Source organism: Panthera leo, chromosome B4 (assembly GCF_018350215.1).
Source record: "Panthera leo isolate Ple1 chromosome B4, P.leo_Ple1_pat1.1, whole genome shotgun sequence".
Taxonomy (NCBI): domain Eukaryota; kingdom Metazoa; phylum Chordata; class Mammalia; order Carnivora; family Felidae; genus Panthera; species Panthera leo.
The window spans coordinates 111147685-111406474 of record NC_056685.1 but is presented as its reverse complement, the minus strand read 5'-3'; the positions used below and the strand labels follow the sequence as shown (position 1 = coordinate 111406474).

The 258790-nt window shown below is 38.6% G+C and overlaps 1 protein-coding gene and 1 long non-coding RNA gene across 5 annotated transcripts; one reads left to right on the top strand and one right to left on the bottom strand.

Annotated features, from left to right (window-relative positions):
- Positions 1–30783: 30783 nt before the first annotated feature.
- LOC122223704 lies at positions 30784–47632 on the bottom strand. The gene is made up of 3 exons (XR_006204406.1): positions 47414–47632; positions 39896–40048; positions 30784–31073 (listed from the first exon to the last, which is right to left on the bottom strand). It is a non-coding gene; the product is annotated as an uncharacterized LOC122223704 (long non-coding RNA).
- Positions 47633–104282: 56650 nt separating this feature from the next.
- ATP2B1 (ATPase plasma membrane Ca2+ transporting 1) lies at positions 104283–234501 on the top strand. Of its 4 annotated transcripts, XM_042947341.1 has the most exons (22): positions 104957–105193; positions 162894–163319; positions 181214–181411; positions 187175–187429; positions 187520–187645; positions 191490–191630; positions 194155–194193; positions 194980–195141; positions 196923–197137; positions 199634–199876; positions 201214–201455; positions 204024–204261; positions 208865–209044; positions 209714–209801; positions 210405–210511; positions 217496–217687; positions 217924–218137; positions 218578–218789; positions 223357–223464; positions 225385–225567; positions 225954–226067; positions 231256–234501. In XM_042947341.1, the coding sequence occupies exons 2-22, from the start codon at positions 163112–163114 to the stop codon at positions 231565–231567; spliced, it is 3777 nt and encodes a 1258-aa protein (XP_042803275.1). In that variant the 5' UTR covers positions 104957–105193; positions 162894–163111; the 3' UTR covers positions 231568–234501. The 4 variants fall into 4 exon arrangements, with proteins under 4 accessions (XP_042803273.1, XP_042803275.1, XP_042803274.1 ...); XM_042947339.1 differs by lacking the exons at positions 104957–105193; positions 225954–226067 and adding an exon at positions 104283–104570; XM_042947338.1 differs by lacking the exon at positions 225954–226067 and having other exon boundaries at positions 104959–105193.
- The last annotated feature ends 24289 nt before the right edge of the window (positions 234502–258790 follow it).

The following is a 258790-nucleotide window of genomic DNA, read 5'->3' as shown; positions in this document are numbered from 1 at the left end:
ATAGAAGAGTAGACAAGCTACCTTTATCATTGTTTGTAAAGGAAAACTAATAAATTCTATATAATAGTTCTAATAAATAAAGAAGATTAGGACTGATGGCATTATATAAATATATAATTATGAAAATAAAGATGTAAACCTCCCTAAATCCCAGCCAAATTTCACAGAGAAAAAAAATAAGGTCTTGTGGTAACAGATTTTTTTTAAAAAGTTATAAAAGAGAAACATGATAGGGGGCTCCTGAGTGGCTCAGTCAGTTAAGGCTCTGAGTCTAGATTTTGGCTCAGGTCATGATTTCCTGGTTAGTGACTCAGAGCCCCACATTAGGCTCCGCGCTGACTGTGGAGCCTGCTTGGAATTTTCTCCCTCTCTCTTGCTCTCTCTTTCTGTCTCCCTCTCTGTACCTGTCCTTCTCATTTTCTCTCTCTCTTCTGTCTCTCAAATAACTAAACTTTTAAAAAGAAGGACAGAGAAAAACATGATATAAGAGAATAACAAAATTAAGACCAAACATTTTTGCCTTTCAATAAATGTAACTTGTCTTGATTCATCTATTGAAAGGCAAAGTTTTACAGATTGAATCACCAAATAAAACCTACTTCATGCCAAATACAAGAAAAAAAAAAAGATAAAGGCTTACAAAAAAAGAGTGGTCAAAGATCTACCAAACAAAAACAAATAATATAAAGCAGAAGTCATCATCTTTATATCAAACAAGGTGGAAGTCAGAACAAATGGCTAAATAAGACAAAGAAGAAAACCTAATAATGCCAAAGTGTGCGGTTCCCTATGAAGGTATAACAATTATGTATATACCTGTGCACCAAAATATATCAACATGTGAAGAACAGAAATTACAGGAGTTATAAAAAGGAACAAGAACAAACGCTAATATTGGGGGACTTCAGTTTGTCTCTCCTTTACGTGACCAATCCGAAGGACAAACCACCTGCAAAACCTAGCCTTGGGAATGGCATCCAGGGACTAAGTAATCCATGGCCATGTTGAGCACCGTTTGCAAAGGGAGTGGTAACATATACAGTCACTTTTGGTCCAGCTGAAATTCAATCTGAACTTGAGCAGCATCATGCTGACACAACACATTCATAGCAAGAGGGGAGTTTCCTGTTCTTTTTATGAAGCTTTGTAACCTTGGTTTCTGGGACTCCTTGTTTTGGAAAAAAAAAAACAAAAACCCACTTCCTGATGATTTCTCTGCTAAAGAAAAATCTGATGAAAAACATAATTAGGAAATGAACATGCTTTAAATAAAGTTAAGCAAGTGATCATTTTTTTTTGTTTTTAATTCAACTTAAAATTCAAACACACATTATCTTTCTCTACGAGTATGCATAAGAGAAAAAGTAAAGTCTTACTGCTTGCTGGGTGCTTCTGATAGGTGTTCAATACCACAAAGACCACACAAACCACATGATTGTGACAATTACTATGGCAACTAACAAAATTTTCAAATTGAAGTACCCACTGTCAGCTGCCCACACAGAGCTCTTAGATCTGGCATCCACTTCCACTTTGATGTACAGTGTGCAAATCTGGAAGCCCCCGCCATCTTGTAACCACAGTGAAGAAAACTGCCTACATTAACTCCGCTCCTTTATTTTCAGTTGACTGCTTCATATGTCAGTATTCCATTCAAAACTGGAGACCAAAGACTTGGATGCCCAGTCTAGAAAACTGCATATAGAGCCTGAAGCAAACATGGTATTAAATTAGCAATCCCATCCATATGTTTTCTCCTCTGTGCACTCAGAGCCATGAAAATAAGTTCATTAAAAATAACTCTTCTATCGCATAGTGGATTTTTTTTTCTTCTCCTGAATCAGATCGTCATTTCAATCTGTGTGATTTAATTTTCTAAAATCAAGTCCCTCATATCCAGAGGGCCTTTCCTCAAACAAATGCCACACAGGAAAGCTGATACATAATAAAATTGTAAATGGTTCTGCTTAAATCTGGTCGGAATGTCCTGTTTTGTTTTCAGAGACAACAGAACTTCAAGAATCTTTCAGCTCATCATTATTCGCTGAGAAGCAAAGGCTCAGTGTCGGGATTTGGCCATTTGGGAAAAGCTGAAAAGATGCGGAAAGTGAAAAAGAACAATCCTCGCCCTAGCAGCACACCCTTCTAACTGGGGGAAAAAGAAGTCACTGGCCAGAATCCTGATGTGTTCAGCAAACGTTCCTCTGTGATTTTTCTCTTCCTGCTTCTGCCTCAGAAGAAACAGGAACTTAGGGGGCAAGAAAACCAGAGGAAGTGACCTGCATCTTCTTAGCAGGACAGGCACATGAAAAAGGGAGACTGAGGTCCCTTCTGCTAGGACATATGAAGTTAGGACATACAGATTCACTACTGAGATACAAATTTTCCTATCTGGCAGCAAAGATACCATCATAACAGTACCAATTAACAACCCAACACTCACTAAATGGTTAGTTAGATGCACCAGGCATTGTTTTTCATAGATAGACTCATTTAATCCTTACTTTCAGTACCCCTAATGTCCCCATTTTACAGATGAAAAAACTAAAGAAGAAACAAGAAGTCTGTTTTCAGTTTTAGATCCTGAAGAGATAATAGGTATCTGGGAAAGTATACAATATTTTCCCTTAGAGTCAGTTGACTTTCCAAGTCTGTACAAAAGGGAAAAAACAAAACATGATTTATCATAGTGATGTTTGATGGGACTAGCATTTAATGAAGGGCTAACTCTACAGTTGGTGGAAAATGTCACCTGTGTATGGTCAGACTAGGGGATCAGCAGAGTTGGGCTCCCGCACCCAGCCTGAGGCAGCACACCTGAATGCCCAGAGCTGCATTTTGAAAGGTGAGTAAGCCTAAAGTTGGTAACACGGAAGCACCTGGCAAATGGAGGCAAAACGCAATCAGCTCATGACTATTTGTGATTTATGACTGTGAAACACAGGCCCTTCAAACAGCTACTTTAGCCAGGAAGTTCAGTTTTCTGTCCATGAAAACCTTATGTATTAATTTTCTATTACTGCTGTAACAAATTACCACAAACTTAGTAGCATAAAACAACACAAATGAAGTATGTTTTGGTTCAGTAGGTCGGCAGTCTCGTATAGGTCTCACCAGACAAAAGAAAGCAAGTTGTCTACAGGCTGCATTTTTTCCAGAGATTCTAAGGGAGACTTTATCTCTTGCTCATTTGGGTTATAGCAAAGTTTAGTTCTTTATGATGGTAGGACTGAAGTCCTTGTCTTTTTGCTTCTTGTAATGGAGGCCCATTCCCAGCTTCTAGAAGCTACCACATTCCTGGTCTCCTGGCCCCCTTCTTCCATCTTCAAAGCCAGAAATGGCAGTTGAGTCCTTTGAATCTCCCCCCACTTCTGTTTCATCTCTTTGACCCAAGTGGGAAAGCTTCTTTCCTTTAGAGGACTCATGTGAATACATTGGGACAATGTAATTGACTCAAGATAATCTCCTGAACTCAAGACCCATGCATTTGATTACACCCGCAAAGTTCCCTCACCATGTAAGGTAAAATATTCACATTCCTGCACAGTTTCACATATCTGTATTTCCAGGTCCATGAGATAAAGACATGAACATCTTTGGGGGAGGGGGAGGCATTATTCTGCTACCACACTTATGAACTGCACATCTTTAAAATGTATAATTTTATGAGTTTTGGCTTATGCATATCATATAGACCTATAAATCCAGCACCACAATCAAGATAATGAGTATATCCATTACCCCTAAAAGTTTCTCCATGTCCCTTGGTAATCCATCCCTCCCTCCTTCGTCTCATCCCCAGGCAATCAATGATCTGCTTTCTGTCATTGTAGATGGTTATTCATTTTCTAGAATTTTATATAAATGAAATTACACAGTAAGTACTTTCTTATTTATTTATTTATTTATTTATTTATTTATTTATTTAGGTCTGGCTTCTTCCATTGAGCATAGTTATTTCAAGATTCATCTGTATTGTGGTGTGAATCAATAATACTCTGTGACTTAGCTATTTCACTCCTAAATGCTGCTTGTAGTGTTTCTGCCTGGGACAATATGTTAGGAAGAGAAAAGAGACTAAGAAAACACAAAGCCCTTCTGACTTCCAGTCCAGCTCAGAGACAAGTACAAATCCCAAGATAACTTAAACATTTGAAATCTTTGACACTGAAACAATATCCTATTTTATCAGTGAGTTTTTGCTGTGTAAGAAACAAACTCCCCCCAAAATTGAGTGGCTTAAAATGATAGTCATTTTTCTGTGGATCAGTGATTTAGGCTGGTCTCTGCAGGGCAGTTTTTCCGCTAGAATTGGCTAGGCTCACTCTGTGGCTAACGTCAGCAGAGGAATTGGCTAGGGGCTGATTCAATGTCTCACTGAATGTCTAGTGGTTGCTGCTGGCTGTCAGTTGCTGCTGGCTGAAGGTGGGGTGACAAAGATGAGTGATCCCAGGTCTCCAGCAAATTTGTCCCAGTTTATATTCAGCTGGTGGCAGACACAGGGTTCTCAAGAGCAGCAAGAGAGGCAAGCCCCAGTGTGCAAGAGTTTTTCAGGCTTCTGTTTGCACCGCGTTTGCTAATGTCCCATTGGTCATAGCAAGTCACATAACCAAGTCCAGATTAAAAGGGTGGATACACACACTCAGCTTCTGGATAGGAGTAACTACTGAGAAACACTGCAAAGAGATATACATGCAGGTACAGAAAGGTTTTGTAACCACATCTGCAGTCGACCACATCTTCCTTCGTTACCTCCGTTTCCTCACTACCCATTCCTGCCTCAAGCCATATTTCAAATTCAGTTTCCTTACCCATCACTTAACAGAATCTATTCTCTCCGAAGTTACCAATGACCTTCTTGTTTCTTGCTAAACCCAGGGAACCCATTTCACTCATCATCTCACTTGGCATCTTGGCATCATTTGATATCATCTCCCCTGGCTTCAATGACACTACTCTTTTCCTTACAGTCCTCTTAGCCATTTCTTCGCAGGCTCCTTTATGTAATAAGTGTGTAACATAATGCCTGGCACAAAACATGCATTTAAAAATGTTTTTGTTGAATGAATGATTAAATGCATAAATAAGCCAACAAATAAAATGGGATCATGTTCCTCTACCCACCAATTAAATGTTGCAGTTTGCCAAGCTGCAGTTACTACCTATATGCTGATGACTTCCAATTTTACGACTCCAGCCCAAATCTCTTTCCTTGTACTGCCGGTACGTATATGTAAACTCTGACTGGACTTTTTCCCTCTGGCACCCCAAACTCAGCCTATCCAAATCTGATCTTCCTGACTTCATTGCCGGACCTGCTTTTTATCCAGATTCTTTCACGATCTGCCCAATCACCCATGCCCAAAATCTCAGTGTCATCCTTGACTCTATCCTACTGGTCACCAAGTCCTGTTACTTCTTCCTTTTGAAATCTGCCCCCTTATCTCCAACCAGGTTGTTTCTAGAACTTGTTTAGGTCTTTATTAGTCCTCACCCAGATGCCTACAACCACCACCTAACTCAGGGTTTACAGAATCTCTCTGAAGACAGGAAGCATATGTTTCACCAGACCTGCCCCAAATCTTCTGAATCAGAATCTCTCAGGAAGGGGCTTGAGAATCCGTATGTTTAAAAAGCATCCCAGATAATTCTTGTTATTGGAAAATTTGGGGAAACACTGTTTTAATTTGCCTCCTTGACTCCAGAATTGCCTCCCACCCTACAATCCATGTTCCACAGCATTGCCAGGATGATCTGTTTAAAAATATGAATCTAATCATGTCTTTGCTTAAAATATTTCCATGGTTCTTCATGGCGTATAGGATAATATTCACAGTCTTCAGCAGCGCCTTCATGTCTCTCCGGCCTTATCTTTCAGTCCTCCTCAGTTACAGAGCCTATACCTTGTTCTTCATTGTTTCCTAAGTGCAGTATGCATGCCCTTTCAGGCCACTGTACCAGCTGCACCTGCTACCCAGGCCACGCATCTCCTGACCCCTTTATTCATTACACACTTATCTAACGCTTAAGTGAGAAAGGCACTCTTCCAAGTTCTTTGGAAATAATCAACTCACATATTCATCCTTACAACCCTGGGATGGGTAAATGGTGGGTACCATTATTATCACCACTCATGGAGGAAAGTGAAGGACATTTGTCTGGAGTCATGCATAGTTTCTGGTAAAATCAAGACTTGAGCCGAGACAGCCTGACTGTAGAATCTATGCATTTAGCAAGCACGCTGTAGTGCCTCTCCTTCATCTGGTTAAACCCATTCTTAGTCAAAGCTCAGTTCATGCATTAATCCCTTCTGGAAGCCTTCTTAGATCCCCCAGTCTAAATTAGCCTTCTGCGCTTATTTTTGTCACAGCATTTATAGCGCCATACAGTTAAAGACTCTTTTTTTTTTTTGTCTTACAAACCAGACTGTAAGTTCCTTAACAGAGGGAGACACACTTTTTTGTATTCCTAAGCCCCAGAACAATGCCCAGCATGAAGTAAGTACTATTAGGATGAATTTTAAAAGAAGAAGAAGAAGAAGAAAAGAAGAAGAAATGAAAGAGTGAATAAATACATATATTAACTGATAAAGAAGCAGCAAGGAATATCAACAACAGACAATCTGAAAATTCTGCCCCTGAATCATCAAGTCATCTGTACATAATTTCATGGGGCTTTTCAATTTTTGGCATATGAGATGGCCTACCTTGTATCAAAAATAAACTCTGGAGTTTTCTTACAAATTCTACAAATTTTCGTGGGAATTCAAATTAAATGCATGATTGGGCACTTATTTGTTTAATCTACTCAGTAGATTTCTTTTATTTCTCTGTGTCAAGCATGAAAGCTAAAACTATTTCTAGACCTTTCATCCTAGCTCAGCTTTCCCCTTAATTTCTTCACTCCAAAATGTTGAACAAAACAGGTCCCTTTTTGTGGTTGGAAAGTTTGGCTTTACATAGAACCTTTCAACACACAACTGTCAGCACCTGATTATGGGTCATTTTTTAGCCTCTGACTTTCACTTCCTTCCTTAAATAGGTCTCTCAGATGAATCATCTTCAGCTACTCTGTGATTATGCAGGGAACGGTATATAAATGAGCAGGATGCACTCAGCTCCTAACTACCTTTATATCCTTCTGTGCTCTGATTTTAGGGGCTCATTTTCATTCAGTAAAAGTTGAGTGACTACCGTGTGCTGGGTTTTGTGTGAGGCCATCAGTTCATTAGCACTTCCAACAAGAGTGCGAGGAAGCAGAGCTGAGAAAGCTCACATTCACTGGTTTTCAGCCTTGTCGCGTTTCTAGTTTCAAGAGGAATTTGGTGGGAAAGAACTTAGGCGAGCTGTTATAATATTTGTGCAATTCTTTTTCTATACTGCATGTCATTATTAGAACAATTTTGCATGTGTGTGTGTGTGTGTGTGTGTGTGTGATCACTCAAGCAGCAAAGTAGCAGAGCCCCTTGGCTATTCAAAAATGTATCTCTCAGCCTATATTCATGAATACTTCATCAAAGCCATCCCTATAATACACATGCACATAGTCATAGCTATCTACTTATTGGATCAGTTTTGGTAAATAATCTCTTTAAGGGTGGTTTATGGGTTGATACAACATGTGTACATGTCCGTGAATATTAATGTGAAAGAATCCACCTCTTTTCTGTATGAGAACAAGAAAAGTCAAAGTACCAAGACCTGCAATGCTGGAAAATACCGGAATGGATTAAGGAAAGAGGAAATTTACAATAGGAATTCTTGTCTTTCATCTTCCATATGAATGACATCCTAAATATGTATGATCCTGACCTACATTTCTACAGTGGAAGGCTGTTTCCTGAGTGAAACACAGCTGCAGTGTCATGTGCGGCAACAGACATAAGAAGTGCCCAGGCAACGGCGCTCTGGCTGAAGAATTCAATAGGCAACAGATTAAAGCAATCACGTGCAGGACCTCAGATTCCATAGGTTTTAAGGGAGATCTTGTACCTCTGTGAAGGTGCAGGAACTACTCATGTAAGTCTTTCCATCCTGCTAAAGAAGATTCTGGCTTTGTTCAGCTTCTCCCCTCTCCTCTGTGCTGTGAGAAGAGAAGACAAATGTCAAAAGAAAGTAATGCCTTGGGCATTAGTGTTGGAGAACCATCAGAGAATGGACAGAGGGAGCATCGCCTCTGAGGCAGTAGGAAGAAGGAAGGACTCCACAGAGTCAATTATGATAAAGAGCAGGAGAGGGAGGGCAGAGGAAATGAAGACAGCCCCAACTGGGGGAGAGGAAACGGTTCAGAAAAGAACCTAGGAGTGAGAATAGCCGTAGGGTGTGAAGGCAGCTTATGGGAAAGAGGAGAGGGGAATTTTGAGGAAATTTTCTGAGAGCTCTTTGCACCCTTCATGGTTTTTGAGAAATACAAGTAAAGTATACAGGTATTCATTTCATATTATTGGCAACTGATTTCCTGTGCACACAATAATGCCCTGATTCATGGCTCATGACTTTCTATCTTTCAGTGAAATGTTATGAAAATCACTTCACTAGCATCTGGCCAGCAGGGTTGGCTGCACCCACCCAGATGACTTGATAAGAACTCCTTGCAGTCTTGAGACGGACTGTTTCTAACTCAGAACACACTGCCCCTTCTTCCCCCTTCTTCATTTACTGTTACTTCTGCCCTTCTTCATATGCAAATGACGTACCAGATTGTAATGTCCTTGATGCCAGGAAGTTCATCTTTGTTATCTTTGCGTTTTGTGTTCTATCAGGCAGGACGCCTGGGACATGATTAGATATTCAGTTAGCTAATCAATCAGTTCATTCTAGGATACATCTAAAGTTTGGCTACATAAAACTAGTTACAATGTGTGGAGAGAAAGCCAAGGAGCTATGGTTTTGTTGGTGGTATTTCAATTATTACCACTTTCTTATTTATATTATCAAATATTCTGATACGGCAATGTACGTGGATTCTAAGAACGATCATGTACATGTGTCACTGATGATTTCATTACGACCACTTTCCTTACTGACCTTTCCTTACTGACCTTACTGAAATGAAAGTATTCTCATTTCAGCACTGTATTTGGAATTCAGTGGTTATTACTACATTTTAATAGCTCAGAAAATATCACTAGCTTAAAACACTCTTCTGCCAGGAAGTAGTTATATAAGTAGCATTAATAACACATGCATTTCCACCATTCTTGTCTAAAACTTAACTATAAAATAGGCCAATTTTAATTCTCTCAATTTTATGAAGGAACACATGAGATAGTAGCTATAGTTCCCACACTACTTGTTTTGGTTTCTGGAAATCTTTGTTGTCTTATTAGCTATTATCCATCTACATAAAACCCTAACATAATGAGATGCGGCAGGCCATCTCCGGGTTCAAAATAATAGTGTGCTGTGAGCACTATATGCTACTAAGCTCTGATGGCTAGGTGGGAGCACCTATTGAAAATTTACATTGAAAGTACTATGTTCTGGGGGTGCCTGTGTGGCTCTGTTGGCTAAGCGTTCAACTTTTGATTTCAGCTCAGGTCACGATCTCACAGTTCATGCGTTCAAGCCCATCGGGCTCTACGCTGACAGCAAGTAGCCTGCTTGGGATTCTCTGTGTCCTCTCTCTCTGCCCCTCCCCTGCTTGTGCTCTCCCTCTCTCTCTCAAAATAAGTAAATAAACATTAAAAAAAAATTTTAGAAAGTACTGTGTTCTGGTAACTGTGGGAAGTTAAAAAGGAGTGAAAACATCTGTTCTCTAACAACAACGAAACTGCATACAACATACACATAATAAGTTGCTGTGATATGAAATGACAAACATTTTTTTTTTAAATGAATGCACACAACACATTTCTGTCAGGCATTCCCAAACTTGAATTTTCAATGGCTCGTAAAGAGAAAAATGGGGTAACATGTGGAAGTGCCTAGTAGAGAGTACTGCATAACCACTCATTCTCCTTCCATATTGCACTTTACTTTAACTTCGGACTGATAGTTCACAGTGAAGCCTGCACCTTTTTGACAGTTCTGCTTCTCGGGCACCAAGATTAAAAAAAAAAAAAAAAAAAAAAGCAAAGGCATCTTTCACATTACTATATACCAAGCTCTATATATTGTTTACTACAAAAACACGAAGCTATCCACACAAGTAATAAGAAAGGAGCATTAAATGCATTACTGCTCATGGCTGTTCAGATGGACATATAAATGCTTAGCTATTTAAAAGATACAAAGAGCAATGAATCCAGAAGAGAGGAAATTTCTGTAGCACTAGAACATGTAATCTGAAAAGATATTCTAAGTAAGGTCTGATTAAGCAAAAATGTTAGAACGTTAATTTTGTATTATGATATAATACACAATTAAAAAAGAAAATCTGGGAAGCATAGGTATACAGAAAGAAAAATACACAAAACCGTCCATAAACTCATGCCAGATATAAACTCTGTAAAACATTTGAGTTTCCTTTCCAATGTTTTTCTTCATATATAATCTGTTTTTACCTATTTGAACTATACTCTCTATATAGCTGTTCATCTTGCTCTTTTCTCTTAGGTTAGGTTGTAAGCATTTTCCATGCTGTTAAACATTTTCTGAAATCATGATTTTTAATGGCTGCCTGTTGTCCATAAGATACATGTACCATTACTCTGAATGTCACGACTTACCTATTGTTAATCATTTATACTGATCCAAATTTTTTGCTGATAGCAGGATTTTACTGATGAGAATGATGTATTTTAGTTAAAAATAACATTTTGGCCAACATGACATAAACCTCACAGAATGGACACTGAGGAGAAAGAGACGAAGGGGGAACAGCTCAGAATAGAAAGCCAACATGGAATTCTGTTATCCTTGATATGCTGTCAGAAAATACGACAATTGTACTTGTAAGTAAGTTACAAACATCTGAAGGAAGTCAGAGAGCACTTATGTACACCAAGGAATAGGTAGGAATTAAACAGTGAAAAGGCTATGCTCTTTCCCAAACACTGATGAATGTGAGACTTGAATTGACTTCTGCTGTCACACTTGGTCTCTGAAAAGTGTCCTATATAATAACAAGATGCCATATTTAACAAACATCAAATGGCAGAATGACAGCTGGGCAGTAAAACAGATAAGGAGCCCATCTCGCGTACAGGTAGAGCTCGAGTGAACTCTGGCATACACATCAAAGAGTGTAAGGAGGGTAAGCGGGGGGAGAAGGGCAGAAGGGAGGATTTCTTCCATTAAAAACCACACAATTCCATCTAAGTGAGTCTTTCCTGGTGCTCTTCTTCTCCAGCGTCTCCCTTCACCACAAGCTCTACACACTGTAAGCGTGCATACACTGTCAGTTCATGACTCAACTAAGTTATAACAGGACAAGCACACTTCAAAGGACAAATTCAGTATTCAGGATTGTCAACACCTCCATTCCTCTTGTGTGAAACACTGGACAGTCCCTTCTGATATTCCGTAGACCCTCTTCTTATGCTGCCCAGTAACTTTAGCAACAATGGACTGTGAAATGAAGGATTATAAACCAAGAAAACCAAGAGAACTAGAGCAAAAAAAATGAACTAAGGAAGAAGATGGACCCGGATTATTAGAACCCACTGAACAGATAGCCTGGAGACAAGTAAATAAAAGTCAAAAGAGAAAAGGAAATGTGGAGGCAAAGTCAGACAAAGAATCAGAAAACAGATCATTTTGAATGAAAACAGATGCCCTTGCCATTCTTTCCCAGGGTTAGGAGTGGTGGGAGAGTCTGAGCTGCTCAAACCCTTTTTGCCATTTTCCTGTAGTCGAGGGAGAAGAGGGATAGGAAATAATATGGAGAAGCCAGTGCCCCGGGACATCCAAAAGCACAGAGAAATACGTCTTTCCCCATCAGCCCCAGCAGTGCATTAGCCGTCCCACTCTCCATAGCACTTCTCAGGAGCTCCGAAGCCAATCTGCTCATTTTTCAACTAGCCTTTTGGTTATAACAAAACAGACTTTTGAGCTCTTTCTATTCTCCAGGCATAACTGAAGATTTCCTCCTCATACCATATCTTTGTATTTAAAAGAATTCTCACTTTGTGGATTCACAAAACATGCTTAAATGTGAAAGACAACCTCAAGGGGATTGTGGTACATTTACAACTCTTAAGGAGAAGTATTTATGTTTTAGCTTGAATAATAATGGAATGCATGTTTAATGAGTCCTTAACTAGATGCCAGAAATTCGAAGTGCTTTATATTATAAATCATGTACTTATTACACATTACATAATTGTATTTCTGACATATCATAATTCCTTGTAACACCTTACTCCCATTTCACAGAAGAGAAAATTGAGTATCACACATTGCACATAATGGAGTCAGGACACAAGCCCAAACCCATGTGACCCCAACACCCATGCTCTGGCCCAAAGTTTATATGCTTTATTGCTCTGGATAACTCTGGCATTGCTGACTTTGGCATTTACTTATCAGGGAGGGTGACATTTTCTAACACCCTGCCATGAGGACATAGCCACTGTATGGTATGAAAGTCTAGTCACAATAATTTAGCAGCTCTGAAAAGGTTGTTTATCAGCCTGGCTAGGCTGAATTTTCTTGCCAGTCCCCTTTTTAAGTGGGAGTGGAAAGGAGAAACTGTAAAATCATCCCTTGACTGCCATCCTGGGACGTACAATGCCAGTAGTCTTTCGATTGCCTTCAAAGCCTTTGTCTTGGAAGGATAGGTGCCGGTTCCACCACAAACCTCCGTGCAAGGCCAGCTAACATGTAAAATTAAAGCCACGCCCCTTGGCTGGACCTCAGGATGCCCGCAAGCTCCCCTTCTGGCCTCCACTGCCTTTCTCCCTAGTTGTGAGTTCTCACTGCTCCTGGAAGCCTGCTGTCCCTCACGCTCGGCGTGTCTGCCCCTGCCCTGGCCGTGCCTCCCAGCTCAAGGACCACTTGGCTCCTCTCCATCACCTCCTCCCCGCCACCCTTCTCCGCCTTCACTCAGCACTCTCTTCAGTCATCCTCACTTCCCCAGCCCGCCACTTTGTAAATCCGAAGACCATTTGATTGATTGATTTATCTTTTCTGGTCCGATAGAGGGGTACCATTCCATTATTCCATGACTGAGCAAAAAGTCTCTTTTTGTTTAAGTTTTTATTTACATTCTAGTTACTTATCAGGGCACCTGGGTGGCTCGGTAGGATGTGCAACCGACTCTTGATTTCGGCTGCGGTGACGATCCCAGGGTGTGAGATCGGGTCCCACCTCAGCTCTGTGCTGAACATGCAGCCTGCTTAAAATGCTCGTTCTCTCTCTCTCTCTCTCCCTCTCTCCAAAATAAAATAATTAAACATAAAAAAAATTAACAATAAATTTTAGTTAGTGATGAAGCCTATTTTAAATTCATGGATTGCAGGTCTCCTCAGCTGGAAAGTCAGATCAATGGGGATAAACATTATAGTCCTTACATAATGCAGGTGTTAACTACATGGAAGCCAGATTCAGGTGAGCAGCTATATTTTATGACTTCCATGCTAGTATGGACAGTTCTTATTTTTGGTGCTTTTGTTTCATAAAAATATATACACGTGTAAAATGTATGGAAATAGGACAACTTTGGTACATTGGGCACAGATGAAGACAGGAAGCCAGAGAAGACTAGTTCACTTTAGAACAGTGATTCGCAACTGGGGACAAATATCCGGGGACATTTTTGGTTCTCACAACTTGGGGGCTGAAGGATCTAGTGGATAGAGACCAGAAGGCTATTAAACATCCTAAAATCCACAAGAGACACACCCCCCCTCAAAGGACATATCCAACTCAAAATGTCAAGAATGCCAAGATTGAGAAACCCCGGTTCAGAAAGAAGACAGTTATCTGAAGGACAGGTTTTTAGCATTGCCTGATTTTCAGGGCAGCTCACTGTCCAATGCAGAAAACGTAGATTTTATTTTTAACATTGAGAATGCCACCATTTGCGTATCAGTCATTTTAGCTAAATATGTTGTGATGCAACTTGTTTTTATCTTTATGCCCCAAATTACTAACTCAACTTTTTAAATTATTTTTTATTAGCTTTTCTATTTTTGTATGCAGTATAAATCAGTTTTCCAAATCTTAAATGTAATCTTTGTAATAGAAGAGTCCTTAGAAATTATCTGGTTCACTCACCCCTTGTACTTTACACATGAAGAAAATGAAACCCAGGCTGCCCAGGGGACTTTCTCATGGAAGAGGCAGGACTGGATGCTAAGTCCCCTGACCCGTATTCCAGTGCTCTTTGCCATATCACAGGATGCAACCGTCATGTAAATGAGGAGTAAATTCTTCTTTGGGAGATTATTTCTTTCTGAGCACAGATTTTAGCCTTTCTGTATCCAACAACTCTGTTCTACTAACTCGATTCACTAATCTTAAGTCAGAAAATAATTGCTAGGGTAATATATGATGAAACATTTGTCCTCAGAAGAAACAAGAGCAAACACTAAAATTCCTTTTTGGAAATGAAAGTTCTAAAACCATCTGGCATTTTTGACTTTTAAACTCATTTAGGTAATACATTTCAGAATATTATCATGTTTGCTTCAAGTAATTATGTTTTAAGCCTTGATCTTTGTTAGATATTAGCGAACATTTTCTCGGTAAATAGATTATTATTAAAAACATTTAGATGAGGAAATCTTAATGAAAATATTTCAAGAATAATCTGAAAAATTGTTTGTGTTCTGGGGTAATTAACTCTGGTTTTCACTTCATCGCTAAGGGAATTACTAGAATGGAGAGGTTAATTCACTTATTTATAAGCATGCAGTCTATTATTGGTAAAGAAAGGAATTAAAGTACGCATTTTTTTGTTTTGGCTTGATTTGTTTTGTTTTTGTTTTATTTAGCAAAATAAACGTCCCTTAAATTATGCATTAGCTGGAACTCCCAGTTTGTTGTTCAGCCTTGTCTGAGGGGGTGTGAGCTTCTGAGCTCTGAAAAAAAAATAAAAGACCAATAAAAATTGACCTCACTATTTCTTAATATTTATCGAGCTAAGTTAGTTGAAATATGTATGATGTGAAGGTTACAGATCAAGGTGTATACCTTTACCCCCTCACCATTCAAATTTCACCTTGTGCCATTTGTCCCAAAGAAGGTTCAGTGGAAATGCACAGAGTGATTAGTTTCAGTCAAACACTTCAACTCAAGGAACAACACAAAACAAGCCTCCACTAATCAAGGAAAATGTCACTGGTTCCTATTTTGATTCAAAATAAGGAACAGAAAGGAGAGTGAGCAGACTGGAACTTCTTGCAATGACTCGGTTGGGATTTATAACAGAAGGAGGAAGTTACTTTCCAGAAGTTATGTTTGAAGTATAAAGAAATGTGTTGCTGCCATGTGAATATCAGACACACTGACAGCGCTATCAGAGGTAGAAATGATATACAGAATAAATAGCCACTAAATGTAGTGACAACTTTGAGTGACAGATGAAGAATAAAAATGAAGGATGTTGCCTATAATATGTTAGGAAACAAATGCCTCTTTCTTTCAGAAGAAAAAGATATGCATGGTTGGGAGTTCAGACGGCCTCCCATCTGGTGAACTTTTTTGCCCTTAGAGAGTTATAATTTGGGCCCAAAATGGAGCAATTCCTTTGTAGAAATTGTTACCTCTTCACTTCATTGAAGGTTTACAACAGTTTATTCTGACTGCTTCTGCTCAGTTTTAACAATGTGTTTTATACTAACATTGTCCTGTCTACTGCGTATTAAGAAATCCAAGAATAGGTTAGGCATTTTATTTTCCGGAGACCAAAGGCCATCGTAAGTTCAGATGTACTACTCAGAGCAAATTCGTAGGAGTTTTTGGTACCAAAAATATGTAATTTCTTAGAAGTCAACTGCTTATAAAATAATAAGAGAATAAACCTTTGTATCAATTTAACTTTGTCAAAAATAAGTCAAGGAAATTATATGGAAAAAAATTAGAAATTATATAGTACATGTCTGTATCAGACAGTTAATAAAGTCTTGCCTTTGTCAACAAAATGAACTTGAATAAATATTATTTAAACTTCCCCAAGAAATTTCTGGTGTGGATCAAAGAGCAGAAAAGAAAATAATGGGCCTCTACCTCAGGCTACTATATACGTAGGTTCCCTAGGAAACCTGTGGTGACAGCCTCTCATCATGACGGCTGATGTTTTCAGAGATACATTTCTAGAAAGTCCCTCTGAGCTTAGGAAAGAAAATTTTAATTAGATAGCATGATGTACTGTGATCACTTTTAATTATCCTATGCTATCTGAGAAAACTTGAGTCTAATACTAGACCAATATTTGGTTTCAGCTAAGGAGAAATGGAATCTAGTTGTGTATTGCAAGATCTGTGAGTCCAAACAGTAAAAGAAAGCTAAGGCCTATTAGGGAGTTATCAGTCCAGTGATGGGAATTCTCTAGCTATACAGAAGACAGTTTTGATAAATATCTCTCAGGGGACCTTTTATATTTTTTTGAAATAATTGATTATGGCCATGTTAACACATACTGTTACTGAGGGGATTCTCACTTCTGCCAAGAAATTCCAAGAAATAAGTTGAAATGTTGCTTTCATATGCTATTAAAGTCCACTATTTCTGCATTGAGGTTTCATATTATGCATCATGGCAATCAATTACTGTTACACTTACTGAAACGATCAGAAATGCACTTTGCCCAAATTTCAGTTTTGATATTGGCACAAGGTCAAAACTTCTCTTTGAGGGAAAAAAAAAACAAAAACAAAAAACGTCAATTGATGGTTGTTCTTCTATGTTTAATATTCGAGTTCAGAGCATACACTTGACAAGGCAGAGCCCTTGCCAAAAACTCATCTCTTTGTCCTCAGAGATTCCCCTTCCCTTCTCATCTCCTCAACTAGAGTGATTTCTCTTTGATCCTTCCCCAGCTTCCATCTACTCTTGTCTGCTTAGCATTTGGAAGGACAGATTTGTTGCATGACAGTTCATCCCCTCCCTGACCTTTGGGGCTCATTCACAGAACCTACACTATGATGTCTTCAAGTCTAAAAATCAGTGCAGATGAAATTTATTGAGCATTTCCCACATGTGAGCACCATACCCTCCGTAGCCATCATTTTATTCAAATGTCATCACAACCCTCTGAGACATTGCCCTTCCTTTTGACCTATGAAGAAACTGAAGTTTAGAAAGGAAGGGAACATGCAGGCAGAAACTCAAAGCCCAGATTCAAACCCAGGTCTCATTTTTGAAAGAGAAAGAATGAACTACTGTCTCCCTTCCACAAGGTAGAATCGAAGAAGAACAAAGGACACTGGTTCACAGTTGGGTTGAATGTGTGCCAACTATGGGTCTCTCAGATTTCATTTGTGTGACGAAGGGAAAATGAGTCAGCAAAATGACCCTTCTCTCAATCTCAGCCAGAATAAAGGGAAAAGAGGGTGGGAAATGAAGAAAGGGGACTAGACTTCACAAAATGTTGAGGATTACTGATCCTGCAGTGGGAGAAACCATTTGAAATTTTAAAAATTGACTCAATAAATACTAATACAGCACAAGCTATATAAGACACTGTTCTATGTACTTCATGAATATTTGCTCATTTGCTTATAATAACCTGGAAATGGGCATTATTATTATGCTCCCTTCACAGGTGAGAAAACTGAAATGTAAAAATGTTAAATTACTTGCCCCACACATGTGGTTAGTAAGGACAAAATTAAGACTTAAACTCAGGCCATTTGGCTCTAGGCCAAGTACTTAAGCACTATGGTATACCACCCCTGACAGGAAAATATTTTCTTCATTTTTATGGGCTTAGACCAGTGTTTCTCAACCTAGGGTCCAAGATTCCCTGGGAAAAGAGGCTCTCAGGTTCTCATCAAAAACTTTAAAATTCTATGTTTAATTCTCTGCTTAAGTGAAGCTTATGCTATAACTGACATGGTTTTTCCATCCCTTGGAAAGGTGGGTTGTTAAGAGCGACCTCATAGTAAGAAGGGCCTCAAATTCAGGATCTGCCAGTCAGAAAGAAAGGAGCAGACAGGATTGGGGTAGGCAACATGGTCTGCTACACTACCCACCTCCAGGTCTCCCTCAGTTGTTGTCCTGTTCAGGAAGACATTCTCCAGTACTTTCGACTGATTTGCTCTCTGACCACCCATTGTCCCGTGTGTATACCTTTTTTGTGGCCCTTCACTCATATGACCAGTGTTATAAATCTCTTCATACTGATCGACCAACTTCTCTACTAGAACTGCTTTCAGAATGCTATACTGACTGCTGGTTGCCCTCAGTATCCACTCTTCCCTTTTATCGTAATAGAACCTTGAATTTTAGCTGGGTATATTGCCCAGAAGCTAAAAGACCACATTCCTTAGTCTTCTACACATATATGAGTGACCTATCTGACCAAGCTCTGGCCAAATGAGAGATAAGCGGAAATGTTGAATGAGATTTCCAGAAAATTTCCTTTAAAATGAGGGGTCCGTGCTTTTCAACTACGTAGCTGGAACTGGAGTGTATTATGCTAAGCGAAATTAGTCAGTCAGAGAAAGACAAATATCATATGACTTCACTTATATGAGGACTTTAAGATACAAAACAGATGAACATAAGGGAAGGGAAACAAAAATAATATAAAAACAGGGAGGGGGACAAAACATAAGAGACTCTTAAATATGGAGAACAAACAGAGGGTTACTGGAGGGGTGGTGGGAGGGGGGGATGGGCTAAATGGGGAAGGGGCACTAAGGATTCTATTCCTGCAATCATTGTTGTACTCTGTGCTAACTAACTTGGATGTAAATTTAAAAATAAGTAAATTTAAAAAAATGAGGGGCCCGTGGGACATGTTGATAAAGGGGAGTAATGCATGTGTAGGGGCAGAATGTATGTGAGGAGTCTCTGTGCCTCCCACTCAATTTTGCTGTGAACTTAAAACTGCTCTTCAGAAGAAATTCTAATAAAAACAAATGTAAAGAGGTGTGCCCATCTCTTCCTCCTTTCCCCTTCCTGCTGCTGACATGGGCTGGCTATGGGCTGAACCCATCGTGGACCATGAGGTGAAGCCATATGCAGCAGAAAAGCAAAGGAGGAGAAGCTGAATGCAGCCTCTCACCAGGCCTGCACTACCTTGCTCCATTGCTCTACTAATGGGTGGGAAATATACTTCGTTCTCATTTAACTTGAGGCTACTTTGGGTTTTTCCTGCGGTGTGCAGCTGGACTTGATCTTCAGTGCTGTGGACGTACAGAGATGACATTTTATTGGCGCTTCATTGAAATGTGCGACACAGTCTCCATGGGGCGGGTCCAATTGGAAAACATACTTATTGAATCGAACCTCAGAAACCACTCAATTCGCCACTGAGATATGCACCAAAGTTCCCTCTGGCCTTCTTGCTCACACCTAATTAAACACATTCAGAATGAATTTCATAATTGTTTTCAGTCTTTTCTGATGATAGTTTTCATAATAGGAAAATATTTAATTAAAATGCTTTATGAGTATTCTGTACGCTTAAACATAATTTACTAGCTTTAGAATAAAAGGTGTTACCAAAGTACTGTTTTCTGTCTTTTATTGAAAACATAAAACTTTAGTTTGGATTAAATCAGCTTTGGAAAGAAGAACTAAACTGGCTAAACAAGCCAACATTTACAATATATTTTATGTAAGAAAATTCAATCCAAGTCTCACTCTGGCGAGTTATAAGGAAACTTTCAGAAGACAACATATTTGCAAATTGGTGGGTAGGGCTACCCATAGACATGTAAACTCTAAAAATCAGCACTATAGTTTTTGGATTTCTGGAACTGTGAAACCTTAGGATATTCTTCAGTCATAATTCATTAATTGTTTTATTTTCATAACTTTTAATTAGTAAGATTTCATCTTGAACACTGACCATAGTTTTTTCATTCTTAGATAAAAATTTGATTAAACTCTGAGTGAAATCCTGCCCGTATTTTAGACTTCCATATTATACAGGTTAAAAAAAAAAAAAAAAAACTAAGTCTTTATAGATGTTTAAATATAATGGAATATTTATAAAACTTCTGCGTTCCAATAGAAAATGTGCATTAGGTATGGAAACCAATTTGACAATAAATCTCATAATAAAAATAAATAAATAAATAAATAAAATTCAAAAAAACAAGAAAATGTGCATTAGTTCAGTAATGTTTATTTTGCATCCCTTACAGAATGACCAAAAAACATGGTATTTTCAAGTTTTAACCAGTGTCATCTAGTCTAAGCTTTAATCAATAATGATCATTATTCAGAATAATAGTAGTATTCATTGAATATTTACTATGTGGTAGGAACCATTTGAAGAGCTTCACATATTTCACAAAGAGAATACTGAAAGTCAAAAATGATAGCGATATGCTCCAAATGATACAAATAAAAAATAGAAGAACTATGATTCGAATCCATGTCAGTCTGACTCGGAATCTGGTGTCTTTCCATAAGCATACACTGAGCTGTGTTCTGTTAATGACAAGGGGACTATAATTCCATTCTTTCTGTCATTACATTTTTTTTCAAGTAGGAGTTAATCATATTAGTGCCAAAAGATTTGCCAGCCAATTTCCCAGAATCATGAGAAATTTGAAGTCTTACTAGCATATGGGTAGTACAGTCAATATGCCCGTGTAAGTGAGCATAATAGCTTGCATGACCCAAATATTGGGTTCTGCCTGATTTGACTACTTTTATATAAATGGGAAAACAAATTCATTCATTATGTAAAGACTATACCATCACTGTCATTATTTATCTTTGACCTTTCCGAGAACCAGGGCAACTCAAAGCACCAGTGATGGGCTGTATAATTCTTGTATCAAGACTTTGAGGAAAAAAAATGTCTTATATTAAACTCTAAAATAAATGTATTATATTGGATTTATGGAGAAACATAATCAACCATGTCTTAAATATCAGTTTCACAGCAAAAAGAAAAGTGATAATTATCTGCCTGGCTTTTGGGTCATGCCTCTATGAAAGCCATCAAGGCAACAGTAAATATGATTCAGCAAGAGTAATTTTTGCGGAGATATCACAGTTAATACCTACAAATATTCTCTGGGAATCAATTTTTTATTCAGCACACAGTTATAGTATATGTATAAATGTTGAAATACCAAGTTAACTCAGTCAAGCCATAAGATAATGTCATCAGCCAGATGTTTTCCATAATGTCTACTGCCCAATTGACTGAGCATTTCCTTGAGTTGTACAGTATTGTATAAAGTTACCCAGGGGCGCCTGGGTGGCTCAGTCGGTTGAGTGTCTGACTTCGGCTCAGGTCATGATCTCCCGGTTTGTGAGTTCGAGCCCTGCGTTGGGCTCTGTGTTGACAGGTCAGAGCTTGGAGCCTGCTTCAGATTCTGTATCTCCCTCTCTGTCTCTGCCCTTCCCCTGCTTGTGCTCTCATTCTCAAAAATAAATAACCATTAAAAAACTAAAAAAGAAAGTTACCCAAAGTCTGTGTATTCAATCTTCCCTTTAATCTCAAAAACCTTACCAACTATTTGCACAAAGCATTCTTTGGCCACCCAGCAACATATTCCTTTCATATAGCAGATACCCCTGAACATGCAGGTACAAAACCATTATGTCTCCATGTCCATTGGCTCTTGCCCGCTCCCAGCTCCTTCCTGGGCCACAATCCCAGTGACAGGCAGCTGTTAAGAAAGTGCAAGGGCAAAGCCACCTGAATTGACCTATTCGTTGAAAGTTCTCCCTCTCCCCACTTGCAGCCGCAGGACCCTGAGAACACACAGAAACCATCCTCATGTGTGTTTGTGCTAAGAGCTGCCTTTGCCTGAGCATTTGCTTTGTGAATGAGGTCACTTTAACAAACACAATGGAAGTGATGTGACGAAGATAAGTGGTCATTTTCCTCATTAACTCATCATATAAAACGGAATTCTGTATGGTCCTTTCTGAGGAGACTGAATTAGACATTCATTTTAAATTCATAGTTATCATTGCATATTCAAAGATAATCAACAGCCCCAGCCTTACCTTGGATATATTGAGGCACAAAGGGAAAGCGGAACGTAGAAAATCGCTTACCTATTTCACAAAGGTACTGAGAAGCTTAATGCTTCTAAAGCACTTGGACTGAAGACAGAAAGCGTTATCTTCTTACCACGACACTGTTTACAGACGTCCATATGGTCCCATCTTCCATTAATTAGACTTAGATGTTGTATGCATTTGATGATTATGATAACGGGTGAGGTGATTATAAGATCCCCCTCCACAGGGCATTTTGTCCACAAATAAAATTGTCCTTATCCTATGGGAGAAAATGTTTCCCAGCTTGAAACCATTTAATTTTGTCATCAGTGGGTTACAAACTGTGCCTTAGGCTTGTGGTGTGCAAAAATGTCTTTGAGTCTAGTGCCTGTCTTAAGAGGTTTCTTTAAAAAAAGAGAATGAAGCCTCCATTTGTACCACATGACACTATCTTATCTATTGTCTAGACTGTGTTACCAGTTCAGATCCTTTACTGTTGGGTGAATTGAGTTTAAAGGCAGATAAAACAAGGCTATAGTTACACTATGTAAGCTGATCTGGAAAAAAAAAAAATTAACAAGCAGTTTACCTACCATGACATTTTACACAGCACTTGTGTTCATTTTACTTAGTTCTAGAAATCTTATATAATTGATACTCAGCATAAATGTGTGAATTTTTAAATTACTCTCTTATTTTTTGGAGAACAACAAAGAATCAAAATTTTATGAAGCTTATTATATAAGTCTCAGATTATGGAGTAAATAGAAAGGTCAAGTTTTAGTGTTTTTTTTTTTTTTTTTAACCTGCCAATAAGCAGGGGCGGGGGGAGGGGAATGTATGATACCTTGTGACTTTGTAGTTTTCCTGTTAAATTTTTGTATTAAAATATGAAAACACTGAAGTAAAAAATCTGCATTGCTTACAAATTAATCTCCCTAGAAGAACTCTATGCCATTCAAGCTTTTCATTGCAGCCTACTATTTTCATTAAAATATTTCCGTTTAAACATTGAGTATGTAGCGGCAGTTGGCTTTCCCAGAACGGCAACCATTCTAATGGGAGGTTAAGAGATGAATTTAGGTCTCCCTTTAAACAGAGCAGCTATTGATGCTGTCCCATATATCTCAATGAATAACTGATGTAAAAACCTCCCTGCCTCCTTTTCTCAGCCACTTTTCTTGAAAAGTGGAAGTCAGCCCCTTCAGAAAAGGTGCTCCATTATCTTTGTACTGTAAGCAAAAGACAGATACAGAAACTAACCTGGCTTTCTTTTCACCCATCAAAAGAGAGATGAAAGATCAAGAAGATTGATATCATCTACAGCCTGTTCCATTTTCCTCAAAATGAAAAACACACAGTAGCTCAAAATGAGAAAAGGGTAAATTCCTATTACCTTCTGACAAAAGTAGCACGCTACAAAAGGACTGTGAAAGATATTTTCGGAAAAGTATCTGCATAAGTCCAAAGCACTGGGCAAATTTGAAAAACTCACACAAACACAGTCATTAAAAGAGGTAAGACCCAGTGGTGCATGCGTGGCTCAGTCAGTTAAGCACCTGACTCGGTTTTGGCTCCAGTCATGATCTCATGGTGTGTGGGTTCGAGCCCTGCATCGGGCTCTGCGCTGACAGCACAGGGCCTGCTTGGGATTTCTCTCTCTCCCTCTCTCTCTCTCAAAAAACAAATAAAACATTTAAAAAAAAATTTCTAGGGGCGCCTGGGTGGCTCAGTCGGTTAAGCCGCCGACTTCGGCTCAGGTCATGATCTCGCGGTCCGTGAGTTCAAGCCCCGCGTCGGGCTCTGTGCTGACAGCTCAGAGCCTGGAGCCTGTTTCCGATTCTGTGTCTCCCTCTCTCTGACCCTCCCCCGTTCATGCTCTGTCTCTCTCTGTCTCAAAAATAAATAAACGTTAAAAAAAATTAAAAAAAAAAATTTCTAATGTAGACCTTGACATATATATGACCATCTGAGGATAGATACTTAAATTTTCTAGTAACAGAATTCTAACTTTGCCTAAACTTTTTTTTAAAACCTCAATCAGTTAAATATTCAGAAAGGAATCACAGTATTGAATTGGAAAGGAAAGATTCAAATTGTGGAGGGCAAAAGCCTCATTTCTTTAAGAAAGAAAAAAACCTTAACCTGTGTATGGTTCCATGTGGAATCTATATGCTGGTACTGGTCACCATTTATCTCTCCTTGCTTTTCATAACAGTAATATCATTCTAAAAAAGTGCTTTTTATAGCTGTGGAATCTCCATCTGTTTTATACCTCTTAGCTACCTCAGCTCTATTATTTACTATGGGTGGGTCCACACCTCATGAAACACTTCATCCTTTATAATGTTTTCTTTTTTTACCTTTATCTCCTATACCCGACATTATTAAAACTCCATTCGTCTCACATTGTACTCACACAGACACCCATGGCCTGGCTCACCAACTGATCCTATTGTGTCGCTGTAGAAGTTCTAGGAGGTTTTAGAATTTATTAAGTTTCCAAATCATGCAAATGAAGATTGTTATACTTCTGGAAGGATCAATCAGTGCAGTCGTTATGTGTCATGTTGAAGGAAAGTGAAAGCTCCAATCATTTAAAAATGAATAAACTGAGCTTGGGATCTTAGATTACTTTCTTATCCATGAAAACAGACCACTGTGATCTGCGAATCTAAGCAAATGATTCAAAAGAACCGCCTAATAGCAATTTCAGTTTTCTATAGGAATCCCCCATTCATCATTTATTTTCAGGTTTTTCATCTTATACAGTGTGTTCCATAGGGATGTCACGCCATTTGTATAGCAAGTGAACAGAGCTATTGTTTTGTCTAATTACTCAATTAATATTAGTAGCACAGATAAAGAACCAATGGTGAAAACGGAGATAAACTTCAGTACCTACTGGTATACTTCTGTTACCTTCACCATCAATTATTTCAGTCTTCATTAATTAGTTATATGAGACACAAACATGTGTTCTTCAAGGAGTTGGCCTCATTATAATTAGATAAGTATGGCTGCATGGGGACCTACTCAGTATATTATATGACACACGTACAAGATAGTTTGTAATAAATCCACTCTTTATTATAATTTCACTATATTGTTAAATCAGAATCTCATTAATAAGGAAATGACAATGGAATAAAGTTTTCTCAGTATAATATGGATCATTTTTGGAACAAAGAAATAAAAGAATCCTGGGAGAAAGTTCAGAGTAAAAGATCATCAAATGTGATCATTTTTCATAGGATCTAATGGCTTAGTTATAAATTTAGCTGGACACTAACAAAGCTTTAAACCTGATGGCAGGTAATTTTTATTCAGCCTTTAGTGATAAGCTGGAGTCATTGCTCTTTTTCACTCTATTAAATATACTCCAGATGTAGGTAAATGAGTTTTTCATTTGTCTAAGCGGCATTTTAGCTTTCAAACAAACAAATAAACAAAAATTTTAGGTCTTGCTCGCATTACTATTTAATATTAGAATCATTACATTGTAAGGCAACCAATATTTTTAACGGGGGGGGGGGTGCTGTCTAAGAAAATAAGACTTGTATAGATATTTTTCAAGTCACTCTTTAACATCTAGAGTCTACTCATAACGTGTATTTAGAACCCTGTTGCAGTCAAAATCTCAATGGTCCAGGCTGCATCATGAGACCTAACATCTTCCTGCACCAAAGAGAATGAAACTTTATCTAAGAGGCTGGGCTGTAAATGATCTCAGCCTCCCTGACTTAGGATACAGCTCTACGGAATTGTTTTCTCTGTTGAGTGTGACATACACTGAAGGATAAAATTGATGGGTAGCTTAAAGGAAAGGGATATGAATTTCAGATTGCTTAACCAAAACTTCAGAAATTCTCTCTGGAAGTCAAACCCCTTTCATAGTCTCAGCTACCAATGATTAGCTGGAATATTAAGATGTTAATAAGTTGATCCTAGAATACCGATGAAAATGGTATTTATTTTTCCTTTTTTTCCCCATTAAGCCAAAAGATAAAATGGCTCCTTTAAAAATTATACACATTTAGACTCACTTCCACAGAAAGATTCATTATAATCATTCTCAGTTTATTTTAAATATTTCATGGTTGTACCCAAAGAAATATATATATCATATTTGTAACACATACATATCAGATAAGCCACATAACCATGTTACAAACACTGTGTCCTGTCCCCAAAGAGCAAATGAGAACAACATCCAAACTCTTTAGCAGAGTTTACAACTCCCTGGATCTTTTGTCTTTTGTCTTTGCAGTTCCGTGCTTTATTTCATACTTTATTCCTCTTCACCCTATGAAATCCAGCCCATTGCTCTCTTGTTCCTGCAATCATATGTAACTGTCCCTTTGCCATTCTCTCTTTCTGGAATGCTCACCTTTCTTCTCTTTGAAGATGAGTTGGTCACTCATCTTGTGCAGCCACTTAAGTATCACCTTCCCAGTGAGGCCTTTCCTGGTACTGTATCAAAAGTGGGAACCTTTCTTGGTGGTTTCTATTTCGACCTCTTGTTTGTGTTTTTCTTAACATGTCGCTTTTCCATTTATTTGCCCTTCATCCGGTCACATGCTCCATACGAAAGGAATCAAAATGTCTTGTTCTGTACTGTATCATGGAGTATGTATCACTGCACCATGCCTTGGATATTTTTTTTTTTTTTTTTGAGAGAGAGAGAGAGAGAGCACAAACAGATGAGGGGCAGAGAGGAGAGACAGAATCCCAAACAGCCTCCACACCATCAGCAGAGCCCGACGCAGGGCTCGAACTCAGAAACCGTGAGATCATGACCTGAGCCAAGATCAAGAGTTGACAACCAACTGAGCCACCCAGGAGCCCCGGAAAATTCTTAATAAACATTTATTCAATGATGCCTAAAAAAGAGGTCATAAAAACAAAAACAAAAACAAGTCCTTTATCACCAAGGTGATAAAATGAGGTTCGAGTTCCTTCAACTGACATATAAGGCCTCCAGAACCAGTCTCCGCAGCCCTGCCCAATGCTGTTTCCCTCCATCCCCTGCTCCCCTCTTCCTGCTCTGATGATGACGGCCAGCTGTGCCAAGCCCTGTGCCTGCGACAGAGTGGGCACTCTGCAAATGAGTCAACTGTGCACAGTTCCCTGCACACACCTGCCTGTTTCGGTGATGTCAGCTGAACCGGAGAGCCAGTCAGAGACCAGATCTAAAAAGATCTCTGTAGGACCGTATGACGTGTTAGGGATTAAAGTCTTTAAAGCAATCAGAAGCTACAGAAGGGCTCCCAGCGAGGCAAGAACATAAGAAAGGACTACTCAGAGAAGAGTGTCGTGTGCATCCTTCCTGTGTGGGCATGACTTAGCATGTCTCTGTGTGATCAACTCTGAGGGTGACTTAGCCCACCACGAGGGTCAGGAGCAGACTCTGGAAAATATTTCTAGTTGGCAGTTTCCACTTGAGTTGCATCTTGTACACTTTCGGTTCTGTCTTTTATGGAGCACATAAGTTTTGAGTAACTTCCAAAGCCACCCAAGTAAAAATAAATCAAGAAGGATTGTGTTTTACACTCCACTTCCCGGCATGTCCTTAGGCAGGAAAAAAAAGCCAGCTTGGGGGTCTGTATGGTTCCAAGTCATTTGTCTGTGAAGCACCACTGGACTTTCAGTGCTTTTCATTAAGGTATGTTTTCCAAAGTAAAATAAACATAGGAACAAATAAACAAAGACGTCCCCTTTGGGGTGCAAGCAGTTCTGAACTTTATGTCGTTGGTCGAAGTATCGTATACTGATAGAGTATTTGCTCATGTTGGTGTTAGCAATGGATCCATGTATTTGAATAAGAAATGCCAGGGTAAATTTTATTATCCTCCTCAAAGAACTCATGAAAAGACTTTTCTAAGAGTCTTTTGATAACTTCTTGATAATAGATACTAATAGATATGCACTAAATCAATCCTGAGTTGTTTATTTCCTCTGTGGTTAAGGAGTATTACCTGATGTTTGAGCTGCTTTTTTACTAGCTTAGGTATTAAAACTTCTTTGTGACTGAGTGTCAGCTAGAATCAGTTTTACTTATTTGTAAAAATAATCTCAAGCTAATTTGACAGCATAAACGCAGCCTATAAAAAGAGGAAGGTACGTTGTTCTTTAGAGATATCAGGCCGCTACGCCGCGGCAAGACATCACATGTCTTTTTTTTTTTTTTTTCTAAAATAAATTCCTTTAACTTCCATAAAATCTGAATTAAAAATCAGGACTTTCCAAAACTTCATGAAATAATCTGCAGGTGCTGACATGTTGATAGCCGCTGAGCCAAGAAGAACAAAGTTAACATCAAAACAGGTTACGTTTTGGAATATTCTAACATCTGGGCATTAAGTTGGACAGAGTATCGGTGAATCTCAGCTCCGCATTAGAAGAGCTCAGAAGCCGCCCAGCATGAAAAAGAAATAGAGGCAATCAGAAGTTTGCAGGAGCGGGCCAGGCACCATCTGGGCTATGTAGGAGGGCTGGTGGGGAAAAAGGAACATGATGGCATATGCTAGGAAAGTACAGACTGTAAAGAAGGGTAGCACCCTGGTTTTTCAGACAAGTTACTACATTTTTGTTGCAAAACAGCCCTCTAAAATTTGGGAGAAAGAAAACACTGGTTTCAGGTGAGCTGCATGGCAGGACTCTCAACCCTGAAGGGATGGGGATGGGAGGTGGAATGTGCATCTATTATAGCCCAGGATGTATACATAAGTGTTCATGGGTGTAAATCTCCTAACAGTTGAGTAAAAATCTTGGGGGAGGAACCATGTCTAAAATGTCTCCTGCATTCCCCGCAGAAATGCAATGTGGGGCATGTGAGAATGGCAGAAACACTGTATTTGGGACTCAACATCTGGGTTTAATTACCATCTGTGTTTTTCTAAGAAAGTCAACCTCTCAGCCTGACTTTTCGTCTGCAGCAGAGAAAGGGGGTGAGGGGGGTGGTTCATGCCAGCCCAGCTTGTTTTTTCAGGGCTTTTGTCAGAATGAGTAGATTAATATATGAGAAGATGCTGCATTAAACTGCAAAAAGCTGATGATATGATACCTGGAACACAAGAGCGGCAAATACTTGTTGATACACTGGTTTTTTGATGAGGATTGATGTGTGACTCATCTGTGGAAGGATTCCTTTCCATTTACTTCAGAGTTTCTCTATCTCAGCACTATTGACATTTTGAACCGATAATTCCTCACTAAGGGGGAACGAGGATGGGAGGGTTGTCTATGCAATCCCCAAAGTTTACAAACGAAATATCCCACTACCTCTACCCATTGGATGCCAGTAGCAGCCTCTCCACCCCTCTCCACCCCCGCTGTGAGTTGGGACAACCAAAAATGTCTCCAGACCTGGCCAAATGTCTTTGTGAATGGGAGTGGGAGGGCAAACATTGCCCCCCAGTTTAGAACCATTGATTTAATTTAGAGACAAGGATCTGAGAAAGCCATATGAGTTTTGTTTGATCTACCCCTGGGCCATAAATGATAGCCAGTGGTAGTTATCTGTGATTACCCTGTAGAAGGCACTCTGTTAAGCTATTTATACCTCTATTAACTCATTTAATCCTAGAACAATGAGGTGGTTCAACCAACCTTCATTTTACAGATGAAGAAATTGAGGCTTAAAGGGTTGAAGTGACTTGCCCAGGTTCGAAGTTAGGATAAAGGAGAGCTTTGTGTCTGGATCCTGCTCTGTAGGATTCCAAAGTCTTTGCTCTTACCCATTCCTGCTGTGCTTCCTCACATGAGATAAGATGATCAAAACAGCCTCACTCTCTGCTGGACATTTGCCAACACTTGCAGGGGTGAACCTGATTTGAGCCCTCGGTAGGATTAAGCATGCAGCCAGCTAAGGGCTCTAGCTGCTTGGTAAGTATTATTTACATGAGCCGTGGAACTAGGCAAGGCATAAAAACATCAGGCCTGTCTCCTGAAAGGAGATAGGCCGCAAGTCCTAACGTATTCATGCTTGATCATGTAATTCCATAGAAACTAGTTTTTGTGGGAGAAATTGCATTTCTTTGTAAGCGCAATTGTATTTTTTTACTGTAGTGATATGGAAAGAGGTGACGCTGTCCAAAAGTAGGAGACACAATTGGGAAGAATATGTTGATTAAAGTACATATGACTTGATAGGTATGAGTGCCAAAACCTTTCCATGGGATCAATAAGCTCAGGGCAAATGCTGTTACTCATTAAGCGTCTACGTGGTTATGTTTTGGCAGGTGCTTAACAAAAAGTTAATGACCAATGACTTCATATCTAGAATCCAAGCCCTTTCAAAATACAGAAGCTGCTAGTATTATGTGTACAAGGTAAGCAATATGTGTCAAGTCACAGAAGTCAAGAGAGGGCAGAAGAAAACTTTAATTACAGAATGATGTACATACAACATGGATCATTCCACAGGTACTGTCAATCATTAATGCCCTCTGAAAGAGTACCCTGGGTAGCCAGGGTATTTAATTGCTTAAGAGATCCGGCACTGGTGGATGATTCCTTTTCAGCTTCCTGTGTACAAGACTGTAACTGCTAATTTACCACAGGGAAGCCTGATTTCATTTCCCTCCAAAGTCTATTCTGCTCCCCCAAACCAACTAGAATTCCCAGCTTCTACAATTTGATCCGCATATCTCTTTCCTTAAATAATAATCTTGACTCTTGATAGTGGAAGAGCCATTTCTTTCTCTCAATAAGAACACACTTGTGTTCCCACCAGGGGCAGCAGATCTAGAACTTAACCAGTCAGAGGTTTAATTTGAGCACAACCAGGCAGGGCATCATTACAATTTTGCCTTCAGCTTCCACAGTTGGCCTCCCAGTGTCCAGTCAGTCCATACCGCACTGCCACCCTTGCACCCTGCGAGAATATTTGGGGAAGTTCCTGGCTCTGTGCTCGCTCCCCAGAAGATGTTCTATATGTGTTAGCTTTATTGAGCCATGTTGCCACGTTCATCTGATTCAGACCAAGCCTCAGGTGGTAAGTCAGGACTTTTTCCATTACAAAGGACAGAACCCAACTCCAATCTGTGGAGGCAAAACAGAGAAGTTATTATCTGCCCTACAGGAAAAACTTTAGGCATCAGCAGAACTATAGGACATTAGGATTCTGGGACCCTCCCAAACCAACTACACAGCCCTTTTAAGTTATAAAGAACCCTCTCATGCGTTGGATTGTTTAAAGAAAAACATTTTTTTTTTCTTTAAACCCTAAGAGGTAGGCAAGACAGGTGTTATCTTCATTTTCTGGATGCTAATTAAATGATGTCCTCAAGGTCTCTCAGCTGGTAAGTTACACGGCTGATTACTAATTGACCCCAGGTATTCTGAGTCCTAAATACTGTGCATTTCCCAATATAGCATATCTTGAAAGTAAAGTACCAGACAAGATCCTTATCCTCAAGACACTCAATTAACAGTGAAAAAGGACAAAAAGAAACTGACGTCCTTAAAAGCACTTTCTTGTGAAGAATTGTTTTGTGTTTTAATAGTACTACTTCATTTGCATATGAACAATTCTACAGGACTATTTCCTAGAACTTCTAATAAAAGAACACGCAAAAGAGAATTTGACACTTTATTTTGCCACAATCATACTAAACAGACAAATGGACTAAGGACCACATCATTATCACCAGCATGTTACCATCACGTTGCTATCACCAGCAGTAATCACAAGTACCTAGGTAGGTACCCAGATCCAACTAGAAGCCCTGTGTGTCTCAAAAGCAGGTACTGCATTTCACTCACCATCATATCCCTGACGCTACGCATAATTTTGGTTGAATTAATGGCGAACAAATCCTAGTGTGTCATAAAATCTGAAGAATGAGTAAAGAAAAAAATGGAACTCCAAAGACTTTTATGAGGGCCATGACGATAGATATTATTCTTTTTGAAAGTATAAAGAAAATGAATCATTTCTTGAAATTCCCATCGGCTATAAATGAAGATTATTAATTGATGAAGGACACATGTAAGTTACCCTATTATTGTGGAGCTATATAACATTTCAACAGAATTAAAATGGAAAGGTAGTGGTCTGGACTCAGTCCCCTGTCCCACATCAGGGACTTTCTGCCACCAAATATCCACTCTTCACTTGTGGGTTTACTCAACAGAAAGTTGTAGTCCCCAGTTCCAGTAATAAAACAATTCTGCCTCCTCCCTGTGTCCCCCCACAACTAACCACAGCTCTCCTTTCTCCCTCTCAGAACCCCAAGTCTAAACTCGTGGTCTCCCAGTTGTTCATCCCTCATTCATTTTTCATACCGACTCTGTTTTCACCACCTCTGTCTTGCTCAACTTGTTCTGATACCATATTCTAATTTCAGATTCCAAAGTATTCTTTCTATTTATCTTACTTGACCTCTCTCTAGCATTTGACATTATAAACTACTCCTTCCTTAAAATTCTCCCCTCCAAAGGCCACATTCTCTGGATTTTCCCTGTTGACTCATTCACATGTTAGATTAGCTCCCTCCCTTCCATTCTCCCTCCTAAATGCTATTAATCCTCAAGGTCCCATTGTCAACAACCTTTTCTGTGGGTATACTCTTTTAGCAAATCTTATCTATACCTATGCCCTCAATTACTGTCAATGATTTAATATCTCCCAAATCTCTGTCTCCATTCCTGATCACTAAATCCACAAACAACTCAGCTGTCCTACAGGCATTACAGTTTCAACAGGTCCCAAACCAGCTGTATTGTATCAAATCCCACCAGCCTTCACATCACTCACTCCTTGTCCCCACGAATACCAGTATTATCTGCTCCATTGCCCAAGTTGGAAGCTTTAGTCATTCCAGACAATTCTGCCAAATTCTCTCTCAATTCTTTCTAAATGTTTCTTGTTTGTGGCCCCTGTTTCCTGTGCTCACTGACACTCTCAAAATGTTTCTCCTAGTTCTTACGAAAAAACTCCTTATTTGGTCTATGTGCAATCCTACCCGCTCACCTGCCCCTGTTTCCCCATCCCCACCATGCATTCATCTCTTAAATAGCTGTCAAAGTCCATTCTACAAACCAAATCTGATCATGTCATTTCTGTGCCTAAAATGTTTCAGTGGTTTCATATTGTCTTCAGGATGAAATTTTAACTCCACACCACGCTTCTCTTACAAAGCCCTCCATTAGCTGACTCCAGAAAACTCCTGCCTCATCTCACAGACACTTCAGTTTATCTCTGTATTTAGAGCTCTAATACCAAATAGGCCTTTAACAGGCACCTACTGAATGAATGAATGAATGAATGAATGAATGAATGAATTCTGAGAAAGGTGCCCTTAGATTTAAAAAAAATGTCATATGGCTTCTTTTTATCTTCAACAAATAATGTTTTTATATAAAAATTAATTCCAAAGTTCCTTTGTTTTGTATCACCCAATCAATAAGGTCTTAAATCTGTTCTCTTTTTAGGAAACACATCATCTAAAGAGAGGATTTAATAAGATATTTTAGAATACCCACCACCCCAAATATATGAGGAATTCCTGAACTTCTAAAAGGCTATGTTCCAAAAATTCTTTTATGACTCGGTTCTGTGAAGCTTGGAAATGTATTTTCTCATAGAACCAATGCTTTATATATTTTATTTAATTTATGCTTAAACTATTTTTAAAATGATTTAAGTACTATATAATAACATACGCACGTCATAAGCTTTTAAAATAATGAAAGAAGGCCTGTAACAATACATATGGCCTATGGAAAGTAATTCTATTATAAATCCCATAAACTTACACTAACCCAAAACCAAGTAGAAATTTAACTGAGAGTCCTATCAGCTAATACAATTTAAAAGAAAGATAATAATGAGGGCTTTTTCTTCTTTTTTTTACCTCTTTTTTACATTTTTAGGCCTCTTTTTTGCTTCTCTTCTAATAAAATGGTATATACTAATCCAGCAGGAGATTTTTTTTTGTACTGAACTCTCAGAAGAAATTTGTGACACGGAATCTCCTATAAGGAATGTTTAATAGCCTGGTGGGCAGAGATAGTTTAATAGAAAAGCAAAGATATCATGCATTTGACCCATTCTCAGAGCAACCATTGATGAAACTGATAGCACATTTAATTATATTCCAAAAAGGGCATTTCTGTAAGTTATTCAAGTAATATATACCTACCTCTCTAATGATCTAACTTGATATGGAATCGACACTAGTCGTAGGCAACACAAATCACTTAAATGTGTGCATATGCATGATCTCATTTAATCTTTACAAAAACTCTATGAGGTCAGTACAATTATTGCCACTCCATTTTACAGATAGGAAAACTGAGGCAAAGAAGCAAATGGCTTATGGAGTTCACACAGCTACATTAGTAACAGTGCCCTTTTCTCGCTCAAATATTAATGATCTAATTTGAGAGTTCAAAGGAAGTTGAATAGGACAAATTTTGAGTTTGAGCTTTCTGTTGACCTTAAAATGGGTTGGTTTACTCTTAACTTTCCAATGTTCTCCTACTCTGTTTTCCTCCGTGCTCACTGGATTTCTTTGGTCTGACCAACCAAATTTGTTCCCCACACTAGGGTTTTACACTTGAAAAAAACCTTTCAACCAAGAAAATATTTTTTCTCTTAACTCTACCTTGAACAAGTTTCCAAAAATCTGTATGTAACTAATGCTTTAATATAAATCAGGTCCCAGCTCAAAAGTCACGTGAGTCCCTCCTTGAGCACCCAGTCTAGAGAAGCCTACTAGTATATTCTCTATCACTAGATTTTATTTTTAAACATTATTAGTACTTCATTTATTCTATTTTCCCGACTTCTAGAACTGTGTTGTCTAATAGAAATATGATGTAAATCAAGCCACATATGTAATTTTAAACTTTCCAGTTGCCTCATTAAAAAATGTGAAAAGAGGGGTGCCTAGGTGGCTCAGTCAGTTAAGTGTCCGACTTCGGCTCAGGTCATGATCTAACAGTTCGTGGGTTCAAGCCCCACATCGGGCTCTGTGCTGATAGCTCGGAGCGTGGAGCCTCTTTCAGATTCTGTGTCTCCCTTTCTCTCTCTCTCTCTCTCTGGCCCTCCCCTGCTCATGCTCTCTCTCTGTCTCAAAACCAAATAAACATGAAAAAAAAAGTTTTTTTAATGTGAAAAGAAACCCAGCTAACTTTATAAATTGTATTTAACTTGATCGATATATCTAAAATACCACCATATCAATATGAAAACAATATAAAAACTGAGATATTTCATATTCCTTTTATCCTGTTGAGTATTCAAAATCTTGTGTTTGTTTATTTATTCATTTTGAGAGAGAGAGGCAGAGAGAGAAGGAGAGAGAGAATCCCAAGTAGGCTCCACACTGTCAGCGTGGAACCTGATGTGGGGCTCAGTCTCACAAACTGAACCATGAGATCATGACCTGAGCTGAAATTAAGAGTCAGATGTTTAAGCAACTGAGCCACCCAGGCTCCCCTATCTTGCATATATTTTACACTGGCAACATATTGCATATCAAATGAACACATTTCAGGTGTTCAGTAGCTTCATGTGGCTAGTGGCTACCATATTGGACAAGGCAATTTAAAATGTAAACTCTTGTTCACCGGTGGATTTCCAGAACCTAGCATAACAGTGTCTGGCTCTTCATGTATTCCATAAAGTTGTAGAATAGAGGAATATTGAATGTGTGGACTGTAAGTATTCTCTGCCTTAGATTGAAAGAAGATCCATATCCTATTGGTGCCTAATTTGCAGTGACAAAGATAATGTTTTCTTGTATAATTTTAGGTGAATCAGGTCAGATTTACTTGCCACTTGGGTTTAGTTTTGACCAAGGAAAAAAATATGTGATACTAGATAACTGGACACTATTTCACAGGTGCATCCCTTACTGTGGTTCTCCAAAAGATATCCACATCCTGAACTGTGAAATTTATAAATGTTACCTTATATGGTAGGGGGAAAAAGGACTTTGCAGATGTAATTAAGTTGTCTTAAGACTTAAATGAAGTCTTATCTTGAGATGGAGAAATTATCCTGAATTACCCAGATGAACTAAACATAATCACATGTATCCTTAAAAGAGGGAGGCAAACGGAGATCTAACCATAAAAAAAGGAGAAGGTAATGTAACCATGGAAGCAGAGATTGGAGCCACAAACCAAGGAACACCAGTAGCCACCACAAAATGAAAGAGGCAAAAGACTGACTCCCCTGGAGCCTCTAGAAAGAATACAGCTCTGCTGACATGTTGATTCAAACAGGGAAACAGACTTCACGTATCTGACATTCAGAACTGTAAAAAAGTGAGTGTGTGTTGTATTTAAGTTTGTATAATTTGTTACAGCAGTAATAGGAAACAAATATACTTACTGATTTTCAAGCTGCCTCCCTATTAGATATAATTCTCTGATAGCTTGCAAACTAGCCCCAGTCTCCACTCCTCTCTATATACCTGTCTAGCCGCTGCTCTCATTAAGAGGTTATGGTTAATTTCTCCACCCTATCTGTTGCTTTGACCAAAACAGGATGCCACAGAAGCAACATTCTCCCAGCTCCTAGTCCAGGCCTCAGGAGGTCTTGATGCTTTCTCCTCCTTACCTGGAACTCTTTGCCCTTCCATGTGAAGAAGCCCGTTCTAGCCTGCTGGATGCACCCAGGTGCCTCCCATTGCCCAACCTTACAGTGAACCATCTGTTGGACATGTGAATGAGTCATTTCAGGCCAGCCAACTCCCAGGTGACCTGACTGCAGACAAATGAACAATCTTTCTATAAACCAAAGAAACTGCCTAACTGAGCCTAGCCCAAATTGCCAACCTGTGGAATTGTGAGCTTGTTAAATCCTTGTTGTTTAAAGCTACTAACTGTTGAGGTAGCTTGTTATGTGGCAATAATTAACAAATATATTCCCATAAAGCATATTACTTCTACACGTGTTCAAGTCTGCCATACAAATTCAGAGGAGTTTGTCAAAAAGAGAACTGTTCGTAGTCTCACTGGAGGACAGCAGACTGGGGGACTGTTCGTAGTCTGGGGGACAGCACTGACTACTCCATTTCCTACTGGAACTCTACAGAGCTAAAATTTTCTTACAGAAGTAACATTTCATCATACTGAATATCTCAGTGAATACTTGTCTAAAGTCAACTGCTCATCATGTATCACAGTAGAAGTAATACAGGCCTAGAATTTCAAGTTAGGTAGAAGCTGATAGCTGACCTAAACATTTATTAAATACCTTGTCTCCTGCCAAATACAATTTTGAATGACACTAAACCCTTTTTGCCCAGGAAAAGTGAATTCGTTGTAAAATATACCTCTGATAACTTTAAGAATTGACCTGTTGAATAGGTGATTAGTCTTGTCGACCTGAATCCTGAAGAATAGCTATCAAAATCATGATTCTAATTTTGGCATAGTTGATATGAAATTGCATTTTCTGACAATAGTTAACATCATTTCAGTTAGTTCTTATTCTTATTGCTGAATAAGAATAAAACTATGTCACCAGAATAGAGGAGGGTGCTAGTATCCCTGTTTGCTAAGGCGGGAAGATATATACTCAGTTTATCGGGATGATATTCAAATTGGAAATTAAGGGATACCAGGACACAACTTGTCTACCAATGTTTAAAATCGAAATCCAGTGAAAAACTGACACTTGACTAGCAGCCCAGGCTGCAGACTGTCCCAATGGCTTGCTAAAATACCTGTGAAGGCAAAAGAAAGACAAAAATTGATGACAACAAAAACTATAACTGACAGTCATCCTACCACAAGAAACAGAAAATTCCATTAACTGAAGGAACTAGGGAGATGAATTGTAAATCATAATCAGCAACCACTTTAAATAGAGAAAGTTGACAACATAGAGAATATAGGATGAGCTTTCTTTCACTGTGTATCATGCAGATCAAAGACTGAGGATCAGTACTTGCCAGAATGCCAGGCAATAGATGCTATTCAGGACTCAGATAACCTTTGGAAGGAGTGAGTGTGCTATACCCCAACCCGGCCCTCATCGTTACCTTCCTCTCTTTGCAGAATGAGACACGTGTGTGTGTGTGTGTGTGTGTGTGTGTGTGTGTGTAGCAAGAGGAGCTCGTGGTGACAATAGATACACTGCATGCTTGGAAACAGCTTCAACAAGTAATGTAGTACAGACGGAAGTGAAAATAAGAACAATCTTGTTAGTCAAATATGGCGTTTCTAGTTTTGCTTTTACTCCCTGGATCCAAATAACACGTATCAAACAATAGATACTTTGAGTGGCATAGAATCCATCTCAATCCGGTCAGCCTGCAGCACTTAAATCGTCTAGGACTGGTGAACATTAATTTGCCCCCAAATGGAAATCTAAAAAGTCAGCTATACTGACAACCAATAAGCCATAAATCAGATAAGAAGCCAAAGGCCCTATCTATTGGCAAACACCTTGGAACAGGATGAGTAAGCAGGAAACAAACAAACAAACATGAGGGCCTATGACATTCTTTAGCACAAGGGAAATTCTCATCACAATGAAAGAAAAAAAAAACTTCTGGATCTTTTTGATAGGATAACAGAAGATTAAAAAACTTTGAATTAGGATTAAAATTCAAAAGGGGTGATAAAAACAGAATTGGAATAAGGCAATATTTAAATAATACTAGAAATGAAAAGACTGAACTAAAATAGAAGGCTGTAATAAAACTTAATCATTAGCAAAACTGAGACAAAAAAGATATTGAATTAATGACTTGAAAGTCAAAATTTAGAAGGCTTTTTGGAAAATGAAAAGAAAAAAATTTAAAGGTGATAGGAATAAAGTCCAGAGAATAGAGATTCAATAAATGACTACATCAGTATTATTGAAGAACCCTGAATCAAAAGAGCAAAATCAAAGTTGAATATATAATAGAAAAAATTTTTACTGACTGAAATGAAGAACTGAGTCTTCAAATTTAAAAGATTTGTATTATAAAAATAATGAAAAAGGAGCCATAACAAGACACATTGTAGCCCATTTGTATTACAAAGGTGAATAAATCCCTATCATTGTTCACATTGTTGAGTTGCTGAGTTGTGTAAATTCTTTATATATTATATATATCTATCTATATATATACACTTATATATATATTTATATATAAATTTTATATATTTTATATAAATTCTTTATATATTTTGGATATTAACCCTTTATTAGATATGTTATTTGCAAATATCTTCTTCCATTCTTTAGGTTACCTTTTAGTTTTGTTGATTGTTTCCTTCACTGTGCAGAAGCTTTTTATTTCAATGTAGTCCTAATAGTTTATTTTTGCTTTTGTTTCCCTGGCCTCAAGAGACAATTTTTTTTTTTTTCAATACAAATTTTCAAGTTTCTGAGCATGTTAGTCGACTCAGGCTACCATACAAAATACCACAGATGGTGGTTTACACATCAGAAATGTATTTTCTCCCAGTTCTGCAGGCTAGAGATCTAACATCAAGGTGTGACAGGGCTCATTTCTGGTGAGACCACCTTTCCCAGTTTGCCAATGGCCACCCATTCCCTGGCTGTGTCCCCACATGTCCCTTCCTTTGTGCAGGCATGAAGAGAGAGGGACTAGCTCTTCCTCCTCTTACACGACCACCAGTCCTATCAGAGTAGGCCCCACCCTTATGACCTCATATAACCTTAAATACCCCAGCTCCAAATCTAGTCAAAGTCAGTGTCAGGGTTTGAACATGTGGATTTGGCAGCGAGGAGAGACACAATTCAGTCCAAAACACTGGGTTTTACTCAAAGTGTGATTTTACATAATACTCTTTTCTGCCTTTTCAGTGTGCTTTACCAAACTAAGAGACGGTTTCAGTAAACCCTGAGCAGCTAGGAATCCTGGCTACGACTTCACAGTACTTACTTAGCAGAGAGTACTCTACCCAGAATTACTGAGTAACGTATTACTTCTTTTTGCAGAGAGTGACTCCTTACGAGCTCCTCCTGCCGTCTCAGCTTTCTCAGTCCCAAGATCTCACAATGCCAGTTATGGGTATATTCACATTCAGCAATAGTTCTGTTAAGGAAAGAAAAGTAAACAGAAATGGGACTAATTTTGGAGAAGTTTTCTATACCCCCCAAATGAAGATAATTATAAAGTTCTTAATTAAATAATAATATTGAGCCTGTCAATATGTACCACGGGCCTTAAAATTCATTGATTTTATAATTATCCTTTTCAGAATTTATCCTAAGGACGTCGTCCGAAATTTGGCCATAGATGTATGTAAAGCTGTCCATTGGCATTGTGTGTTAACAACAAAAATATCAGCAGCTTGCATAAGGAAATGGTTAAGTAAATTGTGATATAGTCTGACCCTTAAGTACTATATATACATTAAATGTAATGATTGCCTGAAAATGTGACATGAGACAAGAATATATTCACGAAACAGTATAAACTAATGTAACATTGTGTGTCAACTACACTTCAATTTTTAAAAAAAGTAATTATTACCTTAGAGGAAAAAACTTTTTTAATGTGCTAGAAAGGAAATGTGAGCCTTATGTGGTACTTGGTTCGGTTGTAAATAATGTTGACATAGTCATAACAATGTAAACAGAAAAGACTTTTCCTACTAAAAAAAAATGGTATCTGTAAAAGCAAAGGAGAAAGGAAATGTGTGAAGGTGTTCATTGGTAAGGGACAAATGGAGAAGAGGTAAGCTTTCGTCTTTCATAGAAGGAAGTCAGAAGATAATAAATAAAATGGAAAAACTCAAGAAATAACAACATAGAGATGCTATTTAAAGATGAAAAGTAGACACCAGAAGACATTGCTAAAACATCTGTGAGAAGGGAATATGGGGCTCAGAGAAGTAGACACAGGTAACTGTTGTTGGTGTTATAAGTCTAGTAAAAACAAAAATTTTGACTTTTAAAATTATATTTATGTATGTAACATTGGCAAAAATAAACAACTAACATTAAAATTTTAAAATAACGTAAACCAAACCCATGAGCAAATTTAGCAGGCCAGAATCTTTCAATCTACTGTACTTCCCTGACTCCTCTTAGGATAGAATTTTTTGTAAGTGTGAAGTCTGTTTCTAAACTCAGGGGCAATACTGCCATTTGCATTACTTAGCGTTTTGTAGCATTTTAAGGTCTAGTGAAGATACAGAACCACGTCAGCTCATCTGTCAGAAAAGTGGCGGATACAGAGGAACAGGTACGCACAGAGCTGGAAGAGCAAGATCTAGTCTTCGCGTCCAGAGTGATTCCCAGATATAACGATGAGCTTATATGGGAGCTGCTGTTTCTGCCATCAGAAGATCAGAAAATAGGGGAAATGCGATTGTTCGTTCCGGAGCACACCCCCCCTAGCTGCAATCCACATCAGCAAAAGGGATGCTCTGTGTCCCACCTCTCAACACCCAAGAAGTTAGAAACAGCCTTGCTGCAAAGAACCAAATTCTCTGTGTCGAAGTCTGCCCAAAGCAACAAGAGAAGCACAGCCACCTGACTTCTGACTTCCGAATTTCAAGCGGAGATCTGGGGAAATCTCAGCTGTGAGGGAAGCTGAGAAATGCAGGCTTTGACTTTCCAGCCCCTTTTCTTCAATAAGGCATGACCCAAAGGTCAGAATGGAGTTGAGTGAGCCAAAGAACAGTACTTTTACAAGGCATATATAATCTATACCTGCTAATTAACTAACAGGCCCCAGATGAGATGGGTCACCTGCTCTTGGTCTGGACTAAAGCTAATAAAGTTATTAATTCCTTAATGTGGAACAGTTAGGAGAGGTCCTAAAACTGATCCTCTCAGAAGGGCTAGAATTTGATGAAGAGTCAATGATTAATGATAGTTAATAACATTATATATTTATATATATTGTCTATCATATTATAACATTATGGCTGATATTCTGGACACTGAAAAACATGATAGGCATTCATGGAGAAAACAGTTTCAGACAAATAACCAATCTGGACAGAAAGATCTGCTGATGAGTTTATGGAGAGAGTGCAGAAAGGCAGATTAACTGGAAAATTTAACCCTGTATACCATTCAGATGATAGATTCAAGCCAACTCAGAATGGCTCTTTGTTTGCAGTAGAATTCAAGAAATCTTCTTTAACTGGATTTTAGTACACTCAACACTCTTTCTTATGTAAAGCGGGGGTTTAGTGCATCAAAAACTGAAGTAAGGGTCCTGTTCATGGGAAGTTTGAGAGTTTAACCCTAATAGTCAAGGAAGCATATGGGGTCATTCTGTGGTTTAGAAAACAAAAAAAAGTCAAAGGAAATACCAATATCTTAGAGCCCGTGGTAGGGATCATCCCAGTCCTAGTCAACTCCTTACTTTCTATGAAAAAGGGAGAGTTTAGAAAAGCCACCATTCCAGACACTAGGAGAATCTTTTTGTGTTTACTTTAAAAGGCGGCTATAGTGTTTAGAATAGTTTGCCCTTTGGCTAAAGGAGACTGTACACGCATACAACAAATACACATATCACATACATAAACACACATTTTTAAGGCTGGATTAAAATTCCAATATAAGTAGTGAAAGATTCCAAATGTTATTAGAAATACCTAATCTAATGTATGGATGTTCCTTCAACCAATTTTATCAATAAGAGACTGAATTGTCCCAGAAATAAGAGCAGTGTTGGTCCTTGGCACCTTTGCCCTCACGTTCAGTCCTAAGCTTCCCCCTCTTCTGCTCTGCTCTGTATGCAGAAGGTCTGACCAACAGGCTGTTTTTTCCCAGACCCCTTTGTCAACCGCCATCCTATTATATGTAAGCAATGAGAAAGGCTTATCAGAGATGCAGAAAGAAGAGAGAAGGGGCGGTATTTCCCGTTCTCTGCCTTGGGGATCATTTCTAGCGGGAATTCTCTCTCCTCCTTAACTGCAGCAGCAGGTGAAAGAGCCCACCCCGGGGGCGCCTGGGTGGCGCAGTCGGTTAAGCGTCCGACTTCATCCAGGTCACGATCTCGCGGTCTGTGAGTTCGAGCCCCGCGTCAGGCTCTGGGCTGATGGCTCGGAGCCTGGAGCCTGTTTCCAATTCTGTGTCTCCCTCTCTCTCTGCCCCTCCCCTGTTCATGCTCTGTCTCTCTCTGTCCCAAAAATAAATAAAAAAAAAAAAAACGTTGAAAAAAAAAAATTAAAAAAAAAAAAAAAAAAAAGAAAGAGCCCACCCCGGTTCCAGCTTCCCTCTGGGATCCCAGGCCACCGAGCTCTGATAAATACCACCTCCTCCTTCTGTGCCTCCAGCAGTTACTAATCTCATACATGACAACTTTTGTTTTCTCAGTTGGACTCTGCTAAAATCATTGCAGAAATTCTTTTGTGTTGATCTATAGTTCTCCTTGGAGCAAGATGGCTGATACGTGGCCTGTGAGTCTTCTGAGTAGTTAACTTCAGTATTTTTTTTTAATTTAAGTTTATTAATTTTTCCTAGGGAGACGGGGGGGGCAAAGAGTTCATTTGAGGTATTTCAAAGAATTTTTTATTGGGATAGTAAAAGGGCCTCTGTAAGTACTTAATCGGGAGATAAAAGCCAGCCACCTTCCTCTGTTGAGAACACTGGTCCTCAACCTGGTTCTCCATCAGCATCATCTGGCGAGTGTCAGAAATCACCCCACCATGGAGATTCTGACGTAAATAGTATAGGATGAACGTGTTTTAGAGCAGTGGTTCCCAGACAAGCAGCATCGGTATTACCTGGGAACTAGTTAGAAATGCAAACTTTGTGGCCTCACCCTAGAACTACTGAATCAGAAACTTGAGATGGGCCCACAACATCTGTGTTTTTAACAAGCCCACTAGATAAGCTGGTGTATGCTGAACTTTTAAGAACCGCTATTTCAAAACTACCCAGGTGATTCTAATGTGTGGCCAAGTTTGAGAACCACTAGTTTTGGCATAGGCCATTGATAAAATCATAACTTCAATTAAACATGTATTTATCAAATACCTAATATGTCTTCAAATTTCCTGTTTCTCAACAAAAGACAAAAGTTGAGATTATTAATAAAATTTGAAACTGTGCAGAAGATGATATATAAAAAGAGAACTACAGTTTAAGAGCCACAAATATTCAACCACACAGAACACAAAAAGAAAAATAAATCAAGAAAGTTCCTCTTTCTGAATTAAAAATAGCTAATTAGATAGTAAATGTACTTCAGCAACAAGGCTGAGATCCATTGCAGAATGCCTAGGTCATTTCACACGTCTACAGCTTGCCTTCAGTAACACTACCTATTACCAGTAATAGGACAAAATTTTTATTATTGGAGATGACCTTAGATATCATGTAATCCAGCATTTTGCGATCAACAGTTCATAGACTCTGGGGCCCTCAGAGGTTTTCTGGCATTGTAGCAATTAAGATTATTTCGTATGTAGCAACAGTAACTCCAACTCAAACTAGCATAAATAATCAAATAGATTTTGTGTTCATGTAAGCCCACAGGTAGTGACAGCTTCAGGTGCAGCTTGAACCTGTGGGCTCCAGATCTGTTTCTCTGTGATTTTTTTTTTTTATTTACTCTCCTGTTTGTATCAACCTTGACTTCAGACTTAATATCTCTCATTAAGAGATGTAGCCAAATGGCTTCAGCAATATCAAGCCTCGCATCAGCGTTGTGTGCCATTCAGAGAAAATGTCTCTCCAGGTAAATTCTGAGGAAAAAGAGAAAGCAAAACACAACAATCTTTTCTTTTTAGAAATCTCAAAAAAGTGTGTCCTCATTTGTGTTTAGGCCAGGTTGGTTTGTGGAACCTGATCCTGGAAGTCAGGAGAATTCACTGGGTTTCAGTCAATCAGGGCCCATCCCTAGAGCTAGGGATAAAGTTGTTTTTTCTTGAATCAAATGAAAAGCTGGGATGCTGTTGCCATGGAGGAGCTCATTGGATGCCAAGAAGCCTAAAATGGCAAATGTCTGCTATGTGTGGGAGAAGAGGAGTGTTTTTAAATTGATAAGTAAAATAATTGTCCAGATGTTTTGCTTTAATCGGAAGCATCTTAGAGCCTCCAAGAGTTTCCTAAATGAACATTCATGGCAGCCAGTGGAGATCAGATGGATATTCTCATGACTCATTCTGTCGGTTTACTATCCAGATCAATACTACTAGTTGAATGTTTTACTTGTTCTTCAGCTTCAAATAATTTGTATTCTTAATCATTTGTTATATAACTTAATACCTGTAGAGGACCACTGATTAGAGACAGAAAGACATACATGTTAACATATGTGGTTCATGTTCACACAGCACCTTCTGAGGATAGCACCATAAGTTATCATGGGAGAGCATCAGCACCTTTACCCTAGTGGGTACAATGTAACTGGGACTGTCAATCAAGGTGCCTCACTCTCCTAGAGCCAAGCAGTGAGCATGTGATCCAGAACAGGCCAATCCGATTCCCTTTTCCTTGGACTTTGACTCTTACCTGAGCGACCAAGGACAGGAGAAAATGGCAGAAGGCAATTCATCTCTGTCATGACACTTTGATAGGACTATTAAGTAGCTACAGCTCACAAAATTGAAGAGATTTACACATTTTTGCTCTTTCTCAGACCTGCACCTTGAGCCTCCTTTGATGTTTGAGTCACCCCAGAACACTCCAGTCAATTCTCTTTCTGCTTGAGTTTTTGTGAATAGGTTTCTACTATTTGCAAGGTATAATTGATACTGATACATACTAAGAAGAAGTATTAAAATGATAATTCTGAAATTTTTCTTCAAGACGGCCAACAATGAATAAATCGCTAGTCTGATCGAACTTTTTAGAGGCACATCAATATACCTCTAGTACTTCAAAAACCATTGTTGAAAGGGAAAATATAATACCATCTTATCCAATGTGAGTTATAATTTGTTAGTTAGTATAAAGACCTTCTAAACTCTCAGCATGTTATTTGTGGGGAAGTGCTTGTAAATAGCAGCCTGAAGTATTTTCTTTTATCCCATCATTTAGAAACAAAGACAAAAATCACAAAAATAAACGCTCTTTTTTAAAGAAAAATGTAAGAATTCTCAGCATAGATACAAAAGCAATTTTTGGTTAAGATCTGATGCATAATGAGTAGTTGAATTTTACTATATGTTTCAGTGTCTACTCACTCCCAAATAAAACACAATATAACATTATTTTTAGTTGGTTCATCAATAAACTATGCTTTTTCTCATACAATAGAATTCAGGAAGTTAAAAACTAAGCATTTTCTAAAGTCAAAACATATACTTAAATATATAGTGACTAATCCACAATGTTTATAAAAGCAATATTAAAAGAAAAGGAATAGGAATTTATACAGTAATCTTTCAAGACAAATCGATCTGAAAATTTTACATGCTTTTAAAATCATTTATCATATATGACACAAATAATATATATTTTTTAATTCCTAAGGAATTTCGATAGATTATATATTTAACTGAAGGGTGCTTGAGTAAAAAAAAAAAAGATGGCTGAGGAACACTGATACACCTCCTTACTTGGTAGAAACCAGAGAGGTCACACAGATAACCGTGACCAACGAGACACAAGCACAGTTCCTTAGACTCTCAATGCCCATCAGATGTGCTTGCTTCCTGCTGCCACAAACACACTTCGGTATTGCATACAAGTGAATTCTCATCAGCTTCTACCCCATCAGATCCCCAAACCATACATTTCTTGTAATTATTTATATGTACTATTGCTTATGTGCCTCCAGATGAATCTTGTATTGGACACATTTTGTGGCTAAAATTTAGAGCAGTAAACCAGGACCCCCTGCCCTTTGGACATTCTCAATGTTAAATGCTGTTGCTAAATTAGGGTTTCATAGGGCTGAGTTTACAGAGATTGAATTTCTAATATTCAAAAGAGGTGGAGTACTGACTCCCCTCCTCCAACTCTCTGTGAGGAGTTTGCCGTCTCACCAAGGTAGAGACAATGGCCAGATATGAACTCTCATTGTGCTCCTTTGGTTGTTTTTGTTGCCCCGACTAAAGGCTTTGTAACAATTAATTCTGCTATCTCCAGCTGTCTCTGATGCAACTGATGTGTAAACTTCCAAGAGCTCAGGATCCTATGACATCGAAAGTCTGTAACTAACAAAGAATAATTCAGAGTCCCTGAACAAAATTATTCCCTTTGTTAAATCGACTGCCCGGATACCCAGGGGAGGAATAGCATTAGAAGGTTGGAGAAACTATGCTATCATACCTTTAAAATATTTTGTAAAAGTTTTATGTTAGTTTGAACCGGGGCCTTATCTGACTCCCATAATATAATAAATGTCATGTGATTAAGAAGATCTCATTCTAGACAAAGAATTTCCACGTTCCTTTAACCCAAGAAACCTAAGATCTCTTCAGCTACAAAAATTAATTAAACAAGCAAGCAAATAAATGGGAAAGAGTTTTAATCACTGTAATACCTGCCGATGTGCTCCACCCAGTTGGTTGGAATACCTGATGTGTGTTATTTCTGAAATTACGGCCAAAGACTCACTTCTCTTGAACAGTCTGAAGCTGGGCCTAGCATTCAAGTGAGCTCCTCCACGCCTGTGTCCTGTCCTGCAATTCAGGATTCAGGCCTAGTGTTCCTCTCTATCGCCTCCTGTTCTGATCAATACTGACTTTCATTTAAATCCCAGAGCCCTTGGGGCGCCTGGGTGGCGCAGTCGGTTAAGCGTCCGACTTCAGCCAGGTCACGATCTCGCGGTCCGTGAGTTCGAGCCCCGCTCCAGGCTCTGGGCTGATGGCTCGGAGCCTGGAGCCTGTTTCCGATTCTGTGTCTCCCTCTCTCTCTGCCCCTCCCCCGTTCATGCTCTGTCTCTCTCTGTCCCAAAAATAAATAAAAAAAAAACGTTGAAAAAAAAAAAAAATTTAAATCCCAGAGCCCTGCAGCAGACGGTTTTTCACCCCTTCAACAATTCTGTCTTTGTTCTTCTGTCAGCACGCAATTCACAAGAAGCTGCCAACACCCCCCTTTTGTGATTTATCAGTGTCTTACCTGACAGTTCGGTCCTTATGACATCTCACAAAAATCTGCTTACTGCATAATATCCCTGAACTGTGGTATTAATACCAGCCTACCTCTACCTGGAAACCTCCAGGTAGAAGTGCCAGTCTTATATCTTCTTTGACGACCGTGGAAGCATAAAATTCAAGATCTTTATGAAAGGATGCCTTAGAATCAGGCTTACTCTTGGTTAGTGTCTCACCATTGTGTAAATAAGTAAATCTCCTCTCCTGCTCGATGGTCTGTTTCTTTAAATTCCCTAAGACCACCAAAGAGCCATGACCACTAACAAGAAGTAGGGAAGGGTATGGTCACCATGATATTTGCCATGATATTTGTTCATTCTTCGGTATTCCCGTCTTGGTGACATAGGCATAAAAGTTGTATATTAATCAAATCCACCTTAATCCGGGGATGCCTCTGCTTACTTTTTCAACTCTAAAGCTCAGCTCTCTGATCTTTGAAATTGCAGTTTTTGTCAGAGAAGGCAACGGGACAGGCTAAGATTACTCATAAATACCGTGGAATGTCTGGAAGGCTGAGTGGAGCATAGGTAATGCAAACGCCATTCTAGAAGTGAAACCACATTTGTGGAAAAGGGAAGCCTTCAGGGAGCAAAATATCAGCAGAATCAGACTACAGAAGCTACAGAAAACAGAACTAGAATGTGCTTCAGATGTCTGTGAACAGCAAAGTTGATGTCTGTGTATTGGCAGACATTTACAATTACAGAGTAAATACTTGATTTCAGACTTCTCCTATGTGTCTAGTTTTTCTTTCTTCCTTTCTTTTTCTTCCTTTTTTATAGTGCAGGATGAGATCATATTTTTTTGACTTTCATCTTTTTAGGGCTGTTTATGTTTCCCTTTCCTTGACTGTATGGGTATCAAATATGGATTGCCTTTCTGATCTCTAAATGGAAACTGCTTTTTACAAATGCAGAAACCTGAACTGTATGATTTTGAATATATATATATATATATATATATATATATATATATACATATTTTCATAGTCACTCATGAAGTCCAAAGTAAATGAGTTGTTTTATTCACCTAAAAGCAATTAAAATAATAATCCCATTGAAAAATCTTAACAGATATTTAAAAATTATAATATACCTCTGTACAATGGAATGTAATTTTTTTTAAATGTTTTATTTATTTTTGAGAGAGAGAGAGAGAGAAAGCTAGGGAGGGGCACAGAGAGAGGGAGACACAGAATCTGAAACAGGCTCTAGGCTCTGACCTGTCGGCACAGAGCCCGACGTGGGTCTCAAACTCACGAACCGTGAGATCATGACCTGAGCCGAAGTCGGACGCTGAACTGACTGAGCCACCCAGGCGCCCCTACATTTACAAAGAGAAAAACAAGATATACCTTGGATACAATTGCTAGCACATTGTTCTGGATACCCTATGTACTCAATCCATTTAGCTGATCGGCAGGCTGGCTGATGGAAGGTCTATCTCTCTCAGGCAGCCTGAGAGGCACAATGGAAAGGCGCTGGACTAGGAGCCAGAAGATCAAATATCAGCTCTGCTGTGTCCCTGGGAAAATCTCTCCGCCTTTATAACTCTCAGTGTTTTCATCTGTAAAATAGGATAAAAATATCTTCTGGCCTGCCCTGCTGGATTATTAGGAGAGTCAGAGAAGACAATGCATGTGCAAGCATTTTATGAATGCAAGGCATTAGTGATATAATTTTACTTAACTAGTAATTGATACTCTCCTGAGTTAAACCCACTTTTTCAGAAACTAAGGCAATTAGTTATGGCAGCTCACATATATCCCAAAGCTAAATTTGACATAAAAGCCTCAAGTTCAAAGGCCTGAACCATGTGTCCTGTCCTTAGGCCTGAAAATTATTCAATGTTTCCTAATGCTGTGGTCAGTCAGTTGGTGCCTCAGGATGGCATCAGCAGCATGCCAGTGATACTCAGCTCTATCTGGGGACAAGTTTTCCCCTGACCTCAGTATAATGGTGTTTCAACTGTCATGTGTTAAAAGCTGGTTGATAAGAAAAATGAGGCAGGGTACAAAGACCCGGGGCTCGATTACTCTAGTCAGGTTAAGTCACTGTTGGGAGCTGGAGAACATTTTCAGCTATGGTTCTCATGTTTATTTAAATGGATTTTTGCCTTAAGGTGAACCATTAACCTACTTTAGGAGCAACCAAGTTAGAGTAGCAAAGTAGTTTCTCAATTCAGTTATCAACTTAGCCCACTGTGTACCTAGCGCGTGAGTGAATATGTTGTCACTTTGTCCACTAGGTATTCAATCTGAGCAGAAGTTATTTTGCAGAAGGTCATAGCATCATCTTATGTTTGTCTCGTCTTTGATGGATGAAGGGGCACAGCTCTATGAGAACCTGACTGATAGAATGGAATCTGCTTGAACATTAGCATGGTTAAAATTTCAGCTTTCGGTTTTCAGATATCAAAACATCAAGAGAGTGTTCTATAAATGAACTGATACTTTTCCCTCCCCTGCCACTTCACAGCCACATTATATCTAGAAGCGAAGATATGGGCACAGGACTTTCAGTGTTTCCATTAGCAGGTTGGTTTGCACCTCTAGATAAAGATGTCTGGGGGAGTCCAAATCTCATTTACCATGAGGCTCCTTTTTATTTTTCCACTTGCCTTCCATATTGTATAACACAACAAAGTTAAATAGCGTAGATTCCCAGGCCGAGGGCTAGCAATAAACTAGACCAAGTCTAAAAGAAGTCAAGCAGTGGAGAAGCAGAAATTTTAATAAGACTCAAGAGCAGGGATAGAAAATACTATGTTTAATTAGTTCTACCTCTTTCAGCCTCCTGATATTTGGACAGTTATCCTCTACTTTATTACCAAGAGCTTGTTCAAGTAAAACAATAAAATATTAGACTGCACACCCAACAATTTAAAAAATATATCTGCAAGCAGAATTATTACATCTATTTGTTCAGCCATTATTTTTAAATAGGATAATATTATTAGCAAATTCAGACCTAGTGAAGCTGTGACTTGTCCAAGCACTTTCCTAGTTTATAAATCAGAGTTGCATCACTTCTAGGGTCTCTTGAAGCACTAATATTCTATGCTTCTACTTCAAATGCCACATGGAGGCATGCAGCTCTCGAATTAACTGGGGCAAAATTAGTATACCTATTATAACGTAACTGATAATACTAAAACCTAACTTTAGCAGTTTATTTCAGACTCTTCTCCTAAATGTTTTCTCTTGTCCCTGCTTAATCTTTGTAACTGGCCACATAGAGAAAAACCCAATAGATGGAATCGACAAAAAGAGATGTAGGTCAAAGGGGACAAACTTTCAGTTACAAGAAGAATAAGGTCCAAGGATCTGTTGTACAACATGGTGATTATAATTAACAATGCAGTATTATGTACTTGAAAGTTGCTGAGAGTTGATCTTAACCATTCTCATCACCCATAAAAAAAAAAAAGAGTTAACTGTGTGAGGTGAGGGATGTATAAATTATCTTGATGTTGATAATCATTCCACAATATATATGTACATCAAATCATCACATTATACACTTTAAATATATACAGTTATATTTGTCCATTATTCATCAGTAAAATGGCGAGGGCAGAGGAACAGGCAATACAGCTAACCTCTCAATATTAGAGCAGTGGTCATAATCACAACTCCACACAACTGCTTATGAAATCTACTGAAAATTCAACCTATATTATCTTTACCTTAAGCACATTGGGCCTTAAACCATTCTAAGTGAGATCCTAGATGTTGCTTGCCTTCGAACTAATGAACTTATTTATCTTTTATGAGTGTTGATGGTTTTTTCAATTCACAAAATAGGGGAAACACATCAGACACCCTTTTGGTCCAGTACAATGCGCTGCTGGTTGGCCTCAATCCTGACCTAGACAGAACATCTTCAAAGCAGAAAATTAATTTAAAGTCTATTCCAGGTCAGTCCTTGGCATCTTTGCTGAGAAGACCTATTAATGCCAACCTCAACAGAAATAAACACAAGCCCATTAAGAATTGGACTAAGACCATCAGTCATTTAACATAAGACAAATAGCAAAGCCTATCAAATCATGAACCTACCAAACCAAAACTGAGTACAAATAGCAAATCCAAAATGTCATGGTGGGTCATAATCCATTAAAAGGTATACAGTTTACACATTGCCAACAAACAAGTTAATATACGATTAAAGTAACAGACTAGAAAACTAAAAGCAGTGACTTTATGATCCAATTTGAACCAAAAAATGCTTCAAGGTAACATATTATAATTTAGGACATTTTACTACAAACTATCCATTGTACTTGGCACAATTTAAGATACTCATAAAGATACATTTCTGGGTTATGTGAAAATGTTATTATCCTAAAAAACAACGGTAGGCTAAAAATGTTAAAACATGACTAGTAATCCACTAGCTTAATTTTTTAAACACTTTCAAATATCTTCATAGATGGAGAAATTTATAAGGTTATCAAGTAAGTACAGGACTTTCTTGACAGTAAATCCTAGCAGAATGAAACTCATTTATACTCGTTTTTCCATATTGAAAACAACCAATTTAAATTAGCAAACTATATTATGGAATCAATGAAAGCATGTCCTTGGTGGATTATAAATAAATATTTTAGCTACATCTTTGCATCCACAGGAGAACGGGACCCCTTTTCTGGGGTCTGTCCTACCATCAGAAGGGACAGGTCCAGACTAAAAGTCTGTCTCATGCTCTTTACAGATAGGGAGATTAGTGTTTTCACTTGGGCAAGTGTTGCTTCTGCTACAAGGCATACTGATATTCAACGTGTGAGCAAATGATAAGGGGAATGAATGAGGCCAGGACTGGGCAGGGGCAAAGCTGGGAGAAACTGACCCAGCTATAGGACGGGTGCCCGAGGAGGTAGTCTGCAGTCAAATGACTAGTCCAAAGGGCGCAATGATCCTCATACTTGGCTGCAGCAGTCTTCAGTATCTGAGATCCACCGAGCAGGTAAAGTCTGGCAAAATGAGGTTTTAGGCACTAGGCGATCTGCTGAGGACAGATGGGTCTGTCACCATAGAGTATGAATCAGTGAGGGTCCCAGAGGAAAAATCTATCACACTCAGGTTAGGATGATTAAAGAAGGTTTGATAAAGGGACTATTCTAAAGGTGTAAGACTAAGCCACAAGGGAAAATGCAATACCCCAATACCCAGCTAGGCTGTAACTATTGTAGGCCAGAGGAGTGAGGTGTGGGAGCAGTTCCTGGAATCTGGAAGCAGAGGACCACCTGGAGAAGGTCTCTGACCTTCAGTGGAAGGAGATAAACAGCTAGAGGTAACCTCAGAGGGAAGGAGCTGGTAATATAAATGCCCTGATCTCATCCAGTCACTCCCTGGAATCTCCTACCACAGCTCCCCCATTGGCCAAACCCAGCTAGAAGTTGGAAGACAAGAACTGGTAGGTCTATGTAGGTCAGTATGGAAGTAGGGTGAAGAGGGGTCTGGCAGGGCAAACACAAGAATGAAGGTACACCTGGGAAAGCATTCTATTTCAACAGCATCCCAAAACATATGTGGGAGTCGGAATATGAGGGTCCGGAATTCTGGAGAAAGGGGCCAACAGAGTGAAACAGGATATTGGAGCCTTATTCAAAAGAGAGAGAGAGAGAGAGAGAGAGAGGTCAGAGGAGGACTCCACCCCCATAGGCAGTCAGGAAGTCAGGATGCTAAGCAGAAAATCAAGGCAGAAGTCTGCAGGCACAAGTTATGCCAGGGATGTGGGAGTAAGAAAAAGTCTCCAGGCATGCTGAAGCACTGGCTACAGAGCAGAAAAGAAAAGCTCTTTCCAGATCGAATTCACTGGTGTCTTTGGTATCAAATGTACAACTGGCCTAGGTCAGGATGGACATAAGGAGAAGTGAAGACTGAGGCTATTGAAGCCCAGCAGAATCTGCACCTGACAGAACACAGGAAAGAAAGGAGGTGACAGTGTAATCGAAGACGTATCATAGGGGTCCTTGTATCAGAAGGCACTTTCAAATTGGAAACGGTGAGGAGAGTAAACAAAGATGTGGGAAGAACATAGGAAATATAGAGAAATTGCAAGGGAGGTTTGCTCGACCCCTAGGCTGAGACAAGGGCACAGTTACAGAACCCAGAGTCGCAGCCTGAGAGATGCCTGAGGAACTTCAACTGAGGAACATCACCTGTCCTAAGGGAGGAAACCTATGGGGAGGAAGACAAGGGGATGTGTCCCTAGACCTCAGCGTCCAACCTCTTCAGATTCCCTGCAGGATTCCCCGGTGACCAACCCATCCAGAAACCAGAGGACCAGGTTGACACAGTTCACGCAGGTCAATGTTGGAGGCCATAACGCAGGATGGAGAAGGGCAGGACAAGGATATGGCAGGGCTAACAGAAGATGTCCAGCACAGACTTCTAATGCAGTCCTGGTGAAAAATGATGAGGGCCTCCCCATGAGATACTTCATCATCACAAAGAGAAGCTAGCAGACTCCACCTTGACAAGGTAATCAGGTTGATGATATTAGTGGTAATGGGGCAAAAAGACATCAGGTGCCTTCCCATTCACTGAGAAGAACACACATCACATTCCTGCATGCCTGCGGGAAGTGCATACCTGAATCTGATCATGAAGAATCATCAGACAAACCCAAAATGAGGGATAATCTACAAAATAATTGGCCTGTCTACTTCAAAAATCTGAATGTCATGAGAGAGAAAGAAAGACTGAGGCATCGTCCTAGGGAAGGTTGACTAGAGAGACATGACGACTGTGTGCCAGACATGATACAGGGTTTTCTTCTGCTATGAGCACATCGTAAGACAAACTGGCGAAATCTGAATGAGGTCTGTAAATCAGATAACAGTATTATGTCAATGTTAATGTCCTGATTTTGATTTGTCTACTGTGGGTCTGTAATAAAAAGCCCTTGTTTTTAAAAAATATATCCCATGAGGTATTTGGGGGTAGAGATGCCTCATGTCTGGTTTCAAACAGTTCAGAAAAAAATACATAGGAAAGAAAAAAATATCATAAAATGTTAACATTTGGGGAATGTGGGTGAAGGGTATGTGGGAGTTCTTTTACTATTTTTGCAATTTTTCTTTAAGTCTGAAGTTATGTCAAAATAAAAGAAGAAAATAAAAATGATGAGAGCTCCAATTGGACCAATAGCAGTGGGGCTAAAGAGAGAGGGCCATACACAAGGGATATGTGGGAGGTAAACTGGATAAGATTTAAGTGGTGAATTATGGGCACTTGGCTGGCTCAGTCGGTTAAGTATCAAACTCTTCATTTCGACTCAGATCATGATCTCATGGTTTGTGAGATCAAGGCCCACATGGGGTTCTGTGGTGACAGCGCAAAGCCTGCTTGGGATTCTCTCTCTCCCTGTCTCTCTACACCCTCCCTTGCTCGTGCTCAGTTTCTCTCTCTCTCTCTCTCTCTCTCTCTCTCTCAAAGATAAATAAATGAACTTTAAAAAATATTTAAAAAAAATAAGTGATGAATTACATGTGCAGGGTCCACAGTGACCATGAGACATATGGCTTTGACGACCAAATAGTACAAATGGCACCATCTTGATACTCTTAATGTACCCTGGCCAAAGAATCCAAATATCTATTTCTATAACTCATTTGTTATATTTCTATTGCATTGACATTGGATTGGCACGGTTAATATTAGTAGATCCAAAACAAGATCCTAAATTTCTACCTCATTGATAGTAATAACAGATTAGCCCCTTCCCCAGGAGAAGCAAGCAATTGTAGATTCACCCAGCACAGAAAGAAAGAATGCCCCTGGCAAACCAGTCTCTCTTCTCCAGTCTTCCCTGGGGTACAGAGTCAGAGATCTTTCAAAATAGCATATGAGCATTTAGAATCCAAATGTAACCCAGACCTATGAGAGAGTGGTTAACTGGAACTGATGGGAGAAGCAGGTTGTGAGAGAGAACATTCCAGAGTTGAAAATCACATCACATGTCTTATAGGCTTCCATCAATCATAACAGTCATCAATATAAGAAATTAGCACCATTTCTCCGATCCTCCCACGTGTCCTGTTCCAGCATACAAAGCCCAGTTGTTCAAGACATGGTCCATTCAACAAACGTGTCCTGAACACTACCATTAGCATCAGGCTTATAATCAGTGTCAGATAACCTGCACTAAAATAACCTCCACAGATAACCTCCATTAAAATGCAAATACGGTTAGGTATGTCGATAATACACGGGGAAATCAGTTTATTAAATACTGTTAAGGATGAAGGTAACATAAGAGTATTCTGGGGTCTGGGAGTGGAAGATTTGGAGATGGAGGAAAGAGCCAAGAATAGGGAAGTGCAAAGTCTTAGAAAAAAGAAAATCTGCCTACTTCACAACTTTCGCTAGGACCAGCCCTGAAACTAAGGTCATGAGTACATGAGTGTGTTTTCTTTAACTTTGTCCGGCCGAGAAATTGTTTTCCAAGGCCACAATCTACATCCCCAAACTTAAAACAAGCACATTGTATCCGAAAGAGAATTGAGGAACAAGAATATAGAGGTTCAAATAATTACTAAGAGATTCAGAGCACGTGCCCCACGGACATCCTTTAAATGTGGAAAATAGCACCAAAATCATTAAGTAACCCAGGATATTTGCATGCCTTCCCTATTTGCTTACCTACCGATGACCTGCCGTTTCCAGCGCTCTCTCTACCAAAAACAAAGTTCTTTTCTGACTGCATAAAAGAACATCACTGAAGCCTGCGGCAGTTTGTAAGAATATCTCCAAGCGTCGGGCTGAATATCTTCAGTTAATTTTCAAAGGACGCTGTCTTCCATGGGAATATGTTTGGGATTTCAGAACTCAAAGCACCATACCTTAATCCTCATTTTCAAACTGAGCATTCTTCTCTAATTTCTCTCATCACACAGAGTGTGCATATGACAGCCAGCTCCCTGGGACCTGTGTCTGATCACAGCCCACAGTTCAGCAGGAGGGATCTTTCAAGCCAAGATTCAAAGGTAAACTGCACATTCTCTTGAACACCCCTCTGGAAAGTCACTTATATTTAATCACTTCAAGTGCTGCATCTCCTTCTCTCGGATAACTTCCATTTTAATTCTCTTCTTCAGTGATCAAAAAAGGGCAAAGAAAAACTTGTGATGATTTCTCCTAGTACGTCACCGCTGGAACTACATTTCTAAACTTTTCCCACCTTGACTGTTTCCTGAAAGCAGACAAACCCTCAGAAATATAAATCTTACCCGAAACTAATATGTTATATGCCAGTTATACCTTAATGAAAACCTTTTGAGCTTTCAAAAATAAAAAAGAGAAATTTAAGTCTTACAAAATTCAACAGGGTCAGTTTCTGGTCAGGTCCCACATGTATAAAATGGAGTAATGCATTCTATCTCATAGGCTCATGGTAATGCATTCTATCTCACAGGTTCATGGTACAGATGAAATTACATCACACACGTGATTGTCTTGTGATTGTCTTGCATATTGTAGGTCCTCAGTAAATAGTAGCTATTATTTTCTAAGGCTGGCATTTTTAAAGTTGGCAGTTTGAAATCAGGATAGAGCCTGATGATGCTGAAAACACCAATGATTATCAGCCTGGGAATGCTGCTTTACAATGTACAATGCATTTTTATACACGTGATCACACAACAACCCTGTAGGGTATCTGGAATTGTATTACTGTTGTATTACTTTTCTAATGCTGAATAACAAATTGCCACAAATTTAGTGAATTAACTCAAGTTTACTATCTCACTGTTCTGTAAGGAGGAAATCCTACAAGAGTTTCATCAGGCTAAATCAAGGTGTCAGCAGGGCTGTGTTTCTTTCTGGGGGCTCTCAGGTAGACTCGGTTTCCCTCCTCATTTGGGTTGTTGGCAGAATTTAGTTCTTGCAGCTGCAGGACTCGGGCCCCCATTTCCTTGCTGGCTACCCTCTGAGAGCCATTTCAGCTTCTACAGGCTGCCCCGGTCCTTGGCTCATGCCTCTTCCCTCCATCAAAGCCAGTAACATTAAGGGGAGCCCTTCTCACATTTACTCCTGCCTTATCTGTCATTTTTCTGATTTCAGACAGGAAAAGTTTTCTGCTTTAAGGGCTTATGTGATTCGATTGGGCCCATTTGAATAACCCAGGATAATCTCCCCCATCTCAAGGAGCATATGTTTAATCACATCTGCAAAGCCCTTTTTATCATATAACGTAACTTATATACAGGTTCCAGGGATTAGGATATGGACGTCTTTGGGAGCGGGAGGCGGGGGAGGGGGTTGGTTATTAATTTCCTCTCCACAATGATTACTACTCACATTTTACAGATGAGAAGAATGAGGATGCGGGCTCAAAGCTGGCTCAGTTGGTGGAGCATCTGACTCTTGATCTCGGGTCATGAGTTCAAGCCCCTGCTGGGTGTAGAAATTACTTTGAAACTTTTTTTTAAAAAGGAGAAGAATGAAGGGCAAAGAATTGGACAAGAGATTTGCAAGGACACATAGTAAGTAACAAAGAATGGACTCAAATCACAAAAGTGTACTCCAAACCCAAGTCAGCGTTCCTCCAGTAGACTATCTTGTTTCTGAAAGGTAGCTCAGCATTTACCATCTTCCATTTTCTCTCCCTTCCTCACCCACATGGAAATCCACACTTCCATTAATTATACTTAAAGCTGGCATTCTTGAGGAATTAATGCACTTTTCCAAAGCTTCATGGAGAAGCCAAAGTTCAGATGCATTCCTACTTATCTTGTTGTAATTCCTTCCAAGGTTTATACCACATTGAAAGTATTATTTGCCAGCAATTGGACACTTCCGTCTACAACTGTAAAGAAAACGTTTCCTGATTGGTTGAATTCTAAAGAAAGTTTACATCATGGTACATGTAGGTTATCTCATAGCAATTTTCTCAGAAGATGTACTTAGAAATTTGAAACCAAAATGTTTAATATTCATTTAAGACGGTATTGGTCACTTTGTATTTCCTAGAAAATACTATCTCTAGCCATTTTTTTTTTGTTTGTGGAATTTAAAAGCATGATTTAAATTTATTTTAGTGTGATTTCAGTCAACGAGTGTTTATTAAGCCCATTAATAAACACAAAATGTAAGTCAGTAAGCAATTCACGGGAATATGTGATTAAATGACAAATTGTGGGGTCCATACTGTACTTTGAGAATAATCATACTCCTGAAATATAAGAAGACTCTTCTGATTAGAAGCAGAGATGCTCATTAAAGAAACATGGATAATAAGTTCAGGTCAGTTGTATGTAGAAATCATAAAGGACTCTTAAAAGCCTGGCCACAATCACATGTATACAAGAGTAATAATAAAATGAATGTTTGGGGCACCTTGGGTGGCTCAGTCGGGTGAGTGTCCAACTTTGGTTCAGATCATGATCTCACGGTTTGTGGTTTGAACCCCACATCAGGGTCTGTGTTGACAGCTCAGAGCCTGGAGCTGCTTCCAATTCTGTGTTTCCCTCTCTCCCTGCCCCTCCTTTGCTCACACTCTGTCTCTCTGTCTCTCAAAAATAAATAAATGTTAAAAAAAAATTTTGTAAAATAATAATAAAATGTTTTTATCAAAAAAATCCTGAGAAGCAAAAGTCATCAGCTTAATGCATTTTGAGATAAATTATACATATTTATAAATTACAAAATAAAATCGGTAAAATTCATTTTTTAAAAGGACGAGACAGAGGAGTAGATGCAGAAAAAGAGACTTCAAGATTTTGAGGTTTTGAGGAGAAAAGTGAGATTTAAGAAAAATTAGTCTGGGGGCGCCGGGGTGGCTCAGTTGGTTAAACTGTGCCGACAGCTCAGAGCCTGGAGCCTGCTTCAGATTCTGTGTCTCCCTCTTTCTGTGCCCCTCCCTCGCACTCTGCCTCTATCCAAAATAAATAAACATTTTTTTTTTAATTTTAAAAGAAAAAAAGAAAAATTAGTCTGACAATAGTACCTAGTCTGAGCTATAAAGAGAATAAAATAAGGACAGGTAAATAGCCAGGTGCTTTCCATCTAAGTCTGTGATAATGAAGGCATGTAATCTTACAGTTGATGAACACTGAGAGCAGACAAATGTTGGTTTAAATCCTGGCTCTGCCACTTACCAAATGTTTGCCTTTGGGCAAGACACTAGAGTACTCTAAGACTCCATTTTCTCATCTGTAAAATGGGGATGATAATCCTCACCATGGAATTGTCATGAGAATTAAGTGATGTGGTATATAGGAATCACATAGCATCTGGCACATAGGAAACACTCAGTAACTTTTAACTGGTGTGGTCATCATGACGATTAAGAATGGTAGCAGTGTGACACGCCTGGGTGGCTCAGTTGGTTAAATGTCCGACTCTTGATTTCGTCTCGTCATGATCTCACGATTCATGAGTTCGAGCCCCCGCATTGGGCTCTGCACTCTCAGGGCAGAGCCTGCTTTAGATCCTGTGTCTTCCTCTCTCTCTGCACCTCCCTTGCTCGTGCTCTCTCTCTCTCTCTCTCTCTCAAAAATAAATCATAAAACATTAAAAAATAATAATAAAAAGAAAGGTAGCAGTGGAAATGGAAAGAAAAGGGACAAAGGTCATTTTGAGGGCAGTAAAAGACTCCAGACTTTCTAACTGATCATGGAAGCTGAATTATTTAGGAAGTTGGTATAGCCTAAAACCTGGCTTGATCTTGACCTTCATTCCAGATGCATCACTCTGAATCAGTCCTGTCCACATAGGGAAAAATATAGCCAGGACCAGACTCCAAAGACCAGATTTAACAGCATTATCCTATAGAAACTTCCTACAGTGAAAGAAATGGTCTTTATCTGAACTGGAAAGTCTGGCCGGTGCAACTGAGAAAGTGTTTTTTTTCATTTTAATTTCATCTTATAACTTAATTCACAAATCTAATTGGAATTCAATTTAAATAGCCGCACGTGACTAGTGGCTACCTTCCTAGACTCTAGCACGGCTGCTATCATATCCCAGACAGTCAGTGTTCGGGATGTAAAGGAATCCTGAAGTTCAGGTGCACTGGGTATTGCTGGCTGGTGACTATGAGTACAGAGGATATGTTCGAAGGATCTTTGCAAAAGTAGGAGTAAATCAGAACAAAAGCTGAGTTCATGACCATCTTAGGGCCAGAAAGTTCAACTCCTCACTTTGCAATTCGAAGATAACTATCAAAGACGCTCACATTACCCAATAGTCTACATAAATTGGAAGGAGGGATAGAGAAAAAGAGTCCTCCTTTTTTTTGAGAATTTTTTTTCCTTCTTCAAATTTTTATTTAAATTCTAGTGAGTTAACATACAGTGCAATATTAGTTTCAGGAGTATAATTCAGTGATTCCTCACTTACATACAACACTTAGTGCTCATCACAAGTGCCCTACTTAATGCCCATCGCCCATCTAGCCCATCTCCCACTCACCTCCCTCCATCAACCCTCAGTTTGTTCTCTGTCTTTAAAAGTCTCTCATGGTTTGTTTCCCCTCTCTCTTTTTCCCCCCTCACATATGTTCATTTGTTTTGTTTCTTAAATTCCACATATGAGTGAAATCATATGGTATTTGTCTTTCTCTGACTGACTTATTTTGCTTAGCATAATACACTCTAGCTCCATCCGTGTTGTTGCAAATGGCAAGGCTTCATTCTTTTTTATGACTTAGTGATACTTCATTGCAGATATATTCCACATCTTCTTTGTCCATTCAGCAGTCGATGGACATTTGGGCTGTCTCCACTGCTATAAACATTGGGTTGCATGTTTTTTTCAAATCTGTATTTTTGTATCCTTTGTGTAAATACCTAGTAGTGCAATTGCTGGGTCGTAGCATAGTTCTATTTTTAACTTTTTGAGGAACCTCCACACTGTTCTTCAGAGTGGCTGTACCAGATTGCATTCCCACCAACAGTGCAAGAGAGTTTCCCTTTTTCTGCATCCTCACCAACACCTGTTGTTTCTTGTGTTGTTAATTTTAGCCACCCTGACAGGTGTGAGGTGGTATCTCACCGTAGCTTTGATTTGCGTTTCCCTGATGTTGAGTGATGTTGAGCATCTTTTCATGTGTCTGTTAGCCATCTGGATGTCTCCTTTGGAAAAGCGAAAAGACCACCTTCCAATCAGAAGTTTAGGTCCACCTGCTCTTAGTCTGTGTGCAAATAGAGATTATGGTGAAGGAGGAAAAGGGAAGTAGTTTGATTTCACTTCCTCTTTTTGCCTTCCCTACATATCCCTCTACTTCACTTCCAAATTTAACCCCTTGGCTAATTACTTCCCTCTCCTATCTTCTTCCACAGTAGTGATAGCACAGAAAGGAACAGAGGCATTCTGGGAAGCTTCTTTTGTGTTTCATAAGTAAGGTAGAGGAACCAGAAATGGACAAATAGAGAAACTGAACTGTGATTGGCAGTTGTAACAAAAGCTTCAGCTGATCCCTGGGGCGGGGGTGGGGCACTGGAGTTAGACTGTCCCTGCAGAGTTGTCCTGAATTGAGGCAGAGAGGCTGGTCTTTTGAATTCCCCCAGGCCTCAACATCAGTCAGTCACTGAATGCAAGCTGTCCCTCGGGAGGAGTCACAGACTTAGGCAAGGCAGCTCCCTTTGGCAGGGGACACCGGAGAAAGGAATTCCTGGAGAAGACACTGGCTGTTTGCCTCAGCAACCAATACTCCCACCATAGAGAGACAGATTGAGACCCTGAGAGTGGGGTGGTGGGGTCCATCCAGGCCGTGTGCCACAGTAGTCACCTAGGCTCTTTCCCTGGCTCTGCCACCAGCAAGTGAGCATGAATAATCAACTCAGCTTTCTTAAGCTGTCATTTCCTTATCTGGATACAAGGGAAATGGAAGAGCTGAGTTCTAACTGATATATTTGGCACTCTGGCTTTTTATTTTAAGAATTATTATTCTAATTTTCTATTTACAAATTTGCAGTTTTTTAAATAAAATTTTCAAGGAAGAACACAAAGGGGAGATTTATATGGAACTTTTTTTCTGATTTTCATAAAAACAGATGGTTCCTATCAACACCCCGCTTCATTTAAAAAAAAACCTCTAAGTTAAGGGACACCTGGGTGACTCAGTCGGTTAAACATCCCACTCTTGGTTTCAGTTCAGGTCATGATCTCATGGTTCATGGGCTCAAGCCCTGAGTGGGGCTCCATGCTGACAGTGCAGAACCTGCTTGGGATTCTCTCTCTCCCTCTCTCTCTGCCCCTCCCCCACCTCACAATCAATAAATAAACATTAAAAAAAAAAAACCTCAAAGTCAGTACTTAATTTCCATAAACGGAGGATTTCTGACTTTTGCTCATCACGCTACATCTTCACAAGGTATCTAAGTTTTTCTGTGCCACCTAGCTTTGTCACTAGACTATGGAATCCATTGCTTTATGTTGTGATCATGAGTTCATCTATTCACTTTTAAACACAAGTACCTGCATGCATTGCATTTACGCACTCACACACACACACACACACACACACACACACAAAGACCAACTTTCACTGATGAATCTAAAAGGATTTAAGAATACAGTCTTATCAACGTCAGTATGATTGAGTGGGACTGCCTTTAAGCCATCCGTTGGGAAAAAGTTTACATCCCATTCTTAAAGGTCTCCAAGAAGCTCTTTAAGATTGTGATATATCCTTTATTCAGTGATCAGCAATCCTCACAGTGAGAAAGTTCTTTTTTATATCTAACCCAAATCTCTTCTACTGCAATTTCAAACCACTTCCTTTTCCATTCTTACTGAATTAGGAAAGGAGGTGGAATCATTGTCACCTGCTTCTTATAATTTTCATATGTTTAACTTTTTAGAATTTATTTATACCTAAACATTCTTCTCGTATGACATTTTATCCCACTTAACGTCTGTTTTTTAACTCATGAGAAATATCGTTCAATCTTTTTAGTATATTTTCTAGCTTCCTTATATATTCCCTAAACTATGGAGACCAAATTTAAAACACCATGAGTGATGAAGTCTTTGTTATTTGGGGGGTTTGGCATTGTTACAATCTAACATGGGTTAGCTTTCACATTGCCTTACACTATCCCTACATTAAAAATGTATATCAGATTGTTTAACCTCAAGGAAGAAGCAATTTTCCCACAAGACCTATTTATAAAGTAGGATAGTATCTTCCCTTATATGGGAAGCTAATGTAAACTATTAATGACATGTATCAGGTGCAAAATGTTCTCAGTGCTAACTCTTTCCAAATAACCTTTAAAATAACAAGACTCGTTTTGTCTATTAGAGTTTGGTTTTGAAAGACAAACATTTTAACTATTATTAGTTCAACAATCAATACTCGGGAAGTAACTGTTTTCTCTAAATGTAAATGCAGTCTTCCGGGCTCCTGGGTGGCTCAGGCTTTTGAGCGTCCAACTCTGTACTCTTGATTTCAGCTCAGGTCATGATCCCAGGGCCATGGAATCCAGCCCCGTGCTCAACATGGAGCCTACTTAAAATTCTCTCTCCCTCTGCCCCTCTCCCCAGCTGGTGTGTGCCTTCTCTCTCTCAAAAAAAAAAAAAAAAAATTAATGAAGTCTTCATGACCTCATTGGCTACTGTGGATTTCTCAACATTGTTCCTTGCATGTGACAGTGTGTTACATGTAACATCTTTCCTGATGTTTACAGAATTCGAAGGAAAAATGAATGGAGTATATATAAATATAGTAAATATAAAATTAAGATAATTAAAATTAAATTAAAATCAAAATATAGTAAATATAAAATTAAAAAAGAATTACCCACACAAAGATGAAACAAATCTCAAATTTTGTATTTTGAAGAACATATGGAGAAAGTATAAAAAATTATCATTAACTTTCTACCTGATATGTCAAATGTAAAGACATCTTAAACACTTGCAGTGGTTTCCATTTTTATATAAATTATAAATTGTATAGTTACACAGAAAGTAAGTATATCATATATGCTTGGGTTTTAGGACAGAGCCTCCTTTTATACACCTCTGCTTGGTAACTTTATCATCTCCTTCTAAAAGCTGGCTACCAGCAAATGCATGTCAATATCAGGGTCTGGTGACATTATAATTAGGGTAATCTCTGGTCAGTAGGTTGACAATCACCTTTGCCTCTTGGATTCATATCGCCTGACCCTCTCCCAGTTCTGACTGATGAGCACTGGGCTGACCCAGCTAATGCTGCTGTTGTAAGTACCGCACATGTGCCTACACTATATACTGACTGAGAAGGGCAGCTGAGTGGTTGTGTAAAATCCCTTTGCACAAAAACATAGCTCCCATTTCCAACCAGCTGTACATTCAAACATGTGAAGAAGGCTTTATACTTTGGTGGTAGGTGTTTATATGCATTAATTTATTTAATTCTATTATAAACTTTTGATGTAAGAATTATTGTCACTCTCCTACAGCTTAGAAAATTAATTTTGGAGAGCCACATATCCAGTAAGGGGCAGACACAGAATTAAAATTTCTGACTCCAGTACACAGGTGTCTCCAATAATTCTCTGAATATGTCCCCACCCCCATGTTTAGGCAGGATAGTTTGGTGCTTCAGAGTAAGGACTGTGGAGTTAAACTGTCTGGTTTCAAAACCACTTCTCAGTTTATGACCTACTTGACATCTCCAAGCTTCGGTTCATTTGTAAAATAAATAGAAGGATAGTATATAACTCAGAGAGTTGGTGTAAGTATTAAATGCACTGATATGTGTAAAGTGTTTAGAATAATGCTTGCCATGTAGTAAATGCCATTAAGTTAGCTAGTATTATTTTCTTTTTATCATGCAGTAAAGAAATTCTACTGAAAAGCAAATGAAATACAGAGAGGAAGAGCGGTAGTAATACACTAATTCAGTAGCCCATCATAGAGTCTCAACAATTGGTAACTAATCATTCAGTGGGCCCACAGGGAAATGGAGACACTGAGCAAGTCTGTTTGACTGTTGGACAAGGGAGATGGAGAAGTGCTTCAGGAGAGCATCACTGGGGAACAAAGGGCTCTAAGAATCTAGGAAGGGTTGAATCAACAAGAACAAAGCACACAGATTCTGCTTGAAAATTGTGCTGAAAGTCAGCTCTGATTGTATTTTATATTATGTTGTTCTTGACAGCTTTATAGCATCATTTGGGTCCACCATATTTTAGATATAACAGTTGTCTCATGTTGATTCACTATTCTCCCAGAATGTCTATTTAGTTTAAAAAAAAAAAAAAAAAGCTCTTTAACTCAGGCACACTAATGGAATTTTGAAACATCACTGTTCATTTGTATTTAACATTAAATAGGTGAGGGGAAATAATTATAAAACTACTTGGAGTTATAAATGGGACCTCTATTAAATCTAGGCCTTAAATATTCACTAGTTCTTAATTTGGGTCAAGATCTGGTGTCTAATAAAGTCCACAGTATGTTTGACAGCATTCCAAATATCCTTTATTCTTCCTGATTCGACTTTCAACTTCTTTATTTAACGTTCTACTTCTTTGTCAGTTAGTGCCTCAGAGGACAGTATTCTGCCTAAGGAACAGATTTCATGGCAGCTTTCAACTCTGTATTGTGCCTAGTACTAAGATCTTAAAACACTCTAATCATCCTGTCACATTTTTAAAATTAAAGTGTTGATGGCATGATCAAAGGCTGAGATTCCATTGAAAACTCTACCCAGGATTTAATCTGCCTCTGACTCTCTGCACACACTAGTGGCAAACATAACAAATTTTGTTACTTTGCCATTAATCTTTATGCAAAGAATTATATGATGCACAGCAAAGGGTCACGAAAGTCACCAAATCATCGGAGTAAAGAGAAATCCATTTATCCCTTCACTCCTCCACACGCTGCACAGAGGGATTCAGATTGCCCACTACCAGCCCAAACAACCAACCACGATATTAGAACAGTAGGAAACGAAATGCCTACTTCACAACACGAGTGAGAGTATACCATATTGTTATAAATGCTTCGGTGAATTTTTAATGGTGTCTAATATTCACTCCTTTGGATCCTTCCAATAAAAGAAATCCTAAACTGAGGATAGTATACTATAATTGCATGTGTGTTTGTTAGTGTATCAAAGATATAATATTAATTTAATCCAATTTTTTGTTTATAGTAAGCCTCACTCAGTGGTTGCCACCGTGCTGGTACTTTGGTCAATACAAATAAATAAAAACTAAGATATTTCAGGTGTGTATAGTTATCACCGTTTACGAAGCATTTTCAGTGAAAAAGTTTCGTTTGTCCTACATAGCAATCCTGTGTGCTAGTTTGAACACTGTCGATATTATTTGCCTTGTTTTAGAGATTAAAAATCAAAGCCAAAAACCAAGTAAAGAACAGTTAAAATAATACGCCTAGGCTCACAGTAAGTTGTAGAGCTGAGACCCAAACTTTGGTCTCTTGACTCAAAAAAAATAACATGCTTTCTGCTCTTAACTGGCCTTAGGTTCATGGCTGTGGCAAAAATATTCACAGAAATGCTGCCTTAAAACCTCTTGAAACAAGACAGACAGTAAATACAACACAGTTGCCCAAATGAAGAGAAAAGACAACAGACATTCATCAAGTTAGTAAGTAAGAAAAATCTTTGTGGCTTCTTTTGGTGGGAAAGGAAAACCTTCCTTAGACTTGGAATTTCATGGGTTCTAATTCTTCATGTGTTCCTAAAATGTGTAGAGGTAGACAAGGAAAAGCCTGGATTCCACATGTGGCCAGCACAGATGAAATCACAGCATTATGCATCCCCTCATGGGTAGGAGATACTGACCAGACTGGCATGCCATGGGGGAGGGAGGTGTGTATTAGAGAGTAACAGGTAGTAGTGGAAGATGAAGCAGAAGAGATTAAAAGGTTTTAGAGAGCTTTATGTCGGGCAAGACATTTGATCCAGATCCAGTAAATCACACAAAGTTGGAGTAAAGGAAAAGATAATCCAGCAGCACGATGTCAGATGAATTAGAAGACTCATCAAAATAAGGTAGGCTAAATGGTAAAACTTTACATGAGAGATAGCACTGAGTCATTGATAAAGAAACCAAAGACTATTCGGTACACAGTGATCAGTATGTCCTAAATGCAAAAAAAAAAAAAAAAAAAAGGACAAAGGTTGAACCCAGTGATGACAGTTATCTGTAGGATGATGGTGCCGTTGACTAAATAGGAAAGCTAATTTGTAAAGCTATGTTTCAGTGTATTTGGGAGTAAAGGTGAATGCATTGATAACGTTTGTAAAATGGCTTCCCTTTTACTGAAAACAAGCTATATCCTGTTTTCAAGATAGTTTCTTTAAATTGAAGATGGAGGAAGGATTGACCATGATTAGTTTGAATCTTTTATAAAACATCATACTATACTATATAGTATAACATACTGCTATATCCTTAAGAGACAACTCTGAGGCACATTTTGAAAGTTTTAACATTTACAAATGACAATGGTTTTAAGAACATAGGGACAAGACCAGGGTGCCTGGGTGGCTCAGTTGGTTAGGCATCCAACTCTTGGTTTCGGCTCAGGTCATGATCTCTAGGTTCATGAGACAGAACCCTGCCCCCGGCTCCATGCTGGTGGCACTGAGACTGCTTGAGATTCTCTCTCTCCCTCTCTCTCTGCCCCTCCCCTGCTTGGGTATGCATGCCTGTGCATGCACTTTCTCTTTCTCTCTCTCTCTCGTTAATAAATTTTAAACTTCTTTTTTTCTTAATTTATTTTTTTTTAATATGAAACTTATTGTTAAATTGGTTTCCATACAACACCCAGTGCTCATCCCAACAGGTGCCCTCCTCAATGCCCATCACCCACTTTCCCCTCCCTCCCACCCCCCATCAACCCTCAGTTTATTCTCAGTTTTTAAGACTCTCTTATGGTTTGCCTCCCTCCCTCTGGAAAAGAAAGATACATTCAGTGACATCGCATTGTTTTTAATCTATTATGTGTTGACACAGAATCTAAAAATTATCTCATATTCTGTGATAACATTAGGAGTACTTCCTGAGGTTAAAAAAAAAGATTAAAACTTTTTTTCTTTTCCTTCCCCTCCCCCATGGTCTTCTGTTAAGTTTCTCAGGATCCACATAAGAGTGAAAACATATGGTATCTGTCTTTCTCTGTATGACTTATTTCACTTAGCATAACACTCTCCAGTTCCATCCACATTGCTACAAAAGGCCATATTTTATTCCTTCTCATTGCCACATAGTATTCCATTGTGTGTATAAACCACAATTTCTTTATGCATTCATCAGTTGATGGACATTTAGGCTCTTTCCATAGTGTTGGCTATTGTTGAAAGCACTGCTATAAACATTGGGGTACAAGTGCCCCTATGCCTCAGTACTTCTGTATCCCTTGGGTAAATTCCTAGCAGTGCTATTGCTGGGTCATAGGGTAGATCTATTTTAATTTTTTCAGGAACCACCACACTGTCTTCCAGAGTGACTGCACCAGTTTGCATTCCCACCAACAGTGCAAGAGGGTTCCCGTTTCTCCACATCCTTGCCAGCATCTATAGTCTCCTGATTTGTTCATTTTAGCCACTCTGACTGGCGTGAGATGATATCTCAGTGTGGTTTTGATTTGTATTTCCCTGATGAGGAGTAAACTTTAAACTTCTAAAAAAAAAAAAAAAAACAGAAAGAAGACCAAGTACCCAGGTGCTTTGGATGGAACTATATTTCTAAGGATTTCTCCTTGCAGAAAAAACTCACAGATATTAGGGACCTAATATGCACAGGCATTATGTTTGTGGGGCATCTGCATTTTTCTTCCTTTCCATAGCTCTAGGGAGCTCTTATAATCACCATCAATAAGGATGTCGGGGCGCCTGGGTGGCGCAGTCGGTTAAGCGTCCGACTTCAGCCAGGTCATGATCTCGCGGTCCGTGAGTTCGAGCCCCGCGTCAGGCTCTGGGCTGATGGCTCGGAGCCTGGAGCCTGTTTCCGATTCTGTGTCTCCCTCTCTCTCTGCCCCTCCCCCGTTCATGCTCTGTCTCTCTCTGTCCCAAAAATAAATAAAAAACGTTGAAAAAGATTAAAAAAAAAAATAAAAAAAATAAAAAATAAATAAAAAAAATAAGGATGTTAATGGTGTGGAAAAGGAACATCAAAGAGGCTGAGTAAGGTCACTGTGTGGATGGCAGAGTGTGGATTCAAACCTCAGTCTTCTGCGGGTTTCTTTGTTTTGTTTTGTTTTGTTTTTTGTATTTGGAAGAGTATAGTTCTTCCATAAACATATTATGAAAACAGGGAAAGGACCCTGCCATAAAGTGTCCTTATAAAAGAGAAAAGGAGGAAAAGGTATAAGACAGAAAAGGATACCACTATCTTTAAAGACCAAAAGTATATGTAGAAAATAGGATTAATTTTAAGGTAAAATGATATAATATAAGCTGGATAAATATATGCTAAAAGGATGTAAAAGAAAGGTACATTCAGTGACATCGCATTGTTTTTAATCTATTATGTGTTGACACAGAATCTAAAAATTATCTCATATTCTGTGGTAACATTAGGAGTACTTCCTGAGGTTAAAAAAAAGATTAAAATAAGTGATAAAACGTTTTAATCTGAAATTTTAATATTTTCCCTATTATTTACAAATTGGGTATGATTTTTTCCATCTATGAGTGTCAAACACTGTATTTTGCCTCTCTACCTCAGTAGACTTGTTGTTCTCCAACATTTACCTCAATACAGGGCCATTATCCACTCACAGCTTAGTCATGAAGTTCAAGAACAGAAACTCAGGCAACTGTCCATATAAATGAACACATCTGACCCGTACAGCACTATAGAAAACAAAATGTTTCTTTCTAATGGATGAATCACAACATAATAGGGACCTTCCCACAAAAGAGCTTGACTCTTTTCTAACTTGCAGTTTCAAAATAATTCCATAAGCACAAAAGATTTTAGTTTGTACTGGATTTAGGAGAAGAAATACCTCATAGTGAAATCTTTTGCTAGAATTTGACTCTATTTCAGCGGCCCTCAACCTTGGCCGTGCATCAGAGTCACCTGTGAAGCCTTATAGAAACGCTTGCTGAATCAGAAACTCCAAAGGTATAACCTGGGCTTCTTTGCCTAAAAAAAAACCAAACAAACAAACAAAAAAAACCTCCACCATTGATTCTAACACACAGCAAGATTGAGAATTCTGATATAAGTGATACGTAAATAGTTCTTTGGTGAGCTTTCTCTGAAAGGAATTACTTAGGATATTGCCATATAAACTTAAAAAAAAGGAAATCCCCCCCCGCCCCGCCCCCCGAAGGAGAATTTGACCACTAGGAAGAGTTACCTTGGTTTCAGGACTCCACGAAACAGCTGTTGCTCTACAATCTGCACACCTCCAGGCTATCTTACTTCCAGCAGCTGCAGTAAATTCCAAGCATATTTCCAATGAACACCAACCCAACCTTTGAATCTAAATCCCTCTAAGTCTCTCCTAAAGTTTAACCGTAAATGTTCACTTTGGTTCAACTTTCCATTTGCCTTTTATTAGTCAGCCGTCATGGTTTAAACATTTATAGATAGAAAAGCTCAGATACGATCCATATTTTATTGTAATCAGATGTTAACAGGGTTGCTGATGCTATCAAGTATTTGACAACTATGGACACGTCAATCTTGGCTTTTTTTTTTTTTTTAAAGTGTCAATGGAACGTATTCAGTATTTATTGGGACTGCACTGTTGCTGTTGTGGCATGCACCGGGCAGACAGTAACGCCCTTTGCTCATATTCTAATAGGAAAGCATTCATTTGACAGATGTTTATCGAATGGGAACAAAGGATGTAATCTCTGCCTTCTGGGACACCAAAAGTCTACAAGAAGAAGCAGACGTAAACAAAAACTTTCCCTTCAATTTGTTAAGTATCATGATAGAAGTAGTTACAGAGGGCCATGTGATCACAAAGGAAAAGCAATCTGTATGGGGAAAGCTAGTACAGGTCTGCAGGAGAAAGTCACATCTTAACTGGAAGAATGTATGGAATTTTCCAAGAAGGAGAAGAGGAGAAAGAGTATTCCAAACAGAAATAGCATGTGCAAGTCTCAGAAACAACAAAATCATGGCACGTTCAGGGAAGAAAGAGAACTGCATGGAATATTTAGCACAAGCCTCACTGACTGGTTCTCTGTCACCGTCCTTATCATCACTTTCAATAACTTCACCAGACTGGTAAGTAGCTATCTATCCAACCACCTAGCCTCTAGGTGGTTCACTTCCAATCACCATACAAAAAGGCAGAGTGAGAAAGCACTGCTGATCTTGGGACTTAGGCTCCATAACTGTGTAAGCCAGTTTCTTATAATAAATGTATATGCACATGTATACACATGTGTGCATATCCTATTGATTCTATTTCTCTACAAGACCCAGAGTAATACAGTAAGCGATCAACGAATAAAATGGGTGAATTAAAAATACTTTGTCTAGCTAAAATACGGCAGGGGAATTAGAATATGAAACTAAAGAGAGATCAGTACTCATAACAAGAGTTAAATATACTACACCTTAATTATATGCAACATGGTCTGTCAGACAGTGTAAATGGACCATCTCATTTAATCCTCATAACCCTGTGAGGTGAGTACTTTTATTATCTTCATTCTACAGAGAAAGTCACTGAAGCTCAAAGACATTAGATAACTTTCTAAAGTCACATTATAAATGCTTTGTCTCAATTTATTTCCCAAACAGAAGTATCTTTTTTCATTATTTCTGTTCTTTCAAATCAATCAATGAATCAATTAAGCAGCAAGAGTATACTGAGCTGGCTACTATGTGCCATAGGTGATTTCCTCTGAGAAAATGAGGCCCCTCATGGTGAGCCCAGGCATCTTCTTGGCTTCAAGGAACATTAGGTCAAAAACATTCCAAACACATGATGCCTTTGGACAATCCTTCCATTCCTCAGTTCTGTAACTAGTTATTTGCAATAGAAAAAAGTAATTATAAAAGCAACATAACTACTAATTACAAGCAACTGTAAATAAGAACAACTGAGTTCAATGAAGCATTTAATTCCATGTGTTCCAGTTCAGAAATGTGGAGTTCAGGTCCTTAGTAATGTGGGAATTATGTTTTACTCCAAAAACTAAAAATCTGTGCCTGGTAGACTTAATTAAAAAAATATATTTCCCTCCCTCCCACAGGCATCTAGATTAGCAGCTGACAAACTCTTCCTATAAAAAGACAGGTAGCAAATAGGTCAGGTTTTGTGGGTTATATGGTCTCTGTCACAACCATCCAGGCCTGTTGCTGTGGCATGAAAACAGTCATAGATGATAAATAAATGAATGAATGTACTGTGACCCAATAAAACTGTGTTTTCAAAAACAGATGGTAGGCTAGATTTGGCCTGAGGGCTGCAGTTGCCCAATCCCTGATCCAGAATCTTAGATATCATATTCCCAGATTAGAAAACATAAGCATAGAAAGACCATCTACTCTGATGCAAATTACTTTTTGATGAAGTCTAACCTGGTGAATGCTAGTACTTATAAAGACGAACAGGTTGAGAGTGGTAGACAGTAGCAGTAGTTACAAGATTGTGTCTTTACCGAAATCAATCAGAAATAAACAACTGCAGAAGAACTAATGGCATTATAGAATCAGAGCAGTTACCACTTTAAGACAGGAATCCGCCATTTTGCTTATCATCATCCTTCTCCATCCTTAACCATTATAGTTTCCCTCACATAAATTCCATTTTAGGGGCACCTGGGTGGCTCAGTTGGTTAAGTGTCCCACCATTGGTTTCAGTTCAGGCCATGATCTCACGGTTCATGGGTTTGAGCCCCACGTCAGGCTCTGCACTGACAGTCCAGAGCCTACTTGGGATTCTCTCTCTCCCTCTTTCTCTCTGCTCTTCCCTGGCTTGAACTCTCTCCCCCTCTCTCTCTCCCTGTCTCAAAAAACGAAAACATAAAAAATAAATTTTTAATTCCATTTTGCTACAGATATCTTACAAAGCAGATATGTTACTTCCACGACAATTATGGTGACTTGTACAATAAGGTATAGATACCATTATATAAAACTATTTGCTAATTACTTTTTAGGTTATTTCTAACCATCCACCCAATTCCTAACAGAAATAATTCATTCAATGAAAAAATTTCACAGCCAAAAATTTCAAGTTTATTGATCCAAATTGAGTTCCAAATCATAATAAATTGCTTTGGGGGATCTACAGTACAAATCTATGAGACTGTCTTCCCAGTACCAGTTTCTGAGAATCAACCTCCACCCACCTGCATCATTCCCATGGTGCTGCATAACCCCACCCCAAGCCACCGTTGAATGGTTGTGCATTAGCTTGCCAGGGCTGCTGTGACAAAGTTTCACAAAATAGATGGCTTAAACAACAGAAACATATTGTCTCAATAGTTCTGGAGGCTACAAGTTTAAGATAAAGGTGTCAGCAGGGTTGGTGCTTCCTGAGGCTGTGAGGGAGAATCTGTTTCATGCCTCTCCCTTTTGGTGGTTTGCTGGCAATCTCTGTCATTCCTCGGTTTATAAATATATCACTCCATCTCTGCTTTCATGTTCATATGGTGCTCTCCCTATATGCTCATTTTTCTCTGTGTCCAAATTTCCCCTTTTTATAAGGACACTAGTCCTGTTGGATTAGAATCCATCCTGATGACCTCATCTTAACTAGATTATCTGCAAAGACCTTATTTCCAAATAAAGTCACATTCACAGGTGCTGGGGATAAGGACTTCAATATCTTTTATGGGGACACAATTCAACCCATAACAGGTCCTAAGGTCTCCCAAGCTGGGCCAACAAGAATCCTTTCTGGGGATCCTTAGAAATAAAATTTCCAGAGGGCTGAAGGGGTCATTTGTAAAACTCAAGTCCAGAGGGCTGAAGGGGTCATTTGTAAAACTCAAGAGCTATTAGCAAGCATGTTTTCTACCACACAGAAAAATCTCAGCAGGAGGAAGAGATAAACTAACATGCACAAGAAATGAAAAACATGGAATTGTGATGGCATTTGAATCTCTAGTGCCAGCTGCATCTATGGCTCAACCTCAAACCCATCTATATGTCTATATCTACATATCTATATCTATGTCTATATCTATATCTGGTTCTGGGTGTGAAAATTCTTGTTCTCAAATTGGAACTATCATATTTCTTGTGACAATATATTTTAATAGAGTTCCAGGCTTGAGTAGAAGGTAGCTTCATCCTAGGATTTAGGTGTATCTGGACATACCTACAGAACTTGTGGGACAGGAATTCTAGAGGATTATTTATTTGAGAAGTGAGAAGCCTTCGGGAAAAGAATTCATCTCAAGGGCAGAGAAAATCCAAGACTAATCAGATAAAAGTGCTCACTAACACTTTTCATCCAGGTCAGCCCCATAGAGTCCTGAATATGGTGAAGGATACAAACTAAAAAAAGGCATTTCATTAACTAAACTCTCCATGGGTCATTGAGAGTACTGATCGACCTCATTATCACTGTTGGTGGCTTTGGGCACTAGCAGGACAATGCAGCCATCAGCTACCCACGTTGAACAACAACAACATTGAGCAGCCAAACTATGATGACAAGATTCGAACACCAGTGTCTTTATGAATAGGGGTGACATATTTGCCACCTGTAGTGTCACCATCACAGTGAGCCCAGGAGAGAGGAAATGGAATACTCCCCATGGTAGTCAGGAGAACTAGTTCTAAACATTTCCAAGGGATGCTCTGGACTGTTGGGAGAAATGTATGAGGACTGGAATTCTACCAAGAAGAAAGAAAAAAAAAAAAAAAAACACAGAGAAGTACTGTTTTATGGCTATTACCATCATCTTACTTTTGTCCCTGGGTTCGTTTAATGCAGGTAACAAGAGTTGATGGGGGAAAATATACATATTTTTCTAAGAAATAGTGAGATAACTTTTTTTAATATTTTCAACTAATCTAGAGCACTTATGCCCTTACTAGTTTCTTATATATTCTCATTGTATTGTAAAATATTTTAGCATCTAATTATACAAAAAAACAAGGTCACAATGGTATTTATTAACGTTTCATTTGAATGTACCATAGGTTTCAAAGGTAAGATCTAGATCAGAAAATCTGCAATGGCACATTTTGACCTTCTGTTTGTTTTTGTTACAAAAGACTACAAAAGAATTCTTTTAAAAATTATAACCAAAATATAAGTCATAAGCCCAATATTTAGGTTATAATAAAATATTGTCTTTCAATGTAAAACCATACAGTAAAATGTCATATAACTAAAATTCATCATTTTAATTCTCCTCAAAATTGCACTTACATTAGTAAGCAACACATTTATTTTTTTACTTTAAACATTCTTTTTTTTTGAGAGAGAGAGAGAGAGAGTGTAAGCAGGGGAACGGGGAGAGGGAGAGGGAGGGAGGGAGGAAGAGAGAGAGAGAGAGAGAGAGAGAGAGAGAGAGAGAGAATCCTAAGCAGGCTGCATGCCCAGCGCAGACCCCATCGTTGGGCTAGATCTCACAGCCGTGAGATCATGACTTGAGCTGAAGTCAAGAGTCAAACACTTAACTGACTGAGCCACCCAGGTGACCCAACATTCTCATTTTTTATACATTTATAAAATCTATAGTATTTTAATAACACTTCAGGTTGAATATGAGATCTTGTTAACACATCATACTGGAATTTTATTATTATAAGAATTGAAGGAACCTTCAAAAGCTATCTGGTTTAGGACTTAACCTCCAATATAGAGTCATTAAATTTCAACACTCCAGTGTATCTGCAGAATACGAGAGCTGCCATTTTTTTTAAAACACATGTTTTGTGTTGTTTTGATTTATTCTCTAAGTGGGATAATTTCCAGGGTCAACAAAATTTGGAAAAGTCTTGGTTAATCTTCAACAGTGTTCAAAGCTGATCTTCAGATAATCTATTCTTCTGAAATATAAATTATTCTATTTGCCCAAATTTCTAGCCACGGAAGGTTCATGTAGGGAATGGACTAACGTTTGGCAGGGAATAGCGTTCCTTGTCTGGAAAAACCACATGGCAGGTGCAGGGCTAAGGATGTCCTTGTAAGGCAGAGCAGACATCCCCCTCAGCTCGTTCCTTCCAGACTACTGAAAGAGATGGGCAAGTAGGTACTGCTAGTACAGAAGGCCTTCTCCCATTCCTGTGCACAAGCCTCACCTTTAACTTTGTTTCACAGAGTTGAATATAAAATCGTATCAATCAATAAAACTGTGGTTATCAACTTAAAACTACACCATACACTATAGCAATAGTATTATTTTGTATTGTAAATTATTCAGGAGAGAATTTCTGGAAACTGTGGATTTAAAAATAATAATAATAAAGTACACTGAGGCAAAAAAAAAAATCGAAATCTTTATTTAAATTACAAAGTGGATCATGACCATACTCTTCAAACAAACAAAGGGCTGTTTGTGGGACAGGTAAGTGCATTAGAGAAAAATCTATTTGTGTTTCTTGCCATAAGAACTTGATGTTTTGAAAGTTGAATAGACATTTTCTCAAATGTTTCACTTATTTCCATACCTCATAAGCATGACTCCTGTACAGAACAACACTTGTCAATTGATTATCAACAACTGATAACATGAAACCACTGTGTAAAAATGTGGTTAGAAGCTATCAAGAAAACATGAAAAATAATCTTCCTATTTTTCAGTTTTATATAAGAAGAAAGCATGTGATTAACAAAATAATGTATTTAAAATAACCAGAGTATTGGGGCACCTGGGTGGCTCAGTCGGTTAAATGGCCGACTTTGGCTTAGGTCATGATCTCGCAGTCCGTGGGTTCAAGCCCCACATCGGGCTCTGTGCTGACAGCTCAGAGCCTGGAGGCTGCTTCGGATTCTGTGTCTCCCTCTCTTTCTGCCTTTCTCCCACTCATGCTCTGTCTCTCTCACTCTCAAAAATAAATAAACATAAAAAAAGAAAACTAAAAAAATAACCAGAATATTGTTGAGACAACTGAGTCCATCAGTGGTTGTTTAAGAATATAGTATAAGATTTTTTTAAATGAGGATATTCTAAAATCAGGTATTTTATTATATGAAGAGTTGAACCTACAGAATCTTATGTCATAGTTTAAAATCGCCTTCTTTTTTTTTTTTTTTTTTTTTTTATTTTTGGGACAGAGAGAGACAGAGCATGAACGGGGGAGGGGCAGAGAGAGAGGGAGACACAGAATCGGAAACAGGCTCCAGGCTCCGAGCCAACAGCCCAGAGCCTGACGCGGGGCTCGAACTCACGGACCGCGAGATCGTGACCTGGCTGAAGTCGGACGCTTAACCGACTGCGCCACCCAGGCGCCCCTAAAATCGCCTTCTAATTTCTGAAGCCCTCTCTCTACCTAGAAGAGTAGGAGCGACAGATCAACTAGAAGGATCAATTGGAAGAGGCCCAGTGAGAAAACAGAAAATTCAGAGAGAAATTTTAAGCAGATTTTTAAAAATAAGGAAGGCTTCTAGAGAGAAGAGAATAGAAAACAAAGAAGAAGAAAAAGAAAGAGGCTAGAGTACAATAGTAAAGATTAAAAATAGAGTTTTATCCAAATACATGTTGTCTTAATTCTTTTTCCTTCTGAAGAAGGAGGAGGAGGAGGAGGAGGAAAAGAAAGAAAAAGAAACTATTTTGAATAAAAAGTTGGCCACATTATGTAAAACACAAACTATAACCACTCAAGAATTACAGAACTGAAACTTTTCTGTCACCAAAGTAACCCTTCTGCTTCACAGTAATATGCCCTGTGAGGCATTTCTGGAACACAGTGAACACCCTATCTGCTATCTGATCTGCTATGTGATCCTATGGCTCACTTCCTGCTCCTTCCATCGTTTCATGGCCCATGTCTACAGGGGAATATACTAGACACTCCTGGGTCTAGTACTGGAAGTAAAGCTTCCGGAGTAGACTATTCCTGGTCTACAGGTACCATAGGGAGAAAAGGGGAGTTCTGTACCCATCAGAGTGTAGTGACTAATATAGGTAAGTATCAGCGATGGAGGCTAAAGCCTTGGTCTCAAAGAAATATCCCCAGATAACCTACTAATTAAAAAAGAGGAAGTTTATCCTTACAATGGAGAAATCTGGTAGTCACCATCTTAATCGAGTAATCAAACTAAGCCTCACTACCAGTGAAGCACCCGGACATTCACCTCTGTACTGTTCCTGCCAAAAATATTTTAGCCTAAATCTAGTTGTGAGGAAACAATTAAACAAATAGGGAATTTGGGACACTGTTCATGACAAATGACCTGACTTTCAAAAAAGATAGCAGCACGAAAAACAAAAACTGGGGAGACTGTTCTGTGACAAGAGATGAAGGACACAATATTCAAGTGTTATGCATGATCCCTAAATTGGTTCCTAGATAGAAAAAAAAATAGAGCTATAAAAATATTGGGGGGCAGATATGGAAATATAAATATAGATGTTATATGATATTATTTCTTAGGTGTGAAAGATTTGTTATGTGGGAGAATGTTCTCATTGTTAAGAAATGGAGGTTAAATACATTCGGAGGTGACAGGATGTCTGCAATTTATGTTTCAAAACAGGTCACCAAAAACTCTGTGTGTGTGTGTGTGTGTGTGTGTGTGTGTGTGTGTGTGTTTAAGGCATAAATCACATGGGGCAAAATGACAATTGGATAAAGGAGGTAAAGGGTATACAAGTGTCCATTGCACTATCCTAAAATTTTTGTAGGTTTAAAAATGTTCTAAGTAAAAAGTTGGACAGCAGGGAAATTGTTGGCCTTGAAATCAGAGAACCTAGAATCTCAAACTGTGTTTTCACCTTTGGCAAGCCATTCTGAGCATGAGAAGGATAAACTCACTGATCTACCCTATAAGATAGTTGTGAAGATGAACAATGTTCACAAAGGGTTATTTGTAAACTACAAAGCACTTCAGGGTTCTTACCCTTGCATCCAAGGATAGAAGACAGGGTTCCATGAATTTGGAATGCAGAAAAATAACTACACCTTTACTTTCTGTAGACTCTAACTGAACTGTAACATTTCCTCCGATTTATACACATAAGCATGAGTTAACATGTCACGTGTCTAATGCATGGTAAGAACTCGACACACATTAGCTCTGTTATCATTAGGTTAATTCTTTTAAGTTGCACCAATGAAGGTCATGAGAAGTATGAGTCAGTCATGGAGCTCTTACAATCATTTATCCGCTATTTCCTTCCACATCCAAAAAAGACACACCTACTCTGAGCCAATACTATGGGACAGATGCTATATCACTGACTCATGCTTTCCATGGCTCTCATTTGTGCAACTTAAAAAAAACAAATTGTAGTGATAACAGAGTTAACTCAGTGTATCCAAAACGGAACTCCTGGTCTCCCCACCGGGACTAAAAAAAGATCTGTTCACTCAAAGCCTCTCCCATAATGGTGTTCCATCTGTCCAGGTGCTTGGGTCAAACACGCTGGGGTCATCCTTGACTCCTCTTTTTTCCACTCCACCTCTGCTTCTGCAGGAAATTCTGTTGACTCTCACTTTATGTTATTTATTTATTTATTTATTTATTTATTTTTATTTTTATTTTTATTTTTATTTTTATTTTTATTTTATTTTTATTTTTATTTTTATTTTTAGAGACAGAGAGAGTATGTGATGGGGGACAGGGGCAGAGGGAGTGAAAGAGAGAATCTTAAGCAGGCTCCTCACTCAGCACAGAGCCCGACATGGGGCTTGATGCCATGACCCTGGGTTCATGACCCGTGGCTCTCACTTTAAAACACATCTAAAAGGGGCACCTGGGTGGCTCAGTTGGTTAAGCACAGGACTCTTGGTTTCCGCTCAGGTCATGATCTCTTGGTTCGTGGGATGGAGCCCTGTGTCAGGCTCTGAGCTGACAACACGGAGCCTGCTTACGATTCTGTCTCTCTCCTCTCTCTCTGCCCCTTCCCCACTCATGTGCCCTCATTAATTAATTAACTTTTAAAAACTAAAAAAAAAATAGATCTAAAAATCTAGCCACGTCCCACCACTTCCACCACTACTGCTCTGGCCAAAGCCATCATCACCTCCCCCCAAGACACTAATGCAATGGCCTCCTAACAGGTCCCCTCGCCCCCTTGCATCTGTTCTCCCTCTGTAGCATTATCCTTTTAAATATGTTACATCATGTCATTCCTCTCCTTAAAATCTTGTCTTGGTTTCAATTTTCCTCGGAGTAAAAACCAAAGTCTTTCAAATGGTCTCCCTCACTTCTGTGACCTTGACTCCTAACACTCTCCCACCACCCCTACTCAGTCACTCACACTGTCCTAGATACACTGGCTTCCTCCTGGTCCCTTCAACCAGGCATGCTCCCACCTTGGGACTTCTGTACTGGCTGTTCCCACTGCCTTGGAATGCTTTATTCCCAGATATTCATGTGGCTAGTTCCATCATCTCTGTGTCTCTGTTCAAGTCACCTCCTTAGTAAAGTCTACTCTGATGATCCTACTTAAAATAGCAACCTACCTCATGTTGCCTCATGGCCCTCTTCTGTTGTTTGTGCCTATGGTACTTATCACCTTCTAGCATATGGATAATTTAATTGTATGTGATCCATCTCTCCCTGCTGGATTGTAAGCTCCATAGAGACAAAGATTTTTTTTTTGTTTACTCATACATTTCTTAAAGTTATATATGCATTTATTTATTTTTATTGGGTCTTTTCAATTTTTACTGTGGTAAATCCACATAACACACAATTTATTGTTGTAACCATTTTTAAATGTACAGTTCAGTCCTATTAAACACCTTCATGTCGTTACACAGTCATTGCTAACCTCAAATAAAAGAAGGTCAAAAGGTTTAGAATCCATCCTTGGATACCTGTTAATAGTAGTGAGGAAGAAAACTGTTTAGAAAGACATAGGACTATGTCACTCAAATTTACTTCCTTCCTGCCTCTAGGAAATTGTCCAGATTCTTTGGCAGAAATTCTCATAAGCTAAGCGTCAGGCTATACTGAGGTTCCTCACAGAGCTATGACCAGTAGTGAGGAGGGACCCCTCCACATCTCTGTGAGAACAGAGGCCTAGCAGCAGGGTGAGGGCAGAGGTAGAAGGACCAGGGCCAGCTGGGAATGAGATCTGCCATGGGAGCAAATCCCAAACAGCCACTGTCGAGAAGGCACGAGCCACGATAGGTGGGAAGATTGAGAGGTCTGAGAGCTTACATAAGTGGACTTATAAGTTAAACCCTGGAAACCCCTTAAGTATCCCTCCTACTCTCCAGCGGCCATTATTCCAAGGAAAGAGGAGGCACAGTTAGATCAATTCGATGAATTGTCTCTATTTTGAATTAAAGTTGCAGTTGCAAAATGTGTCCTGGAAGGTCTACGTGTCCTAACTCACAGATATTCTGTATTCCAAAATTTCACACTGGTTGAATCTTTCATCAAACTGTGGGTTAAGTCTCTCCATATGATTAGATCTGAAAAGTTAAAACTGACTTCCGATGGCTTTTGAACAAAGTGATACAGTCTCCTTCATGTCCCAGACCCTTGTTCCTTGTCCAGTGCCTCTATTTTTAAAAGCTTCTCTTGTGACTCCTAGATGAAAAGCTGTAGGATTTTAGAGGGTAAAGGAGTAGATTACGTGGTGATAGAAAAATGTTTCTGCTCTCATAGGCTCTTTCAACTGGCCACAGCCCAATCTCAAGCAGTGCACAAAGGTTCAGAACCTGAACACCATGGAGCCCAGGAAATTCATCCAGCATCTCCTTCTTTCAACTGCTTCAAACCTTCTGAAAGATCGATGCCTCTTCTTACTTAGAATTTGGTGTATCTTCTAACTGCCTACCGATTATCTCTGGAAGACACTTATCTCTAGAGTTTCTCCTTTATCTTTGAGGACAGCGGCCTATACCCCACAATTATGTAGCTAAGTAGGTTTTAGGCTTTGCAAAAAATCAGGAAACTTCTCTAAGATTTAACATTTAATTTGTAAAATGAGGAAATTCAACTAGATCAGTGTTTACCGTATTGTATCCTAAGGACACAGTGGTTTTGTGAGATGATTAACACAGATATGTCACAGAACAAAGTTACCACAGTAAACGAAACTCTGTATATTTTACACTTACAGCACATCAGTTTGGACCAGGCTCGGCGGTAGCGTAGTGTTCAGTAAATAGCTCCTTCCCATATTGCGTTGTGCAACCCTAAAGCAATCACAGTCTATCCCGCGGCGCACATTGCCACCCCAATCAAACCAGTTTCTGTTAATAAGGGAGAAGGGAGGTTGGAGTGGGTGTGAATAGAGGCAACCAGCAACGACTGATATTGCTGACATTATTATTGATTATCTCGAATTGTCAACTAAAAGTGAAATTAGGTGGTGTCTGTTTAAGAATGCAGGGAAGCCCACAAACTATTTTAAAAGTACGCTGTACAAACTAAAGAGTGTTTTGTGTTCTTCAGAACACCCAGCATAACAGATGGACTCATGTCCCCAGACTGTACTCATTTAATAAATGTTCACTGACAGCCTTACAGTATGTTTTCAATTCCTTCAATGGCCTTTCTCTGTGACCTCTGGGTCTTTGCACATGCTATCTCCTCTGAATGGAATAGTCTCCCCTCTAGTCCCACCTTCCCATCCTTAAGTGTGGCCGACTCTAATTCATCTTTCAAGTTTCATATTAAATGTTATTGCCTCAGGAAAACCTTTTTCTAACCCTGTATAATTATATTATATATTTTCATGGCTGCCTGTCATCCACCTATCATTATCCTCATTGTACATTACTATAATTATTTCTTCTATTATTCATCTCCCTCACTATATTGTATGCCCCACAAGGTCTAAGATCATGTCTGTTTTACTCTTCCCATAAGCAGCCTGAGGTGATCTCTGAAAATGGTTCACTATTCTCTTGACCCAGAAAACCCTACAAAGTCATGCAAATCAAGAGGTCAAATCTTCACGTTCACTTTAAGAACACACGTGAAACTGCCCAGGCCATCAAGGGTATGCATATGGGAAAAGCCACCAAGTATCTGAAAGATGTCACTTTGCAGAAGCCACATGTGCCATTCTGTCACTACAATGGTGGAAGTTGGCAGGTGTTCCCAGGCCCAACAGTGGGCCTGGACACAGGGTCGGTGGCCCATAGAGAGTACTGAATTTTTGCTGCACATGCTTAAACATGCAGAGAGTAGAGCTGAACTTAAGGGTTTAAGCATGATTTTCTGGTCATAGAGCACATCCAGGTGAACAAAGCCCCCAGTATGCATCATAGAACTTACAGGGCTTGGGGTGCCTGGGTGACTCAGTTTGTTAAGCATCCAACTTTGGCTCAGGTCATGATCTCACGATTGATGGGTTCGAGCCCCATGTCACACTCTGTGCCGGAGCCTGCTTCAGATTCTGTGTCTCCCTCTCTCTCTGCCCCTCCCCTGCTTGCTTTCTCTCTCTCTCTCTCTCTCTCTCTCTCTCTCTCTCAAAAATAAGTAAACATTAAAAAATGTTTTAAGTAAAAAAAAAAAGAACTTACAGGGCTCATGGTTAACCCCTACATGAGCCCTCCCTGCCACATTAAGATGATCCTTATTGAAAAAGAGAAGATTGTTCCTAAACCAGAAGAGGAGATTGCACAAAAGAAAAAGATATCCCAGAAGAAACTGAAGAAACAAAAAATTAGGGCCCAGGAGGAAATTCTGCATAAAATAAATGCAAATAAAAGTAAAAAAAAAAATCATGTCTGTTTTTGTACAGTAGGGTGTAGCAAACTGCATGTCCAATGTTAAATATATGCATTCAAATGGATAAATGAAAATACTGTGTAAGCCGTGAAAAAAGAAAGTTGAAGACAGGCCTAACACAACTAATAGTACGATGTGGCTAAGGATACTACAGAAACATGAACAAGATGCCAAAGAATACAAAAAAAGTGAGTTTAGCCTGAGTTTAAAAAATGTGTTCACCAGGTAGTCAAGATGGGCAAGAGCATTTCAAACAGAAGGGGCAATAATCTCTGGCAAAACAAAACAAAACAAAGCCCTAATAAAATCCTGAATCAAGGCAATTGTAGTAAAGAGAGTGATTGGAAATTCAATATATACTTTTAAAGTAGAATCAACAAGATTTGTTGAGAGATTGGTTGTGCATGTTGAGGACACAGAAGGTGTTCAAGATGACTTCTACATTTGTACCTTAGGTGACTAGGTTGGTGATAATACCATTTGTTAAGTAGAGGTTAAACTAGAAGTAAATGTTTCCGCAGACTACAAAGTTAGCTAAGCTTAGTAGACACAGTTTTAGGATTGGGAAAACTTTGGGGAATAGGTGATAAGAAACCAGAAGTTTTAAGGAGAAGATATATTTGACAGAATCTATTAAACATAGAAGATAGTTGAGGGGCGCCTGGGTGGCGCAGTCGGTTAAGCGTCCGACTTCAGCCAGGTCACGATCTCGCGGTCCGTGAGTTCGAGCCCCGCGTCAGGCTCTGGGCTGATGGCTGGGAGCCTGGAGCCTGTTTCCGATTCTGTGTCTCCCTCTCTCTCTGCCCCTCCTCCGTTCATGCTCTGTCTCTCTCTGTCCCAAAAATAAATAAAAAACGTTGAAAAAAAAAAAAATTTTAAGAAGATAGTTGAAAACATGGGCACAGATGACGTCAGGCTCCACTTAATGAACATCTGCAAAAATGTGGCATGACTATAACGTAATACAATTGCTTCTTCGGAAAAAAAAAAAAAAAAACAGTATTGCTTAAACATCCAAATGAATGATGCTTCTTTCAAATGAGTCACCTCGGGAGGCCCTGCACTCGTGCTGGCTTTGCTTCTACTATTGCTAAAAATATTTTCAACTTTCCTTTTTTGGGCCATCCTTTAAAAAGTGAACAAGATATTCTTTTGAATATCCTCAGTATTGGCAAGTCTTCATTGTTTCAGGATAAATTGGATGGGGAGGGAGCAACAAAAATTCAGGGCCAAGTCTGATGAATAAGGGGAATGAATGATCATATTATATAAAATCATTTTGGCTCAAAAGAGAGGAGCAGCAAGGTGCAAGGAAGATTCTTCTTTGACTAATAACTGCACCTTAAAACAATTTTAATTCAACAAATATTTCCTGCAGTGTCTGTGGGCCAGGCCCTGTGCTCCTACTTGCACAATAGCAAAAGGGAAGCTCCTGCTGTGTTTTGAGCAAGAACACATTTGAATAAGCATCATTTGAATAAGTATCCAGTTTCCACAGTTGACTCCTTTGAAAAACATACTACTTAAAGAAGTATTCTATCTTCCTGACTTCTATATGGAAGCCTCTTGCTTGTGCCTCCAAAGCTTCAGATGCATATCTCTTTGACAGCGTATTCGTATGATGTTGTTATTAGTTCTACATATCTGCGTGCCTCACGAGACATTACAGTTAGCTCATTCAACACTAAGCACAGTGCCTGACACAATGCCTGGCTCATAATTGCCTGTTCGTTGAATGGGTGGATGGATTAATGAGTGAGTGCATAATTTTAAAACTTCAAATTTCTGCTCAAATGAACTGTCCTCAGAGAGTCTCTTCCTAATTAACCTACCTAAATATCTAAACACACCTATCCCTGTCAGTCTCTGTCTTGTTATTCTATGTTTTCTCCAGAGTATTTATATATATCTGAAATTGTATACGCACTTATCTGTTCATGTTTTGTGCGTTGCCCTCAGTAGAATGTGACCTTTGTGAGAATAGTAGCCTCTTCTAGGTTGTTCACAGACACACCCCACCATGCCCAGAACAGTTGCTCGTATGATAGTTTCTTTTTAAATAAATAAATGCATGCTTCAGGTATACATTACTATGTAATAAATTACCCCAAAACTTAGTGGCTTAAAGCAACAATCATTTTATTATGATTTTGTGGGTCAGGAATTAGGGCAGGGCTCAGCTAGGAGATTCTTCTGGCAACTGAGGAGCTTTGGCGATAGTTAGCTGGTGGATGGGTTGGCCTGGGGCATCAAAGACTGCTTTACTTACTCTTCCGACTCTTGGCAGCAATGACTGGAAGATTGGGCTCATATGAGGTATGATGACTGGAGTCCCTACACATGACCTCTCCAACGTGGAGGTGCCAAGTCAGTCAGGCTTCTTACTTGGTAGTTGAGAGTTTCCAAAGTGAGCATTCAAAGAGATACAGGCAGAAGATGCAAGACTTCCTATTACGTAGCTTTGAAATTCCCATTCTATCATATTCTATTCATCAATTATACTGCTAAGCCTCGCCTCTGTTCAAGAGAAGGAGAACTAGACTCCATCTCTCAAAGAGAGGCATAGCAAGGAATTTATGGCCATGTTTTCATCTTCTATATTGCATGAGGGAAAGAAATTGATATGTAAAATTGGGTAGGGATCTAAAACAAAACACTGATTGCTAAATGAACCACACGTAAGTAGCCAAGAAGAGATTACAACCCAGAATTCTTTTCTCTACTTATAACAAGACTGATTCTTACAGAAAGATCAAACTCCTGGAAAACAGTATCTGTTAAACTTTGCTATGTATTGACCACTCTGCTGAGGAATTTATATGCATTCTTATTTAGTCCTCACACACCACACTACTGAGTGGATATTTTTGTAATCACCTCATTTTTACAGATGAAAAAACTGAAACATCAAGTAATTGGTCAAGATTATAGTTAGGGGCGCTGGGTGGTTCAGTTGGTTGAGCATCTGACTCTCGATTTGGCTCAGGTCATGATCCCAGGGTGGTGGGATTGAGCCCCATGTTGGGCTCTTTGTGAAGGGCAGAGCCTGTATAAAATGCTCTCTCCCTCTCTCTCTGCCCCTCTTCCCTATTCGTGCACCCTCTCTGTCTAAAATAAAAAAATAAAATTTTAATTAACAAAAAAGAATACACAATTGGTGAGTGACAGGAACCCAAGTAGTTCGACCCCAGAGTCCACATTCTTATCCCTGAAACTATGGGGCTCTTGAAGTAGGAATCATAATGTATTGCAAGACTGATATTTCTCCCTAAGAATGAGCAGGAGGGTACTATTTTAAGGAAGTGAAAAGAATGTGAGCTTTAGAATCAGCCATGTCATAACCCTACCTCTTCTCAACAATAACTGTGCAACTCTGGACAAGTTATTTAACCCTAATCACTCATCTATAAAACAGGGCCGATGAGATCTAGTTTGTAGGATACAGTGAAGATGAAAGTGAATATTTTAAAGTACCTAGAATAGAGCCATCACTTAGAAAGACTTTAAAAGTGTTAGTTCCTTTCTCAGCTACATAAGGAGTGCCCTACTTCTAGGGAGAATCAATTCCATCGTGTGTTGCAATTTTTCAGAATTTCTCTTGGCATAATTAAATATTTATACTGAGAGGAAAAAAAAGAGAGACTCCAGCAATTGAGATTTATCTATTTCCCTTGGCCAGTGCAGTTTCTGCCCTATCGAGTGTGGACAGTAGAATCAATTCCAGCAGAAGCAAGGTTACCACTGACAAAGTAGTAGGGAGATGTCAACACAATTTTTCATTGGTAATAGAAATAGTTTTGAAAAGGCTTACTTTTTAGTTAAAATTAGAATTAGAATGGCCTATAAAATAATATGGGAAAGAAAAAATGCTCTAGATTTAGTATCTAGTTCCAGGTTCTACTAAGTCTCACAGGGGGAGAAATGGTGATATTAAAGGCATCAACAATTCTAACTTTTGCAGTCTCACCATGATGGTTAGCACAACTGTACTTTATTACCAATGGTAGACAGCCGCAGTTTTGTAAGAAAATTTTCTCCTCTGCAGCTAAAAGCACAAGATTGGCACTCAGCCACTTAACAATTATTATATATAATAATTTACACTGCTATTTTAAGGCTTACCTTAGCTACTTGCTTGATGACAAAGAATATCAATCGCATTTACCATGCTCAAATTCTGCAGTCTCTGAAAAACTTTGGGAAGTAAGCTTGAGGGCAAGCACACAGCCCAAGTACACAGAATGTAAGTGCACCATTAGAGTAGGGAAGAAAAAGGGCAGCTTGCGGTAACCTATGTAAAAAGCTTGTAGCTGTTAGAAAAATCAGGAGGGAAAGTAGCTGGAGGTCAAGTGCAGAATAGTTCATCATAGAGGCCTGGACAAATACATAGCAAATACAAAAGATGAAAACATTCTCAAACTCTAATAATGCTATATTGACAAGTACCTCGTTTGAAGACCAGAGCTGTTTATTAGCGTATGTTTTATAATGGCCTAAATGATAAAAATTGACTTTTGAATCTTGGAGTAGGAAGATTACTCTAAAGCAGTAGGCTATGATAATTGTAGAAGTAAGAGAAATGGGTGGGAAAAGAAGCCTGATTATTCCAATCTTCTTGAAAATTATGAAACTCTTTTTTATAAATGACTAGCAGAAGCACCGAGATCTTAAAAAGAACGGATTTCAGAGATAACCTAAAGAGAAACACAGAAGATCAAGGACGCTGCTTAGACTCTGAGAAGACAGTCTCTGAAGGTGAAACTGTGCCATTGACACAGCAATAGATTGGGCGAGGGCAATTATGAAACAAAGCCTTTTATGGCCAATGACTTCCGAAGGAGGCACAGATATCTGTTAATTATACAATAAGTGCATTTCTAAAAGCCTCCTATAAATTAACCAGTGGAGACCAATTAAAGGGATAATGGTTTACTCTTTGCCCATTAAGTCACTATCTGTAAGTTTGGCAGCCAAACAGGAGAATAAAAAACAAAAGAAAGTGGACTTTTTATCATAGATGGTATTCACATGCTGTAAAACTCTATGACACTTCACAGTCATGGAAAATTTTACAAATCATTGCGCTTAGCATTTTTTGTGATTAGCACACACACTAAATGAGATACAGTGGAAAAGTGACAGGGGGGAAAGTCTGAAAGTCACACACACGTATCCAGGCCCTGAGTCATCATTGTGGCAAAATGGGAACCAGCGGATTGCTACACATCCTGCTGGGTTTTTTGTTGTTGTTGTTGTTGCTTTTCTTCTTTTTATGGGGCAAGGAGAGTGGCACATATTTGCACAAGGGCAAATAATGAATGGCAACTCAGGTGTAGTATTGTACCAGGCAGTTTAGAAAGGAAAGTGTTATTATGCATGTAAATGTAGGCAGCTCCTCTCGTGCTCTATGATTTGTGACCCACCCAAAGGGGTAACTGTTCTCTGACCAAAACTGTCTCCTATTTATTGAGGTGTGTGAGGTTCACACTTACCACGTTGGGTTTCCAGATGGGAAGGAAGACCTTAGGTCTGATGGTAAATGAAGCCAGGGTGGGGCACCAGGAAGAAGGAGCCTGGACAGCGCATAGGTGCTTTGAATGCAAAAGATGATTCAGAAAGGCACCCAAAATAGTTCTTCCTAATATTGTCCAAGAATTTGGTACAAAGGGAGTAAGACTTTGATTTTTGTCTTTCTTTCTTTCTTTCTTTTTTTTTTTTTTTGAGGTAGATTTATTTGATTAGATGTGATTTGATTATTTTTTCATATCTCAAGAATTTGGTATTTTCTTTTTATCTTACTCACTGAATTGGCCATTTTGGCCTCAATTATTTTTACTGCTTACTGAACTGGTTTTTTTGTGTATTTATTATGAAAGCTTTGTTTCTTTTTGCAGTCTGGCTCCTTTCCAGATCAATTGTTTCTAATCACCATTAATGGCTATTGACTGTGACAACTTTTAGCTTTAGACAGAGTAAATGCCTTAATCTGCAGAGATTTATATCAAATCCACAATATAGTTTTATCTAAATCTTTGGAGTTTGGTTCACATAGAGTGATTACTAGAAACATATGCCTATACTATAGAAACTTACCCATGTAGAACTTTCAAATTTATTATATATATATATATATGTATATGACTGTGAGATAGAAAAAAAGAGACAAAGACATGCATATGTACATTTAAAAATATAATTTAACATCTTAAGACACTTAACCTGCCTAGGTTACCACTCATGTGTAGATGAGAAATTATATCTACATGACTTGAAAAATCCCCATGGGCCTGTATAATTTACTGAAGAATATGGGGAAACCTATAGATTTCATTTTTAGAGAAATTATTCATGTAACATGATCCTCTGATAGTTTATCTTTCTAGTAATACAAATGTAAATGGGACTTTTCTTAGAGTTATAAGGGTCCTTAGAGATCATGGAATCCCAAGTAGCCATTCAGTGCAAAAGCCTCTGACATAATCACGCAGATTTTGCTTGAACGGTTCTCATTTCCAGAGGTAAAGAACTCACCATTTTGTAAGCATAGCGTTGCTAGCCTAGCTAGGAATGAGTTTGAATCCTTCCTGTTTGTTCTTTTTCTCCCCCTCCAATTCAACTGATCGCAGAGTCCTACAGAGTCCAACTCCGTAATATTTCCCCTCATCTTCATCCCCATCACTCCTGGTTTATGTCCTCATCGCTTCTGCTTGTGTTCCTGAAATGGCCCAGCCTTCTTGGAGACTTGTCCCCACCCCTGCAACCATCAGTCCATAATGCTGTCAGAGTACCTTTGTATTTATTTATTTTTTATTTTTTAAAAACATTGTTTACATTTATTTATTTTTGAGAGACAGAGCACAAGTGGGGAGAGGCAGAGAGAGAAGGAGACAGAATCCGAAGCAGGCTCCAGGCTCCGAGCTGTCAGCACAGAGCCCGACGTGGGGCTCAAACCCACAGACCATGAGATCATGACCTGAGCCAAAGTTGGACGTTCAACCGACTGAGCCACCCAGGCGCCCCTAGAGTAACTTTTTAAAAGAAATCGGATCCAGTCACTCGCTGCTTGAAACCAGACTTCTTGGCATCATATTAAAGACTTTGGTCCCAGCCAACCTCATTCTCCCCACCCTCATTCCTTATCCAACTTTCAGTTATATTCTATACTCCAGCCATTGTGAATAACCTGTAGTTTTACATTTCCTCACACTTCCCTATCTTTGTATGTGTCATTCTTTCTCCCCCAAAAGCCCTCTCCTCTTGCCTTCTCTGGCCAAGCTCATTTTCCAAAATTCAACCTGGGCATCATTTTTTCTGTGAAGCTCCCACAGCATACATTCATACCTAACACATATCACACTGAATTAGAATTGTTTTATTCTTTGTTTTTCCCAATAGACTATGAGACTTATACCCCTGGTACCCACATTACTGGTATAGTGCCTGAAATATAGTTCATTCAAATATGTTGAATGAGGGGCACCTGGGTGGCTCAGTAGGTTGAGTTGAGCATCCAATTTCAGCTCAGGTCATGATCTCACAGTTTAAGCCCCGCATCGGGCTCTGTGCTGACAACTCAGAGCCTGGAGCCTGCTTTGGATGCTGTGTTTCCCTCTCTCTCTGCCCCTCTCCTGCTTGCGCTCTGTACCTCTCTTTCTCTCTCTCTCTCAAAGTAAATACATTTTTAAAAAATACAGGTTTCCTTTTTAAAAATATGCTGAATGAACATGAGAGCTGCTTCTATTAAGCAAAAACAACTAAAACAAAAACAAAAAAGCACACGTAGGTGTGGGTCTCCTACCATTTACAGATAATAGCCCTAATCTTTGAAGATACTTATTATGTCTATATGTATCTTCTTATTCTCAACCACTATGTCTATATGTATCTTCTTATTCTCAACCACTCCAGTAATCCACATCCTGATCATGTTTGCCTTGGTGACCACACACTCTTTTTTGAACAGATTTCCTATCTAACCTCATCTTGCTTTCTGACCTTCCACTTGCAAAAATTCTTAACATACCATCGAAAATCTATCCAATTCATTTCTTCAGAGTAAAACTAGACATCTTCTGGACAACTCCCTCCCTCAGTCATGTCTTACTCCTAAAGCTACACCCTCCAAGAAAAAAATGCTGGTATCCCATGTTATCAAGTCATTGAATCTTTGCCTCAGAGCCTTCTTCCAAGCTACATCCTCAACGTGGCAAGACATTTAGGCCAGCCGGCTCCAGCAGTGGTAGAGGGACAAGGGGAAGAGCTGACCATGGTCTTCTCTAGGGAGCGTCTGGCTTGGATGAGCTACAGAAGGTATTTGTAAAATTCTGGGTCTTAACTCAAAAAGTTAAGATTGCTGGAAAATCTCCCAGGCTAATACACTCTCTCTTTGTTTTCATTTAATTAGCTTTTCTTGCAAATTACTAGTTCTTGCGGAGGTCTTTCATTCCTACTTAGAATTATTTAGGAAGGTGTTGAGAGGATCTAGAGAGGAAATCAACTATTTGACCAAAGGATGGCCTTCCTATACGAGAGATGAACTTGTTCTTCCAGCTAGGAAGTAACCTTCTGGTAAAACCTGTATGGAACAATAAGATCATATACATATGCCTGCTTTTTTAAAAAGTCAGATGAGTCGACCCTGTTAACAAGGTTGCCGTCAGATTTTCTTCGCCTCCGCAGGTTAAAAGTAGATATGGCACCTAGGTATCCGTGATACTATTTTCTATACTTATCTCTACATTTAAAACTTTCATAATTCAACACGAACACTAAAAATAACTTGGAAAAGATACGTACAAAATTTCCCTGACATTGCCCCAAGGCTTTACTTAATTCATTATGCACCTATTAAATTTATAAATAGGAGCACATATCGTAGGGAGGTGTATTTGTTCGTCAGGATGAAGTGTCTACCCAAGCTCCTGTTGGTTGTTTTAGAATGCGTTTTGCCTGTTGCATCATAAATACCCAAACTGTTCAGCTACTCAAAAGCTGTTATTTGCTACAGCACTGAAAGGAATGTAAGGTAAGTGCCACTCTCTCCTTTTCAGACATGAGTGCAAGTGCATAGGGTTGTAATGAATTCGCTGGCTTGCTCCATGTCTTGAGTCACGACAATAAGGTGCCTGAAATGATGTAATGTGTTTTGTGGCCTCCAAGAAGTTTCCAGTCATTAAATGTCTCCATACCTTACTTTTGCTCTTACAGCCCGCATGTAATCACTTAAATAATGACAGCTTTCAGAATTCACTGATAAAGTAGTACTTTTGTTTAGTATTTAGGTTTCTAGATAGAAATTTTAAAGCCCAGTTATTAAGATTAATTAGAAGGAGAGTATTAGACTTTAGAGGAAAATATTTAAATAAAATGTTCTTTCCTTACAAATTCCAATTATTACTGATTTATTTCTGAGTTAATGCAGTACAGGATTGCTGCGTATTTTAGATATATATCTAGCTGTCATCTTCTAGTGTGTTAGTGATCTTCAATATGTCGTTTAGAATCTTAGAAATCATTGTATGGAATATAAATTTATTTTTGAAATTGCTCTCAGGATATCTACAGTGCTATTTTTGGATTTAATGTCAGAGTGCAATAGCCTCATTATTTTGCTTAGAAATCTGTGGCTTAGTTTTTGCGTCTATATGAAGGATCTCATAGGCTCCATCTACAATAAAGCGGCTTATCCGGTATGTTAATTTTTTAAATGCTGCTCAAAAAAAAAGAGGCTGCCTTCTTCTGATAAACCCCAGACTTTAATAACATGTCCTCTGAATTAATTCTGTAAATGCAGTACTAAAGTTCAGCACAGCGGCCTGGGCTTTTTAATTAGCTCGCAGCTGCATTGCTGGGATAACATTTCTTGTTCAGGAGGTAGCTTGGTATTCATTATTTGGGCTCTGGTTCAGAGTTCAGTGGTCACTTTAAGCTTTCTTAAAGAATTGCTTGTCTTTGTTTTCAGGGAAAGACCGTATGTCTTTGCTTAATCATTACCCAGAAACATCTACCAGTGTTCTTGCCATGACTGTACAGCCATTGATTTGGCCTTAACTTAACAAATGGTGGCAATCTTCTAGACATAGAGGGATTCTGTATAATCCAAAAAATCATCTGAGTTATTTGTTTAACTGGTATATAAGTCAAACAAGTAAAACTTAAATCTCAACTTCTTTACCACTTCAGACTTCTTTACATTTCTAAAAGCTCCTTTTTAATGATGAATATGGATTATAAAATTTACAAATTCCTTTTGAAGCTATATTAATTTTAACTACATTTTCTACATTTTCCATAAATTGTCTTATTTTTGTATACACTAGAGAATATGGAGACTTAATGGAAAGCGTAGCAGATCATATGAGAAAATGAAGAATATTAAACACCTATTCATTGAGTGAATTCTATGAAAATCCGCATTATCTAAGTTCATCCTCATAGCAACACTAAAAGATTGTCCCCATTTTACCTAGGGGAAAACTAAAGAATCAGAGAGCAGTTAAAGAACTTGCCCAAGATCACAAAGCTGGTAAAATTCAGAAACAGGATTTGAATCCAGGCCTGCGTTACATCCAAGCTTGGGCATTTTCTAAATATTACATTACCTCCTCCTCAAATCCAAGTTTAAGATTCATCTTTCCTATAATAATCTTTCCAATGAATTTTAATTCCCTTGGCATGAATTTATGCAGTGTGTACTATACCGTCACATGTTTATATATTTCCTCTGGAATTAGTTTTCTTGCTATTTCATGACTTGTCAAGGCTACTAAATGTCTATATTCCCTAAGTCCAGACACTATATTCTCTACTTCCTTTTATGCCCCCACAGCAAGAACTACTCTGGGCAGATGATACACATTTTTACACTGGTTATGTCAGGTGTGATTACACAGATCTTTCACTTTTTATGCCATACTTGTCCATATCGTTTGAATTAGAAAGAAACACACACACATACATACAGGTAGATAATTATCTATAGCTAGTATTAGAAAAATCCAATGGTAGGGCACCTGGGTGGCTCAGTCGTCAAGCATCTAACTTCCGCTCAGATCATTATCTCACGAGTTCGTGAGTTCATGTCCCACATCAGGTGAATCTGTGCCCTGCTTCAGGTGAGCTCCCTTCTCTCTCACGCACGCTCGCTCTCTCTCTCCATCTTTCTCTCTCTCTGCTCTTTGTGGGATTCTCTCTCTTTGCCCCTTGCTCACTTGTGCCCTCTCTCTCTCTAAAAAAAAAAAAAAAGAAAGAAAAGAAAAGAAAAATCTAACGGTAAATGTCCAATGTGGAAGATATTAGGCAAAAATATATATATATAGAATATGACACTGTATCTGGTTTTCTGTCTGAATTCTTGCAGATTAGAAAGAGTTAAATGGGAGAGGTAGCTTAATTATGTTTGTTTATAATAGTAGTGGATAAAGTTCCAAAAATCTGGGAAAAGATGACTAAGGCACAGAAACAGGAAGAATATGAAGGTATTAAGTATCTAGCATTTTATTATTAAAGACGAAGAGGAATTATAAAGGACAGTGACAATACGTATCACTAAAAGGGATAGCAAAAGAGCAAAATGTATGGAAAACAGGCATTAACATGACGATAGGAAACAAAGACACACCATGTTTAAGACAGGGGAGGAAGTAAAAATGTTACAATCTTTAGTCAGACTAGAACTACCCCCAAAAATATTATCATGAATACAAGTAATATATGCATGCTATTTGATCGATATAATGGTAGCTCAAAGAGAATTTGACATTACTAAATCAAAATGATTAAATCTTCATCCTTTTCGTCAGATTATTTAGCGTAGACATGTTCTTGTAGTCCTATAAACAAGGTACTATTACTTGGGAAAAACAACTTTGCTCTGATAAATTCTTTGTTCAATGGTCAAGTGAATTCATACAGCTTACACTGAAACAAGGCATTTGAGAAATGTAAAAGAAAAATAAGTGAATAAGAAACAAAATGATAGGAGACAAACACAGTGAACTCTAAATGCTGGGATTGTGTGTGATAGAAGCCGAGTGATAAAGGGGTTAGCATTTGGAACCGAGAAAGCCAAAAATGCAGAGGAGTCGAGAATCCTGACAAGGAAGGAATCAGCCATCAGGACTTTTTTCTTTTCTCTCAGAAACAGGCATAATTCAAGTTTAAGATGAGCCAGTGAGGTCAGAAACTAGCAACAAGCAAGCAGAAGTGAGTATAAATAGATGTGAGAAGTAAGTCTAATCTTTGGGTCAGAAATTGGGTAGGCAGCAGATTAAGAGGACACAGTTACTAGAGATCAGGGCAAAGAGTGAGACCCTGGAGAACCTAAGTTCCAAAAGAGAAAGGCAAAGCAAATAATCTGCACATGGCTGGTAGTCCGGAACCGCACAACTCACAATAACCAGGCAAGCAGAGTAGGAAGAGTGGTTTGGTTCTGTGACAAGTTGTCTCCAGAAGTTTCTCCATCATGACCATGAGATTTCATAGAGACTGACGTATTTCTAAGGTCTCAATAGTAGAAGTAGGAAGCCGCATCTGACCAGAAGTAGCTTTTTGCCAGGTTTTCATGGTGATAATGATTTAGCAGTTTTAGGCACAAAATTTCCAACTTGGTATTCCCTCCCTGTCTCTACCCCAAGGGAACTCCTCACCTGTCACCTCAGCCCTATATACTGAAGACTACCTAAGCTGTTTTTCATGTAACTGTGATTTACAATTGCTTTACCTCTTTCACCTCCTTCACTTGATTATTTCCATTCTAATGACATTTGCCCACCTACTAAATTATGGCCTCAACTCCTCTCAATGAGGTATTTTTCTTGGAACTAATTTCAACCATGATCTAATGAATCCCTCATACCTATTCTTTTTTTTTTTTTTTTTTTAACGTTTATTTATTTTTGAGACAGAGAGAGACAGAGCATGAACGGGGGAGGGTCACAGAGAGAAGGAGACACAGAATCTGAAACAGGCTCCAGGCTCTGAGCTGTCAGCACAGAGCCTGACGTGGGGCTCGAACCCACGAACCGTGAGATCATGACCTGAGCCGAAGTCGGACGCTTAACCGACTGAGCCACCCAGGCGCCCCCCCTCATACCTATTCTTTAATAAGATCTGAAGTAGATGTTAAAAACTTTTGGGGGCCTTTCAACTATAAAAACTTAGTCCCCATGACCATTATAGACTTGAATCTCTTTCTGAGTCAAAGATATTTTCCCCTCCCCTGACTCTATGCATTTTTACTCCCCTCTTGCCTCCCTTCTCCAAGCATCAGTTCTTTTGGTGTTGAGGTCAAGGAGGATGGAGGAGAAGGAAAGGGCAAAATCTTTTTTCTTGGCTAGACTCCACTGTAAGTCTCTTTGGCAGTTGATGCCTTTGGCATGGCAGGTATGCAAATACTGATTCTCTTATAGGTACATGTGGGAGTTCTGGGAAAAGCCCAGCAAAGCCAATAGTAGGAACTGGTACTAACATACCACTGGCTAGAAGGCAAGATTTTTGCTTCATACAGGATTCAATTCCAGTTTCCGGCCTCACTCAAGTGTATACACGCCACATCTCCTATCTTAAAACTCCACACTAACATTTATGACTGATTTCCAGGTTGAGTAATCCCCATGGGCTGGTATCTGCTTATTGCATACTGGCTGTTCTACCTTTTAGTTCTCTGTTCCCAGCACTACAGATTTCTTCTTCTTTTTTTTTTTTTTTTTTTTTGTACTTTTTGGTATTCCTTTATTTTTCTTTACTCTTTTTTTGTACTGTGTATTAACATTGTTAGCTATATTTCCCCCAGCATTTGTTGGCTATATCCACTCCCCACCACACACACACACACACACACACACACACACACACACAAATGCACATACACACAAATGCACACACACATATTTGAGAAGTGGAGTTGTATAACACAGGAAATCTGATCCAGTAGATCTGAGGAAGGACTCTGATATGTGAATTCTGAAAAATGCTCACCAGATGAGTTTATGTTGTGAATTGTATCGTCTCCTAATTCACTCACTGAATACCTATCCCATAATGTGATTGGAATTGGAAAAGGCATTTAGGGAGGTAATTAAGGCTAAAGGCTAAAGGTATTATGGGTAGGGCCCAAATCCCATAGGGCTAGAATCATTATTAGGAAAGGATTAAAACACCAAAGATCTTTTTCTCCACGTATACACATAGAGGAAAGGCTATGTAAAAAACATAGCAAGAAGGTGGCTCTCTCCAAGCCAGGAAGAGAGGCCTCACCAGAAACCAATCCTTAGAGCACCTTGATCTTGGACTTTTAGCCTTTAGAACTGTGAGAAAATAAAATTTTGTTATTTAAGCCACCCAGTCTGTGTTATTTGTTATGGTAGCACTGGTAGGCTGATCCGGTGTGGTTTTCAGTGCCCATGACTATCCTACTGAGAAGCTCTGTGCCAGACTCCTTCACAACGGTAACTGCAATGGGAAACTCCAACTCTGAATCACCAGCAAATATCATGAAAACCTATATTGGTCTAAATTTGCTTGGGCTTTGGAAAGCATTTTCTTTATATTTTAGTTTCTTTAATCTGTTTCATCCAGTCTTTAGCCTTACTCAATTCTGGCTGATCATCATAAGCACCTGTTATATAAGGAATATTAAGATGCCACGTATATGCCTATGTTATCCTTACTCTAAGCTTCAAATTTTATCTTTCCTTCACACTTCTTTTGTGTGTCTTCTTCTACATCAGAGAAAGAGAGGTTCTTTTTATTTTCAAGGTGAATCCTCTTTATTTGCTTTAGATCCTGCTTACTCCCCAGCATTTTTCTCTGACTTCCCTTGCCCTCCTTCTTCTCTGCCATGAAAAATACATAGTCAAAAAATTGACTTTCAGTGACTTGTTTTTTGATGACTGGTAAATTGGCTTCTTTCCAATATTTCTATTGGTAAGAAAGAAAAATTGACACGGAAAGAAGTTCCCTTGGGTCATCAGAAAAAAAGAGCAAGGCAATGGGTATAAATTTAGAATTCCTCTTTGGAGAGGTGATAGTTCACTTGTTCATTCATTCATGTCAATCTATTTTTGTTTTAAGCACTTATTAAGTGCCAGAACTGTCACCTTGATGCTAATGCCTTCTAAATAGACGTCTTTGTTTTCCTACCTTAGTCAGCGGAGAGGACATTTGTCAGGATCAACAATTGGTTAATGTTAAATGAATGAGTGACATTATTCTTGTCTTCAAGGTGCTGAATCATGAAAGTAGGTGAACTTTATAGACTGTTAACACACAGAAAAATGCTCAGGTATAGGAATTTAGTATTGGAACTAGCCAGGGAAAGAGAAAGAAGAACCAATGAAAGAACACGAAAGACACACGAAAGAACATTATAACAATGGAGGGAAAGAGATAGTAAGGTGCTTCAAAAATCACCTAAAGGAACTGTCCAAAATGTGTATTCACTGGCTCCACTCTGAACAAATTCAATCAAAGCTCCGTGAGTATGGCCCCAGGAATCTGCATCGGTAAGTGCACACAGGTGACTCAGCCGCACATTCTAATGGCATAAAAAACAAGAGATTCAAAGAAAAGGTGTGCAACAATAAAAATTATAGAGATATAAGCACTAAAAAATCTGAAAAATGTGAGATTCTCCAAATGTGGAAAAAAATTCAGCTGATTTTCCTTGTCTTAGCATAAAGAGATAGTGAAGTAAGCATTCACCAGAGATGGTGGAGCAGAAAGCTATGAGCCTGGATGCTTGATGGTTGTGTTCAGCAGCTGAATCAATCATACCATCACCTATCTTTGGACTTGTCAAGTGAGAATAATAAACCCCTAATCGCTAAAATGAAGTAAGTAAAGTAAAAATACACGTTTTAATTTGTAGTACATTTATTTGGTAGTAAGGGATAAAGAATGGTGCTGATGAATAATAGTAACATTTATTGAGCATTGACTACACCTAAACATTGTTAAGAGCTTTCTATAAATATCTGACCAAACCCTCACAACGACTCTATGATACACCATAACTCAGCACTGTTTATGGAAAAGTAAATGAGTTCCTTGTATGGAGGCAAAGAATATCAAAGGTAGTAAACATATGTTTCATGGCTAATGAAAAGATAGGAAAATGAATGTGGTGAACTTGTTAATACCCTGGTACTTTTCCAAGCATTTCTCCTGCCCGTCTTCTTTTGCATTAATTTAAATCCTATATATCTTTTGTGGCACCAGTCAAATCTAAATCCTCTTTTAGGAAAACTTCCTCAATAACATTTGAGTATGAGCTTTTCCTCTTTTGATTTTCTGGAATTTAAATTTAGGACCATACTCCATGACCTAGATTATATAATATTTGGGTTAGAAAAAAATGCCTTATACCTAGAAGAGTACAGGGTGTTAAATAATTCCTGTCAAAAGATGACAACTAACCGTTTTGCATTTTTCACCTATAAAAATTTTCCATTATGTGACTTGAAAATTCCTGTTTTAGCCTTACGCAAAACCATACTTCATTGAATTCAGCAAATGTAATTAATGTGTTACTAATAGACAACAGTTCTCTGTGATTTTCAGTTAAGTAATGTTTCTCTTGACATCTCTCTCTGGTGATCCAGGTTAATGGAATTTGAGAATACATACAACTATTTTTTATGAAGCATTGAATATTTCTCCTCTCATGCTTCTCTCCACATGTCAATTCTCTTTAGCACTCTGTAAAAATCAGAACTTGTATATTCGCATATCTAATTTGGGAAATGATATGGTTTTAAATATATGCTGCTGTTGATATGTCTTATTTTGTCCTATTGCTAGGTGCATGTGACAGAATCCTTGGGGGTAAAGATCTTAATGTTTCCCTTTATACTTAATTACATTGAAGATTTTAGAAAACTGTCTATGAGTTATACATAATTAGTTCATGTTGAATTGATCAACTTATTAGAAAATAATCAATAGTTTTGATTTGCCTCACCAAATGTCACGTACTTTAATAGTTTGCAGAGCATTGTTATTTTGAACACATGGCCTATCTTCAAATAATGTTAATACCCCAAATAGTAACTTGCCATAGGATTTAAATACCTTTATAAATTTTGCATTGTAACTAAAAAAAGATAGTCATATATTCAAACTGCATTAAAAGAACTTTGTAAAATAGGTATTTCAACAAAAAAACCCACATTATTTTATTATTCTTAATATGCACTGATAGATCTCTAGGTCAGTTAAATCCATGGGATACATGAGGTCTTAAATGGGAGAATATGGTTTTATCTTACACAGTGGCATCTTTGAATTCAAGTAGTTCCATTTTTAGGAAGTGCTAATTAAGCAATGAAATATTTTCTTGATTTTTACATTGAGAATTGTCATTAAGGTGGTTTCAGTAATAAACCTGTTAGAGAAAAAAATGAATTTCCTTATGTAATGTGTACAGTTATTTCTATATTGCTTTCAGCCTGTATTTGCTATTTGAAGAATCAAAATATAAAAACCAAACTACACAGTACAATCATCTTGACTATGACAGTGAAAGTATATCAGTGTGTGTGACTCATATTTCATTAAAATGCATACAAATATGTTCTAGGATATATATGTATATAATCTCCATAAATGAAAACTCTTATTGAAATCATGTCTTAAAATGAAGATGCTGAGTAATTTTTCATGACCACAATAACTTAAGAGTATACATTTTATTATTTGGAATTGTAACAAACACGAAGTGCACAGATTCTAATTTAATCTATTATCCATTTTTGCTAGTGTAGTGTAGCAATGATTCCTATATTACTTTAATGTTAAATTCTTGATTAAAGTAGAATACATAATTCAATTTTCTATTGCGACTTACTTGGAGGAAAAGTTGGACAAAAGCCAATGATTCTTAAATTTCTCTAAGTCGTTTTGAAAAGATAATCTGTTCTTCTGAAAGCAGTCTTGAAATAGTGTCAGGAAGGGCTATTGTACCACACCAACCAATTCCTTAACAGTGATTAAAGAGAGGAAGAGAGGGGTAAGAGAGGAAGAGAGGAAAAACTATCGTTTTGCCCAAGTGCTAATTTTTCACGTCAAGGGCACACAGCTCAAAAGGTAATGTCTAACCTGGTAAGATACATAAATTGATAAAAAAAAAATATATATATATATATTAACAGGGTCAACTGGGCGTTTTTTGCTTTTTAAACTTTTTACGTATTTTGTTTCTAAGCCTTTAAAATATTTTAAAAGAAATGCTACCAGAGAACGAACATACATAATAAAGTCTTGCATCGCTTGTATGCTTTTAAGAAGACGTTACAAATATTCATTTTTCCAGTCCTGGAGTTAAGAGAAGGGAGGAGACTCCGCAGAACTTATCTTTTTGTTCTGATTAAGTGGTATTGAAAACAACACTGCTAAGGTCTCTGGACGAGCGGCGACGGTTAGTTCAAATAGAAGCAATTGGAGGAAGATGGAACACGGTGTCTTAGGTAAGACAAATCTTTACATACAAGTGTGCATGTGTTGGAGGAAGGAAAAACAGTTTTATTTTTAAAGTAGATGTCTTACGAGTGGTTTCTTTTTTTATTAACTTGCAAAATCTCTTGAAATTTGGATCAAAGCAGGTTACTTCTTAGCCTCTAAATACCGCAGGTTTCCCGGTGTTTGTTTGTGTGTGTTTTTTTTCCATTTTTTTTTTTTTTCACCCACACGAAAGAAGGGTGTTGGGTCGAGATGCTACAAAGTGAACTAAAAGAGCCAATGGCTGGGTATAGGTAGGAAAAGCAAACCCAAAACGAAAACATGGGGATTTTAAGCGCGGATCCCGAGACATGCCTGGGTTAACCCTTTGGGCGCTGCAGCGGGGATCCCCGGTGTCTGGGGCCCGACCGACTGGAACGGAGACGAGGCGCCCCGCCCCCGTCGCGGGAGTGGGCTCTCCTCAAGGAGCGAGCGAGCTGAGAGGCACTTTTGGCGTCCGGCGCGTGCGTCACGGCCCGGGACGGGCAGCGAGTCCGGTACGAAGTGGAGCAGAGACACGGCGAGGAGCCGCTCAAATGTCCGCTGGCGCGGGGTCAGCCTTAACCTGTCCTCGCCAGGAGCGCTCGCCCTCGCCCACCCGCCGGCCCAGCTCCCGGCTTCTAGAGGGGCGCAGGCCTGAGGGTGGTTCGGGCGGGGCCCCAGGTGAAGAGTGCCCGCGCCCGCCTGCGGCAGTCCTCGGCGTCCTGCCTCCACACTCGCGGCAGCCTACCGGCCCCGCGCCCAAACGGCAGCTGTGAGTGACTGACGGAGTCACCGCCCCTTGCGCTCCAGCCACCCCCTCCTCCCCCGCCGCCCCTCCCCCGCTTCGATACGTCATGGAAACACGGACGTCAGAGCTTCTCAGCCAATCGCAGGCAGCAGCAAGAGGAAAGGCGAGAGCGGGAGGGGGCGGGGGCAACGGCCGACCGAGGTTCTCGGGGAAGGAAGAGAGGGAGGGGCGTGTGGAGGCGCTTGTCCCCCGCCCCTCACTCCGGACACCCTTTCCCGACCGCGCGGCAAGTTCTAATCGTCGGGCGCGCGCTCGCCTGTCGGGGACGCGCTCGCTGGGTCCTCCCCTTAAACGCCCTCTCCACGCCGCTCGGCTCCTAGTCCCCGTTCGAGCCGCGCTACTTCGGCGCGCGCGCGCTTGCCCGCCCCCAGGCTCCCCGCGGGCTGCGTCACGTGACCGCGCCCAGCCGAGGCGGCAGCAGCGGCGGCGCGAGCTTCGGCGGCGGCGGCGGCGGCGGCAGTGGCAGCGGGAGCAGCTGCGCCGCCAGCGTGGAGCGGGAGGCGTGTGGGTGTGGAAAGAAGGGAGCGCCAGACCGGAACGGGTGAGCGTTCACCTCCCCCTGCCTACCCCGGCAATCTTGCGGGCCACCCGGTGCAAACGGGGCCCCTGCCCGAAGCTTTGCGCATCCCCCTCGTGCTTGGCCGTCCGCTCTCCGGTGGCCACGACCCCGCCTGGAGCGGACTGGGCTGCGGTGCTCACGAAGGGGGCTGCACCCCGCCCGCCCCTACTGTTGCGGACGGCGGCGTGAGGCTGGCGGAGCTGCCCGTGCTGAGCGCGGCGCGCCCTGTGTGCGGCTCTGCGGAGCCGAGGAGGCGGGTCCTGCGGGGACGCGGGCGGCCACTCGGCGGCTGCCGGGCTCTGGGCGGGGGCCGGGCTGGGCGCCGCCTCCTCCTCCGCCGCCGCCTCCTCGCAGTGCAGCGTGAGTAGGGAGCCCCGGCTGGTGGACGCCGAGCCTCTGGGCTCCGCGGCCGCCTCATCCTCGAGGTGCAGCCGCACCTCCGCGTGGCGCCCCGAGCCCTGCGAGTCGGCTACGGACGAGTGGAGGACCGAGCCCCACTCTCCGTGCTTCCCGCTGCCCCTCACCGCTCTCACCCCCACCCCCCGACCCTCCTGCAGGCTCCCCTTCCTTCCCCCCTCGGAAAATGGTTCCTGTTGCCGGGCGAGGTGAGTGGCGGCTGCCGCCCGCCCGCGGCGGTGGCGGCGGGTCAGGTCACCTGCGGGGGAGGCCGGGCGGAACGTCGAGGTCGGGGCGTCGCGGCTGGGGTCTTGACAGCTGGGTGTTCAGTGGACTGCGGCGCAATCGGGACAAGTTGGCGGGGGCGTTCGGGGCGCCCCTCGCAGGTTGTCTCCTGCCGCGCTCGCCCCGGGAGATCATAAAGGTGAGCGGGTTCCTCGGCGTGCGCCTCAGCGCCGGGACCGGCCGGGAGTCCCCGCCCAGAGCTTGAGGGACGGGGCTCGGTGGGGCTTCGTGTCTACACCCGCAGCTCTTTGGCTTTTCTCAGCCGCCTCGGCCGCGCCATAGCCCATCTTGCTGCCGGCCGCCCCCGCCCCGGCGTGTGGTGACCTTGAGGGCAGCGGTGCCCTGCACTCTTTCCCCAAGCCCCAGGAGGGTCACCCTCTAATCCCCAGCTTCGGCCCCACTCGCGCTCCGCGAGCTGAGAGCGGGGTCCCCTACTCGTCCCCCGGCCGGGGCTGGTTGATTGATGCGTTGTCACACCGGACGGTGATTCCGCGGGGAGCTAAGGAGCAGCCTCGCTTTTCTCCCGGCGTCTTCTGGCCCCCCCAGGATGTTGACGGTTGCTTCCGATTCGGTTTTTTAGACTTAGTTTAAAAGGAAAAACAAACACCAACCCACAAGCCCTGCGTCCTCCACTCCCCCTTTGGAAAGGGTCAGTAAGAAAGAACCGCATTCCAGTTGCGGGGGTGGGGGTGTGCTCCCTTTATCCCATCCTGCAGGAGAATCTTTGGCTAAGCTAGTTAGCGACCCCTGGTTCTGCGCCGCGGTCACTAGCCAGGTTGGTGTCCGTGCGGATTTCATTCACCAGTTTTCTGCGGGACTCGCAGCGCTGGGAGAGCTCGCATCCTGTGCGGTGCAGCGGTGCTTGGTGCCGAGCTGGGGGTGGGAGGGCCGTGCTAAGGGAAGTCAAAGAGGGTCTCTAAATCTGGGGAGGGCTGGACCCTATACCACACGCAAATTTTTACCTTTCCCTGGGGTTAGAGCCCAGCAGTCACCTTTGGCTGTTATGCATGCTACTTTTCTGGGTTTATTAATAATCTAATGGCTCCTGTTAGTATCGATTGCTGTTCACGATGAATTAGTTAATATGGATTTTTTTCCCCATATGTGTGTAAGTATATGCATATATCTGGATTGTCTTTCAACATGGAAGCCTTTGTTGTGTTTAACCTCCCCCACCTGAGGACAGTCTTATTTTAAAATAAAGCTCTTGCTCAACGTGGGTGTATTTTATAATAAGAAGTACTTTTAAGGATCTGCTTTGTATGAGGCTGTCCTCAAGCAGAGGGTGTGTAACCCTTTGGATGGTGGCCCACGTGAGTCAATAAAGGGCCTTCACCGCTTGCCCTGCCGCTAGCCTTCCTCCGACACCCTGTCCTTGCGTGTGGCGGAGGCGGATTGGGGGTATTAGAGGGATTGGAGGAGAATCTGCTTTTTACTGGTGCGTTTCATTTGGGTCCCCCGCCCCCACCTTTTTCTTTTCCACCCTGGTGAGTTCAAATTTGAAGTAGATAGAAACGTTTTTCTTAAAGGGAATCTTTGAAAACTAGTACATGAAATGGGCTCACTTAGCTATGATTTCAGGGGGACGTTTTAGTTTCTACCTTGCTTTGGACGAGACAGTTAAATTGCTGTAATTAAGGGTGGATCTCTGTCCTGATTTTGGTTTGGGTGTAACTGCAAAGATCTTTGAAAAGTAACTGTTATTTCCTACCATATAGTCTGCAAAAGTGAGTCACAATGGGTGAGTTGAGGACAGAGCGCCACCTTTAATTTAAAATTTCGTGATTTTTTTTTTTTATTAAAATGGTGAAAATTCAGAGTACGCCTTCTTGGTTTTTGTTGCGGCTATCATTATGACATCTCCATTTAGATGTTAAGGTGAAATTGTCTTTAATTTTTTGTGTGTTAATGGGGGTTCCTGGCATTCTATGGGAAATACTGCTTTTTAATTGACGCTTGTGACTTAATATAGGATTCTGAGATATGAGGTGAGAAACTAGTTTTGATTTGTGCTTGTGATAATAGAAGTAATGATAGTCTGGACCTACTTAGGAAAAGAAATAAGGAAATAGCTGCATTGTAAATAGATCTTTAAAATGAGCTATTGCCACCAAATAAAGGTACCTACCGTTATGATAGTGGTTTTGCAAGTGTTTTTTTTTTTTTAATACAGCGTATGTGCTATTAACAGATTTTATAGTAAAGATGCAAAAAATCTGTAAATTTATTAACCTTGAGTAAAGTTAGTAATTCTTCTTTGTTTTTCATCTTGCAACAGCTTGCCTTTTATGGTTTTACTGCAAGTTTTACAATTACTTGTTTTTAAATGATATAAATGAGGACTTCCAGCAGGAGTTCTTACATTCAAAGTTATTAAAGACCATGTTGGGAAAAGTGGTTTCTATATGGCTCCTTTCAAATGCATCTCATACAAAAATAAATGGAGTTTTTAATGCTCAGAAAATAAATGATATAGTGACAGTTGAATTTGTGAGATTCCCTTCCCTGCCCACTTGCTCCCCCCTGTCCCCCCCCCCCCCATCAAAAATTGAAGGTACACTGTCTCTTTAGGCACAGGATACTTTTTGATAATTATTACTACAGATGTAACATGAAGAAATAAAGATTTAGCTCATGTAATGAATGACTGGATATTACCAAATGGTTTTCATCATCAACCACAAGATATTATTGCCCTTCTATCTGTATTTAAGGTTTAATTTGAACACTTGCAGTTTCTTCATAGACTACTGTAAACCATAAGCTGTTCAGCTACAGATGTTTCATTAAGTTAAAATTGAACACAAAATTTGAGATGAAGAGTGGCTTATGCTTTTTCAGTCTGTGGAACATGGCCTCATGTTAAGGACATTAGTTGAGCAATTAGGTTGATATATGTAAAGTAATCATACATTGTTATGCATAATTTGATAGAATCTTCAATTTGGGGGTTAAATTTACCAAATTCCTTTGTCTGACAGACATGTTAACTTAATTTTGGATGAAACAGTCTCTTACCTTGTGAACTGAGTTGTATAGGTCAACAGGTTTTAAGACGAATGGCCAGTTACAATTGTCAGTCTTTTATGTACTAAAAATAACAAAAAGAGCATTTGCCCCTTTCTTTCTTACTTTTTTGCATTTACATGCAGCTGAAATTGGTTTGTTTTCACTTTTTAATTCCTGAATTTTGTAATAAATGAGCAAAAACATAAAGGAGTAAAGATCAGGGAGCAAAAACCTAAGAATTAAATTTTTGCAGCTTGGGTAAGATTTTACTTGCCCAGTTGGAGGGGAATGTTATTATCTAGTCGGTGTCATGATATATAAAAGGGTAATGTGAGTAGCTTATTTTGGAATATATAGAATCTGTGGTAACGTCAAAAGCAAATGATACAGAGTAGTTATGGGAAAAATATTTGGAAAGAGAAAAAACTTTTAAAAAGATGTCTTTTTTAGCTTTTACAAGTGTTTTACATAAACACACATGTACGTTGTTGCTTTGTTAAAAAAAGTTTTATTATGGAAATTGCCAGTCATGAGAAAGTACAGAGAATGATATACTCAGTGACCAATACTGACAATTATCAATTGGTGGCCCATCTAATTTCATTTCTATCTTTACACATGAAATAGATCTGTTATAAATGGGGACACAGGTAACTGAAGTGAATTTATGTGAATTTTACTGGTAATTTACAGAATACACAATTAATGTCCAATATCTAATTGAACCTGAAAGGTAATTTTTATGTTCTTCATTGTTTTACAGCAAGCTCTCAGATTTTGCTCTCAGTAATAATGCTTTTGGTCTGTAAAGTGCTTTACAGTATTTCAGAATATAACATGTACTACCTCATTTGAGTCCACAATAAATAATCCTGTGAGATGAGTAAAATCGGTAGTCCCTCCCCGCCCCACCCCAGTTAGGTAAACTGATTTGTCTAGGCCCCACAGGCACATAGCTAACAGCTAGATTAGCCAGAACTGGACTCTAGGTGGCTTCTTGGTTTTGCTCCATTGCTCTTTCCATTATACATGTTTTTATGTAAGTTTGTGAACGTTATGTAAGTTTATGAAAAATCAGTTTCTGATCAGAATAAATTTAATAGTGTAATATAAATAGATTTGTTTGGGTTTAACTTTATACATATACTCTATTGCTTATGTTTGGTATAATGTAAACAGTTCATACTCTGATTTACTTAACAGCTCAGTAAGATGTATTTGAACATATTTGAAATACTATATTTTTAATATTGTGGATTGGATCATTCTTAAGTAAGGAATTTTGTTTTCAAAGACCGGTTGGTCTTTGAAATGATTAAGGGTGTCTTGTATCTTGTGTTAAAATGGCCTATGCTACAGGTTTCTTTTAATTTCTGCTGTAATTTTTTAATGCACTTGTTTTTCTGCCAAACATATATATTACCTGAGTCTTTTTGAAATATTAATTTGTAATGTCATTTAGTTTTACAAAGGTCCCAAACAAGGAGATTTTAGTTCCTCAAATACAAAAGCTTTTTATAAATCTCGCAAGGCAAGTAAGTAGTGGTTCTCCAGCGTTAGTGTGCATGAAGATTACCTGGGGGAGTTATTCAAAGTGCAGATTCCCTGGCATTGCCCCTGCAGTTCTGATTCAGCACATTTGGGGTGGGGCCCAGTGGTCTGTATTTTGAGAAACATGTTAAATTTATAACTAGGTTAAAATTATATTATGCAGTAGGAATGCCTTTATAAATTAGAAGGGCATCATTGATTTGTTTGACTTGGAACATAGCAGAGTTAGTGCTTTCAAACAATTTTGACTCTTGTAGCCAAGTTTGATTTGTGGACTTGGTGGGTTTTGTAACAGTTGTAAACCTGGTAAATTGAAAATATTCTTCTTATCTTTGTTCACTGTCTTCTTTCAGAAGATCCATCTGTGATTATTTATTAAGTTACTTATTATTAAATGTTGTAAACTCCTAGACAAAGAACATTCTTTTTGTTTTCATGCCCCAGTGTCTGCCATTTCCAAATGACTTTAACGTGGGGACTTATTTTTGTGAAAATAATGCATATTATGTCAGGACAGTACTGTATATTTATGCTTTAGTCTAGCTCTTATTTTTTGGTAGAAAGAAAAATTTTGTATGTTCCTTAAAAGGACATACATTGGTGGATAAGTAGTGGTCCTTAGAATTTGAGTTAACAAGCAGCTGTTCCTTCAAAAGCAGCAGGTTAGTGCCTAATGATTTTTCAAGAATATGAATAAGACTAATTGATAATTTACTATTCTGTGCATTAAAGCAAGTTACTGCTCCTTTTACTTAAATGTTAAATAACAATTTGTACAGCAGTTTGTTTAGCCCTCTACTATAAGGTCCAGTCGATGTAAACTGATTTGACTTTTTAAACTATTTTATCTAATATTATATACCACATATGGATTACTTTCTATTTAAAACCAGTCTTAAAATACAGTTGTTGTTGCTTTGTTATAACAGGATGGTAAATAGCTTATATATCTGTATTTAAAATACATTTTATAATGAAATTAATTGAAAAGTAAATCCATTTCAAGACTGTGTTGAGCATTTTGTTGTTGTTCCAAAAAGTTAGACTTAATTGGCTGTGCTTTAGGATATATTTAGGAATTATGGGTTATAATTTACAAATGACTGTAGAAATTGAAACTAATAAAGAGTTTTGGCAGAGACATCCAGATAAACTATGGGTAAACTGTTAACCATATTCTTTTGAAGCTACTTCTTATTAAAATTTTCCTAGGATAGTGTTAACTATTTTAAACAGTATGCAGTGTTTTTAGTTAACTCTTTGCTAAAAACATTATTTGGTATTTTTAGGTACAATAACTTACAACAATATGGTATCTCAAAATCTGGGATATCTGCTTTGTATTAATATTACTGTCACCTGGGCCTCTGGGGGAAAGAATAAGGATAGTTTTGAATGGACCAGTGCTTGCTTACATTGTGAAATCTGAGATTATACTGCCTAACTGTAAACTGGTATGACTACTGTAAAAACCTGGTAACTTTAGGAGAAAAAGTTGTATTTTCTGAAAAATAGATCTTAAAAAGGATTTGATTGTTTAAAAGATGCTTTTTAAATAACTTCGTTATTAACTGTGGATTTATTGTTCACTGTACTAATTCAGTGAGTTTGCTCCCAGAAGGATATTAAACAATTTTTTTACTCTCAAAATGCTCAGATCTGCTGCTTTAATCTACCCTTCATATTTGTGCCAGAACTTTTTTGTTGTTTTTAAAAAGCTTTCCTGCTGTCATTTCGTCACTAAAACTTTTAACGGTTCCTCATTTTTCTCTTTATCAACACGCACCTTGACTTTGAAGGCCTTTTGTAAAGTAGCTCAGTATTTTCCAAAGTGTCTGTTAGAATGCTGGTTCTAAGAAATATTAATAGGGGTTTTATAAGGGTAGAGGGGCAAAACCAACATCCAAGATTGCTGGTTTATGCAGTTTTCCCTTTGGTTCTTCTCCCGTCCTTTGCTGTGCTCACATGGACTGAATCTATGTAAATGTGTTTACTGTTTTGCTCCCGTTTCACAGAGTCCCTTTTAGTGGATCATCCCACCTGTTACTTTTCTATATTACCTTCAAGGATCACCACTTTTCTATACTACTTAATGGAATCACCACTTTGTACACCTCCGGTGGGTGCCATTCGCGTAGGTCACACTAGGAATCATGTTTCCTGCAGCTGAGAACAGTGCTGCAGTAACTTAGCGCTGTCCACTGCCCACTCTGTGACAGTCACAGTCTGGCAGTCTTCCATATACACCCTTCTCATTACCTTTGCTGTCATTATGTTTTTTCCTCTCACCTGATAGGAGCCTCGATCTTCTTGTCTAAGTGTTCCATCCTTCAGAACTCAGCATTAGTCTACCTTTCTCAATCATCACTCATTAATTTTCTTGTCTGAATTTCTCTGCATTTGTAGTCTGGGTCATACACTTCCATTTATTATTAATCCTTTTTGTTTTAGTCATTATTTCATTTGGAAATAATATAGAGGAGTTGAGATAAGAACATGGGTTCTTGAGGATATATAAAACTTTAGCAAATGTCCAATCAGTATTTTTTGGCATATTGATTAAGGACTTAGATATTGTGTAGCTTGCATTAAGGGAAAGCAGATAAGGTTAAGGAATTTTTCTTGGTAAATTTCTAAAAACGCTTTTTACCCCTATAGTTTTTATTTATTTAAAAAAAATTTTTTAATGTTTATTATTTTTGAGAGAGAGCTCTAGACAGACCCACAGAGCATGAGCGGGGGAGGGGTAGAGAGAGAGGGAGACACAAAATCCAAAGCAGGCTCCAAACTCTGAGCTGTCAGCACAGAGCCCCACACAGGGCTCGGACGCATGAACCATGAGTTCATGACCTGAGCTGAAGTCAGATGCTTAACCGACTGCACCACCCAGACGCCCCTTCCCTTTGTAGTTTTAACTTAGATGGACTTATAGGACAACGTGTTTTACTTCTGGAAAACAACCATATTCCACAGAATGTTGCTGGGACAATAGAATTTATCTTCTATATTGGAAGTCCTCCATTTCTTAATTTCAGTTTAGTAGTTAGTCTTTTAGGTTTTATTCTGATTGTAATGAATCATTACATTAGCAAAAATTTATATTGTAAAGTGACCAATTTCACCTTTCCATTATTTCTGTGACTTCTTTCATCACGGTGCGTGTTCTTCAGATGTGTTTGTTGGATCTGTAGCCATTAGCATATTTATTGCATGATGTAAAATGCGATAATTTGAAGCCCATATTATGGTTTAAAGTATAAACCATGATACCCTTGTTGTTGCTCTTTATTGATAGAAATACTGTTGGAGCTAAGTTTTTAACATTTTTTTTTTTAATGTTTATTTTTGAGAGAGAGAGAGAGAGAGAGAGAGTATGAGCAGGGGAGGGGCAGAGATAGATGGAGACACAGAATCTGAAACAGTCTCCAGCCTCAGAGCTGTCAGAGCCCAACACAGGGCTCAAACCCACAAACCATGAGATCATGACCTGAGCCAAAGTCGGACTCTTAATCTGCTGAGCCACCCAAGCGCCCCTGTTGGAGCCAAGTTTTCAAATGTATGTTTACTGCAGGTTCTAATTTTTTCAAGAGAGAGTTCTTTTCCATGAACTGAGAGGGAACTGTTACCTCATGAGCTGGTGCAGGATCATTGTAGGCATCAGGAAGAAGTATAGGTATAGGTCTGTGTTAAAGTTTAAAGCATAAAAAAAAAAAAAATAATAAATAAAGTTTAAAGCATAGTGTAATTATACTAACTGCCTTCCTTAGGTCAAGAAAGGAAAGCCTCTACTTGACTTTATCATTTCTGTTAAATGTTCATGGAATACTTAAACTTATAATGTCAAACATTTAAGCAATTTAATATAGATTTATATAGAGTTATTATGTAAGCTGTTATATTACAAAAAAACACTTGAGAAAATTTTCTCTCCAGAGCTCATTCATTTTCCAGTGATTGTTCTTCCAGCCCTTTTAAATTGTATAGACCTAATTATTGGTAAGGTATTATTGAAGGAATTCTGAGACTTGCTCCTGCTTTAACATGGCAATAGTAATCATACTATATAATTGCTGATCTAAAGAGTGTAGAATGATTTTGATAGTGGAAAAAAAAATAAAAAGAATCTGTGAAGGCAGAAATCTGTGAAGCTAGCAAAAGTGGAATGGGTTAGGGCATGATCTTTTCCTCCTGGGACACACATGGATAACATTTGCACATTACTTACTCCATGCTGCCTGTCTAGGACCTAGAGTTATGTGAGATTTTCAGTTTTTTGCTATAATTCTTTTTCCCTTACTTATGCCTAAAATGAAGTAAAAGATGCCTTCAGTAGTCTTTGTTTAAAAGGTGAATCACATAGGGGCGCCTGGGTGGCGCAGTCGGTTAAGCGTCCGACTTCAGCCAGGTCACGATCTCGCGGTCCGTGAGTTCGAGCCCCGCGTCAGGCTCTGGGCTGATGGCTCGGAGCCTGGAGCCTGTTTCTGATTCTGTGTCTCCCTCTCTCTCTGCCCCTCCCCCGTTCATGCTCTGTGTCTCTCTGTCCCAAAAATAAATAAAAAACGTTGAAAAAAAATAAATAAATAAAAAAATAAAAGGTGAATCACAGGCGTACCTGGGTGGCTCAGTTGGTTAAGCATCTGACTCTTGATTTTGGCTCCGGTCATGATCTCACGGTTTGTGGGTTCAAGCCCTGTGTCTGGCTCCTTGCTGACTGTGTGGAGCCTGCTTGGGATTCTCTCTCTGTCTCCTTTACTCTCTGCCCTGTCCCCCAAAATAAATAAACTTAAAAAAAAAAAAAGTAAATCACAAGCCAGGGTCTTTGGACAATCCTGACACTAGTACCATGGTGGAGAACTTTTGAGTTAAAGGGCAATAATGCAAAGAGAGGACTGAAAACAAGGAAGGTCAGTCTGTGACATGGGAAAGAGGTGATGGCAGAGTCTAGGGAAAGGAGATAACCTAGCATCAGATCCTCTGAATGTCTGGTATCAGAAGAACAAACATCTATCAGGCAATCCTTCCCTGAACACAGAGTGGATTTAGAGTAAAGTTTCAATTCACCTGCGTAGGCTCTTTTTATATATGTAATTGAATGCTGGAACTTACCTGATCTGCTGCCTCTGGTCCTCTTGCCACGTCATTCCTTTTGCTAGGAATACCCACCTTTCTCAGACTATTCCTGTGTCTTTATGGTATGGGTGACTGGACCTAAAACTTCTGATTTCGGTTTTTACTCTGTGATGTTGTGTTAAGATCGCTCCAGATTTAAATTTGAATTTTATCTTCAGTAAAAAGCCAAGTGACCTTGGGTAAATCACTGGGTTTCTTTGTTACCTCCAAAAAAGTAAAAAATATAAGGTCAAGGAGTTTTTTTTGTTTGTTTTTTTTTTTCTTGGAAGTGTTGACTTAAAGTTTTTTTTAATGGCCGTTGTAGATCTTCTCTCCCCACTCTGCCCCAGATTTTCAACCATTTAATTCTTTATTCTTTTGGGTTTGCCTTCTAATTTTGTCTTGTAACTAGTTTATCATCATTTGATGTTTCGTCTGTGATAGGCAGTTTCATTCATGAAAATGATCTAGCTTTTCGATAAATGTATTTATCTAAGACTTCCAGTTAAAGAAGTGGAATATAACTGGCATTTAACTCTGCTCCCTACCAAAGATATACTGGAATGTGAGAATGTGTGAGTTTACATATTATGTTAAGATCTGCAGCCTTCTTCCCTCACTTAGCTTTCAGGCTGCTGGCTAGACTTATAGTTGCCTTCTCTGAGGACTCTGACCAGCTGTGGAGAAAGGACCTAAAGATTCTGGCATTGGCTCTGTGCTTGTGTGAGGGTTTGTCCAAAAAAAAAAAAAAAATCTCCACGCACCCTACAGTGAACTCCATAGTCAGAAAGTCCCACGTGTGAATCCAGAACTCGTATTTAGTTTGTGTTCTGTTTTGTTCTTTCAGAATTAAAAAAAAAAAAAAAAAAAAAATTGTTACAGCTCTATTAAGGAATGATTGATGTACAGTACACTGCACATATTTAAAATGGCAAACTTGATGGTATATGTATATTGCAGTGGAAATATCACCATGGTCAAGTTAATGAGCACAACCACTCCCCTAAAATTTTTCTTGTGCTTTTTTTGTAATCTTCCCTCTCTTCCCTTTTCTGTCTCCTCCTTTCCTCAGGCAACCACCTATCTGCTTTCTGTCATTATAGATTAACTTGAATTTTCTAGAATTTTCTTGTACATGGAATCATACAGTATGTGCTGTTTTTTGCTCTGGCTTTCCTTCAGCATAGTTATTTGAAATTCACCCATGCTACATATATTCATAGTTCAATTTTTGGTATTGCTAATAAAGACTTGCTTTTATGAGTATACCACAATGTGCTTGTCCATTTATCTGTTGATGGACATTTTCAGTTCGAGTAACCTGTATTATCCATTCGTATCTTTTGTTCACTTTTTAATTAGGTTGTCTGCCTTTTTTTTTTATTGAGTTGTAGTTTCTTTATATACTCCAGATAAAAGTTCTTCAGGAAACATTTATGTTTGTGTTGGGAGTGGGAGGAAGAATTGTGTATAGCCATTAATAACACCTGAATGTGAAAAAGCAAGCTGGAGCACTGCAATATTATTTGTAGAGATGGGCTTACGTACTAAAATGAATGGCACCTATTTCACATGACCTCTGAGTGGAGTATGGAGTAAGGGGACTAAAAGAGATGCTAGTATTTTACGAAAATAAAAAATAAAAATAAAAAATAATCCTTGTAGATCAGTTTCTCTAAATGAATGTTACGCACATATAAGTTTTCAAAAATGAATACATGTATGGACTAAGTTGATACGTGTAGATAGCCCAGGTATCCATCTGTAATTCACTTCTTGTGTCTGTACATTCTTGGGCAACTTAGATTCAGAATTCAGTATTACTTTGGGTAAAAGAATAAATTTTTATAAAAATGTAAGTGAGCAGTGTGGACGTGACTAAAAATAAAACAGTCCACCACAACACAAGAGCCTTGATTTCTCCTGAAAGTTTTCTACTTTGCAAGTTCAAATTCATTCCTTTGTTAGGTAGAACAGCTGGTTGCCATCTTTGGTTTCTTGAGTTTCTCTGGGATGTTCCACACCACCACCACTCCTTCCCCCACACCCCAAGCAGCTCATAAAAACCTGTAAAGACATTTTTTCCCCCAAATAATTACATATAGTGCTCTTCCCTAATAAGAGTCTGGTATGTGATTTCTCCATTTCTTCATCTGGATAAGTATATGCTCTTAGTCTTAAAAGAGTTTAATCCCATGAAGTGTTGACTTGTGAGAGACTCTTTAATAAATCTGTTAAGGAGTACGCTTTTGTAGGTGTGTCTTAAGAATTAGCCATATTTCAGAATTCTACCCCCTTCACTAATTTCTTATCTTCCCTTTGAGGAACTTGATATTTGACTAAATTTCTTCCTTGTTGCTCTTTTTGTAAAGGAAGTGGAACCTCAGGGGGAGATAGCAGTTGACTCTTAAGAGTTGTTGGAATTCAAAAAGGAAAAAAAAAAACCCAAAAGCTACTGTTCTTTTACCAAAGTGCCATGAAAAATAGACCAGCTGGCTCTAAAACACAGTACTGACTTTGACTTAGATAAAGGGAATTTAAAATTATTGGAAAAGGGGCACCTGGGTGGCTCAGTTGGTTAAGTTAAGCATCCGACTTTAGCTCTGGTCACGCATGATCTCACGCTTCCTGAGTTTGAGTCCTGCATCAGGCTGTCTGCTATCAGCACAGAGCCCGCTTCAGATCTTCTGTTCCCTCTATCTCTCTGCACCTCCCCCAGCTCATTCCATATGAAAAAATAAATAATTAATTTAAAAATTAATTAATTTAAAAAATAATAGAATAATTGAATAAAGTGAACACCACTGTATTGCTTTCTACCTGCCAGGTATTGTTCTATACCCTTTATAAACATTAATCTGTTTAAAGCATGGGTTCTGTGGAATTTTGGGGTGAGAGATATTACTGAAAGTGGAAAGAGTTATTAATGGATTTAAGGGAAAATCCTAAAATACAGTGACTTATCTAACTTTTTTTTTTTTACCAATATAAGATGTAACAACACTGATGGTATAATGTTTGGGGAATATAGACCAATGTAAAAATGAAACACACTCATGATCCTGCTTGTGTTTATTTTTGATCCTTTAAAAAATCTGTACACTTACTAACATGCTTGAGGTAGTGTAGGTATAATTGTGTGCTTTTAAAAGCTATAATATTTTCTCATGTCATTAAATTTTTTTCATTAACATCATTTTAAACACTGTAGTATTCCATCCTATGGCAAATTTCCTTGTTATTGGATATTTGGGTTTTGAGATTTTCTCTTATGTTAAATAATCCTTCAACAAACACCTTTATTTATAGTTTATTTTCATCTCTGATTATTTCCTTTGTAATTACTGGATTTAAAGGGTTTTGGTAGTTATCTCTTCATTAAGATTTTTCTTCTGGTTAGGTATTTGGGATTCTGTCTTTTCTTGCTATGTGTACAGTTTATGCCATTCATTCTGGGTCCTTGCTTTGCTTTATCAAATTCTCACAGCATTTTTAAAGACTCCTATTTTGTTGTTGTTTACATGTTTGTGATACTCAGTTTGAGAGCAGGTCTGTTCATCTTACCGTTGCTCACCCCTGGCACAATGCCTTCTACCTGTAAGGTTCTTAATGACTCTTGAATGAGCATCTTGTGTCTTGTCTTGGGCATGAATCCACTGACATTGGACTCCAGTAAAATGCTTGTTCTGTCTCTCCTTAGAAACCATAATATGCTTGTGGTGAGAATTTATCACAAGGCACTGTTCCTTTTAAGTTCTGCTAAATAATATGTCAGCTGAATGACACTGTTGAAGATGAGAAATACTTCGTTATAATTATGCTGTATAAAATTAATCCTTTCTGAAACAGTTCCACCATCCCTGCTTTTAGAGGGTAGGATAAGTAGACTTTACTAAGTAGAATAGAATACTAAGAAGCCCATAGAAATGTGTGTTACTTTTATTTCAGAATGCCAGTGATACATAAAGTTTTTCTAAAATGTTTCTTTACAGATTAATATATCTTTTCTTTAATAGAGGAGAAGACTACAAAAATCTAACGTTAAACTTTTAAGTGCAAATGTATGTTGAGTTAATCCTCATTAGTAGAGGTTCTGTACTGTTTACAAAATAAAACTTTAGAGTTTTAGGATAGTGTCCTAGCAGTCTCTAGTTATGACATCGTATCTGGCTTTTCTTTTTTCTAATCCTCAGATTTTGAGTGGAAAATTTAAGATTTTGGATAGATACGTTCCTTCAAAAAATATTTATGTGATCACTGTGCTAGACAGTAACAACTGTGACCTGCCAAGAAGAGACACTGTTAAGCAGAGCTTTAAGTTTGCCTCTCGCAGTGTCCAGTGTTCCTTCTCAGTTTCTTTTTTTATGCGGTGATTCATCAGGTGCCGTGTGCTTCCAGGGAACCGATGTTAAGTGTGTGCACATGTCTCCTTCCTGGTCTTTGATCTCTTCCTGTAATGAATGGGGATATATTGTTTCCAACTCTTCTTCCACAAAGAAGAAAGGCATTTTGGACTCTGCTGTCAAGTTTCCAAACCTCAATAGTTTTGCTACCATCGTTTGCTATTTTTAGAACTCTTGATAGTGATCGCTGTCCTTCTGTCACTATTACTTTTGGAGGTTTTTTGAGTTGTGCGGAGCTCTCCTTTATTTGCACATAGAGTCAAGGTACAGAGCCAGGCTATCAGTTCTGAGTTGTGTCATCATCTTGGACTTGCCCTCACGGTCTCCATTCTTGTTGGGTATCTGTAGATTCAAATTGAATGTTTCACAAAGGGAGGCTATATTGGTGAAGATCTTGGTCCCAAAGGGATGGAAAACTTTTTTTGAAGAGATTCTTTGGCCATGCCTCTCCACTGTATTCAATACCAGGTATCTCCATGAGGCAGATGCCCCAAGGAGTTGAAAAGGAAGAAATGTTGAGTGATGGGGGGGGGGGGGGGGGGGGGGCGCTAAACAGATCACTGTTTAGCGGAAAGCTGCAAATGTACACTAAGAATTTTCTCAAAAGTTGCTGGGTTATGGTGGTGTTGAGAACTTTAAGGTGACAGCTACAGAAGTGGGATGTGGTAAAGGAAGGAGAATAGGACAGGTATGTAGTTGACTGTAACTTTTTAACATTTAGTAGCTATACATCAATATGTATGTGTTTAAATACTAAAACCAGGTGTTGTTTTTTTCTCTTAAGTGCTACCTCTTAGTTACTTGGAAAAGTTATAGGTGTAAAAGGATAAAATGTACCAAAACAACTCTATCATGGTATTCTGCGGTGTTGAGGTCAGTGAATAATGGTCTTGTTGTGGAATGCGGATCACTGAACTAATTGCTATCTAGAAGGCCTCTGATTGGGAAGGAATGAAGGAGGAAGGAGACTAGAAGAATAGGGAGAAGGAGTAGGGTAATTTCCCTCCTAGCCCAAAGGCTATTATTTATCTGTCTTCCTGAACCATGTAAAACAAGTGGAGAACCAGGAAATTGGCAGGAAAGTCCTCTCAGAAGCCAGAAGTCCATGCATAAGAACTCTCAGTGCCTCACTTCAACTTTAGGTGTTAACTAGGTGTGTTCTCTAGCATCTTGAGTATATTCCTGTAACATTTTGATGACTGATTTCCGGGCATACTGCAGATAAAACCAAAACTGGAGAAACTGCAAAGGTTGTTCAGAGGCAGGTGCAAGTATTACAGGAAAGAATTGAAAATTGACATTTGACAGTGGAAAAGGAGGTTTTTAAAACCAAAAATAAAAATTCACAAAACCTATTAAAAAACAGCCATGGAAAATTTTATTCAAAAACAATAGCTCTGTGCTGCTCTTCCCATCTGGACCAGTCATCTTTTGGGACTCCTTATGGAACTCCTTTGTGAAGATGAAGCCTTCCCAGCTCATCTAGAAAATTAGAAGCTTCTTTCTGGCACTTACTGGATTCATGTGTGTCCAGTTAGACTCTGAGCCACCTGTGCTGCCCCATCTCTGCCATGACAATGATCACCTTCAGTCATACCAGCCTGTTCATTATTCTGTGACACACTTTGCACATCACATTCCCCTTGCCTGAATTCCTCACATTACAAAATACTGCTCTTCCTTCGGGAAGCACTGAGTCAGTTCTTTGATGAAGCATTCTCCCAGCTTCCCTAGGCAAGGTCACTTCCATGTCTGTGTGGCCATTACTTCGTACTGTGTGTTTCCTCTGGGCCTTTGGGTGTCTCCTTTGGTTAAGCGTCCAGCTTTGTCTCAGGTCATGATCTCGCAGTTCGTGGGTTCGAGCCCGGTGTCGAGCTCTGCGCTGACAGCTCAGAGTTTAGAGCCTGCTTGGATTTTGTGTCTCCCTTTCTCTCTGCCCCTCCCCACTCACAGTCTGTCTCTCTCTGTCTCTCTCAAAAATAAACATAAAAAAAATTTTTAAAGCGTGTTTCCTTGATTCTGAAACATCATTTAGAAAATAAACTGATCTAATAGTAGTTGTAGGGAGTAAAATGAAAAATACACATGCAGAAACACTTTTACTAACTAACGGAAGCATATCATAGGCGTATTCCATTCTCTTCAATACAGAAAAATTCGAGTCTAAGCCTTTTCTGAGTTACAGGTGATGTAAATCATTTTAGCAATTGATGAAGAGTAGCATGGTAACATGTCGCTTTTTATAACCTGTGTTCTATGATCTTAGGCTCCTTAATGTCTTTGTAATTGACCCATAACTTTGAAACTTAGTGAAGTATATAGGTTTTGTTTGTATTTCCTATTGATTAAACCCAATGTTACTTTTTTTTTTTTTACGTTTATTTATTTTGAGAGAGAGCACGAGTGGGGGGTGGCAGAGAGAGAGAGAGAGAGAGGGAGAGAGAGAATCCCAAGCAGTCTCCACAGCGTGGAGCCTGACACAGGGCTCGATCTCATTGAACCCTGAGATCGTGACCTGAGCTGAAATCAAGTGAGATGTTTGAGCCACCCAGGCACCCCAAACTCAAACTTTTGTTTTTTAAAAAAATTTTTTTTAATGCTTATTTATTTCTTGAGAGAGAGACAGAGACAGTATGAGTGGGGGAGGGGCAGAGAGAGAGGGAGGCACAGAATCTGAACCTGACTCCAGGCTCTGACCTGTCAGCACAGAGCCTGACATGGGGCTCCAACTCTTGGAGCACGAGATCATGACCTGAGGCGAAGTTGGATGCTTAACCAGCTGAGCCACCCAGGTGCCCCTCAAGGTTATTTTTAATGGTCTTTATGTTTTTTATGTCTTTTTTGTCCTTAATGTAATCGTAACTTGGAGTGCTAATTCATAAAAGAGAAACACTACCCTTAGTTTGATAATTGTGTGATTATCTGACGGGTGGCAAATTCTGTTCCTTTTAAAAAAACTGCTTTGCCTGATGTGTGACAAGCAGTCTGTGTAAAAACTAGATTTTGGTTTCAGTGTTACTTTTTAATTGTAGATTTTTGAAAGATATTTTAAAAAAGGAAAAATTAAGGATTCAAATTCCCACCGATTCAACATGGAAAAAAGGGTAAAGGATCTATTTCATGGGCTAAAAATGCTGGGAAGTGGAAAGAATGATTCGTGAAATATATTTGAGCCAGGAAAATATGGTGTTTCTAAAATATAATTTATTATCAGTGTCTGTTTGTAAGTCCATAGGTAGAGTTTTCAAGGGAATGGGGTTGGTTCATTCCTCAGGACCAGCAAAGTACCTGGCACATTGTAGGTCTTCAAAAAAATGAGTGGTATTCCTCAGTGATTACTTGCCAGTTTAATTATGTTTGACTTTTGAAAGTTGCCCACCATAATTCTGTGGTATGTTGTTGGAAGATTTTATGTAAAATATTAAATTTTTTAAGGCTAAGTTTCAGCTTAGGACAAATATCTCATAACCTGATTCTGCTGAATAAATAAGTGCTTTTGACATGACGAGTGTGAGCCCCTAGTAACAGTCACAGACTTGAGATCCCACTGCGTTCGTTAAAGAAAATGGATTTGGCTTAACTGGCTTTGTATTTGAGGTCATGAGAATAAAGCATTTGATTTTCCTTTATAGTAACGAGGAAGGATTGTGTAAGAAATGTGTTGCATATAGCAGTTGATATCATTTATTCTGTATAGCAGCCCTGTAAGTAAGGCGATGGCTCCTTTCCCTGTAGGTCCCTGGGTCAGTTTACCCTCCCACATGTTGATGGCAGAGAAGGCATGTGATGGGCCCACTGTAACTCCCTAGACACCTGCTGCTTCAGCTTTAATACACTTTTGGGCTGCTGACATGTTACCAGAGGCTTAAATTGATGTCGAAAGGTACATTTTTTCTTCTTGGAATTAAAATGGTCTTGCGTGAATCTTGTTGAAGGAAGTGCTTATCTATTCACCTAAGGCTTGATGAAAAATATACAAGAGGCTAGGGATTTGGTTTATTCTTACTCTAAATATTGACTGCGAAAAGCCAAATTTAAATTTAGTTCTGCTTAGGTTGTGGGAAGATTGTGTCACACATTTAAAGTGACAAACAATGAAGACTTGATATTATCCTGATGTGTTTTTCTTTTTTTTAATGTTGCATTCATTTTTTGAGAGAGAGAGGGAGAGAGAGGGGGAGACACAGAATCCGAATTAGGCTCCAGGCTCTGAGCTGTCAGCAGAGAGCCCGACATGGGACTCAAGCTCATGAATGAGGAGATCATGACTTGAGCTGAAGTCAGATGCTTAACCAACTGAGTCACCCAGGTGCCCCTGATATTATACTGATCTTAACGGGAGAACTTATGCCACCAGCAATATTAGGAGGAAATAGTAATTGTCAATGAATTGTGATATTTCTGATGCTATCTAGGCAAAAAAGTTAAGGTCTGTAGTAGAAAAACATTACATGCAAGACCCAAGAAAGCACAGAGGTCAAAAGTAATAAGTGATACATAATAAATGGTAAAACACGTTTATTTTTTAAAAAGCATGATTCGGTTGAATTTATCTCAAAAATTTGAACAAGTCATTAGGGCTTAGGATGTTGACATTCTGAATCAACAGTGGAAGTTCCATGTTACAAAATTATCTTTCATGGACACTTGCCTTGGATAAACAAGTTTCTGTGATGCAATTATTTAGCCAATGTCCCTATAACATATAGTGTGAGCCATCCACCTTTCTTTAAAGTTTTTTTTATGTATTTTGAGAGAGAGAGTGCATAAGCAGGGAAGGGGCAGAGAGAGAGAGGGAGAGAGAGAATCCCAAGCAAGCTCCTCACTGTCAGCGTGGAGCCTGATGCGGGGCTTGAACTTATGAACTGTGAGATCATGACTAGAGCCGAAACCAAGAGTCGGATGCTTGCCGACTAAGCCACCCAGGCACCTTATTAATGAAACTTATTTACAAAATTATTCTTGATGATAGATCTTTAAAAACATGAAGATTTGATGCCATTGAGGATATTTTTTAAGTTTATTTATTTTGAGAGAGCGCATGCTCCAGTGGGGGACGGGCAGAGAAAATCTCAAGCAGGCTCTCTGCTGTCAGCACAGAACCTGATGCAGGGCTCAATCCCGTGAACCATGAGATCTTGACATGAGCTGAAACCAAGAGTGTGACACTTAAATGACTGAGACACACAAGTGCCCTAAGGATATTTTCTTGAAAAAGTGACCTTAGTGAAATTTCTAAAGGAAATTTCAAAATAAGTGTGCTTGAAATGTTTTTAGCATTGGCAGCCTTATTAGGATGAAATAAGTCTATTAATTTTGGGTACAAAAATAAATTTAGGCTGTATGTTTTCTGATATGTATTTTGATATGTTGATCATTATAGGTATGTTGAATAGTAAACAGCATCTAGATCAGAGTTTGGATTTATTAGATGCACAGTAAATGCTTACGAGAGTGAATCCAAGTATCCAGAAAGTTCATAGCTGGAATTTCTATCCAATTTATGCTTCAACTATAGAAACTCAAGCAGTCAATATGAATTTAATGCAAAAAGTGAATTTCAGGTTTGTCATAGGATCAGTGTGGATTCAGTGCAGACTATCACAGCTCCTGTATTTGTACTATTCTACAATGACATTTAATACTAGAAAACACTTGCTTAACTTTTGTATACATAACACTGTGTGCACTGTACATAAAGAAAGGGTAGGAGATGAAGGGGATGATCCAAAGAAGTATCTCCTTAACGTGTATGAAAAGCTAGGTGAGATGGACGAATTGAAGTACTAATATAGCAGAGTAAAGAATAGGTGAGGGTTAAAGTTACGTTGTGCTAAGCATAGTTTCAAGTGCTGCACTGGATGCTTGAGTCAGTATTGGTTAAGGCAGTTAGTCTCCGTTGTGTTTAAATGGAAATTTATTGTCTTTCCATTTATGTATTGTAAATAGTGATGCTAAATGAGTAAGACTTGGGATTAAGTGCTTTCATGAATGTGAGTAGTCCAGAGTTCGACCTCTGACTTTTAATTTTTGTAGGTCCCTTCTCTGATCTGCAGCTTGTAGTAGTTGTGCAAAAACTCATGTCGGTCTCCAGATATTTTATAAGCTAAAAGATTTATGCAACTGATAGGCTTTAACTGTTCTTTTGTAGCTAATTCAGTTACGGAATAACATAAAATGGGTCCTCAGTGGTTGAATGAAAGAAAGTGCTAGAAGTCCATCATCTGATAGAATAAGCAGACAAAAATGACCTTGACTTAAGGCTTCATCTCTTTTAGTTAGATGCTTGCCAAAGATTTTGATCTGGAATGATGTCTAATTAATAAGGTAGGTTTCTTTGGGTGCCTGCATAGGATCTTCTTAATTGGTCAGCAGGATGGTCCTTGTAGGAGTGTTCTTGTATGTTCTTGAACTTTTTTTTTTTTTTTAAACATCTGCCTTACTATTCTGCATGCGACCAAATTGATGGAAAGAATGATCTTGAATGCACTGTATGAGTTTTGCCTCCTTATTTTGACATCTTTCAGTGGCTTCCTGTTATGTGAAATATGTTTGGTTTTGTTTAAACATTGTAAAAGCAAATATTATTGTAAGTTGTAAAATCTAGCAACTGAAATTGCTGGGTAACATTTATTTCAATGCCTTGTTGAACTTACCCCCAAATATTAGTATTTTTCTGTCTTAGCAAATGGAGTGTATGGGATAAAACTTAACTTTTTTTTATTTGGGTGCCCCAGTTTTATAATTTTTACTATCAACTCTTCATCAGATCATGTATGTTAAGAGGGAAAATGAGTAAATTTATGCTTTTCCAAGAACATTTGGAATGTATTTGTAATTAAATATTCAGGTTAAGTTCTAATTAATGAGAATTTTATACCTTTTTAAAATGATGTTTTGTGTAGTAGTGTCTTTAGGAAAATGACATTGTCAGTGTTATTTAGGTAAGGAAGGGACTAGGTGATTAGACTGACCACTGTCTTGACCTCACCGCCTAATATGTTCAAAGAGGCTAATTTGTATTTCTAGAAAACATAAGTAACCCCAAGCGATATAATGTTAAAGTAATTATGGATATATGGTAGAGACAGGATTATATTTTTATTTGTATACCCAGTTGTTTTCTCAGTATATGTGCTGCCACTGTAGGTGGCACTTATTACCGGTTTAGCTAATGTAAATTTGCTACATGCATCTGTGCACTCAAACACACATCACATACTTGAAATACGAAACCCTTCCCAGTTATGTAGTTTTCACATTGGGATTGAGCACAGATATACTGTGTACCAATGTAGGCATAATAAAGCATGTGGAAGTGGCCTGTATCTAGAGAGTGTTCTCAGGCTGATTAGTTGGTTTATGAATGTGATCAGTTGGCTAAGGTTCATTTTTACATGTCAGTAGTTCTTAATAAAGATTGTACTTAAGGGGCGCCTGGGTGGCTCAGTCAGTTAAGCGCCCGACTTCGGCTCAGGTCATGATCTCACAGTCCATGGGTTCGAGCCCCACTTCAGGCTCTGTGCTGACAGCTCAGAGCCTGGAGCCTGCTTCAGATTCTGCTCCCTCTCTCTCTGCAACTCCCCCGCGCTCTCTCTCTCTGTCTCTCTCTCAAGAATAAATAAACATTAAAAAATTCTTTAAAAAAGAATGTACTTAATGTAGAACCATTTTTTGAGATTATTTGGAAGGTCTTACTATGTGCTTCATTACACTGGATACAAAAGGGAAATACAGTTACAATTTTTATATCCTTAACTGCAGACTAAAATAAGAGTGTGCTCTAAAGCATATTAGTTATCTGGAATTCTTGTAGAAGGGGAGACCAGAGTTGGAGAAAGGGGTCTAGTAAAGAGTAGACCAAAGTCAAAGTGGGATGAATTGTAGATAATGGAAGCAACACCATTTTGTACTTGGAAGTAGACTTCTAACAGTTTAAGCTGGATATGCTTCTGGTTTATCTTCTCAGGGGAGTTAGGGTATAAAATAATCCTTCTTATCATCTAAAAAGGGTGAAAGATTGACTTGAAAAACGAGTTTCACAGATGCTTAAGGGAATTTCAGAGAGTTTTTTTTTTTTTTTAACAGTGACCAGTGTTTTCAGTTCATACCTAGAGAGAAAAAGCATTAAAATTAAATATTGCTTGAGGTAAAAGGGAATATATTAGTCTTCTAGGATTGCTATAACAAAATGCCACAGGCCAGAAGAGTTAAAAACCAGACATTTTTTTCCCTCACAGTTCTGGATGCTAGAAGTCCAGGATGAAGGTGTTGGCAGGTCGGGTTTTCTCCCGAGGCCTCTGTTCTTGGTTTGTAGATGGTGGACTTGCTGTGTCCTCATGTTGCTTTTTCTCTGTGTTCACATCCCTGATGTCTGTTCCTCTCATAAGATCACCAGTCCTATTGGAATAGCTTCCCACCTTTATGACCTCATTTAGCCTTAATTATGTCTTTAAAAACCCTGTCTCCAAAGACTGTCACACTGGGGGGTTTAGTGATTCAACCTAATGAATTTTGAGGAGACACAATTCAGTCCACAACAGGGAACACAAATAAACTTACAGTACAGTGTTATTTTAGTCAAATAGCACGTAGTTGTCCGACTTTAGCATGCACAGGAGTCACCTGGAAAGCTTGTTAAAACACATTGCTGGGCCCCACCCCCAGGGTTTCTGATTTAATAGGTCTGGAGTGGGTCTGAGAATTTGCATCTCTTTTTTTTTTTTAATGTTTATTTTGAGAAAGGGAGTACACACACGAGCATGAGCAGAGGAGGGGCAGAGAGAGAGAATCCCAAGCAGGCTCTGCACTGTCAGCTTGAACCCACGAACTACGAGATCCTGACCTGAGCTGAAATCAAGAGTTGGACCCTTAACCCACTGGATCACCTAGCGCCCCTACCCATTCCGTTTTTTTCATCTCTGTTTCCACAATGAGAACTGCAGCTTCCAACGTGAACACTTTGCTCGGTCCTACAGTACACATGATACAGTTTGAGAACTTGTAGATTCTTGTCACTGTCATAAGCAAAGGTGCTAAGAGAAGTTTAGGATTTATTTATACTCCCTTTTCCCTCCAGGCACCAAGGCTATATAGTAAAAATGAAACTGTGTCAAGAAGTTATTTGCACTGGATTCTCCCCCTTCGCCTTCAGTGTGGCCATCTTTTTCATTTGAGATGCAGTTGGGTTCTCCTTTACTTCTGTGGTATTCAGTTTTAGCTCCTCTCCCCAACCTTTTTGTTTCAGTTTTGTATCTTGAATATGGAGAACGTTAGCGTGCTTCCAAAAGTCAAAACTGCACATAAAAAATGTACACTCAGAATTGTCCATCCTTTCCTTTCAACCCACCCACTCCTGCTTTTTTTGCAGGTAACCAATTTTCTTGTTTTTTGGTTTATTCTTAGTGTTTCTTTTCCCCCAAATATACAGACTTAGGTACTTTTTTTTTTTTTTTTTTTTTTAATGTTTATTTTGAGAGAGAGTCTGTGTGTGAGTAGGTAGGGGCAGAGAGAGAGGGAGAGAGAGAATATTAAGCAGGCTCCACACCCAGAATAGAACCTTCCACAGGCTTATCCCTTGACTCTGAGACGATGACCTGAGCCGAAATCAAGAGTTGGACACTTACCCAACTGAGCCACCCGGCCACCCCATATGTGTGTTTTCTTACTTCTTTCTAAAAACGTGGTGTAGGTTTTGCACTCTGCTTTTTTTTCCTACTTGGAATATCCTGCAGATGCCTCCATACTGGCTTGCAGAAATCATCATTCCTTTTTTATAGCTGTATGGTATTCTGTTGCATGTGCTGCTCTTTATGCAACCACTCTCCTGTGTTTGAACATTTAGGTAGTTTCCAGCATCTTGAAGTTATAAATAATGCTGCAGTGAATAGTTTTGTGCATGTTTATTTTCATATTGTTAAGATATATCTTCAAAGTAAATTCTTGGAAGCAAGATTGCTAAGATGGAGGGTAAATTTATTAGCTATTGCCAGATTTCCTTCTATAGGGATATGCCGTGTTCTGGTTATTTGTTACTGTTTGACCTGCACCAAACTTAATTGTATAGAACAGTCCTTTTATTGTACTCCTAGATTCTAGATGAGACATTTGGGTAGGGGAGAGCAGGGTATCTTGTCTCTGCCCCATGGTGTCTGGAGCTTCCACTGGGAGATCTCACATCGCTGGGAGATAGGGACTACAATTATATGGCAGCTCCATCACTCAGCCAGCACTGAGACAACCGAGGCTGGGCTTGTTCAGACTGTCAACCAGAATGTGTACGTATGGCCTCTCAGTGCAGCTTCAGCTTCTTCACAGAATTGACAGCCTGAGTTCTGAGAGGGCATATCAGGAGAGTGAGTGTTCCCAGACAGCCACAGGATACACAACCTTTTACGACTTGGCTTTTAGTTTGATGATGTTGCTTTGGTGGTAGTCTGTTGGGGGAAGCACTTCCGAAGTCTGACCTGTTCAAGGGTAGGGAACATAGACCCCATCTCTCCATTGGACTAGTGCCAAAATTTTGCAGTTATGTTTTACAACTGCCACGTGATGTTTTGAATGCATTGCTCGTGAATTCATTGTTTCCCTAAAGCCTGAATTAAATAGCATACTTTTCAGCTTTTAAATTTTTGTTAATATGTTTGGTAAGAGATGGTATTTCACTATAGTTTTATTTTGCATTTCTAAGTGACATTTTCTTGTCTTTAAAGGGCTGTTTTTTTTATTTTTTACGAATTTTTAAATGAATTTTTTAATGAATTTTTTTATTTTTGTGAATTCTCTGTGACTTTTCCTTATTTATTTATTTTTTTAAATAGGCCTCATGCCCAGCAGGTAGCCCAGTGTGGGGCTTGAACTCAGGTCCGTGAGATCAAGACCTGAGCTGAGATCAAGACTTGGACGCTTTACCAACTGAGCCACCCAGGCACTCCTGCTCATTTTTCTATAGCCAAAAAAAATTTTTTTTTTTAATTTTTTTTTTTTCAACGTTTTTTATTTATTTTTGGGACAGAGAGAGACAGAGCATGAACGGGGGAGGGGCAGAGAGAGAGGGAGACACAGAATCGGAAGCAGGCTCCAGGCTCCGAGCCATCAGCCCAGAGCCTGACGCGGGGCTCGAACTCACGGACCACGAGATCGTGACCTGGCTGAAGTCGGACGCTTAACCGACTGCGCCACCCAGGCGCCCCCAAAAAAATTTTTTTTAATGTTTATTTATTTTTGAGACAGAGAGAGACAGAGCATGAACAGGGAGGGTCACAGAGAGACGGGGAAACAGAATCCAAAATAGGCTCCAGGCTCTGAGCTGTCAGCACAGAGCCCGACGCGGGGCTCAAACTCACGGACCACGAGATCATGACCTGAGCCGAAGTCGGACGCTTAACCAACTGAGCCACCCAGGCGCCCCTATAGCAAATTTCTTTTTCATCACTTTAAAACATTTCTTTTAATATATTAGGAAAAATAGCCCCTTTTCTGCATATTTATTACACTCTCCATATATGTTATTCGTGTCTTGATTTTGCTTAAGTTGTGTTTTGCCATGTAGAAGTTTAATTTTGTGGTCGTATTTATCAATCTTATTTAATGCCTCTGAATTTTAAGTCATAGTAGGAAAACTTTTTCTTATATTCCTGTTATGGAGAGATTCACTTATGTTTTCTTCTAGTTTTTGTATAGGTTTATGTCTTTGATCCATTTGGAATTTATTTTTATACGGTATAAGGGAGGGATAGATCTAATTTTATATATAAATATCTAAATAACTATCCAATTGTCCCAACTCAATTTATGAAAAAGCTCATCTTGGCTTCCCCTCCCTGTCAAGTAATTTGAGTTACCACTGTTATTATATACTAATTTCAGTATATAGTTAGGCCTTATTTCTGGACTTTCTATTCTAGCCCTTTGGGCTTTTCATGTGTCAGTACCACACTGTTTTATTCATAGAAGCTCTGCAGTACGTCTTAATATCAAGTAGAGCTAATCTCCCCATCATAGTTTTTCCTTTGTTGTGGTTTCCTGGCTATTCTTTTGTGTTTATTTTTCCATATAAACTTCAGCATTAGCTTGTCTGGTTCCAGAAAAAAGCTTGCTATTTTTATTTGGATTGCATTACATTTACAAATTGATGTCATGATAACTGGCATCCTGATGATGTTGAGATGTCCTAATCATGAATAAGGGATTTCTCTCCAGTTCGGGTCTACACTGTTGTCTTTCAGGAGTGTTGTACAGGATTTTTTTTTTTTTTTTAATGTAGATTTTGAAAATTTCTTAAGTTTATTCAGAAGTATTTTTGATTTTTTTTTTTTTTTGGTTGCTATTGTAATGGGGTTTTCATTACATCTTCTAATTGGTTATTAGTTGTGTATATGGAGGGCACTTACTCGTTTCCTTGTTAAGTTAGTTTTCATTGGTTCTCTTAGTTCTGGAGTCTAGGGTCTTACAGATATATTACCACGTCATCTATACAGATTGTTTTGTTTTTCTTTTGTAGTACTTCGGTTGTTTTGTCTAATTCGTTGGCTAATACCTTCAGAGTAATGTTAAATAGTAATGGATGTAGTGCGCATTTATTTTTGACCTTCTATTTAATGCCTCTATTTCTTTTGAAATTTTTTCTGCACAAAGTTGTTTCCTTTTTGGTCACTTTATTTAGTATATTTGTGCTGTCTTTCTACTTTGTCAGCATGTATAACATGTACATTCTATTATTTTAACCATGTTATCACTTTTGTCTTTGTCCTAGAGTTAGTGAAGTCATTGAATGCTCACCATTAGTCCTTTTGCTTAAAGCTCCCCCAGTTAGCTCTTGGATGAAGTTCATCTTCCAGTAAATTCTTCAGTAAGGGCTCATGTATATAGTATTCCTGAGTCCTTTTACATTAAAAATTGTTTTTTTTTCTTTCTGTAGACTAATTTTTGAAGGAAAGCTTGGCTCCCACATTGTTAAGTTTCTCGAAAATACTTCTTCACAGTTATCTTTATTTTTTGTACATTGTTTTTGAAGTCTGGTTTTATTACTTCTTAAAGTAATTTGATTTTTACCCCCTCTGAGGATTTTTAAAGTTTTTTTATTTTGAGAGAGAGTGCATGTGCTCAAGAGCAGAGTAGGGGCAGGGGGAGGGAATCCCAGGCAGGCTCTGCACCATCAGCATGGAGCCTGACGCAGAGCTCGATCCCACTGTGAGAGATCATGACCTGAGCCGAAAGTAAGAGTTGGACGCTTAATCAGGTGAACCACCCAGGCGCCCGTAAACTTAAGTATTTTGACCAGGACATGACTTGAAGTAGGTTATTCTGGGTCAGATTTCTCAGGTATACTTTGAACCCTTTGTCTATGCAAATTTACATTTTTTTTTTTTTTTTAATTTCTGGCAAGTTTTTTAATTTTAATTTCAAATATTCTTCATTGGTTTCTTAAATGACTCCAGTTATACAATGTTGGGTCTCTTGCATGTGTTACATTTCAGACACTTTCTTTTGACCCTTTTCACTCCTTCATCTCGTTTCGTTCTCTTATTTTCCTGCCTTTATTCAATGTCTCTTACTAGATTTTCATTCAAATCCATCCTTCCTTGAACATTTGTAATTTGTTCTTAATTTCAGAAATTTGCCTTTTTTTCTCTTATTTCTTCTCTGAGATTGATCAGTTTTCATTGCATTTCTTACTGGAGTTTTGTTCCATTTCTGTTTCTAGTGTTTGGATTTTTGCTTCTGGGTAATATTTGTTTTTAATATCTCCAAATACTTGCTTGAGGATGTTTAACTCAGTTTGAGGTATTGCTTTACAATTTGCTAATGCTTCATAGTTTTTTGTTGTATGTTGTCATTGTTGTTTTATGGGGAGTATGTTTGTCAGCTGAAATGTTGTGATTTGCATTTTCTATTTTCCTCCTCCAGTAGTTTTATATGGAATTGGTTTGATTCCACCCTCCCCCCATTCCTAAGCATTTTGTGCACAAGGTTCTTAGTTCATAAATACCTTCAGTCAAAATAGTGAAGTACTTTTTTTTTTTTTTAATGGATAATGGCAGTAATGAGATCAGGTGGGCATTTGTATGTCTTTTTCTCTGGTTTCTGGAGGATGCTTAATTTTTCCTTTTCCTTCCCTGCCTCATGTCCATGAGGTACCTCCCTTCTCTGTTTATCTGCTTCTTCCCCAGAAGCACTGCTTGCTTGAGGCTACATTTCCATTGCTGGTCTCATTCAGTCTCCTCCTGTGTAGCTGAAGGTATTAACTACCAGTGTTGAGTTTTTTGTCACTTGATTTTGGATTTTGTTTTTCTTTGGGTGACTTTTTCTGTGCTTCATCTGTGTCGTCTGTTCCCTTCTCTTTTCCATGGAGTCTCTTAAGCTTCTTCTCTCCCGTGCATTGTAGCCATAGGTTTGCAAGGCAGTGGGAGCGCTGTTGGATTTGGTGTTTATTTCTTTACTTTGTAAACTGTTCTGTCTCCTTGTAATGTTGGAGGTCATGTGTGGTTTTATTCGCACTCTGTGATTTTGTATTTTGGGGGGGGGGGGGGCCTGGATTCAGGCTGCTACCATTTATCCTCCTGACTCAGAAGTTCTAGAGGAGCTTTTTAAAATTAAAATTCTTGGATCCTTAGTCCTGGAGACTCTAATTCTCTTCATGTGGTATGAGGCCTAGGACTCTATATTTATTTTGAAGCTCTTTAGATTATTTGGATACACAGCTAGTTTGGGGAGCTGCTTGCCTGAGATCAGCAAATGTGTTTTATAAAGGGTCGGATGTTAAATATTTTAGACTTTTGAGAACATGACCAGTCTTATGGCATATTCTTCTTTTTTTTTTTTTTTAAACCCTTTAAAACTATTTTTAAAAATATCATTCTTAGCCTTAGGCCTTGCAAAAACAGGCTATGGGCAATTTAGGCCAACCCCAGTTTAAGAACATCTTCAAATGCCTTTTTCTGAACTTGGCTTGAAAGTTAGTGTAATATTTACTTATTTTGGAGAGTCTGAAACAAGGAGTGTTTTTCATGTTGTAAGCAGCATTGGATCTACTCAGGAGTGTAAAACCAAGATAGGTGTTGAGGTGCAAGCTTTCATGTGGAAGTAGCAATATGAACCGGGAAACGTAAATGTAGGTGTCACTGGTTAGCTGCTTCAACAACAAGATAACTTTATGTAATTCCTGCAAAACACCTGATTTGACAAAATACTGCCTTTTCATAGGTGCTTAGTGTATTGACCACCACAGAGTGTGTAAATATGGGAATGAGAGGTCTTGGAAGAATATGTAAATTGCAGATATTCTTCCCGAGTTATTTAAATTTTAAAAATTTATACCAAAATTATTTTGACTTTTTGCACAGCTGATACTGAGCTTTTCTGGCAGTATACAGGTTCAGTTGCTTCTTAAGGCAATTCTTGATTTGTGTTAGTGAGACAGACGCAAAACAGCTTCCTGTTTCCCATGACCAGAGGGCACATTCTTAGTCTTAAAGCTGTTACGGTATTGTCTAAATGTGTTGGAGAAGGCACATGAAGAAGGCACATGAAATCTTACCGTATTGGTGGTCATCTTTACCACTTCTGATTCCCCAGCAGTACTTTTAAACAGGTTTTATAGTGTAAGACTCACTTAAGGAGGAAAGATGTCATTCTGGAAAGGTAAATAAATAACATGAATAACAGCATAGAGGTAAGGAGGAACAAGGCTTAATTAGCAGGCTCATTACTTGTTGAGCCATTTCTGAAAGTCATTCACTGACAGGTTCTTTTTCTGCTCACTAGAAGAAAACATGAAATGGAGGTCAAATGGCCATTTAAAAAAAAATGGCTTTTTTAAACCTTGAGTCACATCATTTAATCCTTCTGCATTCCATGAAAGGGTTGATTTCCATTGTAGAATCACTTTGGTTTGAAATATGTGGTTTAAAAAAAAAAGACACTCTGTTGGTCACCTTTATTTTTGGTCACAAGTCACCCTATTTATCTACATTATTATACATCAGTGTCTAAAAGTCTCTCACAAACTCTCACTTTGTGCAGGAGGGCGGGGCAATTAGATTAGTAATTTTGCCTGATGGAATGTCCTTGACTCCTCCACTGTTTTTTGTTTTTTAATTTATTCATTTATTTTGAGAGAGAGGGGGCTGGGGAGGGAGGGGCAGGGAAAGGGAGAAAGAATCCCAAGCAGGCTGCATACTGTCAGCGCAGAGCCCTACCCGGGCTCAAACTCATGAACTGTGAGATCATGACTTGAGCCGAAATCACGAGTCGGATGCTCAACCGACTGAGCCACCCAGGCATCACAACTCCTCCATGTTATATAGCTACCCAGGCATGGACTCCACCATGTTATAATTTTCATTTCCTTACCTAACAAGAAAAATGGACAGAAGTAATTTTGTTCCTTCTCCCTGCACCGGAGCCCATTTTATGTAGATGGAAAGAGTAATCTCAAAACACAAATCAGACACATTGTAATTAGTAATCAAAGTCTTTGTCATGGCCTACAGAGCCCTCCCTCAGTATCGGGCCCAATTTCAACTCTCCCAATTTACCTGCCATGTTCTCTGCTTCATACTGTGTGCAGAAGCTGCATTGAGCTTCTCTCTAGCTCTATTTGGACATTTCAACCTTGTTTCAACCTGTTCCTTCCTATTCCCCACATTGAATTGAAGCTGCTTCCTTGTCATTGTTGAGGACACTGTAAAATACTGTTTGTTATCCATGCTAAAATAATGCCCCTGTCTTGCACACTGTCTTTCTTTCAGGTGTTTATCATTTTTATAAAGCAAAGGAGACCGATAATTACTAAAATTCAGGGTTCATTAGGGCAGGAAATGATCATGTTCACGACCGAGTTCTGGGTTCCTAAAATACTGCTTGGCACATAGTAAACACTCATTTTGGGGAATGAATAAAAATTTGTGCCAGTCCCTATGATTTTTATTTCCATTATAATGTCGTTCATTAGTGATGTGAACAATGGTATAACTCCCCCGCCCCACTCTGCTTCTCTCAGTGTTAGTTGAGGGCTAGTTCAGCTGAGCTGAATAGGCTGATGGTTCGTGCACTTTCCTGTAAGAATGTCTGAATTTAGATTTCTGCAGAAGTGACTTGACCCTTGACTGTGAAGTTGCCTTGACCATTGACCCACACAAAGAGGGAGCTCTTCAGATACTGCTTTTAGTCTTGCACTGAACCCCTCAAACAGCATGAGTATATAATCAAGTGTTCTAAGACTGGCTGTTTCCTCAGTCTCAAAGACTTGTTCAGGCAAATAATGCTTTTCCTTAATTTGTTTCTTCAGGAAACTTGGAAGGTCCACTGCTGCCTTCCCTTTTTATTTAATGTAATGGTAGCCAGACAGGGTTAGGTTAGATTTGTAGTGATTTTTTTTTTTTTTTTTAAGATTTCTCTATTCTGTAATTATATATGGCTTCTTCCCCCCCCCCCCCTTAAGAAATCTTAATACAGGGTTTAACATTTACACAATTTCACCTTGTTTCCCCTTTTTGTCTCACCTATCAAATGCGTAGTCTGCCATCTAATATAGGAGATCTCCTTTAGTTGTGGCATTTGAAAATTGTGTCTTTTATGTTTTCATTGTGGTTTTTGGTGGAAGAACACTGAACAGGATGAACATATAATTTAATTGGTAGTCTTCTGCTGGTGAAATTATGAATAGCCACATCTGATTTTCTGATAGTAGAGACTAAGAAATGAACACTGGTGCAATTGGGTACCAGGAGAAGTAAGCAAGTACAGAAAGAATTGAAGGAACCACTTCATGTATTTTCAAGGAAGTGTAAGTAGTATTCCTTCTAGTACAGTTTTCCTTTGAAGAGAGTAGAGGAAGTACATTTGTTCTGTGGCATTTTCAGTCTTAAAATGAGTAAAGCGTAAGTTTCATTATTGGCTTGGTCCTGTGTTCTTTCATTTCAAGTATGGTGAATCAGATATTGCCATTAGTGAGTTAGGAGGAGAATATTTGAAGGACAAATTAATCTCAGTTGGAAACTATTTCTTAAAATGTTCATTAGTGTGCTAGAAAGATTTGGGGAGGGTATAATCACTGCCTCCCACTTCCTAAGACACAATTGAAATTAAACTCCTGTGGATAAATCACTCAAAACAGCTGGGCTCTGCATAGGAGTACCTCAAAAGCTGGGCCCTGAATCCATGAAAAATACAAGGTGTTTAATATCCTGCAGGGTCTGTATTCAGTATCATTTGGCAGTGATAAAGCAGGCTTCTATCTGCTGGTTCCTGTATTGCTTTCTTGGCACTATTGGTATATGAAGTAGTTGTTACTGTTGAAAATTGTGAAATACTTTTCAGACTAGTGCTGTGATTGGGGTTTTGGGGTGTGTGTGTGTGTGTGGTAGTGGTGGTAGTTTTTGGCTTTCAGAAGGTTACTTCTGAATATTTTTTTGATCCATAATGGATATTAGTTCCCACGGAGTTTTGTTCTAAGGAAGAGAACATTATTCAAACTGTAAAAAAAACAAAAACAAAATCTTGCTTTTGTTTGTGTTCTCTAACAACAACAACAATAATAATAGTAATAATAATAATTAAAAATGACTGCTTTGTAAATCTGAGAATTACAATTGTTTTAAAAATGTGAATTTAGAAGGATAATTACCTTAAGGATGTGGGAGCCAGAAAATTATATGTGAATGTGGCAACAGGTATAAAATAAGCTGCATCTATTTGCCACTTTGATACCTTTGGTTAAGTAAAAGTGGTGTCTTGGAGAAGACTATGTATTCCCCAAATTTGCGTACCACTTTGTCATTCTTTTAACTTGAATAATGTCTACAAAAACAGCAATAGTAGAAACACTATTCTCACTTAAAAATTATAGTAAATGCTTATTTTTTAAGCTCTTTTCTAGGAGAACATTGTAATTGTTAAATGAGTGTCCCAAGTTATATGCAGTTATGTCTGATGCTGACACACACGGTCTAAAATCTGTCACTAGTAATTCTGTATAAACCATGTCTATAATTCTTTCACAGTGCTTTTTGTGGTTCTGTGCATCCAAGGTGAATTCAGGAACTATTTATTGTTGAGAATAAATGGAAGCCTTTGGTTTTAGCCTTTAATCTGTACTTTCTAGAGCCTCCTAAGAGCTCCTGCACTGAGAGAGGAGATTTGTAGATTCTCCATCCCTGTACATCTCTCCCCATCCCCAGTGCCCACCCCCAGCTTGGATTTTGTGTTTTACATGCTAAACACCCACAATCAGTGGGTTAGCTGCCTTAAAAGTTAACACGTATTAATTAACCCCCTTTCTGCAGTGAAGAAACATTTTGATGACAGTAAATCTCTGAGGTTGTAAAAATAATTCTTCTGGCCTAAATAGATTTAAATACTCTTTAAGTAACATTACTTTCTGAGAACCTCTTTTATCATTTGTTTTTGAAGTAATTATACCTAAAAATGAGTCCTGGCTAGTTAGGGCTCTGGGGTAAAAGCAGCATCCTACCCCAGAACATAGATAGCCACTTGTAATGGAGTCTGGGCAACAAGAAAGGACCCTTTTCTTACCTGTTTATAATATTGGTAACTAATGGTTGGATCATGTGAAGGATTTTGATGATCATGAACTTGAGTTGTGGTGGCCACTTTTCTGGAATGTAGTAAAAGTACTTCATTGCTTTAGTTTAAATTATGTAACGGCAGTTGCAGAGAGTATAAATTTTATATTTGCATACTTTTTCTAGCATTATAGTAAAATAGTATTCTCTTCGTTTAGTAAACATTTAATTGCCCACCTTGTGCCAGACTACACGCTCCACTCTAAAGGTAAAAGCAGCTTGAACATCTTAGGCGATTCATTGTGAATATAGCAGCAACACAACTATTCTCAAAGTTCAAAATAACAGTTCCTAGTAATGCTGCTTTCAGAATAGAAGTATACCATCCTTCAGAATAGATGGGTTTAATATTTTAGCTCTGAAAGAGATAAATTGGCATTTGTATGATAGGGCTCCCTGTATACTATTATATATATCTCTTAATTGTAAAAAGTGAGAGTGTAACCCTAATTGCTACAACACACTGAGGTTTTCTAGTCTATTTTGAAGAATTTTCTTCTTGGTACATAAGCCAGACATTATCTTTTCCTTTTTTTAGTCTGTTTTTTAATATCGTAATATAGTATAATGCTTTTCACATAATGAGCTTCAGTAAATATTGATAATATTGAAAATTCCTGATCTTTTAAACATAGGATCCTTTAGAATTCAAAATTCTAAGAGAATTTTAGTGACAGATAATTGTATGTGCTGAATTTCTGAATAGGTGAACATGCCTCCGTGAATGTATATGCAAAAGTAGGGCAGAGTGGTGAGAAGCAAACCACACTGCCTGGGTGTGAATTCCAGCTTTGTCCTTAATAGCTTTGTGACCTTGTACAAATTACTTAACCTGCTTCGGTTTAGTTTACTCACCTATAAAATGGAAAGTAATAGTACCAATCTCATAGGGCCACATAGTAAACTAAAACACTATGAAAATGTTAGTTGTTATTTTACCATCCCTTGATAATCCTTCAACTTTATGTAAAATTGATAGCATGGTGTTCTCTGTATTGTAAGCATTCAAAATGGGGTGGTTTTTCTTTTTTATATTTGGCATCAAGCCACAGAGGTAGTACTTGTGTTTTTGCTGTCAGGTACAATTTCAAAGAATGTACTTACTTATTCCTACCTTGTGGCCAGAGATCTCCCCACCCAGCCTTGGCCTTCCTTGTCTTCCGCCAAATAACCTAATGTTCATTTTGCATTTTCCTGGCCAATTCTGAAATGTTCTAATGATACATGAAGTTTGGAACCCTGTATGAGCTTAATGCCCATGTTTTTTTCTCCTTGCTACCAAATTATGAATAACCAAAGGTTAAAAAAGAATCAACTGATGCATACTTACCACAACTGTAATTACATAATTGTACAATTATAGTTTCGTATATATTTCCTCCAGAAGAATGTGTTCTGGGGAGACAGGGATGATTCTGTCTTGTTCTCTTCTGCGTCCTCAACACCTATTCCTTGAGTACACCTTGAATGAGGAAACCTTGTAAGAATGCCTGTTATTTTCATGCTAATTTCGGCAAGGGATTACAAATATAAACATACTTGAATAATGTTCTTCACCTTTCTGAAACGTGGGCTCCATGAGGAGGTATGCAGTTTATAGGTACAGAATTAGAAAAACCCAACTTTACATGCTTGAATAACTGAGAAAGGTATAAGCTGTTACCTATGTACTTCCTGGTTATATTTTGAAGGGGATGGTGACTCAGTGCTAGCTAGGTATGTGTCACTATCGTTACTCATGCTATATTCATATTATTTGCATTTCTTACTTACCTTATTTGAAAGTTCCCAGTCATTTATGCTAAGTGAAATAAGTCAGAGAAAGACAAATACCGTATGATTTCACTCATATGTGGAACTTAAGCAACAAACAAGCAAATGGAAAAAAAAAAAGACGCAAACCAAGAAACAGACTCTTTTTTTTTTTTTTAATTTTTTTTTCAACGTTTTTTATTTATTTTTGGGACAGAGAGAGACAGAGCATGAACGGGGGAGGGTCAGAGAGAGAGGGAGACACAGAATCGGAAACAGGCTCCAGGCTCCGAGCCATCAGCCCAGAGCCTGACGCGGGTCTCGAACTCACGGACCGCGAGATCGTGACCTGGCTGAACTCGGACGCAACCGACTGCGCCACCCAGGCGCCCCAAACAGACTCTTAACTGTAGAAAATAATGTGATGGTTACCAGAGGGGAGGTGGGGGGGATGGGTGAAATAGATGATGGGGATTTAGGAGTGAACTTGCAATTAGCACCAGGTGTTGTATAGAGCTGTTGAATCACTGTATTATACACCTGAAACTGATATTACACTGTATATTAACTGGAATTTAAATGAAAACTTAAAAAAAATTTTTTTATGTTTACTTATTTTTGAGAGACAGAATGTGAGTGGGGGAGGGGCAGAGAGAGAGCGGGAGACACAGAATCCGAAGCAGACTTCAGGCTCTGAGCTGTCAGCACAGAGCCCGACGCGGGGCTCGAACTCACGAGCTGTGAGATCATAACCTGAGTAGAGGTCAGACGCTCTACCGACTGAGCCACCCAGGCGCCCCTTAAATGAAAACTTTTTAAGAAAAGTTCCCAATCATGGCTAATACATATAAGGCCAGCTCTGCCCTTATCGTGGAGATGGCTTTCCTTAAGCTTTGAATTAAACTTTACCATAGTAAAGAACAAATACCAACTAACTTTTAGGGAGAAATGTTGGATGCTTATGAAAGACACGTTATGCAAGAAGTTATTACATTCATTCTTTTTTTTAATCCTCATGGCAGCCTTAAGGGATTGATAGCAACATTATCTAATATTTATTTTATAGACATGATATATTACATATATGACAGTCTGAAATTCAGTTTTGCAGAGGGAATAGAAAGGATAAATATGATAACATTAGGAAAGAAAAGGTGTTTAGCTACTAATTGGATATTGAGGAGAGAGTGAGAAATCAAAGGTGTTTTTGAGAAATCAAAGGTGTTTTTGAGCTTATGTGGTTGACAGTTTGAAACAGGAAAGAGCAGAACAGTGTTTCCCAAAGTATTCTGTGAAACACTGGTTCCAGGAGATATTAATAGGTGCTCCATGGAAAAAAAAAAAAGAGTAGTTAAAAATAAGTTCAGGAAATGCTACATATAATATTTCCCTCTTGTAAATTCACAAATGTGCAAGGCTATGAAAAGTCTGACTAAAGAAACCTATGTACTGTGCTGACCTTTTCACATCATAGCCATTAACATACTATAAATTAGCTTTCTCTAAGACACCAGTTTGGAAAAGTCTGGTTTAGAGGAATTTGGCGTTTGGTAATAGGAATGGAGTTTTGAGGTTTAAACTTGAGGTTATAAGTAAAAATTAAATTACCATCAAGGTTTTGGAGATGAGAGAGAAATGAGGCTTGCAAGTATAGTTTTGTAGGCACACTGAGTGGAAACAGGAGACAAAACTTGGAAAAGAAAATACTAGTAACCGGTTGTAATCCTGACCCTAAGACTGTTGAATTGCATGTGGGTCTTTCAGATAAAGGCACAGCTTTTCAGTACCCCAAGTATATATAAACATCATATGGGATTCTGTATAATCCACAGTAGCCAGATAATGAGGATACAAGTCATGTTTGTAAATACAAATCTGAAGTCATAACTGTGAGTACTGTGAGATAAGAGTAGGGGACCCCTGATTTTGCTGGGATGGGTATAGAGGCAGAAAGTAGATGACAGAGCCAGTCAGAGACCAAAGGAATGCTCAGAGCTAGAGACCTAAAACTAGGAATTTTACATGGAAGGCAAGAGAACAGTGTTTCATGGGATAGGCAGCCATAGATATTAGGTAAGAAAGGAGTAAGATCTTAACTCCTCTGTTTATACATAAGAAAAAGGAGGCTGAGGAATGAGAGAAGTGATTTGCTCTGTATTAAATGTGCTCAGAGTGGAGGCAGGAATAGACTCTTGTCCCTTCGTTCTTTGTACTCTAGAGATTCCAAAAAGGAAGAGACTGCTATTGATGATGTTGAGGTATCTCCTCTCTTGGGAGAATGAGGATTGGCTGTCCCCCAAAGGGCCCTCCCAGGATGGGGATTGCATCCCTTAGTAGATGGCAAGAGTAAGATTTTCAGGGTTTGAAACCTGGTTCATCTGAACTCTTTTATAATTGATTTTGGGGTCAGGCTCGTATTATTAAAGTTCATGAGATTGATACAAAAATCACGATGTCAATTTATTTAACTTACAGTAAAGCAAAACAAAATCTGCCTTGGGACACAGACTCTTAAGTCCTGGCTAGCACATTCCCTTCTCTGACACAGATTTGCCACATAGGAAACCATATAGGTAGAACCAGGGGTGTAGCCTGTTTGGAATGTATAATGGAGTCAGACTTTCTTAAGTCTGACTTTCAAAGACCAATTACTTCATCTGGCAGTTGGGGGTAGTAATAGTACCTTGTTTAGAAGATGTTGGGAGGATTAGGTAGAGTGTATTGTAAATTTCTTAGCTCAGTACCTGGCACTGCCGTTCTCCTCTTTACCTCTGATAACTAATATCAGTGTTACAATTCTTCACAGTATACAAACAATATTGGCTTAGAATACTGTCTCTCCTAAACTGTGCTTAATGAGCAAGGCCAGGTTTTCTTTTTCTGTTCTAATGATTGTCCTTTTCCTGTGCTTTCCTGGTTGACCAGTCCATTTCTGACTGTTATGTGTTTGTTTGTATTCTTCCTCCATTAGGTTAAATTGACTCATTCTGTCTAGCTTATGTCAGATCTTGAGTCTTGGGTTCCATTTTGCTCTTTGTAGGATGCTTGCTGTAGATGCTCAGCTCAATCAATTATATTAGGATGAACCATATGAAACTGCTGATACTCTGCTGGTTTTCATCTATAAAAATAGCAGTCTCATATGGCTTAATCTAATATACTAGTTTTAAAATTTAATTCCTCCCAGATGGTTCCAACAGTTCCTATTATGAGAGGCTAAGTCTGTTGACAAGTGCTGAAGCATTTCCTTTAAATGCAAAGGGCTGAACCGTTATGCCCCTTTTCTTGTGATCAAGTTCAGAGAAAGTTCTTATATTATTGCATGTATGCTTTTGTGTAGTGTGTCATTTTTCCTCTTCTCTTTACATTTAGTTTCATATTTTTTTTTTCCCCAGGTCAACATTGAAGGTATGCATGATCATTTGTACTTCCTTGATCGATATTTACATAGTGAATTTTTATTTACTTTTATTTATTTTATTTTAGAGAGAGCATGTGTGCAGACGAGCAGGGGAGGGACAGAGAGGGAGAGAGAGAATTTCAAACAGGTTCCATGCTGAGTGTGAAAAGTGGAAAGTGACAGTGTGTATGTACAGCTGCTTGGGTTTTCTTGTCTTCTCGCTGTCAGTTTGTGTTCTGAGTTTCTCCTCTCTTGCTTCATGTGAAACTGCAGGATTTGGAGAAGCATTTGGAGCCCACGTGTGCAGTGCTGAGCTGGAGACAGCCTTTCCCACCAGGGTTGGGTCTGCCTGGTGTCCTGGGATGGGAGGAGCAGGTCTGAGGAGCCTCCATAGCTGCAAGACAGGGGACTCGGATTTCCCTGTCTCTCTCTCTGATGGGCTTTGCGTGGGAATCATAGACTGACGTGGGGCTCAATCCCACAACCTTGGGATCGCAACCTGAGCTGAAATCAAGAGTTGGACACTCGTGGTGCCTGGGTGGCTCAGTCGGTTGAACCACTGACTTTGGCTCAGGTCATGATCTCACCGTTTGTGAATTCAAGCCCCACATCAGGCTCTGTGCTGACAGCTCAGAGCCTGGAGCCTGCTTCGGATTCTGTGTCTCCTACTCTCTTTGCCCCTCCCTCACTCGTGCTCTGTCTCTCTCTGTCTCAGAAATAAATAAACATTAAAAAAATTTATTTAAAAAAGAGTTGGACGCTCAACCAACTGAACCACCCAGGAGCCCCTACATAGTTCCTTCTTAAAGTTATTAAGATTATTAAACCAACGTTTGCTGCTTAGTATACTTCTGTACATGATATTCTAGATCATAGCCATTAACTTAAAAAAGTTGGTGTGGATATTATGGGTCAAAACCATAGTTGGTAAATTCTTTTGTTGCACTGGAACTTCAATATAATGCTGACAGATCAAAGTCAGAATGCCTAACAGTTGAAGGGAAATTCTTCAGTTTTATATTCTTAAATAACAGCCAAAGCATTTAGGAAAGAAAATAATCTGACAGATTAGCTCATTTTCCCTCTTATTTTCTGGTTCATGTCTATTTATAGTATGTGAATTCTAAGTGGTTATAATAATTGGATAGATATATTTATGTGTTTTCCCCATGAAGCTTGTGTCAAAAAGAGTTTTTCCAGGTTGGTGTTTAGTTTTCTTAACTGTTATTTTCAAGTTTTTAAGAATCTTCAGTAGTTAATCATCTAATTTTAATTTTAAGAAGAAAACCCTTTTCTCTCTAGGGTGTCACTCCCCTGTCCTTTTTTAAAGTCAACCAATCTGGTTTGTAGATCAGCTGTTACAAAATTCTGGCTGTGTGATACAGCCCTCTTGGTTTTTAATTCTTAAATACTGTTAGGTGTCATTATATATAAGGACATCACATTGAAATACTGAATTAAAGGTTTTCATTTATTTAACAAATATGTATTATGTGTCTTCTTGTCGGTAGGCTAACATAAGTATTATATAATGTGTGCTAAATATGACAGTTTATTGGAAACTAATTCAAAATCTCTTACTGCTAATTATAACAATTAAATAGTTATAGTCTATTGAATGTTTACTATTAAGTGCCAGGCACTAAGAAACGGGGATGAGTTTTAAATAATTCATATATTAACTCATTTAAATCTCTACACCAATTAGGAGATAGATATTATCCCCATTTTACAAACGAGGAAGCTGACACATGGAGTAAATTATCCAGAGTCACTCAGCCAGTGCAGGAAAGTGCTGGGATGAAAAGCTTAGATGTTACGGACCTGCTGAATACCTACTGTATGGTGGTGAGCTGGGCATCTTCTTGATGGCAGAGTCTCTGCTTCTCTAGAATTGAGGTTCTCATTTGCTGGCACCCACGATGGGCCTTACTAAAGGACCACTGTCTTCAGTGCATTGTGTTGTGTGCTCCAGTTCAATTCAGTTATCCTGTAGGGGTACTTTCCATGGCAAGGTGCTGTTGCTCTAGTGGTCATCAGGAGATACAGAAATGGGCAAGACCATCCTGCCCTCAGAGCTTACAGTTCAGTCAAGCTGAATCGACTGTATGCACAAGTCGACTGTATGCACAGTAGAAAGCTGTGCATACAAATAATTATAGTAGTACATACTGAATGTTATAGTGTCTCAAAAAGACTGCAGATGTAGATAGAAACACACAGACTAATTTCATGTAATGGGATCAGGAGAGAGAGGGCATTTTAACTGTTCCTTGAAGGAGAAGTTCATAGAAAGGCAAAGGGAAGAGGCCAGCTTTTATTAGGGAAAATTCATTAGGGAAAACGGCAGTAAGAGACTGCTATTTGAAACTTGTCCAAAGAAAAAGGAGGTGGGGAGTGTGAGAGCAGTACTCAAACAAACGGAAGAGAGGAAGTTTGCAGATTTGGTAAAGACAGCCATGCTGAAGCTGTCCCCATCCACACGTCCTCTGTTGAAGAGCTCTGCAGAAGGAAGATGCTCACAGGCTGCAAGGTGCCCGGGATCTGTCACTGCCTTGAAAGTACTTCCTTCTGATCTCTCCCTCCCTCGTCCCTTCGTTTTATTTGCCGTGATTGCTACGAAAGGAAATCAAACGTGTTCTGACCGACTCAAAAGATGATGCATATCTCTCATTAGTTTTATGAGGTGATTTAAATCATGTGTATTCAAAAGTTATCAGAAAGAATTAGGAAGTCAGGACCTTCTGAAAACTGTGTTTTCCCCCTCTCAGTGCTATATTAACCTGAAGTTTCAGTTATTTTCTTTTTATGTGTGTGCCTGTTGACTTTATTTCTGTTTTCTGTTAGAGGAACTTGAGGACTTTAATTACATTTATCTTTTCACAATGTCAGCTTTACTGTTATCCATTTTTATACAAGTGAACTGTTAAGTAATTTATTACTCACTTCTGTAAGAGCTATAAAAAAAGCACAGATTGTGGCTCCTGTCCTCAAGAAGCTTACATTGTATTTGAGGAAAGAAGATTGAATTTCAAGAAGCCCTCCAGAGGTACAAAATAGATTTTTTTTAATATATGTCTATTTATTTTTGAGAGGGGGGGGGGGACAGAGGATCCGAAGTGGGTTCTGCACTGATAGCAGTGAGTCCGATGGAGGGCTTGAACTCATGAACCCGTGAATCATGACCTGATTCAAAGTCAGCCAAAGTCAGACGCTCAACGAACTGAGCCACCCAGGCACCCTGATACTGTTTTTTTTAATCACAGTATCAGCACTCACTTTTGCTGCCTCCTTGTTGTCCTGTGCTCAGTTATATCAGCTATCAGACACATCTCTGTGTTTTGATCTCCTTCCCACTCAGGCCCCAGTCTGCCTCAGTTTAGATGTGTCCTAGACAGTGAAGCCTTTCTTGAAGCCACATATTCATTTAACACTTTATCCTTTGTGCGTTCACCACTTTTTTTTATGATGAGCTCTCTAACACTTAATTGGACTTGCTTGTATACTTGTCTTTATCCCTCATTTAGTCTGTAAACTCCTTGAAGAAGGAGCGTTGGACATAGGGCTTACTGACATATTTGGGACTGATAGGAACTTCAGAGAACAACAACAGGTTTAGGAGTGACTGTGATAAGTTTAATATTGATGGTTGAGTTTGTGCTGTAAGATATTCAAATGGAGTTGTGTGTTAACAGTTGAAAACATGACCCTGGAGCTTGATCAAGACCTTAGATGTGGGTCATGCTGTGGTATCAGCTGCCACGAGGGAAAAGAGGTCTGCACATGGATCCCTGCATGATAACCTCACTTAGAGTATAGTAGTGATTAAAAAAGCCAAGGAGGGACACCTGGGAACAGGACCTTAGTGTCAGAGCAATGGACTGACACTGGCACAGGACCCCCCAGCTTAGTGGGGAGCCTAGCCCCTGACCCCACCAGGAGAGCCAGGGGAGTCTCTGCCCATGCTGCACCCACAGTCAGAAAACTCCCCCTGAAAAGTGAGAGGATCTGGTCTTTGGTCACGTGCAGCTCCTCCCCTAACCACCCAAGGTAGGTGTGGGCCCCCAGCTGACCTTCACTCCAGAATCCAGAAGGACCAGAGCACTCCCATTTCAGCGGAGAGAAAGATCAAGGCACAACAAGAAGGAATAAAAAGAGAGGACAGGAAACTGAGGCACAGAGAGGTGATGTACAGCCCCCCTCCCTCCCGCCCTATCCCAGCAAGTCACAGCAAGACAAGCCCCTAAAAGTGAGCCCAGTCCTGTACTGAGGCTCAGAAGACACTGTTGAGAACATAGCAAGAAAACAGCTGTCCACAGCCAGGAAGAGGATTGGTTCTCCACCAGCAACCAAATTGCTGGCACCTTGATCTTGGACTTCGTAGGCTCTAGAACTGCGAGAAATCAATTTCTGGGGATGCCTGATTGGCTCAGTCCAAAGGAGTGTGACTCTTGATCTTGGGGTTGTGAGTTCGAGTCCCACATTGGGTGTAGAGATTGCTTAAATAAATATTAAAGAAAAAAAAATAAATTTCTGTTGCTTAAGCCAGCCAGTCTGTGGTATTTGGTTATGGCAGCAAGAACAGCCTTTTTCTTCCTTCTCAACATCTCAACTAACTACAGTCTCTGAGAATTTCACACCCAACTTTGGTGTAGTTCTGGTCTACAGTCATTCACTGGGTGTGTTGTCCATGCCAGGCTCTGTTTGGGGCACTGAACATCCCAAAGTAAAAAGTCCTCACCCAGTTCCTGCCAGGAGGAGTCCCCTCCTGGTGAGACAACAGGCAGGTTAATAAGTGAGGATGTCACAGGCAGTGGGCTAGATGAACCTCTGTGGCACAGTGAGCGCCCTGCCCTTGGCCTTGTCATATAAGACAGGTCCCAGGGAGGAGTTGTCTCTTCCAAATTGCCGTGGCTTGAGCCTCCTGCATCCTAAGACATCAGCCCACCATTGTGGCCCCATCTGATAGCACTGGCCTAATGGCCAGACTTGAGCCAGAAGCAGATGAGATCTGCCCTAAATTTTCTGCCCAAGAAAGACCAGTCTTCCATCTAGCCATCTTAGGAAAACAAAAACAAAGCCAAGGAATGTGGGTTGAGGAGGATTTCTGAAGTGCCGGGAAGAACAAAGTAAGCAACAGAATGGACAAGAGGGAAGAGTACTGTCAAATGACACAAAGGTGTATAGGAAGATGAAGACTGAGAGAAAGCCAGAGATCAAATCTTACCACAGGCAGCCAGCTCAGGAATGTGAGGATGGACCCAGTTTGCCAGGGTTCATGGTGAGAAGGATAAGGATAGATCTTATCAAGAGGTGTGGTAAGAAGGTGGAGTGGGGAAGGACAACTTGTTTGATTAACAGAATCCAGGAGAGGCTTATTTGGGGATAGGGGTTGGGGGGTGAGGAGGGAACAGTCTTCCGTGTGGTAGAATGCATCTGAATATTGGTTAAGCTAAGTGAAGGAATCTGTGTGAGGTGGTGGCAGTGGCTTGCAATGACAATCAAGGAAGTAAAGTGTTGGAGTAGACTTCTCGTAGCCTGCATAGAGACAGGAGCTGGAGTGATTTGGGAGACTTGGAATAGAAAGAGGAACATGCTAGGGAGACATATGTGTCAGTGGATCATATACAACGGGGAAAAATACGTCTCCAGTGGACCTGAGAACTCAGTTTTAAAAGTTGTAACCAGCATTGCTCAGCCAGACGGTATATCTATTCAGGGGTAGCTAATGAGCCGGATGGGTGTAGTGGGAGAATACAAGAGCAAGTGAGACATGAGAGCAACACTGGAGTCCCTGGCTATTGGGAAGTTGACTTTTTTAGGGAAGCAGGTATGATCAGAAGAGGTCTTGACTGCCTTTGAGCATGGAGGCCAGAATGTGTACAGGAGGTTCCATGTAAATGAGGAGAGTAGAGATCAGTTGTTTTGGAGAAGTCCTGAAAATAAAACTGTCCACATGAAGATGACTTTTCATGTGTGGCTCTACCCTTGAATAGCAGTCAGAGTACAAATCAAAGCCTTGGAATGAAGGTCAGGAAGTGTGAAACCAGTTTGAAGGATCATCAGCAAGGTAGGATGGAGTGGTTATGGTTCAACACATCCCCTGCTTTCCATTATTCTTTGCACTTTGGTGAATTAACTCTAAGACAGATTCTTGCCTAACATCCTCTTAAAATACCGCTTACCTTATTTTTCAGCCAGAGTCTTTGAATGTGTTGCAAAAGTGGGTATTGATTTACTGTGCTGTTCTTTAGTAACTACAGCTGGAAATTGCAAAAAACCACCAGCCGTCAAACCGTGTAAATAAAGAAAAAGAAGATAAAGAAATGGGAAAGTGTTGTCTCTCCTTATTTCTGCATTCAGTTGTTTAAATATTGGGATTAAAACTCCTTGAAATTTACAGTTTTTAATTAAGAAAACAGAAAGCTCATGTTAAATTTACAGATAAGAGTTCTGCCTCCCTAAATATTGCCAACTTTATTTTTGTGAGCTTGTTCGTGACATAATGAGCATCCTGTTTCCTTAAGCATTTAAGTGTAGGTTCTTGTGAACTGACAGGATAGAAGCTCGTAAGGACTGAGTAGGCTGATGGAGCAGCTGGTGTGACATTCAAGTGTTCATATTGCCTTCTTGCTCCTGAACAGAAGGGGGAAAAAACAGTGTTTTAATTTAGAAATCTCTTCCTTGACTATAGTTCAAATTCTCAAAACCAGTGAAACTAGAAAATGATAGAACATTTCGTTCTCATGTATAACTAGAGATATAATATGTTCTTACATTTGGTGGTAAGCTGTACAGGATTATATAAAATTAACTTTCCTTAATTTTGAGCTTTTCGAAGGCTTACCTTTTACTAGCAAACTGTTCCTCTTAGGATGAGAGTTCCTGAAGTGCCTAGATAGAACAATAGAATAGGACAAAACAAAGTCTAGTTTATTTGGGGGAACAGCAGGAGAAGGTAGGTATCTAAATTATAGTTCTCTGTTAAATTCCTTAAAATTTAATACTTCTAGGTGTTTAAAGTCATTTTACATTTGTTCAAATGAAACAGTATGAGTCTCTATTTCTTTGAATGAAAAATTATTTTCAGTGTTTGTATATCAATATACTTGGTATTAAAATCAAGGCAATTTAAAATAACAGCTCACAGAATATTTTTAGAAATGATCTGCTTTCAATTATTCATGCAAATTGAGAATCGCATAATGAGGAACCATGAGTAATTTGCTTATATTATCGTCAGGGAATTTTGGACTAAGGTGATAATCCAACATTCGAAGTTCAGGGCACAGTGATCTACAATAGTGCCTCTCCAGAGATCAGTAGCAGGCAGCATCGGCATCACCTTCGCCTGAGAAGCTGTTAGAAATGTAAATTCTTGCTCCTTACCCCAGATCTACTAGTGAATTGAAACTGTGCAGGTGGGGTCCAGTGATCCTCTTTTAAGGAGCCCTTCATGCGGTTATGATGCATGCTGAAGTTTGAGAATGACTGATCTGAAATATGTAGAATTAGTATATAAATGCTTTTAATAATCCAGTGTGTGACCAAGCTGTGGTACATTCAGAAGGATTGTGTTTTTTGACTATATCAAGTACAACTTTGCAAAATTAGAACAGCCTTTTAAGATATATGGGTATCACCAGTATTGCAAATTAGAACAACTTTTTAAGAGATAGGGGGTATATCATCAGTGTTTGGAATAAGAGGATTCCAGCTGACTTGACCATAAAGCAAAAATACCTATAGTGATCTTCAAGATATCTGTGTTTGGGATCATTCACATTAAAATTTTATCACATACTCTGCTTAATTAAGTACTTTGTTGGCATAAACAATCTGTGCCATCAAAAGCAAGAGTAGTTGTCTTACAGCCCTGGGGAGGGGGGATGAATCATCAATTTATAGAATCTCTTCTTTGGGCTGACATATTTCTTTATAAACTAAAGGCTGTGGGGAATAGGAGCTGTGTTTCAGGCTAGGAAAAGGAAACGAGGTGATTTTATTCACACTTTGAGCCAGAAGGTTATAGTGTGGTTTTATCATTTTAATTGAATTGTGAGGTTCCAAATATGAGAGAGACAGAAAAAAAATAAACCTTGTAAATGCACATGCAAATAAATTTTAACTATTATCTATAAACTGATCTCATGCTCTCACTAAAAACAGATGAAAGCAATTGTGGTCAGGCTTACAGTGCCACCCAACCCCTCCCCACTGACTCCCTTGACAATTGTTCAAGAATAGGAACAAGCAGTGGAAAACGAAAACAAGCAGCCAGAGATGGCAGTGTGGTGGGAACAGAAATGGAGCATCAGAGAAATTAAGGCAACGGAACATTTCAGGAGTGAGGGAGTGGTTAGCAGTGGCAAAGGTTGTCAGTAGGTTAGATAAGAAGGACTAAATATGCTCTTTAGATTTAGAACAAGAGGAGTCAGTGGTCACCTCGAAGAGTAGTTTTGATGTAGCACAGAAGCAGCTAACCTGGAATGGGTTGATCTGTGCATTGGAGATGAAGTAGAAATAGCAAATTTCAGAAAAGATGACGTTCGGTATGGAGTTCAGGATTTTGTTATCCATTGGCCCCAACTGGGTGATTTTTTTATGTATTATTTAGAACTAGTTGCTAACCTTACTACCATATTGATTTGGTATAATTTTAATTTAGTATGGGTAATCCTAACAAATGATTTCTCAAGTAAATGTATCAGTTACTCCAGGGTTTATGAAATATTGAAACTCAGCATTATTACTTTTCATAGCCTCAAGGATATAGGACCCTGGTTAAAAACCATTGTTATGTAGCAGTCATTGTATAGTTCATTTGAAAATCTTAAGTACTTTTTAATATTATGTGAAAGGATTTAAAGGAAAGTTAAGCTTGTATATCTTATATATCAAGGTGGCGTGAATATTCCTTGAATACTATGACCTACTCTTAACTCCCTATGTGCCTCGCATATTATTTTAAACACAGGGTTATGAGGTTTTCTTTTGCTCTATTTAAAATGTCTTTGTTTACAGTTGTAAAACCAGTTTTCCAAATTGATTTTTAGCTTAAGTTTCAAACAGGAACATTTCTATTCAATAAATATGGAGCATCTATAGTATTCCAGACAGTGCTGGGGGTTAAAATTAAATGCCACAAATCCTGCCTTGAGTTCCCAGTTCATTGGGGAAGACAGAGAGGTAAACAAATCATTGCAGCTGTGCAATAAAAGCTATAAGAGAAGAACAAATTAGTGCCTCCTCTATTCTAATCTACTTGTTGCCCACCCTGAGAGATTTGCGAAAGTGGTCCTGCTGAATTTATCACTGACAGCAGCTGTAACTTGCCCTTCAAAGTATTGTACTTAGTCTCTGCCTCTGGAAGAGTCTAGTAGATGGTAAGTAATTTACTGAGGGGAGTGAGACTAATTTTAGTCAACTCAGACACAGTGATGGTATTTATGAATCCTGTGAGACCAATAAATCAGACATTGTAGACAATGTTTATTTTCTGCTTTTATCAGTTCTATAAAACTGAAATCATGTTTGGTAAATTTAATCTTGTTTATATGTATCATTCTTTACTCACCTGATATAAATTACTTTTCTAAACAAGCTTTATAGTCTTTATGTTCCTTCATGCAGTGTGTGTGCTTTCTTTTGAGCCTTAAAAAATGAAAAGTGTGAGTTCAAAGAATATTAAAATTGAGTTATCCCTTGGTTCTTACAGTTGGTCCTTGGTCCCTACAGTTTTGTTATGCTCACGTTATTTCATTAAAACACTCTGAGCATAACAAAACTGTAAAAGAAACGTGACCATTCTTGATCTTGAAGTTTCTGCTCTTTGATATGCATCTTATGGATAAAGCATCTTCTTTCTACCATTAATCTGATATTACACATTATTTCAGTTTACAGCACATTTTTATCATTTCTTCTTAAAAATTGTTTTAATTGTTGGAGGACTTTGTATTTGTAGGATGTGAATCAGGTATAAGCTTTTCTTTTGTTTTTTGTTTTTTCCCCTGCAAAGTGACTATATTTTGAATGATCATAGGTACCTCTTGGTAAGATATGGGAGATTAAAGATGAAAAAGGCAGGGTTTTTGCCTTTATATAAATTTAAGTATAATGGGTCTAAATTTACACTTAGTTATATAGTAGTCCTACTATCCAGCCTTCCAGAGGGGCATTCAAAGTGGCAAGTTTTAGGTTGTCCCTAGGACACAAGATCACTCCTATTATCTAATGGAGCGGTGCGGGCCAGGCTGGATTTCTTCATTGGTGAGCTAGCACTGACAAGAAAACACCAATAGCAGCCACAGTGAGAAACAGCTATCAAACCTGGTTATCCCTCTTCTCACAACTACTTGTCTACAAAGGAGGATGGATTAATTTTTATGTTAAAAGAAAAAAAGAAACTTAAGAAAATGAAGATTCGTGAGTATTCTTTTTGAAAGACTGCAGTCAAAAGCAATTTTTTAGCTTTTTGTCAGTCAAATGTTGTGTCTAAACAGCTAGGGTGTCAGTATCCACTTTGAAGCACAATAAATGCCAGCTATTTCCATGGAGTAGCCTCTTTACAACCTGTACATTGTTATGATTTATCCTGTGATTTAATTTTGGTCATTCACTCTTTTTTTTTCTTTAAATGATTTTGTGAGTATTCAATGCTTGCTTGCTTTTATTATAAGCATTTTTATTCTTTTTGGAAGTAGAAGATTATGGGTGTGTTTGGTTTCTACGGGTATAAAATGAGCAATTGGATTTGATCAACATCCCTTTCAGCTATTAAATTCTATGATTCCTTTGTAACCATTTTTTTTTTTTAACAGAATGATGGCCTTTTAAAATTTGTTTGTGGTTAGTATTTTATTTTGACTTAGAAACTTTTAAACAATTATTCTCTTATTAAATGAGCGAAAATCTATCTTTAGCTTCAACTTTTAAACCATTTTTATTTATTTTAAATGTTTATTTTAAGAGTGAGAGAATGAGAGAGAGGCAGAGAGGGAGAGAGAGAATCCCAAGCAGGCTCCACGCTGTCAGCACAAAGCCCTACTGGGACTGGATCCCACAACTGCGCGATCATGACCTTAAGTGAAATCATCAGTCGGTGCTTAACTGACTGAGCTACCCAGGCACCCCAGCTTTTTTTTTTTTTAAGCCTCAGATCCATAATTTGTGTTCCTATAAAGCCAGTCATAGATTAAAAACCTTTGTGGATACTAATTTTGTACTTTTAAAAATTTAATGAGACATATATTAGAGCTAGAGCTAGGAAATAGAAATTTGACCTAAACCCTTAAGTTATTTCAGCATATCCCAAAGACATTTATTGAGCTGTTTCAGTGTAGATACCTTAAGAAAACTGAATATTTTGGGGAAAGAGTATGTGAAATCAAAAGTAACTTCATGTGCTGAATAGTTACAAAATCTACAAGTATTAGAAAATTGAAGAGTAAGATTGAGGAGTACAAATATTTATGTTTTGAAATTTCATTCTGAATTTGGGGTGATATAAAAAAATCAAGATTACTTGAGAATCTGTAGTTGATTCAGTGGACATTTAAAGAGACTAATGAAAGTTTAAACAAAAGGATTGGCTTCTAACAAATTACTTTTGATTTATAACCAATTTGTTTAAATTTGGAATTGAAATTAATCAAATGACTTTTCTAGGCTTATGACCACAATTAGCAGATAGATATTCAAATTAGATATCCAAATCTAATTTGAACGTATGTACATGATCTTTCATACATCATGTACAAGAAAGAATACTTTTTTTGTCTGGGGTTTGTTGTCTTTGAAGTAATCTTGCATAAATGGAGTCTTGATTTTTAAAAGCTGAACAGAGTCAGTGGAGAATGGGATGCTGACAGGAAGTCAGTTGTGTATGTGTATAGAACATGCTCAGTGCATTAGACCAGTGGAGTTACCTTTTAAAATAGGAATGGCGTTTCAGGGGCACCTGGGTGGCTCATTCTGTTAAGCGTCCAACTCTTGATTTCTGCTCGAGTCGTGATCTCACGGTTCAAGCCCCGTGTAGGGCTCTGTGCTGACAGTGCAAACCCTGCTTGAGATTCTCTCTCTCCCTCTTTCTTTCTGCCCTTCCCCTGCTTGTGCATACGTGTGTGTGTGTGAGAGTGTGTGTGTGTGTGTGTGTGTGTGTGTGTGTGTGCGCTTTCTCTCAAAACATTTTTAAAAATTAAAATAGGATTGGAATTTTAAAGATAAGAGTTGTCACAAAAAGGGCATGGGCTGTCTTTAGGTATTGAGCACTCTAACCGTACATTCTTTTAGTATCTTGCTTGATCAACGCCAGGCCTCTGAGAGAGTTCTCACTGACCTAGGGGCCCTTTACTAGGGTCCTCCAGAGAAACAGAACCAATTGGAAATATATACGTAGAGTGATTTATTATGAGGAATTTTCTCAGGCATTTATGGAGGCTGAGAAGTCCCACAATCTGCCTTCTTCAAACCAAAGACCCTGGAAAGCCAGTGGTGTAATTTTCTGTCTGAGGGTGGGAGATGGATGTCTCAGCCAGAGCACGAAGGCTGAGAGGTGTTCCGAAGTCCCTCTTCAAGTTGTGTTCTATTTCAGGCCCTGTCTGAATTGGGATGCCCACCTACCCTGGGGAGGGCAGTCTGCTTTATTTAGTCTGCCTATTCAAATGCTAATCTCATTCAGAAACACCCTCGTAGGTACACACAGAAGTAATGTTTAACCAGATATCGGAGCGCCCTGTGATCCAGTCAAGTTGCCGTAAAATTAACTGTTATAGACCTATTCCAGTTTTGGATAACTTGTTACAAGAGTTCTGCCTTGTGTAGCCAAAAACTACTCGTCTGTAGCTTACTCTGTTTACATTCTAGTTTTGTCCTCCAGTACTCCACAACATATATCTAGTCACTTTCTACACTATAAAATTTCAAATGTTTGAAGTTTGCCATCAGAGGTCGTTCGTCCCCTAGACTAAGTTTCCTCCATTTCTTAAATGCACTAGTTTCTTGACTCTTCAGTGTTCTCTTTATTATTAAAGATTGTTTATGATTATTATTATTATTCATACCATACCAGTGCAAAGTCTAGTGGGCCTGTTATGTATAATACAAATAAAAGTTGGTGCCTCTCTTTCTGTCATTCATCAGTCTTTTTGATACATTGAGTCACCATATGTTTTATCTGTATAACAGAGTTTCTTCTATATTGGACTATCATCAGAATCCTCTTTTCCTGGGGCTCCTTGGTGACTCAGTTGGTTAAGTATCCAACTTTGGCTCAGGTCACGATCTCACGGTTCGTGGGTTCGAGCCCCGCATCAGGCTCTGTGCTGACAGCTCGGAGCCTGGAGCCTGCTTCAGATTCTGTGTCTCCCTCTCTCTGCCCCTCCCCCTCTCACACTGTCTCTGTCTCTCAAAAATGAATAAATGTTTAAAAAAATTTTTTTAATTAAAAAAATAGAATCTTTTCCTTTAGGTTTAGAAATCTTATTCCTTCAAACATTCCTCATCTGAAATGGCTCAGCAGCCCTTCTCATTTGAGGAGAGCGGGGATATTCTCTGTAGAATATATCTGCAAACATTCTTAACGATAAAAATAGCTAACGTGTTTACCATTAACTGTGTTCCAGGCTAAGTTCAAATAGTTTTCCATATATTAACACATTTAAAGAGATGGGTACTGTTTTTGTATCTATGTTTTATAGATGAGCCAGTAATATTATTGGTGTGTATGTCCAAGGCAAAGCAGAATAAGTCTGTTTCCTAACTTTATTGATGTTAGAGTCCTGTCATTGCTGCCTAAGAACATATTCGCTTTGGGGCCCAGTGGAAGCACTTACCTCGTGTTAACTAACATCAAGTTAGTGCATTTTGTAACAATTAAATATATCTTCTCATTCCTACCTTTCTGGATCCTGATTCTGTCATCAAACATTTGCTGGCTCACCTAGCTTCAAGCCATCTATAGACTGGAGAAACAGAAATACTGTGTTTGTAAATCACCAACAATAGTTTAGAAGTCAGGAATGAGGAACCCAGTAATGTCTTCCAGGTTGTCCATCTTTGTTCTAATACACTTCAGGAGCACATATTTTATACTTGGTCTGCAAGAATTTCATGTTACTATGTAATAATATAATATAATAATAATAATAATAATAATAATAATAATAATCCTTTTTAGAGCTCTGAAATGAAGCTCCAGCTTCATATTTCATCCCACAATTTACTTAACTGTTTGCCTGTTTTTCTTTGAGTTTTTCTGATATGCAGTCTTTGTGGTTTTCATTGTTGAGTCTAGATAACGTCCATACAACCATTTCATGATCTCTGTAAGTTAAGTGTTCTTGTGAAAGAAGGAATTGAAATTGCAATTAGTGATTAATTACGAGCTCCACTCATTGCTAGGACTTCAAGTCATGTTTTGGTCTTTTGAGGGCCCTGCTTATTCATAGTAAAGCTCATGTGTCATTTGGATTTCATCTTATCCTGCTTTTTGAAGACTGTAACTGTTTTTGCCTAACTCCAGTCTTAAACTACCTCTGTCTTTTTTCATAATCCCTCAAAGACTACCAATAGTAATTTGGCTAGAGAGGTCATCTGGGGATCAGGGATAGGTTATGGAGGCCAGTAGGCCCCCATAGAGTAGCTGTGTGTTTTCTTTAAAACTCCCCCTTGTTAGGGCCTCAGCTTCCACATAACAGGATTTCTTCGTAAATTTTTCAAATGGAAGATCAGAATCTTTTAGACAACACAGAAAAGCAAAACAGATCTACTTTCTGTTGTATCATGATCTCAAATAGTGTGCCCCCTCTTGTCATTTTGTAGTGAATAAACAACAAAACTTTATTGTTCTAAGCACTTTTGTCCGCTAGTTCAGTGAATGGAGGAATGAAAGTGGATAGAAAGGAAAATAGTGGAGAAGGCTATAGTAGATCCCGAAATACACAACATCCTGATGATATAACTTGTAGGTAGTTACAAATTGCCCTCTTTTGGAAAGTGGCTCATTTTGCATTTGGTGCTTTTGCCTGGACTTCTTTAAACAGTAGGGGGACTGGATATAATTGGTAATCATGTATTTAACAAAGCTATGTGGTTTGCAGAGTGATAGAAAATTCAACCTCGGTAGGGAACTTACTGACAAATTACTAAAAAAATCCAGGGATAGAACAGATTTGAGACATGGATTGACCAAGGGGCTCAAGTGATCCAGCACTGACAGGCACATTCCTTTCCTCTCTCCTTTCCTCCCTCTCTGTCTTTCCTTCCCTTCTGGATCCAGTCACAGAGGTTTTTGCCATGTCAGATTTAAGTTCAGTAAGAAGAGACAAGTCTCTGCCCCAGAGTCACAGCAGAAGCCTCCTTGCCCTCTTGGCCTTTGTTGGGTCATATGAGCATTCCTGAACCAGTTATTATGGCCAGGGGAATGTTTGGATGTGGGATGGAACCTCATGAGACTACACTGAGAGTCGGGGAAGGGCAGATCCCTAAACAAAAGTGGGACTATTGCTGAAAAGTGGGGGAAAGGATGCTGAGCTGGCAAATAACAAATACCCACTGTAGTGTCTTGAATTCTGATTTTATTATATAAACTGGTACACTTGGCTGTTTTTTGACCTATGACAATTTCTATTTGAATCTAATAAATGTGAAGACCTAAAGTAGAGGCATTGTAGGGAAGGGAGCATGGCTTTTGAGTCACAAACAGAAATTCAGATCCTAGCTCTGATATGTCCCCTTATTGTTGAGAAATGGAACAGAACCCTTTAACACTCATTTCTCCCGTTTTTGCATTCTGTCAAGAGCAAAGGCAACGACTGACACATAGGAGTAAAAATATTAGTTTTAATATTGACAGAAGCTGAAATGGAGGATTTGTTTTTTGTGTGACAACAGGGAAGCTCTAATGTTGAACCCCAAACTACAGGCACAGTTATTTACCCCACCCCAGCAACTTTGAACAGTAGTTGGTTTTTTTTAACCGGGGGGTCTGTCCCTACCCTACTAACTCAGACTGATGTGTATGAGTTCTGCAGACATCTGGCTTTCAAAAGAAGGCAGAAAGGTGAAGAAACCACATCTGCCTAGTTACTTTTGGAAAATCTGTCAGGCAGCTTGTTTTACCTCAGTGGTAATTGATGGGGTAGGAAGCCACTGTTGAGGAAAATTCCTCTTTGTGGAGGAAACCAGAGGACTGATGACATAGATGCCTCCGACACAGAGACTTCGTTAGGAATTTATCTCTTGAACAAATAATAATTTATTTAGGATTAGCATAATAATTCAGATGCCAGCAAATTTGGGTTGGAAACTCAGGGATATTATCAAAAAACCACCCTCTCTAGATTTTGGGGTTGAGTTATTATAATAATTGATGTGTGAGTAGGAGGGAACCACTTTTCCTAGGAGATGAGTAAAATTGGTAATAATTGGGCAAACAGGGAGGATTTGTGAAGTGGGAGGAAGCAGGCAATGAAAGAATTTGTCTTATAGAATCTATAGCTATCACATCCTTGCACATTTAACCCAAGGCAAGGAAATTTTCCTCAACCAGCTGGTATGAATTTCAAAGTTTTTAACCCATTCTGTCCACTGGTTCTCACAGTGTGCTGCATGGACTGACAGCATCTGTATCACCTAGGAATTGTTAGAAAGGCAAATGTTGAAGGGACACCTGTGTGGCTCAGTCAGTTAAGCATCCGACTCTTGATTTCGGCTCAGGTCATGATCTCACAGTTCCTGAGTTCAAGCTCTGCCTGGGATTCTCTGTCTCTGTCTCTCTGTCTCTCTCTCAAAATAAATACAATAAACTTTAAAAAATATTAAAAAAAAAAAAAAAAGGCAAATGATGGAGCCTACCCTAATCCTACTGAATCTAAACTGTGGAGTTGAGGCCCAGGCATCTGGATGCATATTGAACTATGAGAACCACATACCATTACAAACATTCTCATAACAGCTTAATAAATGAAGATTAATTGTGCTTGCCAGTAATCTTTTCTAGTTCCCAATCACTGAACATCTTATTTATTAAATATTGAAGAGTGGGTACTTGGGGAGGGAGAGAGACTGAATAGATGAAATAAAGCTTAGGTTTGAGTGCCAAACAGGCATAAGCAGTAGAGCTGTATTTTCACCCTGTAAGTTTAGATATAATGGCATGAAAACTGTTTCAAAAACTAACTGTAGCAGTTGGGGCACCTGGGTGGCTTAGTTACGTGTCTGACTCTTGATCTCAGCTCAGGTCTTGATCTCACAGTTGTGAGTTCAAGCCCTGCATTGGGCTTCTCATTGGGCTCTGCACTGGGTATGAAGCCTACTTTCAAAAAAAAAAAAAAAGGTGGCAGCAAAGAGCATGCAGTTGGATAAAAGGAATATTAGAATGAGAGAGAACTTACAGGGTAGTGATTATAATTTGTGGAGGAGGGACTTGATGATGAGAAAGAAAAAGGTTATGTAAAACGGGTTTTTCAAAGGAAGAATTAACTCAGTGACTGATTGAAGCTGAAGTGAATGGAATCAAAGATGACTTAGGATTCCAAGCCCAGGTGATTAGAATAATGGTTGACTGAGGAAGGGAGTTACCTATTTAGGGAATAAGATGAATGCATTGTTGGTCATGTTAAGGTTGAGGTGATTAAAGGACATGGATGGAGATTAAAAGTTGAACACTCATCTTTGGGTAGTTTAGAGTACAAGGAGAACTTGAAATTATTATGAGGAAAATTTAAGTAATGCATCCATTTATTTTTTAAGTTTTTTTAATGTTTATTTTTGAGAGAGAGAGCGTGAGTTCGGGAGGAGCAGAGAGAGAGGAAGACACAGAATCTGAAGCAGGGTCCAGGCTCTGAGCTGTCAGCACACAGCCCGACACAGGGCCCGAACTCACAAACTATGAGATCATGACCTGAGCTAAAGTGAGATACTTAACCAGCTGAGCCACCCAGGTGCCCCCTAATGCATCCATTTATTGCTTAAACACTTACTGAATGTCTGCCATGTGCCTGGCACTGTTCTCGATACCCAGGATGTACTAATGGGCAAACCTGACATACAAGCACGGTAATTTTAGATAATACTAAAGGCCAGCAAAAAAAACCAGAGTAATAATAAAGAGTGACTCATGGGTAGAGCATTTCTTTGGATGGCGGGTCAAGGGAAGAATGGAGATGGTGACATGTGACAAATCATGGTGGAAGATAGTTTTAGGAAGACAAAAGATGGTGGTGTCACAGAGTGGCCAAGGAAAATTGCAGGAAAGCACAGTGGGGTGTTTGTTGTGCTTTGTGCCCTTTCAAGGTCTATTTTGTATGAAAGGTTTGGAGAGAATGGTCCGTGTATTAGAAGGAACATGGGTTGGAGACATCACAGCTCATCTGTTTTAGGCATTTGTTAGGTGTGCAGAAACTCCTCAAATTCTCTGAGGCTTACTCTTCTCAGTAGAATAAGGAGTTAATAACACCTCGTGGGATTACATTGTGATGATTAAATGGAATGAACTTAAAGAAATAGTGCTTGGAATGTAAGTGCTTAATGATAACTATTAATAACCATAATACTGAATGGAAACATAAAATTCAGTCATGTGAAATGCAGTTTCATTTAATAATGATGGGATCTAATATCTTGAAATACAATTTTATTTAGTGGTTATACTTTGATTTTTGTCATGCAAAAACTTGACACGCATGAGACCACAGTTAAAAATATTTTTATGATGTTTTTCATTAGTTACCTGATGACATTTAGAAAATATGCTTATATGCATAATGCTGTAAAAGATAGATTTTATTAACTTTTAAATATTTTCTTACAGATATGTACATCTCATGATTGATATGAAGAAACTAGTCATGGGCCAAAGGTCAAGATACTTCTCTGGGAAATGCTGCTGATGCTGCTCTAGAAAGTCCTACAATGAGTGTTTGGTTTAAGAAAGATTTTCATATTTAAAAAATTTTCAACTTGGAAATACATCAAGTGAAAATTAGAGTCTTTTGGGAAACATTTTCCTCCTAATAAATAATACTTGTAATGGGCGACATGGCAAACAACTCAGTTGCATATAGTGGAGTAAAAAACTCTTTGAAGGAAGCTAATCATGATGGAGACTTTGGAATTACGCTCGCGGAGCTGCGGGCTCTCATGGAGCTCAGGTCTACAGATGCATTACGAAAAATACAGGAAAGCTATGGAGATGTCTATGGAATTTGCAGCAGGTTGAAAACATCTCCCAATGAAGGTGAGTTGTGTTATGTTTGTTTTTAGTTCTTTGTATGAAGAGTACTATAAATTTGTAAACATGTTTATATTGTCTTGGTTATTGTGTGATTATATCATAATTTTAGTGACATTAAGATGAGTCAGTTATCAGATTGTGCAATTAACAGAACTTTAGATCAAGAAATGTTGCAAATTAATTTATATATATATATATTTTTAACGTTTATTCATTTTTGAGAGAGACAGAACACGAGTGGGGGAGGGGCAGAGAGAGAGGGGGAGACACAGTTTCCGAGTTAGGCTCCAGGGTCTGAGCTGTCAGCACAGAGCCCAATGTGGGGCTCGAACTCACGAACTGTGAGATCATGACCTGAGCTGAAGTCTGACTGCTTAACCAACTAAGCCACCTAGGCGCACCTAATTTATATATTTTAGGTTGGTGGGAGGAAATACTTGTACTAGTGTGCATGTTATTGCTGCTTGTTTACAATAACAAGTTTGCCTTTCTGCTGGAATTATAGAGGATGGAATCCCCCCACCCCCACCCACCCACCCAGGGGATTCAGTGAAAATAAATCCTCACTTATCTTTCATTTTATAAGGTGGCTTAAAATAGTTGTCACTGCCAGTAGCTGACCAATTTGTTTTTACCCTAAACGTTAGTAATTAGTTCAGAAGATCCTAAAGATTAGATGCCAGTTTTTTACGTAGCAGACATTTTCTTTAATGAAAACTAATTTTCAGTCTTAGAATTATGTTCAGTTTGCCTGTTTCAAGGAAGTCTTTGCTTTCATAATTCTCAATTTGTAGTAAGTTTCTTCTTGAGAATCAAGAAAGGAAAAGTTATGACTTTATTGCATTATGGTCTTTGAAACGGTTTGAGATAGATGACCTTTTATACATTCATCATGTTGAAGAGAAAATTAAGGTTTAGAAAGTTTCAGAAAGGCATTTCCTGTTTACAAACGAAGGAGAGAGATATGCTGAATGTTGATGATTGTACTTTATTTTAGTAAGGATGGGCAGTTATTAATGTAAAAGTTAAAGTAGACTAGTACACATTCCAAAGCCAGTTCCAGGGAAATTATGCAAAAATGTTTTTCTTTCTTTAAGTTCGTTTGTTTATTTATTTATTTTTTTTTTTTTAATTTTTTTTTTAACATTTATTTATTTTTGAGACAGAGAGAGACAGAGCATGAACGGGGGAGGGTCAGAGAGAGAGGGAGACACAGAATCGGAAGCAGGCTCCAGGCTCTGGGCCGGCCCAGAGCCCGACGCGGGGCTCGAACTCACGGACCACAAGATTGTGACCTGAGCTGAAGTCGGACACTCAACCGACTGAGCCACCCAGGCGCCCCATTTATTTATTTTTAAGTAATCTCTACACCCAACATGGGGCTTGAACTCAGAACCCTGAGATCAGGAGTCTCATGCTCTTGCAACTGAGCCAGCCAGGTGCCCCCAGAAATGTTTTTCTTGAATATTTTTTTTTTGAAACATCTTATGTCATGCCATACTGTCACAAAATTAAAAGTAATAGCAAAAAGTTACTTCCAAAATTGTTTTAAAATTTTTTTTAATTTTAAATTTCATTAAAAATTTCTTTAACCCTATATATCTATAAAATACATATATATACACATTTGAATTTCTGTTTAAATTCCTAATTGTTTTAAAGAAGTGGTAGGTAATTAATTTTTCTGAAGTAGCATGATCTTGACGAATCCAGTATCAGCATTCACACATCATTCACACATGTCTGGAAAGGGCTTCCTTGATCACTTGGAGTATGTTCTTTTTTCTGTAAGACCTGTTAAGTCTTCGTATCTTCTGGATCTTTTCCTTAAGTCAGAACTACTTAGAAACATGAGCTTCTTAGTTATACCTTAATATGCTGTACCATTTTAAAGTAGCTGGGATCCCTGTTGTTGATGTAAATTCTAGGATTCAGGAACAAACCCATGGACTGTAACAGATAGTAATTTAACAAAATTTGTAGCTTGTTCATTATTCAAACCCATTTTGAAATATTAGCTAACTTTATATCCTGTTTAGAGAATTGTATATTGATGTGCTGTTCTCAGTATATTCATTAATTCAACTATATGTACTTTATCCATTTAACCTAAAACCTAATTGTTGGATGGTTCATAATCACCAAATTAATAGGAAACATTATAAAAAATCCTCAGTATAATTACATAGTTTGTTCATAAAAGGTGATAATGAACTTCAGTTTCATTACCTAACTACACATCCTTCAACCAGGTTGTCTTTGTATTCCTCTGCTATTAGTTAATCAAAATTCTTGTCTTCTAATAACTTAACACCCCAGCATGGTCTGTTCTCATTTTTAATAGACGTGATTCTCATTAGTTTGTATTGCACTTTCTTTTGTTTATTTTTGTATTCTTTTTTGTTATTTTAGGCTGTACTCCTTACATTGATTTTAGTTTAATTAGTGAAGTTTATTAAGTTAACTGAAAAATTTTGCATTTAGTACAATAGTTTTGAAATTTGGGGAGGAGATGGTTATGTATCTTTCTTACAATATGATGGGAGCTGTGGGTAATTACTAGAAATAATTCACTTGAACACTCAAAATTTGATGTTCGTTGTTGCTGCTTTGTGCTATGAAATATATGAAATCTATTTCCCTCTTTTATTCTTAGAAAATTCTTGCTCATCTTCTTCCTAGTATTGTGAATTTTTGTTAAAATTTGTACAAACTTTTGTCTTTACTGGTTGTATATAAACAGTTTGTCATTTTGAAAGATTCTTTTAAAGAATATGAACAAACCATTTTAAGCATTATATTTGTGTTTACAGTTGTAAGATTAAATAAAAACAGCACCAGCCTTCATAAGAATATTGTTTCCAGAGGAACAGTTTTAGTTTAATTTAGAAATAATTTATTAAGAAAGCTAATGAACATTTTGTCACTGATCAACTAGGCAAACGATAGTAAATAAATCATCATCAGGGGTGATCAGCCAGGGGTTTGCCCAAGAAAATGATCCAGACAATAAGTACTCTTTTGTTAATATAAGCTGCTTATCATGAGGGAAAGTGAGATTAAAATAATTTTTTAAAGAACATGAAGTTTGGTTAGGAAAACTGAAGTTTGTTTCTTTAATTCTTTCATTCATTAATTCATTCATTGATACATATAGTCTTTCATCAGATCTAGGTTGTTAATTGCCATATGGTGTTTATTCCCTCTAAAGAAAGAATTAGTGTTGGCAGTTTTAATCGTAAGATAATTATAAGTGTGTAATTAAGTTACATCCCAATCTCATCAGTGTTAACACAGTGTAAGAATATGTGCACCTTAGAATTGCTGGGATATTCTGCCTGCTCTGTGGTAGGTACTTTTCTTGGCTGGGTAGATATATTCGTCAATAAAACAATCCCTGACTTATTTTTACAAGGGGGAGACAAATTTACAAGACAGCTAGATGAAATGCATAGTGTATTATTGATGTCTGCTTAAGAGAAAAGTGAGTGGAAAAGGAAAATCAGAAATATTGGGGATGTGGCTATTAGATTGCTATAAAATCTGGAGGAGGAACAGCTTAAGACATTTCTTAAGAGCAGTTACAACAAAAATAATACATAGGTAATGCTTTTTTGTTCCCGGTAGGTTGTTGTTAGCACTTACAAATATTAATTCACTTTATCCTCACAACAGCCTTACCTTTTTTTTACAGCCAAAGAATCCACAACACAAAAAGGTTAATCGGCTTACTCAAAGTCTCACAGCTCTTAAGGTGCCAGAGCAGGGATTCAAACCTTGACATTCTAGCTACATGCTTTTAACCACTATATTATATCGCCTGTTATGAAAGTTCAGCTCATACAACTTGCAAAAGAGTTGACAATATTAAGAAAGAGGTACCTGTGTTCTGTCTTCTCAAATAGTATTTTTTGTTGGCAGGAGTTTTATAGTGAAAACAATTTTGAGTTTAATAAAGGTTCTGTTGCTCAGTCAGTCGTTTTAAAATATGCCCTGTTCAGGAAGTTGTATCTGTGTGCTTCCTCATTTGGCCTGCTAATTTACTGCTCGTCTTCCAGCAGAGTACTCCTTTAACTGGATTTGAGACATTCCTAATGTGTACTGATCAATAGGAAGTGTTTTGAGCCAGATGTGATTTTCATATTAAAAATGTAGCCATCTCTACTCTTAAAAGAATTGGAAGTATAAATTTCAAGGTTAACTGAAATAAAGACTTGTCACCTCATATTTCTGCTTTGTCTATTAGAGAAAGCACCTCTCTTAAGAGTCGTCAGAATCTAAGAATATACTTTTATGACAGAATTACCTTCTTACAACATCCTAACTACATGCAATTATCCCTGTAGTTTTTTTCATTATCTTTATTGTTTTCCTGTATTGATTTTCTTATTCCTGTTGTAAATCCTATTTATTGATCCTTTTACTTTTAACCTAGCTTTCGGTATCTTTTCCATTTTAATGTGTTCCTGTGTTATCTATGTTATATTTTATATTGGATGGTAGAGGAGACTGTCTAATAAAGAGATTTCTGGAACGCAGGTCTCTAGCCCTGGTAGCATGTTTATCATTCAGTAGTACCATGTTAAATAAAGGGTAACAATGAATGTATACAGATTAAAGACAGGTACTGAGTGGTATTTTGTAGGAGACATGGATGGCTCCATAGCGTTGTAAAGAGGCAAGAAAGTAAATGAGACACTAAGTTTCTGAAGTAGTTGCTAAAATTAGGTATAAGAGAGAAAAAAAGCAAAGGGAATAAGAAAAGGAAACAGTGGTAGAAAGAAACAAAAGAGGTGTGTGGTAGAAAGCAAGGTAAAGTCAACAGTAATTGTCTCTGGCTGACTAATGTTTCCATAATGCTGGCAGTTTATGTTCACACTCCTAGAGGTAAGACTGTTAGAAATCGTGTGCTTTTGACCAGGTCTTCATGATGTAATACAAGAAAACTAACATTCACACATGGAAATATATTTTAACTCTAAAAAAAAAATCATCCGGTTGCCCAGCATGAATCATTGTTGACTTATAGGCTACTGCAAGAATCCTCTGATGCTCTGATGGATGTGCTTGGTTATACAGGTTGGCACAGCTCTTTCAGGCACTCAGGAAGGATTCCCATCGCCATGGTATGCCAGCCACGCATATTTTAATACTTGTACAGAGTTACCAACAAGGGTTTGATATTGATAATCCTGCATGACCTTGTCCTGGAAATTTATTGCTGCTGTAATAGAGAATTATGCATTTAATTGAATACCTGCTCAGCTCACTAGTTTTCATTGCTTATGAATTTTTTGAAGGTAATTGTAACACTACTTCTCTAACTTTGTTGCATATATATTATTTCTTAAAGTTGTACTTGATAGAGCCTGAAGTAGTATAATATTAGAGTTGTTTTAAGTTCACTTTTCTGAGTGCGATAGACTTCCTTTTTATTTTATTTTTTTATTTTTTTAGTAATCTCTACACCCAACATGGGACTCAAACTCACTACCCCAACATCAAGAGTTGCATGTTGTTCTTTTTTTTTTTTAAGGTTTATTTATTTGAGAAAATGAGCAGGGGAGGGACAGAGAAAGAGGGAGAGAGAATCCCAAGCAGGCTGTACGCTGTCATTGCAGAGCCCCACACGGGGCTTGATCTCATGACTATGAGTTCATGACCTGAGCTAACATCAAGAGTCAGATGCTTATTAACCTACTGAGCCACCCAGGCACCCCAAGAGTTGCATGCTCTTCTAACTGAGCTAACCAAGCACCTTTATATTTCCTTTTCAAACCATTCTGTTCTGGTTTTCTTAATATTAGATTCTTAGGGTTTTCTTTCTTCCTATTTGGCCGGTCATGTATCAGCCTTCTGTGTTTTCCTTTAGATGTTGGTGGGCCTCAGGTTTCCATTTATCTGTGCACACTCCTCTTTGTATACTCTCCTTGGATGATGCCATGCACATCTAAGACTTCACATGTCATCTGGATTCTGGTGTTTCTTGTAGCTCCAGTCCACATTTTTACCCCAAGCCTTCAGCCTAGAAGCCTGATTCGTTTTAGGCATCTTATTTTCTCAACCTTTCCAGGCTTTACTTTCTGAAAGCATACTCTCTTTTTCCCTTTTCTAATGAAATCATTATATACATCTTTTTTTTTTCCTCCTAAAATGTTTGTTTATTTTTGAGAGAGAGAGGAGAAGAGAGAGAATCCAAAGCAAGCAGAGCATGACACAGAGCTCAAACCCGTGAACTTTGAGATCATGACCTGAGCCAAAATCGAGAGTCGGACGCTTAACCAACTGAACCACCCAGGCATTCCAATTACATATGTCTTTTAAGTGGCCTGGACTTTGACAGGAAACTTTCACCCACTCACACTCAGTTGCTAAGACCTAGGAAAAAAAAAAAAAAAAAAAAAAAACATAATTCTGAGATTGTTAACCTTAAATAAAACAAGTGGTAATTTAATTAAACAAAGATGAGTTTATTCAGGAATAGCAGGGGAATTGTAATTCCGGACAAGCAAATTATGGCAAACTGTAGATAAGTCTGAGGAAGACAGTACGAGGCTCTGGGAGGAAATTAAAGAGGGTTGTTCTGAACATAATTGTATTAGAGAAGAAGAGTTTAAGATTGTGGTGGTTTCTCACTGGCTGTAAGTGGTGAGCAGTTTGCTATTACTGAGGCATGTGGAAACCTTCCTCCTTCCTGCTGCTCATGTAAGCTGAGATGAGCACTGTGTGCATGGGAACTCTCCCTTCATGGCTTCCCAACTGCATTTTAAATCAGATTTCCTTGATTTGTTTTCACTTTTCCCCCTTTTGATTAAGATGTTTCTCAGAAAGCATCACTGATCAAGCATCAGATCATTCATTTTGATTGAAATATTTTTCTCTATTTGTCAATTGGTGCTTGGAAGGACCTTTCCCAGGAGTCATGTCTCACATGGGGGTTTTGGTGGGGGGAGGAGGAATGGGTAGAAAGTGGAAACCATGGATGCCACTTTTGAGTAACAGGGCAAATAGCAGGAGGAGCTGTCAGGCATTTCCCATGCATAAGTTTATATCTTATTAAGCTTAGAAACGTTGGAGATCATCTCAAGGCATTGGGCTAACATTCTGTTTGCTATATTATTTTCATGGCCTTCAGAAACAGCAGGAAAGACTAAACTCAAAAAAGGGTTTGCAGGTACCACGCCTGTATTTCTCTTTGTCCCCAGAGCTGTTGGAAATCTCCTTTGGTCCTACTGCCGCCACCAAATCTCCTAGTGCTGACTAGGAAATTCCAGGTTGGCTGGTCAACTTCCTTTTTAAGCCAAGTGGGTTGCTCAATGATCTTATGTAACTGAGTTTTAACTTCCCCAGAAGTGTTAATCCAGGTGCAGCAGGTGGTGTTGGCCACAGTGCAGACACCTCCTTGCTCAGCTAAAAGCTAGTCAAGGACTGACCTATTATCAACTTTGGTCAAAGAGTCTAAGGCTCTTTTTTGGGCCGGTGTTGTCTTGGCACTGATTCTGCAGTATCTCTAAGAGTTAAGGAGAGATTTCTTGCTATATTCCTGTTCACATTTACTCCTAACCAGGGAAGTATGGCCCTGCTAACAGAAGTGAACCCTGAATCATAAAACCTCCTGGTAGGTCCTTTCTGATTTGACAGTGCAGGGGATTCAACTAAGGAAGGTGCTTGAGTTGGTTTGTGAAAAGTTAGGGGTAGCTTAAGAGACCTTGCTTTGCTATATGCTAGCTGTATAGGCCCAAGGTGAATGAATGATAACCACCCCAGATAAACATAAATCCTGTTGGGGTATGAATCACTCTCACTAAGGTGGCACTGTTAATAGATAGATAAGAGTTTTAAATGACAAATCCCACAGTCTGAAAGGCAAAAGTTACCCCTCCTTAACAAAGGCCTGGGAGAAGCAGATGAAGATGTTATCTTTCCAGGCCAGTGCCAGAGTTGAAAAAATAAAGGGAAAGACAAAAGTTTCATGTTTGAGATGAAGTCTTGATTAAGCATCAGGGTGAGTAAGTAGTCATCCTCTATGTCAGCTACTTCTTTTTCTAGTCAGTTTGATTCAGAGGTCTCTATCTGTGTAGGGCCAAATGTCAGGTGGAGCCTTTTTCATCTGTGAGATACATATTCAAGGTTTAAGTCCCTGAAGTCTGGCTGCCATCTGGGTGGTGAGGAGGACCTGGTATAGTCCTTTCCAACTAGATTCTTGGGGCAGTCTTTGTTCAAACTGATTCCAAATCAAAAGGGTGGGAGAAAATTGGAAATGTTACTTTGGAGAGTTGTAGCCAGATTTTTGAGGAAGCTAGAATTCAGGATCCAGTTCAATTTACAAGTATATAACAGAAACTCAAGGACAGTTAATAGGATTAGAATCTGATCTAGACAAAGAGGTAAACATAATTTGTTCTCTCTTCAAGTACCCTCATTTTTTATAGTAAAAATAATTTCTTTGCATGAAACATTGCTTGATTATTTGCATTAGTGCAGCAAGAAAAGTGATTAACCATCTAAGCTCTTTTTAAGACTGCTTTCCTGGAATTTTGTAAGCAAGGTACCAAGTTGATTTTTCCTTCAAAGGGCTTTATTTATTGGCTCTGTAAAGTCAAACTGTGTTCTTTAAAACTCTCTGGTTCTATCTGAATCTATGCACATTTCTCAAATACGATATTCCAGTCAAAGCTTTGGTAATACAACCAGTGTTTCTCTGTCCTGATATAAAGAGAAAAGATTCTTACTGAATTTATGCAAATTATTATCATAAAAATAAGAATACTCACAAAGAGTTTGCAAATTCTGGAGGGATCACATAGAAAAAGTAAATGTTTTGTCTTTATTCACAAAGGTGTATCTTACCAAATTATTGATAGCTTAAGAGAGAAAAGCGTTTCCTAAAATCTGGGAAAGCAAAATATTACAGAATCAGTAATGTTTTAAACTAAAGAAGCTATAAAAATTATAACAATCCTCTCAGTTCATTTAGTCCCATGTTTTTAATTGTTTTGCTTGCATTCAGTTTTCCCACTAGTTCTGGAAATTCTTACCAAGTTCAGTTTTATTGTCTTAAAGTTATCAGAAAACCATCCTTTCCTGAAGCTTCTTGAAGGTGAAGTACTTTTGCAGAAACACTTGTATAAGCATCAGAGTAAAACAGTAACTGTCTGTAAATGGCCAAAACACTTAAAAGTGGCCATGGTTAAAATCCGATGAGAGTTCATTATAATGCAGTTGACAAGGAAATTTGGTAATTTTGTGACTTACCCTTTATGATAGTAACCAGAATTATAAATGTTAACGTGATAAAAAGGCATATAAGATCTTTAGAAATTTCATGCTATTATTGGGACACATTAATAACATTTCCATGCAAATTTATTCTAAGAAAGTTCAGCATCACCTGTTTTTAACAATACTTCCCAGGTAATTTAACATATCAAATAAGTCTAATTAGTTTAACATATCCTTCTTTATAAGGAGAACAAGTCCTTTGATATGTTCTAGGGGCCCTCTGTAAAAACCTAAAGTTAGTTCAAGATCAAAATACTTCCTTTTGAATTTGATTTTTGGGAAGTTTGTCAAAAATATCAAAAGATTTCAGGGCACCTGGGTGGTTCAGTCAGTTAAGTGCCCAACTTTGGCTCAGGTCATGATCTTGCCTTTCATGAGTTCGAGCCTGTACTAGGCTCTGTGCTGCCAGCTCAGAGCCTGGAACCTGCTTTGGATTAATTATAGGTCTTCCTCTCTCTCTTTCTCTGCCCCTCCCCCACTTGTGCTCTGTCTGTCCAAAATAAACAGACACTTTTTTTTTAAATATCAAACGATTTGGACCTTTGGTCAAAGAGGATCATATGTCACCGTGAAACAATACTTTAGGTATCCATTTAATCAAAGTGACAAAGACTTTGCAGAAAAATACAGAAAGTTAAATAGTTGTAAAAAGCCTTAGCTTCTTTAATATTGAAAAGACTCAGCTTTTTTTTTTTTAAGTAACCAAAGACTTGATGAAAGCAAAACACACAATCTTTGTTTTTCTAGGAAGATTACATTAAAAGTAAAGGAAAACCTTTGTTTACAATTTGTTCTTAAGAGCAGATCAATAATGTAAGAAAACATTGTTCTTTTTTTTTTTTTAAGTTTATTTATTTATTTTGAGAGAGAGACAGCTTGAGCGGGGGAAGGGCAGAGAGAGAGAGTAGGAGAGAGAATCCCAAGCAGACTCCACGCTGCAGAGCCTGACACAGGGCTCAAACCCACAAAACTGCGAAATCATGACCTTAGGTGAAACCAAGAGTCAGACACTTAACCTACTGAGCCACCCAGGGGCCCTGAAAACATTGTTCTTTTGACAGGAAAAAGAACAAATTCCAATTTTGTACCACTGTACTTTTGAAATTAAAACTCATTTTTAAATAAATTTATTTTAATCTTAACCAGCTTGACTGTACATTAAAATGCCCAAAGATTCCTTTTCCACAAACCTACAACTTTCGTTTTACATTCAGATTTTATCCTGTCTTTTCTCTTTTTAAATAACTAGCCTCACTAGGACAAATTTTCCCTCTAAAAAGTGCATTTATATTCCTTATATCTTCTTTTACCAAAAGCCCATGTCATAATTTTTTTGCATATAGAGGTGTCTCCTTATTATTTCTAGTAGCTTTAAGCACACATATTAATTAGAATTCTTAACCCTTAGCAACTTTAATTAAGAAGTAAACAATTAAGAACTGGCCTTTACATTAGCATTCTGTGAATTGGCAGATTTTATAAATTTTATGATTTCTGAAAACATGCTTTTTTCATAGAAAATTTTTAAGCATGGCTAAAACATGTTTACTGTTAGACTCAAATATCTTTAGTTCCTCTGTAAAAGGAAGCAAAAAAACCTATGTTCAATAATCTGTGTTGCAATATTTTATCTTACTTGGAAATGATCTGGATATTTAATGAATTTAACTCATATTTAATGCAGCAAAACTTTAAGGTTCCCCAAAAAGACTTGGGGAAATTATTTGAAAAGTTCACTTAAAACCTTTTTATCCTACTTAACTTCTATTTAGTTTACTTGCTCTTAACAATTATGTTTAGATCCCACAAAAACTTCATGAGACATTAGACAAAATCAACCATCTTCCCAAGCTGTTATTCTTGTTGACAGATTTTGTAACAGAGATAACGTGAACTTACTTGACTACTAAAACCGGGTAGAATAAAAGTTGTATGTTTACATTCTATTTAATCCTGGTAACTCTGAAGACATGCCTATTTTAATTAAACCAAACTTAAGGCCAGCTTTTGTTTGCCAAACTCAGGGGAACCTGAAAAACATTTAGGTTACTTTCTATTACATTTTTGAGAATTTCTATGAATACTTAATTCGCATTTGAGTCAGTTAAATAGAAGTCTTTTACAAATTGATTGTAGTAATTCTATTGGAGGTAGACAGTACTACATATACACAAGACACATGCATAGGCACACTTAAACATACAGACAGACATAAACAGAGGCTTCCATTTCACTCATGATAAAAGTTGGATCTAACTTTTCTGGTAGATGGAATTAGTTAAGGCTACCTGCCCAGATAGCTAAAGCTAAGTTTTGAAGGACCTTTCCCCCTTTTGTTTTTCTTCTGGTAAGAATTACTTCCCTGAAGTTTGCACTTTAGCATTTACATCTCAGAGGCACAAGGAAGAATGCAAGTTACAAACCTTTAAAGATTAGTAGGGGAGGTTTGGGTATTGGCAAAAAAGAAATGGATAAACTTTGAATTGTCTCTAGAGTTGCATTTCTAGTTTCACAAGGATTTGCAAGATAAGGTTTGTTGTTCTCAATTCCTCAACGAATTGAGTTGCAACTTAAGTGACATTATAGCTTGTTCCACTGATCCAACTACATTATCCACAATGAGCAGAGGGAAGAGTGCCTTAACAAAATTTTCTGTCAGGCTCCGACTAGTGCCTCTCATCTTATTTTCTGCCTTTTTATGTTTCCAGTAATCTCTGGAGTTAATCCAGTTATTAAAACTGTTAGAGAATTTTCTCTTGAGTTCAAGAAATTAGTTAACTATAGCCCTAACTTCATTTGGCCTTTAGCGTGGCCTTTGACCAAGGAGTGAAAAATAACTGAAGAGAATCACCTGTAGTCTCAGGCGGTGTTATTTTAAAAGGTAATTTAATAGTCTCTTCAGAGTGTAAAGGCAATTCAGACAGAGGATTGCTAGAATGAGTACTCAGAGGAAGAAAGAGGGGAGCAGTAGGAGTATTGTGTCACAGTAAGAGTATTATGTCAGTCTTAAAGCCTTTTGTTTTTGGTACCTCTTATATCTTTACTTTTTCATTAGCTTTTTACAACAAATCTTTCAATGAAGCTATTTTGGAATTTTGAAGTTTGGAAACTTCTGCATACCAATAAAAATAGGTGCCCCATTCTGTTTGATTTGGGACTCCTTTGCTTTCAAATGCACTTCTTAAATGATCCTGTCTAACTGGAACATTTCTCATAATGGCCATTGTGATTTTGGATTGTCTTTAGTAAGATTTTGCCATTTTTGTCGCTATTTTACAACTTCTGAAACCATAGTTTTTAGACATAAAAAAGATAGGTATGCCAGAAGGTGACCTGCTTAACTCTTTGGATTTTACGGATCCCATTACTCAAAGCAGAAGTACAGAAAACAAAAGAGAACTCACCAAGAAGGGTAGTGCATTCACAAAAGCAGATAGGGAGCTGAACCAAAGAGACTAAATTCGAATCCAAGAGAAAACCCACTGAACCAAAAGGAAAAAGACAGCTCACAGAAATGGAGAGGACAAGGGGCTCAAGTGGGACCCACAAACAGTCATTAGTTCCCCAGGGGTTCTGCACCTTCTGATCCCACTTCATGACACCATGTAATCAACCTTAAGTGAAACAAATGGTAATTTAATTAAATGAAGATGAGTTTATTCAGGAATAACAGTGGCGTTGCCATTCAGGACAAGCAGACTGTGGCAAACCATAGGTAAGTCTGAAGAAACAGAGGGGAGGCTAGCTTTTATGGGGTGCTGGGAGGACATGGGGTGAGTCATTTTGAAAATAACTTCATTGGAGAAGAACAAGAGCTCCAGGTTGTGGTGGTTTCTCACTGGCTGCAGGTGGTGGGAAGTTTGCTGTTACTAAGGCATGTGGAAATCTTCCTCCTTCCTGCTGCTCATGTAAGCTGAGAGGAGTGCTACATGCCCAAGAACTGTCTCCTCATGGCTTCCGAACTCCATTTTAAATCGGTTTCCTTGATTCATTTTCACAGCTGCTTTGATGGTTTTTTTAAATATATTGTCTCTTTGTGAAGCTAATTGGGGCATAAGGAGATCAGATGCCACACATGCCCTTGGCCTCATTGCCAGTATTCTACAGTCAACTGAGCCAATGGGACCAGGCAGAAGAGTTGTCAGTATATTTATTCATAAGTTATACTTAATGATTTCATGTCATATCTACTCTATTTTCAAAACTAAGACCATGTAGTCTCATTACCAGTTTTACCAGCTTGGCTATTTCCCTTCCCTCAAGAACTTTGCTTTCTCTTTCCTACCAATGGAAGCCTCTTCCTGCCCTTAGAGGAGGCTAACATCTACACCCTGGATTCATCAGTGTTGTCTTCTCTACTTGATTATACACTGGTAAATTACTTGCCTTGATATCTATCACTCATCTTTAAAAAAGCATAATGGGTTTATTTATCCACTTTAATTCACCTTTACTGCTTTATTTTTCTCTGCTGCATCATACTCGTGGAAAAAGTTGTATAATCATAGTTTCCACCCATTTTCTAATTCTTATTCTATCTTCAGTTCTTTCTAATCAGACTTGCTTCACAGCATTCCACTGGAAAATTTCTTCTCAAGGGCCTCCATCTAACCAAAGCCAGTCGTCTTATTTTCTGGCTTCATCTTACTCATTTGATGTCATCATCCACATCATCTTCATCTTTTTTAAAAAACGCTCCTTTTGTAGGCTTCCATAATTTTACACGAGCCTGTTTTTGAGCCAGCCACCTCCCCCTGCCCGTTTCTTTGGGTTGCCTTTTCTTCCCCTATCTGATCATTAAATGTTGGGGACTATTCCAAGTTTCTAGCCTTAACCCTTCTCTCTTGTCTGCTTTCTGGGAGCTCTCTTTGGGTCCATGACTCCAGAATCATCTGTGCATTGATTTTCTGGCGCAGACCTCTTCTGAGTTCCGAATATGGCTAGCCAGCTGTCTACAGACCTCTACACTTGTTTATTTAACTAGGCATCTCAGGGGCGCCTGGGTGGCCCAGTCGGTTAAGCGTCCAACTTCGGCTCAGGTCTTGATCTCGCAGCTCGTGAGTTCGAGCCCAGTGTCGGGCTCTGTGCTGACAGCTCATGCTCTCTCTCTCTCTGTCTCAAAAATAAAACATTAAAAAACAAATGGGCATCTCAGGTGTAAATCTGTAAAATGAAACTGTTAACTCTTGCCTCTCTTTTTCCACTTAATTCTGCAATTCCCAAAGGCCTGCTCTATCTTGGTGAATGTCTTTACTATCCAATCATTTAAGTGTATAGACACAAAAAAAAAACAAAAAAAACTTAGATATCATTCTTTTTCTTTCATCCACATCCAGTCGTTTAGCAAGTCCTGTCTGATCTTTTTACAGGATAATTGGCAGATTCAGTTAAAAACCTCAGATACTAGCCACGATCACCTCTTACTTTCTACTTAAACAGCCTCCTTACTGGTCTTTTCCCTCCACTCATGCTCTCTTCAATTTATACTTCACACAACAATTTAAATGAGATCAATTATTACTACCATACTCTATGGTGCTTTAAATCCCTTCTGTTTTAGAAAGGTTTCCGTTGCACTTAGAATAGTACTAGTCTTCTCGCTATGTTACTTTAATAATCTCTTTGTTTCCCTCCGGTATAAGATTGCTGAATATATAGCGTGTTTATACTGACTCCTCAGGATGTAGAATAGTCCCTGCAAGTAGTAGATGTTAAGTAAATATAGGGTGGGGAACAGACTATTGTTACAAAACTCTTAACTTCATTATATTTAGATTATGTGAGTTTATTATTCTGCATTTATGGAAATTAATTTCCCCCAAAGTGGAATTAAAACCTGTAATGTCCAGTTTATAACTTGTCATCCCCTTACTGAGCTCAATCACTGTTACTCTGTAGTATATGCTTTGATCCATTGTACCTTCTTAGGCCCTTCCAAACAAGTTTGTAAGATACACCAACAAATATTAATGCCTCTACCCCAACTGCCACAGACATTAAGTGACATGTGTAAAATTTCAGTAGGTGAACTGGAATCTAGGTCTTCTAGTTTGTAACCCAGATGACTTTATTGATGTAGTGTCTTAGGTGAGTGCTTGTATGTGTGGTAGTGGTTTAGAAGAATTACAGTAACCTTTAGGACCGGCTGCTTTTTTAATTCCCAGATTCCCTCCAGATACATTTTTTTTAGAGTTCATTTTGAGGTGGAGGCAGAGAGAGAGGAAGAGAGAATCCCAAGCAGGCTCTGCACTGATGTTGCTGGATGCAGGGCCAGATGCAGGGCTTGAGCCCACCAACCAGGAGATCATGACCTGAGCCCAAATCAACAGTTGGACACTTACCTGACTGAGCCACCCAGGCACCCTTTCGGATAGGCTTTTAAGCTCTCTTTAGCTCTGTGGCTCTTCTTATCAGCATTAACATAAAATGTTGGCCTCCGTTATAATTAATGTAGGTTTGGGTCAATTACTTTTATAGTTATAGTGGTGCTACTTAAAACTACTAGGTGTTATATACTTGTAATTAATAGTAGGTTCTATTAAGTGTGAGTTAAACTGATAAAACCAATATCTTCAAATTTCATAGAAAAAAAGATTGGAGACTGACAGCTAGGGAAGGTTGTCTTTTATTTTTTCTAGTAAGGTCATTGAAATACAAGATATAACAAACTTACTATCTTTTTATAAGAGAAAGGGCACTTAAATTTAAAAAGCGGCAAGCACATAATCTCAGAACATCTCAAAGTTTAGTCCTTTAAAACAAATTTTGTTTTGTGGAAAACCTTACTGCATTGATTCCTCTGTCCCTCAATTAAACCATGGACCAGTGTTAACTGGTTTCAGCCAGGTGTGAGTGGGGAACATTGCTCTAGTCTGAAGAAACTGTGGATTCTAAATTACAATTTGCAAGTTTCTTCTCTCATATTCTCTTTCCCACAGTCACAATTACTACAATCCTTTCATTCCTTTCTTTCTATTGAACTGTCTCAAAGCCTGGAGCTCTGTGGAAGCTTTCAGATGATGACTTTTGTCATCAGAAATCTCAAATCTTTCTGCCCAGTATGGACGGACCTTGTTACAGTTGCTAATGAAAACATTCTTTGGAATCTCATTGATACCTTTAACCAAATAAATAATTACTTTAAAATGTCTGTGTTCATTTCTTATTGTTTATTCTAAAAGCGTACTTTCTTTGTTCTCTCTCTTCTACTCTTTGCCTGCCTCCACACTGAGATTACTAGTTGAAACACCTAAAACCAAGAGCCTCCCAGTAATCTGCTGTTTTCCTGTCTCGCTCCTTTGCTGTTCTCTTGGGATGAGCTCTTGCCAAAAAAAGAGTTTATGTTAACTAAATTAATTATAAATTTAAATTTATGATGATAAATTGAAAGTTGTGTCATTCTGATATCTTTGCCTTCTTTGATATTTTTAAGCAGACTCAGAAACATGTCATTTGTCACTCCTGCCTGTTTTCATACCTCCCACAAAAATATAAATGTGTATGTACTTCGCTTTAGCTATTTGGGATATATTTATCTAGGTTTGATTGGATCAGCACGGTTAAGTTTGAGGAGGACCTGCTTGATGGGATAAGGGAAAGGCAAAATTCATGTCATCCAACTCTCTCTTAACCTCTTTCCTCATAACCGTCCAATTCCACATTCCAGGCAATAAATATTATGTCCTACCATGCACCTTTTCCCTTACAGTGACAGTGGGCGCTATCAGTCAATAGCAGTACCTGTTTCTCAAGCTGGAAATCCTAAAAATAAAATTCAAAAGAAAGGTCATCCCATAATTTCCTTTTTTTTTTTTTTTTTGTGGCTTGCAAATCATTTATCAGTCCATGTATAACAGACATTTTAATGGAGAAATTTTAGAGCTTGTGATAAATGTTTCATTGTTACTTAGTAAATAAGAGTGAAAATCAAAGACTTTCTCTGATTAGGGTGACCAAGATGCTGTAAGTAAATCAAATAAATACATAATTCCCCATTTTGGGAGGGAAAACATCATAAGTAAAGGTCAGGGAAATGTTTAATTCCAATATAAAACCCATCCAACTGTCATATCACTCTGGTCTCTGGCAGCCTACAAGATGGTATAAGGTAATATCAAAAATGAACATTTTGGAAAAGTGAAAATTTTTAATCCAGTCTTGACCTGTCTACATGAATTGTTCTTTTAAAGCACTGTACATGTTTTTCAGTGATTTAAATTCTGTTCATTTGATATAATGTGTAAAAGTCAGTTTGATTGGGTCTTATGAATTGGAATCTGAAGTGCAATGAATGAAGGGGCACCTGGGTGGCTCAGTCGGTTGAGCATCCAACTTTAGCTCAGGTCATGATCTCACGGTCTGTGGGTTCGAGCCCTGCATTGGGCTCTGTGCTGACAACTCAGAGCCTGGAGCCTGCTTGGGATTCTCTTTCTCCCTCTCTCCCTGCCCCTCCCCTGCTCATGCTTTGTCTCTCTCTCTCTCTCTCTCTCAAAAATAAGTAAACATTAAAAAAAAAATTTTTAAATAAAGTGTAATGAATTAATGTTTTGAGTAAAATAGGTATTTCCTTTTGTAAGTAGTGAAACTTTTCACTGAAATTTGTTTCTTTTCACCAGGTTTGAGTGGAAACCCTGCAGATATAGAGAGAAGAGAAGCAGTGTTTGGAAAGAATTTTATACCTCCTAAAAAGCCAAAAACCTTTCTTCAATTAGTATGGGAAGCATTACAAGATGTCACTTTAATTATATTAGAAATTGCAGCCATAGTATCATTGGGCCTTTCTTTTTATCAACCTCCCGAAGGGGATAATGCACGTAAGTAAATTGGGGAGGGGATAAAAAAAAAAAAGACTTTCATGTGTGATGTTAATAAATTCAATTCATTTGCTTAATTAAAATATAATAATAGGTTGGCATTTGGGAGGGAAAACATAAGTAAAGGTCAGGGAAGTGTGCTAGGTAGCATTCTAGCAGTGTTTTTAATTGTTCTTTAAATATACCATCTCAGATAATTTTATAATAACCCTATGAGCTAGTGTCACTTCCCCGTTTGATAACAGAGGTTAAATAACCTGCCAATGTGTGTATACCACGTGTTGGCAAAGAGCTAAGTCACATACACAGTGTGGTTTGTGCCATCATGGTTTTTAAGGTCTTTGAACATTAAATTGAAATAATTACAGTTTTTAATTTTGGGTTTTTTTTTTTTTTTTTAATTTTTTGGAAATCATTATGAAAGCAAAATTCTGTTCTCTTCCCTGATTCATTATTTTTCAAGTTCTTAAATTGTTATTATATGCATGATTCGGGTAATTGCCTTGCCATTCTAGAAATGTTTATACTACAACTTATCTTGACCAAAGGAAAAGTACATCATACAGTGGTAGATCTGCTTTAACTTGTAGCTACAATGGTTTTGTCTTTCTCCTGCCTATGTTCTTCATTTCTCTTTTAAAATTTCTTACTCTCTTTTTAATCAATTTATTTAAAATAGATAGTCCTTGACAGTACATTCTATAACTGCTAAGAAACCTAGCTTGGGTTTTGGTCACTATATTTAAATAGCTATAGAGTGAACCAGTAGTATTTTATATATCAGGAGAGTAATATACCAATATTTTTCTTTGTAAAAACTTTATTCTTATGCCTTTCAAGTTATGAAGAGTTAAATAAACATTAGCTAACTCTAAAAGTTGGGTTAAGTAAAAATTTAAAGTGATGCCATTAAAGGTATGCCTGGAGCTCATGTGAGAGTTGTGTTTTTTGTTTGTTTATTTTAGAAAGTAGGTCACTGAAGAAGTCAGTTTATCGGAGAGCAGGGTTTTTCAGCAACAGCTTTGTTTACATTTTACACCAGAGCATTCTTTGTCACCCTGCACTGTACTACCCTCCAGTTGAGGCCACCAGAACTTCTCCAGACATTGCCAGGTTTCTGATAGGGGGCAAAATTGTCTATGGTTGAGAATCACTTGTCTAAATAAGAAAAAATTTAGGCAATATTCTTGTCAACATTGAGCCAAATTATTTTTTAAACTTTTGTTTTTATTAAATAAATAATACATATTTTGCTGTAGAAATATTAGGAGGGAAAAATGACAATTCATAGGAAATAACATTCACCAAAAATCTCACTTCTTGGAGATTACTGCTGTACCATTTTCATATTCTCCCAGATTTTAAAATATGTTTTGTATGTCTGTGGGTACTCACGTATGTGTATGTGTGCATATGTGGGTAGGCACGAGAGCGTGTAACTGTGTGTATATGAAATGTTTTATGTGAAAAGGGAAGGTCATACCATGTTCATCAACATATAGGTAAATTCTGTAGTGTTCAATTTACCCAACTATCATTATAGACTATTGGGAATTGGTATTCTAGAATTCAGCGAGTTTGCAGATTATGAAGTGTTTCTTTACTTTTAACATTTTTTTCCCTAAGATTATAAGAAGACTAAAGAAAAATATTTTCAACAGGAATGGATTTTGTTACTAACAAGGACAAATCTTTTTGGAATTTGGACTGCTTCATTTCTAGGATGTAGTGACAAGCCCTTTCCCAAATTTGTTTAAGGAGAATACTGGCATTAGATCCAACTGGGAAGATACTCTAAAATTGTCAGTGTCATAAGACACTTTAAAAACAGTCAAAATCTGCTAGAAGGTGTTAGTAAAACATACAAAGATATTTTTGTTCCACGGTGAAATGTTAGTATTTGCATTTTTTTAACATTTATTAGTGTACTTCATGTGTCTTTTCATCATGTATATTTTAACACTAAGTAGTAAATCTGTAGTCATAGACTATATTATCAAAATTTCTTACTAGTACTGATGGTATAAAAATAAGCATTATAACCCATACAATAAACACATCTTTAGTTACTAGTATAATACCAAGGTTCTCAAACCTTTTGGTCTGAGGGCCCCTTTATACTCTAAATGCTAAGGACTCCACAAACAGATTTTGATTATATGAGCTATATCTGTAGATATTTACTGTATTCTTAATTAAAATTGAGAAATTTAAAAATATTGTATCAGTGCATTTAAATTGTATCTAAGTGTTGTATTATAATAAATATAATTGCTATAATTATTAATGAAATCTTAAGTGAAATTATGAAAAGAGTATTAGCAGTATTCTTCATTTCCTTGTATCTCTTTAAGGTCTGGCATAATTGAAGATAATCTGCTTCTGCATTTAGTGTCTTGTGTTAGCACATGTAGTGTAGTCTTTGGAAAATTCCACTACACATTCCTGAAATAGAATGCAAATTACATCTTGGTATTATTACATAGTTTTGACCTTGGGGGATCCTCCTGGGGTTCCTAGACAATACTTTTTGAGAACTGATTCTTTATACTGTTAATGTACATACTTGATGCACCATCCAAGAAATAGCCCAAATGGAGAATTTTAAGAATGGAATATTTGCCTTATGGTAGAGCACAGACTGAATTTAGATTGTGCATCTCTCTCAGGTGAATATGTTTACAGGGGAACACCTTTGGTTAAATAGATTTTTATTATATTTATACTCTGACTTTACTGAAAGCATAGGACAGTCCTTTTGTAACTTTGATTTTTGCAATTATTTTTTCACTGCAGCTACTCTAAAAATTTGTAACGATCAGCAGCAGGAAAAGGATTTAATTTTTGGAAGTATTTTACTACCATCTGTTTCAAAATCATTCTAAATTTATCTGTAATTTAAGGTAGAACTATATATGAAATGAAATATGGCATCAACTTGTTTCATGTTCTCTTTTGAAATATTTAGTCATCTAGTTCTAAATATGCATGTGAGATTTAAAGCTGAAAATGATATAATTGTGTCATAATTCTTTTCCCCTTAATCTCTGTTGCATTGATCTTTAAACTTTTTTGGTTGTATACCTTATCAGGAAGAAATATGAGCATATATTCAAAGGATGCATTTATGAATTATATATATGTAAAGCTATCTACATAATGTGTGTATAATGTTTATACTTTATAATATGTATAGTTTTAAACATATGCAAAAATATAAACTGAAATGTTAAAAAGATGAAATGAGGTTTAAAATTTTGATGTTTAGTAACCATAAAATATCATTATTGATAGCCTGATTGAATATACATTATTTTATAATTTTGATTTAACCTTGATTTCCCTTGATTTGGGTCTGAGTTTGCGTTATTTCAGAACTTGGTTTTAACGTTTCTCACAGCTGAAAAGAAACTTACAACATTTTGTAAATCCACATGCAAGAAGTGTACTCACTAATGATATCTTCACTCCCATCCACCAGTTACACAAAATTTTTTTGACATATGACTGGTAAATTCCATCTTCTTTTTTAAAATTTTTTTTTAATGTTTATTTTTGAGAGAGAGAGAGAGACAGACACACAGACAGTACAAGTGGGGGAAGGGCAGAGAGAGAAAAGAGAGACAGAATCGGAAGCAGGCTCCAGGCTTTGAGTTGTCAGCATAGAGACCAACGTGGGGCTTGAACTCACGAACAGTGAGATCATAACCTGAGCTGAAGTCAGACACTTAACTGACTGAGCCACCCAGGTGCCCCCCCCCCCCCCGTCCATCTTCTGCTTTCAATGTATTGTTCTTACATACTATTAGAAAGTATTGCATTTTTACATTTTTAACCAGTGAGATCAAACCTGTTGAAATGCTTCATTGGGAAGATAATATTTTAGCTATATTTCAAGTTGGTGAAAGTGGTCAACATGGCATTTCAACTCTCATCCTGACTTGGTCTACCTGGAGTACATCTCGTGTCTTCTGGGCAGGTGGAAGGGGAAGGAGAAACTGTCCTACCACTTCTGTTTCGAACATCGTAAACCATAAGTTCATTTAACTGGTTATTGTGTACAATGGTACGTGGTCATTTCTTCAGCCTGAATGTAATTCAAAGAGAGGTTTTAATATTTGGATGGAGAAGCCAGCACTCTCGATGGATTGTCCAGCCATCTCCTTTGGAAAACATGCTCTTGTACCTATTGATGGCTGAATCCTGCTGATGGTCCTCAGGATTTTGTTTTGTTTGTTTGTTTGTTTGTTTGTTTGTTTTTTAATCTCATCATTCCTTCCATTTCACCACCACCAGTTGATTTTATTCTAGTCTCTGTCTTCTCTGACCTCATCTTGTCCCACATACTTCTCCTGGATTAGTCTTTATTCAGTATCTTTATACTTCACATCATTTCTTTGGCTCATGCACTGTATTCTGGAACATGTTTTAATCGTTTCTAGTATCATTCATTTACTCATTCTTTTCTTCTGAATAATTTTTTTTCCTGCTTTACGTGTCCTAAGAGAACCACTGATTTTTCAGACTTTTCAGCTCAACCCTCAGTAAGAAAGAACTTTAAAGAGGAGTGCAGAACCTGTTCATTCATGTGAATTTGTAAATACCCAATGGAAACTTTCAAGAAAATAATGCTTACCTTTATTATACGTATATCCTTTTTATTTTGTTCTGTTTCGTTTTTCAAAATGCTAGTCATGCGCCACTGAATTGATTTTAGACTCCAAACAGATTATAACCCGCAGTCAAAACAGCACTATTTCACTGTTCTTTCTTCAACATTTTTTACCTTAAATTTTGAGTTTTGGGGGGTTCTTCCCCCCTCCATTCTTCTGTAAACGTTTTTGTGCCATAAAGCCTTTTTACCGATTTTAATCTTTCCCTGGAATACTCTTTAATCTTTCCCTGGAATGCTCTTCCTGATATGCTTTAAAGCGATTATATGGCTAGTTCCTTTTTATCACTTGGCTCCTAGCTCAAACATCATGGACACCTCAGAGGGACCTTCTGTGTTCACACAACCAGTTACTTCCTTTCTTCATTTGATAGCATATCACCGCCCTTTGTTTTCTTTATGGCATTTACCATATCTGAAATTGATTATTTGTTTTATTACGTGAATTCTTTATACACTGTCTGCACCTACCAATCTAAGTATGGGTTTTGTGAGGAGAGGGAGCTTGGGTCTTGTTTACTGCCATGTCCTCAGATCCTAAAATTATGCCTGGCATCTAGAGTAGATGCCCAAATAGTTGGATTGAGTAGCACTTTGCTTACCTTTTCATGTTATGGAAACCAAGTTTTGCTTGTACGCCTGTAAAATATATACAATAAGTAAGCATGATTCGTGGGTTTTCATGTATATCTTGTCTAACATATGTAACAATTAATAGCATTAACCATTTTTCTCAGTCACTGGTCTACCTGCTTTCCAAATGTTCTCTCATTTAATCCTTAGGACTCTGGGGTAGGTGGTGTTGACAGATTAAGAACTTGCCTTGAGGCTGAGGTTTAATCTTCCTCAGTGTCCTTATGCTTATCTTAGTGCCCTAGATTGCCTCCCTGTCCTGAGGGTGAGAATCTTCATAGGCAGGGAACTTGAAATTGACGTAGTTTGCATTCTTGCCATTATGGAATGCTTTGATTTCAGTAAGGTACTTAGAGTAAAATTAGCGAGGTATGTAAACATCATAATTAACTTATTGCTTGTCTTTGCCATCAATTCAGAATCTTTTCTTGATAAGCATTTTCTTTCTTTTCATATAGTTTGTGGAGAAGTTTCTGTTGGAGAGGAAGAAGGTGAAGGTGAAACTGGTTGGATTGAAGGAGCTGCAATCCTCTTATCAGTAGTGTGTGTGGTGTTAGTAACAGCTTTCAATGACTGGAGTAAGGAAAAACAGTTTAGAGGTTTGCAGAGTCGAATTGAACAAGAACAGAAGTTCACAGTCATCAGGGGTGGTCAGGTCATTCAGATACCTGTAGCTGACATTACTGTTGGAGATATTGCTCAGGTGAAATACGGTAAGTGAAGAAGAGCAACCCCTTTTAGGTTAGAGGTAAAGTCATTGTAATCTTGTTTACAGTGTGCATTACAGTCGCTCTTTGTTTTAGGTGATCTTCTTCCTGCTGATGGCATACTAATTCAAGGCAATGATCTTAAAATTGACGAAAGTTCATTGACTGGTGAATCTGATCATGTCAAGAAGTCTTTAGATAAGGATCCCTTACTTCTATCAGGTATGAATTGCTTTTGTATCTTTGAACTTTTTTCTCTTCCACTGTCAGCAAACAGTTGCCTAAGAGCCTACATGGTGAAGGATTCTGTATTTTACGTTAGCTTCTACCCTTATAATCCTTAGGGAGTTGTTTTGGGTTTTTTTTCCTCTAAGTTGCCAGAGATATTATCTTATTGCCAGAGATATTAGAGGTCTTTGAATCCAGAGTCATATTTTACAAATGAGGAACATGAAAAAAAAAAAAAATCAAGAGATTTTGAGAGTCAGTGATGTTAGTTAGTGATAAAAGTAAAATATAAGCCTGATGACTTCTGTTGTGTTTTCCTGTATTACATTTATTCTTAAGGCCTGTTGATGTGTAAAATTAAAGAATGATTATTTTTTATTGTTTATTTTTGGTAATGTTTATTTTTGAGAGAGGAAGAGAGAGACAGAGCATGAGCCGGGGAGAGGCAGAGAAAAAAGGAGACACAGAATCTAAACAGGCTCCAGGCTCTGAGGTGTCAGCACAGAGCCTGATGTGGGGCTCAAATTCGTGAACAGTGAGATCAGGACCTGAGCCGAAGTCAGACGCTCAAGCGACTGAGCCACCCAGTCACCCAGAATGATTGTATTTTTAAAGCAAATTAATGAACTGTCTATGGTGATCTATAAAGGATAGGGTTTTGTTTTGTTTTGTTTTTTAAGGAACCGATAAAATCCTTAAAATTTGTCTAATCCGACTCCCGCATTTAACTGTCAAGGAATAAATCTGAGATAAACTATTTATTGAAGATCACATGGCTAATCAACAGTAGGCCCAGAAGTAGCACCACATGTACTAGGGAGGATTGAATTTGCACACAAGTAGGACATGTTCTGAGAATGAAGAGGATTGGGACAGGTGAGGGCACTATTTGAAATGGGGAGCTGGGTGTCAACTTGGGAGGCTCTTGTAACAGTAACTGTGATAGCCTGACCTGAGGTTAATGAGAAATGAAAGGGAAGGGATGATGGGAAGATTCACAGGCAGCTTTCTAAAATGTCACGTGAGAGGAAGCAAGAGGACCACAGCTTGCCTCCAAAAGTATGCCAGTTCTTTTACGTTGGATTTCCAGGTTTTTACTCTTAATTTTCTAGTATTTATAGAATTTACAAAATTGCCTGTAGGACAGTTGTTTACATGTGTTTATTAGATTGAATTATACCAGAATTTGGAACAAGCAGAAGGTTGCCTATTTGTCTTCTATTATCATTTTCAGATGTTGGTGGAGTGCTAACATTTTATACATTGTAAGGAGATTTCTGCTGATTTAACTGTGTAATAACTTGGCAGCTATAATTTTTCAGTTCTTTGTGAATTTTATATTTTGAGATTGAACATGGCTTCACTGAAACCAGAGTCACTGTGACAAGAATCAGCTAAGTGAGAGTCACAACTTCCAGGTGTATATTTAAATTTAACTATTACTTTTGAAGATTGGCAAACATGTGCCTAAAAAGCTTATTGCAAAACATCCTACCACTAAAAATCAGAGTAATTACATATGTATGCATTTATAAACACCATTATAAAAGGGTAGCGTTCCCAATTACAACAGACTTAACTTCTTCAGAAATATCTTGGGATTTTGTACGTACACCTTCAAAATCCTGCTCTACCAAGAACATTCTGTTTAGCCTTTTCTTTACATGGGTGTAGTTGTAATTCATTTCAAATAGACGGAAATATTCTTGGATATGTAAGTATGTTGTATTTAAGTATAACATAGACTCATTTTACTTATTCCTTGCTATACCTCTAAGAAACTATAATTATTAACCAAATAAAAATCTGTAGTTTTTCCAAGGAAGGGAAGCAATCAAATCATACCTTAACCACCGTAGACTGTCTGGACCATGATATTTGGCAACCTGAGATGGTATTCTTGCCATTTTGCCATATATACTGCATGGACTTTTATGTACATCCAGCTCATTTACAAAGTGCTTATTAGCTCTTCAGGTTGATGTTCTTTAACTGAACGTTGGTCCTTTTCTATTTTAACAGAGATTGCTAGTAAGCTTTATGTCGACTCAGGTCCCTAACACACCAAGTGTACCACAAAAACTCTGTAAATTTTCCATGGTTAAGAAAAGACTGAAATAACTTTGCAGAGTCCCTTATCGTAATGTGGGTGGGAAAGTTTTTGTGCATTTATTTCCCTATTCCAAAAATGTACTAAAAAACATAAAATGCATTTATTTTTAAATTTATTCTCATGATGCCATCTCTCACTGCTGTTCTTGGCTTTTTAAATTTAGATTTTTAAAGGCAGTTATTCAGTTAGCCGTGGGGATATGACCAGAACAAAAACTGTTTACTTTGCCTGAGCACATTAACTGCCATCATCTGATTACCTGTGGTAAGGAGGAACAGAACATAAAAAATTGAAATCTGCCAAAAGCCTGAATTGTCAAAAGAAAGAAATTGTCTTTTACATGTAGAAGTTCCTCATTAAATACTATTTCACTATCTTGAATTTCATTTCTTGTTTCCCCTGCCTTTTCACTGGCAGAGAAGCTAATAATTAGTGAAATACTCAGAATATAGATTTTTTTTAAAAAGCAGGAAAACCAAAGGCCTAAAAAATATACATTGGAGAAGTTCCCCAGTAATTAATAGACAAATATAAGTTTATAACTTCTGGAATAAGTACATATGCTTTATGACTTTATTTAACAAATAACCTCAGTGTATTGACTTGGTCTATTAGATGGTTCCATAGGGGCTATGGAACCTGTCCTCCACATGGTTGTAAACTAGGAGATCAAGGAAATATGTGATAACTATAAAGAAGACTGTTGAGAGTTCAGAAAAAAGAGTTGGTTTTGAAAGCTACTTAAAATTCACAAAAATAGTGCAGTAGAGAGATGAGAAGTCTTTTAATTAGTAAGGAAAGATGCAGGGATGTGGATGTACAAGTTGGAGAACAGTACCCTTTGGAGAGGGTTGGAGAATATGCCCTTTGTCTCCAGACAGGACTGGATTGAATCTTTGTCTTGCCACTTAATAGTTGTGTAACTTTGGGAAAATAGGAATAATAATGCCTAATAACATCTTGCAAGATTGTTGTAAGGGATTGTCAGAATACAGTCAGTGTTCCCATCTTTGTTCCCAGGCTTTCTATAATGGAATTTTATGTTAGAGTAGTGGATGAAAGTTTGAAAGGTTGGTTGGTCTCAAGGTGAAGACCTTGGACTTAATCCAGTAGGCAATGCAGAATCAAAGGTTTTTGAGCCATGAGACAATTATGATAACATTCACATTTTAGGAAGATTAAAACTGATTTCAGGATAAACTGGAAAGACAGAGACTAGCTGGGAGGCTGTTGCAGTAATGTAGACTGGCTGGGATGAAAGCTGGCTTTAGGTACAGGTTTGGGGTTGGGTGTGGTAAATGGGACATTTGTTTTTCTCAGAGAAATGTCAGTAATCACTGTAATAATTTTATAATTAAAAATAATGTGCATTCCTTGAACCCCCATGAATTCCAGGCAGTGTGCAAAGCACTTTACATTTATTTGTAGGCTTATTTGACTCTCATTGTTTTTATCAACTGTAGGTACTATTATCCTCATTCTATGGGTGAGGAATTGAGGTATTATAATTTGCCCAATATCCCATGACGATAAATGAGTCGTGGAGTGAGCTTTGAATTCATATAACATGGATTACAGAGTTTAAACCTTAAACATAAGAATTTGGGCTTTATTTAATATCTTACTGAATTTATCTTGTTACATACTAGATATTAAAGACAATATGACTAAAATTTGAAATATGAAAGTGGGAGGAAAAAATCCATAACGAATTTTCTGTCATAGGTACTCATGTAATGGAAGGCTCTGGAAGAATGGTAGTTACTGCTGTAGGTGTTAATTCTCAGACTGGAATTATCTTTACCTTACTTGGAGCTGGAGGTGAAGAGGAAGAGAAGAAAGATGAAAAGAAAAAGGAAAAGAAAAGTAAGATAAGCAATTTTCTTTGAGAATCGGTATTTGGAAATAAGGGAACTGGTTATAAGGACTGGTACAAAAATTTCACTTCTCTTAGGAAGTTCTGATATGAAAAGTTGTACAAAAAGTTAATTACGCACTGTAGTGTTTTCGAGTGGAGTGGAGTCCTCTCCATTTCTCAGTTTTTCTTGTTGACTTTACAGTCGATCAGGGGCCTTTAGTGACTACGTCAGTCCCCTTTACCATAGCCAGACAAATTCACCATCTCCTTGAACACTTTCATTGGCTTTGTTCTGTTTATTCTTTAGTTTTAGCATCTTTCTATTATCTGACCAGCAAAATGAATTAAACTCTAACTTCCTATTTGGTTATATTTTCTGCTAATTCATTGATAGCTTTTGGCCTCAGTGAGCTTTTAATCTATTTCAGGTTTTCTACTCTTCACATTTCCCAGTCCATACTTAAGTAGCTGGTTTTTGGATATAAGGTGAAGACTTTACTTTGACACCTGTTATGTCTATTGGTTACATTTAGTCCAAAGTGTTAGATAGGAAGTTTTTAGAAATTTGATCTTGACCCATTGTACCTGCTTGCTATCCCTACAAGTGATCTATCCTCAGCAAAAATTGATAACCATAGTTTATGCACAAGGATCTCACAAGTAATAACTCCGTCGTATGTAAGGAGACAGCTCAGAATTACTTAGCTGGGGGGCATGTCACTTTTTTGAAAAAGCCCTCCCCAGCCTGCTTGTAAGTATCTGCTGTACTACCCTTTTCTCCCACTCCAGATTGCTCCTCTACAGGTTTTTCTCTTCAGGTTGACAGCAGTTTACTGTGGCTTAATCACTTGGATTTGTTTAATTTTACCTAAGATAGTAAGCCCATATTTCTCTCTTTCACACAAGCGCTTTGAGTTCTTCCAAAATAAAAACCTTGCTAAAACCTTGGCTTGCTGTAACTAAAACCATGTTTTTGATATTTGGATGCTTTGTTCTTTGGGTTTTGTCTTCAGTTTTGAAATTTTTAGTTCAAACAAAAGTGTATCTGAAAAGTGGTGACTGCAAATGAACGTAACAAGACCCTCCTCCTAAGTTCTCCTGTCCCCAGTCCTCATGGCAGCCCTCGCTGTACCTCCCTCGGTTTAAAGTAGAGTGGAAGGCAGCTTAAATGTTGCCATTTTCTGAATGCTATGTGCATTATCTCCTTAATACTCCCAGCCATATGACAGAAAGACATTATTCTTATTATTGATGAGTAACCTGAGGCTTAAAGAGTTAAGTACTTACTCCAGGTCAAAGATCTAGTAAGTGGCAGATCAGACCTGCTTATTTGGCTCAAGAGTCTGTGCTCTTAACCATACACTGTGCTGCATCCTAATTTATAGGAGTCTGAGGTCAGTGGACCCTGTTTGAAAAGGAAAGGAAGTTTGTATCATGACTGTTTAATTCACCCCACAGTGTCTTTTCCAATAAACACTATTTTTTCTAAGATCTTTTACCTCTGTTTTTTTATCCAATCAAAAATATTCCCAGGAATGAACATCTAACTCATTGTGTATCATTTTTTATTCTTTTGTTTTCTTCATTTGTGTTGCTCATTTGTTTTCTTCACAGAACAGGACATTTTTCTATCTGTGGACTTCAGCCCTTCTTCCATTCCCTTGACGGCTTTGGCCGTTACTCAAAAGCGGTTCAGGGTAATCTGTCTGTGTTTCCTTCCTAGTCTGGAATGTAGCCGTCTGGTATCTCTCCAGATTCAGAGCTCGTTGAAAGTAGCTAGATATTCTCTTACTGTCTCCTCATCTATCTTGAGCATCTGTTCCTTTCTGTTTGTTCCACGTTTCCCAGTTTCAAGATCACTCTTCTAGATAGAAAAGTTGGAAGAAAAATTAGCCGAATGGCTCTGCCTCCTCTTTGCCATTTTCAGTATTCCACTGCCTGCTCCGAACAGTAGACTCATTCCCTTCTTGATGATTTTCTTGCTACAGACATCATCATCTTTCTGTTCTGTCCAAATTTAAGCTAACTTGGGGAATCCCCGTCACTGGTGGCCTCACTGGCCTATTCTTTACATGCACATTCCATTCCGGGTTTACTTACTTGCATCTCCTCTGTCTTGTATACCTGGTGTTTGCTGTCCTCTTCCTCACAGCTCTCTCGTGTGCCTGTTGTCTTGATGGCATTGCTCCCTCCCCCTCTACCCCTGCTGTTTTCTACTTTCTGAGAATTATATGTGTGTTTAGTTTGAAACCTCTTGTACTATTTCTGGGTTCATTAGAGCATATAAAAGAGTAAAGTCTTACAGAGAATCCAAACAAGAATAGGTGCCCCAAAATGTATTGGGGTACTTCTGGTTGAGCCTGGGGAGTGATTGACCCAGCGGGTCATTACAGGCCAAATGCTTTCTAATCTGTACCAGCACATACCGTGGTGTAACAGTTCTGTTACACAGATGTTAACTGCCTTCGCATAATTTAGCATGGCTGCCTTTATTTCTTTTGGAAAGCTTTAATTCCCATTTTGTTCCTACAGATAAGAAACAAGATGGAGCTATTGAGAATCGCAACAAAGGTGAGTTCGCAAGGATTAAAAGTACAGTTAGCTTGTTTTCATTACATCCAAAAATGTATCTACCGTGGACTGTATTTATCCAAAAGTAGGAGACGGGTAGCAAGGGCAATCAGTTTATGTTAACTTGGGTTATGAACGCCTCTTCCTGCCAGTGCCTTAGTCATGCTGCCTTTACAATGGTAATAAGATTTTAACTGTGATTTGTGGTAGGTAACCTAGAAAAATCCAGATGTGAGGTAACTCTCAGCTTAAGCACATCAAGTATTTTAGCATTGGTTACTATATTATTGCCAGGAAAACTGTAAGAAACAAAGTATACAACTTAAATGGTTTTTTGCATTTATTTAGATTTGTAAACACACGTACATTTCTCTATCTGTGTGGTTATACATAACATTCTCCATTATGGTCACACGTGGGCAGGTTTTATAGTGTTTGGGATAAGTCTTATCGAACACAACACAGGGGAAGAGAAATGATTTGGTGTTTAGTTCTCGGTTTAAGGACTATGTTTCTTCTTATGCCTCATCCCTGTTACCGGCACAACATTCTCAAGTCTGGTATGAAGATTCACAACCTAGTGTCACTATTGTCTTATTTTCTCTGGCTTACATTTGTCTGTATGCCGGAGAAAGTAAGACATAACAACCCTGCATACACAAAGCTGAATGTTTAAATCCTTTCTAGTTCCTATATGAAACTGATTTGTTTCAAAATTGTTTCAAAATATTAATAGTTATGGGTGCCTTTAAAATGTAGTGAGGTTATATTTGCTCTTAAATGTAGCAAAAGCCCAGGATGGTGCAGCCATGGAAATGCAGCCTTTGAAGAGTGAAGAAGGTGGAGATGGTGATGAAAAAGACAAAAAGAAAGCAAATTTGCCAAAAAAGGAAAAATCTGTCTTACAAGGGAAGCTTACAAAGCTGGCTGTTCAGATTGGCAAAGCAGGTATGATAAACAAGAAAATATGGTGTTTTGCTTTTAAAATATACTGGCTTTATGCTTGAAAATCGTCTTTTGACCCACTTAAGGCTACAAATCATTGCTTTTGTGAGTGGAAGGGGAGCTAAAAAGTATTTTCACTTTTATCTGCAATATGCCAGGTCTTTTGAGTTCTTGCAGATCCTCACAATATCATGGCAGCTTGGGGAGCTCTTACCCCATGTCATGTGGAAAGAGGTGTCCTCTGTCAACCAGCTAATAAGTGGTCGGGTTAGGATTAGTACCCGAGTCTGCCCAGTTTATTCAGAAGCCCATGCTCTCATCTCTGAATTTCTCAGGATTTCTGGAAGCCAATAAAGAGAGGGCTGTTAAGATACTCAGTACAGGTACCCAGCTACATTTTAATAAAAAGAAATTTCGCCACCCATTTTCTCATCTTTTTACTGACTATGAAAAAAAATTAGGTATATATTTTTCTAAAACTTACAGCTTAGTTAAATTGAATGGATTAATTGGAGCACCATCCTGCTGAAGCTGAAATTTACTAAATTACTGTCTTCACTAGAAAACACCTGTTACGATTTTATTTTTTTAATTTTTTTAATGTTTATTTTTGAGAGAGAGAGAGACAGACAGACAGAGTGTGAGCGGGGGAAGGCACAGAGAGAGAGGGAGACACAGAATCCAAAGCAGGCTCCAGGCTGTGAGCTGTCAGCACAGAGCCCGACGCGAGGCTCGAACCCACAAGCTGTGAGATCATGACCTGAGCTGAAGTTGGATGTGTAACTGACTGAGCCACCCAGGCACCCCTAGAAAACACCTGTTACACTCTTTAGGGGGAGAAAAAGCGGAAGCAGAGCTTTTAGCTAAAAACAGAGCATAGCCTCCAACAGTATCATCTGTGTGAAAGATTACATGTGGATAAATCAACATATATTATTAAAATCACTTAAATTCTATAATTCTGCTTCTTAGGAGTATGTCGGAAAAAGTGAGGTTTTTGCTTCTGTTCTCAATAAGTTTGTTTTCCAATAGCAAATATTTGCTTCCTGTAACATACAGCCATATGGTAATACTGACTCCATGTTGGGGAAAAGGGTGGATTTAAGATGGTGGTGCTACAGGTAGCAGACATTGGGTTGGATTATCAGATGCAGACATGTGGACTTGTCTTACCTCTTAATATTCATTTGTAAAAGGCTAAATAGTCCACAAAATACGGAAATGGTTTGTAAAACATGATTAAGTCTTGGTTTTTTAACTTAAGCACTAAGGATAGATGAAAAAAATAATTCAGAGAATGTATTTTTTTAATAAAAAATAGGGTTGAATATTTAATTCCAAGTCTCCCCATTGATCAGACTTTTACCAGCTTCTCTTTCAGCATTAAGCAGTTGGCAACATGTAAACTGCCCACTTATTCTGAGCTTTTGGTGTTTCCTTGTCATTGCCTGTTATTTTGTCTTAGCTTTAGTAGAAGGCCGAAGATACAATTAAGTCTAGGAAAGAATCATAATGCTTTTCTACCAGTTCTCCCGGGGACAGGGCTAGACTTGGAAGCAGAAATTAAATCTGACAATGCTGAATGATGAGTTAGGTATAAAAAAACCAAACCAAAACAAAAAGGTAACAGTTTATCAAAGAACTTAAAGTAAGTATTATCTAACCCGTGGTAATTCTTCCAGTGGCTAATATGTAATTGGCAATGGGTAGTGTCTGGACTACTGAAATAATCACAACTTTTCTTTTCTTTTTTTTCTTTCTTTCTTTTTTTTATATACTGAAAGGTTTGTTGATGTCTGCCATCACAGTTATCATTCTAGTGTTATATTTTGTAATTGATACGTTCTGGGTTCAGAAGAGACCATGGCTTGCCGAGTGCACACCGATTTATATACAATATTTTGTGAAGTTCTTCATTATTGGAGTTACGGTTTTAGTGGTCGCCGTGCCGGAAGGCCTTCCACTTGCAGTCACCATCTCCCTGGCTTATTCTGTCAAGGTAAGCAGAAAAGAGCTAAGTACACTTACTAAGTTTAAAGCCTTAGTTGGTCGAGAAAATTCACATCTGGTTACTCTTTTTCCTGGTTCTGAAAGTAGGAGCTTTCCATAAATTTAGTTTCCTTTAGAAATGTTGTCACAGGTTTCCTCCTCCCCTCGCGCCCCTCCCCCACCCCTCTCTCCCTCCCCCACCCCTCTCTCCCTTCCCCACCCCCCACTCCCCAAGGTGAAGGTCTCTGTTCATCAAGACTTCTGTATTTCCTCCCAGGGCAGCCTGGACGCGACACCCAGCGCAACCCTGCTAGGCAAAGTTCTAGTTTAATTTTGACTGTATGGTAGTTCTGTTGCAAGTCACATTGCCTCCTTTTTCCTGTCTGTAAAATTCAGGTGTTTGTCATTCACCTGTGGGACAAGAGCCAAGAGGCTTCTCTCCCAAGTCCAAGCTTCTAAGGCCTCCTTGTTTCCACTCTTCTGCCCTCATCACAACACAGCCAAGCTTCCACACAGTAGGCAGACTCCTTTTAAAATATAATCCACCCGTGTTATTTCCTTGCGTAAAACTCCAGTGGCTTCTCGTCACACTTAGAAAAATCCAAGCTCACTGTGGCCTGCAGGGCCCAGGCAGTGTGGCCCTGCTGACCCCCTCGGTGCTCATCTTGTACCTGTGTCCCTCTGGTCCAGCGTCACCAGCCCCCCTGTAGTTTGTCACATACTTCAGGGCCCAGTCGTTCTTCCCGTGGATCATCTGCTCTTCCTTTATTCAGGTGTCTCCCGGTGTCACCTCTGGAAGCTCGATTCTTGTTTTCCAGGTAGAATTCTAAACCTGAGCTTTGACACCTTTGCCAACTACTGTTTACTAAAGTCATCATCTGGTTGACGATTATTAATTTATTTTTATTAGTTTTATATCTTAAATGGAAATGGTGGATTGGATTTTTAGAAAGGTTTAGTTTGGATAATTTTGATCTTTCAAAATGGCTTTGCAGGTAAAATTATACTGAATGGAAGAATGCTTCTGTTGTCAATTTTCTGATGTTAATTAGCTCTTCTCCTTAAGCAGTAGTGCTGATGGTGATGAGCAACAGAAGAAACAGTTTCAGCTTTAGCGCTCTGATCTTCAGTATTCCAGCATGCTTTGCAATAAGCCTATTAGGATAAGAATATTTTGCTTACTGTTTGGGTTTATTTTCTTTTCAGCCATTTAACATCTTCCGTTTCAAAAATAAAATAGTAAACGTTTTCAGGGTGATGAAGTGTAATCATCTATTTGTCCTGTTTTTTGATATTTTGAAATAATTGGGGTAAATAAGTTTTAGATGATCATTTTATCAGTACTGTCAGTTCATTTTGATAGTCACCAATAACATTAATTTTTCAGTTGACCAAAAGATGTAGGCAGAATTTACATTTCTTTAATAGAAAATGAGTAAGAACATCGTAACTGCTGTTCTTTAGGCTTTAATTAACGGTTTAGCCCAAATGTTACCAATTACTGCTCTTTTTCACGGAGATGTGTCGTATTTATGGATGCTTTGTTAGTACTTTGCAAAGTGAAACAACTTTTTTTCACTGTAGAACTTAGTTTTTTTAGTATTAATATTTGCATCAATATTAATGCAAATCATAAGTAATTTCAGAGGGTACACCTTTTTCTTCCCCATTTTTATTTCTTCCAGGAACCAGTTCTTGCAGTATCTAGCATGTTAGCAGTCACAGAACATACTTGGTAAAACAGCTCTGTGTGGTTTTTAACCCATTCTTCATTTTTGAGAATGAAATATCAAGCATTTTAATTCGAATGCCTTTTGGGGCTACTGTGAAAACTCTTGGTTGTTTAGAAACTGTGTGTTTTTGTTCGTGTAAATTAGAGGAGGAGATTATCCTAAGGATGAGAATACCAGGTGTCTAGTATATGGAAAGGATAAAAAAGACCCACTCTGGTTTTGATCTGTTATGTCAATCTATCAGAGTCAAAAGAAGGGAAAAAAAAAAATCAGACAACTGCGTGCCCACCGGCTCTGTATTTTAAATGATAAAGCTGCTTTTTCCTTGGTGATTTGTTTTCCACTTTGTAAGGAGACTTAATCCTTAAATGTAATATATTTTTACAAGGTTGTAAGTACCTTTGTACTTGGGAATACAAATTGTCAAAGCTCTTATAATGTGAAGACACTTACAGAGGCTTTTGGGGGCATATAGTCAACATGATTTGCATATGAGTACAGGTATCTGTATTCATTTACCAGATTATGTTATATAGTGGTAAAAAAAAAAAAAAAAAGATTGAAACCACAGAAAACTGTTATGCTCTTTAGCTTTATTTGAATAGGTCAAATATACTAAAATTCTTCCAGTTGGTGCTTTATACTGTGTATTTGTATGTAGCTGGGAGTTTTTGTTCTTATTTTAAAGCATTTTACAATTTTGTGTAATGAGGTGATTAGTTTTGTATGTAGCTTAACTAGGTTTTTGTTTTTGTTCTTTTTTGTCACCATAGAAAATGATGAAAGACAATAACTTAGTAAGGCATCTGGATGCTTGTGAAACCATGGGAAACGCTACAGCTATTTGTTCAGATAAAACAGGGACATTGACAATGAACAGGATGACAGTTGTTCAAGCTTACATAAATGAAAAACATTATAAAAAGATTCCTGAACCAGAAGCTATTCCACCAAATATTTTGTCCTATCTTGTAACAGGGATTTCTGTGAATTGTGCTTATACATCAAAAATATTGGTAAGGTTTCTTTAATAATTAATTTATATATGAAAATTAATTTTTAAATGTGTAATGATTAGACTATATGTAGCTCTTCAGATCTACCCTTATTATATATAATTGAAGAACTGAATTATGTTATGTTTTTAAAAGTCATGTGTTCAGTTAAGTTTCTTTGATACAATTTGTATTGTGAGTAAGATCTGTTGATGGACTTATATCTTCTATTTACTTGTATTTTCCTCCTGTGTTTTCAATGTCCCGTGTTTAGAAACTGTCAAGACTTATAACCAGAGCAAGTTATTAATTTTAAATTCTTACTAAGCCTATTTTGTGAAAGTCCAGATTATCTTCCTGTAGAATTTTCTAGAGAAAATTTTGAAGCCAGATTTCAACTGAGTATGTTTTTATATATGCTTGCCATATGCTGTCTTTGCTTTCTCAGTAGATCCTACCCCTGAGGTCATCCTTAGACCTTTTGAAACTAACTCAGTAAAGTAATTCTAGACTTTGTGCTGCCTTAAAATAAAATATTTTTAACTTTGCAAGTTAAAAGTCTTATTTACAACCTGAAGTATGAAATTGCTTGAGTTGGTATGTGTTCTATTGATTTATGGAGGAAGACCATGAACAAAATTGATATTGCAAGTTGTCTAGTGAAGATATGCATGAATTAGATTATTGGACTGAAAAGTTATGGGATCTTGGTTCTAGATCTAGCTTTGCCTTTTACTAGCTAAAAGTCCGAGCTTCGCTTTCTTCAATTGTTAAGTAAAGACTGTCACATCTGCCCTTATTAGTGCAGTGGCAATTATATAAGGTGGTATTTGGGAAGATACTATGAAGAAGTAAAGCTTTTATGTATGTTTAAGGCAACAGTGCTCTATTTTAATGCATTACTTTTATTTTAAGTTAAAAAACTTGTAAAGTAGACCGAATTTTGAGTTAATGTAAATGTTCAATGAAAACAGGAAGAGAAAAGGAAAGGAATTAAAATTTATGAAATCCCACTATGTGTCAAGAACCAACTGTAAGCTTTACATGCCTTATCTCACTTAATTCTTGGGTCATAAGTGCACCTGTTTTCCAGATGCTAAAGCCAAGGACCACAGCAGTGGGGTAACTTGCCAAAAATTCACATAGCTAGTAACTGGCAGGGCTGAGATTGGAATTCATGTCATTCTTGCCCCAGAGATCCTTTCTACTGTACCTTTTTGTGTCCCTCTTTGAAATGCTGCTATTAGAAGTTTCCTATATAATTTTGTTTTAGAATGTCGCATTCTATTTTACATTATAAATTAAACTGTCATAGAGAAACAAGATGATACTAGCTTCTAAACCTTTTTCTCTTATAGCCACCAGAGAAAGAGGGTGGATTACCTCGTCATGTTGGTAATAAAACTGAATGTGCCTTGTTGGGACTTCTTTTGGATTTAAAACGAGATTATCAGGATGTTAGAAATGAAATCCCAGAAGAAGCACTGTACAAAGTCTACACCTTCAATTCTGTTAGGAAGTCCATGAGTACTGTCCTGAAAAATTCAGATGGAAGTTATCGAATATTCAGCAAGGGTGCATCTGAGATAATTCTGAAAAAGTAAGAGTAAAATGCTTAGATGAATAAATTGCTCACTATAGTTGCTTTATGGAATACCTACTATGTTGCTATTGTTGCTATTTCATTTTTTTTGTGAACATCAGGCATTTGATAGGACCTCAGAGCTTTCCAGTATATTTTAACGGTATCTAGATACTTGCCCATGGTGTTCTGCCATTTTCATACTTCAGCTTCTTTTATTTCATAGTATTTTTCTATAGGGAAACTCTGCCCATTACTTTCAATCTGGTGGACTTTATAAAGTAAACCTTGCTCTTTGTTTTTAGACATGTTGATTCCGTGGTTATAGAGGATTATGAAAAATAAAAGCCTCCTGGGAAGAAAAACTCAAGTTTACATCTTCAACGCAGCATTGTAGATAGTGAACTCGAAAAATGTGATGGATGAATTATAGATTAGTTTTTAGAACAGCAAAGCATTAAAACTAGTAGATCTTGAGAATTCTCCAATCAGGTTTCGTATTTATGCTGCTGCATTGTCATATTTAAATATCTCCTGTCATTTTGAGTCATTATCTTTCTTTTTTATTGTCCTTTTACAGAGCAGTAGTTTCACTTTTGACATTACACATTTATGTATAATTTCTCTGATGTTTATATGTTATTACAGGTGTTGAAATTATTTTGGTTTCCTTTATTCCAGAGAGAAGTAGAGAATTTAAAACCAATTTAAAAGCAGCTTTGGAAAATTAAAGCTCATTTGAAATTATAACATTTAAAAAATTTTTACTTTTAATTTGCTTATGTGTAGATTATAATCCAGCATTAACCTTAATGAATACTTGACAGATTGTACTCTAACAAGTTTAAGAGACAGGTCTGTAAATAAATCACTGAAAAGGCAGCATATGACAGATAGGTACAGTTTTAGGATGAGTTCATACCCTTAAGAAGGATGTGACACTTCATTATTTTTTTAAGAAATCCTAGAAGTAGGATTAACTTTAAGGTCTTTTATTCCAAACATGTGGCACTTTAGAAAAGTTTTGGCATAAAGTAAGAGCATCAAGGGAAAGGAAGCCGCATCAAAGGGAAGGAGGTGGGAATATGCTGGCCATATTGGGGAGGTATCTAGTTGCATAGTTCAGCTGGGTAATAATGGGTTTTGTGACACACACGCCACGTAGAGCTTTCTTCCCTTAACTGTACACTTGGTTATCTGATTTCAGTATGAAAGTTTAGAAATCTGTCTCATCCATGGCTTGCTGAATACCAGATAGGTGGTACAGGGAGGTTTTTGAATCAAAACCGATCAGGCTTTTTGACCACCAACTCTGCAACAGTGAAATAAAATGATGCATGTGAACCATCTAGCTAGGAGTCTGATAGATAATAAGTATACAGTAACTAGTCCTACAGTGATATTTACATTTTGTCATGGGGCTCTTACACCTTAGGCTGAGCAGTAAAAATGAAGTGGGCCAGATGATGTAACTGGAGTATGTTTTCCATCATCAGGGAGTAAGGTGGGTTGGGGGGGAAAGAAAGGATGGACTGGAGACATATTAATTAAAAAGCTATTACAATAGCTGTAGCTCAAAGTAAGAGCCTGAAGAAGACAGTAGCAGGGGGAACAGAAAGAAGAGGGACCATTCAGGAGGTACCATTTGGGAGACTGTTACAAGGACAAACAGAGGAGACTCAGGAGCTGATCATATATAAGTGGCGAGGAAAAAGGAAGTGTTCAGGTGAGATTTAAGATTTACATTGAAATTACTGGGCTGACGTTGATGTTAATATTGAAAAGGCAGCGTTTAGACTTGCATGCAGTAGATTTAGGTGTTGGTACAGCATCTGAATGGAGTTACCGAGCAGTGATGGAGAGCTTTGGAAAACCATCAAAACAGAAGATGTGGATTTGACAGTCACCTGCCTAGAACAGGAGGAGGTCGCATCACCAAGGGAGAGGAGCAGAGAAAGGAGTCATGAAAAATAAACTTTAAATAGGGAAGTACATAGTGTGACCTTTATTTACTACATAATTAAAAGTTTGTAGTTAGTGTCACTGAAATTGAAACTATTTTGGCATTATCTCTCTCCTTCCAATAGAATGCTTATTTTAACAACAAGTTATTTTTTTTCTTTCATGGTTAAAACAATATAGGTGATGAAACAACATCTCAGGTAAGGGGTTGATTGAACTTGGCTTTTTACTTTAAAAGAAGAATATTTGTGAATTTTTTTGTTAACGTTAATGCCTCATTCTGTACCAGAATGGACAGGTGTATCGTGTATTCTCTTCTGCCACTAGGGGTTCTTTGCAAAAATGTAAAAGCTTTGCGTTTCCAAAAGAGAAGGTTTAGAGAATATCTAGAGTAACTGATAAAGTGGAGAACTATCAAATGAGAACCATAAAAATTTAGAACTGTTTTTGTAAAGGGGAGGGTGAAAAGTGAATGTAATTTAAGTCTGTAGAAATGCAGCATACATAATTTCTCTAAATTCCAGTTGTCAGATCCCATGATTTCTAGCCCTTCCCATTCACTTAAGTGGCATTAACCATTATTTTTGTTAATTATTGATGTTTGGATTCAACATTTCCTTTTAGGTGTTTCAAAATCTTGAGTGCTAATGGTGAGGCAAAAGTGTTCAGACCAAGGGACCGTGATGATATTGTAAAAACAGTGATTGAACCGATGGCTTCAGAAGGCTTGAGAACCATATGTCTTGCGTTCAGAGATTTCCCAGCAGGAGAACCAGAACCCGAGTGGGATAATGAAAATGATATTGTCACCGGCCTTACGTGCATTGCTGTTGTGGGGATTGAAGACCCTGTGAGACCCGAGGTGGTGAACCGTTCCGTGCTCTGCATGTGCAGAATCTCTCAACCCCAGGGCATCTAGGCACTGACTACAGCCACTTTTCTAGTAACCTTCTTGGTGTTTGTGATTTAATTTTTTTTCTGTGTCAATCCAAAAGGTGAAAATATAGTGCATGTGATGCATATGCTACCTATGTATAGTTTTTTTCTTTTTAAGTTTATTTATTTTGAGTGAGAGAGAGAGAGATGGCAGGGATGGGCAGAGAGAGAAAGGGAGAGAGAGGATCCCAAGCAGAGGATCCCTCTGCTGACAGCACAGTGCCCGTTGCGGGGCTTGACCTTACACACCACGAGATCATGACCTGAGCTGAAATCAAGAGTCAGATGCTTAACCGACTGAGCCATCCAGGCGCCGCCCCCCACCCCCATGTACAGTTTTTAATTAGACCGCTTCCCTTGAGGATCTTACGTACTGATAGCACCATAACCTAACACAGTACCTTGAACTCAGTAGGTTTTTCCAATCATGTTGAATAATAGATGCATTGAATTATGTGTTTTCATAGTTTGTAGACCACCACTGCTCAATAGAACTTTCTTGTGATGATAGAAGTTTTCTAGATGTTGTTCACCACAGTAGCCACTCACCACATGGGACTTAAGAGTTTTTGAAGTATGGCTAGTACTACTGAAAAACAGAATTTTTAAGCTTTATTTAATTTGAATGGAAATATCTTGTTACCATACTGGACAGCATGCATCTCTAGACTTTGTTTCTCTTCTTTTTATTTTAAAGTTTATTGAGCAACTGCTGTGTGCCAGTCACTATACTAGGGTACTATAGACATAAAGATTTTTGAGATTTGTTCCCTGGCCTCAAAGAAGTCACTCTTGGGTGGGAATGAGCAAACACGTAAACAACATGAGCCCCAACTTTGTCTAAAGCAATAGCATCTTTTTATTGAATTCTTACTGTGTGCCAGATACTATGCCACCTGCTTTACATGTATTATTTCATGTTCACCTCTATTAATTATTCTAATTTGACAGATGAAAAAAAATCAAGGTGTGTAGAGGTTAGCTCTAGACCATAGAACTAATATGTTCAAATTTTGGCTTTGTCTAAAACACATGTTCTTAAAAGACCACTATGCCATATATATATATTCTTTAATATTGAAAATGTTTCTTTTTTTTAAGTTTATTTGTTTTGAGAAGGGGGGGGGAGAGAGAGAGAGAGAGAGAGAGTGAAAACAGGAGCAGGGGAAGGGCAGAGAACGAGGGGGAGAGAGAGAATCCCAAGCAGGCTCCTCACTGTCAGCAGCACCCAATGTGTAGAACCAAGTACTTCGTTAGGAACTAGAAATACTGCAGTAAACAAAATTGTCATGAAGTTTATATTCTAGAGAAGTAAGGAGGCCAAACAGACAAAATAATAGGTACTTAGTATGCCAAGAGAAAATATATACTGTGAGGAATAGGGCTTGGTCCCCACCCTCAAAGGCTTTATATTCTGACTGGCATGTGGGGGTAGTTGGGAGGGTGATATCAGATAAGACAATTACAAGTGTGAAAAGAGCTATAAGGGATAGGCACAGGGTGATGAAATAGGTAACTGAGAGAGACCACGTTAAGAATGTCTGAAGATAAGACATTGGTATTGAGATCTGATGGCTGAAAGTGAGCCTGCCATTTTAATAGTTGTGAGAAGAATATTCCAGGAAAATGGAACCAAAAATACAGAGAGGCCTGATGGCGAGAAAGTCTTAGCCATTTCAAAGATAGAAAGGAGGCCAGTATGGCCAGAAGAATGGACAAGAAGGGGCAGATAGGATTATCTTTGGTCTTACAAAGACAATAAGGGTTCTGAATTGTATTCTGAAACTCAGTGGGAAGTAATTCAGGCTGGGAAGTGACATGATTTGTGTTGTTAAGAGACTATCTTGTGTACTGTGTAAGAAACAGAGGAGGTGGAGCAGGGAAGCCAGAAGATTATTGCAGTGATCGCAGGCAAGAGATGGTCATGCTTAGCACTTCATATAGTGTGGCAGGGCAGATGAAAAGAAGAGGATGATTTCAAAGTAAATGGAGGTATAACCAATAGGAATGGGATGTACTGTTGGGTTGGGATATACTGTTTTTGACATTGTTGAGGTGTCTGAAACATCCAAATGTATGTCATGTGGGCATTTGGACCTAGTAGCCTGAAAGTGGCCTAGGCTGGGATATCCACATGAGGGGTTCCCAGAGATCTCCTGGGGAAAGTATAGCTCTACAATTAGATGCCCTATAGAGGACAGTCTGCTTGCATAACTGGGTGATGGTACTACCGGTGGAATAAGAGAATCAGAACCAGCCTATATAGAGATCAAGGTAAATTCCGTTTGGGGTTTTAGAGTTTCAAATGCTTATGAAATATACAGGTGGGTAATGTTTCCCAACCTGTGGTCAAAGGGAAACCAAAGTTTTATACATGGATTTATGCCTTAAATCTTACCTAAATGTAGTATTAAATCAAGTGTCTACAACTTTTGTCCTTTGGAAAATATATGGCTTTTATCATGCTCTTGGCATTGAAGTTGATGGGAGAGTTTCATCTTTTTTTAAACATGTAAGTGGCACTTAATTTTTTTAGTATCACCAAATGAGATGGGTACTTTCAGACTAAAGTGAGACAACGTGATATACAACAGCTTTCTCTTGGTGGGTATTCTGGACTGTGCATTTCTGATATAGAGAATTTTGATAAATTAGGTATCTAGAATAAATCCAGCTTTATTGCATTTGCATAGGTTCTTGAACGTGGTAATTGGCTTCTCTTCAGTTTCCTATCTCTAAAAGTGGAGGTGGTTTGTCAGCTTTGAGTGGAAGTATTTGGTGTGGTTAGTGGGCCATCAATAAATGTTAGTTTGTCCTTGTTAAATATTATTTGCCACATCTTTTTAACCTGAGAGCAGCTTCTTCCTCTTATTCATTGTCTCCCTATTTCAAATGATCTTGGGATAGCACCCAATCAGTGAGTTCTTGGGTAGACAATCTTGAGTTATTTTTTTTATCTCCAATAAGATATCCAAATATATATTACATTTATACAGCAAACCAATGTTTTCAAAATCAAATTTTGATTTCTTTCTTAAATAGAGGTATGCACTATACAAAGACACAATTTTGTGTAGATAGAGGTATGCACTATACAAAGACACAATTTTGTGTAGATAGGCCATGAAAGCTGCTTCCAGAGACATTACATTTAAACTGTATTTATAAAAGAAATCATAAACTGTCAGCCTGCAGACCAAATTTAGCCTTCAAATTTTCCTTGGACCGTGTGTGTATGTGTGTGTGTTTAAAGAGTTATGTATTGAGAGACCATACACAAATCTAGGTTTCTGTTTTCTCTTGAAGTTGTAGGTTCTATCAATATTAGATGCTTACTCCACCATAGTGAAAACAGGCTGGAGCGGAATCTCTCTCTCATGAGGCATTAGTTTGGGGTTTGTAACTGTCAGAGTGTTTTCCTCATTTATGTTACCCACATGGCTCTGTAGGCATTTGCATTTGCATTTGCATCTGCATCCTCTGCTCTAGAGGGATCAGTATGGATTTCCTGTTAGAGAAGAGTAGGGAAGGATTTTGTAGGCAAAAGGAATTGCTAGAACCAGAGACACAGAAACAACATATAGATTATTCATCCATCAAGTTGTGTAGTAGAGGAAAATTGTAGATAAACTGGAAAACTATTCTGAGGCTCAAGTGTGATACTTTATTATACTAAGAACTTTGTGGTTTATAGTATAATAGTAGAGGAATCGTCACGTAATTTTAAGAAAATCTATTAGAAGAATAATTCTGTCAAGTCTATCAGATGTTTTACAGGAGGAACAAACGTAGACAAGGATACCAGGTAGAGGGAACAAGGTGCCGGGAAGGTTTGAGGTAGAATCCACAAGATTCCCTGTCCTTTAAAGATGGATAGGATAAAGGAGATGGAAGACGTCATGATGATGGCCCTTAGGTTTCTGTTAGATACATAGGTTTAAGAAACATCGTCCCCTTTTTGGACACCCAAATTCCAATGTCCACTTCTCTGATGGAATTATGAACCCAGCACTCACAATGAGGCGGGAGAAAAATGTAAATTTGAAAGTTATTAGCACATACATGACAGTTGAAGTTTTATATAAGAGTAGGTAAAGTCATCCTTAGAAGATAAGGAGTGGGGGGAGCGGGGGGCGGGAAGCGAGCCACCCATACTATACTCTCAAGAATACATCAGCATTTTACTGTGGTGTGGTCTGGGCAGTAAACCCAGAAAGGTAGAAAGCCAGCCAGAAAAGAACTGCATAATGGTTGGGGAGGGGGAGCATTTTAAGAAGGCTTTGGTAAATAAATAATGCAAACATAAAATAGAATCACAACTGAAAATGAAGCCTGAACTAGGACTGTGGCAGTAGAAGAGGAAAGAAGAGATTATTGGGAACAATTGAAGAAATACTGAATATATTGAGATGAAATTTAAATTTTCATTATCTGTGGGACGATGCAGTAATGCATTATGCAGTGGGTTCCCCCCCCTCTGGAAATATTAATTTTCTTTCATAATATGATTTTTTTTCTGTGTCAACCAGGTACCAGAAGCAATAAGGAAGTGTCAGAGGGCTGGAATTACTGTGCGGATGGTCACTGGTGATAATATTAATACCGCTCGGGCTATTGCTACCAAATGTGGTATTTTACATCCTGGGGAAGATTTTCTATGCTTAGAAGGTAAAGATTTCAACAGAAGAATACGAAATGAAAAAGGAGAGGTAAGGATTGTTTTTTGGTTTTTGGTTTTTTTATGTTGATAAATTTTTCATACATTAGGAATTTCATTCAACAAATAACATACTGAATATGCACCATGTGTTAGGTATCACCATGAATAAATGCAGCCTGCACCTGAAGCACAAAAACACTGAAATTTTAGGATTTCATGATCTGGAGATTTTTCCTAAAGGGACAAAAAAGAACACTTCTTTTTTTCAGTCTAGGCCAATTTCAGAAGTGTATGTGTAAGTGAATGTGGGAGGAGGAATTTGAAAAGGTTGATAACAGAGCATATTTTAGGGCACCTCAAACTCTTCTGAGCTTTTTATACTGTGCTAAGGAGTTTTCATTTTCATAGACAATAGGAAGATTTTCTAATTTTGATCATATACAGTAGCGGTTCTCAACCTTGAGTATGCATCACAGTGACCTGGAGAGTTTTTTAAAAACCTTGACTGCTAGGCCCCAACCCAGAGTTGTTATTTGATAAGATGATAGGCTTGGTGCCTTGTTCAAAAATTTGCATTTCTGACAAGTTCCCTGGAGCTGCTGATGGTTCTGGTCTGTTAACCATACTTTTGAGAACTGCTGATACATATGCCAGATTGCTAATTGGGGAATTATAAAACTAGATTTGGGTGCATTTTAACTGTCATAAACATTTATAGATTGAGCAAGAGAGGATAGACAAGATTTGGCCAAAGCTTCGAGTACTTGCAAGATCATCTCCTACTGACAAACATACACTGGTTAAAGGTGAGTAGGTTTTACAGTTATTTCACAATTTCTTAATAACAGAAATGTGTTCTCCTTCTGAAAATAGTAATAGATACTGAATAATAGATTTATTGACTCTAGGATGTTATCTTTTCCAATAAAGTCTAAATACATTTCCTTTTTATTTCTTTTAATGTTTGTTTATTTTTGAGAGAGAGAGAAATAGAGCATGATTGAGGGAGGAACAGAGAGAGAGGGAGACACAATCCAAAGCAGACTCCAGGCTCTGAGCTGTCAGCACATAGCCTGATGTGAGGCTTGAACTCACGAACCAGGAGATCATGACCTGAGCCGAAGTTAGACACTTAACCCGCTGAGCCACCAGACACCCTATGAATATAGTTCCTATTCACACCTTTGGTTAATTGTGTTTATCTTCAGTAAAACAGGATATTGCTCCTAACGTAACCTTAGTTTCTGGACTTGGTCCTTGCCCAGCGTCTCAGCAGTTTTCATTTCTCTATGTGTGTTTGTTTCTTTTTAACCTCAGGTCTATAAAACTGGCTGGTCAGGGTACTCTGCAGAATCATCTTATTAATTAAAGGGGAGGTTTTTACAGCAAAAATATTCCTTTTGTTTCAGGTATAATTGACAGCACTGTCTCAGAACAACGCCAGGTTGTAGCTGTAACTGGTGATGGTACAAATGATGGCCCAGCACTAAAGAAAGCCGATGTTGGATTTGCAATGGTAGGAACTTACCTGTTTACGTATTCAGATATAATTTACTGGCTGGGTTGTTTGTTACTAAATTGCTATTGATATTAAACTCTGTACCTCAAGATTTGAGTCCAAGTATGTCTCTAAATTGATATATAAGTCTGAGTAGTTTGTAACTACATTTATTTGATGCAGTGAAATCTGGCTAGAAGGTGACTCTTGAACACTTACAACATCATGCATTTACCTTATACTCTGCAAAATGTATATATGTATCTGTCATCTGATCTGAACCTTTCAGCAATCCTCTTAAGAGACAGGCTTTGAACAGATGAGAGAGGGAGTGTGTGTGTGTGTATGTGTGTGTGTGTGTCTAAGTTAAAAATATGATTTGAGAATCTTCCACTCAACTGAAAATGTCTGTTAAAGAGTCACTGAATCATCATTTCATATATAATAGCTATAATCCTCTTCCTCCCCCACAAGTCTTGGATTCAGATTTGATTATTTAAAGTGCTAGAAAATCTCAGCATTTCATTATTATTTTCTTTTACTCTAGCCATAATACTGATAGTGTACTGATTAAGTATTTACTATAAAATTGCTATCATGAAATATCTGTACTACATAAGTGTTTAATGATTGATAGTAGGTTTTTCATATCTTTAAATCAATTTCTTCCAGTTTTTTAGTTTTGGAATGAATCTTTGTATTTTCAGTGCTATAGAAAACTTGTACTCTATTTTTAATTTTATTTTATTTCATTTTTTGAAAATACAGGTCCATAATCACAATTCTCAAATCTAAAAGTCTGAAAACTGAAATTTCTTTCCTAAATTTGCAACAGACTCATTTGACTCCCAAACTTACTCTGAACTGATGTGAGGAAGTTACTTGTCCCACTTAATATGAACCTTCATAGCCGTTGTATAGGTATTAAAGTTTTTGAGGGGCACTTGCCCCCTCTGGGGGAATTTGTGATGGGAATTATGTGCCTCATTATCTCTCTAAAATATGGGAGACTTGAATCGTGAAACATAGTCTGGCCCTACAGGTTTCAGATACAAGATTATATATGTGTACCAATGTTTATTTGTGTAATTCATCCCCCTGATATTTTGCTGCTAAAATAGGGGTTTAGCAGAACCATCACCATGGTGACAGCCTTTCAGCTGGCATGAGAGAGATGGAAAGAGGAAATTCTGTGGGTGAAGTGCTCTCAGCCGAAAGCTGTGAACCCCAAGAGCCCCACCCTACCCTGTTCCAAACTCAGTAGGGTTGGCAGCACGTTTGTCTGAACTTCTGAAGACTTGTGAAAGGTAGATGAAGGGAGAAGGAATATTGAAGTGCCTTTCCTTTGGCTGTGGGCAGATAGGATCATTGTTCACTTTAGGAACACGGGATCACACTCTGCTGCTCTTGAGCATTTACCAGGACTCTGACTGTTACTTTCATCTGGACAGCCAGCCAGGAAGGCTTTTGCAGTGCATTTTAAAAACTAAAAAGCTTTCTTCCCAAAACTTCAGTGTTTAAGGCAGATGCTAAGAGGTTTCAAAACATACAGGTAAATATAGTATTACAGATAGAACAGTACAGTGGCTGCTTTGTTTAAGCCCGGAAGGGTTTAGGCCCATTGTACCACTTATTCTTTTTAAGTTAGCACATCAGACATCTAAATCTATTTTAAAAAGACAGAGGAAGAATGACTTGAACTTGAAAGCACTTTTGTTCAGTCAAGCTTAAGTTTACTTTGTGTATTTATTCAGTTTTTCAATCTTATATTTTAAAACTGAAAGACAAAATTATTTGGCTTGAGTTTATAATAGATACCCGCAAGAAATGACTATTGATTAGTCCTTTTTAAATTTGTCTCTTACTTTGCAGGCAGAAATAGCCATTTTAGAATACTATCTGTGTATTCTCCCTCTCTGTCTCTCTCTGTCTCTCTCTATATATATGTACATATATATGTATGTATATCTATATATATACGTATATATGTATATATATGCGTATGTATGCGTATTTATATATAATGTATATATATACACACACACACTATACATACTGATATTTAGAAAATTCGACATTAAAAAAAAATTTCAACATTAAAGTGACATTTACAAAAGGACTCTAGTATAAGTACATTATTAGCTTGCGGGGCACCTGGGTGACTCAGTCAGTTAAGCATCCGACTTCAGCTCAGGCCATGATCTCATGATTTGTGAGCTGGAGCCCCACGCCAGGCTCTGTGCTAACAGCTCAGAGCCTGGAGCTTGCTTCGGATTCTTTGTCTCATTCTCTCTTTGCCCCTCCCCCGTTTGTGCTCTATCTCTCTTTGTTTCTCAAAAATAAATACAATATATATTAAAAAAAAAAAGTACATTATTAGCTTGCAAAGAAGTCTGACTTTTTCCTCTATTTAGCCATGCCCCATAGATTCCTTAAGATTGCAAGCCTCCGTGGTACATTTAAAATATGATTATATTATTTTATTACGTTATTCTTACCAAAATTCACTTTACCATAACATACCGATATTTCTGTCCTCAGAGTCTGAGTACCATGATGTATTTCTATAACCAAATACATCTTTGGCAGTAAAATCTTCCCTAAGGTAATTAAGATCCTGTCTTTTTAAACTTTGGATTAATAAAGGATTTGTTTGTTTATTCTCCAAACATTAAGAAGCTATTTTCAGTATTCTGGTCCAGAAACATTAGAGATGAGTAGTTGCCTCCTGAAGGTTCAGCAGGCAGAGAAATAAATAATCAGAGCATAGTGGCACCAAGAGAAGGCCCAGACACAACACACGGAGTGCTGCAAGGAGGAAGACTCTGCCTGGAGCGATGGGGAAAGGGTTTCTGAAAGAAGTGCCAATTGGAGTTGAGGGAGAGAGAAGAGGAGGTGCGGAAGTACAGCCCAGAGACCCTCAGTGGGGCTGCAGGAAGTTTAACTTGACTAGAAGAGGGTGTGTGCTCTTGGGAGGTAATGGACTATGAGGCCAGGCTGATTGGGGACCCGAAAAGGGCCTTAAATGCTGAGATAGTTCGTTCTTTCATCCGGTAGACCAGCCCTTTCCCGAGCAGACTTCCAGCGGAGTAAAGGAAGCTTGGAGACTCACAACACAGGGTGACGCACGGCTCAGAGAAGGTCACAAAAAAGCTGTTTAACTTTTTCTGATGGAAGTTTCCCAAACTTACTTGACTATGGAACTCATTTTTATTTGGACGCAAATTAACATCTCAAAATTACTCTTTAAATTTTGAAGGATTCTGAACAAGGGTATGGTGAGGTTTGCATTTGTACAAGACGGGGCTGCCGAGAAACAGGGAAACCTATAGGGCTCAGATGTTTTAGATACGGTTCACGTTCCAAGTCACATATTCCAATTAGAAGCTAGAGACTCAAATTTTAAATTAAGATTGTTTCCCCTTGAATATTTTTGAGAAAAGCTTATTTATCAAAACAATATATGCATTTAAAAAGTCAGATCACTTCATAAGATTTACTACTTAGGTCCCCAGTGATAAGTATTATTCCAGCTCATTTTTTTGGTGAAAGGAAACCGACTAGTTTAGCTGTTTGTTTCCCTTAGTTGTTTGCGTCCACATATCTAAATGGCATGATGGTGCTTTTTTGTTTTCTTAAGCACTGGCTATTGACTTTTCGCTAAGGAAGGTGCAGATGTAGCACTTTTATGGGCTCACCAGGCACACACCACGGTCACCTCCATAACTGCATACATGCACACTACCTATCCTGTCACTCTTCCCACAGAGTTAGAGCATAATTTCAGATAGATCAGCATATTGATCAGCATTGTGATCGTAAATGCTGATCCAAGCTGAGCCGTGTGGCCTACTGATAAGTCTTACTTGCTTGCACAACTTTTTGTATTCCCTATAAATTATCTTTTTCATTGACTTTCTTTTTAAATCTTTTTTTTTTTAATTTGTTCACTCTTGCTTTTCTGTGTACTCCCAACACTAATTCATCATCAAATTCTCCTTTCTTTACGTCAGAATCATCTGGCACTTTTACATTTTTACCTTCTTAGAGCCTCCTCTCCCAGACCTTCTGACATGCTTCAATGTGGACTGTTGGCTAGGCCTGCAGCCCAGCTGTCTTGTTTTTCTCCATACCTGAGGATTTCCTTTTCCTCTCTCATGTCGGCTCTTGTATTTCCTGGACTCGATGTCATCATCTGTTTTGGTGTACTCCCTCATATAGTAATGCCGTCTTCTCCAATAACTTCCTGACAAAAAACAATTCAGGAGAGGTAAACTCTTTTATAACTTTTATGACTGAAGTCTCCACCCTTTCCTCACTCTTGATTCTTAATCTGACTTGGTATAAAGGTCTAGTTTGAAAATCATTTTTTCCACTCAGAATTTTGAATTCATTCCTCTATTGTTACGAACCATTTTCAATTTTGAACCTCTTGTGTTGTTTTCTTTTTTTGTTTTCCTTTCTGGAAGTATATACGTCTTAGTTTCCAGTCTCCTGAAATGTAATGATTTTTTGTCATGGAACGACTTTCTGTTATGAAATAAACTCATTTTCTTCAGTTTTGTGAAATTTTTTGGTAATAATCATTTCATCGCCACTGTTTGTTCTTTTGGAATACCCACCCTCCTTCCCACCCTGTGCCTGGTAAGCCCATAAAAGTGCTACGTCCTTCCCAGTTCTTGAACTGCTTGGACTTACTATCTGGTCTCCTTTTTTCGTATTTACCATACCTTTGTCATCTTGCTTTATTTTCGTGGATATTTCCTCAGTTTCTGTTTTGTTTTAGTTTTGGGTTTGTTTGGTTTTGTTTTTGTTTTCTTCATTTCTGTGATCATATATTGTAATTTCCAAGAGTTGTTTTTGGATCTGTAAGTTTTTTGTTACTGTTTTAGCATCCTATTCATGTTTCACTGATGTACCTTTCTAAGGATTTGACTTTTTAAAATAAATTTTTGTCTCTGCAGAGTCTGTGTGTCCATTTGCCTTTTGGTTTAGTCTCTTTCAGATTAGTCTTTCCTCAGATGTCAGGTGATTCTCGGTTGTCTCTGAGTGTCTACCAGTGGAAAGCTGGAAAGCCTTGGACCTGTAGGCGGGATTTGTCAAACAGAAGCCTCTCAGTAGAGTGTTCTGGCTTGGCCATTTCACTTCCTTAGGGTACATTGAATTGTATTTTTAGGTCTTTTCTCTTAAGATTTCTCAGAAAATAATTGTCAAATCTGTACCTTAATACTGGTACAGTACTGGGCAACAAGTAGAGAAAAAAGGGTCGTGGTCTCAGCACTCAATAAACAGAGTTACTCTTAGCCTCTTTTTTTTTTTTTTCAGGGTAGCACCCCTATATTCAGCAGTGCTTGGTACCCTTCAGTCTGCACCTTCTTTGTCATACCCTCTCTGATAAATTAGCAGGCAGTCTTCGTCCAGGTCAGAGGGCTTACCAAATTGTCACTTGGTTGCATGGACTTGGGAAGAGGCCTTGAGGATCTAGGTGCCTTTTCTTTTAATTTTATTATTAACGTGTAACACACATACGGAAAAGTGCCTAAGTCATAAATGCACAACTGAGGGGCGCCTGGGTGGTTCAGTTGGTTAAGTGTCCAATTTCAGCTCAGGTCATGGTCTCACAGTTCATGAGTTCGAGCCCCACATCTGGCTCTGCTGTCAGCACAGAAATGGCTTTGGATCCTCTGTCCCCCTCTGTCTCTGCCCACCCCCCACTCATTCTGTCTCTCGAAATAAATAAATAAACTTTAAAAATTAAAAAAATATATAAATAAATGTACAACTGAATGGATTATCACAAATGAACAGACCTGTTCTAGTATGCAAAGCAAGGAATAGATTATTACCTATTCCCATAGGTGTGTCAGTCACACCGTCTTCTAATCGTTGCCCTGTTTCTCTGCAAAGATAACTAGTAGTCTGAAGATTACTTTTGCCTGTTACCGAACTTTGAACATAAGAAAATTGTGTTACGTGTTATTTTGAGTCCAGCTTGAACCTGTGAACCGCGAGATCATGATCTGAGCCAAAGTCAGACATTTAAACAACCGGCTGATCTACCCGGGCGCCCCGTGAGTCCAGTATTCTTGATCCATCATTATGCTTATGAGATTCATCTGTGTTGTTTTGATTAATCCACAGTTTATTAATGCATCCCATTCTACTCTTGACGGACGTGGTTCTTAGTTTGGACCTTCTTGGTACTTCTTCAGTGTCTTTGATCGACTTACAAGAAATCCTTCTCTTTTTATTCGTACCTTCACCGCTCCTTCCAGTGCTACCTGGTGCTGCCAAGTACTGGGCCTTGTATAGGAGCGTCCTGTAGTGCAAAGAAAGTTAATTTTCTGCTTTCCCTACTCTTGGCTTAGGATTCCGTTCTCTAGGGTCTGCCAGCTTACAGTTTGGTTATCTCCTTTCTAGCCTTTTAGGATTTCTTTGCACTGTCTCCTTTCTCACTAACATTGTTTTTGTGAGTTGTTATGGTTGAATGTATCTTTTTGTGTGACTGTTGGGAGGAACTTGGGTGATGCCTGTGTTCATTCCTCATTGTTTTTAAGCCAAGTTTGAACTTTCTTTTCTCCTTTTTAACTTTTAATAATTATTTTATTTAAACCAGTGAATCCAAAATATCCCTTAAAAGTGTAACCAATGAAAAATAGTTAGTGAGCTGTTGAGCTTTCTTTTTTCTTTTTTGTATTAAGTCTTCAGAACCAGTGCATATTTTATACTTACACCATATCTCAATTACAACACTAGGTTTTCATTGGAAATATTTGGTTTGTACTTCTATTTCATGCAATATCTTACTCTTTGATTTTTGCTTTAGATGGAATATCTTCCTGACAGGTATCTCAGAATAAGTATATTACCTTCTTTTACAGTAAATTTAAGTCCTTAGTTACTAAGTATGGAGGTAACAATTTTTGTTATTTACTACCCTTTCGGATATTTAAAGGTTATACTTTAAACATTGAGTCTAATTCACAGAATTTTTTTTAATAGGGTATCGCTGGAACTGACGTAGCTAAAGAAGCATCTGATATTATTCTCACAGATGACAACTTTACGAGCATTGTTAAGGCAGTTATGTGGGGACGAAATGTCTATGACAGCATCTCCAAATTTCTTCAGTTCCAGCTCACAGTTAATGTAGTAGCAGTGATTGTTGCTTTCACGGGCGCCTGTATTACTCAAGTAGGTTCACAGTTTTTTTATTAAAACATGGTTGTTTTAAAGCAAAACTGTGTGTATAATCTGCCGCGTTAAAGTACTTAAATAGTTGAATAAACTGAACCTTAATATTGTAGGTTAATTAATATAAAAATGTAATCCTGTTCTGTTCTGTAAGTTCTTAAATACAAAAAGCTTCCTGAGAATTTCTGAGTCCCTGAATAGTTATGAATGTCTATTAGGAAACCTGTCTTTTCTAGGATTCACCACTTAAGGCTGTACAGATGCTGTGGGTGAACCTCATAATGGATACGCTCGCTTCCCTGGCTCTGGCGACTGAACCCCCCACTGAGTCTCTCTTGCTCCGGAAGCCTTATGGTAGAAATAAGCCTCTCATCTCACGCACGATGATGAAGAATATTTTGGGTCATGCATTCTATCAACTTGTAGTAGTCTTTACACTCTTATTTGCTGGTAAGAATTCAATGCCTGATAAAGCTTTGGTTGTTTTTATTCCAAGCTAATGTAATCCCAGATGTTTTAATGTTACAACTTCTTCAAGAACAGAAGTTGTTCTGTTTCTGACCCCCATTTATCTTTACTTTCTCCTCTTTGTCAGTGGATGATGCTTATTAGGAAGGCACTACAATAGATAGTGGGAGGAAGTAAAAAGAATCCTCGTTTCTTGTCCTGGTTCTGCCACTAACTTCGATGTCATAATTTGGGGGGTTCCATGTCCTCGTCTGTAAAACAAGAGAGTTGAATTAGATAACCCCAGGTTCCTTCCAACTTTTCCTGTGCTGTCATTGGAGATCAAATAAAGGTCTGGCTAGGTTTTATTACTGCATACTTTTCTTGAAATGTTAAATTATTTTGTATGAGAATTACAAAATCGTAATTTTTCATTCTTTCAGGAGAAAAGTTTTTTGATATTGATAGTGGAAGAAATGCTCCTTTGCATGCTCCTCCTTCCGAACATTATACTATTGTTTTTAATACCTTTGTGCTGATGCAACTTTTCAACGAAATAAATGCCCGGAAAATTCATGGTGAAAGAAATGTATTCGAAGGAATCTTTAATAATGCCATCTTCTGCACAATTGTTTTAGGCACTTTTGTGGTACAGGTGGGTAATTGGAAAAGATAGTTTCACATTTGATTATTATGTAGGAGATACTAGATAAACAGGTAGCTTGTTCCAGAAATTACTTGACTGCTACATGTGTGGGGCTTCTATGTATTGCCTTAATGACACCTAAAAAAAAGTTTTAAATATCATACCTCCAGTGAAAATATGATCATTTCTATCCTGAAATCCTGAAGATCATATTAAGCTAATACTATTTTAATTGCACTACCAATTCTGTGGTTGTGATACTTTTTACTTAATCTGGTACTGATTCTTCATTCTATATCATGATCAAACTATTATAATTTTAATGTTACTTAAGATAAATCTTAGTTAACCAGTTTCTAGTCTAGCTACAGGGATCGCTTAATTGCGTCCCACCGTTGATAGTAATCCTTTGTCTACAGTTGAGTCTGTTATTAAATAATAATATCTGAAATGAATATTCTAAAATTCATGTGATTCTGAATGCTGCTCTCTGAGTTGGTACATGCCAGTTTTTCATTTGGCCCTTGAACAACACGGGATAGGGACACCAGCCCACACCCTTTCCTCACCCCAGCTCACCCCTGCACAGTTGAAAATCTGAATATAACTTTTGAACTCTCCCAGAACTCAACTACTAATAGCTTACTATGGGCCAGAAGCCTTACCAATAACTTAGTCAATTAACACATAGTTTTGAATGTTATATAAATACTAAATATTGTGTTCTTACAGTAATGTAAGGTAGAGAAAAAATGTTGAAAAAATGTTACTAGGAAATCATAAGGAGAAAATACGTTTACAGTACTGTACTGTGTTTACTGAAAAAGATCCATGTATAAGTGGACCCACAGAGTTTAAACCCGTGTTGTTCATGGGTTACCTGTACTGTCAAACAAGATTTAAAATTACATAGTGAGCTTTTTCAACAAAGGAACCAGGCAGTGATAGTGCTTGTTTTGAAATGAAGATTGAAGAATTTTAAACAGTTTATTCAGCCATAGCTTGTGTACTCTAGGTACCAAAACCCCAGACTTAATTGTTTCTGTTTTAGCTTTCAATTTCCATAAACTTTAGGAGAAATGTTGCTTACTTATCAAGTATTTTCTGGAAGTATTTTGTTTATGTTTGTTAAAAAAAATCATTGTTCATGACATGCTAAAGTTTTAGCTTTTACTTGCTATAAAATTGAGGTTATCTTTGTAATATGTGGGAGTTGCAAAAAATTTAACTGCCTATCAGGCAAATCTGGTAATTTGGTTCCCAGCAAAGATTGATATGCCCAAAACAGTTAATGTGAGATATCATTCTTCAGTACCTTATAAATAAGCCAGTACTGTTCAAAGTGTGGTCCGTGGACCAGCTACTGGTCCATTTATTACAGGTCCACAGTGAGATAAGGACCATGTGTCAGAATGTAAATTAACAAGTTTCATTAATCACACTGTATTTCAACTGAGAGTTTTTTATATGTTGCTGGAGGTTTCTGTGGGTTTTTTTCTTTTTGCATGTAGTAGCAGCCGCAGTGGTAACGCTGTGCAAACAGTGCATTGATTTGTACTTTGGTGCCTGTTCCTTATCTTCTTATCATGGATCAGCACTTTGATTAGCATTTTTGTGGACAGTTTCAGCTGGGTAGGAAAACATGGCCGTTGATTTACACAGATAGTCTAGCCAAAATCTTGATTGTAGAGCTGAGGTACTTGAAGACTTCACCTTATAAATTGTATTAAATTTAATTTCTGTCTCTTTTTATTTACTAGCTGATTTTTCTTCTCTTTTTTTTTTTGGACAGGTCATGAAGTATAGAATAATCCTTAGTTCTTTGTAAATATTTTGTCTCTCTCCTACTTTGTAGCAGTTAAAACAGTGTTTTCAAAATAGGTCTCATGAAACATTGGTTCCTTTAGTTCCTCTTACACCCTTAGAGAAGTTAAGGAAATATTGCCTATTTACCTCTTGGAGTTTCTTTTTTTCTTTTTTTTAAGGTTATTTATTTATTTAATTATTTATTTTGAGAGACCACACACACAAGCTGCGGAAGGGCAGAGAGGGAGGGAGAGAAAGAAACCCAAGTAGGTGTCACACTGGCAGCGCAGAGCCCAACACGGGGCCCAGACTCAAGAATCGTGAGATCGTGACCTGAGCTCAAGTCAAGAGTAGGATGCTCAGGCCAACTGAGCCACCCAGGCGCCCCCTTGGAGTTTCATAAAACAATAGAACACAGTAGTTACAAGTACAAACTTAGGAGTCATTTAGTCGTGGAGTCAGATCATTGCCTCTTAGTAATTGTGTGACCTTGACAAGCTGCAATTGCTTCATCTCTGAAATGGGGAGGATAATTGGGTCACATCACAGAATTACTGAATTAAGAGAGACCATGCATGTGAAGAAGCTCTGAGCTTAGTGCTTGGAAGGGAAAATTACCCAAATGTCCGCAGCATTTTTTTTTCCTTTTTTTTTTTTTAATTAACAGTTCAAAGTCTTTGGGAAATCCTGCAGTTAAGGAACTTGTTGAACTCTGTTTAATCCAGCTACTTCTAGTGTTGCCTGGGTGGGTCAGTCGGTTAAGCATCCAACTTCAGCTCAGGTCATGATCTCACGGTTCCTGGTTTGAGCCCCGAGTCAGGCTCTATGCTGACAACTCAGAGCCTGGCACCTGCTTCAGATTCTGTGTCTCCCTCTCTCTTTCTCTGCCCCCCTCTCTCTCAAATATAGATAAAAAAAGTTTTAAAAAATAATCCAGGGGCCCCTGGATGACTCAGTCACTTAAGTGTCCGACTTCAGCTCAGGTCATGATCTCACAGTTTGTGGGTTCCAGCCCCACGTCAGGCAATGTGCTGACAGCTCAGAGCCTGGAGCCTGCTTTGGATTTTGTGTCTCCCTTTTTTCCTGCCCCTCCCCCATTCAGGTTTTGTCTCTGTCTCTGTCTCTCTCTCTCTCAAAAATAAATAAACATTAAAAAAAAATGTTTTTAAACCAGCTACTTCTAAATTTAGATAACACCTAATTCAAGGCTCCCTCAGCACACATTTAGAAAATGCTTCAGTGCACAATTACACAGTTCTGTAGTATTTTGTTGATCTAAGTAAGGCATATATTGAGGAATATGTGGAAACTTAGTCTCTTGCTCTTAGAAGTAAATGCTACAACTATTCAGTTTTATTCCTTACAACTCGAAAATGAAAGATTATTTCTCACAAAATGAAATCAGTCCAGGGCACCTGGGTGGCTCAGTCAGTTAAGCATCCAACTTAGCTCAGGTCATGATCTCACAGTATGTGAGTTCGAGCCCTGCATCGGGCTCTGTGCTGACAGCTCAGAGCCTGGAGCTTGCTTTGGATTCTTTGTCTCCCTCTCTCCCTGCCCCTCCCCTGTTTACGCTCTGTCTCTCTTTCTTTCTCAAAAAATAAATAAAAATTTAAAAAATCTGAAACTACAAAATTAAATCCGTCCAATCATATTAATTGTTGATTGTTTGCCCAACATCTTAATATGTTTTTCACATCCTTATTATACCAAAAGATAAAGTTCAAATTTTTAAAAAAATAGAAAACCCACAAATAAATATTGAGCTTTCAGTTTATGAAAGAAAATTATTTTAGTTAGGTATCTCTATTAAAATCCAAGCAAGATTGCCAGGTCAGTTATAATTGACTGGTTGGGCTGCTGGAAAAAAAAAAAAGAAAAAAGAAAAGAAATCTATTTTTAAAGTATACAAATAGTCTTGATTTTGAAGAACAGTGGAATTGACAAACACATATAACTTGAATTTGGGATCAAGTACAGCTATAAAGAATGGAATGCATAACTTGAAACATTTAAAAATGTTAATACCAAATTGATTCCTTTTAATTTCAATATTTGGTAGCTACTAACTGCCATATGAAAGAGAAGCCTGTCAGACTCACAAGAAGGTGAATATTGATATTTAATTCTTAATATTCCTTTAAAATAAGGAGAGCAGCATAAGCACTGGATTAAGGATTTTATTCATGCAGATCATTAGACTTCTCTCCCTTTATAAGGGAGACCAAATTTCTGAGGATTCACCACCTAAATAAGCATGTATTTCATGAAACTTTGCAAGTTGCTTGTCCTCTCTTACTATTCATGTTTGTCCTGACATCTAAATGTGAACAAAGAATGAACAGCTGTGGAGGAGGAAAACAAGATTGGATGTTATGTTCGCTTTTCATAGTTTATGGTCTTTTCCACAAAAATACATTAAAATTACGCAAAGAATTATACTAAATACAAGGGCACGTAGTTACTTCGATCATACCAGAAATAGCATAAAGTTATCTTTCCTGGTTAGGAGTTTTTTGGGTTTTTTTTTAGTTTTTACTGAACATAATTTAAACATGAAATATACGTGCATTTAAAATTTTCAGCAGAGGGATTTTAATTTATTTTCATTTGTCTTATTTTCAGCTGTGAATATGATAATGCCTGTCACCATCAGAATAATCGTTACTCAGCTTGAGTTTTAAAGGATACAAATTTGGGTAATTTTTGAAGTATATGAAATGTAAAGTTTAAAAGATTTAAATAAATTTACTCTTGATTATTCCTCCAGATAATAATTGTGCAGTTTGGTGGAAAACCTTTCAGTTGTTCAGAACTTTCAATAGAACAGTGGCTATGGTCAATATTCCTAGGAATGGGAACGTTACTCTGGGGCCAGGTAAAAAGCTCATCATTTTATGTTGAAACCTGAAGTGATTTTTTTTTTTTTTTTTAATTTCCAGTATGTATTTTCTTTAATCAGTTCTGTTACTTAATTCTAAGTAGTTGCCATTCTAGATCATGAAAGGGCATTCGGGGGCATGAGGGTTTTTTAAACGTAATATTTGTTCTCATATGTTATTATTGTTTGTTATGGTTATGCCAATATAATAAAACACTTTAAATTTCTTACATATTTTTTTAATTTGTTCTTTAGAGCAAGGTTTATAACCATTATTAAGATGATGTATTTATAACTGGTTTAGATGCTAATATCTCTATCTTTTGCTCTATGACCTATTTTTGCATTGTCAGTAAATATTTTTACTGGACTTTCATCATTTTGTTATGTAATTTAATCCAAAATACAGTTAAAGAAAAAACTTGAATTTCAGTTCATTTAGAGGATACTTCTGTAAAAATAATGGTACCTGGGTAAATGGGCCACAAAATGACATTTTCAGTTATTTGGATTGATTGGCTTTGACAATATACATATAAAATACAATACCTGAAAAATGAGATCTATTTCATCCTTGGTATAAGCAGCTTACAAATGCCTGTCATTTTTTTAAAAACGATAAGTGGCAGTGGTGTGTGTTCCCTGTTCATTTTAAGTCCGTTACCATTACTGTAAAAGTAACTGATAGTCTGTACTAACATTTCCATAAATGATCAGGCTGTGGTGTGTAACTTGTGTGACCTAATTTATTGTTCTGCAAGTCAGTCTAAGTAAATATCCAGGTTTTACTGAAACTTAACTCAATCTTCATGTGCCTTTATCTCACCTTTTTCTTAATTATGTTTCTAGGTTCTGGGGTTTCTCTTCTTACTCCTGTTGCATTACTCATTAATAGAGATCTTCTTATAAGTAGGATCCATACCTGGGCCTCCTTTCTTTTTTGATTACCTTTTTAGTTATTTCATAATGTTCCTCATAGGCAAAACAGAACCCCACAACCTCCCAAAACATCTGGCTCATTTCAGGAAGAGGAAGTTCAGTACAGCCAACATACCCAACAGGGACCGGTTGCTGGCTTTGGTTGATGTCGTCTATTGATTTTACGTGTGCCGCCGTAGAAAGAGCACTGCTTTTGGTTGTCAGGAGACCTTAGGTCTTATGTGTCTGAGTCTGTTCCAGCACCTCTGTGAAATGAGGTGGTTGGACTAGAAGCTCTTCAAGCAGCTCTGATTTTGGCCGCATGCTTGTTTCCCCCTGATAATCCAGACTTCCTTAAGCACTTAGTGGCTATTAATACTTACAAGTTAATACATACTTATTACTGTTTTTTATGCTCTTTGTGTTTCCTGGGGCATCTGTTCCTGTTGGTGTCATGATAAATCAGTATTAATCCAGTTTTAAAGAGCTTCATTTTGTAAAAATAGATGCATTTAATAAACAGAAAAACTATTTTCAGTTTAACCTTGAAGATTTTTTGATTTGGGTATGTTTCTTTTCATTGAGCTCTTCCTGCACTAATGAAACATGAACTTGTTTTGCATCCAGTAAGACTACCTGCCATTTTTCTTTTATTTGAAATAAATATAATTAATATGAGCTTAACTTAATATATATAGGTCAGGACGTGTCTGTGTATTTTACTGTCTTGAATGTCTTCCTTAAAATAAGAAAGCTATAATCAGGTTATTTCCACTCAGGAAAACTTTTTACTGTTCAAACTTAAATCTTCTGTGGAGCTAAGGAAAGAACATTTTATTGTTGTTCTGAGAAAGAAAGCCTGATGGACAGGATCTCATTGCTCCGTCGGTGACGATAGTTGGCCACACTCGCAACTTTTCGTGCCTTTTGTATTACAGTTGATTGGTTTAATTTTACTCGGTTTTGATTTATTTCTAAGTTCTTTCCCCTGTGTTGTAGCTTATTTCAACAATTCCAACTAGCCGCTTAAAATTCCTAAAAGAAGCTGGTCACGGAACACAAAAGGAAGAAATACCTGAGGAGGAGCTAGCAGAGGACGTGGAAGAGATTGACCATGCTGAAAGGGAGTTGCGGCGCGGCCAGATCTTGTGGTTTAGAGGTCTGAACAGAATCCAGACGCAGGTATGGGCCTGGTAGAGAGGTAGGAGCAGTGATGGGAGTGGGGGCCAAGGGCTTTTAGACCTGGGGAGGAGGTTTGAATGCCCTCCTTAACTTCCTTTCTAGCCTTCCCAACCCACAAAACTTATTCTTTTGAAAAATAATACTGGTGCCTGGAATGAGTGAAAGTTTTAACTCATCGTGAAGGAATGTGTCTATATGCCCCTCAGCTCCTTTTTTCCTAGCTTTTTTTCCCCCCTTCATCTCAAAATGCTACTCTTGCCTATTTATCTGCTCTGTAAAAAGTGCCTTTTTCTTTACTTTTTATATGTTGATAGATGGAATGGTCCTTTCTCTTGTTCTCTCTCTCTCTTGCTGAGCAAGCTGTCACAATCTCTGATTCCTTGCAGATGGATGTAGTGAATGCTTTCCAGAGTGGAAGTTCCATTCAGGGGGCTCTAAGGCGGCAACCCTCCATCGCCAGCCAGCATCATGATGTAACAAATATTTCTACCCCTACACATGTAGTGTTTTCCTCTTCTACTGCTTCTACTACTGTGGGGTGTGAGTGTGTGTTCCTAAGTGCATGAAATTAACATTTCCTACTTCACACACCTAACGTTTCTCATTTTCTCCTTAATGTTTAAATTCATTGTTCAGGCTTTTCATAAAGCTTTCTTTTCGTAAAGTGGATTGAGACCTCAAAGTGTTGTCGTTGTTGTTGTTTTATTTCTTAGAGGGCTAGCTAACAGGTGGAACAGTTGCAACCAAAGATTAGATATGAAATCTGTGAGCTTGTCTCTGTGCTAACTCTGATAGTTAATATGGGGAATAAAATTGTAGCTTAGAAGTTGTGAAACTACTATAAATTTTTGAGTATATGCCTTTAAACATGTTCATACTGCATGGTTCCCAAAAGCATGTGATTTGAAACTGCTCTAACAGAACCAAGAATTTACATTTTTAAAGCTAAATATTAATCTAACATTTTGACTTTTATCTTGTTCGGTTTGCAAAGTTAAGTTAGTACCCTGAAGAAAAGATCTCAGTATACAGCCAGTTGTTTACCTTCTTAGTCCAGACTTTGTGGCATTGCTTTGAATTTATTTATTTACTTGTTTGTTTATTTTTGAGAAGGGGTCCCTGTATAAGCTTCAAAGTTTTGTGGCATTTATGGGTATTTTTTTTTTTCATTTATATAATCAGTTTAATGAAAATTTTATCCTGGGTAAGAAATGTTCCCTTAAGTTTTCCAAGGAAGTAGGAAGGTGTACCATTGATCAATTCTTAAACCATAACATGTCATGATTTCCATTAATTGACTAGCATAATGCATTTTCTTTCAGGTTTTTAATAAATGCCAAATTCCCCAAAAGCCTTTTAACCTCTATCATCTTTACTATGCATTAGAGTCTTGATTTCATGGTGAATTCTAAGAATATTGGAGGCACTAAAGATATAAAGCTCACCCCACCATTCAACCCACCCCCAAAATCAGCTGAAAATACTTATGCTTAATCTCGTATTTGGGCAGAGACCTATCTTTTCCATTTGGTCCTCTGCCAGTTAAAGACTAGGAAGAACGAGAAAGCTAGACAGGCAATGAGCTGTAGAAGAAAAGAGTGCTATTTTAAGGAGGACGGTTTACATAGTGCCTGTTTGTTCAGTTTGCTTAAGTAATTTTCATTTGTCACTTTCGGCCAGTGTTGGAAAACAGGAAAAACAGGAACTATCCCCATTTTGCAGATGTGAAAACTGACTTGAGGTTTAAGTGGCTTGTCCAAGTACTCCAAGGACAGACCACCCTGTAAAGTTAGGATGTTAAATTTTTTTTATTATTATTATTTTTAAATTTTTTTTTTTAACGTTTATTCATTTTTGAGACAGAGACAGAGCATGAACAGGGGAGGAGCAGAGAGAGAGGGAGACACAGAATCTGAAACAGGCTCCAGGCCCCGAGCTGTCAGCACAGAGCCCGACGTGGGGCTCGAACCCACAGACCATGATATCATGACCTGAGCCGAAGTCAGACGCTTAACCGACCAAGCCACCCAGGCGCCCCAGGATGTTAAATTTACATACATCCACAGATAGGACTCGCTTTTAAAAATTACCCCAGGTCTGCACCTACCTAAATGAAATGATGTACGTAAATTGCCTGGCGTTATGCCTAGGACAGCTAGTGTTGGTTGCATCCCTCCTTCCCTGTTATTTATGGATTTCACATCATCCTGGCTTTTGAGGGCTTATTACCACTCACTCTTTCATCCCCTACTGTTAATTCACGTTTCTTTAGTTGTGATCTGTAAACACTTGTGGAAGGCCTACCATATGCCAGGGCTGTGTGCTAGAACCACCAGACTTTGCAATCTAGTATAGGAAACAAATGTGTTTCTACATGGCAACGAAACATGGACTATTACAACCGGGTCCTTAACCCACCCTGGGAAGTCAGGAAAAATTACCTGAAAGAAATTCTCCCAAGCTGACCCTTAATAGAAATTTGCCAGTTGAGGAAAGTGGGCCTCAGGGACAGGTGCTAAGATGACACTGGAATGGAAGGTAGGGGTTAGGGTCTGTGCATATCTTGTAAGAAGGATGCAAAATGAGACTTTATCCTGAAGGACCTCCGCCCCTCAAAATTTTGTATTTGAAAACCTTCAAACTGACAGATAATTGGAAAGATTAATATATGAATACCCGTCACCTGAATTTACTACTCTTAATACTTTATAATGTCTGCTTTATCTGTCTATACATTAGTAGTATATATCTGTCTACATATTGGTATATACATTTTTTGTGAACCATTTGAAAGTAAGTGGCAGACATCCTGACATTTCATCTCGTAATACTTTAGCATATACCTCCTAAAAATAAGTGTGCTATGTAATCATACTGTATTATCACATCCAGGAACTTTAACATTGATGGCCATTGTGTCATGTACAGTCCTATTCGGATTTCTCCAGTTGTCCCTGCAATGTCCTATAGTATATAGCATTTTTGATCCATTTTGTCTCTCCTTTTTTTTTCTTTTTTTTTTTTATGACCTTGACCTTTTGGAAGAAACAAGGCCAATTGCCTTATCCTACATTCTGGATTTGTCTAATTGTTTCTGCATGATTAACTTCATGTTAAACTTCCTAGACAAATTTATCTTGCGGGTGGTATATATTCATTTTTATTCAGCAAAATTTTGAATAACTGGCTCTTCATTTGGAGGGTGTCATATGACCTTAGATGTGCTATCTTTACCATATTTCTGTAGAGTTGTGTTGCAGACTTTACATTAAATATCAGATCCACTGAGAGCCCCTCCTGAATCAGAATCTGCATTTTAACAAGACCCGCAGGTGCTTTGCATGCACATTAAAGTTTGAAAAGCCCTGACATGACATTGCTACTTGTGAGCTAACACTGTTCTGAATTTGTTCATGTATTAACTAACTAATCTCCCGTAACAACTCTGTAAGGTAGGTGCCATTATTATTTCCCATTTTATAGTTGAGGAAATAGGTTTGTCCAGCATCCCTCAGCTAGGAGGTGGCCCAGCTGGAATTCACACCCAGACCTTTCACCTCTGTATTCTTCACTTTACCATGCTATCTTCTTTCTGTGTATAAGAGCTAAATGAACAAGAGGTAAAGCAGCCTCCAGCAGACAGGGCTTGGTAAATGAGAGAAGACAACTGGGAGGAGAGATGATGTTTTAATCAGAACTTAGCATATGTAGTTACAAATGACAGAATTCCCTTTTCAAGGCTGAATAATATTTCCTTGTATGTATATGCCACATTCTCTTTATCTGTTCAACTGTCAGTGGACATTTAGGTTGCTTCCGTATCTTGCCTATTGTAAATAATGCTGCAATATAGGAATGCAGGTATCTCTTCAAGATCTTGATTTTAATCCTCTGGATAAATTCCTGGAAATGGGAGTCCAAAATAGTCAAACGCATAGAAATGGAGAGTAGAATGGCAGTCAGGGGTAGGGAGAGATACGGAACTGTTTATCAAGGGCTACAAAGTTTCAGTTATGTAAGACCAGTAAGTTTTTGAGATGTAATGTATAGCATGGTTGACCGTAGGTAACAATACTTCTATATCTGAAATGTGCTAAGAGGATAGACTCTTACACACACACACACACACACACACACACACACACACACAAATGATAACAGTGTGTAGGGATGTATTATGTTAATTAGCTTGACTGTCCATCATGTTTATTTCACAGTGTATATATGTATATCAAATCATCAATTTGTACATCTTAGATATATACAATTAAAAAAAGAAGTGGACATAAATCTGTTACTTTTTGTTTTTAATGGTTATTTATATTTGAGAGAGAGAGACAGAGACAGAGCATGAGTGGGAGAGGGACAGAGAGAGAGACACACAGAATCTGAAGCAGGCTTCAGTCTCTGAGGTGTCAGCACAGAGCCTGACACAGGGCTCGAATTCACGAGCTGTGAGATCATGACCTGAACTGAAGTCGGGCACTTAACCAACTGAGCCACCCAGGCACCCCTGTTCCCTGTTCTAAAAATACATTCAAATGTTCATTTGAAGAAATTCATTAATTTTTTTCATTATCATTGTCATATGAGATGATTCTGATGAAGGTTGACGTTAGTGATTTCTCTTAACATTTGAGTAAATGATGTCTTCATTACTAAACAGGATTCATTAGAATCAATGCAAAAGTAAACACTGTATTTGGATTGATGTTTAGTAGATGCTCAACTGTTTGGATTTTTGTCCCTTTTTTTGTTTTGAAAATCTGTATGACGTGGGTTAATGAGACCTAATGTCAGTGTGTGCAACAGTGTTTTTAAGTTAATTACCCATTAACCTCTTTTCACGTATACAGCAGACTTCTAAGAAGGAGGGTGAATTGTTGGGCTGTTTGTTTAGGGGCAAAAATACCAAAAAGTTTTGTGTCTTATTGCGGAGTTGTTTATAGAAGAATGCCAGAGGGTTTTGGTTTTGTTTTCAATCTATTTCCAGTGAACTGTAGTATATAAAGTGATTTATGTTTTAATCTATTATAGAGAAAAATACTAATGCTTTATAGACAAATGGCATATACTCAAATATTTATAGCTGTTTAATGGCATTTTATAGATATTTATTTGGGTTTTGTCTTTATTTTTATTTTTTAATTAATGGACTAGTGGGGTAGATGTGAGTTCATTGTGGCATTCAGCTTATATTTGCTTGGCTTTTTCATAGTCGGTGACCCCCTAATTCCTAGCATGATAAATAGTAACCCTCTGTGCTTGACTTTGTTTAACTTAGTTGAATTGTTTTCAAAAATTACATTTTTTTTTTAATTTAAAACTCAGCTAAAGCTTGTGTATGATTAAGTTTTTGTTTTGTTTGTTTGTTTGTGTTTGTTTTCTTAGGGAAAAAAAGTCCTATAAAATGGCTATTAAATTTTTAGCCAGTGACCATGAGATTTTCTCAGTCAGTATTACTTTGAATTCTATAACTCTTAATTCTTAGCGTATGTGGTTTTGTTGTTCTGTAGTGTCCTACTAAAATATTCATTTTTTTTACAGTGTATTGCAAGTCCCACTGCATTACATGCAAATATGATTCACTCATACCTAGCTGTTTGTGGATTCAAACTCATAAATGAACCATTTTTAAATTAAGCAAATAGCATACTGACATCTTTCTGTGTTTTCTGATGTTTACAGATTCGAGTGGTGAATGCATTTCGTAGTTCTTTATACGAAGGGTTAGAAAAACCAGAATCAAGAAGTTCGATTCACAACTTTATGACACATCCTGAGTTTAGGATAGAAGATTCAGAGCCTCATATCCCCCTTATTGATGACACTGATGCTGAAGATGATGCTCCTACAAAACGTAACTCCAGTCCTCCACCCTCTCCCAACAAAAATAACAATGCTGTTGACAGCGGGATTCACCTTACAATAGAAATGAACAAGTCTGCTACCTCTTCATCCCCAGGAAGCCCACTACATAGTTTGGAAACATCACTCTGATTGTAAGCTGAATGTTAACACACTAGCTGCATTGTAAAGAAACAAATTGAAACTGGGTCTTTTCACATATTGTGATGGACAAGATCGTATTCTTGTCTTTGGACTTCAACAGAAGACACACTTGTACGAATGTAGATTTATTTTTTTAAAAAAAAAAAAGCAAAGCTTTCTGCCAGACTGAGGGTGCTTTTTGGGGGGTGGGAGAAACGAACTGACAGATAAACAGTAAACTCAGCATATGCTGACCTGTGGATCATCAGTAGTACCTAAGAATGGTCCTGAACAGTGTATTAGCAGAGCGTTAGTTTATCTCAGTCCTTGATGGGAGAGGGGGAGGGTACAGCGAGCAAAACCCTGGATCATTGAATTGATACTTTAATTTCTGCTGTTGGCTGTTAATAATTTGGATTATTTATGTTTATAAATGATACAGATCTGTTTACAAGGTTTGTAGATACTTTTTTTGTTCCTGTTCATAGATGGGAAGCTTCCTTATAACTGATGCAGAGAAAAATTAGTCCTTCAAATACTGCTGTATTTTCAGGAAAACAAAAAGGGGTGTTTCTATTGAAACTGTACTAAATTTTTGCCTACAATTTACCTTGTTAAATATTGTAGATAAATTGCTAATACTAATAGCCAAATAGATAACACTAATGCTTTGTTTAAAAAAAAAACAAAAAAACAAAACAAAACAAAACAAAAAAAACATGAGCAGTGGTGTTTAATGAAGTTATGGCATCTGTCCTAATTAGTTTCTTAAATACATTTACTACTTAATGGTTTTGAAACAACTGTTTAATTTTTAAAATTTTTGAAAACTTGCTAATAACCTTTGTTCAGAATTTAGTAGATTGTTTAATGTGGGACATCAACTACATAATGAAAGATGCTTGAAATGCTTTTGTTATTTCAGGCAAATCAAATTAAATCAAACTATCAAACTACAAGAGAACCTTAGTCCTTTTTGTTTTTGTCTAAACATGTTAGTTCAGTGATGTCTTGGTGAACTGTGAGTGAACTGTATTGATTTTTCTAATAAATCCTTAGAAACCTTCATACAGCATGAGGGCTGTTGGCATTTTGAAAAAGGTTAACAGGTGAAAGCATACGTGTTTTTCCTTTTGTTTTTGAAACTTGTTTGTAAACATAAATATGCCCTTTTATTAAATAAATACACGGCAGTGTTTTTTTAAAAAGAAATTGCAGCTTCTTTACTTAATTCTGCATATATGGTGCATCAGTCTGTTCTCTTTAACCACAATTGGAATGAATTTCAAGATGGTAACAGCCCCATGAAATACCGCTTGTGGTATAGATCCCCAGTGGTAATCTAATAGAATCACCATTTGACATATTCTTCATAGAATTTAGTTTGGCTAAAATAGTCTCACAGTCTAAGAAAATAATAATTATCACCATTATCTTTGATACATTTATTTTAATTTGTAAGTGGCCAAATAACAAATTAGGTAAAATGAGATTTATATGAAAAGGTGGAAAAAGGTCCTAAAACATACATACTTAGATATAACAGTAAACCATATACTGGAATGAATGCCTATCTCTAAGCCAATTGGGTTCTTTAAGTCTTTGTTTCTTTTGTCTACCTTCTCCCCTTTTTTGCCTCTGTCTTTACCTTTTAGGAACTGGCGTTGTGTTAGGGCCCAGATTTCACCAGGTATACAATCCTCAGGCTGACATAAAGTTTACGAGGACTAGGACATCTGAGCATGCTGACCTAGCAAAGAAACGTTTAGTTTGACGGTGCTTGATATTTTTGGTGGGTGGAGGAAAATCTTTTTCTCTCCATCAAGCCTTTGCAGTAATCCTCTGCAAGTCTTAGAAACACATTGGCTCTGTCAGCATTTGTAACTGTACATTTATTCATCAGGTATTTATAGTGAATCATACTGTAAAAAGAGGTAGCATGATATGCTGGAAAGCATACAAGGCTAGGAGTCACAGCCTGGTTTCTAGTCTTGGTTTTGCCATTAACGTGCTGCATGACCTTGGGAAAATCATTTACCCTAAATGAGGGTGGTGGACTAGACTATCTCGAAGAACCCTTTCAACTCTAAAAATTGACCCTAGCAACTGGAGAGCCTACAAGGCATAGGGAATAGAGAAAAGGGAAATGTTTTTAGTTTTCTTTTTTATTTTGGTTATGCTTAAATATGAATGTAATTACCAAAAGATTTAGACGTGCATGTGCTTTGGAGGATTTGTATTGAGCTCTTACAGTATTCATTTTTCAACTCAAGGCAATGGCTTTTTACACCAACTCTACTCCATAAACGGGTCTTATGACATCCATGAATTAGTAGCAAGACATGCTTAGTGTGTATTTCTCTCTTTGAGACACTGTAATTTCTACCAGAAATTTCCAGAGCATTATGTAAGTAGAAAAAAATGCAAGCAAGCTGTTCAAGATCTTGGATCCCATTATATAGTATGTATAGCTGAAATCAGCATCTGTAATTCAATCACTTTTTCTCTTTTATCCTCTAACCAAAAAATTGTTTAATTTTGCATCCCAAATGTTTTTAATCTTTGTATATTTTTTAAAACTCCTTTTCTCCTCATCATTGCCTTTTTTGTGGTTGTAAATAGACTTACTTGCACTTTGAAGATGAGTTACTCCTTGTCATCTTACAAATATGTGATATGGTAATTTTCATAACAGATGTCAGTTTTGAACCAAGAAATGATGATTTGTTTATAAGAAAAAAAAAACTGGCTTCATTTCTGTGAAATTGCTCTTTGAAAATTTCTTTTTACACGTGTAAGCCAACTGAGATACCGTGATGGTGTTGATTTCTTTCAATGATGCTTACCATCTATTTTAGCCACTGAGCCTTTTATTATTTGTCTATTTGTAAAGTTTATTTGTCTTAACTCATTTAATAAATATACTGTTTATCTGTTTCTGAATGGGGACTGAACTTTTTGAATATTGGAACTGATCAGAACATCATATTTTGGAATTACTTTTTTCTACTTGAAATTTTGAAAATCTGGTTAATGAAAATGCTGTAATGTACTTGAAATGTTGTGGTTGTGTTACAACGGAATCGATATTCTAATACACATGACCTTGCCCCTAGACCGAAAGTGGGTATCTTGTCCTTAACTCTTCTACCCATGGTCTTCAATCCTTGCAGCGACATTAGATCATTTCTACAGTCTATGAGCGTGTAATGTTTTGGTTTTGGAAAAGATTAGTTTTTCACAATAACTGTTAGAGCTCCTTTTTTTCATTAAATGATCCAAACTTGTCAATAGCAATTATCTGAACTCTGTGGTAACAAAATTAATCAAATTGCCCTTAGTTGATTTTTATAATAAATTATTCACATAAATCGGCAACTTTGTTGAAATACTGAACTTTAAGTGGTTATTTTTCCATTAGTAAAAATTATTAGTAAATTATTGAGTATTTGTAAGTACCACATTTATGACATGATCTGAGATGTTTTCCATTTTGTCAAGTTAGATTTTATATATGTGTCATGTATTAGGATTAAGTTCCCTTTGTAAAATTAAGTAAGAAAGGGGAGTTTCTGTAAGTCTTTGTTGATATTTTTGCTTCCCTGTGTCTTTAGATAACTGTCCTATTGCAGCTGCAATGTTCTTCTAACCTCTGCTACCCTTCAGATTCTGTGTCCAAATGCCATCCCAACCTTTGTTTTTAAATTACGATGTTGCACTCATTTGTAGGCCAAAAATATGTGTGTGTGTGTGTGTGTGTGTGTGTGTGTGTGTGTGTGTGTGTGGTATGTGTGTGTATACACATATATATATACACATATACATGTATGTGTATATACATATGTGTGTGTGTGTATATACTTTTATTAGCATAATTAGTACCATCTAACTAAAAACTAATCTTTGTAAGATTCTTGAAAAATAATCTTTCTTTTAGAATAAGCACTATAACAATACCGTAAAGAGCATTTCATGCAGGAAGAAGTTGTGACTGTATTCCTGTACTTCTCTCATGACTAGATTTCAAAAAAGGAATTGTCTTTATCCTTATAATGTAGTTTCCTTTTCAACAGACCAATAATTTCGTCCCTGAAACTCTCAATTGGGAGTTTACTTTTCTGCTTTTCAGCTTAACTACTTCTTTAACATTTTCCCTCTTTTAGAAAAACGCTTCAGCCTCCAGATATTCTGCTAAATGTAGACACGTCTAATCTGTGTTCTCTGAATCCAAAGTATCACTGTTGAACTATGTAATATTAATTGTTCCGAAGTAGGCAATTAAAATAAGAAATGTGCCTATGTGCTTATACAGCATCCGTCTTTGGTACAGCTTTCTTCACCAGCACCATATCCTAGGAAAACTGTTTCCAGAATCTGTATTAACCCAAGTCCAGCTATGGGTTCAATGCAGGAAGACCCTGAGATTCTCTTAATTTAAGGCAGGGTTACAAGGACCGCATAATTTCCAAATTACTTTTCAGATCATGAAGTATAAGCACTGATAACTTTCCTTAGGTATTAAAAGGAATATCATCACCCATAAATTAATATTTAATTTATTATTAAATATGCTAAGCACTTTGTGTAGATTATGTAAATAGCCGTGTATGACTACTGCCATGTTACATACAGGGAAACAGGCTTAAGGAGTTTAAGGTCACATGGCACACCGGGGAGTCACACTTAACGCAGACCTTCTCAAGAGCCCAGGCTGGTGGGTCTTTTCTGCCGTACTAGCACGTTGCTAACCTGAGTCAGGGCCCAGCGCCTAAAATTCTGGGCTTAACTTTAAAGTCCTCCAGTGTTGTACTTTTCTGATACCAAATGCTCCAGAGATAGTCTTCAAGAACATCCTGGAGGATCACTCAAGAGACTGAGGTAAAGGGCCCCCAATTAAGATGCATAACCCATGCCTTCCTCACTCAGACTTCCTGTAACTGAAGAGTCAAAATTAAGCTCAGTAGAATGGCGCTTTTACTAGCATACTTCCATTAGAGACTTTTGTGATTCTTTACTTTTAAGATAGATATGTTAGAATACACCTATATTCTAAGTTCCATAAATAACCTATTAACAGGTCACTGCTTTATTTCCCAAATAACTTGGAATGAAAGTAAGTTTGTCACATTGATGATATACTCTGCATTTTTCTTGAAATTTGTGAAACAGGACCTACCTACTTTTGCATTTTTTGAAAAATTATTTTGCCCTTTTTAAATGTGCAATTCTTAAAATAAAAATTGCAGCCATTATTTCACTACTGTTTTTTAAATGTTTTTGTTTCTTTTTGAGAGACCGAGCACAAGCGGGGGAGGGGCAGAGAGACACAGAGAGACACAGAATCTGAAGCAGGCTCCAGGCTAGCACAGAGCCCGACGTGGGGCTCGAACCCACAAGCCACGAGATCATGACCTGAGTCGAAGTCAGACACTTAACCGACTGAGCCACCCAGGCACCCCTTCACTACTATTTTAATACCATTTTACATTGATGTTGTTTATGGTTTATGAATAATCAACTGGCCACCCTTGTAGTCTAAAAATGAGATGCTTACTAATTTATATAGTCTTTAAGGTAACATTTATCTTAGTGAATCAAGATAAAATAAATGAAAGGTTTTTTCTGTTAGGCTCCTTTGAGACCATAAACAGTCTAAGTCATACCTTCACGAATAGCTTGCGAATGAGTGTAAAAAAGTAAGAATGAGACCCTAGGGAGACTGGTGATATCTGAGGTTAGCAATTGAAATGAGGGTGTTTCTCATGTATCTAGTATTCTAATTCATAAGCTTGTTCTTTCATTTAGCTTCAGACCCTCTGAGGAGGGTGTGTAGTAGCTAGAATTGTTAATCTTTCGCTTTCTCACTGCTGGAGACGTGAGCTTGGTCTCAATGTGTGAGGTGTGATGGGGGAGAGGAGAAATTGTAACAAGTGAAGCCATACCAAGTCTCCTGAGTCTGGGACTCCTACAAACACTACTGACTGTCCCCCATTTCCTGTCACCCAAAATTCTCTTAACTGCCACCCGCTTTCATGCTTTTTATCTCCCATTTCCTGTTTGCCATTCATTCGTTCATTCAACACATACTTGGTACCTGGCCTGGGGGATTCATACGGTTCTAGACTTGGGGGAACCAAGTCAGGTCCTTCCCCTCAGAGTTTATGTTATAGTAAGAGACCTCTGTCACCTGGTAGGGAACAGTGCTGTGTTCTAGAGTAGGGTCAGAGACATTGTCTTAGATAAGGTGACGTTTCAGCAGAAACCTGAAGGAAGGGAAGGAGCCAGTTGGTTGTCTGGAAGAGACTCCCAGAGAGAGGTTCCGGTAAATAATGCTTGGCAAGTGTGAGAGGACACAAGGAGGCCAGTAGCTTGAGAGCAGTGAGCCAGTTGGGAGAGTGGTAGGAGGCAAGCTTGGGCACGTAATGGGAGACTAGGCCTAATCTTACAGTTCTAAGCCTTGGCAAGAACTCTGGCTTTTATGCTGAGTTGGGAAGCCAGTGGATGATTTTGAGCAGAGCAGCAACATAATCTGACCTCTGAAAGGATCACTGACTGCTCTGGAGACAGAGACTGGAGGTTAGGAAACCAGTTAGGAAGCTAACCTTTTTAGACTCATCTCATTCCAATTTAGCTTTTTCTGCCTTTTTGTAGCCCCCTCCTAAAGAGCCTGTAGACTCCTTTACCTTTTCTGACTTCGTGCTTGTCCTGCTTTCTGAGATGACACAAGACTACCATCATTTTGACAGTCAACCCTGGAGAACCTACGTATTTTCCTCATTTGCTTTAGGCTAGCTGCAGTTTCCCGCATGGATCACAGTAGCCTTTGCTTTTGCTCTGTTATTCAGCAGCATGGTCACAGATAGAAGATGGCCATCTCCCAGCTGTTTGGTCTCTAGGATTATATTTGGCACCTTAAATTTTCCTTGCTTTTAAAAGTTCTTTAGGAACACCTTAGTGGCTTAGTTTGTTAAGCGTCTGACTTTGGCTCAGGTCCTGATCTCATGGTTCATGGGTTCAAGCCCCGTGTCGGGCTCTGTGCTGACAGCTCAGCCTGGAGCCTGCTTCGGATTCTGTGTCTCCCTCTCTTTCTGGCCCTCCCCCGCTTCACTCTGTCTCTCTCTCTCTCTCTCTCTCAAAAATAAATAAACATTAAAAAAAAATTTTTTTAAGCTCTTTACACCTACTAACTTACCCTGTATACTAATAGGGATGATTGCTAGTCTTTTCATTTCTTGCAGCATCTTCCAGTCTTTGTTAGCCTACTAGCCTTCACGGATTCCATCCTGACCAACGCACTTGAGTTGGCTACCTCACTCCCGCTCTCTCATGACCTAGATGGCTTTGCCTCCTTGACATTTCACTATCTTGGTACCTAAATCTGAAGCACCTTTAACTTTGTATCTGTCCTCAGCTTCAGAGTGTGCTCACAAACTCGCTGGTGACCAAAAAATTCACACTCATTTCCTGGTTTTCCTCACTGATATTCAAACCAACCTTTAATTGGTCTCTCATTCTTTTTAGGGTCATTCTTCCTTCATTGCATTTATTCCAGACCTTTGCATTTTTCTCAGAAACTGTCCATTTCCTGTCACCCAAAAGGAGTCAAGGCATGGCCTGACTCTAGAACATGCCTTTTCCATTCTACCTCTCATGGTCAATCAGTCCTGTGGTGTGTTTGCTTGTTTGTTTGTTTATTTGTTTGTTTTTCACATATTTTAGCAGCCTCTCCTTGTGCTTTTGTTACTGGTTTGGCGTCCCCACAAACGAGTTTATGTCTATATTAAACTATTGTTTTAGTCAGCCCTTATTACTTTGACTAATAATTTTATCGTCTAGTTTTTTCTCAACCCTTCTCAGCTTTAATGTTGCCCAAGACAGTGATTTGCGTTCCTTCTACCCCTTTATGGAAACCACTATTTCACAACAAAACTGAAAGATATGTCTGCCAACCACCCTTTGCCTTACTCTGCACTTTACCTATAATGCAGAATTATTAATGTACACTTCATCCAGTCATTCAACCAATTAGGAATCACTAATTACCTGGCTGCTTCAGTCGGTAGAGCACGTGATTCTTGATCTCAGGGTGGGAAGCTCAAGCCTCACGCTGGGCATGGAGCCTACTTGGGAAAAAAAAAAAAAAAAATGTTTTTTACACACAAATGGCCATCAGATCCAGAAATGGATGATGTCTTGAAATGCTATCTACTACCTTTCCTATTTTGCTCCTAATAGTTCTCTCTTAGCTTCGGGTGCTCTTTTTTTAATGTTTATTTATTTTGAGAGAGAAAGAGTGAATGCACTAGGGGCAGAGAGAGAATTCCAAGCAGACTCTATGCTGTCAGCACAGAGCCCTACGTGCGGCTTGACCTCATGAACCGTCATTTCGTGATCTGAGCTGAAACCAAGAATCAGATGCTTAACCGACTGAGCCACCCACGTGCCCCTCAGGTGCTCTTTGGACAGTCTTTATTTTCACTCTTACTACCCTAGTCTGTTCACTCTTCACCTCAGACGCATTCACTTAGGTTTCTCAACGGTTCTCTCTATATCCCTACCTTCCACCTCTCCCATCACCAATCTATCCGTCACATAATCCAAACCTTCCTAAATGGCCCCTTAGCCCACATCACCCCTCCCCTCCTCAAAAAATAGATGATTAAACAATAAGCTTTTGAATGGCTCTTTATTTGCTCCTTCACAAGTCTTTGGCCTCATCGTTGTCACCTGCCTCTCTCTCCTCTGCTATGAGCTCATCCTCTGTGTTCTTCCCTCTCCTGTAAATTCCTCCTTGAAACTCTCACCCTGTTCCCGGCCCCTCTTGCACTTCCTACCTCTTCATAGCACATGCACCAGCCAGTCAACACAATTGACATGTAAGCGAGAAATGGTGAAGAGTGCTATTTTCAGAGGAAAATCGCCTCTCCAGGACAGTGCTGAGGCTCAAACAGTGGGTCTCTCTTCAGGCAGAGGCAGTATTATGTCCAAAGAGCATTTACCTGTGAGTCAGCAGACCTGGGTTCTGATCCCAACTCCGCCTTGTACCGGTTTTTAATATTTGAAACTTTGTTTTCCTCAACAGGATTGTATTACAATTCCTGCCTCGCTTTTGGATATTCAGGTGAACTTGGAAACATGAAAGCACTTTCACGATTATAAGGGCAATGCAAGATGGCGCTATTCACTCAATAGCAACAGAAACAATTCTGTGAAAACCTGTTCCTGCCTCTCCCAATAAATTGGTTTAAGTAGAAGATTCCGAGTTGAAAGGACCCTTAAGCCCCAACTGGTTCATAAACACCTAAGGCCTGTGAAGATTACCCTGAAGATTCTCCTCATTATATGTGTTTGCTTCCGTTTCCTTTTTTCCCTCTGTTTTTAGTCAGTAGAAACATTTTCCCTTTTAAAAAGAAGCAGCCTTGCTCGCCTCTTGCACATCTAGGAGGGAGAGGCCAGATGAGTGTACTAGTGACCTAGTCACTCAGGTTTTGTTAACTTTGTTGTCATTCAGCGGAACACCACTAGATGTTCTGAGAGTGTGGGACCATTACCTAGTTGGAATTGCTTTTTTGGTTCCTGGTCATATTTGTATCCCCATACTGGCCTATGGGATAAATGCATTATTTCCCAAACTGCTGCACATTGGAGTCACCTGAGGAGTTTTAAAACACCCTGGTACCAGACTCCAGTCCCAGGCAGTGTGGACAAAGATGTGGCCTGGCCGTGAGGGTTTTTTTTTTTTTTTTAATTTCCCACATGATTCTAATATGCAGCCAAAGTCTGGGAAGTACTGGTTAAGTAGAAGGAAACATTGAGAACTACGATGCTGAAATGCAAGTAGCTAATCAAAAAACATGATAATTTTGTATAAATTTGCCCAGTAAGATGATGTTCAGTACCAGAGTCTACTTGCTTGGACAAAATGCTTTCAAAAAATCAGGTTGTTTCCAGTACTTTAAAAATAAATGTTAAGAAGAGAGTGTGTATAGATTATATTCAATTTAGTTTTTTTAATTTACTTTAAAAACTAACCTGAAATGTATTTTTTTTTGAAATGTGCTTACTAATAAGCTAAAACCTCTTAATCACATGACATGAAAAATTATAGCCAATTCTAAAATAAACTAGTTGGTTTTATAAAAGCAAAATGAAATGATGTCAAATATCAGATCTTATTGCTTACTTGGTTTTGAAATTTCTAGTCTCTATTTATACAGTCTCAAACTCAAGCAATATGCCATTAAAAAAAAAAATGTATTTCTAGGGGCACCTGGGTGGCTCAGTCGGTTAAGTGTCTGACTCTTGATTTCAGCTCAGGTCATGATCTCATGATTGGAGAGTTCGAGCCCCGCTGATATCAGTCTGTCATCACGGAGCCTGCTTGGGATTCTGTCTCTTCCTCTCTCTGCCTCTCCTGTGTGCTCTCTAAATAAATAAATAAATACATAACTTTAAAAAATGTATTTCTAGCACATTATGCTTTTTTTACGTAGTTGAAAGTAAATGGCATCTATCACTTGATGTGTTGATGAATGTCATTTATGATGAATATTAAATTATAATGCAATATTTAAAACTATACCTCTTTAAGATTTTACATAAAATCACCTTATTTCATATCTGGAAAAAATTACTAATTGATTTTTTTCTATTTCTAAGAACAATTTCTAAGTTAAACTATCCAAAAAAGGTTGGCTCTAACCATCCATTTAGTTAATCTCTTAATGATCCCATAACATGAGCCAACTGGTAGTCTGTCCCTATGCTTGAATATTTCCAGTATTAGTTACAATGCATACACTAACATTTATTGAGGCCCCCTCGGGGGTCACTCGCGCTCCTGTATTACCTCAGCAAATCGTTACAATTCTAGCCCCCTTATATAATGAAGAAGTTAAGAAATTTGTGTATGGCCACACAGTTAATATCATCCGGCATTTGAATCACTCTGGGATCTGCTCAACAACCAAACAAAACCATTATATCAGACTGTCCAGCTTCTTCAGCATGGTCCAGTCGCTCCAAGTGTCAGAATTACAATCGTATCAAACCAGTTCTTCGTGGAGTTTTCCAAATGTCTAAAGGCAGCCTGCACATCCCCTGCCCTCTAAGTTCCATCCCCATCTTTTCCATGCTCGACCATCTCCAATTTCTACCACTATTCTAAACAGTAGGGGGACCCTATGTACACCCCAGGTTGCCAGGCTTAGCCTGAGTACAAGCCTGCCATCCCAATGTCAGTGTTAAGAGCTCCCCCTTTCACACTCAAAAGTATGCTAGCTTGAATGATAAAAAACCATATACTTTCTTTTTTTTTTAATATTTATTTAGTTTTGAGAGAGCACAGTGGGGGAGGGGCAGAGGGAAGGGGACAGAGGATCCCAAGTGGGCTGTGATCTGATAGGCTGACGGCAGAGAGCCCGATGCGGAGCTCGAACTCACGAACCAAGAGATCATGACTTGAGCTGAAGTCGGATGCTCAACTAACTGAGCCACCCAGGTGCCCCCCCAAATTATATACTTTCAAGCTTCATCATCATCTTTGTCATTTTCCTCTAATGTGTTTATATCCCTCTGTGTCTACGACATGGAAGCTGTTATTTTGAAATTGTGTTATTGGCGATTCTAATGGCAAATGGAGAAAAGATGCAGAGCCCCCTTTTGTCATCTGTATAGATCACAAAGGATAGCCAAAGGATATCCTGCTAGCAGGATAGCTCTCAAAGTTCAGTTCCTAAATCTCAAAATCTCAGTTTCTGGCTGAGGGGGTCACTGTAATACATTGTGTAGTTCTTCAAACTAGGCTATCTGGGGGAACCGACCTTCTTTCCACCCAAAGGCTGAGCTGTAAATTGGGACCCGACCACTGATTCAGAGGTGATGGCTTACGTACCTTAAAAATCCACATAGCTGAGCTCGATCCCTGCTTAAAGTTCAAAGAAGGCTTGTGGCTTTTTAAAAGTATATATAAGATAAATCTTGCTTACCGGACACATTACGAATCAGATTTCCCTTTGAGGACAGCATCCAATAACGTGACTGACATAGAGGCCGTCAACTGATGATCCTAAATAAGTGAATGAAGTCATGATTTAAAGAAAAAACTAGTTCCCTAGATGACTTTAATAGCAACTCGTGTTTAACGGTAGAGGCCTGTTTATGTATGTTATGGCATATCTTCATGATAGAATGTTCAGTCATTAAAAATGTTTTTAAAAGCAGTTTAAAATGTTTTCAAAAGAAGTTTAAAAAGTATCATGCATACTTTTTATAGCCACCTTTTCTTCATTCAACTTAATATTGTAAATGTTTCCACGTCAATATCTTAGACTCGATTATAACAAAATGAGTTGTGTGAGTAGGACATATTATTTGGTCTCTAGGGGCCTTACTTCATCCTGTAAAATTGGGATAATCATATATCCACCTATGTCTCAGGGTTATTGTGACAATCAAGTAAGATGAAAAGTCAGAAAGTCCTGGTAGAGAGCACAACCTGGAAAAGAATTCAGTAAATACTCTGGTTTATGGTAGGAAGAACTTTCATTAAAGTGGTATTATTCCCAAATGATGTAATATGTGCTGATCCCAGTACAATGAGGGGGACAAAGTAGATCAGGTGGCATAAGCTGATAGCCAATCAACCCCATTTGATCTATCAAAGTGTTTTGTTTTGCCAAAATGGTAATGGCCGATATAGGGTGTTTTGTTTAATGTTTTTAATTGATTACCTGCATTGACCATTAGATTTCCCTGAAAGCACCCAAACTGGTAGCATCTGGCAACATTAGACCCTCAGTCCCATATGATAATAGTTTTGTCCTTTATCTTCTCCAGTTTGCCACAGTCCCCACCAATCCCTATGGTCTCTACACCACTATCATTTACTAGTATTTGTGACCATTTATTATTGTTTCTCTTATAGCAAAACTAAGAAGAAAGTGAAATGTTTTTATTGCTATGGAGTGTGGAATAATGAAAAATTGATAATATCAAGATTCACTCCCAACAAAAATTCTTCTCACTCTGGTCTTGTTCACTCGTGTATGTTACCTGCCCCTGCCCCTGCCCCTGCCCCATAGGCATTTGTATGGAGGCAGTAGCTGCTCCTAAATGCTAGAGCCACAAGGAACCAGCCCGTTGGACCAGACAATCCTCTCTTTCCTTCATTGTGTAGAAGAGTGAGTTAAGACCCCCCAGGAGATTGTGACTCACCCAAGGTTCTGGCTAAAAACGAAGTTGAGGCTGAACCTAGCTCTAAAGTGTTGTCTCTCTAATACTGGGCTCTTAAGAGTTTTATTAGTTCTGTCCTAATTTTTAAATAATGGAAATTAATATAAATGAATTCTCCTTAGAGTCAACAAGCCCTCAATACTTCTTCCTTCTACGAAACATGCAATTCACAGCTTTCTAAATGCCGATGTTTAACATAGCCTAATAACTTCAAGAAACTTACCGTAATTAGCTTTGCAACAATGCTTGTAGCAAATTTAAAGACACCATTTAAAAGGTATTGTGTGTTGCATACTGATTTTCCTTTTTTTAAAGAATGGAGAACTTGGATAGAGCTTGTCCCTTGAAGTCCATACAACCTTGAAACATGTATGTTGAGGTTATTGTGGTTTAGGATACCTGGGGAAGACTTCAGTGGCTCGTGATTACCTGTGGAACTGGGAGACCCATGATATATGGGTCAGATATATGTCAGATATATGACAGATCCACAGATATATGTATTATTTCTTTTAACTATTAATTTCAGGCTTCTCCAAAACATTACTTAATACAAATAACAAGTGACTGAATTACATCATTTCATTTTTATGTTCTTCTCCTCTCCTCTCCAGTTTCTGGAAAGGGAGACAGTGCAAAGGAGTTGGAAAGCAGATGATGTGGATAATTCATACTCGGATCTGTACTAAATAAATGAGGCATTATTAGGATGTATAAAAATGTAAAGTTCTGAGATTTGCCATGTGACTAATTGAGTTAATTTGAAGGTAGAACAAAAGAATGATCGCTAATAGTGTTATCGAGAAAACAACTTTTTACGCTTTCCCGTTTGGAACATAACCTTTTATCGTTGGATTGGAAACAAATTCATACGGGAGATTTTGGATTATATTTGTTATGAAACATTCTCAGATACAAATAGCTTTGGTTTTTATTTTAGATTATGAGACTAATCCCCACTCATAATTCAATAAAGGAAGTATGTAGTGACAAGGAAAACTATAGTTAATCTCATCACCCAGATTTAGAAGGAAAAGCAATCCACATGAAGGTGTAAACAGTGGTGCACCAATTTCAGTGACCAGGCCAGCTGAGGGGAAGGAGCAGAGGATCTTGGTTCACAAGAGGCTCCCTTGAAGAAAGAAGTAAAAGTTAAAAGAGCTGTGTATTGAATCGCTCAGCAAGATGCGATCAAGGGCATCTCCCCAGAGGGCCATAGAATCAAACAGCAATGGCCCAAGCCACTCTTCTGTGGGATCCTCATAAGTTGAGAGAAGGACATAAACAGAAAAGCTATTTCTCCATCAGTCAGAGAGAGGGAGATGGAGGTCAGCTTCTAGGAAGAGATTCAAATGGCAGTCATCCCAAGGGGCAAGCGTGGGGAAGACCCAAGCTGAGTGACAGTGAGAGAACAGACCAGAGCAAAGCAGTGCTTACAGGAATAAGCAGTCCCGTCACGCGACTAACTCGAAGTGATGCTTTAAATTCTGGTCCAGAAACCTCACTGGGCATCTAGGCAGGTGTGGAAAAGACATAATCCCCAGTATCTGAGACTGATACAGGAACAATTATAATACTGCAGTTAAGTGCAATAGCCATGCCAGACAGGCTACATTGGAGTATTAACTCCAACAAGAATGGAAATCCACAGTTAAAGTATGCAGAGCACAGGGATGCCTGGGGTGGCTCAATCTGTTAAGCATCTGACTTCAGCTCAGGTCATTATCTCACAGTTCAAGCCCCATGTCAGGCTCTGTGCTGACAGCTCAGAGCCTGGAGCCTGCTTCAGATTCTGTGTCTCCCTCTCTCTTGGTCCCTCCCTCGCTTGCTCGCACTGTTTCTCTCTCTCTCTCTCTCAAAAGTAAATAAACATTAAAAAAAAAAAAAAAAAAGAATGCAGAGCAGAGAAACCCCTGGGACAGGACTTGAGAGCTGAACAGGGCTCCACCCAAGAGGCGGGCCACACAGAGAAAACAGCTGGGGCAGAGAAGCAGGGGAGACATCTTTCCTCCACCATCTGCAAGCCCATCAGGTAAGCAATAGATCTGAATTCACTACCTTTTAAGTTTAATTGAATTATAGGGGTTTAAAATATAGTAAAAGTCTCTCTAGAACAAGCTAATGGGAAAGCTTATCTTGATTAACTAGACTCTTTGAGATGTGGGATTGCATTGCTTTTAAATATGTAAAGGCATTCAGATGAGAATAACTGTTGGATAATAGATTTTTAGAAACTGACAGTGCAACAGTGGCTTATAAATGCGTACTTCTAATGTGTTCTGTTCCACTGTTTAAACCTTTCCCTTTATAATCTCGATTATACTGTGAATTGGCTACACCCGCCTTCCTTTCACTTCCGTCTAATGCAAAATAAATCCTTGTTCAGAATAATAAATATTTACTGTACAATTTTGTGGAAAAAAATAAATTTGGGAGCTTATGAAGAGGACATTCTACTCCTTGGTGAATAATCTGCCTAATAAATATTTTCTCGTGGTTTGATTTGGTGACAGAAAGGACAAGAAGGCTTAACGATAAATATCTTCAAAGTCATTCCTTCACTGCCGACTGTACAACTTCATGTCAAGATCTGACATTAAAAGAAAAAATAAATTCTCTGTCTTTTGCCAACATAACTAGGGCCATGAAGTTTGAATTATCACTAGACTAAAATTGTTTCATATTTCTTTTATCCAAGCCTTTTAATTATTACAGTATACTTTACTGCATACTGTCTTATGGAATGCGGAGGGAGCATCTGATTTAATATTTTCTATTCAGGCTGTTTACTTTGTAGTCAAACATTCTTCAAAAACATTTTACTTTCCCCCCACATTTTCCATCCAAGGCTGTCAGTTCCCATTTAAAAAGGTTAATTGAGACCTGGAGTCTCCAAGCCTCTGATACAGAAGCGGCTTTTTCTGGCCTTAATAGTTTTCTTTGAATTTGCTGCCAGGTCTGATTCTACATGTAAATATTTGCCTGAGTTGCTGAAAAAAGAACTTTTCACAAGAGTGGGGGAACGGAGGTTGCCATAATGCATTTTACGATATGAGAAACCTTTCTTTCACTTCTACGCACTTCTTTTTGCTAATTTCTTGGCTGTTGTCAAATTTGTAGATGGCCTCATTACTGTTTTTCATTAAACTTGTAGCCTCCCCTGGAACTGCTGAATCAACCAAGAAATCATGCAGCACATTTACAGGAGCTCACGCTGTTTTCATTAACTCCCCTTAGTATCACAGAGGAGGCTGGGTCAAGCGAGCCCTTCGCCATGACCCGTAACTCGAAAAGTGAGCGTCTTCTTATGAGAGCCGGCTTTGAGCAACTTACTGTGGACCGCGGAAATGTTCCTTTTTCACCTCTGCAGAGAGCAAAGCCTGCCTTGGAATGTAGTGGAAATAACCCACCACAGAAGAAATAGTCTCTGAGCCCAAGAACTTTTGCTGGGAATTTTGGCTTTTGCTACAGCCTCCTGCTGGGAAGGAAGAAACCTTGTCTCTTTCCACCACCTCACCTCCTCTTTCCATCCAGAGGTCACCCACCTAAGTGAGACAGGATGAAGGGGGCTGATGGGCTGGGCCCGGTGCTCCCTGGCCTGTACCTACGCTGTCCAAGAGGAATATAACATAAGCTACTCGAGTAATTTTAAATTTTCTAGTGGCTACATCAAAAAAAGTAAAAAGAAACAAATGAAATTAATTTCAATAATATGTCTTATCCCAAAATATTATCATGTCAACCTGCAATCAGTATCAAACTTATTAACGAGGCATTTTACTTTTTTTTTTCAACTGAGTCTTCAAAATGTGTTGTTTATTTTACACTTGGAGACTTTCTCAATGCAGGCATTAACTTTCCACTGGAAATAGATGTTCAGTTAACTACATTTCATAAAATTAACAGCTGAAACGATAGAGTTACAAGTTGTGCCAAGTATACTAGAAATTGGGGCACCTGAGTGGCTCAGTCGGTTGGGCAATCGACTTCGGCTCAGGTCACGATCTCGCAGTTTGTGAGTTCGAGCCCCGCATCCGGCTCTGTGCTGACAGCTCAGAGCCTGGAGCCTGCTTCGGATTCTGTGTCTCTCCCCTCTGTCTAACCCTCCCCTGCTCACGCTCTGTGTCTCTCTGTCTCTCAATAATAAATAAACATTAAAAAAAAATTTTTTTAATAAAAAAAGTAAAAATAAAAGTATACCAAAAATTGTTTTCCTATAGCTAAACCAAGTATCAGTGCTCAGAAGTTAATCAAAATTAAATAAAGTATTCTTTCCATTCCTTAGGTACACTAGGCCACATTTCAAGGGCTCGAAAGCCACATGTGGCTGGTGACTACCATATTGACAGCACGGAATAGAACCTTGCTGCTTAAAGTGAGGTCCACAAAATCACAGCATCAGCGCCGGCATCCCCTGGGATTTTATTAGAAATGCAGAACCTCAGGCCTCATCCCAGACCTACCAAATCAGAATCTACATTTTAGCAAGCTCCCGGGGATTTTGTATGCACAATATAGTTTAGAAAGCACTGATCTATTGAGCACACCAAGAAATCTGGCATTATTGCATCCATTTTACAGATGGATATAGTGAAGCTCAGAGAGGGTATATAATGTACCTAACATCACAGGGCTATTAAGTGCGGGAACCAAAATTCAAACTCAAACCTCTTCCATTTTTAAGCCCATGCTCTTTCTAATATTTATCACCCAAAGCATAGAAAATGTACCAGTAATGGTGTGAAAGTTACTTTTTTTAAGTTTGTTTTTAATGTTTATTTTTGAGAGAGAGTGAGAAGCAGAGAGAGAGGGAGACAGAGGATCGGAAGCAGGCTCCGCACTGACCGTCAGTGAGCTGTGGGGCTGGAACTCACCAACCGTGAGATCACGATCTGAGCCAAAGTTGGATGCTCAACTGACTGAGCCACCCAGACGCCCCTAAAAGTTAATCTGAAATGGTGCCCAGAGAGCATTCCAAAAGCTCTAAAGGGGCACCTGGGTCGCTCAGTCTGTTGAGCGTCCAACTCTGGATTTCTGCTCAAGTCTTCACCCCAGGGTTGTGGGATTGAGACCGAGTCGGGCTCCCTGCTGAGTTTGGAGCCTGCTTAAGATTCTCTCTCTCCCCTGCCTCTCTCCCTTGCTCATGCACTCTCTCTCTCTTTCTGAGATTAAAAAAATAAAAACAGTAAAAACCCCTAAAATACAAAGTTTGAAGATTTGTCCCTTTTCTAAACCCTCTTTTGATTTTTCTAATGTATTTGTTTATATGACTGGTTGCCCAGCATTTCCTACCTCCCAGCACAGAAAACAAAATGGCTTCTTTTGACCTCCTCAATTTGACAGTAAGGCGGTGGGCATAAGGCTGTGGGTGCCACCAATTGGATGCTTCTGCTCCTGGATGAATACAAAGCAAATGCCATGAAGAAGCAAGGGCAGGGGCGCCTGGGTGGCTCAGTCGGTTAAGCATCTGACTTCAGCTCAGGTCATGATTTCACAGTTTGTGGGCTCAAGCCCTGCATGGGGCTCTGTGCTGACAGTGTGGACCCTGCTTGGGATTCTCTCCCTCTCTCTCTGTCTCTGTCTCTGTCTCTGTCTCTGTCTCTCTCTCTCTCTCTCCCTTTCTCTATGCCCCTCCCCCACTAGCACTTTCTCTCTCTCTCAAAATAAAATAATTAAAAAAAAAAAAAAAGGAAGAAGAAGCAAGGGGAGCTTAGGACTCATTATGGCCATGGCCATAGCAGCTCAGTGGCTGCCCAAATGCCCTACGGTGGCGGTGATTTCCCTGGCAGGATTCAGCAGGGGCAGCAGAAATTCCCCAACCGGGCTTTGACCTGGCTCAGGAGCTGAGGCTCCCCTAGCAAGTCCCTTTTCAAGTGAGATTGCTCTCCAGATTTCCTGTGGTATCCGTGGGTTACCCACCATCATTCCAAAAGCGCCTCTTCCCTTTGTGGTGACCAGAGCTGGTTTCCGTCTTTTGCAAGCAAAAGCCTTGACTGTGAGCCTGGCATTATTTGATTGTCGGTAGAACCCACCAAACTACCAAGTCCCAGGAGAGTAGAGTCTGTGTCTGCTTGTTCACACGGCGTAATCCCTGGGGCCCGTTCCTTTGTTTCAAGCAAGGTCAGTGCTCAAAAGTTACTTGGTGAATGAATGAGTGTTGAGCACACAAGAGATGCCAGTAAACAACATCAGAACGTCCTGCTTCACTTTCCCAAAACAAGCTGAACGTATCCTATGATTTAAGAGATTCTATGTATGAAAACTTGAACTTCAGAGATAAAGGAATTTCAAGCCCTTCACCAACTGATTCACCCAAGATTCCTTCCCTTATTTTTCTAGTGTTAAGTTTTGCTTTCTAACTATAAACTATTAGAGGAGCTTCAACAGAAAAAAAATTTTTGTGTAGCGAATATGTGATGCTTTCAAAGGTAAAGGAAAGAAATTATTGAAAAGTAACATCTTCAGAGGCATTGGCAACGTGACACTGTTCCCCCTTGAAGACTACACTTACCTAAGATAGAAACGTCAATCACAGAATTTTCAGAAATTAGCACGCGGCTTGCTAAATTGCAAAGCTGTGCTGAGCAGTTTACCAACGTTATTATGCTTTGCGACAACCCAGGAGTTACCTACTCTTGTGCCGCTTTGCCAGGTGAGGAAACTGAGACACAGCAGAAAAACTAAGTAATTTGCCTAACTAAGGTCAAGCAGCTAATTGAGAACCACACAGCTTAAAGAGCCAGGATTTCAACGCCAGCCTGACTCCAAAGCTTAAGATTTTAAGCACATGCAAGACTTGTTGCCCATAGGTTTGTGGCACACACTTGTAATAAAGACTTTGACCTCATTTCTAATACTGGACAGTGGACAGCTTTCAGGTTCCCACCCCTTCTGCTTCTTTTTGCCACACGTCCGGGCAAGCCTATGTGGAAGCCTGCATCTTTCCTCTCTTGGTGCCCACAAGGAATTCACCGCACCCCAACCCACCTCCTAACTGAACGCATGAAAGCCACTCACCCCTTCCTTCTCTCCAGCCATTTCCAGACCACCTTGGAGGACTGCCCTGATCCCCCAGAAGCCTCAATGTGTGAGTAATAAATCTCTCCATACTCTTCTGGGGTTCGTGTGGCACCATCTCATCCAAACAGATTTTGGGGTAGGGGTGTCAATCTCACCCTTCATGGGACAACCACAAGCCTTAGCATATGAAACCAGAGGCTGTTACGAGACAAAAAGACTAGTCGAAACCCATCGTTGCATTTACTGCGTGCCCAAAGAAATCCATTTATTACCTTGTCTAATTTTTGTAGATATTATTGTCAAGGGAGGTATTTCTGTCTTCTTTCAACCTAATTTGGGTTTTTCCCTAAGAAGTCGTCCAGGGCGAGGAAGTAGGAATTGGCTATTGATTTGTATATTTATTAAACTGAAGGGTAGGGAGGGCCACCTGCCACCCTTGGGCGTTTTGCTCACTAAAACATTCAGCGCAATGATCCGACAGACTTTGAGTTGTCTTCTCACCCCCTCGAAGTGTCCTCACTATCCTCCCTACTCCGCTTAAATTCCATGGTCAGTCATTGTAACCACTCCCTCGCTTACACTTTCATCTCCATTGTCCTCTCTCACTTCATCATGCCCTGGTTAAATTCACCTCTCTGCCTACTCACACCTGCCCCTGAAGGTGGGTGGAGAAACATAAAACAGGTGGTGCTGACTGTAACACAAGTTGCTGAAGGTAAGACAACCCTCAGATGGCCCCATGGTGCTTCCAGGAATTCATACTCTGTGTCCCTAATCTCTGTGTCCCTAATCACTCTCCCATGCTGTAACGTGCCTACTCTACCCCTTTACCTTTTTCCTCAAACCTCTAACACACCCTCCCGCACTTTCACCTTCAGCTGATGACCTTGTTTCCTATTTCACTAGAAAAACTGAATCAATTGCAAGAGAATTTCAACTGATCTCCACCCCCCCCCCCCCCCACACACACACACACCACACTGACTTACCAGCAACTGCCCTCACACGCTGTGCCTCTCTGCCTGGAATCAGAGGAATTATATGTGCTCCTACTAAAGCCCCTGGACACTAGATCTCTGTCCCCCTCACCTGCACAAGGACCTTACTTCAGCAATTTGCCACTTCTCTCCTAAATCATCGGTCTTTTACTTTTTACTAGCTTATTTCCATAGGCATGTAAATCTTCACTTGAACTCGTTTTCCCTGACGAGTCACCACAAAATTATTTTTACTCCTTTTTGCAGTAAAAATCCTCAAAGAGACATCTATACCATCTCTAAATCCTCTCTTCACATTCTCTCTTCAAACTGCTACACTCAGCTCTATAATTCCACCTAAACTGCTCTTGTCAAGGAAAACCAGTGACCTCCATATTGTTTAATCCCATGGTCAGATTCCGGATCCTCATTTTACTGAACTGAGTGACATCATTTGGCAGTCGATGACTCTTTCCTCCACGGCACACTTTTTTTTTCATTTCCTTCCCAGACACAACATGTTCTTCTCTTTTACTGGTTACTCCCTATCCCTTTTGACGATTCCTTCTTCTTAATGTGGAGTACCCCAGGGATCAGTCCTCTGAGGTACTCTCCTCTATATTCGATTCTCTCCTCTATATTTACCCACTTTCTTGGGGATGCCATTATGACCTGAAACACAAATCTAGATGCAATCACATCCAAACGTATATTTCCAGTCCAGACTCCTCTACTGAATTCCAAATGTGTATCCCCAAAGATTTCTTGACCTCTCAACTTGGATGTCCAATAGATATCTGGAAATCAGCATTTCCAAAAATAAGCTCCTGATCTCTCTCCCATCCATAGTCATCTCAACTGACAACAACCTTTCCTTGCAGCTTTATAGGCCAATATTGACGTCATCATTAGTTTTCCTCTTTCTCTGACACTCCATCTTCATTCCAGCAGGAAAGTTTGTTAGCTCTAGCTTCAGAAGTTGTTCAGAATCCAAGCACTCTGCACCACCTCCACTGCTACCACCCTGGTCCAAACCACCATCACCCCCGTGTAGTAGATTACTGCGACAGCATCCTGACCGCCTTACCTCCTTCCACCCTTGTCCTCTGAAGTCAAGTCACAACAGGGTGGTCCTGTTGAGGGTGATCAACATTTCAAATGTTGAGGGTGACCAAGTTAAAATAAAATATTTAAAATCCCATCATCACTCCATACCTGGCAATGGCTGTTCACTCAAATCCTCACCATGTCCTCTAGGTTCTTTATAATCAATCCCATCTGTCCTCCCTTTACCTCACCGTCCTCCTCTTCTAGGACTCTCTTCACCACACCTCCATTAGCAATGGCGGCCCCTTTGCTGTTCCTTTAAAACACATTAGTGTTTTAACACATAGTCTCATTGTAAGGCCTTTTTATTTACATTGACTGTTGCCTCCATCTGGAACATTGCTCCCACAGATAAGCTGACTTCCTCACCTGCTCTAAGTTTTTGCTCAAATTTTCCCTTCCCACTGAGATATCCAGATCACCTGTGACCGCATGTATTTTCTAAATATGGCCATAACAATACTCTCATCCTGAAACAGTGCAATACCTCCACTCCTCCATCAAGATATGGAATCCATTTCCCTTCCCCTTTCAACCTGGGTGGACTTTGTGACTCAACCAGCAAGGAGAAACCATGTGGCTTGAGGACAGGTTGTAAAAGGTGATATGTTCTCCAATAAAAGGAACCAGGGCCTCTCATAAAAATGACTGATATGAGGGTGTAGGGTAGAAAAAATACCAGTGGTTCTGGAAACAACTATTCCAGAACGTAAGGAAGTATAAGTAAAAAATATATATAAATACACAATAATGTTAAGCATCTCTCACAGAATTAGTGCCCAATATATGAGATACCTTGGTCCTTGCCTGGCACATGGTTTTACTGAGACTATTAGATGTCTCCATTCATCTCTGTGTTCTACACTGATAGAGTCCAGTAAATGGTGACGTAAGCAGAATGACCACTGTTGAATTCCTTATTTCCACTGGTGTCCATTTAAAAAAATTTTTTTTGTAATGTTTATTTATTTTTGAGACAGAGAGAGACAGAGCATAAGCAGGGGAGGGGCAGAGAGAGAGGGAGACACAGAATCCGAAGCAGGCTCCAGGCTCCGAGCTGTCATCACAGAGCCCGACGCAGGGCTCAAACTCACAAGCCATGAGATCATGACCTGAGCTGAAGTCGGACGCTCAACCGACTAAGCCACCCAGGCGCCCCTCCACTGGTGTACATTTTAAATAAGAGGTGGGTTCCAGCAGGATTTTGAGGAAGCCTGGCGCCCTTTGACCCCGGCCACAGTGTTGAGTACACAACAATTGTGAGTACGAAATACTTGTATTTTTTGGAATGCATCTTGGAGAGGTGCCTGAGTGGACCTGGTCCAGATCATATCACTGGTCACCTTGAGGCTTAAAAGAGGAATTTTTATTTGCTAAATTGCTAGAGTGAAATCTGTACATTTCTGAGACTCTGAGCCTTTAGTCTCTCCTAAAACAAATATATCATCAGCTTTAACCATCCCACAAGGTAAAAATTCTACATAGTGGAAAATTCTTGTAATTTTGTCAAGCTGCTTTATGAGAAAAATAAGAAACATTGCTCAGGCTGTCAGAATAATATAAGACAGTTTGTGGGTTTTTTGCCTTGAGTTTGCGTGGGCAGGAAATTTATTCTTTGCTTGGTACATCTTTGAGCTGCACACAGCTGTGTGAGATCCCAGTTCTTTACAAATTGCTAATAAAGAAGATAATGCCAACATTTGCACTCTTCTGAAAAGTCAACCAGTGAAGATTTAAATCAAGATTTCTGGATAGAAAATCTTATTCTCTTGAATCATGTTGCCATGCTTTTAAATTCACTTCCTAACACTGAAGTGAACTAAAATTAGAATTTGAAATAAGGCAGAAGCAATGCAACAATTTTCTCATTCATGTAACATGTACTTATGAGCATCTGATCCATGTGTATGCATTTAGAAAATTTTTTAAATGACAAAATGGATTTGGTCTCCAAATACAAGGATCTGATTAAGTTTGGGCCAAAGGAAAAGAAAGTAATTAATATTCGTTGAGCCCTTACTATGTGCCAAGCACTTTGTAATGGCTTAATAACTGTTGCGGTAGAAATATCACTGATCCCATTTTACATATGAGGATCCTGAAGCTACATAAGTAAGTAATAACAAGGTAGGATTTTAACCTCAGACTAATCGATTCCAAAGCCTGCTATTAACACACTACCTCCCATAATCCAAATTTTCATCTTGACTAGGCATTTTTTAAATTTTACTTTTAAAAAAATGTCCTCACAAATATTTTCAATTTGCTTAAAGTAACTTCAAATCAGTTGAAACCACAAAGAAAATAAATATATATTTCATAGTCACTTATTTTTACGTCAATGTGATATTGGAGATGTGTGTGGGAAGCTAGTCAGATGAAGCGCTGAAATGAAGGTATCTGGCCGTCTGAGGTCATTCCTGCGTTCATTCTCTGACCTTTGATTTTTTTCCCATCCTCCGTCTTTCCCTCCACCCCTCCATCCCATCAGTGGAGCTCCTCCCATTTTTAAGTACCACCTGAGGTAGGCACTGGAATGAAGAGATGAAAAGAATTGTACTTCAATCCCAAAGAATTTTCACAGGCATGGGTAAAGAAAGATACGTAAGGTAAGCAATTTAAGTGTAATTACTGTTGTGGAAGGAAGTATGAGGGGGAGGGGATCTTGGGAAAAGGTGAGCACTTGGAGGAGCCAGAAAGGGGTATTTGAGGTCACCTCTGAAGGAAGGATAGAGATGAATGGAAGACATTCTGCTTAAATAACAAAGTGGGGCTGGACTAGACTGAACTCCTACATCCACGACTCACACGTCAGCGATCCACACTGTGACCTGAGGCTAACTGCCTTGCTTACCTTTCTTAATTCCAGCCCACATCCAGATGTCAGCTGATAGTACCGCCAATGAGTGTCTCTTCCAAGTTCAAGGCAATCTTTACACTCTACCTTTGGGGACCTACTCATTTTTAAATTTTTTTTTTTTAACGTTTATTTCTTTTTGAGACAGAGAGAGACAGAGCATGAACAGGGGAGGGGCAGAGAGAGAGGGAGGCACAGAATCTGAAACAGGCTCCAGGCTCTGAGCGGTCAGCACAGAGCCCGACGCGGGGCCCGAACTCACGTACCGCGAGATCACGACCTGAGCCGAAGTCGGACGCTTAACCGACCAAGCCACCCAGGCGCCCCCCTACTCATTTTTAAATGCAGACTGGAACATATCCAGGAGATAAAGAAAATCCTAATCCTAGAATAAGCCAAGAGTCTCCAAATTCCTGGGCACACCCGTGCCACCGAATGTGGTAGTGGTGGGGAAAGGGGAGAACTTTAGAGCTGTGTAGTCACTCTCAAGAGAGGGCTGAGGACCGCCTGGCTTTAAACACATGAGGGGTGCTTGCTAAACATGGAGTGTCCTGGCCCTACATGCCACTGAGGCAAAATCCTTGAGCATGGGACCCAGGGATCTTCATTTAAACGCTGCAGGTGGCCCGATGCTCTAAAGCCTTCCTGGCCTGTAGCATTCTGGGCCTTTGGGCACAGTGTTTCCCCAGAACTGGTACAAGAAGACATTGGAACTGCTCATTGCTACCATGCTTAGTCATTAAAAAAAAAAAAAAAGCTCCATGAAACTCGTTAGGTACAAAGTACTGTGCTAGGTGCTGTGGCACGGCCCTTCCCTCAGGGAGTCTGTGTCAGGGAGCAGCCACTGAGACAGAGTCAGAAGTCTAAGAGATCTGTTGGGGGTAATGCCTATGAATGATAAAGGGGAAAGGGAGCCCGACCCAGCGGGCCTTTTGACGAGAGTGCAGGTCTAAGACCACCCTGACCAACCCAACAAGGGCTCCAGCTCACAGATTTCCTCCAGAGGAGTGTCAGGTTGAACACAGGGGACGGGGCCCCAGTAGCGCTGCCACGCATGCTCAGTCACTGGCCGGAGCTACCGGGAGAGGGTGCGTCTTTGCCCCAAGCGTTGCGCCAAACCCCAAAGTGGCTGCAGCCGGAGGCTGTGGCCTGACTGCATTCCTTGTGACAGTTGCCTCTTGAAGAGGCTTCTAAGGGGGGCATCTCCGCGGCCGCCCCAGAGTCTGTTCTCTAAATGGAGAGTTGAAGGTCTTAGCCTAATCAATGGAGCACCAGAAAGATGGGATGCGGCAATAATGTGGAATGGGGCATATGTCGCCAGAGCTGAGCGGCCCTCAACTGGAATCCCGGATCTTTGACTTAGTGTGTAACGTCAGGTAGGTGACCTAACTCTCCATGACTGTCTCCATGTTGGTCAGAGAGGGACGGTATATATAATAAGGCATTTGGGGCTGGTTAATGGCAGTACAGACAACGCCTTTCTTGTTCCCTAATGATACATACATATACACATCCACACACTCGTACACACACCACAATCTGCTTCTTCATTTGCATGCAAGTTTCATTTTCTAACAGAGAAGAGAAACCAGAAAACAGAAGAGGCAAGCATCGAGTAACAGCGCAATGCCTATGGTTGACCTGGTCCAGACAGGATTTGCATCTCCTGTTACTGGCACAGGGTAGGGGTTTTGTGCGCATGGCTAGTTTCCTGACGTGGTATTTACAGAAAATGGTAACATCTGTAGACCACACTGGGATTGATGAACTAAGACTGCTCAAGGTTAGTGCTGGGGCTCTAGTCAGCCGGTCCCCATCAGGCTGTTCCAGGGGCCAGGGGAATCAATATGCCACATAACCTGTGCTGCGGTGCCGGGTTGAGAAGCTCTACCACTAATTAGCTCATGGATCTCCTCAGGAGAATTTAGGAGCCTCTGGCCCCATAGAGAACTGCTAAAGGGCCAAGTTGACACAGAGGGAGACAAGACGTTCTCTCTTTTCATCAAACTTAGGAATGTTTGGGCACCCTGAGGACTAG

Coding starts and splice junctions, on each gene's coding strand:
- ATP2B1 (XM_042947341.1), top strand. CDS start 163,112: ATGGGCGACATGGCAAACAACTCAGTTGCATATAGTGGAGTAAAAAAC. Junction 194,194..194,979: donor TATTGAGAATCGCAACAAAG/GTGAGTTCGCAA, acceptor TCTTAAATGTAG/CAAAAGCCCAGGATGGTGCA. Junction 199,877..201,213: donor CTTATACATCAAAAATATTG/GTAAGGTTTCTT, acceptor TTTCTCTTATAG/CCACCAGAGAAAGAGGGTGG.